General features: G+C 40.9%; 1 long non-coding RNA gene across 1 annotated transcript; it reads right to left on the minus strand.

Moving 5' to 3' along the window:
* Positions 1 to 91810: 91810 nt before the first annotated feature.
* LOC138737623 (uncharacterized) lies at positions 91811 to 218764 on the minus strand. The gene is made up of 4 exons (XR_011341076.1): positions 218450 to 218764; positions 118716 to 118807; positions 95775 to 95843; positions 91811 to 93937 (listed from the first exon to the last, which is right to left on the minus strand). It is a non-coding gene; the product is annotated as an uncharacterized lncRNA (long non-coding RNA).
* Positions 218765 to 288358: the final 69594 nt, after the last annotated feature.

Raw genomic sequence — 288358 nt, forward strand, 5'->3', positions numbered from 1 at the left:
TGAAACCTTCCTTGTTGATATGCAGAACATCTTTGAGGAGATCAAGAAGCCCCTACCTACATGTGAGTGTATATTTAAATTGCATTGAATTTATATTTAATTGCATTAAAATAAATACATGCAAAAATATGTAAAAAAGGTAGCTAAAGTAGTAGTGATGAATATGTCTAATATAATTGTTGTAATACTGTTATTTTTTCAGATGCACAGTTCCTAGCACATCTGCGGAATATAAGGACAAGATTCAACCAATACACCTGCACATACCATTTCTGCCATGGAAGCCTTCATCATAGAGAGGTACAAATTTCTGCAGAAGCAGATTGAGGGGTATAGGCATCTCGCGCATGAGACTCATTCAGTAAGTATAGACATGAATTGTACTTTTTTCTTATACCACATACAGTCCTGTGTCATGTGATCCAGTAGATCATTATTCATAATTATATTTTCATATTTTCTTCTACAGTTTTGCAGAGGCCACCACTCCAGAGAAGAGGATGATGACGCCATCAGCGTTGGGTCAAGTGTGGAATCTTCTTCGTGACCTGGACCAAGCACAAGCACCAGTTCCACTACTACCACTTGCACCAAAGGAAGGAGGCAGAAGAAGGTGCGGAAGGAAAGCGCTGGTGTCTCCGAGGCAGAGGTAAAATCCATGCTAAGTGTATTATCATCTTGTGTGAATTGAAGTTCAGATTGCTCTTTTGGAAGTGCCATGTTTATATATGATTTGCATTGTCATCTTGTTGCGATCTGATGCATTCCCCCCTCCTCCCCAACCTTTTTTTTTGTACTCTGTTCCACCAGTTTAATCTAGCATGTTGAACTGTACTGATGTCTTTGTCCACCTTTTTAAAATCTTCTTTCTCCATTTCCTTACACTTGGCCTGTGTGTTGCAGCTTTTGGACTGGGTACAGAATCTTCTGGGGAACATCCACCAGCCTCTGTCAAACCACCAGAAGCATGTCAAGGAATTTGTGAGAGTCCTTGAAACAGAAATTCTCCAGGTCCCAGAGCATCAATTTAACAACTGTAGTATGAGGTCATGTTCCTGGTCAGGAATGATCAGATATGTAAAAAAAAAAGAACTTTGAAATTTGTGACTTTTGTTGAAATAGTTCACGTTCACATCGCTTTTTTGAAAATGTCATATTTCTATATGATGTGTATTTCTTTTGCAGGCCCATGGTTATGTTTAAGGGAACCAGATCATCCAGAGCAGGATGAACCAGTCCATGGGAATGTCCAATCAAGTGCAGTCTGGGAGAATGTCCAACCAAGTGCAGTCTGGGAGAATGTCCAACCAAGTGCAGTCTGGGAGAATGTCCAACCAAATACAGTCTGGGAGAATGTCCAACCAAATGCAGCCAGTGGGAATGTCCAACCAAATGCAGGCAACAAGCCAGGGGATGCATCAGATGCAGTATGGGACACAAGTAAACCAACATGTAGGAAGGGGAGCATATCTTTTTAAGTGATCCTAAAGTCACTACCTTACATGTGAGTGGATATTTAAACTGCATTGAATGATAATAATGAATATGTTTGACATTCTTCTTGTAATACTGTTATTTTTTTAGATCCACAATTTTCTTTTTTTTTCTTCCTCCTGCCATCCTCTTTACCTTCTATAATTATGTTCCTTTTCCTATAGCCCATGTTCCACCAGTCCTGGAGGAATGGACAGAACATTGCATCATCTGGTGGCAGCACTGACACCACTGCAGGGACAGGCTCGGGGACGGTGATGTCCCCGCCCCATATGTGGGACAAGCAACCTGAGTGCACTGTTGAGTGGGGCTTTAAACACCAGCATTGACTGTGAGGGTTCATTCCAAGTTTCTGACACCACCACCAGGTCCACCCTCACCACAACCTCCCCCCCCCCCACCCCCCCTTACTTCATCTCCAGCGTTGTTCCCACAAATAAGACATTTCAGTGACACAGCGGCTGAATAAATCATTGTGTGTGTAGTACTACGTAGAGAGAAGTCTGTATTTCCTTGCATGGAAGTTTGCACCATGTTCAATGCATTAGAGAGAGTATCACTACCATTTTGCACTTGTGTACTGATGTACCAAGTTTCCTGTGCCTTTATTGTCACATGAAAAATGTATTTGATATTTGCTGTACAAAGTTGTGTAGTTTTTATTATTTTTAACAATAATAAAAATACAAAGTTTGACTTTGAAATATGTTGTTTCATGCTACTTTTAATTTAACATCTCTGGATCCACCCTCAGGAAATTCTTGAAGGACCTCACATCCCCCTCTTCCAGGTGTTTCATCAGCTTCTTGTACCAGCCATGGTGTTGCAGTTGTAGGATCCACTCACGTACCCAAACTGTCTTTGCCTTCCTGACACCCTTTCTGGCCCTATCCCTAGCCCTGGCCTTTGCCTTGTTCATGGCCAGAGCTATCAGCACAAGGGCCAAGGCCTCCTTCTGCTCATCCTCCACGTAAGGATCCTGCTCCAACAGCATAACAGCCTCATTGCAGATGTCCTTGGTGAGAGTTCTTGACTGTCTGACGTCTGAAAAGCGAATGATAGATCTAGTTGTAGATCTAGGTATATATAGACATGGAGAAGTCACAGCGAAGCTTCGGCGACTGCCGACTGCCCAGTGACATCCATCCTTTAGCCACAACTCAGTAATGGCCACATCGCACCCTCCAATCTGTAGTTGTATTGCAAGATCATCTACCTTGTTTCTAAGTATAATTTAAGTATAATTCCTTCAGACCAGTTATTGAATGTGCTGTGTCTCTGTCATCCCTCCGACTATTGTTTTCTCTCGTGGCCTGCCTGTCACCCTTGTTGCACACTATCTTTGCTTTACTGCTGTTTTTTTTCCCCTTTCTTCAGCTATAGCATTCTGCTTCCCACCCCTCTGCCAAATTAGTTTAAACCACTCTTACGGCTATATTAAACGTCCCTGCCAGGATATTGGCCCCTATTAAGTTCAGGTTTAACCATTCTTTTTTTCCCCAAAAGAGATCCCAATGATTCAAGAATCTGAAGCCCTGCCCCCCTGCATCAATTTCTCACCCTGATCTTTCTATATTTGCTCTCACTTGCATGTTAAAATCGACTCGCGAAAGGACATTTCTCTCTACACCAGGTATCATATAACAATAAATACGAGTTTATAATAAGGTAAAACTTGAATACAGGATTGTTAACTGTGTGGAAGAACAGAGGAACCTTGGGTTCCATGTTCATAGCTCGCTCGAGGTTGCCGCGCAGGTTGATAGGGTAATTAAGAAGGCTTATAGGATGTTGACCTCCATTATTTGCGTAATTGAATTCAAGGGTTGTTAGGATGCGGAAGCTCTGGATAGGGTGCAAAGGTGATTTACTAGGATGTTGCCTGAATTAGAGAATGTGTCTTATGAGGCAAGGTTAACAGAATTAGGGCTTTTTTTCTTTGGAGCAAAGAAGAATGAATAGTAACTTAATAGAGGTTTACAAGATTATGACGGGCATAGATAAGGCAGCCAATACATTTTTCCTGTACAGGGTGAGGGGAGGAAAGTTTAGGGGAGACATCAGGGTTGTTTTACACTGAGAGTAGTGGGTGGCTGGAATACATTGCCAGGGTGTAGTGAAGGCTGGTACAATAAGGACATGTAAAAGACTCTTTGACTGCCACATGGATGCAAGAAAAATAGAGTGTTAAGGATGTGAGGTAGGGATGGTTTAATTTGTTGAGTAGGTTTATATAGGTCGGCACAACATTGTGGGCTGAAAGGCCTGTACTGTGCTGTAATGTTTTATGTCCTGTGTAAGTGAAAATATTGAAATTAAATGAAAAAATTAAATTCCTCCCTGTTCTCATTCACTGCATGAGTGATAGAGGAATTGCTGCCTGGTGTATTTCAGAAATTTAATTCCTTTGATATCAATGCTCTGAATGTGGGAAGAATTGTGATTTAAATGAAAGAAGATAATTATTTGGCATGTGTCCTGTCACTTAGGCTCCAGGAAAGTTTGCATAAGACAAACAAAATTGGTAAGGATGTAATGCTTAAAATGCCATCTCAACATAAAGCTGTCTAAATGCATTGCTAAGAAATCTAAGCTGAGATCATAGTGATGTTCTGATAAGAGTATTGCACTTTTTTCTTTAATTGAAAAGTATCCTGACCTTATGTTTTATTTAAGTTGTGTTCTAACTCTACTCCAAACACAATGGCTGAACATCAGATCTGAAATCAGTGGACCATCTGCAGGAAGAGTACTCCAGGCTCCGACCTACAATTTAAGTAGGCAGCTGGAGTGGTTATTCATTAGATGGGCAAGTAGTTACTTGATGATCACACTGCAAAAAACCCTCCTTCATAATGTCTGGACAGTTATTTGTAAATCCAGATTAAATAAGAGAAATCCAGATTAAATAAGAGTTACCATTTTACCTCTTTTTAACCACACTCGCCGGGAGGACTTGTTTCTCTCTTGCTTTCAAGATGGAAGATTACTTTATTGTCATGCATATAGAATACACAAAATTTATTTTCCTTTGTGTGTCCTGTGAAGGCACTAATCCAGCATAGCTATCAACACAAGAAACATAATAGAGTCCCCTCAGAGACAGTGAGAGTCTGTGCATCAATTGCTTTCTCAGTGAAGTTAAGGATGTGAGGTAGGGAAGGTTTAATTTGTTGAGTAGGTCGGCACAACATCGTGGGCTGAAGGGCCTGTACTGTGCTGTAATGTTTTATGTCCTGTGTAAGTGAAAATATTCAAATTAAATGAGGAAATGAAAAAATAATAAATCTTCAAAGAACATTCAGTATACTGTTGATGAACTGCTAAAAAGCAACATATTGAGCATAAATCTACAAATGATTTTGCTTTAATTCCTTATTTTCATACCTATCAGCAGCCATTTATGTACAGTCCACGACTGTTCCATGTCCATTCAGAGAGGGCTGAAACAAGTCAACCACACTGATGCGTTTGTGGACATTTATAATCCTGATTGAAAGAGGATGATAAATTTCCTTCCATGAGGAACAAGGAAACTATTTAACTTTTACAACAAAATGGGGGAATTCATGACCACCATTCTGAATTCTAGCTTCTCTTTTAATTCTAAATTGGTTTAATTGAATTTAAATTAGCTACCTTCCATGATAGGATTTGAACTCATATCTAGGTCTTTGTTTGAAATGGGTCAGTGATGCTTGCTCCCATCATGCATTTTACTTTGATTTTCTTCAGTGAAGTGCAGTTCAAAAACTTTTCAGTAACCCTTATTATAAACCCTTCTCTTTATATTTAAAATATTGTAGCCTGTGGTAAAATAACAGAGGCTCCCCACAAACCAGAAACACAGAACTCTTTAAAAAGAAACATTTCCATTCCTGACCAATATGCTATTTTCCCTTTATACATTATTGGAGCAGCTAGTTTATGAACTGAAACTATCAAAGATGCCAAAACTGAAGAAATAATTTTGAGCTAGTGGCTGCTAGACAATTGCAAGTTTTCAGAAAGTTGGAGAGTACGTAAGATGTCACAGATGTTGGTGGAAAGGGATTGGATCTTTATCTTTGAATTGGAAGTTTTCAAACTTTTATTTGAAGGCGATGGGGATTTTTTGAGTCGAAGATTTCTCAATTGATCATTAAATTTACAAATGGAGTAGTGCATCCAGAAAAGAACCTCTGCATGATTCAAATAGACTCCTGACTATGTTGGAGTTTTCTTTATTGGGACACCTGAAAATAAAACCAGGTGGATATGAATGTAGTGAAACAGGCTGTGATTGTAGTAAAAACTTCTTCAAGGTAGGGCTCAGGCCTGAAACATTGGTTAATATATCTTTATCTCTTATGGATGCTTTGAGAGCTGCTGAGCTCCTCTAGCATTTGTGTGTTTGGACAAGCATGGAGCTAACTAAGCAGGACCAGTAGATTTTCACGTTTTAAATAGTGAGAATAGTCAGCAGGTGGTCAGGAAAATCCCTCCTCCAGCTCCTCACACATACGAAGCATCAAATTTATTTGTTTAATTTTGGATAGCTGGGTTTTGTAGTCATGGAGTTTTGTTCAGCGAATGCACTGGCAAAACAACACGAAACAACCAATTATTAACAGTTTATCAGCAGCAAAATCTGCAACTTAACAGTCGCTGAACATTGTTTTCTGCTTTTAAAATTTGACTCCATTGACATTACGACCATGCAGAGATTACAATGCCCTACTGCTAGGGTACTGCCGCATCAAGGCCAGGAGTAGGAGGGGATAAACGACTGGAATGTTGTCACTATCCTTCAAGCTTTTCCAAAGGCATAATAGCACTAGTTTGAGTTTTCACAACACCTGCTATTATGTGGCTTTTATGTGCTTAAGCTAATGTTAAGATGTGACATTTTAAATTGTATTCATTGGCCTTGACCAGATCTGAGAACATTATCATCATCTTATTTTACTTTCCCTGTAAAAGGTATTTGCTGTCTATAAATCATGTGATTAGCGTGAATTGGTGCATGAAATCAAGCATTTTCGCATGGCAAAAAGCCAACGAACAGTGTAGTGAACACATTAGAAATCTCTATGGTGAAGAGCACCAAATTTGTCAGCTTTTGAGGCATGGGTTTCAAGTTTTAAACAACTAGTTCCTCATGGCACTCACAAAGAGCTAATCAGCCTGCTACACTCAAATAAATCTCCTTTGCAGCTGGGATTTCCATGCAATATTACCAGCATGTTCATGATTTCCACAAACTCACAATTACAACTGGCTTGAGAGTGTTTCACTGATCATGCTCTGGACTCCTCAGGGAACCTGTTGCGGATATTTAAAGTTGCTGCGGTAGCCCAGCAGTTCCCTTGGGAGTTGCACGTAAGCACGTGCGGATGGTTAGAGATGGCGGAAGGAGTTCTCCTCCATCCATGTGTTTTATTTATGAAAGGATCTGCTGCTATAGCCTGGCCAACATTTTCCAACAAGTTCTCCTGTGGAAATAGGATTGGAATAGAATAATTTAGAACCAGGTAGAATGACAAAATCCAGGCCAGTCTCTTTCAACCTAAGTTGGAGATCCAGTGAAACTAAAATCACTCAAAATCTAGATGATAGTATTAGAACATGAAATAGAGTTAAGGCAGTCACTGAATATGAAGGAGCTACCAAGAAATAGGCTGTCAGTATCTGAATACAGGGAAACACATTAGGGCAGTAAGAGTTAGAGAAGTTGAATTGGTTTGGGTAAATGCTAAGTGATAATAATTAGGATCACCACTTTTTTTCTAGTCTCTAAACAATTACTTGAAGACAAATTTAAAGCAAAGTTAAATAATCAGAAGGTGGCAAACCCAATAGCAGGTATGGGGTGAGCATTTGGCATGTGAGAAGACAGTATGGAAATAACAAAAGGAGGCAGGCAAAATATGAGGTGAGCAGAACCGTAGCCAATGAAAGCTAACAGAGGAAATTGGAAAGGGAAAGTTTTTTCTCTATGAAGGGTGTAGACAATAATGTTAATGAGGTCAAAAAGTTGTCAGCAGGCTTAGTACGCACGTGTTAAACCAACACACTAAATTGTCAAAATAGTCAAGGGAAAGTCAGACAACAAAAACAACTGAAGCATGTGATGAGTTAATATTTTTTTAAAAGCAACATGCAGGGTAGTAATTAGGAAGAGAAGCTAAAAACTTTTGGGAGCAATGTTCTGTGATATTTAAGTATTGACATTCCACTTTACCTTCTAGACACAGTTCGAAATAAATGAAAGCAATCAAAACGTCATCCTCTTGTGGCATTTGTAGTTAGTCCCAGGTTGACTGAAATCTGTAATCTTCAGCAGTGAACAAGAATTAACCAGATATCTGCAACTACCGGGACCAATGCCTGAAGAGGGCGCACAAAATCAGTGAACCGGTGCGGACTCGAGCGGTGTTTCCGCTCCGTAAATGGTTATAAGGTTATATGGTTAAAGCTTGAGTTAAACTGTGCAGAGGTCTGGTCTGACCACACCAAGGTATGTGCAGTTTTGGTCACTGAGAATTTAAGTGCTGGAGGAGGTGTAAATACGAGTCATGTCGCAGATTGCAACCTGCTTTAGAGGTTCTGGCTACTAGGAGAGACTAAAAGAAGGAGCTCTTAAGCTTTTTAAGACAGTGACTGAGAAGTGATCTTACAAGGGTGGCAATAACGAAAAGGTCAGCTGAGAAAATCACTGAATTGTATGAGGAAGGCAAGAAGGTCCAACTCATAACAATAAGCCAAAGGACAATCAGGAAAGTTTCCATTAAGAGGGAGTTTAACAAATGGAGTTGATTCCCAAATGTTAAATGAATATATTTTAAAAACCTAAATATGAGGAACCATATGAAAAAAACATATTGAGCTAAAGTGAACTGGAAAATTAGACGAAGGAATTAGTCTGTTGAGATATTGTGGAAGATACTGAAGGGAGCTTTCAGAATACACGGAATAGCTACATTCCAATGAGAAAGAAAAATTACAAGAGGAGGTCCCACTATCTGTGGCTATCAAAAAATAAACAAAAAAGAAAAGCATGTGTTGACAGTAATGAACGGCAGGCCAGAAAATTAGATAGATTTTTTTTTTAAAAGCATCAAATTACTTAAAAATTAAGGAAGATAAAAAATAATGTGCATGTTAAAGTTAGAATTATAAACACAGAATGAATTATGTCCACTTCTGGGATGTTACTTATAGTTCCTGTAAATATTTTTTTTAAAAAGGAGAGAATTGACAAAGAGAACATTGTTCCTATAGAAAGTGAGTTGGGGAATTACTAATGGGAAACAGAGATGACAGATGAATTATGCAGGCACTTTGCATGAGTCTTCCCCATAGAGGATATAAGTGACATCACAGAAGTAGCTGTAAATCTGGGATTGGAAAGGAAGGAGGAACTGAGCAAATACTTGGTGCTTCGAGTTGAGAACTCGCCAGACCCTGGTCAGCTTTAAATTAGTGTCTAAAAAATATGGGTACTGAGATGATAGATAAGTTGATTTTAAATTTTTGAAATTCCTTAGGATCAGGGAATATTCCATTAGTTTGGAAAACAAAATAATTTCAGTCAAAAAAGTTATTTTTCTAGTGTTATGTAATTGCGTGGATATAAATGACATTAATACAAATAGAATTCTGTTCAAATGTATATTACACGCCGTGAAACACAAAACTCTGCAGATTACATGTAGTAATCAGGTTTTAAATGAAAAGGACAACTTTGTAACAAACAGTGCTGTCCATAGAGTACAGGTACTAGCCCACAACAGAGCATCTCTCCTCATAGGTCAACCCCCTCTTCTCCAGGATCAGCCTGGTGAACCTCCTCTGGACTGCCTCCAAGGCTCACCTTCTGTCCTATCACCTCTGGGCCTCTCCTCAGCATCTTTTTCTCTTTATATTCATAATACTACCCCCTTCCCTGTGGTCTTGATAAAGGGTCAAAACCTGTAACATTGCTTGACCATGGATGCTGTCTGACCTGCTGAGTTGCAAGATTCCAGCTTCTGCAGCTTTTATTTCTCTGTTAGCTATCTTCAGCAGTTATTTTGAATCATTGTGTTCAAAATTAAGAAGCTTTGAGATCAGATTTATTTTTATCACATACCTCATCAAGCATGTTCGTTGGCATATTTGCTGTCCATCAATAATTGGAATATTTGTGTAAGCAGAGAGCCAGCCCTCACAATATTTTTGGGTATCTGCCTTCTCTGAACTCAAAAGCTTTCAGATCATCCATGTGATTTATTTTGTCCTTGCAAAAGTGTTAAACATTAACATTCTAGGTGTCTTGTCAGTTACAAAGTGCTTCCATTATAAATATGCAATTCAAATAAACTATCTATCACACTTAATATTATTTGGAATGAGCAGGTTATATTATGAAGAAAAGTTGGACAGGCAGGTCTTGTATTTGTTGGACTTTGGAAGAATGAAGAAGACTTAATTGAAGCATAAGATCCAGGAAGGTCTTGTCAGTGTGGAATTGAGAGAGTATTTTCTCTTGTAGAAAATCATGAACTAGAAGCCATTGTTTTACATAAGTGGTTGCCTATTTAAGACAGAAGGTTGTATGTCTTTGAATTTCATTTCCACAGAGTCGTAGAAGCAGTGTCTTTGAATAACTGAAGGCAGAGGTAGAGAAAAACTTAATAAGCAATGAGGAAAGAAAGACACCTTTGGGTAAATACAATTGCAGAATTGAGGTTATAATCACATCAACCATAAATTTATTAAGCCTTGAGGGGTTCCTAAATCATATGTTCATATATACATGTTTCTGTGGAAGATTGGAAGAATATTAGCTAGAAGTTTCAGTATAAAGGTTTCAGAATGTTTCTAGATATATGAGTGGCAAATCACATGATTGTGGGGTGATATTAATCCACTTACCAAGGGAAACTTTACAGATGGTCTATTAATTTAGTTAAAATAGAACTGCAAAGATAATTTTCATGTTGGATCCAGGCTTAGAAAGCGTACTCTGTGAGATTCTGTGAGAAGAGCAATCTCCAGCAATCCCAGGTTCTTACAAAACTCAAGGCCTTTCAGGCAGATTATGTGCGTTTCACTAACCTAGAGATAAACAAGTCTTGGAAATTAAAATCTACTGATTTCTAAGGCAAATTTTCTAATTTACACCTCTGTTCCCCAGCCAAAAGGTGACCCAGGGTTCACGCTAAGGCCTCTGTAATCTTGCGAAAACCACAGTCTAGCCATGAAGACAAATATAGACACCAGGAAGAATCCAAAGCTGTAACACACATGTTCTCAGCATCCATATGGAATGTTTGAACCATATGGAGCACTTCCCCTCCAGAACAGGCTGTGTTTTCTGTAGTGTCTGTGCTGGGTCAATACATCTCTGTCATTTCCCGTTCTCTGATGCATGTTGGTTTATGGCTCTTTCAGGCCATCTTAAGTGCTCTTGTGATCTGTCTGTTTTATTCTAGTCGGATCTTCATTCACATGTCAATAAGCTGCAAAAATCCAAGTATTACAAATGAAGCACAAACTGTTTCACTCATCCCTTAAGTAGCCAGAAACGACCTCATTACAGTAGATTGATAAATGGCATTACACGCGTTTGTTGACAGCAATTATACAAGTGGAGCCACAAAATTGATGCCACATGAGGAGACATTGCAGTTCATGAGCAAAATAGGCCAAAAGAAAATCTAGTCTCACTTTAAGAAGAGCTTCAGATGAGATGTGAATTTACAAGAGAACTGATACTGTATTGTTTCCCTCATTAATCAGAGACCACTGGATTCTCTTCCCAACATGATAGATCGATGTACTGTTTGTTGATTCATCTAAAACAGAAAGACCTAAGAGACTCTTTTGATGTTGTTAGCAAGTGTGTTGACCATTGACCATACCCAGGAAGAAGACGTAGATGACTCATCCCATTTGATTTAATCTTGCAAAACATCTAAGTGGCTGCAAAGTGCACTTAAACGCAGACAGCGGCACAGTCTGGGGTAGATGTTTATGGCCTTGCTATATAATCAACCTTCATCAGCTTTCTTCCTCTTATTTTGCAATTGTATAATGTATCCTTGTATAAATGTCTGTTATTCATTAACCCCATGTTCACATTAAGAACACCCAGTCAGAATATAAAAGCAGAGATAGTGATGGTAAAAACTGGAAGAGATGGCAGATGAATGTGTGGCTGAGGAGTTGGTTCAGGAGTCAGGGTTACAGATTTTTGGATCACTGGGATCTTTTCTGGGGAAGGTGGGATCTGTACAGATTGGATGGCCTCCACTTGAACTCAAGGTAGAGCAATGTCCTTGTGGGCAGATTTGTTGGTGTGGATCGGGAGGGTTTAAATTAGTTTGCAAGGGGACGGAACCGGGAGCGATAGGTCAGTGGAAGAAGTGCATGGAGAAAAGCCAGATCCATCATTTAGAGAGGCTTTTAGGAAGGTGAAACAGAATATAGGGTATAAAACTAGTAAGGTAGAAGGGCTAAAGTGCATGTACTTGAATGTAAGAAGCATCAGGAATAAGGATGAACTGAGAGCTTGGATACATACATGGAACTATGATATTACAGAGACCTGGCTGACACAAGGGGAGGAATGGATTCAGAATATTCCTAGATTTCCATGTTTTAAAGGGGAAAGAGAGGAAGTAGGGGAGGGGGGAGGGTGAAAAAGGGAGGAGGGGTTCCATTACTGATTTTGCAGAAAGGGTGGGTAATGTAACAGGCTGCTCTTTTGAGTCTGTATGGATGAAAGCTAGGTACAGGAAAGGAGCAGTTTCTCTATTGGAAGTATTCTTTTAGGCCCCTGGTAGCAGCAAGGATACTGAGGAGCAGGTGGGGAAGCATATTTTTGGAAAGGTGCAAAAATAACAGGGTTGTTATCATGAGTGACTTCAATCTCCCTAATATTGACTGGCACCTGCTTAGTACCAAAGTTTTAGACGAGGCAGAGTTTGTTAAGTGTGTCCAGGATGGATTCCTGTCACAGTATGTTGACAGCCCGACTAGGAGGAATGCCATATTAGATTTAGTATTAGGTAATGAACTGGGTCAGGTCACAGATCTCTCAGTGGGTAAATATTTGGGGGACAGTAACCACCACTCCATGACCTTAAGCATTGTTATGGACAAAGACAGAGTTAGAGAGGACAATAAAATATTTAACTGGGCAAGGGAGAACTATGAGGTTCTAAGGCCTGAACTTGTGGGTATAAATTGGGATTATATTTTTGGAGGGAGATGTACTATGGAGACGTGGTTGATGTTTATGGATCTCTTGAAGAATGTTAGGGATAAATTTGTCCTAGAGAGGCAGAGAAAGAATGGTACGGTGAAGGAATCATGGTTGACAAGAGAGGTGGGAAATCAAGTCAGGTGGAAGAAGGCTGCATACACGAGGTTTAGGCAGCAAGGATCAGATAGGTATCTTGAGGAATATTGGGTAGCAAGAAAGGAGCTTAAGAGGGGGCTGAGAAGAGCAGGAGGAAAACATGAGAAGGTCTTAATGAGTAGGACCAAGGAAATCCCCAAGGCATTCTTCAATTATGTGAAGAACAGAAGGATGACGAGAGTGAAGATAGGACTAATTAGAGATGAAGGTGGGAAGATAAGCTTGGAGGCTGTGGAAGCAGGTGAGGTCCTCAATGAATACTTCTCTTCAGTATTCATTGAGAGCAGCCTTGATGATGGTGAGGATGATATAGGTGGGGGTAAGTATTCTGGACCATGTTGATATTAAGAGAGAGAATGTGTTGGAGCTGTTAAAATCCATTAGGATCGGTAAGTACCCGGGGCCTGATGGAAATTCCCCAGGCTGCTCCATGAGGCAAGGGAGGAGATTTTTGGGCCTCCTTCTAGGATCTTTGTGACCTCGTTATTCATGGGAATGGTACTGAAGGATTGAAGGGTGGCAATTGTTGTCCCTAGTTCAAAAAAAAATTAGGGAAAGTCCTGGTAATTATACTAGTGAGCCTTAACATCTGTGGTGGACCAGCTGTCGGAAAGGATTCTTAGGGATAGGCTCTATGGGCATTTAGAGAATCATAGTACGATCAGGCGCAGTCAGTGTGGCTTTGTGATGGGCAGATAATGTCCCACAAGCCTGATAGAGTTGTTTGAGGAGGTAACCAGACATAATGATGAGGGTAGTGTGGTGGATGTGGTCTACATGGAATTTAGTAAGGCATTTGACAAGGTTCCAAATCGAGGTTTATTCAGAAAGACAGAAGGCATGGGATCCAAGGATGCCTGGCCATGTGGATTCAGAATTGGCTTATCTGTAGAAAGCAGAATGTTGTGGTGGAGGAGTACATTTGGATGGGAGGGTTGTCTCAAGTGGATTCCCTCGAGGATCGGTTCTTGGAGCTCTGCTTTTTGTGATTTTTATTAACGATTTGGAAAAGGAGATAGAAGGGTGGGTTGCCAAGTTTGCAGACAATGCAAAGGTTGGTGGATAGTGTGGAGGATTGTAGAAGATTGCAGAGGGATATTGATAGGATGCAGAGATGGGCTGAGAAGTGGCAGATGGAGTTCAATCTGGAGAAGCGTGAGGTGGTTCACTTTGGAAAGACAAACTCCAAGTCAGAATACAAAATTAATAGCAGGATTATTGGTACTGTGGAAGAGCAGAGAGATCTGGGAGTTCATGTCTACGGATTCCTAAAAGTTGCCTCATGGATAGAGGAGCAGTTAAGAAAGCTTATGGGCTGTTATCTTTCATAAGTCAAGGGATTGAGTTTAAGAGTCACGAGGTAATCATACAGCTCTACAAAACTCTGGTTAGACCATACTTGGACAACTGTGTCCAGTTCTGGTTGCTTCATTCTAGGAAAGACGTGGAAGTGTTGGAAAGGGTGCAGAGGAGAGTTACCAGGATGATACCTGGTTAGAGAGTATACATTATGACCAGAGATTAAGGGAGCTGGGGCTTTACTCTTTGGAGAGGAGGGTGAGAGGAGACATGATAGAGGTATAAAAGGTATTAAGAGAAATAGATAAAGTGGACAGCCAGTGCCTCCTTCCCAGGGCACCACTGCTCAATACAAGAGGGCATGGCTTTAAGGTAATGGGTGCGAAGTTCAAGGGAGATTTAGAGAAAGTTTTTTTTTACCCAGAGAGTGGTTAGTGCGTGGAATGCACTACCTGGGTCAATGGTGGAGGCAGGGACATTGGTGAAATTCATGAGACCACTGGACAAGCATATGGTGGAATTTAAAGTGGAGAATTATGTGGGAGACAGGGTCTAAAGGTCAGCACAACATTGTGGGCCAAAGGGCCTGTACTGTGCTGTACTATTCTATGTTCTATATTCTAAAATAATTCACATTGGGTTTAAGGCAGTTGGCTCAGTGATTCATCTATGAATGTTCACACTAAAATTCAAAATCATTATAATTTCAGTATCTTAAATCATTCACAGATTTCTGGTTATCTCTCTATATATATTAAAAAAAATTGCTGCCTTCTTTTCTGAGATTCTTTTTCCATTATACTTCTTTAAAAAAAATCTGCCAAAGTGTATTAATTTAATTTATAGAATTATTTTCTTGGGAACTTTATGGAAGCAATGTATGCTGATGGGATTTTTAAAATTACTGACTTGGGAATAGCAGGGAGCTATCTAAATAAATAACTGAGGTTGATCTAAGATAGGGGTTAACTGCCATATACATACAGTTTAAATCATCTGCTGAGGATGGACAGCATGAGTCATTAGTCCAAGCTGTAAGGCTATTGGTGTCACAGTTGAACCCTGACCATCTACAATTATCACAGATTTCATTAAACTCTTAAATCTCAGTTACTGACAACTTGTTTCTGATCCTGGTGGCTAAAGCGTATGTCAATATTTCACCAAGTTTTTATAGTACAATCAGATTAAATAATCTTTTATCCTTGCTGTATCATAAGAAGAACAATTTAGAAAATTCTGCTTTCTCAGACTCAAGAGAAGAATGACAATTTCAGACAGGAAAAATATTATTAGAACATATGGAGTGAGAGGACCATTGATGGAGATAAGTCATCAGCTTACTTTGTAAAAAATAACACTGATGGCAAGCAAAGGTGAGGGTTGAGTTCTTCAGGATCTATGTGTTAAATTTAAATGTTCTTTTTGTATCTGTGATATGGCATTGGGAAATCTTTGGAGATGGGTCCCAAAATGTGCCTAATATTGGCAATACACAATAGTGAAGGCATGAACCACTTACAAATTTGGCCTGCATTTAAATTTGAATAATGAAGCATGCATGCAATTGTTGGCTACACCTGTTCAAACACAAAATAGGTACCCAGGTGCATTTAGTGGCTTAAAGCATGCTGAGAATTGATCACCTAATGCAAATAAGTGACTGCTGGAAGGATTCTGCTTACTCTTCAAGTCAAGCTATAGAATCATTGTGTAATACACAAAAGCATTGGAGAAACTCAGTAGGTCACCGTATCCACCAACAGCAAAAGGCAGTCAACTGAAGAATGGCTCAGGCCAGAAACATTGATTGCCTTTTGCTTTCTATGAATGCAGTGTGACTTGATGAGTTTTTCCAGCAATATTTGTACTGCTCTAACCACAGCATCTGCAGACTTCTTATTTACCTACTGAATCAAGGAACTGATACAGTCCCCAAAGAGACAACCATCCAACTATCTGCACAGATGCTACTTGACTCATTGAGGGCATTTGTTTATTTATTGGTTTGTGTCTTTTTTTCTTTATTGTAATGTGTAATGAGAATCAATGAAGAAGTTTGTTTTGTGTGCTGTTTAAGTTAATCAACCCACACTTAAGTACAATATATATTGCAAAAATACAACATAAAATACATATATTCCAAAAGTACAATGTTACAGAGAAAAAAGTTCAGTCAGATTAAAGCAAGGGCCACAATGAGGTCAGGTAAGATCAAGACATAATCTTTTACTGATGAAAATTCTATTCGCAAGTTTGATAATAGTGGGAAAAAAATAAGGAAGTTGTCCTTGACTCTACTGGTTCATGTTTTCTAAATCATGCACCTTCTGGCCAATGAGAGGGGGTGAAGAGAGTGTGACTGGAATGGGATGGATTCTTTAATATGTTGGCTGCTTTCTCGAAGCAGTGGGAAATGTAGAGAGAGTTGATTGGCTTGCATGATGGCAAGAATTGAACTTTCCACCTACAATTATGATATCTTGAACCAGTCCGGGAAACTCAATGAATCTCCAGATGTCCTTTCTGATGGAACCAGTGCCAGCAAACAAGCAGACCAATTAAAAGCCCTCCACAGTGACCTTTTCTACCCAGGGGTCACCAGGTTCTTCCACTATATCAAAGCCCACAACCTATCTTACTCCATCGAGGAGATCAGGACCGTGAGCAGAAACTGCCAGGTCTGTGCAGAGTGCAAACCGTACTTTTATCGACCTGACAGAACACATCTGATAAAGGCTCTTGGAGCATGTTAACTATCCATTTTCTATCTTCATTGCATTGTGCATCCAACCCCAGAATCCTCCAAAATTATTCATGCAAAGCGCCTCTAACAATTGAATTGGAGACCTTCTCATTTTGCCTGCTCCACCTAAACTTAATCCTCTCCCACGCTTTTTTCTCTTCCACTTTCCAATATGTATCCACCTAAGACAGTGGTGTCACTAGGGTTGGTGTCACCCAGTGCAATAACTCATGGTGTCACCCCCCCCTTCCTCCCCCCCCCCCATGGACCTCCTCCCGTACCAGACCACATAGAATCCTTAGAAATGTTATTTGTACCAATGTTATTCGTAAATCGTAATTCCTGTATATCACTGAATGTAATGGTGATGGTAGTGAGATAAGCAACTAGCAAAATTAAAATTACACCTCTAAGTTACAATATCATGTGCACAGCCCAAATGTATTTGCATAGTTTCATGTGGTTAAAGAGAAAATTCAGTAAGAAAACATTATTAGTTATATTATTAGTAAATGAGCAAAAGCCTTTTTTTATTTTTCTCCTTCTTTTCCTTAATTACTACATCATTCTCAAAATTTTATATAGGTGCACAAATACTAATTACCACAAAATTGTAGCTAAAATATCAGAAAATTTAACGAAAGCAGTAACTATAAAAACACAAGCAGCAACGAAAAAAAACAGCACGTTTGCAGACGAAGCCACGAGCTTTGAAGTGTCATTGTAATTGGGTAATAATGACGGCTTTGACTGGAGCGCACTAGAAGTTTTAGCCTTGTGGGTATATTGATACATGTAAGCTGGGAATGTGAAAAATGTTTTTGTTGTTATAACTAACTACATGGATATTTTTATTTTAAAAAATACATTTCTGCTGAAACACTGCACAAACATTTTATAGAGTAGACAGTCATTTTGGTGCCACCCCCTCTGATGGTGACACCTGGTATGGCTGCGACCCCCCACCCCCGCCGCATCCCTCTAGTGATGCCAGCAACCTAAGACCCAAGACCTCTTACTGTTAGCCTGTGGTCCTCCTCTTGCCCTTCTCCCTCCTTTCCTCTCCTCCTCCCCCCCCACAATATTTTTATTCAGGCGCCTGTCTGTTTTTGTTTATACAGTAAAGACCCTGTTATCTGGAATTCAAGTAACCGGCAGCTTCAAGCAAATGGAAAATAATAGAGGAAAATAAATGGGTAAAAAATACGGGTTTAAAATTGGTATTCCTCGCCGTTAGTTCACCGATCTACACAAAACACAATCAAAGCATCTGGAAAATTTACTTATACGGCACCTACCAATTCATATAGGTGCTGAATTAGAAGGATTTTACTGTACTTGACAAAAGGCCCAGGCATGAAATGCATGTCAATCTTTACTTCCTATAGATGCTGTATGATCTGCTGAGTTTTTCCAGCACATCTGTGAATTACAATAAAATCGTACTGCAACACTGAGAAGATCTTCAAGCCCAAATTACATTTCATTCCATATCTTTCCCTCATTTAGTCCCTTCGGTTGTAGTCTAAGCAAACTGGAAATTTGCTGAATGAACAGATGGGGACAAATTGACTTAGTTTAACTTCCCTAGTTTTAATAACTCTCAGCAACTTGGTTTTATTTTAATGGCTAAATTGAGGGATAATGGTCAATGTTGCCTACCTAACATGCAACACATCACAGGACAGTGTTAACATTGCATTACCAATCTTGCTATGGTGCATAAGAAGATTAACCAGGGAGTTTGCAAATAGGTAATTTTATCTTTTGATTGAAATTCAACTCCATCATTTTGTTTTAGGTCAACTTTGTTGAAGAACTAATTTGCATGTGTCTGTCTGTATTGAAATTTCATGCATATATGCATCTACATGAGGATAAAAAGCAGGGCCTGCTTTTGGCAGCTTGCAGATGTATGTTTCATGGCACACTGTTGGTGTTTTGTATTGCACAAGAAATTTTTTCCTTCCTTCCAAGCTAGTATTTAGCATCTCCTTGTGTCTAAACAGAATTAAATCATTGAATCTTTCATTTACAATGTATCCAACCCAAGATTTCTGGTTCAAAGCCACTTCTTGAAAGGCTTGTTTGAGGTATATGTTTACCACCCTCCCCTAAAATGCTGCAGGACAGCCAAATCAATGCTTGTTTAATTTAAAATTCATGAATTTAAAAGTCTGTGCCAAAAATGGCACGAAGCACAGAAAAGGAACAGTCAGTGATCCCTTCCTTTGTGAGCTAGGGCTGCAAACACATACAATTTCCTCCTTTGTGAAAAAATAGGAGAAAGTCTGTTTTTCTCCAGTAATGAATGATTCAAATATAAAAGGCCCTCTTAAATATCTCGAGTGGTTTTGCTGAGGCTCAGTGCCAGCATGGCTTTGAGTGCACTGAGTGACTTATTGGAACATCATGGGGGCTCTGCTCAAGATTCCACTGACGGATGGAAAACCTTGGACGGAAAACCAATGAGCTCGCTATTGCCTTTCCATGGCTTCCCACTGTTAAAGAGAATTTATTCTCAGGGAGTCTTTTGGTGGGAATTCCCCAAAAGGCTGAGGGATGACCAAAGTTACAGAGGAACATTAAACGTGAGACATAGCTGACCTAAACCTGGGCTACATTAATCCACCATTACAGAGTAAAGTTGCCAATCATCCCAGGTTGTCCACGAATCACATGGTATTAATTCAAATTTCGCAATGATGACAGAACATAAGAAATAGAAGTTGATATGCTGTGCTGAAGCTTGCATTGGGCCTTGTTGTAGGAGGTCACTGAGAGAAACATCAAAGTGGGCAAGGTCAGAATCACTCCTGTGGACTGAAAGCAGGCACTGAGCAGAGATCATCTAATCCGTGTTTGGTTTCTCCAGCGTAAGGAAGGCCACATTGTGAACCCCAAATCAATTGCATTTGTGATTGCACTTCTTCTAATCATGTGCCCTGCATTTTATGTTCTTAGGGATCTGTTCATGTTAAATGAAACCAAGTAAGATGAAAGGGGAAGAGAGAAGCAAGTTGCATAGAATTAATTAAAATTTTCTGCTCATAAGAATATACAAAATAGAAGCAGGAGTACAGGAGTCGAGCATCTGGCCCATGGTGCCTGCTCCCCCATTCAATAAGATCATGACTGATCTGGGTGTTTCCCCATAACCCTTGAATCTGCTGCTGTGCAAAAATCTATCAATCTCTGTCTTAAATACAGTTATTGAAGCTTTCTAGGGGAGAGAATTATATAGATGGTCTACTCTCTGGGGAAAGCAACTCCTCCTTACTTCCATCCTAAGTCCAACTCATAAAGAACTTCCACCACCCTGGTCATAATCTCGCTCACTCCTACCTTTGGGCATGCGAACCAGCCATGAGAGTCTTCAACCTCCCCATGGTTCACTAATTATAGACTGCTCAAACATCACAAAAAGACTGTTAGCACTATTGCAAGTTGGTTTCTTTTGGTGATTTTATGGGACAAACTATAATTCATCAGGACAAGGGAGGTGGGTGCATTATTTTTACTTGTTTTGTTTTTTGAGCATCTGGGCATTACTGGCAAAATCAACATTTATTGTCCATCCTTCAATTCCCTGTTTGTGCAACTGTTTCCAAGTCTTGCTACTGAAGTCCTTCAGGAGATGAAATCTGCCATCCACATCTCAGCTGGTGTAGCAGACTTCAACAGGGATTTTATCTGAAAGCTGCCCCTGGCAATTGGAACCAGGTGACTCAAGCATTTGGATTTGAAAAGCTCAGATCAGCAGGAATCTGATTGGCCAATAGAGATCAAGTGATCCAGGGAACTTGTGACACAGGATGGTATTAATTCACTTCAACTCAGCAGACTTGAAAGATAGTACTTTTTATTTTTGACTGGAGTTCCACATAGTACATGCAGCAGTGAGTAGGAAGTTAACAAACTATCTAATTTTTTTTTCTACACTTGTGTATATGTGACTCAAAAATTAGTAAAATGCAACTGCACGAGATACGTATGGAGCACATTGTAGGCAATAAATTGGCATGAATAGGAAAGTAGCTAATAAATAGAAAGGTCAGATAAGCTAGACAGTTCTGGATAAATAATCAATAACTAGTTGGCTGCCAAACAGACTAAGAATGGAGTCCTCCTAACTGTTTACAATATTTTAATAACGGACGAAAAGACCAAATATATTTTAGTCAAATTTGCTAATGAAGCAAAGATTGAAAAATTAGTAAGACACGAGGATGATACACAAAGCATGTGTACAGAGAGAAATAGGTGTGGAGGCAAGAAAGTGTCAGATGAAGTATAATGTGACAATATGTGAAGTTATTAACTTTTTATGGAGAGTAAATCAGCAAATTGTGATTTAAAAAGTATGAAATTGCAAAATGTTGATAGACAAAGGGATTAACGGTTCCTTGTGCATGAACCACAAAATGGTAGTGAGTATGGCAAATAATTGAGAAGACTTTGGATCTTGGCCTTTATTTCAAAGTATATGGTTTATAAAAGAAGGTAGCTTTGAAGCAACTTTAAAACATATTGACATGATTATAGCTGGAGTGCTACATACAGTTTGTATCTCCATATTTAAATAAAGACAAACTTGCATGCAAATAATGAGGAGAATATTCACAAAGTTGTTTCCTGGAAAGAAGGGATTGATTTTTGAAGAAAGGTTGCACAGATTGGGAGTACACTTATGAAGGACAGAAGAATGAGTGATGATCTCATTGAAACTTAAGGTTTTAAGGTCAATTCATAGGGTAGGTGGGCCTCTGAGAGGAATCTTCCTTTTGTGAAGGCACTTAGAACCCAGGGTATTGTCAGGGATGAGAGGAATTTCTTCTCCCATAAAGTCATGCAGCTTTGGAATTCCTTGTCTCAGATATGTGGAGGTGGAGTCATTGAATGCACTTCAGTCATAGATTGGCAAACATTTGAATTGCAAAGAGAGACATGGGCAGAGAATAAAAATGTGGTGCTGAGGTGATAATTGAATCAAGCTGATTTTATCAAATGGCAGAGCAGGCTTGAGCAGCTGATAGACCTACTCCTGCCTTATTTTATCTTCTAAAGTTCCTTGACACACATACACACACACCAGGTTGCATTTGCTTTAGTCATATTGGAATGACCCTGCCCGTTTGAAATTCCTTATAGAGGTTATTGGTAAAGCAGAGACAAAGGCCAAAAAAAGGCCCATAATAAAGCATGTAAAAACAGGGGGATCCCTGCCTGTTTCACAGGGTCCAGAGGAGGTAAAGATATATTACTGATATTCCAGGCCTGAGCTCTTCCTCATACTTTAAAAAATGGCTCAGGCCTGAAACGTCAGTAACATATCTTCATCTCCTATGGACACTGAGACCAGTTCAGTATTTTTAATACGATAACAGCATCTGCAGACTTTCATGTTTCACTTGATAAAATATGTGTCTATTGATAAGAGATGGGAAATGTTGCCATTTAGAACCACTTAGTCAACCTATTGTCCCTGGAAAATAAAGCAGATACTGAAACAAGTGTTCTGTAGTGGGCATCTGAAGAGGTCTTGCCATCTATCTTTTTAAAAAAAATTGGATAGGGCTTAGGTTTTAAAAGTATGTCTAAATATATTTTATAATATATTTAGTCATTGATTTGTGGGCATTACCTGCAGAAAGAATTGGAGAGAGAGGGCAGATAGATAATTTAGAGCTTTTCAAAGTGGATCCCAAATGAGCTGTGTGGCTTAACATTTTGATCAGCAACAGGAAGAAGACATCCAGTGCAAGCTGCAAGTTAAGATTCCTACTTCAGTTCAGGATTGTAATTTTTTTAATGCAGTTGTCTACTAACATTTTCTGTAACTGTCACCTCCCTGTTCTGAGAGTCTTCACTGAAATTAGCTATGGAATATTATTTATGCCACAGAAACCTTAGTTCCAGTCTCAAATGGTCAAATCATGTGCACATTTAGAACTCTTTATTGCCAGATTCTTAAGACCTTTTCTCCTTGTTACTTTCCCATTATGAGATTGTTATTCCCATGTAACACCAGGCAAAGGCGGTCAAAATCTATTCCTTTACCGACATCTTTAAGCACTCCAGTATACAGTCAGGTCAAGAATACTGCAATCAGATGCAGAGTACATCCTGTGGCATTGTACATCTCTAAAACCACAGCTGGTGCTCCACAGGAGAATATCTCATTACTTACACAATAAATGACAGTGAACAACAGTAAATCCATGCATGCATTGTCAAATGTAGATGTACTGTGCTTAACTGATAGATTTAGGATCCCATCTATATTTGTTAGTTCATCCCACTTTTGTACTCCACCAGCAGTAGAGCTCAGTCTTCCTAAGATTTCTCACTTTGTCACCTCTTAGATCTGACAGGACAATAATTTCAATGGCAATTATGAGGCAAAGAATATACTGTAAGTTAACTGAAAACAGTAAATGTTGAAAATGCTCATTGAATCAGACAACATCTATGGAGAGAGAAGTTGAGTTAACATTTGATATTGATGACTTTTCATCAGAGCTAGAAAATGTGAGATGTGAAACATGTTATGTTCCAGAGAAGGGAGAAATTGATCTCCTGTGGTTGTGCGGGAAGTTGCCATTGAAGGGGAATGGGAGTAGATGAAAGAGTGAACCAAGATGTATTGGAGGGGGCAATCCATTTGGAAAGCTAAATGGAACTTATTTCTTTTGAAGGTGGCAGAAATCATAGGGAATATAGAGGGCTAGAAGATGAGGTAGAGGAACCTTAAATTACCTGGATAGGAGGAATTGGGTTGAGAGCAAAAATGCACGGTGGAACAGATTCAGATGAGAGTTCTGTTAACTGCAGTAACCAGCATGTAAACAAAAATTGAAGCCATCTAGAAAGCTCTGGTATGAAAGGTATCAGAATAGATTGCATCTGAATCGATAGAGCCTGAGAAACTAGAAGAATGTAATGGAGACTTAATTTGTTTTGAGAGGAGAAGGGGACTGCGCCCCAGAAATATTTGAGAGTTTCCGGACTTCAATGGATATTGATCAACTTATACTTGTTGGTCAATATAGAGAAATCAAGAAAGGGAAGGGAAGAGTCAGAGGTGGCACACTAGCACATTGGTTTAATTAGCTCACTTTAATGTACATAATTATGTTTTGCAGCGTATTTTTAGAACGTTCTTAAATGACTCTGATTGTCAAAGATTTCAGTGAGATTTTAAGGAGAGAGGAAGCTTCAGGCGACACTAAAAGTGCAAAAGATGCTTTGGGCCTCTCAGGATTGGCCTCTACATACTGTATCAAAACTTGGTACATTGGTTAATATGTATTGTAAGCTATTACTCTATTCTGATTTTGATAGGGATTTCTTTGATATAGTATTTAATGCTGAGCTTTCTCTAATGATTCTAGAAAAATGAGGTTTGAATGAAAAAACAATTCCTATTTTAATCTTAATTTTGAAATATTTTTCACCAGTTCTGGCCAGTGGTAAAAAAGGGCTTTTAATTCTCTGAGAACGATGAGTTGACCAAAAAGCTGCAACTGAAATGGAAATTAATCTGAAAGCCAGGGAGATGAGACAAATTGTGTGCTCTCTTAACTGTCAGCGATATTTGTGAGCCATTATATGTGCTTTCTCAAGTCTCCAACAAAATTTACAAGGCACCTGGAGGTCTGTGGTGAGAGAAACCAGATATCAGTTGAGCTTTCAGTACTGCAGTGCACCCAAGTTCTGAACAGCATCAATGCCATATTTTATAAATCTTGCAGTGCATTTAATACAGCAGACTCTGAACTGATGGCATCGGGCAAGACAGCATGCCAGACTTGTTTGATTTCAAGGCAGCAAGGTCAGGCTGGAAATAATGAATCATCTATTCCATCATTTGTAGCAGAGTCAATATAAAACTGAATTAATTTTGCTGTGACTCACAGAGTTACTTCCTGCCCAAACACTTCGGCAGAGAGGAAATCCTCTTTCAAGGCATACCTTTAAATGAGATTAACTAAGTAAGATTTCCTGTGGCACATGTGACAAATGCAATTGCTTTTTTTTTTGTAGTCTGAAAGCTATTTGTAGAATGGAGTGGGAGGATTCTAAATGTGTGTCAAACATGCTTTAGCAGTTGATAGAAGTTAGCCATTGCTGAAGATCATTGCTGTCAATTAGAATTTAACTGGAGGCAAATGAACAGGAGTCGCGGGACATCCTGAGAAAATGTGGAGGGTTGTACTGTACAACTCAAGTGCAAACATGGTGTACATTCATATCTCAGAATTCATAACTATCTATCAGTAACCCATGCTTTGTCAATTCCTGATTACAAGAACATTCAGTGATTATTGAAATGAATCTTTTCTGATTTTTTTTAGCGGATTATGACCACAATCAAAGGGAAATTTAATAAATATCTTGTCGACTTGCGTCTTCCAATGAGCAACAATAAGTGGCTACTGAAAAGTTTTGCAAAATTGTACAGTCACAGATAATCTACTAACGTAAACTAATCAAAAGATACGATGAGACATGAAAAAAAAGCCTGGAAATATTCAGCAGGTGAGGAAACATCTGCAGAGAGAAATACCTCAAACTTTGCATCTCCTTCCACAGATGCTGCCTGACCCACTGAGTATTTCTAGCATTTCCTGTTTTATATCAGATTCCCAGCATCTGCATAGCTTTATTTTTTTTCAATTGCTGAAGGAAATTAAGAATATGTTTCCTTCTAAAACAATAGTGAATCCTAACCCTTTTGAAGTTGTTGGAATTGGAACCATGAACAATTGAATTTGGTGTAAGTATGGAATGAAAAAAACTTATTTTCTGTGTTGTTTTATTAAACCTGAAGCTGTCCCCGACTTGTTCAGCTTTCTTTCATGAAGTTGTTGAAAGCAATAAAATGGTGGTAAATAGCAGTAGTGTTACAATTTCAAAAAATGTTTAATGTATAAACAGAATACCTGGCTGGGATGAAGTAGAAAATAATTCGTAATAATTTAATTGTGATTGAGCTTATGTGAAAAAATAAAGGCATGTTACCGATTTTGTTTATAATTATTTTGACAGGACATGGGCATCACTGGCTAGACCAGTATTTCCCCTTTACTGGGTGGTTTGCTGGACCATTTCAGTGGGTGGTTAAGTTTCAACTATAACTGTGGATCTGAAGTCATATCTAGGCTCCACAAGTGATAATGTATTTCCTCCCTGAAGGGCATTAATCGAACATTTGTTCATTCTGAATTAATGTATAATTAAGAATGCAGAATCTGAGGATTAGGGAATGGACAGTGTGTTTTGAATCTCCAAACTCACTGGCCAATGACCTACTATTTGCTTTCATGAAAATGCACTTAACTACATGCCTCCCTGTATTTTTAACTTGTTGGCTTTCATATTAATTGCCAATGCGCTTACTAGAAAAGTTACATCTGGCTATTATGAGCATAAGAAAACTTCCTAAGGATTTGCTGATCCTGATTGATTACTCAGAACTTGTATAATGTAACTGTTTCAAATGTTCAATTTGTTTGGAAACAAAAGGCTATAGTATTCATCAACGCTGTTTTAACATTCAACTACACCATGGCTACACTTTGACATTGACTCTACACTTCCAACTTGAAAGGCCTGAGGGAGGTGATGTGGGCATGCGTGGAACCTCCTGCAGCCACGGGGGAAGGTGCCGGGGGGTGGGGGTGGGGCACAATTAGTGGGACAGTATGAGGGGAAGGCTGAGAGGTGAAGATATGTCTGGGTCTTGGGATTCTGTTGTAAGTGCTGGAAATTTCGGAAGATAATGTGTTGGATGCGGAGGCTGATAGAGTGTAGATGAGGACGATTCTATGTTTGTTGCAACTGGGGGCAGAGGGGACCAGGGAAGATGAGCAGGAAATGAAGGAGATGGTGGGAGTTTAGGGGTGAGTTAATGGTGATGGTGGGGAAGTCACATTTGTGGAATAAGGCTGACATTTTGGAAGATCTGGACTGGAAGACCTCATCTTGGGAACAGATACAGCAGAGACAGAAACATTGAGGAAACTGGATAGAATCCTTGCAGGAGACAGGGTATGAGGAAGTGTGGTCAAGATAGATGTTGGGAGTTAGTGGATTTGTAGTGTATGGCAGTGGAAAGCTTGTCTCCCGAGATGGAGATAAAGAGATCCAAGAACATAGACCAATGAACATAGAACAGTACAGAAAAGTACAGGCCCTTTGGCCCACAATATTGTGCCAACATTTAGACCTTGCCTCTCACATAATCCTCCCTTTCAAATTCCACCATATACTTGTCTAGTGGACTCTTGAAATCCACCACTGACCCAGGTAGTGTATTCCATGTACCAACCACTCTCTGGGTTTAAAAAAAACCTTCTTCTAAATCTCCCTTGAATTTCCCACCCATTACCTTAAAGCCATGCCCACTTGTATTGAGCAGTGGTGCGCTGGGAAGGAGGGACCGGCTGTCCACTTTATCCATTCCTCTCAATACTTTGTATACTTCCATCCTTCTCTCCCAAGAGTAAAGCCCTAGCTCCCATAATCTCTGTTCATAATGCATACTCTCAAAACCAGGTAGCATCCTAGTAAATCTCCTCTGTGCCCTTTCCGATGCTTCCACATCTTTCCTATAATGAGGTGACCAGAACTGGACATAGTACTTAAAATGTGGACTAATCAGAGTTTTGTAGAGTGGCATGATTACCTTGCGGCTCTTATACTCAATCCCTTGACTTATGGAAGCAAACACCAATTAAGATTTATTAATTACCCTGTCTTATGTGTGACAACTTTCAGCGATCTGTGGACATGGACCTAAAGATCCCTCTGTTCTTCCACACTACCAATAATGCTGCCGTTAACTTTGTTCTCTGCCTTGGAGTTTGTCCTTCCAAAGTGCACCATCTCACATTTCTCTTGATTGAACTCCATCTGCCACTTTTCAGCCCAGTACTGCATCCCATCAACGTCTGTCTGCAATCCTCTACACTATTTACGACACCACCAACCTTTCCGTTATCTGCAAACTTGCCAACCCACCCTTCTACCCCCTCATCCAAGTTGATAATAAAAATCACTAGACATAATCCTCCCATCTGAATGTACTCCCTCCACCACAACCCTCTGCTTTTTACAGACAAGCCAATTCTGAATCCACATGGCCAAGCGTCCCTGGATCCCATGCCTTCTGTCTTTCTGAATAAACTTCCATTTGGAACCTTTTCAAATGCCTTACTAAATTCCATGTCGATCACATCTACCAAACTACCCTCATCAATATGTCTGGTTACCTCCTCAAAGAACTCTATCAGGCTTGTGGGACATGATCTGCCCTTCACTGGCCCTAATCAGAATATGATTCTCTAAATGCCCATAGAGCCTATCTCTAAGAATCCTTTCCAACAGCTGGCCCACCACAAATGTTAAAGCTCACTAGTCTATAATTACCTGGACGTTCCCTACCTTTTTTGAACAAGGGACAACATTTGTCACCCTTCAATCCTTCAGTACCATTCCCATGAATAACGAGGACACAAAGATCCTAGCAGGAGGCCCAAAACTCTCCTCCCTTGCCTCATGGAGCAGCCTGGGGAATTTCCATCAGGCCCCGGGTACTTACCGATTCTAATGGATTTTAACACCTCCAATACATTCTAACTCTTAATATCAACAAGGTCCAGAACATTTACCCCCACCTATATCATCCTCACCATCATCAAGGGTGCTCTCCTTGGTGAATACTGAAGAGAAGTATTCATTGAGGACATCACCCGCTTCCACAGCCTCCAAGCATATCTTCCCACCTTTATCTCTAATTAGTCCTATCTTCACTCCCGTCATCCTTCTGTTCTTCACATAATTGAAGAATGCCTTGGGGATTTCTTTGACCCTACTCACTAAGACCTTCTCATGTTTCCCTCCTGCTCTTCTCAGCCCCCTCTTAAGCTCCTTTCTTGCTACCCAATATTCCTCAAGATACCTATCTGATCCTTGCTGCCTAAACCTCGTGTATGCAGCCTTCTTCCACCTGACTAGATTTCCCACCTCTCTTGTCAACCATGATTCCTTCACCGTACCACTCTTTCTCTGCCTCTCTAGGACAAATTTATCCCTAACATTCTGCAAGAGATCCATAAACATCAGCCACATCTCCATACTACATCTCCCTGCAAAAATATTATCCCAATTTATACCCACAAGTTCAGGCCTTAGAACCTCATAGTTCTCCCTTTCCCAGTTAAATATTTTATTGTCCTCTCTAACTCTGTCTTTGTCCATGACAATACTTAAGGCCATGGAGTGGTGGTTACTGTCCCCCAAATGTTTACCCACTGAGAGATCTGTGACCTGACCCAGTTCATTACCTAATACTATATCTAATATGGCATTCCTCCTAGTCGGCCTGTCAACATACTATGACAGGAATCCATCCTGGTCACACTTAACAAACTCTGCTCCATCTAAACCATTGGTACTAAGCAGGTGCTAGTCAATATTAGGGAGGTTGAAGTAACCCATGACAACATCCCTGTTAATTTTGCACCTTTCCAAAAATATACCTCTTCACCTGCTCATCGGTATCTCTATTGCTACCAGGGGGCCTATAGAATACTCCCAATAGAGTGACTGCTCCCTTCCTGTATCTACCTTTTGCCCATACAGACTCAAAAGAGCATCCTGATACTTTACCCACACTTTCTGCAGCTGTAATAATTTCAGCTGATCAGTAATGCTACCCCTATTCCCCTTCTATCCCCCACCCCCTCTCTATCCCTTTTAAAATACTGAAATACGGGAATGTCCAGAATCCATTCCTGCCATGGAGCCAGCCAGGTTGCTGTAATGGCCACTATATCATAGCTCCATGTATGTATCTATGCTCTCAGTTCATCACCATTATTCCTGATGCTTCCTCCATTCAAGTACATGCACTTTAGCCCTTCTACCTTACTAGTTTTATACCCTATATTCTGCTTCTCCTTCCTCAAAGCCTCTCTAAATAATAGATCTGGCTTTACTCCATACAATTCTTCCACTGACCTATCGCTCTTGGTCCCACCCCCCTTACAAACTAGTTTATTCCCTCCTGAACCATACCAGAAAATCTGCCTTCAAGGAAACCCTGACTCCTGCACCAACTCCTCAGCTACACATTCATCTGCCACCTCTTCCAATTTTTAACGTCTCTCTCACATATCACTGCAGCAATCCTGAGAGAGCTACTCTTGAGGTCCTGTTCTTCAGCCTTCTGCCTAACTCCCTAAACTCACTCTTCAGGACCTCATCCCTCTTCCTACCTGTGTCATTGGTACCAACCTGTACCACGAGGCCTGGCTGCTTTCTTCTCGCAGCAGAATGCCTTAGTCCAAATCAGAGACATCCCTGACCATGGCACCTGGAAGCCAACAAACCATGTGGGTGTCTTTCTCATGCCCACAAAATCTCTTGTCTCCCAGTTCCCCCTAACTATATGACTATAGCTCTCGGTCCCACCCTTGTGCACCACAGGGCCAGGCTCAGTGGCAGGAGTCATCCCCCACAGTATCAAGGATGATAATCTTATTATTCAGGGGAATGACCTTGGGGGTGCTCTGCATTACCTCCTGCTCACCTTTGCATTCCTTTCTATAACTGTCACTCAACTAACTAATTCTGGCAGCCTAAGTGTGACTACCTTCCTGTAGTTCTCATCTGTGACTGTTTCATTCTCCCTTATGAGCCAAAGGTCTTCCATCTCCTGATTCCTAACAGGGTCTTCCAGTTTGCCTATCTGCATGCATTTCTGGCAGATGTGGCTCTCCAGGAGAAGGGTGTTCCCCCAGGACTGCCACATCTCACATATTACAGGCACATCACTGTGTCAGGAATCATTTTAAATGCTTTAACTATGTTCTCACTTAGGAAAGAAAGAACATACCAGATACCCCCCGCACCACTGACCTGGGCAGGGGGAGAGTGTTGTCAGAGATGGACCAGGTGAGTTTGAGATCGGGGTGGAAGTTTGCCGTAATTGAATGAAGTCGACAAGCTCATAGTGTGGTTCTTGAGGAAGCCCTGATGTAGTCCTCGATGTACTGGAGGAAGAGTTGAAGGGTCTTGCCTGTGTAGTCTTGTAGCATGGATTGCTCCACAAAGCCCACAATCAGGCAGGTGTAGCTGGGACACTTGCGGATACTCCTTTGATTTGGAGGAATTGAGATGAATTAAAGGAGAAGTTGTTTAGAGTGAGAAGGTTGCTGTCTTGGCAGCAGTTGGGAAATAAAAAGATCCGGAGTGGGCAGCTGGCCAGGATGAGATGTCCAGGAGGAGTAAAATGGCTTAAAGCGGGAGAAGTGTCTTGGGGGAGGGGGGTGGTGGTAGAGAGCAACGTTCCCTCCAATTTTTAGTAGTCATTGTGCGCAAAATTTTGATGCTGTGCAATATTTTTTCCTGTGACAAAAGTATTTGTGTACAGAACGCTTGTGCAAATGTAAACTTGAAATTGTTTCAAGGTGATTTTGTCACAGCCTCTCTCTCATGGCTAATAAAACTGGATTGGCATGTTTTAATATAATACAAGTAAGTTAGCTAAGAGATTATTTTCCATAAGTATAATTATTAATTACTACATGATTTTAGGTAGCTAACCTTTTCTATGCACGTCAATTCCCTTTGTGCACTGGTGTGTGGGTGGGTGGGTGTGTGTGTGTGTGTGTGTGTGTGTGTGTGTGTGTGTGTGTGTGTATACACGTACATACACACAACATAGAGGGAACAGAGGTGGACAGTCATGGTCATGTAAGTAGGCCCAGAGGTGACGGAAGAAGAGTTCCTCATCGTGGTGTGCACAGACTCACAAAGATGTGGGTGGATGGGGATAAAGGTAAGACCTCTGCTGAGGACTGAGCATTCTGTCTCAAAGTATGTTGGATCCAGCAGTAAGATCAGGACAACAGTAGGAGTCTATGTTGGGAGCCAACCCTCCAAATGTCCCCAACACCCTCGAAAACACCGATTCCCACTCTGACCCTTGGTCTTTGCTATCCCCTCTGAATTTCCTCTCTCTGAGACAAAGTGCTTGATCCTCCACCTCTGGGCTTACTTCCATGACTGACTCTCCACCTCCCACCCCTTCCTCTCACTTTACACCTTATTGCTCCTCCTGGACCCCTTGTCCTGGCCGGCTGCTCACTCTGGATCTTCTTATTTCCATCTGTGGCTGAGACATCAACCATCTCAACTTCACCACTCCCCTCTTACTTCCTCTGAACACTCTGCCCTTCACCCTCTCCACAACAATCCCTACCTCACTATCAAACATGCAGACAATGGTGGTTCTGTTGTGGTAAAGTGTGTCAAGGAATGGTGCCTTGCTGAGGCCAGACAACAACTCTCAGACACCTCATCCTACCTGCCCCTCCCACATGTCCCCACCATGGCATATCAAGCCACTGTCTCCAGCACCATCTCCATCTTCATCACCTCTGCTCATCTCTGTCCCACGGCTGCCAACCTCATTGTCTCCAAACCTGCACTGCTCGTTTCTACCTTTTATCCAAGATACATAAACCCAACCATCTGGGAAGACCCATTGTTATGCTTGCTCTTACCCCACTGAACTAGTTTCATCTTACGTTGACTCTAACTTTTCTCTCCTGGTCCAACTCCTCCCCACCTACATTGCGATATCTCACATGCCCTCCATCTCTTCAATGTCTTTAGATTCCCTGAACTGGACCAACTCATCTTCACGATGGATGTCCAATCCTTTTATACCTCCATTCCCCATACACAAGATCTTAAAGCACTTCACTTCTCTCTGGACCGGAGACCAAATCAGTCACCTTCTACCACCAGTCTACTCAACCTGCAGAACGTGTCCTCACTCCAAACAACTTCTCCTTTAACTCATCTCACTTCCTCCAAATTGACAGCATGGGTCCCAACTATCCCTGCCTGTTTGTGGGATTTGTGGTGCAATCCATGCTCCAAGCCTACACAGGCAAGACCCTTCAACTCTTCTTCCAGTATATTGATGACATTAGGTATTCCTCGACTTCTGACCTATGTGACCAATGCTTCAGTCCCAATTACAGTTAAAAGTCAGGGATTCCCTGTAAATTGGAGCTGCTTCATACATCCGTGAGGAACTTATCAACTTCATTCACTTCGCAGCCAACTTCCACCCTGATCTCAAATTCACCTGGTCCATCTCTGACAACATTCTCCCACTTCTGGATCTCTCTGTCATCTTCTCGGGAGACAAGCTTTCCACCGACATATATTTCAAACCCACTAAATCCCACAACTACACTTCCTCACACCCTGTCCCCTGGAAAGATTGTATCCCTTTTTCTCAATTTCTCAGTCTCTGCCCTGTCTGTTCTCAAGATGAGATCTTCCAGCCCAGATCATCCAAAACATCTGCTTTCTTCCACAAACGTCATCAACTCAGCCCTCATCTGCTTCTCCTCCATTTTCTGCTCATCTGCTCTGGCCTCCTCTGCCCCCAGATGCAACAAGCATGGACCCCCCACTTGACCTCACCTAGCACCCCACCAGCCTCTGCATCCAACACATTTCCAGCAATTACAACAGGATCCCACTACCAAACACATCTTCCCCCTCTGCCTTCCATAGGGACCACTCTGTCTGTGACTCCCTTGTGCACTCATCAATTGCCCCCCCTACCAAAAACCTTCCCCTGTGGCTACAGGAAGTGCTACGCTTGCACCCACACCTCCTCCCTCACCACAATCTGGGGATCCAAGCAGTCCTTTCAAGTGAAGCAACACTTTACTTGTGTATCTGGAGGATTGATTTACTGTATATGGTGTTCCTTTTGTGGCTTTTTCTACATCGTAGAGACTGGGTGAAGGCTGGGGGATTGCTTCATTAAGCACCTTCGCTCAGTTTGCACCACCGACAGAGACCTCTCAGTAGCCAATCATTTCATTTCAGTTCTGTGTCACACTCCTATTTTCACGTCTGTCCATGGCCTTGTGTACTATCCCACCAAGACCACCAGCAGATTGGAGGAATAAGACCTGCTTTTTCATCTAGGCACTCTCCAGTCAGATGGCATTAACATCGACTTTTCTGGTTTCTGCTAATCATTTCTCCTCTTCCCCTTCTCCTTTCTAACTGTCCTTCTCCCTCTCTATTCACCCAGCTATCCCTCCTCCCCTTGATCTCTGCTGCTCCCCTCCCTTCTTCACCTATCACCTCCTGCCTTTGCAACCATGCCTCCCCCTTAGTCTTTTGTTCAGATGCCTGCTGACATTTTTCCAAACTTTAATAAAGGGCTCAAGCCTGAAACATCAGTATTTGAACCTTTGCGATATAAGGGACACTGTTTGACCTGCTGAGTTTCTCCAGCTTTGTGTTTTTATTTCTAAGATTTGTTTGATTCCCAATTCCTTGGAGTATCACCTTTAATGTTTCATGGATCAAAAATGCTTTAAATTAAATTTACCAAAATACATAATGTTACACTTCCTGCTGCCATGAACTTGCATCTTGCCCAATTACCTAACCAATCTTGGCAGCCTCTTTATGTTCCCTCATCTAAATCAATGTATAAAGATTTCAAACAGTAGAAGTCCAAACATTAATCCTTATGGCATTCAAGCATTTATCACCTGCCAACTTAAAGCTGAGGGTGAGCATGTTTATCGTTTTGGGAGTCATTATTTCAGAGGATCTTTCCTGGATCCAACATACCAATAGCATCAAGAAGAAAGCATGTCAGTGACTCTACTTCCTCAGGAGTTTGAAGAGGTTTGGTATGACATCAGAAACCCTGGAAAATTTCTACAGAGATGTGGTGGAAAATGTGTTGCCTGGCTGCATCATGGACTGGTATGGGAACACCAATATCCCTGAGCATAAAGCCCTCCAATAGATAGTGGACACAGCCCAGGACATCACAGGCAAAATCCTCCCCGCTATTAAGTACATCTACAGGAAACACAGCTATTGGGGGGCAGTCGGAATCATCAAAGACCCACACCACCCAGCACACACTCTGTTCTCACTGCTGCCATCAGGAAAGAGATATAGGTGCCACCAGACTCACACCACCAGGTTCAGGACAAACTCAATCAGAGACTCATTTCAGGACTTACTTGTGCACTTTATGGGTTTTCTTTCATTCTCCCTGTATTGCACAGATGGTTTGTTTACATTCATTATCTGTTTACATTTTTTTGTATACTTTGTGTTCGGTTAATTTTTGTACCACCAATTAGTGGAAATTCTACTGTGCCTGCAGGGAAAAGGAATCTCAGGGTTGTATGTGATGTATGTGCCCTGACAATACATCAGAATCTGACTTCAGACTGGTTTTTCTTCAAACTCCTTGGAAAATAGAAGCACTGGTTTAAAGTTGCCTTGTTGTACTGGCTCTAGGAGAGGTCTTCTGAAATTTGAAGCCCCGAATGAGACGAGGCAGCAGCCTAATTTGGTGCCCTGCTGCTTGGAAGTAATATGATGGAATAGATTTTCATCTTATTACTTCTGGTGTCCTGTATGATGTACCATCAATTACCACAGAAGAAAGGGACCGTGAAACTGATAGGCTTTTAGTGACGATAGACTGGAGCAACAACCAACCTCATTGACTGATCATGGCAGGAAGACTGGGGAGCAGGCAATGGGGTAATAGGTAGGATCAGTCTTGGGAGGTGTATCCAGCGGGCAGTAGCCAATCACAGTACAACAGGGCTTTACCATGCTCTAACGGGCATGTTTCAAGTCCAAAGCATTGGTTATGTATCTTTATCTTTACTATATAAAGTATACTGTTTGACCTGTTAGGTTTCTCCAGCATTGTGTTTTTACTTTACTAAAATTACACTTACTTTCTCATCCAAGTTCAAATGGTGTTTTTGTTGATGTCAGTGTAAATGCACCTCCAAAATTGCACCGATTCTTTGTGAATCAGTTCATGGCCAACAAAGACTAACTTCCAGCATTCATTAGATTTGTAATCTGCATCTGTGCAAGGATACTTTGTAAAGTTGTTTATTATGTTTTTAAATTAAATTTTGACATATTGCATGGTAACAAGTCCTTCTAGCTACCTAAATACCCCAATTAACCTACAATCCTCATACATTTTGAAGGGTGGGAGAAAACCAGATAACCCAGAAGAGGAAGTCCATGTGGATATGGGGAGAAGGTAAAAACACGTCACACCACCAGGGTCGAACCCAGGTCGCTGGCACTGTAATAGCATTGTGCTAACTGCTACACTAACAGAACCATTTGAATGTTTAACATCTGGGTACAGACACATGTAATTGCCCATTGGTTTCCACTAAACAGGCTCAGCTCATCCATTCTCAACCTCTGCCTGCTGCTGCCTGTTGCTCCAGATCTTCTTTGGGTCGTGTAGAATTTCATTTGGTTATTTTATGAGCTTTTTGTGATCTGCAGTACATGTCTCTTCCAGAGAAGATTGTGGAAGTTTCAGCAGTGGAATCTTCTCGGAATAGCAACATTGAACACCAAGCTTTAAGCAGAAACACGTCAAAACAAAAAGGACTTTTTGAATGATTTACTCAATAGCTACAAAAGGGAGGTGAAACTGGGAGGGAAGTATCATATTTCTTTCAGTTTGTTCATTTTTTCAACACTTGTTTGAATTAGCAAGGCCAGCATTTATTGCTCATCCTTAAATGTCCTGGAATTGAGTAGGTTACTCCCAGGGGCATAGTTGAGGGGAGCTAGGTGGGAGCCTTTTCAGTTCTCCAACGCCCACGGCCCTACCACACTGCATATTCGCTCCTTCCAATCTATGCCCAGCTCCTTCGCTCCCCCTCCCTCCCTCATGAACAGACGAGATAATGACTTTAAATTTCATAATGCTGAAAGCAAATGCACTCACTATTCAGTGTTATATTCCAGTTGTATTGTGACTTTATCGTTCCATTTTCAAAGTGGTGTTGAAAACATAGTGAGGCATTGTAAATGTTCTTTAGTCTAGTACTGGATCTACTATTTTAAAAAAGGCATTGCAATTATTGCAATTTATGGAAGCTTTGTTTTTAGAAAAAAATCAAATCACAAATATAAAACATTTGATCTTTCCCTTTTTTTTAAAACATCCTGGTGGAGATGATCTGTCTGCTGTTGCATGTCTCCTTCAGAAGATGAGTGCAGCTCCAACCAGAATAAAATAATCAAACTTTGCACCCTTTGGATCCCACCAATGGAAACAAGTAACATCCCATCACATTCCTGGTACACAACTCAATCCCTGTCTGTTAAAGCGGGACTTGAAAATAACCACACAAAGCTCTATGAATTCCTTTGAATTTGTGGATGAAACAAGGTTGTCAGTTTCAAAGCCTACCCTGACATTTCTGTAAGAGAGGAGAAAGGGAGGAGTGATAGGCGAATAAAAGAATGAGTAGAAGTCACCATCAAGTGGCACTGTCTCGACCAAACTTAAAGCTTTACAAAGTAGGTATTTTTTCAAATAATCATTGTGCTAAATTTACACAAGATTTCAATCTAGCTTTGTTTGATAAATGGCCACAACTATGCTCGTTTATTGCAAAAAAAAAAGCTGATGTACTATACTCTCATGGAAGTTTAACCAGTAATATTAGTAGTACCAACTCCAGCTGCAGGCAAACCCGACCTCAAGACACTTTGAAGCAGCTTCAGCAATGCCTGATCACTAAACATAAAGAAAGATAAAAAATGAAATATGGGAAAAGCTATGCTCCGGAACTATGAGAAACACAATAAACACGAGGTTACGCATGATATAATATATTGGTTACAGAGGCTAACTATCACACCCCAAAAATTAAATAAATGGGACCCAACAGTATCAGATAGATGTTTTTGCTGTAAGAAGGAAACAGGAACAACAGTACATGCAATTTGGGCATGTGAGAAAGTGGAAAAGTTTTGGCATACCAAAAAATCCAGAGATCTTTCTTCTAAGTAATATAAGAAGTAAAGAACTAGGCCTCAATTGGATGAGGCACAAAAAAGATTTATTATGATAGCCTTAGCTGTAGCAAAAAATGTATAATGTCAACCTGGAAATCAGAAGAGAGACAGAGAGTACAGCAATGGTACATAGAAATTAATAAATGCATTCCATTGGAAAAAACAACATATAATTAAAAAATAAAGTCACAGTATTTGAAGAAATTTGGGAACCGTTCATGGAACACAACAGAGAGGGCCTACGTGGACCTCCACCCCCTAAAATGACAGAATGAGAGGAGGGCGAAGTGAACCGACCCAGTGTGTGAGAGTAGATGACACAATTTTCTTGTTTATTTTCATTGTGTGATGACATTGTTTAATGGGTTTAATGTATTGTATATGTTGAACGTTTAATGGGTTTGGAGGGGGGTGGGAAGGAGGGAGGGAAAGGAGGGAAAAAAAGGGGAGAAAATGACACCGTGTATATTCAAGAGGGAAATGTTTGTATGTATTTTGGTTAATATGGTTCATAGTGTGAAAAATAAAAAAAATTTTAAAAAACCAATGCCTGATCACACTTCTCAAAAGCACGGAACTAACAACAAATGAAATCAAAGTATTAAAGTGCACTCCATTATTAACATTTGGTACCAATTCCAGCCCAACATCTTATTGAAGTGCAAAGTCAACTATAAGTGAGCCGTTTGATGAAGGACCCCAGCGGAACCTTTGAAGAGCAGCCGTGTGGCGCCAGTGTTCAATCGGAGGGCGCCCCGTGTTTCATCGGAACAGCGGAGAATAGTCTGTGGGATCTGATTAGGACTTTGAAGTTCCCAGTGTCGATGATGCTAGTCCTACCGTCCTGTACAGGAATGTGAAGGCAGTCAAGGTGCCAGCAGCCCCCAGCATCGAGGTCTTCGTTATTATCAAACCCATCGCCGTGGGGTGTTCGGTAAAGTGTACCTGGCTCAGAAAAAACACCCTGAGAATAAGGTTTATGCAGTCAAGGCAAGTACTGGATTCTGTGGTCAGCTGAAGATTTACTGTAATCAAAACTAAATGTGCCACGTTATATATGTTTTTCGGTATTCCAGGGCAGAGAGAAAGATTGTAATTTTCTCGTGACTTTTGGGCATGTGTAGGTGTGCTTGATGGGAGAGAAGGAAGGGATGGAGGATGGAGTGGGTGGGTTGGGGAGGGAGGAGAGTGGGACTTTAGGTGGGAGAGAGTGGGGAGGGGGTGAGCTTAGAGCGGAGGGGGGAAAGATTCCCAACGGAACCCTGAGCTTTGCTAGAATGAAACCTAGATGAAAGAAGCTGTTGTAGTTGCTTTGTAAAATACAAAATAAATAATGTCTAATGAATTTAACTTGAATGCATCGTGGATGTGCCCGCATTAATTTTCTTTATGTGCTGGTTGCAAAACAAGTGTGTGCACAGCTGTGACCGTGACACCTTTTTTTATGTGCTCTCACTTCCCTCTAATGTCAAAACCTGGCTACACCACTGATCACTCCACCATTTTAGAGGTCATTTGAGAGTGTGACAAAACTATGGGTAAGGAGTCACACAGACCAGATGTGGTAACGGCAGAAGACTTCCTCTCTTGAAGAATTTTGGAGAGCAAGGTAGTTTTTTTACAAAATTTTTGTGGCCCGCATTGCTTGGACTAGCTGTTTTGTTATTTTCCTTTTTCAGTTCTAGATCATGAATGAACTTTAAACTTTGCAGCTCCCACTGTGCATTTGAACTCGTGGCTCATGCGATTCGTCCTGGCCCCTGTGTATTACTTGTTTAAATTATTTTTTACTCATTTATTATATTAAAGAAGGAGCTCATTTAGCCCATCAGATCCATGTTAGTTCCCAGAATGCCAGTCCCAAAATCCTATTCCCCTCTTATTTTCCTATTGCATCTCCCATGTGCTCATCAGATGACCTTTCATTTGTTTCCCACTTACCTACACTAATGGGTATACAGTTAAATTACCTGCACATCATTGAGATGTAGGAGGAAAGAGCAACTGATGAGAACACACACAGTCACAAAGAGAACATGAAAAATCCACAGACGGGATCTTTGGGTCTCTGGAAGTGGGAGACAGTCCCACTGACATTGCACCACCATGACTACATGTTTCTGTATTCCACAGCATCTGTACTGAGTTATGCCAGATATTCCAGAAAACATATCCTCCCGCCACCCCACCCCCCCCAGAAATTCACAGCCTGAGACCCCAATCCCTAGAGGACAGAAAACCATTCAAACCACGGTTTCCTCTGAGTTCCTTCATGCACGACTCTACACTGCTTCCCTGAGCACCCAGTGCACATTTTAAATAGTAACTAGGAATATGGAAATGGGTGAAATCACAGGATTGTTATCTCTAAACCGGGATTGAAACAACACCAGAAACCATAGGAAATCAAATGAATCTCACTTTTCTTGAGAAAATAATCAGTCAAAATGAGATAAGGCAAGAGGACTCTTTGTATAGGTGCAGACTACAATTCTAATGAATGTTAATGCAGTTAAGCCTTAAATTGGCAATGAAAACTGCTTTCCTAACAGATTTGTACAGAATAGAATAGAGGAACTTGGAGCTGAATTCACATTCCTCTCATTAACATCAACAAAAAGACCATTTGCACTTTTATGAAGCAGTAGATCTAATTTTTCAATCTCCCTGTTATTGGATGCCAAAATCAATAGAATGAAAATTTGTTCCTTCACATTACTGCCCAAACAGCAAAGTTGAAACTACTCTGCAACAAACACTATACTCTTCAGGCTACTTAACAGTGATTGTTGGCCTAGTTTCACCTGGCAATAGTTTATCTAAGACTTTATGAATTTATATGATGTACTAGTTTATGTATTTTCAAAATAACTTACCACAATATTGTATAATTATTGAAAATGGGAAATTCTAATGATGAATGTCAAACAATTTATATATCTCTTCAGGCAACAGAATCTACATAGTACATAATGGAAATTCTTGGTAATATGGAATCTGATGAAGATGATAACAGCCATTTTTCTTTTCCATTACACACATTATCCACAGATCTGTGTATTCACAAGGTCATTTGGGAACATCAAAGATAAGGAATGTGTAGGTTTATAGCTGGAAGCAGGTATGAAGTATGGATTGGTGAGATGGTGGAAGGATCAGTATAACTGGGGGTCAGGGATGTGGCCAAGTTTGACTAAATAAAACTGAAACATCTTAAAGCTGAAAAGTATGTGTTTGCTTTTATATTCACGGTGAAATTAGTGTAATTGCCTGTAACCATCATAATAAGTGTGTTTCTTTTGTCACTCATGGGATGTCCGTGTCTTTATCCCTCATGAATAACCAGGATTTAGTATATTAATTAATTTATAGTGCTGTAACCTAAACAATTTCCCAGACTTACTGGTCTGAATCCTGAAATTCATGTAATGAATTGGTTTTGATCTTCCAGAATTCTTTAGATTCTAGAATGGTCCCCATGGATTGGGAAGTAGGAAATGTAAACCAAGTGCCAGAAATGTTGGAGAGAAAATAAAGAAAACTGTGGACCTGTTATCCTGACCCTAAAGAGTAGTAGTACCTGTCATTATAGTTAATTGCAAATTCACAAAGAAATGTAGAGTCAAGGTAGTTTAATGAAAAGGAAAATGATCAAATATACCGTACCGATGATGGTTTTTGAGGATTTATCTTGAGTATGTTGTATTTGGGATTTTTGGATATTCAGGAGGCATTTTGTGCACTTGAGATTGTTAAAATGGAGGCATGAATAAAAGAAATACAGGGAAGAAGTTGTATACTCTCGTAGTCCTCCTAGGTTATTAGCCCAACCTCTCACTCCAAATCTAAGATAACAACGATTTCCCTCAGGCATAATCAGCAATAAACATGCTCCATACAGTTATTTTAAAAAATCTGAAGATGCTAGAAAACAGAAATAAAAATATAAAATGCTGGTAAAACTCAGTAGGCTGAGGAAGATTAATATAATGGATGTTTCAGATTGAATGGCCTTCATAAGCTCTGATGGATTCTTGACCTGAAATATAACTCATTCTACACATCCTGCCTGACTTCCGGAGTGTCTCCAACACTTCCTATTTTCAATCCTAATGCAGGTATATTGGTTCAGGATATTTTATTGAAGTATTTGCAATGGGAGATGGAACTTCTTCAAGTATTCCACTTTGTAATCGGCCCTCATTATCCAGGTTGCCACTAGAAGAGACAACAGTTTTTTTTCCCACTGGGCCAACTACATCTGCCCTGTCATTTTAATTATTTTCTTTTTAAAATATTTTTATTGAGTTTTACTTGGGTACAAGATTTTAAGAAAAACACATAACAGGTACACACACAAAAAAGGATGGAACTACATTAAACAGTTTGTTAATCCACATGTGAAACAAATTGTGTATTAATCTACAATAACCATGTTAAACCCATATTTACCAAATTAATCCAAATAAAAAATTGATGAAAAGAAAAACAATCAAAAAAAACCTAAAACCTAAATCTAGTCTACCTCTTCCCTCTAATCAAGGTAACCTTGTAAAAGAAAAGGGAATTTATGGTTCAGATAGTGACCTCCAGACGACAGATAGAGAATCTTCAAAACATTCAAATTTCTTAATTCTTCCAATCATGATAGCATTTTATAATGGTCCCACATCTATACAAATTGAAACTTTCTATCTTTAATGTTGTATCTAATTTTCTCCATGCTTGTATAGGATATTACATCATGTAACCACTAAATTTGGGTAGGTGAAGAATCATCTTTCCATTTCAATAAAATTGCTCATTGTGGTAGGCACTTTGATCTCTCCCTGATGGAGCAGGTTCATGGGCAAGCAAGCAACTGAACTTTCACCTAAATCCAGAACATCACTAGAAGTAACAGTAGAGATCATGTTCGATTTGGTACAGATACTAGAAGGCAATAAATTTTAGCAAATTGTACAGTTATCTCTGTTGGATCCAATGAGTCCTTTTCATTCTCTTTGAGTGCAGAGAAGAGGGCAGTAAGTCAAAAGCATGATGCTACAAAACATTAAAGTAGCCAGTTAGAGGGTTTGAAATTTTTCAGTGCAGGGAGTATTAGGAATTAAGGGGATGGATCAGTACATGGAACTATGGTATCGTGGCCATTTCAGAGACTTGGCTGGAGGAAGGATAGGATTGACTGATGCAGGTACCAGGGTTTAGGTTTTTTTAATGTAATAGATTGGGAGGTAAGTGGTGGAGGGGGGGGGCAAGTAGCATTACTGTTCAGGGATATAATTATGGCTATAGAAAGGGAGGATGCTGTAGAGGGACTGTCTACTGAGACAGTGTGGGTGGAAGTCAGAAATAGAAAGGGAGCAATCACTGTACTAGGAATAGTCTATTGGCCTCCAAATAGCCCTCGGGACACTGAGAAACAGATAAGCAGACAGATTTTGTAATGGTGTGGGAAATATTGGGTTGCAATTGTGGGTGATTCCACTTCCCTCATATTGACTGGCACCTACTGACTACAAGAGGGATAGATGGTGCTGAATTTGTCAATTGTGTTCAGGAAGGATTCCTGACACAGTATGTGGACCAGCCGACAAGAGGAGAAGCCATGCTGGATCTAATTCTGGATAATGAACCTGGTCAGGTGGCAGACCTCTTGGTGTAGGGGCATTTTGGTGAAAGTGACCAAAATTCCCTTAGTTCAGTATATTTATGGATAAGGATAAAAGTAGACAAAATGGGAAAGTGCTTAATTAGGAAAGGGATAATTATGATGAAATGTGGCAGGAACTAGCAAGAATAAATTGGAAACAAATGTTTAGGGGTGAAAGCACAGAAGTTTAGGGTCTACGTGCTGGGTTCAGGATAGGTTTGTCTCACTGGGATAGGGAAAAGTTGGTAGGAAAAGGGAACCGAGGTTGACGAAGCAGGTGAGGCAGCTGGTCAAAAAGAAGAAGGATGCATATATTAGATATGGGAAGCAGGAAATAGGAAGGTCTTTTATGAGAAGTATATGGTAGCCAGTAAAGTGCTTAAGAAAGGACTTGGGAGATCTTAAGGGGGCATGAAAAGGCCTTTGCATGTCTGATTAAAGAGAATCCCAAGGAGGGAACATGTGCCTGGAGGTGGGGGAGGTTCAAGATGAATACTTTGTGTCAGTATTCACCAGAGAATAGGAGCTTCATCGGATTGAGGTCGGAATAGAACAGGTTTGTGCGCTGGACAATGTAGAGTTTAAGGAAGAGGAAGTGTTGGATCTTCTTAAAAACATCAAGATTGGTAAGTTTCTGGGGCTGCTATGCAATATACCCCAGGTTGATTTGGGAAGTGAGGGATGAGATAGCTGGTCAGCAGCTATGATCTTTGAGTCTTTTTTGCCCACAGGTGAGGTGCCGCAGGATTGGAAAATGGCAAATGGAGTCCCCTTGTTTAAAATGTAATAGGAAGAATTCTGGGAATTATAGACCAGTGAGACTTACGTCAGTGGTGTGCAAATTATTGGAGAAATTAAAGATAGGATCTATGAGGATTTGGAGAAGTATAGTCTACTCAAGGATAGTCACCATGACTTTGTGAAAGGAAGGTCGTGCCTCACAAGCCTAACTGAGTTTTTTGAGGAGGAAAGAAAAGAAATTGATGGCCGATGTGATCTATATGGATTTTAGTAAGGCATTTCACAAGGTCCTCCATGAGAGACTTGTTCAGAAAGTCATGAGCCATAGGATCCATGGAACCTTGGGTGCATGGATAAAAAATTGGCTTGCAGGTAGAAAACAGAGAGTAGTAGTGGAAGGAAAGTATTCTGCCTGGAGGTCAATGACTAGTGGAGTACCACAACGATTTGTTCTAGGAGTCCTGCTCTTTGTGATTTTTATAAATGACCTGGATGAAGAGGCAGAAGGATGGGCCAGTAAGTTTGAGAATGATGCAATAGTTGTAAGAGTTGTGGATGGAGCTGAAGGTTGTCGAAGATTACAAGAATATATAGACAGGATGCAGAGTTGGGTGGAAAAGTGGCAGATGAAATTAAATCCTGACAAGGGTAGGTGATATATTTTGGAAGGACAAACCAGAAGGCTGAGTATAGGGTTAATGGTCAGTTACTTAAGAGTGTTGATGAACAAAGGGACTTTAGGATCCAAATCGGTGCACCCCTCAAAGTTGCCGCACAGGTTGATATGATAATTAAGAAGGCCTATGGAATGCAGGGCTTCATTAATAGGGGGAATGAGTGGAGAGGTCACATTGCAATTCTACAAATCTCTGGTGAGACCACACTTGGAGTACTGTTTTCAGTTCTGGTCACCTCATTATAGGAAGGATTAAATCTTCCTGAAGACAATAAATGCTATTGTTGGGTACACTCATGCTGCTACTGTCTGAAAAACATGTACATCAACAAAAATTCAATCTATAGCAATGTATCTACAGAGAGGGTGCAGAGGAGATTTACCAGGAAGTTACCTGGATTGGAAAACAAGCCTTATAAGGCAAGGTGAGCAGAGCTATGACTTTTCTCTTTGGACCGTAGAAGGATGTGAGGAGATTTAATAGAGGTCTACAAGATTATGAGAGGCATAGATAGGGTGGACAGCCATTGGCTATTTCCCAGGTAACGAATAGCAGATAACAGAGGAAATGTGTACAAAGTTAAGGGAGGGAACTTTAGGGGAGACATCAGGGGTAAGTTTTTTTACCCAGAGAGTTGTGGGTACCTGGAATACCTTGCCAGGGATGGTGGTGGAGGCTGAAATATTAGGGGCATTTAAGAGACACTTAAAGGCAGGCACATGGATGGAAGAATAATAGAGGGTTACAAGGTAGGGAGAGTTTCATACTGTTTTTCAGGAATATATGGTTTGGCAAAACATTCATGGCCGAAGGGCCTCTATTGTGCTGTAGTGTTCTATAACATATACTAACTTATAATCTCTGCAACAAAACAAAGTTGCAGATAGGAGAGCAATGTTTCAGTATAGCTTCTTTAGAAAACCAAAGTATTTTCAGCCAAGAAGTCTTTCCAAGCCAAAAGGGATAATAATTCTGACAGCTGCATTTAAAGGTGACGTCTATGCTGAAGAATATGTTGGTATAAAACTTGGGAAGTTGTTTCTATCTTACTTCATCCACATTATTCCCAACTTTATGGTTTTCTATTGACATCACTGTATGGGGTTATTAATATCTCATGTGAGCAGGAAATTCATGTTGAAGTTCATAGTGTACATACTGTAGACAACTGTCTAGCCTCAATCATCTGAAAATCAAACACAGCAAACACTGAAGCAAATTCTTTATCAGATTAAGCTTTCTCTGAGGAATGCAACATCAGCAAATGCTCTCAGACCCCACACAGATCTATGGCAACACAATGATTATTTTAGAAAACAAAGATTCTTAGGAAATATTGATGGCTATCCGCAGAGGACAATGAGAACCCACAAGACACATTTATAGAGTGACAAGACATCCTCTGTATTTTCCTCAAATGCATAGATTTACCAGGGCTTTACAAATTTAAATGATAATACTTTTAATTTTTAAATTTAGATATACGGCACAATAACAGCCCCTTCCAGCCCACAAGCCCATGCTGCCCAATACACTAATTAATCTACAATCCAAGTTCTTTTTTGAAGAGCAATAAGAAACCAGAGCACCCAGAAGAAACCCGTGCAGACATGGGGAGAACATACAAACTCCTTACAGACAGTGCTGGATTCAAACCTGGGTCCTTGCCGCGGTAATAGCATTTCGCTAACTGCTGCGCTAACCATTTGCCATAGACTAATTGCTTTATATAAGGTCCTTCTTTCATTTCACTTCTGCTTATAATTTATAGCTCTCTTTGTTTTGACATTCTCTTTACTTAGAGCAACTTTCTTAATCTTTTTTTTATTGGCTAAAAATCTATTTTAATTTTATTGCTTGTTTCCTTCCAATCTCAATCTTCTTCTCCCTTATATTTGCTGTCATTTTCCGTGGAATTATACCAACAAACAAGTCTTTTCTTCCCATCTCAGTCACAGTACCTCTGATCCACTTCTTAACTGTCGCACTCTGTTTTCCTGTTCCAATCTTTTTCATTGGATGCAACTCTTGATATGTGAGGTGAGAGCAATAACCATTCTTATTACTTCTAGTATGATTTGGCTAGCATGACCCTTCTCTTTTACTGGGATGACTCTCATCTCCCTGTCTTTATTTTGCCAAATCAACTCCTTTTTCTGTCTCAACATTGGGCCATTACCTTGCTACCGTCTGTCATTGTATCGTCCCCTCTCTCTCCATATCTCCTATGATTGTTGGTGGTCTTTCTCCATGTTTGGCTACATTCATTTCCCACTCCTGATGCTTAAGAGTTACTTGATGTGGTTTCAATGGAATCCTTGGGGACCAGCAAGAGCGCTCAGTTAATTTTCTCAGTAAGGACGAAAAGAGCATTGCTGAGAAATGCAGCCAAGAATGGGATGAGGTGAAGGGAAATGGCAGTCATTCGCCATCCCTGGATATAAACAATGACTTGTTTCCACTCAACGTTTGCAGGTTTTGACAGGGCTAATAAGGCTATTTGGGAACCGAAGACTCTTCCATTGATGCAGCAGGATGGGGCAGGCAAATAGTTAGGTAGTGAGGTGGTGCACTTCTGTGGCTCCTAATTCATGAACTCAAATTTCAAGATGGTCCTTCTTCACTTTGAATGGTCCTGGGCAAGAGATTTCCAGGAGCCAAAAGCACATAATTAAATCTCTTCTTTGTTTGATTGGCAATTTGTTCCCAAGACAGAGCTTGGACAAGTGTGTCTGTTTGGAATTTAAGGATCTATAACTCATTGAGTACTGAATCAGTTCACTGTTTTCCTTTTATTTCTATTCTGTTTGACAATTTTATTAATTTAGGGTACCATTTTGAATCACAATTACATGTTTGGAAGGATGGCCAAGCATCCTGTCCTAACACTGGACATCAAAGAATTTGCTTCCTGAATACTTTTGGGTGTATTTTATGGATTTTGGGCATCTGATCATGAAAATCACATTAAAATTTTCCTATCATGTACTTTTTTTTAGAGATAACTTAGTTTTGTCATTTCCTGTCATGTATTAAGTCTATCATATTGCCTCCAATCTGTTTTGGTCAGTTCAAGCATGCCTGGGCATGCACTCAGAGCAGGTGCTGCGCAGATGTTGCTTTAGGCCTGGGCATGCTTAGTCAGGATAGATGCAGACAGGTATAAAATCAGCTCACATATACAGATGCTGTGCAATACATTGCTATATATTGAACTCATGTTGATGTACATGTTTTTCAGACAATAGCAGCGTGAGTGTACTCAATAATAGCATTTATTGTCTTCAGGAAGATTTAATACAACATCAATGTCGCAACAGCTGAGATTCATTCTGTTTCATTTGTGGTATTTGCTTAATGCTAAATTCAGTAAAAGTTAATTCAATGTTTCTCAAATTTCCTATGTGATACAGCAAATCTGAAATTATCTTTGTGTTCAGCTTGAACTTGTCTGTCATAATCCCCATGGAGCATACCTTTTGAAAAAGATTTTTGTCCAGTGTTATCTGCTAAATCTTTCCTCTTTCCCACAGGCCAACCAATAATTTGTACTAGGAGTCAGAGACCTACAGAAATGAGACAGGGTAGTCTGCTTCTCACTCAGAGCCAGAACTCCATTAATTCCCCCACCTCCTCCCATATCTAACACCCCCCTCCACCCACCCATCTCAGCCCCAGCCTTTCCTCCCCAGCCCCACTGCCTCTCCCCACTGCAGACAAAACATTCCTTCCCCCTAATAATATCAGAGCTCAAAATGAATAGTAAATTGATGACTTTTAAATGCCAAATTAACTCATATTTAAAGAAGGAAAAAAAAATAACACCTCCACACTTGTGGGTTTGCTGATACTGAAGGACATTTGAACATTTTTTAACAACTGTTGCCATATGCTAAATTACATGAGCCACAGAAATAAAACAATTGAACATGTGAAGCAAAAACAGAAAATTGCTGGAAAATCTCAGCAAGTCAGGCAACATCTATGGAAAGAGAAACACTTCATGTTTCAGGTCTGAAACCTTTCATCATAACTTGTAAATAAACCCCTAATCTTTTAAATTCTGGCACGTGTTGTGGACCTAACTACAAAATCAAATTGCTGGAGGAACTCAATGGGTCAGACAGCATCTGTGGAGGTAAAGGGATATTTTGCATTTCAGGTTAAGGCCTTTCATCATGACAGAGAGTGTAGTGGGGAGATAGCAAAAGATATGAGAAGGAAGGGTGGGCTGGATCAGTGGAATCAGGTGAGGTGGGGGATGATGGGCAGCTGGGGAGAGGATGGTTTAAAGACAAAGACCAGTGAGTGAGAGGTAGAAATAGACATGGGTGGCAAAAAAGTTTTTTTTTAAATATTTAATTTTTTGTTTTTCATCAATAAATATCACAGACTGCTACAAAATACACAGATATCCTCCAACAATCTGCATACATGTGGTGTTTCTCCCTTCCATCTGCTGCCCCCTTAAAAAAAGGGAAAGAAAAGAAAGAAAGAGGCTGGGTGTGGCATCAGCATTTCTGATGAGTGTCCATGGAGCCACCCATGTTAATCCATCTATTGGTAGTTGTTGTCAGGATGTGACTACAGTTGTGCTCCCATGTACGTCAGATACGGTTGCCATATGTTGCAACAAAGGTGCTGTGTTGGTTTCTAAGATTGTACATAATTTTTTTTTCCATGGGAATACAGCTGTGCATCTCAGTAGTCCACCTACTGATAAGATTTCCCGGTCATCGCTATAAATTTTTTTTGCTACAGACAAAACAATAAATACAAATTGAATTTGGAATTTGGTTCATTTGTAGATTATGTCCATAAGGTTCCCCAGCAGATACAATTTTGGACCAGGCGGAAAGGTTACTTTTGTGACCTTGGTTAGTATATCAGCCAAATCTCACCAAAATGGGGCTACCTTTGAATGAATGTTCCTGGCTCCATTCCACACCTGAACTACTTCTCCGGCACCTCCGATTTTGCCTTGTGAATCTTTCATGGTGTGAGGTACAGCCGGTGCAGAAAGTTGTATTGAACCAGTCTGTATCTAGAATTGATCACTGTTGTCACACTGTCTCTACATCTGTCCGACCAGCATCTCTGATCAATTGTGATGCCTTGGTCTGACTTCCAGTGTGACCAAATATGTAGTCTTTTAAAAATATATGCAACTTTAGTTACTTCCCACATTCTTGTATGAAGAGAAGGATAATTTTGTATCAATTGTTTATTGTACTAAGTAGAAAACTTTCAATAAATTGTCTGGGTGTGATGCATGTCCCAAGGTCAAATATTCTATGAGTCAGCAGTAAAAGCAAAGCCATCTTTACCAGATCTCTGTGATGCTGTGTAAGTTCTTGTTGCATTTTGGCAAGCTTAGAACACTTTAGTAATGTTAGCTTGTCCTATTTATACCAAGATTGCTAAATTCACTTCTCTTGCAACCTTTTGCAGGCATCTGACATAATTTATCACTATTTGATTCACTGCTACTGAATGTGAACTTGGCTTCTGAGAGGTTAAAACAGTGAATTCTTTATTAACATAGATTGCAAATTCCCTCAATGTGCTTTGTTAATTTGCAGAGCGGAAGCAAATTAATAGCAGCTCTCACAGAAAATACCATTAAACAAACTAGGTTAAAGGCCATTTTGTTGATGTCATATTTTATATACATCATTTGATTCTAGAACTAATCAGTGATCTTAAGCACAGGACTGATCCAAACAATCAGCTCTCAGGAATTTGAACTACTTCAAATTCAGCCTGCAGCTGACGTGGACTTTTACCCCCTCCATAAATCTTCGTCCGCGAAGCCAAGCCAAAGAATATTTACCGGCTCTTTGAAAATAGCAAAATATAGTTGAAAGACCATGCCCGATACATTTCTGGAAAATTATACTTAATGGAAGAGTTCAGGTTCAGCAGGTTCATGAGAGTATTGACCCTGGAATGAGCATTTACACAGAACTTTGTGGCGGATGGGCTGTTTCATATGAAACAGTATACCTCTTGCATTGTTCTGAGGAGGACAGAAACCTGTCGTGGACAACTATAGAATGCCGTTAGGAGCACCACAAGAGGTTTAGGTGAAAGGTTGGCCTTGGTATTTCTGTAGATGATGTGTTAGTTTTATATTTTTACAACTATATCTTGACAAAGAGGCAGCTGAAATGACCACCACTCTACATCCTACTTGACTAGCAGACACTATAGGTCTCTATGCCATTCATTTTCAGATTGGAAAACCCCTGCTTCTCAGTTGTGGACAAGCTGCAATTGTCATCAAGTTAAAAAAAAAGGTCTGGAGCATACACTTATATAATCATGGGGAGAATAACTCAGCAACAGGCCTTGCTTAGTTGCCAGAGTCTTCTTGAACTAAATGATGTAAAAGCTCCATTCAGGAGACTACCATACCCAGGCACAGTAAATTGCTCTCCTATGGTTCAATATGAACCTATTGCTTCTGTATTGGATTTCAATGGAAGTTTATAAACTTGGGACTAATGCTGTGAAATGCTCCCATATCCATTTACATACTGTTGAACAATCATAAGGAAATGCACCTAATGCAACACCTTTTATGTAATCTTCAAGTATTTTACAGCCGACTAAATAATTTGGAAGTCCTGTCAATGTTAGGAAATGTGGCTGCTAATTCGCCTGTAGAAAATTCACCCAGACAGCAATGTGATAAAGACTAAATGATCTACATTAGTAATGCTCTGTAAGAATAAAAATTAGGCAGGATATCAGCATTAACTTTCCTCCTTCCAAATAGCATCTGCTTTTTTTTTGCCTGAGGGAGCTGTTGGGGCCAACCTTCTGCGGCTGATTTGAAAGGACCACTTCCTCAGTCAATGCTTTTCTCGGCTCATTAGTCCAATCTATTGATCAGGTTAATAGTGAAGGACGTAAGTCTTATAAACCCATTTCTGACCACAATTTCAGATTAATGGATAACAATGCTTTTGCTGAAGTATTGCATTGTCTCCACTTTAGATGGTTATGAAGCCAGTGGCGTGGGTCCAGTCTCCATGGCAGTGATGTATTATATTTCAATTACGCTTCAGCGCTTGTGGAGATTTCCACGAAAGGATCAATAGTATTCTGGCGAGGGGGTCTTAATTGTGACTCACATGTGCAGCCTTTGGCAGGATGGGCAATGTTCAAAATGAAAATTAGAACCATTGTGAAGGGAATTATTTTAGCCTTACAGGATAAACTGGAAAGAACAATAACATCTTGCATAAGATAAATGAATAGTTAGAAATATTTTTGCAGCAGAATTTCATCAGTTTTCCTTTCCCATAAAGGAGAAAATAATTCCTTTAAACAAACAATGGCAATGCACTGATTTGACATCTGTAATTTCAAATGACCCAACAAGTCTTATTAATTTGGATGCATCATCAACCTATGTGGTCAATATACACAAAGACCAAGCTGCAGCTGTGTAACTGGGAATTCCTGGAGAAAGAAAATGGTGAAAAAACTGGTAAGAATGGCTTTTCTCATAGTTAGCCATGCTATTTTCTATATAGGAAATTATTCTTTGCAATCATAATTTTGCACCTTTCTTTAAGTGAATAATCCTCATTGAGCAAATATACAAAAATTTGCAGCACGAGCTTCAGTTTTCTGCTTTGATTAAACTGCAGAAATGAACGGCAACTATTTCTTGTATTAATACCCCCATTAAGAATGAGGTAAATCACTGCTCAAATGCATTGAAAACAAGATTAATGATGTGTCATGTTCCCATATCCTTTCAGAAGCTTTGGTATTTCCAATGACAGCTTGAACCGTGGGCAACTAATCTCATGGTGCTGCACTGTCCGTTTCTGCTTTTTTTTTCCTGTTTAAAAGGCTTTCAGTTGTTATCAGCCTGAAGCAAAATATCACTGTATGTGGCCTGAGTCCTAAATCCCTAACTGGACTAAAATTACTATGTTGTTCAACATATTTGCATTAAGTTTACTTGCCCATCATTTTGGTGGGGCTATTAACTTATTTTACAACACCCTGAGAAAATTAAAATCCCTCAGGATTACATTCCATGCTTTTCCAGTTGTTGAACTATCAAAGACCTCCAAGTTATTTGGGCAAATCCCAAATCCTGGCTGTTGAAAGTCTAACCATGCAGATATTGAACTAAGCCATTGACATATGGATCTTTTTTCAATTATGAATACCTTTATGGGATGTGGACCCTGTCACAATATGCAAAGACAACTGACAAAACCTACCAGTGGCAAATACACAAAATTGCAAAAGAAATTCAGCAGGTCCCACAGTGTCAATAGGAGGCAAAGATATATGAATAATGTTTCAGGCCTGAGCCCTTTGTCAAGCTATGAGCTAAAAGCAGAAGGGCTCAGGCCTGTAATAGCAGGGATATTCCAGTGGAAACCCATTTCAATTCCCCACCCCATTCCCATGCCAACATACCATGGTCTTATGCACTGCCAAACTCAAACCACTTGCAAATTGGAGGAACAATGCTGCATATTCTGTGTGGGCACCCTCCAATCAGAAGACATTAACACTGATTTCTACAGGTTCCCTTAGAACACCCCCTCCCTTCTCTCTCGTTCCCTATCCATCTGTCTCCTTTCCTCCTGCTCTGCATTCAGAGAGCTAACCCCCCCCTAATCAATTTTCAGCTTTTATCTCCTGCCCTCCCATCCTTGTGCTCCGATGGCCTCTTGGCTGTGGACCTGTAATCCTCCCCCTGTCCTACTCCCCACCGTTGAAACCCTACTTTCCCCTACAATCAAAATGTACTGGGGGCATAGGTCAATTGGGTGTAATTGGGCGGCAGGGACTCATTGGCTGTTACCGTCCTGTTACCGTGCTAAATTGAAATCTACAAAATCTTTTTATTCAGGCACCTGTCTGCTTTTTTGTCATACCATGATGAAGGGCTCAGGTATGAAAGATTGGTTTATATACCTTGGCTTCCTGTGGATGCTGCAAAACCTGCTAAGTTTCTCTCGCATTTTTGTGTATTAACAGGCTTCAGGCTGACTCTTTGCAGATACTCAAATAAATTACTTCACTTTTGCATCTTGGGCACCATAGAAGTTTGACTTTTGTGCCAACTCATCTTGTCTTATTGTCAGTGCTGCAATGGTTCAGATTTGTTCTAAGGATGTAACCATGACACGTCTTTTAAAACTTAATTTGGAAAGCAGCTCTTGCTGAGGTTGAAATGCATTCCTACTTTATATCATCAATGTGGCCAGTCCATTGTGACGGCACTGAAATAAGCATCACTTTGACACCCATAACACTGCACATCTCAAGAGCAACACCACAAGGTCAAGCTCTGGAAGCTATTAAACTATAACTGTGCATCTGAACTGACCATCAGTTTAATTTCCATGAATCATGATACCGGAGCAGGAGCAACACTGCACCTAAAAGAGCACACACAACCAGACGGGTTGAGCTCAGTGAGCAGACTAGTTTATTGCAGGCTGCTGGGCTCCCAGCATGGACATGGCTGAGAACCATGTTGGAGGGCGCTGACGTTACCTGGGCATCACATGATCCCCCAGCATGGGCTTCTGAGCCCCGTGTTGGGAGGAAGGGAAAACCCCCAACGGCACCATTTTGGCTGGCTGCCCCACCGTGTGGCTTACAAGCGGGGCCGGTTCACCTGCCTAGTGGTGAGCTGCCACACAGGCCCCCCCCAGAACTGGTGCCAATGTCCTTTTTTGCCGGGTGGCCTCACTTCTTGGGCTGGGCTACGACCATGGGCTCAGTGGGATCAAGGTGCACTGGCTTCAGCCTGTCCACAGTAAACAGCTCCCGCCTGCCGCCAATGTCCAATGTGAACGTAGAGCCGGAACGCTGTACAACATTGTACGGCCCCTCGTACAGTCACTGCAGAGGTGCCACGGTCGGGTCCCGCTGATCGAAAATGTACTCCACGGAAAGCAGTGCGCCAGGAATGTGAGATGGGTGGGTGCCATGCCTGGGCGGCGGTGGGGGTTCGAACGAGTCCAAGTGTGCCCTGAGGTGAGGAAGTAGTTCATGCAGTGACTGCTGGGGATTGTGAGGTGCGTTGACGAACTCACCAGGTAGTGCCAGCGGCGCATCATAGACCATCTCAGCTAATGACACTTGCAGATCTTCCTTGGGAGTGGAGCGGATGCCCAGGAGCACCCAAGGCAGTTCGTCCACCCAGTCGGGACCGGTGAGGCGGGCCATGAGTGCCGACTTAAGGTAGGGGTGCAGACGTTCGACCAGTCCATTGGCCTGCGGGTGGTAGGCCGTGGTGCGGTGTAGCTGGATCCCCAACCTGTTGGCGATCTGCGCCCAGAGCACAGATGTGAACTGGGCACCCCGACCACTGGTGAGGTGACCCGAGACGCCGAACCTGGTGACCCAACCGTGCAACAGTGCTCGGGAGCAGGAGTCGGTAGAGACGTCTTGCATCGGGATCGCATCGGGCCAGCGAGTGGTGCAATCCACCACCATAAACAGGTAACGGTTGCCCCGGGAAATGGGTAAGGGCACGACGATGTCCTCGTGAATGTGGCTGAACCTTTCTTGGTCGTGCTTGAACTCCTGTATGGGCGCCCTGGTGTGCCTGTGCACCTTGGACGACTGGCAATGGGTGCATTTTCTGGCCCAGTACGCGATCTGCTTCCACAGCCCATGTCATACGAACCATTCTGCCACCATCTGGACCGTGGACCTGATGGATGGAAGTGAAAGGTCGTGGATGTGATGGACGACCTGCCTGCACCACTGCTGGGTCACCAGTGGTCACGGGGTGCTCATGGTGATATTGCACAGGATGGTGCCTTCGCCGCTTAGAGTCAGGAGGTCTTGGAACCGCAGGCCTGTGATGGTGGTCTTGAAGGCCCTCATCTCCTCATCAGACTTCTGGTCCCGGGTGAGCTGGTTAAAGTCAAGGCCGGGCGTCAGCGCGCAGATGGCCGGTCGCGAGAGTGCATCAGCAATCACATTGTCCTTCCCCACCTTGTGCCGAATGTCAGTGGTAAATTCCGACACGAAGGAGAGGTGACGCTGCTGGCGTGCCGACCAGGGATCCTTTGCCATCGCGAGCGTCTGGGTGAGGGATTTGTGGTCGGTGAAGATGGTATAAATCCTCCCCTCCTAAAAATAGCAGAAATGCCGCACCGTAAGGTACATGCCCAGTAACTTGTGGTCGAAGGCACTATACTTGTATTCCGGTGGGCAGAGCAGGCGGCTGAAGAATGCCAGCGGCTTCCAATGTCCATTCACCTGCTGTTCCAGGATGGCACCGATGGCTGTGGCAGAGGCATCAACAGAGAGTGCCATATGCAGGTTGGAGTGCGGGTGGGCGAGCATGGTGGCCTTCGTGAGGGTATCCTTGGTGGCCTCGAATGCGGTGCAGGCTTCTGGGTTCCAAGCGAACATTTTGTGCTTGGCTGTGATGAGGGTGAATAGTGGCTGCATGATGCGTGCAGCTCCCGGGATGAAGTGGTTGTAAAAGTTGACCATACCCGCAAACTCCTGCAGCCCCTTGAGGCTGTCCGGGCGTGGTAACTCCCTGATAGCGGCGACCTTTCCAGCGACAGGCATGGCTCCTTCAGCTGTGATGGTATGGCCGAGGAACTGCATGGACTCTTTCCCGAACTGGCACTTGGCCGGGTTGATGGTAAGGCTGAAGTCAGCCAGCCGGGCAAAAAGGTTGCGCAGGTGGGCCTTGTATTGCACCCAGTCCTTGCTGGCGACGAGGATGTCGTCCAAATAAATAAAGACGAAATCCAACTCCCTGCCCACAGAGTCCATGAGGCGCTGCAAGGTCTGAGTGGCATTCTTGAGCCCGAACGGCATGCACAGGAATTCGAACAAGCCAAAGGGAGTGATGATGGCCGTCTTGGGTATGTCCTCAGGATGCACTGGGATCTGGTGTGATATCTGCGCACCAGGTCAACCTTGGAGAAAACCCTCACACTGTGCAGGTTGGCCGTAAAGTCTTGGATGTGAGGGATGGAGTAATGGTCAGGAACTGTTACCTCATTGAGCCGTCGATAGTTTCTGCAGGGACGCCCGCCACCAGAGGCTTTAGGGACCAGGTGGAGCGGTGAGGCCCACAGGCTGTCGGACCACTGAATGATCCCCAGTTCCAACAGATGTGAAAACTCCTCCTTTGCTACCTGGAGCTTGTCAGGTGGGAGCCGGCGTGCCTTAGCGTGAACCGATGGGCCCTGGGTGGAGATGTGGTGGAACACCCTTTGGTTCGGCGAGGCAGCAGAGAAATGTGGCTTGAGGAGTGTTGGGAACTCATCCAGGATTCGCTGGAACTCGTCTCTGGGCATGCTGATCATGGCCATCTGTGGTTGCTCCGAGCAGGAGGCGTCGAGGCGAATGGCCTGGAAGGTATGGGCGTCTACCAGGTGCCTACCTTGAATGTCCACCAGAAGCCTGTGTGCGAGGAGGAAGTCTGCACCCAGGATGGTGGTTGACTGGGACGAGACGGTGAACCTCCATGTGAAATTTTGTTAGCCATTCTGGAAATGGACTGTCTCGTCTCCATCCATCCGGAAATCTATTGCATTGGCCGCACGGAGGGGAGGTCCACGATGTCGGTTCCTGGACTTGACAGCCGTGGCCGGAATGACACTGATCTGTGCTCCGTGTCAATGAGGAACTGCCGGCTGCTGACTGAGTCCCGCGGGTAGAGGTGGCTGTGTTCTTGGCCAGCCACCGCAGCAATTAACAGCGGCCGGCCTGGTCGTTTGCCTGGAACGAGCAGGCCTGACGACACTTCCGAGCCTTGGCTCCCAAGTGCTGGTGGTAGAAGCAGAGGCCTGAAGTGGATGCTGTGGCCTTGGTTATGCTCTTGGGGGCCCCTGCAGGGGCTGGATGCTCTACTACAGCACTAAGGGCAGGCTTGGCGTGGTTGTGCCCGTGCCTCGTGACCTGCTGGAATTGTGCGAGCCATAGCTTTTGGGCTTTCTGGGCAACCTTCCTCAGGTTGGTGAAGCTCTCTTAGACCAGCAGTGGCCGGATGTTCCTGGGCATATGGTCGAGGAAAATGCGCTCAAAGAGTGGGCAATTGGTGTGATCACCCATGAGCGTGAGCATCTCATCCATCACCTCCATCGGGGACCTGTCTCCCAGGGAGTTGAGGTGCAGTATCCGAATGGCACTCTGGTGCCTGGATAGTACGAAGGATCTGGTAAGCACTCGCTTGATGGTCTCCTATTTGTCTTCAGCGGGTGGGTGCTGAACGAGGTGCAGCACACGTCTGATGGTGGCCTGGTCCAGGGCAGCAACCACATGGTAGAATTTTGTCGTGTTGGATGAAATCTGGCGGAGGTGAAACTGATCCTCTACGTGGCCGAACCACGTCTCCGGCTCCTGAACCCAAAATTTAGGCAGTTTCACAGCTATAGCTCTAATCCCAGGCTCAGTCATGATGGGTTCAAAGAATTTTGAACCAGTCAGGGTCACCAATTGTAGCGGCAGTGACACTGCTCCTGAAGGAACACACACAACCAGACGGGTTGAGCTCAGTGAGCAGACTAGTTTATTGCAGGCTGCTGGGCTGCACTTATACTCCCAGCCCAGACCTGGCTGAGAACCACACTGAAGGGCACTGACATCACCCGGGCGTCACGTGGTCTTCCAGCGTGGGCTTCTGAGCCCTGTGCTGGGAGGAAGGGAAACCCTCGATGGCGCCATTTTGGCCGGCTGGCCTGCCACGTGGCTTAAAAGCAGGGCTGGTTCACCTGTCTAGTGGTGAGCCACCACAACACTTTTTATTTGATCTTGCTCAGTAGTAACCCAATTTGGTATCATTATTGTTGCAGTCTGTACAACAATAAACCTGAACCAGGATATGCCATATGTAAAATATAAACTCTTCATCAATGGATTAATATGGAGCAGCTCTGCTTCAGTGTCTGGACCAGCCCAGGTTTTTGTGGTTAAACCTCTGGAGTGGGATTGGAACTAAGAATCTTCAGAAGATAGGATGCTTGAAAAGAAGGCACTTCATGGCAGGAAAAGAACACCCCTCACAATGAAGAATGTGAAGAGGAACTGTTAGTAAATGTCACCATTCAGCTCAATCAATAGGCCATTTTATAGAGAAAAAATGCTACCACAAAGGCAAAATTCTCTGCCCTCACGTTGCTGAGCCTACCTCCATAAATCCTCCACGCATGGCTCCAGGACGTCGAATCCGGTCCTTCCTCAGGCTGGTCGCACAGGTGGAGGGGAGTGCTCTGCCTCACTCCATAGATGTACTGCCATTGCAAATGGCTGACTAGGGGCAGGCTGATTGAGTCACAATGACGCTGTCACCCCACGACCCAGGACCCAGTCATTGTAGCGGTTATACTGCATAAGTGCTGGAGGTTGGAGTCCCTCAGCGTGCCAGAGAGACAGCACTAGGCAGATGAAGAATTAATGGCCGTCTTCATACCCATAACTCCCTTTGCAGCTGGAACTGCTCTGTGCTTCCCAGAATGGTTCCAGCTGCGTGGGGGATTGTGGGTAAGGAAGATGGCCACTGCTCGCTGTGTATGTATGCCGTCATGTTGACGGATAGGGCTAGAGCACCTGTCACCCCGCCTCCATCGGCTCTGGAGGACCGAACGAGGCACCACTCTTCATAAAAGCAAAACTGCAGCAGCCTTTCAGGCCTCCTCTGTAAAAAGGTAAGCACACATTTTTCTCCACTGATGGAGCCGGCCTCAAAGTGGGACCTGTCCATAAAACCACCCAATACTGCATGTGTGTTGAACGGTGGCGAAGTGGGATAGGAGGTAAGTATCTTCAAAATCAGCACAAAATGAAAGGGACAGCTTTTAAAAAATATTGGGTGAGATAATGTTGGAGTTAGCTACTGACTCAGATGGTGTCCATTATAATGGATGTAGGTCACAAGTGCTGTAAAAGTGGACTTAAACTTTGGCACTTTGCTGCACCACTGTACATCACATGGACTCCAACAGTGGAACTCAGTCTAATTGGGATTCCCCAGCCTTTCGCAGGGAAATCAACACTCAGATCCTGCACTGGGTTTGTCCTGTTTAGGCTTCTGCCCTTTCACCTCTTTCAGTTGCTGAATTGGTGATAACAGTTTCAGAAGCTACAGTGTTTTTTAAAAGTGCTGTTACAACATTCTGCTTTCTTTGTAAAACTTTCCACACAGCCCACTTCCCCCACATGTGCAGAACCAATCCAGCTGAATGTCTGCAGTCTGCTGTGCATTTCTTGTTGATCAACTGAGATGAGCCTAGCAAGAGTCATCTATTATTACTTCAGTACAACAGGCCATTTGGCCCATCAGGGCCATTTGAAACTAAAGAGTAACAGCTGCCAATAAATCTTATCAGTTCATCTGTGGGATGTTAAAGGAAATTGGAGCACCCAAAGAAATCCACACAGTGAGAACATGTAAACTCCATCGATAGAGTTGGAGATCAGGATCAAATCCCGGTCCTTGAATTGTTAGCAGCACTAACTGCCGTGTCATTGAGCCACTGTTTGCATTCCGGACACTGAAGGTTTCAAGGTCCAGCATCATCCCAGAGATTTGGCTATGAAACGTTATGCTTCTACTCCAGTGTGGTGAGGAAGAAGTGCTGGTTGTCAGAGGTTGCGGCTTCCAGTTAACCAGGCTCATCTATTCCAAAAAACAATCTGCTGGAGGATACAAGGAGTTTTCATGTTCTAGGCACCATATCATTGAGATGGAAAGAGGGGAGAGAGAGAGAGAGAACAGTTGATATTTCACGTCAGAGTTCTTCATCAAGGGTTCTTACACAAAATGTTGACCATTTTTTTCTCCCACTGCCTCTGCTTGACCCAGTGAGTGTCTCCAGTTTGTTCACCCAGATTCCAATATCTGCATTCTCTCGTGTATCTCTCGAGGACCCCATCTATTCCCTTAGGTGGACATAACATTTCTTCTGGCCCGACACAGTTAGTATAACAGTTATCACAATGCAATTACAATGCCAGCAATCCGGTTTCGAATTTGGTGCTATCTGCAAGGAGTTCATATGTTCTTCTCCTGTTTGCATGGGTTTCCTCTGGGTGCTCTGGTTTCCTCCCAAAATCATACAAGGTTAATTGATGTATATGGTGTATTTGGGCAGTATGGGCTCATGGACCGGAAGGGCCTGTTATTGTGCTGTATGTCTAAATTTAAATTTTAAACTATTTGGAAGGGTGATGGCTGGAGATACTGTCAAGACACTGGCCAATACTGATAATTTCATAAACATTTCTAAAATAAAGTAATATTCATTAATATCTACATTAAATTCATGATTATGTTTCAGAAGTATTTACTTCACTGGCTATAAAGGTTGATCCGAAAAACTGTGAAAGGTGCTATGTAAATGCAAGTCTTCTCTTTCCTTCTCTAAATTATGTGGTGCCTGGAACACGAGAACTCCTTGTATTTCTTTAACTGCCCTTGACTTTATTGGCTTTTTAAAAAGTAAACATACAACATAATTATTTACGATAACTGTCCAACTCCAATTCGCCCCTTCCAGCCCCTTGCCAAAGCCCAAGGGAAACCTTTTAGTAAATCCAGGACTGGTGCTTCTTATAGAATAAGGTGATAAAGCCATGCCACTGGAACACTAACTGCGTCTGCGAAATGTCACATGAATACATCAGTAACCTGAAGCGAACATGCATGGAATTCTCTCCAGTTAGCAAATGAAGATTCACAATTGACAAATCAAAAGCTGAATTTCAGCCGCTGAGGTAATCAGAATTCCTGCAGCCAGGTACGTCAGTCTTTTTAAGATATGAGTCTTTCATGCGTACGTGTATTAGTTGGCTGATGGGATCAGTTGTTTGGTGAGCACAAAAGCAGTCTCCTTTGCTCATCCATCAACATGAAGATGAATACAACCACAGTTCGGAGTCACAGTTCACTGCTGCTTGATGGTGCTAATAGGAATTCACAAATCATGCGACCTGCATGAGGGCATCTTATGACACAGATGAAAGCTATCTGAGTGAGCAGAGCAAGATTGTATCATGTGAGTTAGAAAGCAAAATATGCAGCCTACACATGTGGTGCAGTGGCATGAGATACCATCAACTTCTCCGAGAAATCTGGGCCAAGACTTTAGCAAAGGATTACTCAACTAACTCAGAACAGGTCAAGTCAGCCCTGTAAGGAGAGGGCCTTTCACCTGCACCTTGAAGGCCAATAATGGCAAGAGACAGAACCAACAGTGGGTCTAGGTACAAAGCTTCCCCATTTGACCAAAAGGCTGCAGTGGTGTATTTGCAGAATGTTGTACAGAGATGCTAATAATAATAATAATCCAGATCAGTAGTTCTCAAACCCTTGTATACACCACAGACTGGCCATGTTGTTTTCCGTTACTGATCATTGAACACCTGCAACAAATCAACAGACCACAGTGGGTGGATTGGTGGTGGTGGGGGGAAGGGGAGGTGGGGTGGCTGGTAAGCTCAAGCCCTGTCCAAGGCCATCAATGGGATTTTCATTTTGCCCTGGTGGGAAATTCTTTTGAGAGTTATCAATTTTTTTGGTCAAATTTACTGTCTTGTTTTACTTGATTATCATATCAGTAATATTGTCCCTCACCGGGCCATCATGGACCACCCTATAACCAACCACAGGGGATTTCAGGAGCTTATATTTGTGTTCAAGTTCATTAATTCCAAGTTTGTTATCATCTGATTCTACACATACTATCTGAGAAAACAGCTCTCTCGGGACCATGATGCACACGTAAAAAAGCATGATCACATAAATAATCAAAATAAATATATATAAATAAATATTTGGCATGGTTTCCACATATATATAATCAATCTCACAGCCTGCGAGAAGAAGTTATACCCAGCCTGATTTTGATGGTCCTGTACCTCCTCCTTGGTGCTAGTGGGTTAAAGATACAGTGCGGTGGATGGTACAGGTCTTCTATAAAAATCCCTCGAGCCCTATGAGGCAATATTCCCAGTAATTGTTGTCAATAGACAAAAGGGAAACCACAGAGGTCCTCTCAGCTCTCTTAATAATCCTTGGAATAGACTTCCAGTCTGATGCTTTACAGCTATGCACCACATTGTGACGTAGCCAGAAAGGACAATCTCAATCGTGCTCCTGTTAAAGGACGTGATTGTGGGGGATGGAAGCCTTGCCTTCGTCAGCCTGATTAAGAAATGTAGGTGCTGCTGCACCTTCCTAGTGAGAAGGGGTCATGAGTTCAGGATAGGTTGTCCCTAATATGCATGCCACAGAAATTGGTGCTCTCCACTCTCCAGGATGACCTTGGTCCTCCTGAAGTCCACAATCATCTACTTTGATGTCCACGTTGACACTCAGGTTGTTGTTCTCCCACCATTTTATGAGCCTTCCAACCTTCTCTCTGTATGTCGACTCATTGCTGTTGCCAATGAGGCCATCAACGGTGGCATTCGATGAGTCTGTTAGAACTGAATCTGACAGTGCAGTTGTGAGTCAGCAGCGTGAACAGTCCTGGGCTGAGCCCACAGCCCTGAGCATAATGGGGCTTAAGGTTCTGCTGCCAACCCAGTCATACTGTGGTCTTTCTGTCAAGATTCCATTGCAGAGAGTGGTATTGATTGCCAGCGAGGACAGTTTATCTGCCAGCCACTGAGATATGATAATGTTGAACGGCAAGCTAAAGTCAATTAACGACAGCCTAACAGCGCTTGACGTCCTGCTTTGCGGAAACTGCCAAAATGTTTGGCCTGGAAGTCAGCCTGAAGAAAACTGAGGTCCTCCATCAGCCAGCTCCCCACCATGACTACACATCTCCATCGGGCACACAAAACTCAAAACGGTCAACCAGTTTACCTATCTCGGCTGCACCATTTCATCGGATGCAAGGATCGACAACGAGATAGATAACAGACTCGCTAAGGCAAATAGCGCCTTTGGAAGACTACACAAAAGAGTCTGGAAAAACAACCAACTGAAAAACCTCACAAAGATAAGCGTATACAGAGCCGTTGTCATACCCACACTCCTGTTCGGCTCCGAATCATGGGTCCTCTACCGGCATCACCTACGGCTCCTAGAACGCTTCCACCAGCGTTGTCTCTGCTCCATCCTCAACATCCATTGGAGCGCTTTCATCCCTAACGTCGAAGTACTCGAGATGGCAGAGGTCGACAGCATCGAGTCCACGCTGCTGAAGATCCAGCTGCGCTGGATGGGTCACGTCTCCAGAATGGAGGACCATCGCCTTCCCAAGATCGTGTTATATGGCGAGCTCTCCACTGGCCACCGTGACAGAGGTGCACCAAAGAAAAGGTACAAGGACTGCCTAAAGAAATCTCTTGGTGCCTGCCACATTGACCACCGCCAGTGGGCTGATATCGCCTCAAACCGTGCATCTTGGCGCCTCACAGTTTGGCGGGCAGCAACCTCCTTTGAAGAAGACCGCAGAGCCCACCTCACTGACAAAAGGCAAAGGAGGAAAAACCCAACACCCAACCCCAACCAACCAATTTTCCCCTGCAGCCGCTGCAACCGTGTCCGCCTGTCCCGCATCAGACTTGTCAGCCACAAACGAGCCTGCAGCTGACGTGGACTTTTACCCCCTCCTTAAATCTTCGTCCGCGAAGCCAAGCCAAAGAAGAAGAAGAAACCTACAATGCATCATTCTCTAGGTGGATCAGAATGGAGTGGACGGTCGAGACTATGCAGGGGTTTGAAGGGTAGGCAAACTGGAATAGGTCCAAAGTCGCTGGAAGGTGTGCTTTGATGTGTTCCATCACCAGCTGCTCAAAGCACTTCATGATCGTAGATGTCAGTGCCACTGGTGATAGTCATTTAGTCAGGTTATTGTCACTCTCTTAGGTACTGGGATAATGATAGCTTCCTTGAATTCTGCAGGGACAGAGAACTGCTGTAGTGAGACACTGAAGATATCTGTTAGGACCTCCATCAGCTGGGCCACACGTATCTTCAGCACCTGACAAGGTATGCTATCTGGATCTACTGCTTTGTGTGAGTTCATTCTGGATAGAATCTCTCACACCTCAGCTATAGCTATGCAGGGCACCAGTTGTTCAAAGGGAGACAAGATCATGAAGTGCTTTGATGTCACCTTGTTTTGCTCATCAAACCGCACATAGAAGGTATTGAACCTGCCAGGAAGGGAGACATCGTTGTTGCTGACCCTCAAGGTCACAGGCATATTGGTTTGAATACCCTGCCACATTTGGCTCATATTGCTGGTGTCTCACAGATGACTGTAGATTCTCCCATGCTTTGCCTTCTTGATTGCATGAAATAGTGCAGCCCTTGCTGAGCTTAGTGCCGACCTGAAAGCAGTATCACGAGTTCTGAGTCATTCACAAAACCTTCACGTCGAGCTATGGTTTGAGAGTTATCCTGGCAGTGTAGCTTTTGATCATTGTGACATCCTCAATATGTTTGCTTATGTAGCTAAACACTATGCTCGTATATACATCAATGTCCCTAAACCACCAGACCATAGTTTCTTTTTTAAAATTTTTTCACACTATGAACCATATTGACTAAAATACACATAAACATTTCCCTCTTGAATATAGAGTCATTTTCTCCCCTTTCCCCCCAACCTTCCCTCCCTCCTTCACCCCCCTCCCCACCCACTCAATGTTCAACATATATGATACATTAAACCCATTAAACAGTGTCATCACACAATGAAAACAGACCATAGTTTCCAAGCAGTCCTGCAGCACATCCTCTCACTAGGTCCCGAGCTTCTTGTGAACTGGTGTAACTCATTTTACTAGTGGTCTGTAAGCAGGAATAAACAGAATGGATATGTGGCCTGAGTATCTAAGGTAGGGTCAGGGGACAGTTTGGTATTCTCCGGAGACATTTGCGTTGACAAGGTCTATGGTATTTTCTCCTCTGGTTTGCAAAGTTGACATTCTATTGGAATTTCAGCAGGGACTCTTTTGAAGTTGACATGATTGAAATCATACAACTATCAGGGTGAGTTGCCTAAGATTCACAGATAGCCTTATGAAGCTCTTGCAATGCTTCCCCATCATTTGCAGAAGGCGGAACATAAACCTTGTGTGCATGTAGTGCAACTACCCTATTGAAGACTAACAACTGTAATATGTGCGAATATTGTGAGCACGATGACAACACAGGCAAGCCTGAACACACGCACAGCTCATTTATATATTTATATAGCATGCAGCTTTTTCTCTTTGAAAGAATGTTTCACATATACACAGCAATAATAGGTGCAGTTTGGCTCTCTCAGACCCTTACACTTGTTATAACTGTGTTCTGATGCTGCAGTGATTTTTTAAATCTGAATAATGTTTGAAATCCTGACTCAACTCACTGAAGACTTGTAACTCCACATAGTAGTGAGATTTATTATATCTTCCAGAATAAATTCGTCTTTATCATGACACTGCAACATCTTCCCACCAAGGGATCTCCTTGCCATCAGTTGTGATTCTCCAAAATATTTTGCTGCATTTCTATATGGAATAATTATTCAAAACAAAGACTTCTGACTTTTCTTGCAATTTGAACAAGACATGCACTGAAAGAAGTGTTTCAACATCCCACACCTGTGGTTCGTACCTGTCTTAGAACTCTAATTTTCTCCTGTTGTTTAAACTGCTTCTCTTTGTCTTTTTCCAATGTTGGGATGTTATAATGTGGAGAGTCATGTGACTGCTTGGTGAGAGCCTGGCCAGAAGTTCACCTCACCTGCTAATCAAAGTCATGTCCACCCATAGGTGAGGCTACCTTACCATGGCTCATTTGAATACATTACTGTAGAGCGCGTCGAAAGAACCAAAGACTTATTGATCCAAACCAAAGCTCTTATTAACTAAAAGACTGGAGCATATCACAAGTAGGTTGACCAGTCCATAATGACTTGGTCTGGCTAGGAGCAATCCTTTAAGACCTGCCAGTAGGTGTGGCTACACTCTCAGCCAATCACAGTCATCCTACGCTACAATCTATACATATACACATTGGTGATAGAATCTGTACTATCACAATTACTTCACCTGAGCTGCCCCAGCAGCTGCACCCCCCCCCCCACCTGCCTAAAGCCGGCTGCAGTATAAAGCTCACCACGTCAAGCAGCGTTTTCTCTTTTTCTCCTGAGAAAATCTTTAGCTCCACCCCAGATTGCAAGCCATGGGTGATGCTGGAGATTCAGTTGTAAGGTGCGTGTCAGTACAGGGAGAGGGGCTATTATGGTGCATACCTGAGTAGGACTGTTATGCCTTACTCATTATTATCAGTGTAATTACACTTGGTGGTTAATTGGGGTGCAGTTACTGCCGGTGAGTGAGGGGTGGCAGGAAATGTTTGTTTTGTCCTCACGCTTATCTGTGAGAACTACGATTAGTAGCAATCAATCAGGAGTTGCGAGTATCAGCCGTTTAGCTGCAAATGATGCACATGGAGAATCTCACTTGGTCCCTTAACATCAGCTCCACAGCCAAGAAAGCCCAGCAGTGCCTCTACCTCCTGGAAAAGCTGAGGAAAGTTCATCTCCTACCCTCCATCCTCACTATATTCTACAGAGGATGCATCAAGAGCATCCTATGCAACTGCACCACTGCCTGGTTTGGAAGCTGTACCTCCTCAGACCGCAAGATCCTGCAGAGGATAGTGAATTCAGTGGAAAAATCTCTGGGGGCTCTCTTCCTACCAGGAGGACATCTACAATACTCGATGCAGGTGAAAGGCAATAAACATTGCGAATGAGTCCACACACCCCTCACATAAACTGTTCTCCCTTCTGCCATCTGATAGGAGATACCGTAGCTCTTGGGTCCTTGTGTCCCCCCAAGTCATCAGACTCCTGAATTCCCAGAACATATGTGGATAGTGTATCATGGACATTTACTGTATACGTCTTAATATTTTGATGTACTTAACTTCTATTTATGTAAATATGCTCCATGGGCCTGGAGAAATGCTATCTCATTTTTACCGTGTGAGCATGGTATGAACGATAAGTAAAGGTGACTTGACATGTATTATAAATAAAGATCCTTCTTTGTGATTAACCCATGTTCAGACTCGTCACCACTTCTTGTTCTCCACATCACAGATGTAAATCATATTTTTTCCTTTTCTTTAACTGCTCGCCCTCCAGTCTCTCCTTTAAATTGCCCTGCAGTAAACTTGAGGAATTCAGTCATTGATAGAGAGTGAAGATGTATGATGCTTGATTAGGAAGTTAGCTGTGCAATGATTCATAATTCAGATTGGATTCCTGGACATCTGTCTGTTGTGTGGGAAGGGAAAGATTTGGAGGGTTCAAAGAATAGTGGGTCTGGACACAGGATAAATACAGAAATAATCTTTATTGAAGCACACATAAGGGGATCGCAACATGGATAACAAACTGTTATGAGCCCAAAGGACCCCAAAACCCAGCAGCAATAGACATTCACCAAGACAAGTGATTTTTAAAACAAAAATTATTTTTAATCAGCTTTAAACATGAAAATAGAATCAAACTTAATCTTATCTCTATACTTAACTAACCCAAATTAACCTCCTTCTAATTCTAAGCGCACATGTATGTAATGTGTGTGTAAATTTAAGAAAAGTTCTTTGGTTCACAGTTCAATCTCACTTCTCCTTCTTCCAAGCTCTCTGGTTGCAGGCAATTCTTATACTGTGCACAGAATTTAACATGTATAAAGTTCACAAGACTTTGGTGCTCGAAAGGTAAATGTTTACCGCTCAGGAAGGTTCTTGTAGGGTTTGCAGAGAGAGATTTGTTGTTCCAGGATTTCCACAACTGAGGTTCCCCCTCAAGGTCTCACTGATGAAACTTGCCCCATCAGGGTTTTCCAGATGGTAACCTCTTTCTTCAGGCTACCACCATAGAGTTCTGTTCTATTCCTCTTATTCAAAGAGAAACATCAGACAGATAGCATTTCCAGCCATTCGCTCTGGAACTTTCTGTTTCCAACCAGCTCTTCCTGGCTTGTTTCAGCCGTGACTGTTCAGTCTCTTTTCAGTGTCACACACACTAGCTGAGAGAGCTTCTCTTCTCTCCCTCTCTCTCTCTCTCTCTCTCTCTCTCTCTCTCTCTCTCTCTCCAACTGAGACGGCCAGAAAGCCCGTGTGACTCTCTCACTTGCAAAACCTCCTTCCTTCTTCAGCAAACAATAGGAGTTCTTCTCCTTGGTCAAGATGTTGTCTTAGATAAACAAAACCCAGGAGTAACCTATCTGTGAGCACTTTGCAGAAAGGTACTGTAGCCAGTTTGTCTCCTCCAAAACAATGGTCTTTCATTTCATGATGTCAGTTCAATTAACACCTACTTGTGAAATGTGCATCACATTCTCCAGAGATCCTGCAAAGTTACTAAATATGAATTCTTCAGTCTTTCAAATAAGATCTGTTTTAAAAGGTGTGTATGTATGTAACCCACTAATCTTATCAAAATCCCAAATATTTATAATCCATTGCAACACGCAAGTATTCTCAATCACACAACGCAGAGCTACCAGTCACATTGGACTTAACACCAACAATACCATAACTGTTTACCCTCTCACAAGCACAGTGAGAGGGTTGAACCTCTATTATCTGGTACTCTGTGGTCCAGAAACTCCTGTGGTCTGGTACGTTTTTAATCTGCCGCTGTTAGCACAAACTCCTTACAGATAGCAAGGGAATCGAACCCCGGTCCCAATCGTTGGCACTGTAAAGGTTGAATCTGCAGTGATCATAACAGGGTTTGTGTGATGCATTATCTGTAAGGAGTTTGTACTAACAGCGGCAGAGGCAACCTTTACAACACCAGTGATTGGGACTGGGGTTCGAGTCCCACGCTGTCTGTAAGGAGTTTGTCCAACTTTGCGATCACTGCCACTGTAAAGGCATTGCGCTAACTGCTATACTAACCATGCCGCCCCCACAGTATTACTTCCTGTTTTAAGCTTTGTTCTGCCTTTGATATGTTCACATAGGGGGTTCCCTTAGGGGTTCATTTCTGTTTCTGGCATTTTCTGTGGTCCAGCAATAGCCAGGTCCCTACATCACCAGATTAAAGAGGTTCAACCTGTACTATCCAGTCACATTGGACTTAATCCTATCGATACTAGCAACAGTTTATACAGACTTATCACAACCTAGGACTACCATATGCTACCTCCTGTTCCTTGCCTAATGTGGGCATGGATCAGATACCATCTAGACGTAAAACAGCCCTATGTAGTACACACCTCACCAGTGACTCCTACAGCAGGGTTCAAGTCAGGGCTGCAGAGTAAAAGAGGCAGCTACAACACATGGTGAACTTTATGGTGCAGCAAGCTGGTAATCACTCGGTAATTAAAGGGGCAAGTGGTCAAGTTTGCACCAATTGGTGGGCAGAGTCCAACCTTGATTGGTAGATGAAGCGATCTCTGTCTAGGTTCACCGAAAACAGCACCAGTACCACCCTCACCTGTGAGCACGTAGTGCAAGGTCATCTGACTTTCCTTCAATCTGATGTACCACAGCACTTCCTTTGGCCAGCATCACGGTGGCCATCCTACCAGGTGTTTCCCCTTCGTTTGGAGGCACGTATCCCCGATGACCACTTCTGTGCCTTCCCATTGGAAGCAAGGAGTCTGCCCTGCGGACGGGCATCGAGGTATTCTCAAAGGAGCACACCCCATTAGCTGGGCTGTGGACTATCAGCCGTCTCGTGCCAGGATACCCAGGGGAAGACTGATGATTTTTAAATCTGGGCAATTAGACCGTAGCCCTATGTGGGGCTGTGGAAATGGCTCTGGGCCAGGCAACAGAAAGTACATTGTCTGCCCTACCAAGAAAATGCAAATTGGTCCTTGGACTCCGAACTGAGGGGAATTGAAATGAAAACATTAGTGAGGTGGATTATGGCCACTCAATTACTTCAACCAAGGTGACCACAATGAGGACAATGCCAGTGAAGGGGTGGGGGAACAACTTTATTTAACTTTCTGTAATCAATGGTCATCAGCCACATGCCGTTTTTATTGCCCATGGGCCAGACCAGACTATTAAAGGGGAAATCGGCAGGTTGGATGACTTTCTCTTGTAGCAGGGTGTCAATTACCTCACCGAGCTCTTTATTGCCCGGTATACTGATCTCCCGTGTTTCCTCAGTAAAATCACTAACCTACTAAATCCTGCACTATCTTCAGACCACCAGAGAATTTCACTCGTCCACTGAAGCTCCCTTACCAGCTGTGGGGTCCTTCCTGCCAGTCCTATTCACGAGAAGGTATGCCACAACACACACTCACGCACGCACACAAACACACACACACACACACACACACACACACACACACACACTCAACAGGAGACCCATACACATGCTGGTTCGTATCACTTCAAATTCCATGACCAAGCATCTGTCCAGCCGAGACTCCTGTTTTCAGTGCCAATTGCTGTGTCAGAAGGGAAAAGTTTCGTGGATTCAAAGAATAGCAGGTCTAGACAAAGGCTGAATGTAGAAATAATCTTTATTGAAATACATGCAAGGGATCGCAACAGGGATAACAGAATCAGAATCAGGATTTATTGTCATGAACAAGTCATGAAATTTGGTGTTTTGCGGCAGCGTCACAGTTCAGACATTCATATTATAACCATGTTACAACATGACTATAAATAAAAAAATAATAATAATAGTTGCCAAAAAGTAAGGTTCATTGATTATTCAGGAATCTGATGGCAGTGGGGAAGAAGCTGTCCTTGTGTCACTGAATACTCATCTTTAGGCTCCTGTATATTTTCCCCATGATAGTAGAGTGAAGGGGACATGGCCTGGGTAGTGGGGTTCTTTGAGAATAAAGGCTGCTTTTTTAAGACACCTCCTCATGTAGATATCCTCAATGGAGTGAAGTCTGGTGTATGTGGTGTCACAGGCTGAATTAACAACCCTCTAGAGTTTATTCTTGTCCTGAGAGTTGGTGCCTCCATACCAGGCAGTGATGCGACCAGCCAGAATGCTCTCCATGGTACACCTAGAGAAGTTAACGAGAGTCTTCAGTGACATACCAAATCTCCAAAGTAGAGCCATTGGCGAGCCTTCTTTGTGATTGCCTCAACATGGAGGCTCCAGGACAGATCCTCAGAGATGTTGATACCCAGGAATGTGAAGTTCTTGACCCTCTCCACTACTGAGCCCTCGATGAGGACTGAGTCAAGTTCCCCTGATTTCCTTCTGAAGTCCATAATCACCTCCTTGGTTTTGCTGACATTGAGCACAAGTTTGTTGTCATTACACCATTCAACGATCTGATCTCTCTCCCTCCTGTATGCTTCCTCATAGCATTTTGTGATTCTGTCAACAACTACGGTGTCATTGGCAAACATTAGATGGCATTGAAATTGTGCCTGGCCACACAGTCATGGGTGCATAATGAGTAGAGCAGTGGGCTAAGCACACATCCTTGGGTGTGCCTGTGTTGATAATCATTGAGGAGGAGATGTTGCTTCCAATTCATACTGACTGGTATTCCAATGAGAAAGTCAAGGATCCAGTTGCAGAGAGTGGTGTACAAAGATCAAGAGTATTCACATACAAGTATTCTCAATCACAAAACACAGTACAACCAGTCACATCGGAGTTAACATTACCAATACCAGTTATTGCTTACACTCTCACAAACACAGTACATCCCAGTCAAATCAACTTAATACTAATGATACTAGCAACTGTTTATACAGACTTATCACAACCAAGGATTAGCATACACTACCTGCCATTCCTTATCTAACATTGGCACAGCTTGGATACTATCTACAACAGTATACAACAGCCACGATCCCTATGTAGTGCAGGTAAATGTTGGCACTTTCAGAACATGAATTTCTAAATGGGCTGAGTGACAAAATTATTTTCAATGTATTTTGAGCTAGAATGTGATGACCTCTTTATGCTTTAAAAATATTCTAGATCTCAAATGTATGTTTGTCACTTCTCAGTTTTGAAGTTATCTTATAAAAATGTCATGTTATAAAACTGTATCATATTATAGGTAAATAATACACGAGGAGAATAGGAGTGCATAATCAAGAAGGGAAAAGCTATCACTATATGACATCATATGATGTAACATATTGTATTACACCACAATTAACGAATATGTCCTCAAACTAAAATCTTCAAAAAATAAACTTTTTTTTATTGCAGGTAGATAAAACCCTACTTAAACTAAGAAAAACAAACAAGCAAACAAAAAAAATAAAGACTGGGCAGCTTATCCAGGGAATTTATTAATTAAAAAAAATCATCTGGTCTTCACCAACAAAGAGAAAATAAATAAAATTAAATATCCTCTGGAAGGAAAAATAATTAGACTGAGATAATTTATAAAAGGTCACCAACTCTCTTCAAATTTAACAGAAGTATCAAATGCACTTTCTCTAAACTTAAACATGACATAATCTGAGAGAACCACTGAATCAAAGTAGGCGGATTAGAATCTTTCCCTTTAAATAAGACAGCTCTTCTAGCCAGCAATGATGAGAAGGCTACAACCCGATGTGCGGAAGCGGGAACTCGTCCCACTTCTGGAACTATAATTCCAAAAATAGCAGTTGATGGGGTAAAGTTATTTTAAATGTAAAAGTGCAATTTAAATACTTTTATAGTATATGAGTACTAATTTTAACAGTGCATATTCCGTCAGCAATGGACAGAATTATGATGCCGCAATAAGCTTTCTGCTAATATAATTACAAAATGCCAGATGCAAGGATAACTTGACAGCAACTGAGAAAGAAAAAGGAACTCCAGTACGTTGAGTGCAGGCTCCAGGCAGATTCTAAAATATATTTCTTTATCATTTTTTTCTATTATAATTATCTTGTATTTGGGAGTTTCTTCTTTAATAGCAGTAGAGATTTGAAAACCAGTGTTATAGAAGACCATGAAGATTTGAGAGTGCCCTTATTTCCTGTTATTTTCTGAAGGGATTTTCTTCTCTTTTCTGAGTATTTTGTTACCTGCCATAATCTTGGTTTTAATCTTGGTAAGTTGATGATACAAATGTAGGTGGAGGGGCAGGTAGTGAGGAGGAAATGGAGAGGGTGCAAAGAGACTTACTGTAGATCGATTAAGAGGAGGGTAAAGAATTAGCCAATGAAAACATTGTTGGTAAGTGTACAGTCATGCACTTTGGTAGAAGGAATAAAAGGGCAGATTATTATTTGGATGGGGAGAAAATTCAAAGTTCAGAGGTGCAAAGGGACTTGGAAGTCCTTGTGCAGGATATCTTAAAGATTAACCTCCAGGTTAAGTAATTGGCGAAGTAGGTATATCCAATGTTGGCACTTATATCCAGAAGAATTGGATAGAAGAGCAGGGATGTGATCTTGAAACTTTATAAGCCACTGGAAGGCCTCACTTGGAGTACAAGGTAAGGTTCTGTGCTCTTTATTTAAGAAAGGATGTGCTGACATTGGATAAGGTTCAGAGAACATTCATAAGAATGATTCCTGGAATGATTGGATTACAAATGAGGAAAGTCTGGTGGCTCTAGGACGGTACGCCTTGCAGTTCAGAAGAAAGCAGGGGGATCTCAAGAAAGCATTTTGAATGTTCAAAGGTTTGGACAGAGTAGATGTGAAAAGTTGCTTCCATGGTAGGGGAGTTTGGGACAAGAGGGCACGACTTCAGGATCGAAAAGAGTCCATTTAAAACAGTGATGCGGAGGAATTTCTTTAGACAAAGAGTGATGAATTTCTGGGATTCGCTTCCCCAGGCAGTTGTGGATGTTAAGTTGTTGAATGTATTTATGGCAGAGATAGATAGGTATCTAAATATTCAGGGTAACAAAGGTTACAGGGAGAAGGCAGAGAAGTGGGTGGTTTCGTTGGGCTGAATAGCATACTTCTGCTCCTGTATCTTGTGTTTACGGTCTTTTTTTAAAAAAAGAGGCTTGCACAGGTAACATTTAATGAGGTATGCCCTTTATAATTATTATATTGCTGCTCTCAATCAGTCAGTGTGCTTCTGAATCACAATGTAGAAAAACAGGGTAATCCCTATGGCCTGTATATTTGTTTCCTCTGCAGCTCAAACATTAATAATATTTTATTCTGCTTCAGAAAACTCATGAGTCATTTTTTTCCTAATTAAAATTTCAATTTCTTGTGGCTATCTTCCAAGGAGATGACTTACAGATAGATTTTCCAAATAATTACATCCTTGTGACTAACAAGAATATTTGTTGTCTGATGCAGTATTGTCAACGTTGGAGGCAGCAGGGCAAAGGATTACAGCAAGCTGTCGTTCGATAGCAAGCAAAGTCAACTTATTCAGAAAACAGAATCTAATTTAAGAGCAAAGAAATCCGATATTCTACCAACTTCGAATAAAAGTAGGGCAATTTCTCTGAAAGAATGCTGTTAATGGAGCATTGTTACATGCCAACTTTGTTCATAAGATCATTTTCAGTCATTTATAGATATGCAGTCACCAAGCCTGATGGACTCAATCAGTTAGCTGCACATGGGTTGGCTGAAGCATTGTCACTAGATGCAGCCTATTAATAACATACTTGACTTTTGGCACAAATAGAGAAATATAACTTCTAAATTAGCCCTGAATTTCTGTGGACGTTATGCAGCTGTCCGTGAAGTGTGGCAGCGCAATATATTACATGTATTAATAGGATTGTCACAGATTAACTCCACCCTATTGGGACCATACGGGCTGAAGAATGCCTCAGTCTTTAGACATCCACTTTAGTACAACTGCAGAAATATTCAAGTGTACTGCCATTAAGATCACTGTCAGATTGTCAGTTCCACCATCTTTGATTTTTCAAACCTGCAACTGATTTGACCAAGCATCAAACTCAGCATCAAAGATGGCATCCACAATGCAGCTCAGTCAGCCCAACAAAATCCCACTCAACAATCAAAGGGGTTTGGGAGAGACATGCCATGCTCTGCAACTGAAATTTCAGAACTAAGCATGTCACGTTGAAGTTACTAAATGAAGAATTAATGCAACTGGCCAAGGACAAATTGCTAACTTTATACAGAAACCTTTCAAACTGTTGAATAACAAAGAAGTGGCAAAATATGAACAAAGTTGCATAATTCACTTGGACCTGCAATTAATTTAGTAATGCAGCTTGCATGGTTCAAATGGTTTAAGCTCGCTATTCCTATGTTTGTTGCATATCCCTTTAGAATTGGATAGAAGGATGGAATTATATCTGTTTATGTCTAACAATGATCCTTGACATTTTAAGAAAACAATTGGTAATCCAAGGGACTGTGGGGAAGTCATATTCATATTTATTTTTTTATAGATGGGAGTTCCCTTGCAGCGCGTTGTCCATACTGCCTTTTGGGCCTGAGTTTTGTGCAGTTGTGCACAAAGTGCTAGTGAATCAGCAACTCCCTCTTAATTCTCTGGCTGATGTGTGCCTTCACTGAATCAGTCAGAGTACAACTCTGGAGCATTCCACCACGGTCTGCCCACCATCCATTATTTCTGTCCCTGCTGAGCATTTGGTAAAACAATCCCTTTTCCCTGCATCATCCATCTTCACGCAGCAATTATGGCAGGATGGATGTAGGTCTCTTGGTGAGGCCCCACATTTTAAAAGCTAATGAAGAACGAAGAAAATAAATAGTTGAAAAACAGCAAAGAGATAAGTCTATGTCATTCCCTTCTATTTAAATTTGGTGCAAACTAGTCCCCAGGCCAATGCATTTGTCGTTTCTGCTGAGTACACAAGTATATTAATGATATTCCTCTCAAGATCCTATGTGAACAATTGTTAGCAGAGTTGCCTTGGACTTTATATTCAGGGTAAAGCAAGGAGAATGCGCAAATGTGGTCCAGCAGGTACAACCTAACAGGGTAACGGATGGGCTGATTGGTTCTATTTCTTGCCAACTGGGTAGTAACCTGGTTGAAGTACTTAGTAGCAGCAACCAATTGTCAGAGTCCTCGTCAAAGGCAGGCACCGCTGATTCAGGGTGAGAGGGGAGGGGGAGACCTTCATCAACAGAGAGGAAATACCCCAGGGTGCATTCCTGCTCTCACTATTCCCAGGGAGTGCTTCAAAAAAGGTGGTCACACTCCTGTGCCAGTAAATCAGCCTTCCTTTCACTGTCAGGTTTTGCTGAACCCTATGGGAAATCCAGTAAATTGCTGTAAAATATATATCCAGTTCCCAATGACACCCTGGAAACCTGATTTAAAAATGTTAATGAAATTCATTTCCACTTGAGTGTGTAAAATTCACACAGCAAGCTCACCATCATGCCAAAAAAAAAACATGGTAAAACCTTCCTGAACTTTAAAGCTCTTAACCCAGATACTTCTCAATCTGATAAGAGAGCAGTCCATTTTGCAGTTTATTTCAGCACGTCGATAGATGAGGCAGCAGATATGGAGAGACAATTAAGATTTTGTATCAGTGGCCTTTCACCTGAAATGTTCTCATTCAAACTACTTTTCTATTAACACTATCTTCCTGGATGAACAATGAAATCCGGAAGATGCTCAGAGCCAGATCACAGCCATTTAAGTCAGGAGATCTAGAACACTACACATGGAGCAGGCACGACCAATGAAAAACTATCTACCAGGCAAAGTGGAGATTCCAGGTGAAAATGGAAAGAAGGATTGATACCTGGCTGCCGTGGCAGGGTTTTAATGACATAACCTGCTACAAAACCAAATCTGGAGCCATAGGAGACAGCAAAACTACACTCCCAGATGAACTCAATGCCTTCTGTGCCCAATTTGACCACCAGAACAAGGCAGAGCCACTGCACACCCCCATGTCCCCTGATGATCCTCTACTGTCAGTATCCGAGGATGAAGTGCATGAGGAGAGTGAATCCAAAGAAAGCATTTGGTCCAGATGAGTACTGAAAGCCGAGGCTCTTAACATTGAAAATGTATTCATGGCTGGGATTATGAATGATTGGAAATGAGATTTAAATATGACCTTTTCAGACAAGGACTGGTACTCTTACCTTGATTTTTCATTTTGTGCAAGGCATTGCCTTTTGCAATTTAAGGCAGTACATAGAATACATGTTTAAACTTAAACTATCTCGTTTTTATGCTGATAATGATCCACTATATGTGAAATGCAAAATTTTTGAACCTTCACTCATCCACATGTTTTTGGGGGGCAGGGGGGTGCTCATTTTAGAGATTTTTTGGAAACACGTTTTTCAAACTTTGTCCATGATTTTTAAAATCAAAATAGAGCCTTGTCCTTTAATTGCTCTATTCAGTTTTTCGTGTGAGCCAGATATAGCTCTGTCTGCAACTTATGGAAAAGTCTTAGCTTTGACTACACTGATGGCCAGATGAGCAATCTTACTGAAAAGGAAGGATGATTCTTCACCTACCCATGCACAGTGGCTACATGATGTAATGTCTTACGTAAGCTTGGAGAAAATTAGATGCAACATTAAAGACAGAAAATTTCAATTTGTAAAGATGTGGAGCCCATTCTTGGAATATTATTATGCCTGGAAGAATTAAGAACTCTGAAGAGTCCAACAGTTCACTGTCTGATTCCTGGAGGTCACTATCTGATCCCAAACTTCCTTTTGTATAACTAATAGTAACCTTGATTGAGGGTAGATTAGTTTTAGTTTTATAAGATTTCTTTTCTTTTTGCTTTTTTTTTAACCCAAATAATTGTGGTACATAGGTTTAATTATGTACATTAAGAATATGTTAATTGCTCTCTTTTTCATATGAATCAGTACTGCTTATATATCTCATTGAATTTGTATGCATTTATATATTAAATTCAATAAAAATATTTGAAAAAGAAAATATATTCATGGATATCTTAAACACCTTACTCTGGCAGGTCGTGGTACCCTTGTGTTTCAAACAGGCTTCAATCATACCTGTGCCCAAGAAGAGTGTGGTAACATGCCTAAATGACTAATGACCAGTGGCATCCTCAATGATGAAGTGTTTTGAAAGGCTAGTGTTGAAGCATATCAGCTCCTGTTTCAGCAATAACATGCATCTCTTCCAATTAGCCTACCACAGCAACAGATGGCACTTCACTGGGTCTACACAATGCCCTGGAATACTGGGATTGCAAAGACACATACATCAGGATGCTCTTTATCGACTACAGTTTGACATTCAACACCATCATACCCACAAAATTGATCAACAAACTCCAAGTCCTTGGACTCAAAGTCCTACTGTGCTATGGGTCCTGGATTTCCTCACCTCAAGACCACAATTACTGAGGATTGGTAAGTAGATCTCCTCCACAGTCTCCAGAGCACCACAGAGCTGAACCCTTAGCCCCCTATCCTATTCACTTTATACCTATCACTGTGTGGCTCAGTACGACAGTAACACCATCTACAAATATGCTGGTTGTATAAAAAGGGGTGATGAGTCAGCATTTAAGAGATGGATAGAAAACTTGGCTGAATGAAACAACCTTGCACTCAATGTCATCGAAACCAGTCAGCTGATTGTAGGGGTCAGGAGGGGAATGTTATAAATATATAAAAAAAGGAGCAAAATGCATTAAAAAAAAACAATACCAATCAATCAGATCAATATATACTCTTACATGCACATTTTGCTACTGATATTTTATGTATTAAGAAATAATGTATGTAATAATATTTATACATGTATGCAGTTTTTAAACTGCTAATCTGTATTAGTTTCTATAATCAAAAAAATACACACATCTACATACCAAAAATTTTCAAAATCCTGACTGATTATTTTGAGTCTCCAATTTGGCTGTGAGCTGCTGAACATCTGGCTGAAATGTTGTCAAGGCTGCACGAATTAGCTCGGTCAGGTGTTGAATGGTAAGGATTGCACAATGATTCGACGTCACAAACTTCACGACAGAGTACAGTGATTTATAGGAGTATGTTGCGCTGAAAATTGAGATGAGTCGCACACTGGTTTTCTTCAGTTCAGGCGAGTTTATTTCTGGAAACTGCTTCCAGAACTCATTTGTAGATTGGGATTTATGGATCATCTTTAGACCCAGGTTCTCATGTAATTCCATTCTTTCCATTTCCATAGCAGATGAATCTGTAATTAGAGCATCGAGAAATGGACAATCATCATGGATCACATTAACCATGAATAGATGTACAAGAACGGTGTAGCAGCACTTCAGCTTCTATAAGTCCTCAAACCTGGCTAGGAAATTATCAAGCAGTCAGAAGGGCGGGCAGCCAGGTTGTCAAAACCTCAGATGGGCGGGTAGCCGGGGCATTGGGAACTTAGATGGACGCGAGTCCTGGATCAGACTTGCATTTGGCTAAATTTCACTGCCTGCTCCATGGTGCCACAATCACGCATTTGGAAGTCACGCCCACTAATACTACACAGCCAACAACCTTCCGCAATCCTCACATTCATGTCAAAGAGCCAGATGTGACTCACGATCCACGGTATTCCCTCCCCTGATTTATTCAATGGTGTTTTGCGTGCATGCTCCTAGATAAAAGGTCTGCCAAATCTTGCAATAATAATGCATCTTTTATGCTGCCAGCTGCTCCCTTTCACAGAGCAAGAAGATGTCAAATCTCACTAAACATCAACAATCTCACTTAGGTCATTCACTCTCACAGTGAAACAATCCTGCAGGAAAACCAGTATCGGCTTGGATTTTGCAGTTGCATTGACGACTGCAATGTTAGTGTTTAGAGCCATTAAATCTATTTAACATCACTGGCATCTTGTTTTTCCCTGTTCAAGGTGAAGGGCCCAGGCCCGAAATGATGGTTACTTTTTACTTATTGTCGAAGCTGCATGATCTGCTGAGTCTGCACATTTGTGTATATTCACTTTAGATCTGCTTCTCCCCATCCTCTAACATTACACAACACCTGTCCTGTCAGCAAGCTTCCACCCACTAACCAGCAATGCAGTCAAGAATGATCACCAGGAAGCTGGTGAATTTTATATGACTGTAGTAGAGGATAGAAGATTAATGGGATACATTGCCATGCTCATGTGCAGCTATGGAGCTTTACGCCTTTTCCCCTGACAGCTGCAATGTGATACACCCCCTGTCGTTTCAGCAAAATGAAAGCCTCCTTGGTGTCTGACCAGCTCTTAGTTAACCTCCTCTGACTTTTGGAACCCGCCTGCACTCACCTCCTTATCTAGCCCCTCCAGTCTGAGGACTGCAGACCTGAGGGATTTGAAGTGATGGAACAGTCCTTTGAAAGATTTGCTAACTCTCCCACATACGGACAAGCAGTGTTTGGTTGGACAGGAGGGTAGTTTTCAACCCGTGTTGGGACAACCCTCGAGATCAGAACATGGGCAGATGAGGTTATCGGTGAACAATCAAGTGCAGTCTTTGAGTGGAGTCTTCACTTAGATGTACCTTCTCCTAATTATCTTTCTCATGAGCCAGTCACTCTTCACTGCAGCCAGTCTGCTGGAGAATAATTTGCTGTCAATCAGCAATGAGTGGCTGTCTACCATTTATGTTTCAGTTTTATTGGTGTTTAGTGTTCCTGCAGTTACTCCAAGGCCTGCATGGCCAACAATCAATGTTCCACAGAGACGGTTAGTCCAACCAGGGGAATGAATCCTTCCAAGTTCCAGTAGTATCATCCTTCCTTCTCATTGATGGTTTCAGTTATGCATCAGAACAGTTACTGAAAGGGGCCATGCCTTCTGATGCAAACCCTCTCCTGTGACCTCCGCCACTGCAGCTGGCATATACTTACGAATCATTAGCCAGCAGGTGAAATGCCAAATTATCTGGGTTATTGGATCCAATGATGTGTGACCAGCTGAGTCTGTCTGCCTCAAAAATGGCCATCAACTTTGAGGGTGCATCAAGCAAGGCAGGAGGGGAAATATATAATTAGGGCTCGTAGGGTAATAATATCATTTTGAAGGCAATTATATTATACTTGGCTATATTCACATCAATGTCAGTGAGCATTGCATGCTACATGGATTGATGATAATGGACTGGATCATACTGGATTTAGGCCACCTTCTGAATCTGCTCCCTTTGGTCCTGGCCCACCTCTCTTGCCTTGCCCACGTGCGGATGGCTGTATGAGCTGACTCACTGCACTTAGGAGGTCTCCAGCAAGGCATAATGAGGTCTCGGTTGTGACTAGGTTTGAGGTGCAGTAGTCTAGAGTCTGTACTGGGAGCCTTCTGTCAGTGTGAGGAAGCATTTTTTTTGTTTAATTATCTGATATGCAGAGAGCTTAAAATGTATTAAATAACTTTTCAATAAAAAATATAAAAAGAATAAAATTGATCAAAAGTACAGTACATTAAAAACCCAGAAATAATTTACAGTGTTAAAATATATTCTCTCCTCTGATCCCAGTTTGGCATCATCCATCAATTTAGAGTCTCCATTCCTAGACTAGTTCTATTCTAATAAAAGATTGGTAAAGCAGATTTGTAGTATAACACTGAAGATTGCAGAACAATCAAGCTCTTTTATTGTACTCCAGCTGAAATCCAGTGACATAGTGCAGAAAATAATGATTCAGTAATTGTCAGACAGTTTTCTTTAGAAGTGCCAACCATAACTGGCACAATTTGGTCCATTTATTTCTGTCATAAGGTAACTGGGAAGCTCTAGTCTCTTCTTCTCTCATATAGTCGAGGACAACGAAAAGCCATTGGTCTCAACACTACCTCTGGATTTGCCGAATGTGAGAAATGTGAGGGACTCCCTCCAATCTCCTCTCTGACGTGAAGTGAATGTATGACATAAGAGAGTGTATGATAAGGTGAGTTGATCTGTTGGATGTAACCATCAGGGGGCAACATAAAGTCATATTAGGATGATGCTGACTGGCAGTAGTGAATGGATAGAAAGAATGTGAGAAAGTGCACAACCCAAGAGGGAGGATGCACTTGCAAATAGTAATGAAAAATGATGTAATGAAACACTGAGGTGATCCACATAGCTAAACGCAGAATCCTCCTAAGCTTCCCGTACCTACTTTGTTCTTTGTATTTCTTCCCATGCTGCTGACCTTCCTGCCTACCTCCAGTGGCGTCTTTTCTGCAGCAGCGGTAAGGTTGTTCCCATCGAGGTTGTGGAGCTGCATCCTGCCTCAAAGCCTTATCAAATCTCCCGAGTTCTCAAAAATCAAGTTTTGAATTGACTTTCAGATATGGAGTTAAGATTGTTTTACTCGGTACTTATCTCACACGCTTTAGTCAACTAATCAGCGTGTACTTTTGGAATTCAAACGATGGTGACTTAGTTTTGATAAAGTGCATTAGAAAGACAGTGAATTTACTTTAGCTTTTCTAAATGAGATCATAAACCACCCCCAATCCCCCCCCCCCCCCCCCCGCCACCCAAGCATTTGTCACTTGATCTTACACATGCTTTCATCCCCACTCATGTGTCCAACAGGTCGCACAGTTAATATGGAGCCCTGTACTTATGATTCTTCCACTGCATTGGAAAGTGTGTGTTGTCAATGAGCAAATGGATAGAAAATCAAGTTGTCCATTCATAATAATGAATGCAAATCAATGATGGTAAATGTATCCATTAAAAAGTAATAGTGAGGGTGTTTTTGGAGTGAGAGGCATCCCTTCAGAAAAAGAATCATAAAACCAAGATGCACAAAGACTGAAAGTTGCCGAAACTGAAGACTTTTATTTGCACGAGATGGACAGCATCCCTAAGTTGGTCACTCACAGTGACCCAGACTCGAACTGGGGGGCAGGCTTGTGGCATGACAGCCTTTATGGGGAAGAAAGGGGAAGAGTCACGAGCTCCCCAGTGAGAGCAGGGTCAATCAGGAAAGGTCATGTTATTTACATACGACAAATATGTATAATAGTGGTTTCACCACAAACCATTATCATAAGATGCAAATAAAGTTGAACAAATTTCTAACTGGCTCATTATACAACATAATTTAGTAACATGATGCACCTGACAGGAAACTTCATCTACCCAATGTTTTATGCATGAAGGCATTCAAGTGTACCTCCAGTCTTCACAATCTCCATCATCTGTTCTTAGAATTATCTGCACCAATTCTGATTTGTATCTGGGCTAGCTAAAGCTGTGCTTCATGATCACATAGTTTATATTTACCTTTTCCATGTTATATTGGGATTTATAATCCCTTCCTCTTTCTCTAGATGCGTGTGTTATGCCTCACCTCTATCCAACAGAATGGATCTGGGAACAACATCTTGGTCTCTACCAATGATAGTCTTGATGTATTGAGTTCCCTCGTGCATTAAACTGACCTTCACTGAGTTTAATCTCCAATGAAATGCACGCTATCAATTTGCTTGCACACTTTTTAACAACCTGAATTGTGTTGGTCGAGAGATGACAGTTTTAAAATGGACCACCAGCTATCAGCCATTTATGCCTTCGCATGGCCCCTGCCTAACCTTTCCTACCCCTGCCATCATTTTATTGTTTATCACTCCTCTACGCTCTCAGTCTTGCTGAAGGGCTCTGCCCTGAAACCTCATCCATTCTTATGGTGCTCGATCTGCTGAGCTCCTCCCGCATATTGTGCTTTGTTTCTGTGCCTGAGCACAAATTAGATTTCCAAATGAACAAGTGATAGGTAGAAGTCAGTAACATGTTGAAGATCAGACACTAGATTGTTTTGTCACTGGAGACCTGAATGAGCAAAACAATGAATGAACAGGCCAGAAGTAAGGATACACTCCTTATCTGGGCCTCAGATTCACACCAGGGAGGACTGACACATGAAGGGCAATCCCATTTATTTGAAGGGATTACTGTCAACATGAGAAATGCATGGGAGTGTTTTAAATAAATTACCAATTTTAATTACTTGCTAGTATTTCAATTATTTATGAATTAAAGACAGAAAAAATGAAAAAAAAAGTAACTAATGCTATTTTTTACATTTAGCTCATCTTAAAACTATTTACTATGTACAGAATTGAGATTCCATGGTTAAATTGTTTATCTTCTCCATTCTAGTGAATGATTGACAGCTAGTAGGAATTATTGTTTTGCAGAGATATTTATGCAATCAAACACTGGACCTAACTTTCTTGACACATTCAGTGAAATTAACACGCGAATGTAGTAAGTTCTCAAAAGCAACAGGTAGGCAGTGAGGGGGATGCATTTGTGACTCTAATTCAACAAGCAAGTCATGGTGGTTCTAGGTTCTTGGTTTATATTTTAACCCTCGGCTGATTTAAACCTAAATTATAATTATCCAACAAATTTCAATTTATGAATTCAATATGAGGCTGAATATTGTGTTCTTTCTGTTTCCACGAATATCCTAACATGGAAGGTTTGTTTAATCATGATTATAAGGAAATGCTGGTGGGCATTTTGATAATGTCTATTGCGCACAGTCCGACTGTGAAATGTTACCATGGAAAAGGCAACAAAAGACAAACATATTTCACCATCCGTGTGGAAGTCATGCTTGAACTGGGCAGATGCAATGGCAGTTAAACATCAGACCATATTAGGCAGTCCAAGGAGGCAAACATACATGAGTCATTATCTGACGCTTCACATGAACGCACTACTGTCTTTCAGGCGATATAAATTTGCTAAAACTGGAAATGTTGAACTAAACCCCTCATTCTACATTGTCCTGTTAGGGAAGTAGAATATTTGTACACAACATGTTCAGCTTTGTTATTGACAGATTCACAAGCAGAACTACAAATGATTCAAGAAATCTCCCCTTCCCTCACCTCCCCTACATTGTTTACTGCATGTAAATTGTTTTTAAGTTATGATGCCTGGGAAGTTATTCCTCCCTATTTCCATGACCCAGACTGTGACGATGAAGTTAGAATTCAGAAAGCAATGATCTAAAGGAGAACAAGAGCCTTGTGCTATCTTCATGCTTCTTCATTCACCTCTGGTACATTTCCTGCCCTTTATGTGGTCCTTTTATTTTTATTTTCCCCCTAAATCATTATTTCTGTGGGACTCTACTTTCAAGACCAATTGTGAGCACTAAGTTAGAGGCCTAACATACATTTGAAGTGACCCTTGATGCAAGGGATCAGGTTGAAATTGCGAAGGCTTCAGAACAGTAGGCAGAGCTCCACTCCAGAGAGAAGAAAAGATTTGTTAAATCCAATTACACTGAAAGCATTTATTTATTTCCAGCGTTTGCTTCAGATTCAGCAGCCACTAATGTAAGAAATTATCCCCCAAAATCCATGTGAATTTGGGAGCTGGTCCTGGGGAGCTGGGGTTCCAGCCGAAACAACTAAGGTTGGAGGGCAAAATTGAATTGGTGAGGGAGAGGGTGAATATCACCAAACTGTGTGGGAAAGATGAGTGAGCAACCTTCTTTTCATAAAGCATTAATTGAATCTTTCTAAACTTTCTGGAAGAAGCAAAGTATGTTTGTACTTTAAATGGTGAAAGTCTGAAGAAGTGTTCATAATGGTCAAAATGATCACAATTGCCTTAGTGCTCTTCTCCCACTTATCCATGCCTTTGTTATCTCTAGATTTGATTCTGGCCAGTCTCACTTATCCTTCACCCCATAAAATCTGCTGCTGGGTTCTAATGTACGTCAGTTGCCGTACCCAACCGTGTGCTCACTGATTCCCATTGGTTCCTGGTCAATCAATGCTACATCTTGAACATTGTATTCATATTTTCAAGATATTCATTCGTCCCATCTCCCCCACCACCACCCCCTCACCCATGCCACCACTCTAGCCTTTTAGTCCTTTGACGAAATTCCTATTCATATTTGATTTCAATCCCTTGACCTTTCAGGGAGCTCTCAATTCCCTGAACTGATGAATCCCCTCCATCTCTGCCTGCTTACTTTTAAACTGACCTCTTTGATCAACCAAATAGTTCTTGTCATTTTTTTTTTCTTTGATAACATTCTGTGAGAGACCTTGGTTGTTTTGACATGGCAGTGTAAATGGAAGTTGTATTTATTGTTATTTTGTTTCTAGCATAATTTATTCATATACTTAAGGAACTATCAGTATTATTTATAATGTATATAAATTTACTAATCATAATTGTTTAAATTATTATTTGATTACAAGTTATGGTTTTTTAAAAGGTAAATTGGAAAACATAAAAAAAGATTAATTAGCTCTGCTCTGCTGCTCATTTTTTAACAGCAGAGCTTCCACATTGAGTCCACTTACCCACCCTTGCCCATAAATATGGATCAAATCCCCAGAATTTCATTATTTCCTGTCATTAATTTATTCATTGACAAAAACGCATCCATTTCGCAATGGGTAGAAATTTTAACAACTGTTAACCATCTGTGTGAAGTTGCTTCTCCTGAGCTCAGTGCTTAATGCTTGCCTCTTATGTGGAGACCCCTAGTGCAGACTGAAGCCATGGGAATTGACCTCTCAGCATAATCCCATCAAAGAAAACCACATATAACTTGCAAAGAAGGGGGAGCCATTCTATTCAATCTTTCCTCGAAGGACAACCCTTTCACTCTAGGTTTAAATCTTGATAAAATTCTTGCAGTACAAGTATATCTTTCCTTTGTTAAGGAAACCAAAACTGCATGGAGTACTCGGTGCCTTGTTCATAAAGGTCCTACATTCTCCAGCATGTGCAGTAAAGGCTGATGTATCATTTGACATTCTAGTTGTATATTAATCTTCTTAAATATCCAAAACTCTCTGAATCCCAGCATTTAAACATCTCTCAATTCTAAAGGAAAACATTCTGCTTTTCCATTCTTCCCATCAAATTGCATGACCTCATACATTAAACTCCATCTGCCATCTTCTTTGCTAATCACTTAACAGGTTTACACATAACTAGTATAGTAAATCCCAGTTTACATTCACATCTAGCTTGTCAAGAAAACAAGTTGGTGGATATATGACACTTGGTCTCCCAAATTTTACATGTTCACTGGGTATCTCCTGTGTAATTTCCCTTCTCTAATGTAATGTCCAAGGCCTTTTTAACAGCATCTGCCAAAACCATGATTTCTCACACAGAGATGGAGAACCAAGGATACACTGAAGCATGAAAGCTCCTTTGCCAATCCTTCATTATTACTGGGTCAAAACCTTGCAACTCCCTCCCTCAACAACTGTTACCAAAGGAAGCAAAGTGGCAATAGAAGTCGTCAGCATCTATGTTAGAATAATTATTGATGCACAATAAAAGCTAGCCTTGCCAGCAATTCTTGCAATCCACAAAATAATTTCTAAAGGCCAGGAATCAAGAGAATCACATAAAAAGATTTTCCATTAAATATTCAATATCTATTGAATTTTTTTGAATTCATCGCACACATCAAAAAAGCATCAAAATAACCAAATTGTAAACTACATTATCCATAGAGCTAAATCATGCACAAATCATTTTCTGTTCCAAAGCATTCAAAATTTGGACATCACTGTTTTATACTTTGTTTCTCCATAATATAATGGAATAATGACTGCTTTCATAACTTACTTATATCTGGTGCACATTTGTTCATTCCCATGTAAACTTTTACGATTGACTAAATCGCACTTCCGGGTTTCACGTTTCAAAGAGAAATGAACTGAATTATGGAATGTATGTAGTTGCAAAGCACCAACTAAAATTGAATTCCACTAAATCTAATGTTTCCTCAGGCAGGAGAGCATGGAATTAAAAGGTATGGTCCCAGGTTAAAAACATTTAGTACTCAGATGAGGTGAAATTTGGATTTGGGTGGTGGATTTTCAGTTGTTAAATACATTCAAAGCAGTGACTGGTGGATTTTTGGGCACAAAGGATTCAAGGACAATGTGGATCAAGCAGGAAAGTACGTGAGATGTGGAACTTGAATGGCAGAATATACTCGGGGGCTATATTACTGCTTCAATTTCTTGTATTCCTACCTTCCTATAACAACACAAATTTTAATTTATTCAGCCATCTTTTATTGGGGACTAGCTTTCCACTGTCCATTGTTTTGGTTTGTTAGCATTTTTTTCTGGAGATTGCTTCAAACCTTTTAAAGCTGAACATCAGAATTCTGCTGGCTTGCTGGTAGAATATTGAAGAGGGATGAGCAAAAATGGTGATGTAGCTAATTAAATGATTGTAAAATAGGGCAAAAGTTTTTAAAGTTGCTGAAAGGAGAACATGACAAGACAATCCCACTGTTCAATTTACAGGGGAAAAGATTAAAAGTGGGATCAAATCCTAACTCTAGGCTTCTCTGAGAATTAAATGAAGCAGAAAAATCACATTGTAGACAGAAAGATCTGGGATCACTGGTAAGGTGTTTGCACATCCCCGAGTAGCAATAGCAGAAGAGATAACTGATTTATAAAAATTTAAATGACTCTCAAAATGACCACACACATTGTGTTAGATATACATACAGAACAGATCACCTTACTGTGAAAACCATAGAAGGTAGACTAGAGATTTTAATATTTCACCTTTGAAATCTGTTCATCCCTAAGAACATGGGAGTTGTTTTATTGGACACATGAGGGCATAGAAATGAGGAAGTATAGCATGAGCACAGTTTATCTATTCTGTCAGATATTAGTATCTAACAATCAGCACAAATAATTGGAATCCATGTATTGCAGTGCAACTGATTAATATTATTTATTAACTATTAGGTTATACCTTTCTCCTCCTGCAAATACTATATAACCATATAATACTAATGCCATAAATCAGTGTTGTGTTTCATAATGAAGTTTAGGAGATAATAAAGCTGCTGGTGAAGTGTTACCTCTTACCATTCCACATTTAAAATTGTGACTGTTATAAAACTATCACAACAAGACTTGTGGTAACTTGTAAAGATTTTGCCTCAAAACTGTAGATTTCACATTTGCATTTCTTAGACCAATTTGGGACTCATTTCTGACAACTATTTTGGAAAAATGAAACCTTCCTTCAAATTTAGCACCAACGTTTTTACAGTCAACCATTAAATTGCTCGGAGAATTGTAAAGATTGTTGAACTCTTCTGCTAATCACATTGATGCATGTAAGGTAAGAAGAGATTGTCCTGCATTATGGAATCCAATGGGTGTACATGATGCTAGGGGCACATTCTGTCTATCCACGCACTTGTCTGCATTGATAGGAAAATGGTGGAGATGGTTCGTACCTTCAATTTCCTGAGAGATGACATATTGGAGAACCTCTCCCAGAGCTTGCACATTGTAGCAAAAATGAAGAAGGCACACCAATGCCTCAACTCCCTAAGAAGTCTAATACGATTTGGCATGTTGTCAGACATCATCAAATTTCTGCATCGTGCACAGTGGAAAGTAAACTGAATGGTTACACCACAGCCTGGTTTGATCATTTGAGTGCCCAGGAGCAGTGAAAGCTGCAGAAAGCAGCAAACAGAGCCAGATCTATCACAGACTCTAACTTCACTACCTCCAGATGGAAGCCACCATCATAAAATACTCTTATCACTCTGGTTACAACCTCTTCTCCCTGCTACTTTTGGGCAGAAAGTACAGAAGACTAAAATCCAGCACGATGAGGTTTAAGAACATTTTTTTTCAACACTTACAGGCTCTAGAGCCTCCCTATAGCTGCTTTCAGGTGCAATCACTCCAAGAATGTGTCTGCAGAAGTGGCTATGGGTGTGTTCGAATGGACATTCAGGTGGCAGCGCTGAAGGCGCTGTTCTGGCACTTGAAAAGGCTGGCTGCAGGAGAGGCACCTTGGAGTGACCACCGGCTCCTGTCGACTGTGGCTGTAGTCTCGCCCGCAGCCAGGGTTGGGGCGGCCAGTGCAGGACTTTGGGGCAGGGGCGTCTGGCGTGGGATGTCGGGACAGGGGCTTCTGGCGTGGGACATCAGGGCAGGGGTGGCTGGCATGGGCCACCCCTGCCCCGAAGTCCTGCGCTGGCTGCCCCAGCCCCGTAGTCCTGCACCGGTTGTCACTGCCCCTAAGTCCCGCACTGGGGAGGGGGGGAAGGGAGGGGGGCTGTCAGGCACGGGGAGTTGGGTCACCGGCTGATTGACATCAGCCCGCCCCTTAGCAGCTGCTTTTAGGCTGCTGCTTTCAGGTGCTTCAGGGGACTGCTCGAATGCGGGGATTATACCTCCCTGAGGAGGGTTGGGTGAGTACTCCTCGGGGCCAGGTTTTGCGCTTTCAGGTGGCCTCCCAACAGCTGCATTCAGGTAGAATATGTGGCTTTACATTGGGGTATTCTGGCCACCTGAAAGCGGATTATATTACCCTGACCATAAACTACTCCAGCATCACACAAAGACCTGTCTGCCCTATTGAAATGTAAATATGCACTATTTATCCATCTCCTTCCGTATTAGGGTAATTAATACTATTTTCATTATGTTTCTTCAAAAGTACATGCTTGGCTTGGCGATAGCATGTGAGAATTCTGGGGATAAACACATTGTAAATCGGTGAGCTTTGCGTTTCTGAATAAGTGAGGGATCTTGGATATGTAAACAGTGTTTCTGTCATTGTGCTAATGAGTTAACAGTTTTTTTAAACCAATTATTGATTCAGATTTAGCAACAACAAGTAACCACTTTAATGGTTACAACAATAGATTGGCAATATTTCAGCAAGAAATTATGGAAAATCTTTGGACTTTTATCTCAACCCTTTCACTGATAAAGCATTGATTATGTCCGTAAATTAAGTTATAAGAACCTTTTGTTTCACAGAATTGTTTCCAGATGAGTAAACACGACCCAGGTTTGCTGCTGTAGTTGCAGCTTTGTTGAACAGCTGTCTTTCTACCACCTCTTTCAATGTGTACCATGCCTTGGTTGCTCATAAGTGTTTTCAGAAGGAAGTCATTGCCAGTTTTTGACATCCCCAAATGCAATGACCCAAGTATATTATCTAATTGAACACTGGTATCCAGGACCATCTCAGCCTGCAATGTTTCAACAAGATCAGAATCAGGATTTATTGTCATGAACAAGTCATAAAATTCAGTGTTTTGTGGCAGTATCATAGAACAAACATTCATATTATAACTATCTTACAACATTACTATAAATAAAAAAAAAATTAAAATAGTAGTGGGCGAAAAGTAAGTCAGTATCTCAGGAAACTGATGGCAGGGGAAGAAGCTGCCCTTGTGCCATTGAGTGCTCATCTTTAGGTTCCTGTACATTTTTTTTTGATGGTAGCAGAGTGAAGAGGGCATGGCCTGGGTGGTGGGGGGGGGGGGGTCTTTGAGGATAGAGGCTGTTTTTTTAAGACACCACCTCATGTAGATGTCCTCGATGGATGTGATGTTGCAGGCTGAATTAACAACCCTCTGGAATTTATTCCTGTCCTGAGAGTTGGCACCTCCATACAAGGCAGAATGCTCTCCACAATACACCTGAGGAAATTTAAAAGAGTTTTTGGTGACATATCAAATTTCCTCAGACAACTCACAAAGTGAGCATGGTGAGCATGCTTTGTGATTGCGCCAAAATGGAGGCTCAAGGACGCCCTCAAGGATACCCTCTCCACTACTGAGTCTTTGTGGGGGTGCCAGTTTTCTTTTTAAACTAAGTTCAATTGACAGTTTTCACCATGGGTCTGGAACACCTCTGTAGTTATCAGAATAACTAAAGCAATTAGTTATTTTCAGCAGAATGCTGCTGGGAATGAAGGCCTGAGGTATAGGGAGGAGGTTAGATAGGTTTAGTTTTTATCCTCTACACTGAAGAAGGCTGACGATGACGTGTTAGAGGTTTATAAAATCATGAGGGTCATGGGTAAAACAAATGCTCAGGGGAGATAATTCTAGAACTAAAGGACATTGATTTAAGATGAGAGGGTAGAGATTTAAGAGGGACCTGTGAGACGACTTTTTTACTGAGACAGTAGTCCTTATCTGGAACAAGCTACTGAAGCAGGTACAATTACAATGTTCAAAGGACTTTTGGACAGATGTACAGATAAGTAAGGCTCAGAACGATATGGACCAAATGAAGGTGAATGAGACTAACCCAGAATGCCAGTTTGGTCAGCATGGATGAGTTGGGCCAAAGGGCATGTTCTATGCTGTATGACTCGATAACTTTGTGGTGCTTGTTGAAATTTGGTGTTCTTCCAAAAACAGGTCATTTTGAATTTACATCAGCAGGCATTGGCTAAAAAAGAGGAAGGAAATCTTTAATCCTTTTTTGAGAAAAAGCTCCCAAGGCTGGTGGGGAGATTTAAAGGTATATTTTACAGAGTCTGGTGCTATTAGTGTGATTGTAATTAGTCACAGCTCAGAATCAGTTGTTGCCAGCAAAGTCCATTCCCTTGCTTTAGATTCTATCACTGTAAATCATGCAGGTTAAAATGAATAGGTGATATTTTAAAGGCAAAAAAACTATGAAGGATGTTTCTTTCATTAGGTTAATTATAAAATTAAGGGTTATGGGGGAAAATAAAGTGGATAACTGGAGCTGAGTGCACAGCCAGATCAACCATGATCTTGTACAACAGAGGAGCAGACTCAAAGGGCCAAATGCCCTTCTCCTGCTCCTAGTTCTTGGGTGATGCTGTTATTACAAAAGACAGCATTTATTTCCCATACCCCAAACTGAGGAGGCAGTTAAGAGTCAAGTGCATTGATGGATTTAAAGTCACAGAAACCCCAAACAAGAAGTGTATTTTCTTCCCTGAAGGGCAATGTTCAATATTTTAAAATCAATAATCTCATGATTTCATTGTCACCATCAATGAGACTAGTCCTTTTTTGAACTCCAGATTAATATAATTACTTGAATTTTTTATTTTTATTCATTCCAGGTATGTGGGCTTTACAGGCTGCGCCAGCATTTAATTGCATGACCTTAATTGCCCTTCATTTGGTGGAGGCAAGCTGCCTTCTTGACTTGCTGCAGACCTTGATTTGTGGGTGTGCCCACAAAGTTGTTAGGGAGGGAGTTCCAGGATTTTTACACAGCGATGATGCGTTTCCATTTCAGGATGACCTGGAGGGCAACTTCCATAGGGTGGCGTTCCCATGCTTTCACCCCTCTTGTCCTTGTAGTTGGTAGAGGTTGAGGGTTTGGAAGATGCTTTGTTTCACCACTGAAAACTGAAATGGAAACCTTGAGAGAAGTAGTAAAGACATAGTGAGCAGAAGTAACAAAGAACCTTTTTTTTGAAAAAAAGGGCTAAGTTTCAATAATTTTAATTGCATATTGGAATATAAGAATCCTATCTTGGCCAATGTAAGTTCTTCATGCAGCAATGTATTAAGGCTGTATTAAGATAAAGTTTAAGATAGTGAATCATCAATGAGGTCTGCAATCCCCTGAGTTCCCAACAGTTTAAGAGCAGGTCACTTAGCTGCCCAGCTCAATCATCAAGCAGCTACAGGAAGGAGTAAAGACCTGTACCACAAAAAGGCCACAAATATAATCCTTGGAGTGTGTTAAATTAGCAAATCCAACCAGGTCAACATGTATTGTGATATAATTAGCTTGGTAAATTCTCTGATTTCAAATGTTCCAATTTCTCCTCAATATTCAGAGATTCTTGATGACGTTGCATGACAATTTGATTAGATTGATTTAGTTTAAGTTAAAAAGTTAAGATTATTTGTCAGAAGATAGCAAGTGCAGTGAGAAGGGTTGTTCTGCAAACGGACTAACAGGTTATCTCCAATATTCCTACAGCCATGTAAATAGCACACTTTACTGAGTATAGGATTCCAGTGAAAGGAAGATCAATGAGCATCAAGCAAGGGCTGCATAATATCACTGTTGTGGGGTTCATTCGGAAACCTGGTTGCTGTGGGATGGAAACTGTCTTTCTTACGACGTGCTTTCACATTCTTAAGCCTTCTCCTCGATGGGAGGAGGGAGAAGTGAATGTGTTTCGTGTGCAATGGGCGTTTTACATGTAGATGAAGTCCACAGAGAGGAGGAAAGTTTGCATGATACTCTGAGCTGCATTCACTACCATATAGCACAGAAAACAGGCCATTCTGAACCATCATTCTGCTAGTTCCACTGACCTGCACCCATTCCATGACCCTCCAGACTTCTCACATCCATGTATCTATCTAATTTATTCTTAAAATTTAAGAGTGAGCCCACATTTAGCACATTAGATGGCAGCTCATTCCACACTCCCACCACTCTCAGAGTGAAGTTCCCTCTAATATTTCCCCTAAACCTTCCCCTTTTCATCCTAAAGCCATGTCCTCTTGTATTTATCTCTCCCAATCTCAGTGGAAAGAGCCTACTCGCATTTACTCTATCTATTCCCCTCATAATTTTGTAAACCTCTAGCAAATCTCCCCCTATTCTTCTACGCTCTAAGGAATAAAGTCCTAACCTGTTTAACCTTTCCCTGTAACTCAACTCCCGAAGACCCGGCAAAATCCTAGTAAATCTTCTCTGCACACTTTTGATCTTACTGATATCTTTGCTGTAGTTTGGGGACCAGAACTGCACACAACACTCCAACTTTGACCTCACCAATGTCTTATACAACCTCACCATAACATCCCAACTCCTGTACTCAATACTTTGATTTATGAAGGTCAAGATGCCAAAAGCTTTATTTACAACCCTGCCTACATGTGATGCAATTTCAGGGAATTATGTAACTGTATTCCTAGATCCCTTTGTTCCTCCGCAATCCTCAGTGTCCTACCATTTGCTATGTATGTCCCACCTTGGTTTGTCCTTCCAAAATGCAACACCTCACACTTGCCTGCATTAAATTCCATCTGCCATTTTCAGCCCATTTTTTCAGCTGGTCCAGATCCCTCTGCAAGCTTTGAAACCCTTCCTCACTGTTCACAACACCTCCAATCTTAGTGTCATCAGCAAACTTGCTGATCCAGTTTCCCACATTATCATCCAGATCATTGATATAGTCAACAAACAACAATGGGCCCAGCACCAATCCACTAATTATAGGCTTCCAGTCTACCTTCTGCAGCTTCTTCAGATCTTCAGCAGGACAGCTTCCATATCACACTGTATATTTTTGATTCTGCACCTACAGAAGAGGATAGGAGACTCATTACAAACTTTTATAGTCTTATTAGAAGATAGAGGCATGGATTTATTATACTTGCATAAGCAATGGCTATTACACATGAAGAACTATCATGTAGACAAACCATTGGTGATGATTGGCTTCCACATAACTGAACCATATTGTGCATTTCCTTAGCTAATAATCCAAATGTCAGCCACGATGTGCACTGATCTTCACATTGAGGATTCCGATTGAAAAAACAAAGTTAGAAAGTTATTGCATTGACTTCAAAGAAAAGGAGGAAGCAGGTGAGAAATCATTTAAGTTCCCAGAGGGTGATTAAGGACAAAAGAGAGAATTTCATCATTTCAAATAATCACAAAAGCAGAAGCTGATTTGTCGAAATAACATTAAATGTGAACATTTCCTTTTCCTATGTAAAGCATTTATACAGAGGTTGATACAGGTAATGGTGGATTCCGCAGAAATGGAGGATTATGGGCATAATCCAAAAAAGAAATTTACCACATAATGTTTGGGCATGTAACACTTTGCATTTCAGATCCTCACTGAGTAATCATACTTAAAACTCAGTGCAGGCAAAGCAATCGCTTATGGATGTCATCAATGTAGATGTTAATAAATAGAGTATGTCATTTAAAAGCTTCTTCAGCTGATGTATTATCCTTCTCTGTAAATGCTTTTGATTAAAAGTTTGCTGATGTAATGGAGAACTTTACTGGTTTCCCAGTGTGGCCTGAACTGGGAGTTTCCCAATGTTTATAACTCACATACTCAAGCCGTTTGAATAGACTGCACTGTGACCAGAACGAACTAGAGGCAGCATTAAAAATGGAGTTCCTAACAACAATTAAATGATGAGCTAGTGCAATATCTAAAGTTGTTGGGTTTAATTATAACCTCTTCTGAATTCTCTTGGGAAACCATCCCATTAATGTTTTTATGAAATAATTTCTGAAATTTACAGCATGAGCTATATATTTTGATATGTTACTTAAATTTCCTTGAGTTTGGAAGTGATGTATCATTGTGTTCCAAAGTTATTGTGCCAAAAAAAATAACAAAATGCCACAGTCATAACAATGTGAATGGTGGGAAAGAGCAGGTGGAGGCAGCATGCTCACTTCTCTAATGTCTAATATTTGATGTGTGGCATCACTTCCACCCTGTACCACCATTGTGTTCAACAACCTTCTACCCCCAGCTTATTCCAGTTCAGAGCATCAAAATGTTCCACTCTTTGCACATCATGTATTTCTCAAAATGATCCAATGTGAATGTTTCAAAACACAAGCTTCATATTGTGTTTCTATGTCATCTTCTTGTCCGATAGCATCCTGCATCAAAAGCTCCCCTTTGTACTATCAGATGTATTTATATGAAAGCTCAATTGCATAATGCTGTACTTTTGTAGTGTTACACAACTGAGGACTGAAATATGATAGCAACCACTCCATGTCATTTTACATTCCACTGGAAACTTGGCCAGGTCTCTCCCAGGCATCAGTTAGTTTGCACCCTGATGCACATCAGGGAGCGTGGAATGAACATTATTCCCCCTGCATTCCTCCATTTGGAATTGTGTATTGGACTGTGGACCAATCTGCACTTAGAAATATCCTCCACGCCCCCCCCCCCCCCCCCACCATTATCTCCACCCTAATGTGTGTTGTGGTCTCTGAATGAGGATTCAATTTCATTGCCACCCACTCCCATGTAACCTTCTGAGTTCAGAAGGTGACTCCACCCCCATTACTCCACTCCCTTCCATCCACCCCCAGCCTTTCAATTCTAACACCTCAGTCACAGCACAAGCCCAATTAGATGAGTAACCTCCCAAGCCCAGTTAATATACAAAGCTAGTAGAGGGAAGGCAAAATGGGCAGCAGCCTCCCCAACACCCCCCCCCCCCCATGGTGCAGCTTTTTCTGATTCGATCAAGCAACCGCACACAATGAATTTTGTTTTGAAGATAAAATGCAAATAAAATGCCGCCATCTTACTATTTTTTTGTGGCAATTATGCTGGAAGGAATTTATTCAGGTGACTAGAAAACCTCCTGTTCTTGTTTATTGGCACCTTAGAATTATTAGCATGGACCTCGATCAACTGGGACATGAGCTTGATTTAAAGGTTGAGAGTCTAATGAGTTTCTGGAATGCTAATCAGTATATAGGCCTCTAGCCATGTTGTAATTTAAAAATAACAACTTAAGACCCATGACTATATCAACTCCAACTTGGTTTGTCGATGTACAATGGTGGGTGGCACAGTTAGTGTAGTGGTTAGCACGACGCTGTTACAGTGACAGTGACCGGGTTTTGAATCTGGCGCTGTCTGAGGAGTTTGCACATTCTCCCCATATATGCCTGCCTCACTTTCCTTTTCTGGCTGTTTTCAACCCGTGTTGCTGTATTTTGCTGCAAACAAAGCTCTCCTTTGTGAAACCTACATTGATCTTCTCAGCCTTTTATTAGTGTCTTCAGGGTAACACATTCTGTTCCAAGATTTATTGATTCTTAATTGGCCAAAATTGTCCGATGGCTATCAAATAGGATAGGAGGCCTTACATTCACATTAAGAAATTAATTTTAATAAAGTCAAAAAGTTTTAATTTAAAAAGAAGTATATTCAATACTCTCTTCTGTAGAATGGATCTCCTACTCCAACCCTACCTGAGTAAGTGTGACAGTCTCACAAACTCATGGAAAAGATTTCAGAGACAGAATGTTGGATTCAAACATGCTGTCATTCCTTTCTCTCTCACTATTTGCTAATAGCAAGGGATGAGTTTCAAGGAATACTTGTTTATTGCTTCGAAGGCTCGAAAGATAAATAAATACGACTTTGCCAGTCTGCCTGTTTTTCATGAACTAAGAAGGAAATAGTCTCATTTAATATAGCAAACCAAAACATAAAATGCTGAAAATACTCAGCAGGTCAGTCAGCGTCCCATGGATAGAGGAATGGTGCTAATGTTGCAGACTTGATAAAACAAGTTTTAAACTTGAAATAAAGATTTAAACTCTGCTCAGAACTTTGTGGTTTAAAATGGGTGTTAGCTCAAAGTGAGATCTTTAGTTCTGATGAAGAATCTTTAGCCTGACACATTAATTTTGTTCTCCCCTTCACTGACCAGCTGGTTGCTTCCATATTTTCTGTTTATGTTTCAGAATTCCAGCATTTGTAATTTATTTTTTGAGTCTTGTTTGCTGTCAGCTGATGTTGTAGAGGCCTGGATAGGATTTGTACATATTTAGGACCAACACCTTTGCATCAAGCATGACAAGGTAGCTCTGCTCAAGATGTGAATAATAATCCAACCATGTTGGTATATTTCCAAGTTATAATATGAAGTTCCATTTCCTAGAATGATGAAGAAATGTTTTGTATTCCACATCTAAAGCCCCAGGTATCGAAATACACTCACTCTTTTACAAATGAAATAACTCCCATGTTTTTATAAGGCAGGTGTAGGTCTGCCATTTATTTGCCAAATATTCTCCTTCCACTGTGTGTGTGTGTGTGTGTGTGTGTGTGTGTGTGTGTGTGTGTGTGTGTGTGTGTGTGTGTGTGTGTGTGTGTGTGTGTGTGTGTGTGTGTGTGTGTGTGTGTGTGTGTGTACATTTCATATAACTTCTACTCACAAGGTAAGAGTATCGAATTAAAATAGCAGTAGCAAAAGAAGGGAATGCAAAACCTTTCTGCAGACTTGTAAATGATAGACAGATAGAGAGGGAACAGGGGTGATCAGAGACCAACATAGTTGTCAAAGAGGCAGATGGCAAAGCTGAAATACTTTATAATGTCTTTACAAAGGATGAGGTACTGTCATTATCTCTCCACCACATCTGGTATCACCATTCACCAACCATCACCAACCCCTGTCCTCCACATACAATGATATATGGGCAATCTTTCTTCTTCCTTTTCAGTGCTAATGCAGGGTTCGATCTGAAAGATCGACTTTTACCTTTTGCCTCCACAGATGCCGATTGATCCATTGAGCTGTTCCAGCTTTCTGGTTTAGCTCTAGATCTCAGCATCTGTGTTCCCGCTTGTTTTCATCGTCCTGTTAGTATCTTACCATTGGGGAGCACAGTTAGTGTAGCGGTTACCGCAATGTTGTTACAGCGCCAGCAACTGAAGTTTGAATCTGGCCCGGTGTCTGTAACGTTTGTACATTCTCCCCATGTAAATTGTTAATGAGGAAGTACTAGAAAAGTTAAATTATATAGTGCATAGAGATTTATTTACTGCAGATAAACCTTACTTACAATGTTTTCAGGACTTGAAACTGAGAGAGCAATTCTACACTTAGAGGACCTGGAGTAGTTGACAGGGTGTACTATTGAAAATTTGCTTGAAAACTCCCTCAAAGGCATTAATTAAATATATTTTTTTCATTTGTATTTCATGTGAACCATCTATTCAGCCTAGTAATTCTTGCTTCTCTTATTCTTATGTACACTAAGTTGACATTATGTTCTTTCTGATCAACTTGATCAGAGGCAGAGTTAAGAATAAGTTTATCACTGAGCGGTTTTTGTGGAACCTCTATGGTTATTGCAGATGTAAGTATAAGTTTGCATTTGAGAACTGTGTGCGCATTTTGGCATTTTAATCATAATCATAATCATAACAATTACAGCACGGAAACAGGCCATTAGGCCCTTCTAGTCCGCACCGAACCAAACACCCCTTTCTAATCCCACCTCCCTGCACAATGCCCATAACCCTCCATCTTCCTCTCATCCATATACCTGTCCAACCTTTTCTTAAATAATACAATTGACTCCGCCGCCACTATTTCTCCCGGAAGATCATTCCACACAGCTACCACTCTCTGAGTAAAGAAGTTCCCCCTCATGTTACCTCTAAACCTCTGCCCCTTAATTCTTAACTCATGTCCTCTTGTTTTAATCTTTCCTCCTCTTAACGGAAATAGTCTATCCACATCCACTCTGTCTATCCCTTTCATAATCTTAAATACTTCTATCAAATCCCCTCTCAACCTTCTACGCTCCAAAGAATAAAGACCCAATCTGTCCAATCTCTCCCCATACTCCAGATGCTTAAACCCAGGCAACATTCTGGTAAACCTTCTCTGCACTCTCTCCACTCTGTTTATATCCTTCCTATAATTAGGCGACCAGAACTGCACACAGAACTCCAAATTAGGCCGCACCAACGTCTTATACAATCTCAACATCACCTCCCAACTCCTATATTCCATGCAATGATTGATAAAGGCCAGCATACTAAAAGCCTTCTTCACCACCCTATTCACGTGAGTTTCTACCTTCAGGGAACGATGCACCGTCACTCCTAAATCTTTCTGCTCTTCTGTATTCCTCAATGCTCTCCCATTTACCACATATGTCCTATTCTGATTCTTCTTACCAAAATGAAGCACCTCACACTTATCAGCATTAAATTCCATCTGCCATTTTTCAGCCCACTTTTCTAAGCAGCCCAAATCCCTCTGCAATCCTAGAAAACCTTCTTCATTATCCACTATTCCACCTATCTTAGTATCGTCTGCATATTTACTAATCCAATTCACCACCCCATCATCTAGATCATTAATGTATATAACGAACAACAATGGGCCCAATACAGATCCTTGAGGCACACCACTGGTCACCGGCCTCCAACCTGACAGACAATTATCCACTACCACTCTCTGGCCTCTCCCTTTCAGCCAATGTTCAATCCATTTGACTATCTCAAAATTTATACCTAAAGACTGCACCTTCCTAACTAACCTTCCATGTGGTACCTTATCGAAGGCCTTACTGAAATCCATATAGACAACATCCACTGCGTTACCCTCATCCACATTCCTAGTCACCTCTTCAAAAAATTCAATCAGATTGGTCAAACATGACCTTCCTCCCACAAATCCATGTTGAGTGCTCCTGATCAGACCCTGTCTATCCAGATGTTTATAAGTACTATCTCTAAGAATTTTCTCCATTAATTTACCTACCACAGACGTCAAACTTACAGGCCGATAGTTGCCAGGCTTCCTCCTTGAACCCTTTTTAAATAACGGAACCACATGCGCAATGCGCCAATCCTCCGGCACTATCCCCATATCTAATGACATTCGAAAAATTACCGCCAGAGCCTCTGCTATTTCCTCCTTCACTTCTCTCAATGTCCTGGGGAAGATCCCGTCTGGTCCCGGAGACTTATCCACCTTTATATTTTTCAAAAGCCTTAAAACTACACCTTTTGTAATCTCTATATTCCCCATATTTACCCAATTTGCTTTTTTTATCCCACATCTCCCAATATCCTTCTCCTTAGTGAATACCGAAGAAAAGAAACTGTTCAATATCTCCCCCATTTCTCTAGGTTCCACACACAGTTTTCCACTCTGATTTTCTAAGGGACCAATTTTGTCTCTAGCTTTCCTCTTACCATTAACATATTTGTAGAACTCTTTTGGATTAGTTTTCACCCTGCTTGCCATAGTTTTCTCGTACCTTCTTTTAGCTTTCCTAATTCCTCTCTTAAGATTCCTCTTACATTCAATGTATCTTTCAACCATCTCCTTAACTCCATGCTTCTTATATCTAATGTACGCCTCCCTTTTTCTTCGAACCAAGTTTCCAATATTCCTTGAAAACCACGGCTCTCTCAAACCTTTTGCCCCTCCTTTTAACCTAACAGGAACATAAAGCTTTTGCACTCTCAAAATCTGATCTTTAAAAGACTTCCATCTCTCTACTACATCCTGCCCATAAAACAAATTGTCCCAATGCACACCCTGCAAGTCCTTTCGCATCTCCTCAAATCTAGCTTTTCCCCAATCAAAAACCTCAATCCTTGGCCCTGATTTCTCTCTTTCCATAATGACATTGAAGCTGATGGCATTATGATCACTGGACCCGAAGTGCTCGCCAACACTAACCTCCGTCACTTGACCCATCCCATTTGCCAACAGTAGATCTAACACTGCTCCTTCTCTGGTCGGCACCTCTACATATTGTTGTAAAAAACTATCTTGCACACATTTCACAAACTCTAACCCATCCATTCCTTTCACAGAATGTGTTTCCCAATCTATATGTGGAAAATTAAAATCTCCCATAATTACAACCCTGTGCTTATCACAAATATCTACTATCTCCCTACAGATTTGCTCCTCTAGGCCTCGGTCCCCTCCGGGTGGTCTATAATACACCCCTACAAGTGTAACCTCTCCTTTCCTACTCCTCAGTTCCACCCAAATAGCCTCCGTGGATGTGCCCTCTAATCTATCCTTCCTAGGCACCGCTGTAATATTTTCCCTGACAAGCAATGCAACCATGCATTTTGTTGTACCAGATTGTTGAGCCATTAGTTATTGGTTTCAATAAAGAATATTCTGTTGCCAGCTTTGTCTCTGCTTATTTGCTTATAGAAATAACACAGAGAAGAGTCTACAAGCATTGCCAAGGGGTGGAGTTTGTGATGTTGTTGGCGGAGGCTTGAAAGGAGAGTAAATCATCGCAAAGGATAGAACATAATTCTCTAAGGAGAGCTTTGATAATGGTGGGCATATAGGTGATGGTGGAGAACTGTGCTCACATAAGCATTTGGCCATTTATTACATTAATTCATCTACAAGGGATCTACTTCAGGGATTTTCAGACATTACAAAAAGGAAAGATAAATGATTGTGGCAAGTTAAAACAAAAAAGCCTGTACCTTTTCTAATGCAATTCCCATCTTTGCATTTTGAGCAAAAACAGTTGCAAACTGGAGAGGTAATGAGCAGACCTCAACCATTCAATATGGTCCTGGTTGATCTAAGTAAAACACGAAAGTCTACAGATGCTGTGATTATCGTAAAAACACAGAAATGCTAGAAGAACTCAGCAGCTCTCACAACGTCCATAGCGATAAAGATATATTACTGGCATTTCGGGCCTTGAATATATCTTTACTTCCTATGGACAGTGCAAAACCTGCTGAGTTTTTCCAGCATTTTTGTGTTTTTGCAATAGCTCCACATTGCTAACTGTTCCCTCAATCTCTTTACTCCCCTATGCAATTTTTAATGTATCCAATATCTCACCATCTACAACTCTCTAGGGTAGAGCATTTCAAACATTCACAAGCATCTGAGAGAAGAAATTCCCCCTTATTTCCATCTTAAATTGGGGAACTCTATTTTACAACTGTGTCCTGATTTTTTATATATATAGGGAGAGCGCAAATGCAGTCCCCCACTACCACAAATGTTGCAGTAGAGTATCCTTCATTTGGGGATATCAGAAGCATTAGCACACCCATTGTGCAATGGGATAGCCTCTTCCTGGGAGATCAGCCATCCATATGGCCTAGTTTTAAGTTTCCCCATCAGAGGTTCTCTCCTGTCAAGCCACCTCAACATCTTATATATTTCAATAATACCATCTTCCATTCTTCTAAAGTCCAATGATTATATAGGTTCAAGATGCTCAATCATTCCCTTTCAGCTAACCCTTCCATTCCAGAACATTGGTTAGACCACAGTTGCCACAAAGTACAAACTACAATAAGGACCCGAGAAAATGATCGGGCTAAAGAAATTGCCAGGAAGATGAAATTTCAGATTTTCCAAGATCAGGCATTGTGGGATTGCTTTGCCTTTGGTTTAGCCCTTGATGAAATTTTGGCAAGATATTTACACTAAAAAAATATTTAAGAGGATAGGTCGAAGTGACATGTAATAGAGATGCTGCGTTAAAATTTGAGCCATTTTTGGTCAGGCTTCAATTCAAGGTGCACGTAAAGGACAAGCTCACAGGAGTGGTATTAGTCATGTGGTCTTCTTTGCGGCCACTTATTCAAAAACTTTAAATTGGTTTGACAGAAAGCCAGTAGATCACCTGGTGGCAAAAAGGCAGGATTATTTGCATGAGATGTTATGAAAGCACCCAGTTTCAAATATCTGTTCAAGATGGGCTGATGTCACAAGGTAAGGCATATTGTACATGAGAACAATCCCTAAAGTGAAGAAGGCCATCCTGTGTTGCTCAGAACCAAGAGGCAAGAATATAGAATACCCGTACACACAATAGAATGAGATCATGAGGATCTAGAACAGGATTGCAGAATAGCATATTTTACCCACCCAAAAAAAGTGATATGGACAGTACATTTTAGACCATCTTGTGGATTGAGAAACCAACTAAAATATTCACATTGTTCATGCTACGCATACGTCTGTCAGCAAGGATGTATCTGAAATGTACCAGCTATCTTTTGTTGAGACAGAGCAAAATCATGTTGTTCCAATGAATTGGCTGGATCAACTCTTTTTTCAAAAGCCACTCACACTGGTCCCATTCAGACAGAATCCACCAGGAAATCTTCAGTCAGCAGGCACTGACAATCAAGGGTGAATGACTACAGTTCACATGCGAGAACTAGAAAAAAAATACCACTTCTGAATTTGGGACATATGATGCCATTTAAAGTTTAGAAAGATGAGGCAGTGCGGATTCTGAGGAAGAATTCAGGGTTCACAAGATCCTTGTTTAAATAATTACTGAGTTATCTGAAGCAATTTGTAAAACATTAACCCATTGCATAGTTTTGAACGTTAAATAAAAATGGTTTTTATGTTTTTTTTATTTTTAAAAGGAAGCACAATTATGTACAGGTACTCCCCGACTTGCAACCTATATGACTTACGTCCATCCGTACATATGACCGAAAATATTTTAAAAAATAAAGGAAAAATATAAAATTACACAGATTACATTGTATTTGGCAAACTATAGCAGCTATACAGGGCATGTAAGAGCCAAAATATGCGTACTTACGTTGTTAGTCGGCATCCCGGGGTCTGTAGGCTGGGCATGACCATTTTGATTCCTGTGCACTTGCAGAATCAAGATGACCGCACCAGTCTATGGACCTGGGATGCCAACTAACAAGGTAAACATGGACCAGAATGTGGAAAGATTCGCCAAAGTTAATCGACAAATTCAGGAAGTTTTAATTTGTTATCGTTAAATCTACTATGAAATAATGATTTGATTAAAAAGTTTGCTTTAAGACTTCAGTACTCCACATGTGGGTAAAATTCTGACTTATGTCCATTTCAAGATATGACTGATCCTTTGGTCCCAATTATGGTCGTAAGTTGGGGAGTACCTGTATATTGGTGTCAACTGCCTTAACAACTGGGAGTGCAACATAGTAGAACTTTAATACATTGTTATACAAGACACTGCTGTTAAAATTCTGAGTTATTATACAGAATAAAAGATCTTCTGCTGATAGCTCCATGGAATCACAAAACAATTAAAGCACTGGATGAGGCCATTCAACCAATAGTGTCCATACTAGCTTTTTGTAAGAGCAGTCCAGTTGTTTCTACCCACTGTCCTCTCCCAATTCCCCTACAAATCCTTTCCTTCCATAAACAGGTACTTATCCTGTATAAACATGACAAATACTATTTCTGCACAGCTTACTCCGGCAGTGAGTTCCAGACCATAATTAATTTGTGTGTTTAAAAAAAAAATCCTCATATCAATTTTTGTTCTTTTGCCATTAACCTCCATTATAGGTCCCTTATTTCTAGGCCCTGCTATCAATGGGAATAGTTTTTCTTCATCTATGTTGGTAATAGCCTTTGCATTGAATAGCCCAGTTGAATCTACTTTAATTTTTAGTTTCAGATCAGCACTCACATCAGTTGGCTATTTTTAGGGATCAAGCGTTGGTCCATAGGATAACCATAGATTTATCCACTGGTTACAGAATCAACACAGCAAGAGCTTTGTACATTTTATCATTGGTTAATATAGACTAAACTCATATTATTTAGTTCTTTGTTTATTTTATTTAAAAAAATTTAACTCAGTGGATTTCATCCTTTTTTTTCCACTCACATACCACTATGCCATAGGGATTGCTTCAGGCGGTATGTGGGTGGAAAGAAGAAGTTTGAAAACCACTGTTTTAATCGTACCTAATTGACTCGTTATGTGCATGGTTTCATAACTCCAAAGGAAATGGGCCAATGACAATTTTTCTCAAGCAAAATATTTCAGTAACAATTGGGTCTAGAGCAGTGATTCTCGACCTTCCCTTCCCGCTCACATACCATCTTAAGCAGTCCCTTACTAATCACAGAACACCGATGGCATAGAGATTACTTAAAGTGGTATGTGAGAGGAAAGGAAAAAGAGAACCACTGATTTAACTCAATGACTTATATTTGTACTGTACAAACCATTTATCCTCCATATAATGTACCTTTTTCATGGCAATTCATTTTAAAGATTTTTAAATTAATATTTTATTTAAATTTTTAATCATACATGCATTCAAATATATTTTAAAATACAGATTTAATTATGTACTTAGTATCAAATACATGATGTTAATACCCCAACACCCCCCACCCCCCACCCCATACAGTTGCAAAAAAAGATAAAAGAAAGAAAAGAAAGTATAGAATTAAGATTAAAAAAAGAGGGAAAGAAGGAGAATGAGAATGAGAATGCTGAAAGTGTTAAGTCCCATCTGGTCTAAAATTCATATGTATTTCATCGTTAATGTGGTTCCAAGCAGGTTTTAAAGGATAAAAATAACTTTTTCAAATCTAAAAAATTAAAAGTTTAATCCTATTTTTTGTAAATAGGGGCACCAAAATTTTAATAATATATCATATTTTTTACTTAAATTACATATAATTTTCTCAAGGGGAACACAACTGTGCATTTCTGCATTCCATTGTTCCAAACTCAGGTGTGAATCAGATTTCCAAGCAACAGGAATACATTTTATGACTATTGCTAATACAATTTTAACAAATTCTATCTGGTATTTAGTTAATTTCAATTTAGGTCTTATCCCTACAATATTACTAATAAAAATAATTTTGGATTTTGTGGAAATTGGACTCCTGTAATTTGTTCTAAAAATGTCCTAATTCCAACCTAAAAGGTCTTACTTTATCATAAGATCATGTTGAATGTAAAAAAAGTTCCCACCTCTTCGCCACATCTAAAATACTGATCTGATAAATCCAATTTCAATGTATTTAATTTTTGTGGCGTGAGGTATAACTGATGTAAAAAATATATTGGACCAGTCTATAATCTTACTTATTGTATTAGTCAGACAATCTCGATATAAATCAGCCTAATTCTTTTCATCTATTATCGCATTTAAGTCTGACTTCCATCCTTGTCTAGATTTATGAATCCCCAGTTTAGGGTAAAGTAAATGATAGATTTCTGAAAATAGATTTCTTTGTATTTCCCTTTCTTATTAAAATCTCTATATTACTACACGTATTATTTCACTTTAATATGCTCTGATTTCAAATAGCAAAATATTGTATTATTAAGAATACCATATTTATTCATAAGTTCTTCAAATGACATCAATTGCCCTTGTTCATAAGTCTTCAATATATCTGCTCCCTTTATGAGACCAAATTTCATAAATTTGATTATCTAATATACAAGGTATATGTCTGTTATGAATCAAAGGAGTGTTAAGAGATAAAGTTACTCTTTATTCCAATTTATATTATGCCAAATTTTAATCAAATGTTTCAATAGAGGAGTTTCTCTTTCAGCAGCATTAATTTCTCATCCCATTATGTTTAAAGGCTTCTGATATTCTCCTTTCTATTTATCTCATTTTATTTTTACCCAAGCAGATTTTCCCCCCTCTTTCAGAGGTAAGAAACTTCATTTAGGCTGCTCTATAGTAATTTTTGAAGTTAGAGAGCTGTAAACCTTCTATTTCATATTTCCACAGTAACTTTTCTATAGAGACTCTGGACATTTTACCATTCCATTAAAAAAAATTCTAATAGATTTATTTAATACTTGAAAAATCTTTTGAGGTATTAATGTAAGTAATGATTGAACAAAGATTCTGTATTAATTTTTAAACAATTAATTCTTCCTACTAATGTTATAGGCAATATTGTCCACCTATTTAAACCCTCTTCAACTTTTTAAAATAATGGCAAATAATTCCAATTTATATTTTAAAGAACTTTGAGGGGGAGACAACTCACTTCTGTTTTTTGAAAGCTGGTATACTTATCTTTCATGCCCCAGATTGCCTCCAGGCTCTCATTGAACATCCCACCTTGAAATGTTTTACCTTTGAGTTGTCACTGGAACTACATTATGAGCAACTGTGGCAGTGAACAAACCCACGATGCCCTCAACTTAATGTCTGGTGGTCAGTCAGCCTGTCTGATTTGCCTTGACGTTCGTCCATGCTTTGATTATATGACTCACTCAAGCATCCTGTTTGTTTATCAGGTTGAACTGGATAGTGATGTGAAAATATGTTATCCATGTTGTTAAACTAATCTGTATCAGTTTCCATGTCCATTTTTTTAAGTGAATTTGATCTTCATAAATAGGAAATATTTTTACAAGTAGAGGTCATAAAATTAGTTTTCAGAATTATTTTTAAGAAGCAGTGTTTGACTCGTACTTTTTTTATTCTCATCAGTTTACTCCTGCTTCTATCTAATTTTGATCATCTAGAAATAGAATTGAGTAAAATCTGATTTTTAGAGTGCAATGGAGATAATTTCTGGATGAAAGCAATTGAAGAAGTGAACTGAGACATTGGAGAATCATTCCCCTTTACACATTTAATCTTTCCCCTGGTCTTATCAGCAGTTGTGCAAAGTCCATTTCAATCTTTACCAACATAAAATTGAGCAAAAAAAATCTCCACACTACCACCATGATTAAAGAATTTCTTTTGAACTAGGAGCTCATCTTGCCGATTTGTTTTCTTGGTATTTAAAGGAGTACTTAAATCATGAGACAACCTGGCTGTGGGCCTTCAGAATTGACTTGGACTGCGCAGACACCTACTTAAGTCTACAGACTGTACTACACTTTCTTCAGAGTTACATGCCTCAGTTGTGTCACCACTTGGAACTCTTGTGATCGGTTATTCATTATCTGGATCTTTTATGCATCATCTCATCTCCTATTGCTCATTATAAATGAATTGTGCTGGTATTAACGATTGTTGTATGGGGAAGGTTGATTTGAATGGAGTTTTCTACTTTACTGCCTCTTTAAGGAAGGCCCTTAGATCTTATGTGGCCAATCCTTGCTTCTTCTGCTGGGCTGGAGAATGATACTATGAATGCCAAACAAGAATATGTCTCTTGTCCCTGTTGTCCTTTAGACTCTACCTTTTGGTTCTCGGCTATCTTCCTTATACAGTTGACTGGAAAATGCAACATGAAGCACAAGGCAATGAGGTGGCTTGAGAGGGATGTTCCTGTATAATGCAGACAGCACCTCCAGTAATGAACTACAGCCAGCACCATCACTACTGATGCATGATGGTTGACGTTCTATGCATACACTACCCAGTACATGATTCTCTCAGAATTAAACACTGGAATAATCATACTTTGCAGCCTGTATACATAGTTTTATTAATGCTTTCATTAACTATGGACATCATTGACAAAGCCAACATTTTTGTCCATCTGTAATTGCCACACACTGAAGTGGCAATTGGTAGAGAATTACATAGTGGGTGTACAGTATGTCAGGCAGTTAGTGAAATAGATATTTTTTAGAATTCAGGGGTTTAATGGCTATCAATACCCAGTTGCTTTGTTTTTTTTAAATTTAATTACACAAATTCAAATTCTCCAGCTCCACGGTGGAGTTGGAACTTGTGTAATTGCAACAGAGGTCCAGAACCCTAGTGCTCATCCAACAACTTAACGACTGCACTACTGCAATGTTTGCTTCATATATAGTCAGTTCTGATCTATCTGGTCAGGTCCCCTGATGTCAGAAGAGTTCCTTTAAATTGCAAACAAAATATCCACAAGCTAGCGCAATGTGCCTCAAGTTCTTCAAGTTCTGCTGACAGTATTCCTCATTAATGAGACACATGGGAGATTGCAGATGTTGGAATCTGGAGCAAAAAACAATCGGCTGGAGGAACTCCAGGTCAAACAGCATCAGTGGAGAAAAAATAATGGTTTTAGTCAAAACCCTTCATGCAGACTCAAGTCTCAAGTCTTGATGAAGAGTTCTGGCCTGTAATGTTAACCATTCTTTTTCTCCCACTGATACTGCTCAAACCTCTGAGTTCCTCCAGCAGATGTATTTAGTTATTGATGATCGCATTCCACTTTATGTTCATATGCACAAAATTGGTCTTACATGAATAATAATGTCATCTGGCATCAATGTTAGGAAATCAGAAGTGTTTGTGTGACATAAACGTTTAGAGTACTGGAACTAATCAGCTTGTCAGGGAGCAGCTATGGAGAGAGAATGCATATTTATATTTCAGTTCTCTTTCATCTGTGACAGCTCATGGACCTGAAACATTAAATCTGTTTCTGTCTCTCCAGATGCAGCTAGGCTTGCTGGTCATATCCAGTATTTCATACTTTTATTTTAAGTTTCTAATGTCCACAGATGTTTTTACAACAATCTGGCAAAGTCATGGCCACTGAGAAGAGATTACATTTTCTTTTAAATCCAGATTTGTTTAATTCCTTAAATTTAGATTCCCGGCTACCAACATGAGATTGTTGTACAAACCTGAATAATTAAGGGAAATGTCCAATTTAATTTAGAGTCAGGGTGCTATTTCATTTCCAGTAAAATCTCCTCTGGGCAAAGTCGAAGCTAGAGCAACCCTCTCCAAAATAAATGGATGCGATACAATCCAGCTTCTAGGCTTTTATAATTTCAGAGTCCAACATTATTTAATGGAACAAACAATAGATTTGACAGCATTTGCTGATTGGCTGATGGACAATATTGTGCCAACTCCCAAATGAAATGGTGACTGTTTGTGGAGAGTTAAATGGAAGGAGAAGATGCTAAATTAAAAGTCAGTAGGCCAATCAAGAATGATCCCAACTTATATTAATAACACCAAAAATCTCCCATCCTTCTACTTTCCTCCCCCTTCTCCCTACACTCCCTCCCATTTCGCAAGATATAATACTCACTGATGCTGGCTACCCTTCACATAAATGGACTGATGATTTAGGTTAGATTTCAGATTTCAGTTTCTATTTTGGGAGCAAAACTTCAGCTCTTATTCTTGGACACTACATGGGATGGTATTTTAAAATTGATAAATTTCTCTTCTTTGTGTGCCTGTCATTCACTTTTACAATTTAAGATAGTAAATCAAGCTTATTTTTCTAAATTGGCTAATGTTATCCTATTATTTCTTCGAATTGTGACAGATGTAGGACTGTGGAAGGTACTTTGTTACCTATTTTTTGGTCTTGTTCCTTCCTTTCCAAATTTTGGGAAGATATCTTTCGCACCGTATCTTTAGTTCTTAATGTAAAGTTTATACCTAATCCTTTAATGCTTTTTTTTTTGAGTAATTAAGGTAACTGATTTGAAATTAACTATGTCTCAATCCCATGTTTCTTTTGCTTCCCTTATTGCTAGATGGTCAATGTTGATGAGATGGAAAGATGCTGTCCCTCCTACTCACACTCAATGGTTATCTGACATGATTGCATGCTTAACTTTAGAAAGAATCAGATGCTCTTCAAATGTAATGGATTTGAAATTTTTAAGTTTGTGGGGTCTTTTTATCAATTTTTTTTCATAATTTATAAGATCAGTTAGATCCTGCTTTATGAATTTATGTTTTATTATGGTAGTGGATTTGAATGTATCGAACCAATAACTTCAGAAGGGAAGGGGATAGAATTTGTAGTGTAGTATAGTACTAACTTTAAAAAAAATCTTTTTCAATTAGCCATATATTATTACTGTTTAAAGGATTACTTGATTATTTTTTCCTCTTTTTTCTGTTTGACTGCTGTGATATCTAGGTCATATGTAATAGTTTTCCTATATTAGACTTTCCTTGTATTTTTCCTATTTCATATTACTTTTGATTTATGGCTTCTACTTATGTATTATTGAAAGATTCAATAAAAATATTGAAAAGGATTTCAGATTATAGATGTATTGTCAGAGTACACACATCACATACAACCCTGAGATTCTTTTTCCTGCGGGTGAGACTGCATTACCACTTATGGGTAGTGCAAAGAAAAAACGTACACAATGTACTTATGTAAACAAATAAAAAATTGCAAAAAGAAAACAAATGTAAACAAGCTGACTGTGCAATAAAGAGAGAATTTTTAAAAAAATCAATGAAGTGTGCAAATAAGAGTCCTTGAACGAGTCTCATTGAGGAGTCTGATGGTGGAGGGGTACCAGCTGTTCTTGAACCTGGTGGTGTGAGCCTTGTGGCACCTACACCTCTACCTGATGGCAGCAGCAAGAACAGAGCATGTGCTGGATGGTCTGTATCATCGATGATTGCTGCTGCCCTCCGACAGCAGCAGTTCCTGTAGATGTTGTTGATATTGAGGAGGGTTTTGCCTGTGATGTCCTGGGCTGTGTCCACTATTTCTGTAGGGTTTATGTTCAGGTGTATTGGTGTCCACATACCAGACCATAATGCAGCCGGTCAGCACATTTTCCACCAAATGTCTGTAGAAATTTACCAGGGTTTCTGGTGTCATACAAAATCTCTGCAAACTCCTGAGATAGTGACTCTGAGATAGTGACTTCCAAGAACTTATTTGCTTACCCTCTCCACCTCAGATCCCCCAATGATCCCTTCCTGAAGTCAACAATCAGCTCTTTAGTTTTGGTGACATTGAGTGCCATGTTGTTGTTAGTCACCATTCAGCCAAATTTTAAATTTCCCTCATGTACGCTGACTCATCCCCATCCTTTATACAACCCACTACTGTGGTATTTGTACATGGTGTTATTGTCATACTAAGCCACACAGTCGTAGATGTAAAGTGAGTAGACCAGGGGGCTAAGAACATAGTCCAATGGTGCTCCGGTACTGATGGAGATTGTGGAGGAGATTTTCTTACCAATCCTCACTGATTATGGTCTGGAGGTGAGGAAATCCATGATCAAATTACACAGTTGGGTGTTGAGTCCCAGGTCTTGGAGTTTGCTGATCAGTTTTGAGGGGATTCTGGTGTTAAATGCCAACCTATAGTCAATAAAGAGTATCCTGATGAATACATGTTTGCTTTTCAGGTGTTCCAGGGCTTTGTATAGATCCAATGAGGTGACATCCGCTGTAGACCTGTTACTACAAAAGGCGAATTGGAATGTACCCATATCAGACAGGAGCTGACATGCTTCAACACCAGCCATTCTAGACGCTTCATTACTGTTGAGGTAAGTACTTCTGGTCAATAGTCATTTAGGCAGTTTACTACTTTCTTCTTGGGCACCAGTACGATTAATGCCTGTTTGAAACAAGAAGGTACCATGACCTGCATGAATGAGATATTGAAGATATCCATGAATATATTGGTAGGTTGTGTCACATTTGTGGCCCGAAATGTGAAGTTAATAAAACATCAAACACAAGTTTTATCAGGTAAACTTCTCAGAGTCTTTATTTTCCAGTTTCCTTTGTTCTCCTGCTTGTGCTCTTATCTCTCTCTCTCATACCACGTGACTTCCGGTACATCTCATACATATTCATTATCATGACATCCCTCCTTTAATCAGAAATAAACTTTACCTTCACTTACCAATATCCCTCGGAAACCTACAAACATCGTAACTAATGGTAATACTATAACTCAACTACATAAAATTTACTTCCTACAGCACTCATACATGCACTTTATGATATAAGATTAAATACCGTCCCAAAGTTCTTATTAAAACTATGGCACAAAGTCTTCGTATCGTTTGGGTGCTTTCCGGTTTCGTTTCGGCCTGCCTGCAATATTGTCGTCGCTTCTCGGTTGTTCACTCTCGGTGTCGGAAATACTGCTTGCCACGGCTTCGGGTGTTTCTGGCGCTCTAGTCACTTCATCAGGAGTGCTGGTAACTGCCTCTGGAACATCATCAGGTCTCTCAGTTTCAGCATCTCGTATTGGCCTTTCAACCTCTTCGCTCGATGTATCTCTGGACTGGTACCTTTTTACACCTGATACATTTCTCTTATACAGGACTCCAGTCGGAGACTTGACTGTCACCATACTGCCACTTCTGGATACGACAGTATAGGGTTGATGGTAATAAGGTGTGTCTAGCTTACCACCAGTTTCATGCCTCACTAGAACATTATCTCCTGGCATGATGTCTGAGTACTTGGCTCCATGTTTCGAATCTGTGTACAGCTTTGCTGCACCTTTCTTTTCAGCATCGTGGTCCCTCATTTCCTGGTCGTCTCGGATTTCCTTTATTTCTGGCATTTTTGTGCGGATTTTTCTCCCAAAAAATGCTTCTGCAGGACTTTTTCGAGTGGTTGCATGAGGCGTTGCTCGATAGACAGCCACATAAGATAGCAATGCTTCTCGCCAATTTTGTCCTTCTGCGTGTGCAATCCTCATTCGTTTTTCAATGGATTGATTTTGTCCCTCTACTTCTCCATTGGCTTGTGGCCATTTCGGAGTTACTTTATGATGGTGGATACCTGTGGTCCTCATGTATTCCGCAAATGTCTCTGAAATGAATTGTGGACCATTGTCAGAGTATAATGTAACAGGTAATCCATATCTTGCGAATATCTCTGCTAACGCTTGTATTGTTTTTTCAGTGGTTGTGGACTTCAACACCACGTACTCATAATATCTGCTGTAGTAATCTATCACTACCATAATTGATTCACCCGTCGGTAAAGGTCCAAGAAAATCAACAGCTACGTCGATCCATGGTCCTGTCGGGAGTTGCGTACTCCGGATCGGTAATGGCGGATTACTCCTACTTGTGATTTGACATCCGTGACAAGTTTTAACAAATTTCTCTGTGTCCTTATCACAACCTGGCCACCATACCTTGGTCGTGAGGTTTTGCTTGGTACCAACAATACCTAGGTGTCCTTCATGCGCTAAGGATACAATCTTCGGTCTCAATCTTTGCGGTATCATCAATCTGCAACCTCTTAATACACACTGTCCGATGCAACAAAGTTCGTCTCTAATGGGAATGTAAGCCTTGTGAGTACACTTGTCCCATTGTCCACACTGTATGCATTCTCTTACTTCCATGAGTTCTGGATCACGTTCGGATTCTCTCTCGACTTCCTTCGTAGTCACAGCTTTCGGTGTCGACTGAATAGCTACGAAGCATACAAAGCTCTCTGTTTCTGTTCCCAATTCTGACTTGGATTGTGGACCACCATCCTTCACCAATCTGGACAGCGGATCTGCAATGTTTGTTTTCCCTGCAATGTGGATTACTTTATATTTGTAGGGTTGTAGTCTGAGTACCCATCTCTCTATTCTGGCACATGGTTTGGATCTAGGTGCATAGATCACCTCTAATGGCTTATGATCTGTGATGAGTTTAAATTCAATGCCGTATAAATATGCATGGAACCTCTCACAGGCCCATACATGTCCGAGTGCTTCTTTCTCTGTCTGAGAGTATCTTTTTTCCACATCTGATAACGATCTGCTGGCATAGGCAATGATTCTTGGTCCTCCAACATGCATCTGGACCAACACGGCTCCTAAACCAACCGGGCTGGCATCCGCTATGACTTTGGTTGATGCCGCCGGATCGTAATATCCAAGAGTTTTTGCATCTGTCAGGCTTTGCTTCAGTGCTGTGAACGCTTTCTTCTGCTCAGATCCAAAATGAAATGGTACACCTTTCCTGGTTAGTTTCCTTAGTGGTTCTGCCACTGTAGCGAAATTAGGAATGAACTTTGCACAAAAATTGACCAATCCCAGGAAACTCCTCACCTCTGTTGCGTTCTGAGGTGCACGTGCCTCTGCAATAGCTTTCACCTTGGCCTCTGCAGGATTTAGTCCTTCCCGTGTAAGTCTGTGTCCCATGAAGTCCATTTCTGACACACCGAACTGGCACTTGTTTCCATTCACGGTAAGGCCTGCCTCCTGTAGTCTAGATAGTACACGCCTCAACTGTTTGTCATGCTCTTCCTTCGTTGGTGCATGAACTATGATGTCGTCATAAATGTTGGCAACTCCAGGAATGCCTTGAATCACTCGATGGATTTCATACTGGTAGATCTCCAGAGCTGCATTAATTCCAAATGATAGTCTCTTGTAACGATACAATCCACAGTGAGTCACAAATGTTGTCACATCTCGGGAACCTAGATCCAGCTCTTATTGATGATAGCCCCATTTCAGATCAATGTTTGAGAATACCTTGCTGGTAGTTAGTTCTTGAAGTATTTCCTCCACTGTTGGTATAGGGTGTCGTTCTCTAATTATAGCTTCATTGGCCATTCTCATGTCAACACATAGTCTTATGTCACCCTTTGGTTTGGGCACAATCACTACGGGACTGACCCATTGTGTCGAATGTTCCACCGGTTCAATAATGTCTTGTTCCATCAATTCTTTAATTTTGGCTTCGACTTTCCCACGAAGTCCAAACGGAGTTCGGCGCATTGGTTGTGCCTTGGGTTTGACCGTTTCATCTACCGCTAGCTTCAATTGTCGACCTTTCAGCTTTCCTACTCCTTGGAAGACTGCGGGGAATTCTTGCTTCATATCCTCGTATGACTGAATTGAATTGACACAAGCTCCAATATGAAGTATTGCCAGGTCTTGCGCTGTGCTTCTACTCAACAATGGTTCTCCCCTCTCTTCTATGACCATAAACTCTGCTTCGATGTACTTATCTCCAGCTTCAACAGTTGCAGTAAAACATCCAATGGTCTGCAATGGCTTGGTTGCTGTGTATGGATATAGTTTCTTGGAACACTTCTTTGAGGTACAGATGATCATTTTCCTTTTCAACTTCTCCCATAAATGTCGATCAATCACATTACTGTCACTGCCTAAGTCTACAATGGCCTGCACTGTCGCTCCACCAATGATCACTGGGACCTTCTCATGATGTACTTCATTCAACGTAAGTTGGTAACAACTCTGTTCCTCCTGGGTATCATCACCGTCACCATCTATCTGGCGAATGGTATCTTTCTTTCCAGGATACTTTCCTTTCCCCCAGGCTTTGCCTTTGGAAGTTGTACTCTTCCTCTTCTGGTCTGCATTGGACTTGCTTTTGCACTTCTTTGCAAAGTGGTCCTTAACTCCACACTTTCTGCAAACTTTGCCTTTGGCCGGGCAATATGGGTCTTTTCCAAAGTGACCTCGGTTTCCACATCGATAACACTCCACGTCCTGTGTCGACGTATATCTTGGCTGGTTATGGCGATGTGAGAGCCTCTTAATTTGCTGGCTTGAGTTGTCTTTCAGGGTCATGGTATGAAATTGCCCTTCAAAAGCCTCTAATGCAGCAGCAATGGTTAAAGCATCGGTGAGTTCCAACTCACTCCCTCTTTCCAGTAGACGTCTTCTGAGTTTATCTGATCTACAGTGCTGTACGACTTGATCCAATAATTGGTTGTCCAAATCAGCTGCTATATAATTGCATCCAACAGCTAGCTGGCGTAGTCTCGTCACGTACTGAGCAATTGTCTGGCCATCTTCTTGTCTCGTTCTCCAAAACAAATGGCATTGAAATGTAGCATTCGGTGTCACTACATAGTGTGCATTTAATGCATCTACCGCTATCCGGTACTCATCCTTTCTTCCAGTATTTAAAAGTGTCTTAAATGTTTCCTGAACTGCGGGACCGGCAGTGAAAAGAAGTAACGCCCTTCTCTGCGCTTTTTGTTCAACTGTACCGGTATCTAGAAATAGGCCACGACTGTCGGCGTAGGATTCAAATTCTTCCAGCCATGCCTTCCACTTCACACTTACAGTGCTTGCATCACCCGTTGGGTCAAAATGAGCAATTCCACTATGCGTTAGAAAGTCACCATCTGCCCCAGCCATGAGGAAATATTCCAGCCCCAAAAGTACTAAGACAAAGAGAAAATTCTTATCACCTTGAAGTTCTCTGTAATCTTCTCTAATCTTGTTTAGTCTTTAATTTTCTTCAAGCTTCTTTCATCCTCGTCGCCAATGTCACATTTGTGGCCTGAAATGTGAAGTTAATAAAACATCAAACACAAGTTTTATCAGGTAAACTTCTCAGAGTCTTTATTTTCCAGTTTCCTTTGTTCTCCTGCTTGTGCTCTTATCTCTCTCTCATACCACGTGACTTCCAGTACATCTCATACATATTCATTATCATGACAGGTTGGTCAGCACAGATTTAATACCAGGACTTCTTCCGGAACGGGTGTGTTCCTCGGATTCACTCTCCTGAAGGCAGCTCGGAAATGTAGCATTCGGTGTCACTACATAGTGTGCATTTAATGCATCTACCGCTATCCGGACGGAATTAACGGGGGTCATGGGGTTGTGAAAGGGTGGTTCTTTGCTGTTACTGTGGTCAAATCAGGTGTAGATGGCATTGCGTTTATCTGGGAGTGAACTTTGCCATCTGCTACAGCACTGAATTTGGTTTTGTAGCATGTTATATTATTTAGGCCCTGCCACAGCAACCGGGTAGCCATTGTTGTTTACATTTTCATCCAGAATCTCCACTTCGCCTGGGATATAGCTTTTCACAGGTTATATCTGCTTCTTTTATTTTGATCTGGTTCTCTAGACTTAAATGTCTGTGGTCTAGCTCTCAGCAGGTTCTGGATTTCATTGTTCATCCAGGGGAAAAGCCCAAATGGTTTGGTGTTAAATTTGGTGAAGATTAGAAATTTCTACCTGTATTTTTCAATTGACTTAGAAATTCTTTGGTCGTCTTTTATGAAAGTGATTTGAAAGCCAGTAATGCCTATTGCTAACAGATAAATCTTCAGTTAACACTGTAATGTAATATTTTTGGCCTTAGCCTAATTATTGTGCTATATTACCTGACTTTTATTTCAAAAATATGGATCTTATCCCCCACCATTATTAACTGGTCATTTCAGCAATTAGCTGAATTTGTCTCTTACCCTTTCCTCTACCTAAATCATTTAAATTCATCTCTTTCACAATTTACACTTCCTAAGAAGGCTTTTTGTCTAAGACTGTACATTTTATCCATTTTTATGGCTGGCCCTGAGCAGTTTTGCTTCCTGTCATAAAATATACTAAATTTTTTCACTTAATATGGATTCTATGTGTAGAGGTGGTGAAAGTCAACTTACAATCAATAAGTGAGTAATCAGTCATGATTTTCCCCAGAGCAAGTGGAGTGGACTTTACCTCAGGGGTAATGACAAAAAAATCTACTGTTACACAAATTTAAATGTTCCCCTTGGAGACATAATTGTCAACTTTAAATTGAATATTCCTGTTGATTATTAATTATGATAAATACATTTACACTGATTAAGATAGGCTGATCATAATATCAAGGTTGGTTTCATGGTGTTTGATGTGCAGGATTTCACCACAATCCTGGTTCAGAAGAATGAAATCCCCACCTCATGGTTTTAGTCTTAAAGAATGAAGTAGCCACACCTAAATTAAATCATCCATTGGTGTTTTGATTTACTGGAATCACTAAAGAAGGAATATATAACACAGGAAGCAAGCATCAATGAGTCATAAAATTATACAGCAGGCAAAAAGGTCCTTTGGCCCAACTCCTCTCTGCCAACTAAGGTGTTTTCCTATACTGTTCCAATTTTCCTGCAATTGGCCCATTTCTCTCTAAAGCTTTCCTCTCCATGTATCTGTCCAAATTTCTTTTAAACATTATTATTGTCTCCTTTCTCTGGAAGTTCATTTCATACAGCCACCTCTGTGTGAAAAACTTGCTTCATTGGTTCCCTGTAAATCTTTTCCTACTCACTTTAAATCTATGCTCTCTAGCTTTAGATTCCCCTACCGAGGGAAAAAGACCAGGAAAATGTGTCTTATTTATGTCCCTTGTGATTTTATAAACCTCTAGAACAGCCATTCTCAAAGGGGGCCATTAGACATACATCCCCCCCTCCGCAGCCCGATGGGGCACAACATCTTTAAGGGGGGAAACAGACTGAAATCCTTAATTGGGGGGGGGTCAAAATTGTAAAAGGGGTCATGAAAACTGAATGGATTAAACAGTTCCTTGCTTCGACATAAGAGGCTGTAAGACCAAAAGACATAAGAGCAGAAATAGGTTATTCAGTCCATCCGGTCTGCTTTGCCATTTAATCATACCTCATCCATTTTCCCACTCAGCCCCACTGCTTGGCCTTCTCTGCATAACCTTTGATGACCTGGATAATCAAGAACCTATCAATCTCTGCCTTAAATACAACCAATGACTTGCCTCCACAACCACCTGTGGCAACAAATTCCACAGATTTGCCAGCCTCTGGCCAAAGAAATTCCTCCGCATCTCTGTTCTGTGGAAGTCCTTCAATCCTGAAGTTGTGCCCTCTTCTCCCAGACATTCCCACAATGGGAAACAACCTTTCTACATCTACTCTGTCCATGCCTTTCAACATTCAAAATGTTTAAAAGGAACTCCCCCACATTCTCCTAAATTCAAACGAGTACAGGCAATGATTGTGTATGACTGACACAGCTTTGGCTCTGAATTGCCTTCCATGTAGTTTTCCTCTTTTGTTCTATTGCCTTCAATTCCAGGAAATAAGTATGTAGGCCGTCAAGCTTTGCTCCATATTTCTGATGTCAACAAGCGTCCTCATTTTGCTTCAAATTTTCGTGACAGGTAGTAATTGTATGTCTCCTTCTGCTAGCTTTTATTGAAGAAGGTATGTATTGTTCATTATTTTCCATAACATTTAAGCTGACATTTGAGCTAACCCTTGAAAGAAGTGCTTTCATTTTGTAATAATTCATTTTTGTTACATTTAGAAATAACTTTACCCATGAGTTCCTCGACATAAAAAAAGTGTCGGCCCTACACTGTGGAATACTTATTGTGTGGTTTAATTACTGTTTATACTTGTGTAATCATTGATACTATGTACTAGTTGGTCCCCATTTTTTGGCTCACAAAATTGGGTGTTTTTATGACCTGTATAAAAGTTGATCCCCCATTTTTGGCCCTGGATGTGCGCCCCCTCCCCCAGAGCTCCTGATGCCTCATCTGAGGATCCTCGCCCTGGGTGCCCGCCCACTGGAACTCCTGATGCCCAAACAGTGGACCCTTGACTCGACCACCTGTCCACCAGAGATCCCGATGCCATGGTTGCCTGCCTATCTGAGTTCATGACGCTCTGGTTCCCTATCCATCTGTGGAGCCTCACCTCAGCTGCCCACCCATCCGAACTCTTGACTCCTGGTCCGCCTGCCCATCCAGGCTCCTGATGCACTGGCCGCCTGCTCATTCAAACTCACAAACACTGATCGTCAACCCTGTCACATGCTCATCCGAGCTCTCGACATCGGATTCTCGCCCTGACTACCCACCCATCCAAGCTCCTGATGCCCTGATGATGGACCTACCACCTGGTCCCAGCCATCTGACCTCCTGATGCCTTGAACAGTTCAGGTACTTACCGAGGTCCAAAAGTTTAACCCAACATTTTGGCACAAAAAACTGGTCCTAAAAATTTGACAATTACATGTACAAATACAGTACATCTCCGCAAAAACCCTTCCCTGCCCATGTGTTTGATTTGTTTTAATATATTTTCAAGTGAAAGCATGAAGCCAAGCAAGCTGAAACAACATTTAGAGACTATACAAAAAGAGAAGAAAGATAAATCATTGGATTACTTTAAAACCCCTGAAGATAATTTTGAGAGATGGTGAATGCTCAAACAGATGACTGCTGAAACATCATAGAAATTAGAAAATGTTCTTCTTACATCATACAAAATAATTGAATTAATGTTAAACTATGTACTCCTGTGCCAATTCCAGCATTAGGGACACATAGAGTGACGATCTCCCCTGTGCAGTGGAAATGCATCATGAGGTCCTGGTGCTCCCCACTAATGGACACTTCTCGATTTTACTTGTGCTATGCCAACATGGGATGTCAGCTAGGTGGGTAAAGTATCTACATCTATGGCCCCTGATCCCCTCCGCAATGCAGATTTCAAACTACACCTGCTAATCATCCACTGATTACTAAATGCTTCCCCTCACCTGGAACCCGTAACTGCTGCCCTCCTCCCCTCATTTCTACCCCCCATTGGCTGACATTCCCATCCTCACTCCACATCATCTGTCTGGTCCTGCTCCTAAGGCAGAATTTTAGTTATTTTTTGTTACATTAATTTCTGGCATGGTGGGGTGGGGCAAGGTGCTGTGAGGTCTTCTGGGTATCTGATTTAAGTTTACCAAATCCATGGAAACTTGGCAAACTGGAGGAAATTGCCATTTATGCCAGTATGTCACTTGTGACAGTGAGTGGAAGGTGGTGGGAAGGTACAGAAGAAACGAGTGGAAGTACTAATTACGGCCTGTATTTCAAAACTCAGTATGATCAACCAGTATGTTAGTTGGAGTTGCTGTTCAGAACCCCATTAAAGCTTTTACCAACTCATGAGTTCCTGTTTCTGTGTTCGCTGCAGACACACTTGGCGATTAAACATTTGCTGTGAGAACTTATTCCGGAGAATTGCACAAAAACTTCTTGCTTCAACACAGTAATTCAGGAATGAGTAAGGTGGAATGGGGAAGCAAAATTAAGTGGTAACTTATGCTTTACTCTAGACAAGGTGAATCATTGATCAATAATGGCCAATTTGATTATCTAGTGGCTGAAAACCTTTCTTCAAACACAAGTCTCAAATCAGGTCATTACAACATGGGCAGTGTAATGTTTTCTTAGAATATAGAAGGAAGCCACATTGAATCAGATTTCAGATTTTTCAGATTTATTGTCAGAGTACATACATTATATTACATACAACCCAGAGATTGTTTTTCCTATGGGCAAGGCAGAATCTCCACTTGTTGCTACCACCAGGAGGAGTTAGGGATGGAGTGTGTAGCATCTGGGGAATGTTGCATCTTGTAAATGTTGTTGCATCTTTGGTAGATTCAAGATGGATGCCTTCCCATGCAGTCTGCATATGTGTGTTCTCCTTTTAGAGCTGGCTGTTTAGTTAATAAATCTAGTTGTTCTAAAAATAACCTAAGTTTCTTTATTGTAATAGAAGAAACATTGCATGGTACCAGGAGTGGAAGAAATGGCCAGAAGTTGAAGAAACAGCCAAGAGTGAAGAAACAGCCAAGTTTGTTTGTGCACCGGAGTGGAAGAGAAAAAAAAAACCCATAATGTGCATAGTAACAGTCGATATCAACAGAGTAAATATGGAGGGTTTAAAAGCTCCTAACGCAGTAAATTGGACTGGAAATATTGGCCACGAGTGGAGGCTATTTATGCAAAGATTTATGCTTTACCTGCAAGTGATTGGAATCGATAGCCAACCAGAAACATGGAAGATTGCAATGATACTTATTGCAGCAGGACTTCAAGAGGTTTTCAATACATTTGGTTTTGCCAAGCAGAAGACCTGAGCAAATTTGACAAGGTTATTGAGATGTTTGATGAACACTGTTTGCCAAAGAAAAATGAAACATTCGAGAGATACGTGTTGAACTCGCGCACGCATTTGCAGGGAGAGAGATTTGATACATTTTTTAATGAACTTGAAATTAAAAGCAAGATTGGATAACTGCAAGATTCAATTATCTGTGATCAAATTTTGTTCAGGATTATTGATAAAAAAAGTGAGAGAGGTTGCTGCGAGAGATAGACATTACCTTGGCAGGAACTGTGAAGATAATGCCACACCAGTGAACTAGCTCTGCAGGATGCAAAAAAGTTTGATGATAGTGTAAAAGCCAGTAGAAATGAAGGTATAGTTATGGCCACAGTGTCTGGACACACAAACAAACAAAATATGAAATACAGGAAACAACAAAAAAATGGAGAGACATTCAATTGTAAACCACGTGTAAACCATGTGGCACTAAACATGCGGCAAAGCAATGTCCATCTTATGGAAAAGTCTGTAACAAGTGCAAAGGACAGAATCACTATGCAAATTAATGTTTTTCCAAAGGGAAACTAATCAGAAGTAAAAGTGTACACACTATAGAAGAAATTGGTCTCAGTGAAAGACTTCTCGTGGGCATGGTGGTGCAGGAAGTGAAGAGTGTTGAGCAGGATAAATGGACTGTGTCATTTAATACAAATGTAACAAATATTCATTTCAATTTAGATACAGGGGCAAAGGTCAATTTGATCTGTGAGCACGACATCAGGGCAATAAATATAAAGCCATACATCCATGCAAATCCTGTACAGCTCATAGCAGAGCATCGACATGAAAGATACATGTAAACTCAAGGTGAAAGTTAAAGATAAAGAGCACCACGTCAGGTCACAGTTGTCCCAGATGGATATTGTTCACTGTTTGGTAACAAAGCATATGAAAACTTAACAGGGTATTTCTCATTAACACCATGCACTTAACAGTGTAGAGAAAAAACTGGATCAATTTCCCAATATCTTCAAGGGGTTTGGAGTTCTACCACTGCCCTATAAGATACAGTTAAAAGAGGACCCACAGCCAGTAGTGCATGTCCTGAGGCAGGTTCCAGCACCACTAAAAAAAAAGCTCAAGCAGGAACTTGACCGAATGATGGCAGTAGGGGTCATAAAGTGGAGGAACTCACAGAATGGGTGAATTCAATGGTGTGTGTCAAAAGAAGAATGGTGACCTACGCATGTGCATGGACCCAAAAGACTTGAATGCCAATATAAAGACGGGACCTTATCAGATTCTCCTAATGTCCCAAAGCAGGTTGGATCCATTGTTTTCAGCACTTTGTACAGACTGATGTAGGGACGCTGCAGCTGCGTTCCCTGTGTCGGGCGGCGGACAAACATAAAGACCGCTGATTCGAGGTCCACCGGTACATGTGTGGGTCCTGAGCCGTGTCTTGTGGCTGGAATTGGGGCAAACGCCCCTAGTCGCTGGTGCAAGAGCTGAAGCTTGTCCGATGCTGTGGAGTTGGTACTGGTGGGTGGGCTGTATACCAGCTCAGCTAACGAAGCTTGCAAGTCCACTTTTGAAGTGCTCCATATCCCCAGTATCAACTAGGGTGGTGTGTCAAGCCACTCCAATCCTGTGTTTCAGGTGTCTGTGAAACTGCTCCACTAGTCCGTTGGATAGCTGTGGTGAAATGGAGTCAGGTGCCACAGAGGTGTGACAAGGCGGCCCACAATGCCGAAGGAAAATGTGCATCTCTATCTAAGTTAATATGCACTGTTACTCCAAAATATGTGACCCAGGTAGATAGGAAAGTCCTGGTGCAAGTTTTGGTTGTTATATCAATAATGGGTATGGCTTCTGGCCAGCGGGTGAATCGATCGACCATGGCGAGGATGCATCTGTGGCTGTGTGATAAGGGCAGAGGTCCAATGATATCAATGTATATGTGTTAGAACCTCTGGGTGGTTGGGGGAAAGTCCTGAACCAGGCTCTTAGTGTGTTTGTGGACCTTGGACATTTGACAAGACAGTCAGTTCTTTGCCCACAGGGAGACTTGTTTTTTAATCCATGCCAGAAAAATTTGCGTTCAATAACTTTGATTGTCATCTGTATTGACGGGTGTGATAGCCTGTGTACCTGGTCATCTCAGCACAGACTCTTGGTTGGCTGGAAACATGGGGGCGATTCGAGCAAAAAGTTCCTGCCCTCATCTGCTGCTACACCAATGCCTTTTGGAATTTTCCCCACCTGCGGAAGTGTCCTACACAGGAATGGAGGGCATAAATGGGGTACGTGTGGACATAGATGACATAATCCTATGGGGATCCTCACAAGAACAACACAACGAGAGTCTCATCAAAGTGCTACAACGTATCCAGAAAAATGGATTAAAGTTAGACAGAGAAAAATGTCAGTTTGGTGTGAAGGAAACCACTTTTTTGGGAGATAAACTGTCAGAGGCAGGTGCGGAGCCAGATAAGAGCAAGGTGAAAGCAATTTTAGAGATGCCCAGACCCACTGACAAAAAAGGTGTATTGAAAGTGCTGGGAATGATCAATTTCATTGGTAAATTCATACCAAACCCGTTTTTCAAAACAATGTACCTAATGAAGTTGTTTCAGGACAAATGTGAATTCAAGTGGACAGATAACCATCAAGAAAAATGGGGACGATTGAAGACCATTCTAACTTCAGAACTAGTTTTGACATTCTTTGACACATCCAGAAAGACAAAAATATTCACGGCTACTTCAAAAGATGAAGTACTTTAAGCTGTGGGAGAAGATTGGAGACCAGATGTATACGCATCAAGGACGATGACAACATCTGAATATTGATATGTACAGATCAAGAAAGGGTGTCTAGATCTGGTCTATGGACTCAAGAAACTCCACAGTTATGTGTATGGTCTACCAACATTTGTGGCAGAGACAGACCACAAGCCATTAATCAAAATAAATCTCAGTGAAATGTCACCAAGAATCCAAAGACTAATGATGAAGCTACAATGTTATGACTTTGAATTGGTGTACACACCAGGGAAACTTACTGAGTTAGCTGATGTATTAACCAGGGCAACATCGCAGAGTGAAGCACATAATGAGAGTTCCACAGAGACAAATATGAATCTCCACATGAAACTGATCGCTGAATCTCTTCCCGTATCTGACATGAAATCCAAGCAGATTAGTGATGAAGATAGGTGATCCAACTTGCCAAAATGTGGTTCGGGAAAGAATGGTAGGCCTTCTGTATCTTAGTGTAGCAGTGATCGTACAATTAGCACTTGGAACAATCTCATGTACATTTCCCCATTTATTTCCCATTAACCGATTCTCTCTCACATTTGTAAGTAGCAACAAAAATGCATAACCTTGGAAGTCTTAGAAATTGCCTGTGATCGCAGGAGGTGCTCTACTTGTGCCCACACCTCCTCCCTCACCACCATTTGGGGCCCCAAACAGTCCTTCCAAGTGAAGCAACACTTCACTTGTGAATCTGCAGGGATCACCTGCTACATCTGGTGCTCTCATTATGGACTCCTCTATATCAAAGAGACTGGACACAGACTGGGAGATTGCTTCATTGAGCACCTTGGCTCTCTCCGCTGCAATAGTGCGGTTCTCCCAGTGGCCATACATTTCCATTCCCTAACCCAAAACCTTGTCGACATGTCTGACCATGGACTTAAACACTGCCACACCGAAATCACCCACAATATTCCATCTGGGCAATCTCCAACCAGGTGGCATTATCTGGTTTCCATTAGCCTATCACCACTCCCAACCATCCCATCCTTTATCTCTGTCTCTCTTTTTCTCTGTATCCTTTCCCCAGCTCTGCTTTCACAGATCCAAAAACCCACCCCTTCCCTTATCAATTCTCATGTTTCCTCTCTTCTGTCCTCTTATCATATCCAATTAATGTCTTCTGTCCGTTGGTTTGTTCTCCTCCCTCCGCCCATTCTTCTCTTCCCATCTACCTTTTAACTCTGACACCTGCCTGCATTTTACACAAACCTTGAAGAAGGGCTCAGGCCCTAACCGTCGGTTATATACTTTTATCTCCTAAGGATGATGCAAGACGTGCTGAGTTCCTCCAGCATTTCTGTGTTTTTGCTACAATCACAGTGTCTGCAGGCTTTCTATTAATAAGAACACTGACATTTTGCATTCACCTGAGCAGACAACAAGAACACAAAAATATTAGCATCTCCAGTTTCTTTTCAAGCAACTGCTATTTATCAGGGAAAAAAACAATTTCAAAGAATCAATGAGTTATGGCATGGATCACACTTCATCTCAGCTAATGACCTAAACAACAACAAAAAATCTCTCCCTAATTAGGATGTGACTGATATGCATGTAAACGAGGTTATAGGCAAATGAGGGAAAGGAATCTGTCATGTTACAGTAAAACGAAACAGAAATAAGCCACATGCCATAACCTCAAAAACATTATCGCTAACTATGCATATTTGGATTCTGCATTTGCTCTATATGGTATTTCTACACAGATGAACACTGCGCTCACCGAATGCTTTCAGCAACAATAGTTCTGAGAGATTATTTATCGAACCAGCATAGGCCTTTGTCTTTGATAATCTACAAATGGATTATTTTGTAAATTTTGTGGCGGAATGGTTCTTCTGTTCTGCTCTAATGATAAAAGGATATATATTTTTCTACTTGGGCTGCCTCATAGCTTCACAGCCAATCTGTCATTTTGGAATGTAGTCTCACTTGTTCCATGGATAATTAAGGCAGCCAAGATGCACACAGATAAGCCCTCCAGACAGGTTGTTGCTTTAGTTTGCCAGTGTTGGCTGAGAGATGAATGTTGATTGAGACCTCAAGCAGTTTCCCTGCACTTCTCTGAGTGGTGGTCATGAAATCTTTCACATAAGGCTCTTTAAAATCATATTGATTCTCTCCTCACAAGAAGGGCAGTACCTAACCATCCACTTGGATGGTTATGGATGGACTCTAAATGATAAGCAACATATCCCACTATAAAGTGTCCCATTGCAGTGTCTCCAATCTCTTCACCACAACAGGAAATGCATCCGATCTATCATGCACCCTCCAACAGTCACAGTGGTAGAGCAGCAGCTGTTTACTTAGCTGGTTGCAATATGAGATCATGTTCTTTGACAGAGGACTCTAGCTGATGTCATCTGTCCCTACCAGCTGTTTCCTCATCGCCTGCTTCTAATGGAGTGGCAGGGCCATCAGAGACGAGCTGGTGTGGCACAAACCACCTTAATAATCTGAGGACCATGTTGATTGTCACATACCGTGTTTGCTCAGTTCGAATGCCGAATCATAGGCCTTGTGCAGAACCTAAGCTAATAGGTGTTCTCAGTGAATACCACTGAAGGGCTGGAATTTTCCTTCATGCATCCAAGACTCAAGATTCTAGATTCCTTTATTGTCATGTAATAGAACAGGTGTAATATTACACAAATTTGACTTTAGTCTGCTGTAGCAGTAGCACTGCCACTTTTTTATCCTTCTTTGCAATTGGTCTATTCTCTTCACATATTGTAGCCAGAGAGTTGTTGACAATGAAGAGAAAGGAAAATTATTTGCCTGAAACCAATCCAATTGAGACTGAATGGTCCTAAAGCTGGCTGTTTAAAATTCACTTTCAGGGATGCTTCAAGAATAGGAAATCTGGGAGACTTGCTGACAAAAGTGTCATTTAAATTGTTGTTGATATTGAAGTCAGTTTAACTGGCAGGAACCTGGAGCTGTGTTGGCAGGTATAGGAAACAAACTATTGATAGATGTCATGCCAGAGGAGGTGAGGGATCAATTGTAAGGCTGCTAGTCACAGAAAAACGTGTTTTGAAACAAGTCGCTTAGACAATATCTGCTGTGTATAGTCAGGCTGAAATATACAGACTCCACTGATGCCATCTCGCCATGACCCAGCCAGAGGTCTTTGCCTTTGCAACCTGGCAGCAGCTTGATGTCTTTATTTGAGGAGAGCAATGCCATTCATGAGCTGATTGCACTTCTCAATGAACTATATGGAAGGGGGTGTGTCAAGATGGCGTAGAGTCTAGACGTGTAATCTCGACCTCTCTGGCCAGACTTTTAAGTACCCGTTTTTTAACTCTTTGTTTTCAAGTTTAAACTTTTAACATTTTAGTTTAAAGTACCAAGGAATTATTATGGCCACTAATGGTAAAATGATTAAACCTCAAGTGCAGAAAAAGTTAAATTTTCGAAGTGCTGAAGATTTGGGGCCTAGACGACTTGATGTAGCCCCAGGCTTAATCTCTTCAGTGTCTAAACCTCAAGGACTGCCTGTGGGAGCTGGAAAAAAATTGTCTATTACTCACCAAGTGAAGGATGGCGCTGGAATTACCTGTTCTCTGAAAGAAGGTGGGTGTTCCCAAGAAGTGGATCCCGATCTGGAAAGCCTTTCGATTTCAACGGAGGGAACATGCAGGAAAACAACTCCATTGTTGGAAATACATCAGGAAGCACTTCAATCTGAAGAAATTGCTTATCTTCGTGATTTCATGAAAAAACAACGAGATGCAGGGGGCGACCAGCAGCGACCCCCTGAGGAAGTCAGGGTGCCGTCGCTGGGAGTCCAGACCCGCAGTAAAACTTTTAAAATGCCTTCTGTTGAGTTGCAGCAGGAGCTGCAGTTACCTTGTTCTGACACTATGTCAAAGAGAGCAGGGCTTAGCTTTTCTGACCTACAGTGGATACAATTAAATGCAGTTATTCAACCTCTAATGAATGAGATGGTTCAAATGAATGCTGGTATATGTTCAGAATTAAATACAGTTAAAGTACGTGCGGATGCATCTTATGAAGAATTTTAAAAATTTCAATTGTTGGTTTGCCAGAAGGTATTGAAGGACAAGATCCTCTTTGTTTCTTTAAAGACTGGATCCCGCAAGTATTAGGGCAAGAATTTTTTTCTGGGGGATTGGTACTGGAAAGAGCCCATAGAGCTTTAAGAAGAACACCCTCAGCTGGTCAACCACCGAGACCGGTAATAATTTGGTGTTTGTGTTATTTGGACAGAGAAGCAATACTTCAACTAGCAGTGCAAAATGAGAGACAATGACAAACTCCATTATTGATTTAGAATTGTAGAGTGCTTTTTTTCCTGATTTGAGTCAAAAGGTCATTCAACGTCGACGTTGATTTAATCCAGTTAAAGAAGTTTTGTGGCGTAAAGGTTATAAGACTACTTTTCGCTACCCTGCAGTGTTGAAGGTGTTTTATGGAGACTATCAATTTCGTTTTTTTGAAAATGATCATGAAGCAATGATTTTTGCTGATTCATTACCAGATATAAGAGGACAAAGATGTAGTCCACCATTATCTCCTAAAGAAAAATCTAGTTGTTCTGGAAACGGAAGAAATGCCAGAAATGGGAAAAATGGGAATGGAAAGACTCCAACTCCTTCTGAAATAGGATCTTCGAGATTGGAGTCTTTTGGATGAAAAGAAGAATTTTCTTTTTCTTACTCTTTTTTTTGTTATTATGATATTTTGATGTTATTGATTGTTTGGCTGGGGAGGGAGAGATTTGCTCTAAATTCTTTACTAGTCATCAGCCACTGGTGGGTGACCCACACCCAATTTTTGCTTAGGGTATTACTTCCTTTTGGTAGTTTTTTGTTGGGGGCGGGATTTTCTTTTTTTGTCTTTATTTTTTTTAATTTTCATTTTAGTTAATTTTTAATTTGTGATTTTTTCTATTGGTGGCCCTATATACGTTGATTTGAGTTTTTATATAAAGATATTATTGGTATTTAGTAATAATAGTAGGTATGTCAAATTTGTGGTTTGCTACTTTTAATGTTCGAGGATTAAACAGTCCAATTAAGCGTAAGCGAGTCTTTGCGTATATTAAGAAAATGAAAATTGATATTGCATTTTTACAAGAAACACATTTAAATGTGAAGGAAAGCATGAAATTAAAGAGGGACTGGGTTGGGCATGTATATTCTTCCTCATTTAATTCTAGAGCTAAAGGCGTAGCAATTTTGAATCATAAAAATGTATCTTTTGAATTACAATCAATGGAGGAAAAGGCAGGATGTATTCTTAAATTGAATTGTAAGAATTTTAGTGAATTTTGGACTTTACTTAATATTTATGCCCCAAATGCAGATGATGAAATATTTATTTCAGATGCATTTTTATGTTTGGGTCAGGCTAATGATAATATTTTAGTTGGTGGTGATTTTAATTTTGTTTTGGAGCCTTTATTAGATAAATCTCTGAAGAAAGTTAAGAAATCCAAGATGGCAATTCAGGTTCAAGCATTGATGAAAGATCTTAATTTAGTAGATATTTGGAGATGTCTTAATCTGACAGAGAAAGATTTCTCCTTTTATTCATCTACACATGAATCGTTTTCAAGGATTGACTTCTTTTTAGTATCAGCACACTTACAAGGGAAAATGCAACAAGTGGAATATAAAAGTAGGGTGATTTCAGATCACTCTTTGTTATATTTTACATATGCAACTTCTGAGAAAATTCAAATACATTTTGCACGTGATTAGTTTGATTAATAGATTTCGACAATCTTCAGATCACCCGATGGTGATATCCCTAGATGCAGAAAAAGCATTTGATAGAGTTGAATGGAATTTTTTGTTTAAAGTTTTGGAGAAATTTAAGTTTGGTCCTTTTTTTATTGGTTGGATTAGGGCTCTATATAGTAAACCGGTAGCTAGAGTATTGACGAATGGTTTGATTTTGGAATTCTTTAAGTTAACTCGATCAACTCGTCAAGGTTGACCTTTATCACCAGCTTTGTTTGCGTTAGTGATTGAACCTTTAGCACAGCTGATAAGACAAAATACACAGATACAAGGTATGAAAGTTTTAGATGAGGAATATAAAATTAATTTATTTGCTGATGATGTATTGGTGTATTTAACAAACCCAGCTCAGTCACTTTTGCACTTGAAGGAGTGTTTAATACAATATGGATGACTTTCTGGATATAAAGTTAATTGGAAAAATAGTGAAATTTTACCGGTAAGTGAAGGAGATTATTCAGTTTATGAGAATAATATTAATTTGAAATGGACTGATCGAATTAAATATCTGGGTATAATTTTGAATGTTAATTATCAATCTTTATATAAATTAAATTATGTTCCGTTAATGAAAAAAATTAAAACTGATTTGATTAAATGGAAAAATTTACCTATTAATTTAATGGGTAGGATAAATACAATTAAGATGAATATCTTTCCGCGTATACAATATTTGTTTCAATCTATTCCGTATTTACTTGATAATATTTTTTTTTCAAAATTTGAATAAAATGGTTAGGGAGTTTTTATGGAGGGGTGAATTTTCGAGAATAGCTTTGAATAAATTAACTTGGAAATATGAGTTAGGGGGATTATGTTTACCACATTTTCAAAATTATTATGAAGCAGCCCAACTTAAATTTATTAGTTCATTGATGGATTTGATACGGCCTCCTAGTTGGGCTAAAATTGAGATGGCAAGTATTTCTGAATTTTAAATACATCAATTTTTGTTTAGATAGAATATAAATTTGTTACAACAATATAATGTGCCTATACTAAAACATTTAATGAAGTTATGGATAAATAAAAATAAAATGACAGGCTCTAGGGGTAAATTATCATCTTTGAATCCGTTGTATAATAATCAACTTATTTCTTTTTCAATACATAATCGAAGTTTATTGCATTGGAGATTTAAAGGTGTGAAAAATTTGGGAGATTGTTTTAAAGAGGGTAAATTTTTATCTTTTAATTCTCTGTTTCTTTATTATCAAATTCGATCTTTGGTAAAATGTATGTTTGGTAGAGATATGATTTTACCTGAAATGACTAAATTTGAGACTTTTCTTATGAAGGTACCAGAGAAGGGTTATATTTCATCTATGTATCAAATATGGTATTTATGGATGGTATGGATAAAACGGGTTGGGATTGATCTAAAAGTAAATGGGAAATGGATACTGGTTTTATTTTTTCCAAAGATGATTGGTTAGATATCTGTTATGATAGTGTAACAAGATTGATAAATGCACGTTATGCAATGATTAATTATAATTTTTTTACATCAATTATATTTAACACCTGAAAAATTAAAAAAAGTATGCTTTTCATGAATCAGATTTGTGTTTTAGATGTGATACAGTTGGAACTTTTTTTCATGCTATTTGGTTATGTGTATATATATGTCCCGCATCGGACTGGTCAGCCACAAACGAGCCTGCAGCTGACGTGGACTTTTTACCCCCTCCATAAATCTTCGTCCGCGAAGCCAAGCCAAAGAAAGAAAGATATATATATATATATATATATATATATATATATATATATACACAATCTTTTTGGAAGAAAATTCAATCTTTTTTAAAATACCTGTATAAGATTAAAATAGCTTTAGATCCAACAGTATTTTTATTGGGTAGTTTGCAACCTCTGAAAGGTTTGGGATTAGATAAGTTTCAGCTTGCTTTTGTATATTTAGCTTTATCTGTAGTGAAAAAATGTATTGCTAGTACATGGAAATATACAAATATGATTGATATTAATAGATGGCATAATGAGTTGAAATATTGTTTAATAATGGAAAAAATTAATGCATGTTTTGCATGATAATTATAATTTTTTAATTAATAAGTGGTTGTTATATTCAGAATATTTACATTTCAATATATATTGATTAGATCTTAACATGTATATTTAATTTTTCTTTAATATTCTTTCTTTTTTCTTTCTTTATGGCTCTCCTTAGGAGAGTTGGCTGAAGGGGGTGGGGTTCTTTTCTTTTCATTTTTTTTCTATATATATAGAAAAAAAAGTTCATGTTTATGGTTAATTGTTGCATATGTCATATATTATTTGTTTTTTGAATGAATAAATAAAGTTTTTTTAAAAATAACTATATGGAGCATATATGGAGTATGAGCAGCTCCATGTTTGGCAGTCACGGTGTTGCCTAATCCCCATGATGGGTATCCACCAGGGCAAGTAGCTGCCACATCATTGTGGCTCCTCTCTGCACATGGCCACATATTAAATGTTTTTGAACAATGTGAATAATTTGAGAACCATTTATGGCAAAGCAATATTAATTCATACATAAATGGAAATTTAAAGTTAAAGCCACAAAGCTTTCCCTGTCTGACAAATTTGCAGGTGGATTTTGATGTCTTAGTAGTGATTGCTGTATAGCTACAATCTGGGTGCTGGAAAGTTACACCCTTTTATGTTGGGCTCATGCAAATGTCCTTGGGAATTGAGAAAGATTCTTGGCCAGGGCCAAATGAACCAGCAGCCTGAAATGACTGGGTGCGAGCTCTGGTCCATGTGCCCAACCAGGTCATTATTGGAAAATGAATGGTGCCTGTGTGAAGGGGGAGCATCGCCTATGAGGTAGGCATCCTCTCAAGGGACGTGGAAACAATGGTCCCAGGATCTGTGGGTACCTGGCCAGTGAATATTATTTCATGGAGCTGGCCCAGCTTAAAGAGCCAGAGGGAGCTGCTAATAGGTTGTGTTCCAGTGTCGACTGAGAGCTTCAGTCCTCTTTCAAGTTAAATCACTCTGCACAATTAGGGCATCAACTGCTCCCTGATAGCAAATTCCAGACCAATAATTCAAATCCAAGCTTGCTTCTTGTCACATGTACCAAGATGGAGTGACAGAGGTTGTTTAGTGAGTAAACTAGTAGACATTGCAAACTTGATCCAACAAGTAAGACAGAACAAAGTACAAACTTGCAGAGTTATTGAGAATTATAGAGAGAGATCCATTGGGACAATGCAAAATACACAGAATGTTATGATTTTCTAGTTCATTCAGGTGTCAGATAATGACAGGAAATAAACTGTCCTTGATTGATTTTTTTTCAGTTGCATAACATTATACAATTGAATGTTGAGATATTGGAACATAATATGACATTGGCAATCCAACACCCCACCCCTCCCAAAGGCCAATACCTGATAGACCTCACACATATTTAACCCACTGAACCTTTTCAATCAAGGCTCAAAGTTGAAGGTTCATTTCATTGTCATGTATTAAGAGAAAAATATATAATACACACAATATACTTTAACTTTTGCTTGCCACAGAGGCAACCAAAAAATTGCCATTAGCAACTGCCTGGCACCTCCATTAATAGAAAGAGAAGCAAAAGAGTGTCCCTTCAGAGACACTGAATGTCCATGGATTTGCCTCCAGCACTCCCACAGTCTCTACAGCCTCATGGACTCCTGTTCACCCGAGCTCCAGATTCAAATCTCTGAATCAATCAGGAAGCCTTCAGTGCCCAAGGTCCTTCAGGAGCCCTTCTTCCCCTCAAATCCTGGTTCTGATCCCTGGTTCCCATGAGCCAATCTCCAGCAGCCCTTTGACCACAGGTCACCAGCAGCCTGCAGCCTGAGTGAGTCTTCCATCTGCAAGTCACCAACAGCCCTCCTCCTGTGTGGGTCCTTCAGCTGCTGAGCCCCTCATTGGACTGCTGTCATAGTCATGTTCCCTGTTGGGACTCGCAGGCTTCTCCTTCTTTAGGGTGGGGTGGGGTGGGGGTGTCTGCAAACCCTTGTGGAATGCTGCCCATTACAGGCATCACCATCTGGGCCTCTGTGTTTGTTAAATGATCATTCCTTGGATACATAATTCAGCAAAGACTTCATTTATTTTGCTCTACTGAAGTTGAAGCTTCACACAATAAAATTGTAGCTACGTGTCAGTGAACAAATTAGGAATTCATTTGAAATAGGAGAGGTCTGGTATATTTATGCAATGGTACAGGTAATTAATTAGTTTGAATAGGAATCAATCTACTGAAACTGAACAAAATGTTGTTGAGCTTTGTCAAAAATAAGTAAGTAATCAATACAGAATGATTTACCTTGTTGTTGAAGCGTTTTTTTAAACTTAATGAAGGTTCCTATTGACTTCGTCTTCTCTCTATACTCAACTAACATCATCATACAGCTCACATCTTGTACAACATTCTTTTCACCATTCCTTTCAAAAGTGGCTTCAGAAGGCAGCACACTTCATACACCAGTACACCTCAAACTTCAGGAAATCTCAATCTATTAGGCAAAAAGTATGTGAGCCGTGAGTTGTAATGAGAATAATTTTTACCAAATATCCAATTGACCAAACTGAAAAGCATCCGTGTGTTTTTTTTTCACTTAACCACGGTGTTTGACCAAGTAGAAAAAAGGAATGTGTGCAATGAGAACTGATATGTTATGTACTGCGGTGTACCTTGAAATGGCAACATCCTGTTCTCTGTGTCTCTTTGAGCATGTTTATGCAGTGACCCTTTTGGAAAGCCAAATCAAGTAGTGTGCATACTTTGTAGGATTGTTACATTGTTGCAGACAGTCAATCTGCACCAACATCTTAAAGACTCCACAGACAAATTGTTCGAGGAAGCTAACTAGTAGGTATAGAATTACCTCCTTGAATGGATATTACATTTATGGTTGTTAAGTACATTGCAAAAAAAATAGTAACTCTAAGTATTTACTTCAAACATTTTTTTTTCAAATATTCTTTTTCTTTTATTGCTGGAAACTATTATCTCCAATTGGAAGGATAAAACCACTAGACTGGCATCAACAGTATGAATTCTGAGTACAGTACTGTACTGATGCTCTGTGTTCTGGCATGTTGGTACAGTCAACTAAACAATTCTGCATTTCCACATTTCACTAACAACTCAGAAAAGTAAGATAAGTAAGTTCATCGCTGGCCTGCTGTGGCACCCACCTTTATCAGTTCTGCCTATTATATTGTTACTGCGATAAATCACGAACTCAGTCAGTTTGGTTCAAACACTTTCATCACGTGCTGCATTCACATTGTTTCATTGTGATGACGTTTGTTGTCTATAGATTTTATCCAAAATAATTATCTAGAAATTAGATTGCATAATGCTGTTTTAGTCAGGATCTCTCAGGATAAAATGTAATAACCATCATTTCACAACAAGCAGAAAATGCAACCAGTCCATGTCACCTTATTGAATTGGACCTTTTTTGTTTGTACAAGTTCCTTATTAAAATCAATAAAAATATTTTAAAAGGAAAAAGAAAATGCAACCAGGCACTTCCTACTGAGAAATATGCTCGCAAGCTGACCATGAGTTTTGCATCAAAGTCACAAGTTATGACTTATTTCCAGTGCAATGTTCCTCCCTACATTTAGACAAACCAACTGACCATCCCTGCCAGATCAGAATCATAATCAGAATTTATTGTCATGAACAAGTCATGAAACTCGTTGTTTTGCGGCTGCATCATAGAGCAAATATTCATATTATAACCATCTTATGACTTCCCTATATAAAAAAATAAAAGTTAGGCCACTGCACTAACAGCCCCTGCTGGTCGCCCTTGCCCTGACGGTCCCTGCCTTGATGGCTCCTGCCTTGACGGCCCCCGCCGGCTGCCCCTGACCAGACAGCTCCTGCCGACCATCCTTGACCTGACGGCTCTCACTGGCTGCCCTTGCCCTGACGGCCCCTGCCTTGATGGCCCCCACTGGCCGCTCCTGCCCTGAGGGAGAGGGGTGAGTGGGTGGGAGAGAGAGGGGAGATGGGTCACTGGCTGATGGTGTCATTGCGATGTCATCAGCCCGCCTCTAGCCAGCCGCTTGCAGTGGCATTACATTCATGTGAGGCAGTGGAGAACACCTGGAATTTTTAAATATGGTTGCCAAGTTTGTAAAAATATGTCATACTTATTTCTTAAGTTGTAGGTAATCTTCTCGAGAGGAATACAGCTATGTATTTCTGCATTCCAATGTGCCATATCTAGATGTGAATCTATAATTGATGGAAAAAAATTATATTGTACTAATCAATATCTTACATTGATTGTATTAGTCATGCTATCCCGACATAGTTCAGACTAGGTTTCTTCATCTATTCTTACATTTATGTCTGATTCCCATCTCTGCTTAGATGTGTGAGCCCCCTGTATGGAGGATCCCATTTGAAGTAAGAGATACAGTACATTGGTGAAGTAAATTTCTTTGTATTTCCCTTTCAAATCAGTGTCTCTAAATTATTGCAATTTGGTAAAAGCATTGCTGTGCCAAATTAGTTCCTTAGATATGCTCTTATTTGAAAATAGCAGAAAATTTATTATTAGGAATTCCATACTCATTTTTTAATTGTTCACATGACATCAATTGTCCCTGCTTATAACAATCTTCAATATACCTGATCCCTTTACAGGTCCAGATTTCAAATATGTGATTACCCATTGTACCCATTATAAGCCTGTTACAAGTCAGATAAACTTTTGGGAGGAAAGCCCCCTATCGCTTGTTCTAAAATCTCTATGTATTTTATACCAAATATTTATTAAATGTTTTAGCAAAGGGGTTCATCTCTCACCAGTTATTAATTTTGTATTCCATTTATATATAAAATCCTCTGCTATTCAGTCCCCATTTTATCTGATTCTATTTTCACCATGCAATTTTATCTCCTTCAAAAAAGAAAGTAAGAGATTTCATCTGTGCCTGTCGATGTAATTTTTAAAATTAGAGTGTAGTAAGCCTCCCAATTTATATTTCCAGGTTAATTTTTCTATAGACACTCTTAACATCTTAACTTCCCAAAGAAATTTTCTGACATATTTATTTAATTCTTGAATGAACCCTGAGGTACTGGGATGGGTAGTGATTGAAAGAGGTATTGTACTCTTGGAAATATACAGTTGACTCTTCCCACTAATGTTATAAGTAAGACTGTCCATCTATTTAAATCTTCTTCATTCTTTTTAAGTAAAGGTAAATAATTCAGTTTGTACAGATTTTTAAAATTATCATCTGTATATATCCCTAATTAATTTATCCCATTTGCCAGCAATTTAAATAGAATGCTTCTTTGACACTGAGGGTGATCTCTTCTTGTAAGAGACATAATTTCATTCTTATCCCAATTTATTTTATAATCAGAAACTTTCCCATTATCTTCCAATCTTAAGTACAATTTCTGTAATGAAGTTACTGGCTCTGTCAAACATATCAATATATTATCAGCAAAAATGGTGCGGGTCTTTGAAGATAGAGGTTACTTTTTTAAGATGCCGCCTCATATAGATGTCCTCGATGGAGTGAAGTCTGCTACCTGTGATGTCGCGGGCCAAGTTAACAACCCTCTGGAGTTTTATCTTGTCCTGAACGTTGGCGCCTCCATACCAGGCAGTGATGCAACCAGCCAGAATGCTCTCCACAGTATACCTGTAAAAGTTTCTGAGAGTTTTTGGTGACATACTGAATCTCCTCAGACACCTCACAAAGTACAGCTGCTGGCAAGCCTTCTTTGTGTTTGCATCAACGTGAAGGCTCCAGGACAGATCCTCAGAGATAGTGACAACCAGGAATTTGAAGTTCTTGACCCAATCCACTACTGAGTCCTTGATGAGGACTGGGTCGTGTTCCACTGACTTCCTCCTGAAGTCCACAATCATCTTCTTGGTTATATTTACATTGAGCGCAAGGTTGTTGTTGTTACACCATTCAATGAGCTGATCTTTCTCTCTCCTGTTGCCTCTTCATTGCTGTTTGTGATTCTGCCGACAACTGTGGTGTCACTGGCAAACCTGTAGATGGCATAAGCATGGTGCCTGGCCACACAGTCGAGGGTGTATACTGAATACAGCAGTGGGGAAGCAAGCATCCTTGGGGTGCGCCTGTGTTGATAATCAGTGAGATAATCAGAGATCTTCACGTTGACCACAGAATCCTGATCAACAGCGCACTGACTCCTGATTCCAATGCCCATCGATGCCCATCCAACATACCAACCAGAAGCCTTGGATGAATCAGAGAATTCACAACCTGATGAGGGCGAGATCAAGGGTGTTTAAGGGTGGGGATCTAGATCTCAAAAAGTCCAGGTACGACCTGCGGAAGGCCATCTCTGAAGCAAAGTGGCAATTCCAGAGGAAGGTAGAGACAGAGATAGATACATGCCAGCTATGGCAGGGAGTACAGGTGACTGCAACCTACAAAGCACACTAAGTGGCTGTGAAGCTTCATTACCCAATGAGCTGAAAACTATACCCACTTTGAGAAGGAGAACCAAACAGTGTCTACTAGAATCCCTGCAAAGGCTGAGGACCCTGTGATATCTGTCTCTGAGGGTGACATCAGAACATCATTCAAGAGGGTGAACCCTCACAAGGCATCAGGCCCTGATAGCATACCTGGCGGTGTACTGAGAATCTGCACCAACCAACTAGCTGGAGTGTTCAAAGACATTTTTAACCTCTCATTGCTGCAGTCAGAAGTTCTCACCAGTTTCAAAAGGGCATCAATCATCCTGGTGCATAAGAGGAGTAGTGTGAGCTGCCTCAATGACTATCCCCCAGTACCACTAACTTCTACTGTGATGAAATGCTTTGAGAGGCTGGTCATGGCCAGAATTAACACATATCTAAGCAAAGGTCCACAGCAGATGCAATATCGCTGGCTTTCCACTTAGCTCTGGATCACCTCGAAAACAGTAACTCATATGTGTGGTTGCTCTTCATCAACTACAGCTCAGCCTTCAATATCATTATTCCCTCAGTGCTGGTCAAGAAGCCACAAATTTTAGGCCTCTGTACCCCCCTCTGCAACTGGATCCTCATTGGAAGATTGCAGTCAGTATGAATTGGAAACAACGTCTCCTCCTCACTGATCAACACAAATACACCTCAAGGATGATCTACTCAATATACACCCATAACTGTGTAGCCAAGCACAATTCCAATGCCATCTACAAGTTTGCTGATGACACCACAGTTGTCAGCAGAATCACAAATGGCAATGAGGAAGCGAACAGGAGGGAGATACATCAGCTCGTTTTATATTGTCAAGCCAACAATCTTGAGCTCAATGTTAGAAAAACCAAGGAGATGATTGTGGGCTTCAGGAGGAAGTCAGGGGAACACGACCCAGTCCTCATCGAGGGCTCAGTAGTGGAGAGGGTCAAGAACTTCAAATTCCTGGTTGTCACTATCTCTGAGGATCTGTCCTGGAGCCTTCACGTTGATCCAATCATGAAGAAGGCTTGCCAGTGGCTATACTTTGTGAAGTCTCTGAGAAGGTTCGGTATGTCACTGAAGACTCTAGTAAACATCTACAGGTATACCATGGAAAACATTCTGGCTGGTTGCATCACTGTCTGAAATGGAGGCGCCAACTCTCAGGTCAAGATAAAACTCCAGAGGGTTGTTAACTCAGCCTACATCACAGGCACCAGAATTCACTCCATTGAGGACATCTATACCAGGCAGTGCCTTAACAAAGCAGCCTCTATCCTCAAAGACCCCCACCACCCAGGACATGCCCTCTTCACTTTGCTACCATTGGGAAAAAAGTACAGGAGCCTAAAATCAAGCACTGAGCAGCACAAGGTCAGCTTCTTCCCCACTGCCATCAGATTCCTGAATAATCAATGAACCAAAGACACTGCCTTACTTTGACTTTTCGTGCAATTTTGTTTTTTTTTTAAATTTATTGTTATAAAAGTGGTTTATACAAATGTTTTCTCTGTGATGTGCTGGAAAACATCGAATCCTGTGACTTGTTCATGACAATAAATTCTGATTCTGATCATCATACCCTGCAACCTATGTTGCTCCACAGTACGCTGACTTCCCGGATCCCAATATCTCATTGCTCCACCTTACTACAAATGCTGGGCTCAAAATCTCTCAATGCCAAGCTGAAGCTTTTCCTCTGCCACTCCATCCACCAACCACTAACAAAATGGTACCACTCCCGGGTAATGAGGGGACAGAGACACAGTGCTGCTCTGCAGGATTCTACTGCCTAGCTCTGACGCTGATGGTTCTATACAGGTTTTAAATGGTCTGCTTGAGGAGTTGACAGATCTTTTTTAAAAAACCTTCATCCACAGAGGTCTGTGCTCAAGATGGTGGCACCTGTGCTGCTCAGGGTACCATGAGAGGTTGCAGACTTCAGCGGAGCAGAGGACTGTCACAGGGCACCATAAATGGGGAAAACACCCCCTGTCGAGAAAGAGAAGCATGAAAGATAACCCTACAGAATGGTGTCTACAGCAATGGGGGGGGGGGGGGGGGGGGATTAGCAGCTGAAAGACTCACACAGGGTGCGGCTGTTGGCGACTTGTGGTCGAATGACTCACACCAGTCTGCAGACTGCTGGAGACTGGCTTATAGGAACCAGGTATCAGAAATGGGATTCGCGAGGGTGCTGAGGACAAGAAGGAGGACCCGAATGACTGATGGGTTCCTGATCATATCAGAGGTTTGTATCAGGAGATCAGGTGTTGGTGGTTTGAACAGGAGCCTGTGCGGCTGCAGAGGCTGCAGGAGCAATGGAGGCGAATCCATGAGCACTCATTGTCTCTGAATGGACTCGCTTTTGCTTCTCTTTCTATTATTGTTAGGGCCGCTGGGCAATGCTCCTGGTGACTCTTTCTTTGCCTTACGGCAGACAAAAGTATATATACATATAAATGTATATTACATTTGTAATGTATTATTATGTGACAATTAAAGGATCCTTTGAATCTTTAACCTCCAGAATTCCACCAATGCCAGACTTGCAGCCACACTTGTTAAATGGTTGTGGCTGCTGTTGTGCCAATTAATGGCACCCATTATTTAATGTGTACAAGAAGTTCTTGGCAAAAACATAGAATCTCTTCAGGTTTGTACAATTGTTGCACAACAATATTTTGGTGAAATGAGATGACTAATTTCCTGATTACAGATCAAAAATCAATAATATGGTCCATATTATTAGTGTAGAAATGCATGTGTTTGATTATGCATTTAAAAAAAGATAAAAATAAATATGAAATATAGCTATTTAATTTCTTATGTAGTTTCTGAGGATATGTGATGTCACGTTAAGACTGTATTTTATCCAGAGTCCTACTCTCCCAGACTTCAAATCCTTCCTGAATGACACTCTCCCATACCCCTTTCAGAGTGCTTTCCTCTTCGTGATGTGATTGGTACTGTAGAAATCCAAGTCATTGTGATTTATGAATGAATTTACAGTGTAAGAGCTTAACCGTTGACAGAAGAGTGCATTATGTCTGTATCCGCAGACATGGTAATAGCCAAGAAGTACATTATTTCTTCAATACAAGTGCTGAGAAATATCAGCTCTTTTATTGAATAATAGCTTCCTCTTGCATTTGGATGAATGTCTTTAGTCAGAGCATTACATGACATAATATGGAAGTACATGCAGTCAATGTTGTTGTTACTGAAAGCAGCAATGTATGAAGATTTTTGGGAATCTTTCAAGGTTTAAAAGCTCCTCTGTAAATGCTTAAACTTGCTTTCTGCCACTTTTTAACCAAGTTCATTGTGGCCTGTAATATATAATCACACTGATGAAGGGCCATTTGCATTACATAAAGAGGAAGTTACACATCAGGGGTTGTATAGGTTGTAATGACATTAAGCTATTTAGTTTCGTAGTCATCGAGGGATGATGTGGATTCAGCTGAACTTCACAATGGCCAATGAACCTATCAATCCACAGGTCTTTGAGATGTGGTAGGAACTCCATGCATTCATAGGGAGGGTGTGCAAACTCCACACAGATAGCATCAGGGATCAAAATTCAATTCAGCACTGGAACAACCTGGCAGCAACTCTAATAGCTGCACTACTGTGCCAGTCTGATTTTCCATCTGACCTGATGCAGAGACCGAATAGAGGGGTTATCTCACATTAAATCAAAAATGAAATTTAAAAGGGGGAAGCGTCTGAGAGATACAGCTGCTCCAAATCATCAGTTGCCTACAAGTAGTTTAAAAAAACATAACAGTTGGTCTGAGCAGCAAGCCTGGGTTCACTGTAGCATCTGAGCACACAACCTCACCAGGATCTATTTTCTTCTTCATCCACATGGGAAGAAAGAATGCACCAATGTCATCTGCAGTATCATCAGTTCAAAAAGCCTGTGATGTGATTCATAAAAAATTCAAGCTAACCAAAATATTGCCTCCATTCATCGCTGACATAACAGCTAAGTGTCCGGCAGTCAACGAGACCTTAGTCTCACGCTCGCCTTGGTAGCCCTCATCTTTCTACCAACAATTCAACTGATCAGCTTTTGTCTTTAATTATTGTTGGGTGAAATATCAGCTAGAATAAGTTCAATAACATCAGTGGTATTGATTGCTGTCACAGGAGAAGTTATAGAATTAATGGAAAATTCACCCTTGGGCAAGTGCAATTTAAAATAAAAATTAGAGTTTTGACAGATGTAATTTGACCACATTGCCAACAACATAGATGCCCTGCTATACTGCGGAAATAATTAAATTTTAATTATTATCCACATCATGTAATTTCACATTGCTTGAAATGGTAATATGGTGGAATTGATATATTGTCCTATCATTTGCCATTGCCATTCACAAGACTGCAATAGAGGATTTTTTTTTACATCATCCAATTTTAATTTTTGTCACTGCATATTCTTCCCAGATTTTCATGCTTAAGATGTTATGCTGCAATTTCAGCCTTTTCCTCAGATTTGTTACAAGCCTTATTTTTGCTTGTCATCTATGTTTCTTGCGTGGATGCTATTCAAGCAATGCGATTGCATAATCTCCATTCCCTTTCCTACCATCCTCATACCACTCTCTGAATAAAGGCTAAGTATCACTTTGAATGTTACTTACATAATCTACCTTGAAACATTATAACCCCTGCCCACTGCACATCTCCTCCAATCAGTCCATTTTCTGGGATTAATTTTTCTCATTGTGAGTCTGAATCCATCTGTTGGGTTGAAACTCCAGTAATTTTGCGAGGTGCAATATTTTGACACATTCTCCTGCCTTTTTCCTGTTTACCTGTATTGTATTGCCTTTCCCAAGTATACAAGAACCCTAGTTGAATTCCTTCTGTCCATTTTTTCTTTATTTAATCAATGAGGGTGTTCCTACTTGAACCTCGACGAATCAAAGTTTTTCTCCATTGTCATGTTGATTAACTATAGAATGATCACCATATATTTCATATTCAAACTTTCTCCTCTTCATCACCCCCCACCCCACCCCCCACCCACCACATTCTCCTTGGCACTAGCACTCCCTCCACATAAGAATTGTTCTGACTGCATCAAAGGAAGTTTCCATTTAGTAATTCAACAGTTGGTTTATTGAACTAGGAAACATAATCAACTATGATAGTCTACCTGTGATAAGTGTCCAGAGAGCTGCTGTTAGATTTTTTTTTCTGTTTTAGGTTTTGTAGATATCTCCCATTCTCCATTTTGCTATTTAGTTCTTTCAGTTGGGCTGGGTTCCAGAGAGAACATCCTGCCTTGATTCCCTTTCTGATAAGGAATACTCTTAGTGGATGATGAGATGACATTGATATATGAATAGATGAAATGTGTACACAGCTTGTAACACTTACAATATGTCACATTGAACAAGAATGCAAAACACTCCCACCAAATAGTTCTGAAAAGAAAAATAACAACTGCAGAAATTGTTCTGGAAATCTGAAATGTAAGCAGGAAATGCTGGAAAATCTCAGCAGGCCCGCTTCTCCTAATGGGACTTGGACCTGAAATTTTAATAGTTTATTTTTCCCACAAATGCTGCTTGCCCTGCCGAGTTTTTCCCAATAACAATATTTGCTTGAATGCCACACACAAGCAACATTTCACAGAATTTTACTTTTTAAATTGTCTTTGGTCAGTGAGCGATGGTTTATCAATAATAAACGCCAAGAAATCTCAGATACAGCACATTAAAAGATAATTATTAGCCTCAGTTGGATCAGAACTGTTTTATCTCTAATTGCTCCAAGAAAGGTGAGAATTTCCACAAGCTATCTAACACTGCTGACCCCACCCCCCAACATCACCTCACCACTATAAGTCATTTGATATGTATATATTAGAAGAGTCATATTAGATAATTTTGGTACTGCGTATCAAGAAGATTCTGAGCCTGCTCACAATCTCTATATGGACTCATTGAAATATCTATTTTCAGTTGTGGTGTTCATGTAGACCCTCAGCACCAGAGGGATTTGAAACTAGAACCAATTGAAGTTGCTTCTAAAATTCCTTGGGGTTGACATTTATCCTAGGCCTCCTGTGCTAATGATATAATGTTGTTGCTGCAATGTATTTAGGCCTAAGGTGTGCATGCAGCTCCCTTTGTGCGTGTTCCCACAAGGTAGTTCCCCATTGATTCCATCTTGCATTATGGAGGTATTCCATAAAGATCCTTCAATGGCTCTGGTGGGAAGCTGTCCTTTTAATAAATGTTTTAAGAGATTCTGAGATTGATAATAATTACAGGGATATTCTAAAACAACAGTTTTCAGGTCTGTCACAACTAGGCGAATAGATCTCTGTTGAAATGTTGTACTTGAGATTTCTGAGAGATTACTTTTGGTAAATCATCAATTACTGACCTATGATATTTGTGTGCCTCTAAATTTTTTTTTTAGATCTGCATTTGAAAAGCAAAATTCTATGACATTTTGCTTTGCGTGGTATTCAAGCACAACCCAAGGGATACATTGTCATGGCTGTTTCACAGATGAGTCATGCACGCTATAATTTATTTTTTTGCCATTCTGTTTTGTGGAGAGAGCACAGCTTAAATGACAGCTTCTTCACAGGAGAGAGGGATTCTGCCAGTAACTGTATTGATTTGTGGTACTTGATACAGGATTTGCGGAGAATTAAAAATATAACAGAAGCAGCTAAAAGCTGAATGTATTTTTAGCCCATAGAGAAAACTCTTTGCAGGCTGAATGAATGAAAGGATTGACTGACTTTGCAGACTATTCGCTGTCAGCAAGAAAATGAATGCATTAGGTAACTGAACTAAAATCATTAAGGACTGATGCAGTACAGTTCTTTGGGGACTTCTTCAGAATGTATTTTCTTATAATAGTCTTTGCCAGGCTATGATGATAACAATAAATGCGGGTGACTGGCATTTGAATGGATGGCCAACATTGATGAAAGCTTGGAAGCCAAACCTTCATATATGCAAATTTTGCCCTTTTTCTGAGGGACTGTTAGAATTACAGAAGTGTGATCGGACCATTATGTAAAAGTATACTTCAAAAGAACTGCAAATTAATAAAAGAACATCTTGGAATTCTAAATAAGATTTTCTTTTTGCACGAGAATGTGGATAAATAACTGTATAAATCATTATGTCAAGGGAGTCAACCTTGAACAATATTTGTTGTGTTGAGGTATTTAAAAAAAAATAATGTTAATGAAAATAGCAGGTGATTGCACTGTGCAGTGCTAATAATTCATTTAAGGAACAGTTATTCACCAGATGATTAGTACACTAAAGGAGTATTTCTTTTATATTAAAAAAAATACATTTAAATTTGGGAAGAAAGTGTCATCAAGGATACTTTATCCTCAAAAATAACCACCAAGGGAGCACACCCAGCATTGAAAGCAATATATCATGAGGTTGATCAGTAATGATGGAAATATGGGTTATGGGAAGGGAGTCAGACAATATAACCAAGAGTGAGAATGGTGATTTCCAAAACCCAGGCTAACAGCTATAAGTCTGTAAGCGGGACTGCAGCACCACTTCAGCTTTGGCACCAATCTTCAGTAAGGAGGACTTTGCAAGATCAGCCTCATCGGATGCATATTTTTCATTTCCTGTTTTAATACCAATATTAGGAAGCATTGAAAATAATGACAGTCAGAAGAGGGAAAGGGAACAGGCAGGCAGTGCAGGGTCACCCTGTGGCCATTCTCCTCAGCAACAAGTATACCCCTTTGGATTCTGCTGAGGGGGTTGATGACTCTGGTGAAGATAGAAGCCAGACCAATAGCACTGTGGTTAGCACTGAGCCTCAGAAGAAAAGGGTGAAGTCAGAGGGTACTTGATAGTCAGAGAAACAGATAGGAAAACCTGCAGCTGCAAAGGAGACTCCAGAATAGTGCATTGCCTCCCAGGTTCTTGGTTCCAGGATATCTCTGAGAGGGTGCAGAATATTCTTCAGAGGAAGGGTGAGCAGCCAGAGGTTGTGGTCCATATTGGCACCAATGACATTAGCAGAAGTTGGGTAGAGGTCCTGCAAAGTAAGTTTAGGGAGTTAGGAAAGAGGCTGAAGAGCAGGAGCTCCAAGGTGGTCATCTCTGAATTAATCCCAGTGCCACAAGCTAGGGAATGTCAGAACAGAAAGATAACACAGACTAATGTGTGGCTGAAGAGATGGTGCAAGGGGCAGGCTTTCAAGTCCTTAAATCATTGGGACCTTTTCTGGAGAAGGGATGACCTGTACAAGTGGGACAGGTTGCACCTGAACTAGAGGAGAACCAATACCCTAGCAGGGAGGTTTGCTAATGCTGTTGGGGGATAGAGGTGGGGTTTAAACTAGATTTGCAGGAGGGTGGCAATCAAAATGACGAGGCGGAGGAAGAGGCAATTGGTGTGCATGTAGAGACAGCTGGTAGGGAGTTTGTGTGGAAAGACAGGCAGATAGCACAAAATTGCAGCCAGTGGGATGAGCTGCAATGCCACAGGGACACAGTATCAAAAGAAATTTAATAAAAGCTTTTGCATTTAAATGCATGCAGCATAAGAAATAAAGTGGTTGAAATTGCAGTACAGCTGCACATTGGCAGGTATAATGTTGTGGCCATTACTGAGTCATGGCTAAAGGATGGATGTTATTGGGAGCTGTATGTCCAAGGATACACAGATAGACAGGTAAGCAGAGGGGTTAGCGTCACGCTGATGGCCAAGCACAACATTAAATCATTACAAAGAGGTGACATTGGATCAGAAGGTATAGAATCATTGTGGATTAATTTAAGGAATGGTTATATACAAACCTCCAAACTGTGCCTGAGATGTGGACAACAAATTACCTCAGCAAATAGAAAAGGCGTGTCAGAAGATCAATGTTATGGAGGATTTTAACATGCAAAAAGAATGTGAAAATCACATTGGCAATGGATCTCAAGAGAGAGAATTTGTAGAAAGCCTATGAGATGGCTTTTTAGAGCAGCTCGTTGATGAGCCCACTGTGGGATCGGCTGTACCGGAATGGATTTTGTGTCATGCACCAGAGGTGATTAAAGGAACAAATAGGGGCAGTGATCACAATATGATTGAGCTCAATTTAAGATTTAACAAGGGAAACTAAAGTCAGATGTGTTGATATATCAGTGGAGTAAAAGATATTACAGTGGCATGGGAGACGAACTGGCCAAAGTGGATTGAAGGGTGAACTAGTAGGGAAGTCAGCAGAGCAGCAATGAATGGAGTCTCTGCAAGAAATGAGGAAGGTGCATAGTAAAAAAGATGAAATATTAACATGGAAAAATGTCACAACTGTGGCTGACAAGGGAAGTCAAAACCAATGTAAAAGCATACCAGGAAACAACAATTAGTGCAAAATTAGAGGACTGTGGTTTTTAAAAACTTGCAGAAGATAACAAAAAAAACTCACAAGGAGGGAAAAGGTGAAGGATGAAAGTGGGCTAGCAAATAATATCAAAAAGGATACAAAATGCTTCCTCGAGTATATAAAGGTCTAAAGATGGATGTCTCCTGGACCAGATGGATTGCACCCTTAAGTTCTCAAAGAAGTAGTGGTAGAGATTGTAGAGGCACTGGTAATGATCTTTCAGGAATCAATAGATACCGGTATGGTCGCAGAGGACTGGAAAATCACAAATGTCAAGAAGGGAGAGAGGGAGCAGGGAGAAAATTATGGAGTGAAATGCATGCACTGTGACAGTAGTAAAAGTACAGAGATGCTGGAGGAACTCAGCTGATCTCATAGCGTCCATGGAGGTGAAGATATATTATCGAAGTTTTTGGCCTGAGTCCTTCATCGCTATGAATAAAAAAAGAGACAGACGTCTGTATAGAAGGCTGACAAAAAAGGGAAGAATGGGAGGGGGAGAAGTACAAACAAACAAACAAAAGGTGTTAATTGGATAAGAGGACAGGAGAGACCAATGGTGGGAATTGATTTTCACTCTGTGAAAGGAGACAGAAGAAAAATGGAAGAGAGAGACAGCAACAAACAGAGTTAGAAGAAAGGAGTCTGAGGGGAAGATGGTGGTGGGGTTCTAATGGAAACCAGTCACTGTTAATGCCACCTGATTGGAGGGTGCCCAGATGGAAGAGGAGGTGTTATTCCTCCAATATGCAGGTGGTCTCAGTCTGGAAGTACATGAGAGTATTGTCAGACATGTCAGCAGGGGAATGGGGCAGGCAATTGAAATGGGTGGCCACTGGGAAGTCCTCAATGTTGAGAAGATGTGGGAATTGATTGTCAAGGATGAGGTTACTTGGAGGCACATGACAAGAAAGGCAAAGCCAGTATGGTTTCCTTAAGGGAAATTCTTGCTTGACAAACCTAGAGGAATTCTTTGAAGAAATGACAAGCAGGCTAGATAAAGGAGGTGCAGTGGATGTGGTGTTTTTGGATTTTCAGAATGCCTTTGGCAAGGTGGTGCACAAGAGGTTACTTAACAACAAAAAAGCCCATGGTATAACAGGAAGCATACTAGCGTATGGCTGATTGGCAGGAAGTAGAGAGTTGGAATAGAGGGATCATATTCTGGTTGGTTAGCAATTGCTAGTAGTGTTCCACAGGGGCTGGTGTGGGAGCTGTTTTTTTAATGTTGTATATTAATGATTTGGATTATGGAATGAATAGTTTTGTGGTCATGTTTGCAGATGATATGAAGGTAGGTAGAGGAGTAGATAGTGTTGAGGAAGCAGGGGCAGACAGATTAGGAGAACAGGCAAAGAAGTGACAAATGATAATCAATGTTAAAAAGTGTACGGTCATGCACTTTGGTTGAAAAAATTAATGGGCAGGATATTCTTTAAGTGGGGAGAAAAGTGAAACCAGACAGATGCAAAAAGACCTAGGAATCCGTGCAGGATAACGTGAATGTAAGCTTGCATGTGGAGTGGGTGATGACAAAGGCAAATGCCATGCAATGCAATTTCAAGAGGAATAGAATATAAAAACAGGGTGTGGTGAATGTCTGCCAAACTGCCTGTCTCCTCTCGGGCGAGCCTTGCTGTGCATTATCTCTACTGTTAAGGACACTCAGTTAAGTATAACTATGTATGCACCTCTTGTACATTATTGTACCATGAGTTTCTGCTAATAAAAGCCATGATTATTGTTTGACCACATCGTCTTTGTCGACTTCATCAGCTGGCACTTCAATTTTATTAGCAGAAATGGATGCAGCCCTCAAGCCAGAGTGGCTGATAATCGACCAGTCTGCCCCGAGGGCCAGAGAAATTTTCAACCACTGGACTTCTTGTTTCAATTACTACATGGCTCGAAACAAAGTGGTTGATGAGGCGATACAGTGGGGCCACCTGAACTCTCTGCTGGGTGAGGTCCCTTTCACCGTAATGCAAGGTGCTACCACTCTGGCTATAGCTCGGGAACGTCTGACTGCTTATTATGCAGCGCCACGGAATGTGGTGCTTGCTTGACACTAGTTGCTGACTAGATGATAGAAACCCGGGGAAAGAGATGTTGCCTATGCACTAGCCCTCGACTCGCTGGCAAACGAATGTGATGTCAGGGCAGTCAATGTGCAACAACACCGCAATGCCTTGAGACTGGATGCTTTTGTCAACGGGATTGACTTCAGTTACATCCGACAGAGGCTGCTGGAGACGGAGCCCTTAACCTACGACCAGGCAGTCACTCTAGCCAAAACATTGAAAAGTGCCATGCGGTCCAGTGAAATGCTAGAAACCGAAAAGGAAACATCCAGGAGTGCTGGAACCCCAAAGCAAAGAAAAGGGCGTACTCCTGAAAAATGCTACTTCTGTGATAAGAGTTGGCACCCCAGAAAGAAGTGCCTGGCTTGATTTGCTACCTGCAGCTATTGTGGGAAATTCATCTACTTCGCTAAAGCGTGTAAGGCGAAAAGTACTCCCGTCTGGATCCCAAAAGTTACAGGGTACGTTTCCCTATCTGGATAATGTCACTATTTGTGGGAAAACACAGGCTGAGCATGACAACAACTTAAAGAAATTTTTAGCAACAGCTAAAGAACTCAACCTTACATTTAACAAGGGAAAATGTGTGTTCAACGCGACAGAGCTACCCATTCTGGGCTACATTGTCCTCTAGGGCGAAATCTGCACCGACCTGGAAAGAATGGACCCAAGACTCAGCAAAAGCCCTTAAAAGGTGTATGGGATTCTTTTCCTACTATTGCAAATGGGTTCGGGACTACGCAACGAAGGCACACCCTCTATTTGACACTAAATCTTTTCCTCTCTCTCCAATGGCCTTGAAGGCTTTCGAGAGAATCAAAGCTGATATTGCCAAAGCTGCACTCTCGTCCATTGACGAGGATGTCCCATTCCAAGTGGAAACTGATTCCTCAGATTGTCCCTTGGCAGGAACCCTTAGTCAAAAGGGCAGACCTGTGGCATTCTTCTCCCGCACGTTACGCAGACCTGAACGTAAACATCTTGCCATTGAAAAAGGAAGCCCATGCTATTATTGAAGCTGTTCGCTACTGGAGACCTTTTCTAGCCAGCAGAAAATTTACTCTTGTCACTGATCAGAAATCTGTAGCCTACATGTTCAGTACTAAACACAAAAGTAAAATCAAGAACGATACGCTGGCTGTAGTGTGTGTCAAAAGAACCAAAGACTTGATCCCAACCAAGGCTTTTATTAACTAAAAGACTGGAGCATATCACATATAGGTTGACCAGTCCAGAATTACCAGGTCTGGCTAGGAGCAATCCTTTAAGACCTCCCAGTAGGTGTGGCTACACACTCAGCCAATCACAGTCATCCTACACTACCATCTGCACATATGCACATATACACATTGGTGATAGAATCTGTACTCTCACACTTACAAATAGAACTCTCAACTTATAATTATGAGATCCAGTACAGACCTGGCAGGTTAAATGATCCCTCTGACGTATTGTCAAGATCTGCTGCTGGTCCTCAGCTGGAGAGGCTAAAAGAGATCCATAGCAGACTGTGCCACCCAGGAGTCATGAGATTCTTCCACTACATAAGGGCTAACAACCTTCCTTACTCTCTGGAAGAAGTCAGGAAACAGACTAAAAGCTGTCCTGTTTGTGCAGAATGCAAACCGCAATACTTCAAAGCTCGGAGGCCACTCTCATCAAGGCAACCCGACCTTTTGAGAGGATTAGCTTAGCTTTTAAAGGACCATAACCTTCCAACAACAAAAATGTATATTTCCTTACTGTAATTGATGAATATTCCAGGTTTCCCTTTGCGATACCCTGCCCTGACATTTCGTCAGCGTCTGTCATTAAGTCACTTGACAGAATTTTCAGCATTTTTGGTTTTCCCAATTACATTCATACCGGTATGGGGCTCAGCATTCATGAGCACTGAACTGCGGCGAGCCCTGCTACGGAAGGGGATTGCTACCAGCTGTACCATGAGCTATAACCCGCAAGGCAATGGACAGGTCGTAAGGCTAATGCTACAATCTGGAAGACTGTTAATCTTACTTTAAAAACACTGGGTTACCCTGTTACCCGGTGGCAGGAGGTGCTGCCTGAGGCGCTACATTCTATTCAGTTATTATTGTGTACTGCAACAAATCAAACACCTCATTAACATATGTTTGCCTTTCCTAGGAAATCAGGAACTGTGATGGACTGGCCAGCCTGTTTATCTGAGCCTGGAACCGTGCTGCTGAAGAGCCATGCTCGGGCGCGCAAAACAGAACCCCTAGTCCAACCAGTTCAGCTACTGCATACCAACCCCAACTATGCTCATGTTAAATTCTCAGACGGGAGTACTGACACTGCACCCCTATGAGATCTGGCCTTACCTGGTTCGCCCCTCCCTCGCACCCCTACTCAGAGTGAGCCTGAGAGATTGGGCTCACCCCCCCAGCCTGTGACCCTTAGTAAGCTTTCAGATGGCCTTGCTGAGGCTCCACTGCCTCACACTGGGGATTCTGGAGTGGGTTCAGAAGTCATTCCTTCCCACACTACAGACCCAGGAACTGTACCAGTTGCAAAAGAGCCACCTGTTTTGAGAAGAAGCACCAGAATTCGTAAACAACCTGATAGGCTGACATATTCATAAAACATCTCATTATATTTCGATTGCTTGCTAGATACTGGCGTATTTTGGCTGTTAGAGTATTCTCAATGCCAAACATGGTATCCATGTATCGCTTGCTTCAGTCTTTCCTAGCAGCTGTCCTTTTGACTTTAACCCTTCTTCTGCCGGGAGGAGACTGTGATGAATGTCTGCCAAGCTCTCCCCTCTGGCAAGCCTTGCTGTACTAACATTGGCTGTGCATTATCTCTACTGTTAAGGACACTCCCCTTGGGTATAACTGTGTATGCACCTATTGTCTTTCATTAATTTACCATGAGTTTCTGCTAATAAAAGCCATGATTATTGTTTGACCATTTCATCTTTGTCTACTTCATCAACTGGCACTTCACAGGGATGTGATATTGAGGGTTTATAAGACACCGGTGAGACCTCACTTTGAGCATTGTGAGCAGTTTTAGGCCCCTCATTTAAGAAAGGATATGCTGACATTGGAGAGGGTACAGAGGAGATTCACAAGGATGATTCCAGGAATGAAAGGGTTATCATACATAAAACATTTGACATCTCTTTTCCTGTACTTATTGGAATTTAGGAGAAGGAACGGGGATCTCATTGAAACATTTTGAATGTTGAAAGGCATGGACAGAGTAGATATAGAAAGGCTGTTTCCCATGATGGGAGAGTTTAGGACAAGAGGGAACAACTTCAGGATTGAAGGGCATCCACAAAAAAACAGAGATGTGAAGGAATTTCTTCAGCCAGAGGGAGGTAAATCTTTGAAATTTGTTGCCACAGTTGTGGAGGTCAGGTAAATGGGTGTATTTAAGACAGAGATTGATAGTTTCTTGATTAGCCAGGGCATCCAAGGTTATGGGGAGAAGGCCAGACAGTGGAGCTGAGTGGAAAAATGGATCAGTTCATGATCAGCAGGGCAGACTCGATGGGTTGAATAGCCTATTTCTGCTTTTACATCTTATGGTCATAGATGAATGTTTATGAAACCAAATCTAAAACAACAACTGACAGTAAAATACCTTTCAAAACCTTTGCATCATAACAAATTTTTCAGTTTATGATGAAGAAGTGTCCATAGTTCTGTTTTATCATTATACACACGTCTTGCTACTCCCCCACTCTGGCTTCAACCAGCCATGAGATTGGAATTCATTAAAAATAATTAGAAGATCTACTCAAAATATTTATGTTTCTTGCCCAGTAAAACTGAAGTATAATAGAGACGAAAATATGCGTCAGATCAACGTTCAACAATGGGCTGTGGATCACCAACTTACATCATAAGTCACATGAGTTGAATTTTATCCCTGTTTGGCAGAGCTAAGTTCGCAATATAGCTACATCAGTGGAATAAATTTTGGAGGCAGAGAATAACTGATTACCATTACTATACAAAACACTTAGCACAAAAAACTCGGGATGAATTTCTGGGCACCTATTTCTATGATATCAGAAACAGACACCTCCCACCCCTTAGCAGATAAAAACCAAGGATCAATTAAGTGGTTAATGACAAGCAAATTCCTTTTAAAATGATTTAGTTGACTAAAATCAACCCAGAAAATGATACTAGTATTTCACCTGCCTTTGTGAGACAAGATTCTGCAGGAGCCAACAACTGACACATATCTGAGATCCTAATCCCAGAGGTAGGATGAATATCTTATATTCTAACATACCATCCGCTGATGTTATTTATGTGCATAAGCCCCTCACATTCTGATTAACAAATCTATCTGTTGTAATATACTTCTGATGAAAGACCTTTGTCCTGAAACAGTAACTCAGTTGTCCTCTCCACCAAAAATGCCAGACCTGTTAAGTGCTTTCAATATTTTATATTTTAATTTCAGAATACCTGTTCTATCTTCCACAACATTTTAATTTGACCTATCGAGAAAATGATTTTAAAAATGGATATTTTAACTTGCTCTTAAAGGGGATGCCATCAAAACCAATTCACCCAAGCTTCACAAGGAATCACCCATTGATTTGAACAATGTGGTGGAACACGGTAGTGCAGGAGGTGACCTCGATACAGTGTAACAGTGTAAAGGCTGGCCCGCCTTCGGCCCTGTAAGTGCTCCCGGTAAGATTTCCAAAAAACCAGATAGCCCTTGTCTCCTCCCTCAGCATTGGATCTGGGCCAGAAGCATGTAGAAACGTGTCTGATGTTTCAGGTTATTAAAGCCTTTAATCACTTGCTTCGAATCTGCTTGTGGTTATTGATCACAGTACAAACTTCAAATCTTATTTTTTATTTCCACATGGTTGTGGTTTCAGATGAATCATACCATGTATGTAAGTTATAAAAATTGTAGAGATCCCAAGATAGCTGGAGTGCTTCATGCAGACAAGGCAGACTTATTAACTTGTTTTCTTCTTGTCAATGATGTTGTCAATGCATTTGATACATATGTTATTCAAAAGGTGATAGTGAGATGCCTTCTTATTTCAGAATTTTTTTTGCTGTAAGCTTGGCTTCTTCAGAGACAACTGTGTAAACTGCAGGCTCATTAGGTCATATGAGAAGGAAGTGGTGAGTGGCTTCCTTCTACCCTGAGTCAACAATTAGGGTGAGGGTGATGATAATCCAGAATGAAAGTTTGAATGGACTTGCAGCCAAAAGCTTTTTTTGTTATCGGTTTGGGATGTGCTGCAGTGCCATTTTTGGGGTGGGTTCCAGGAAACCACTGGATCACTGGGTGAGATCATCAGGCAAGTGGATAGAGTGTAAATAAAGTGTGAATTATTCATTGGTGTGTGAAAACTGCAAATGGAGCACAGAACCTGGACTTTTTGAGCAATTCAGTCTAATTTTACTAAAGAATTGTTAGTTTATCAAAATATACTGACCTAGAATTTCTCAACACGATTTTTAGCATTAAAACTTTATTAGCAATCACCATAAAATGCATAATTCATTAATGTCAGTTCCAAAAGTGTACTTGTGAACAACTTTGCATCTTTCCACACTGGTTCAGAAGTGGCAGGCATAAGGGAGCTGAGTTTCCCATATTAGTACGCCGTCCTTCACAGCTCTGACCAGTGAGATTTAAAGTGTCATAAGTCAACACTCTTTCAGTTACTGGGGAATGTTATCAAGGGCTGAGCGAATGATGGCAGGAAGTAACAGGCTCCTTCTATTGGGGTTGGGGAATGCACACTAGCTTTGAAGAACAGTGTGGATAGGAGTTTGGCTCCTTGTTCAGAGACCATACTTGGTCGGGAATTGCCAAGGATAAGTCCATAAGGAATTTTGTAAGTCTGCAATTTTGGGGACCCCACACTGCAGTCAGAAGCCCTTCCTGTTTTTTTTCTCAGTATTTCAAAATAGACTTTATCATAACATAAGTAGGAATTACAATCATTTCCTCAAGCCCCTCTTGGTTTGAATGAGAAAGTCTAATTGACCAGAAATCAAAGGTTCCCTCTTTGGTAATTGGGCTTTTAGTGACTCCTGCAGTCTACCACTAAGGTGTTGCTTGTGGCTTTGCATCTGGCTGTTTTCAATTTTCTCCCCATTTAAAATAGTCTGCCCATTTTTTTTCAACCAAAGTGCATAACCGTACACTTTCTTATTCTTTCTCGTTTAAGTAAGTATAGCTCAGCTTTTATCACTGTGTATGGAAATAATTAGTGCTGTACAATCTCTTTGATACTGAAAAACTGTGTCCAGGCAGAGATTCCCTCAGGATCATATTTTAAATGTATATGTTTTAACATTTTTGATGGTTCAATTTCTTTCTTAATATCATGATTATGTTAAACCTTTCTTTCACTTCACAAAAATATTACAAAGATTGAAACCAAATGAGTGCTCTTTACTTCCTGGTTTGCCACCCATGAGAATTCTTTAAATCACAAGCCCATTAAAGATTGAGAAGGATCTTTTTTAATGATCTTGTTATTTCCAGACAGAGAATTTCTTCTGAAAGTGTGCTATTTTAAGTGATTCCACAAGAAGAAAATTCAAGTTGCAATCTATTTAATTCATGTGGGCTTGTTTCCTTACGCTCAGCAGTGAGCACAATCTTTTCATTGTAGAAGGACCAATGTAGAACTATGATACCTTTGCAAAGTAAGGAGAGACAGGCCAAGGAATTTTACATCAAGCTCCGAGATGGATAGCAACCAGCACTTCTCAGATCCAAAGATGAAACAGGTATTGGGTTGAACAGGAGATGAATATTAAAGGCAAAGTTCCACGTGAGAAAGATGAGGCCGAATAATGAGGAAGGCAAAGGCAGGACAAACAGGAAAAGAATTAATGGGAATAACATTTATTTTTAAAAAAGGTATTTAAGGTGAGGGTGGCAGGAGAACAAAGGACTGAAGAAAAGAGATAGAAGGAGGAGTAAAATTACCAGCAATCATTCGGACTGTCAAACAGAGCTGTGGACAGCTAAAGCGATTCAAAGTGCACTGACATGGTGGTTGAACTCCAGAGAAAAGAGGAAATCAGCACACAGCGGTATGTGGTGGACAAGAGATGAAAAGATCGGCAAAACACATGAGAAAGGATTGTGCAGTCATTTCTTGAACCTCCAGATATGGAAAATAACTAAGAATCTGTGACTAAAGATAGAAATTATTTTAATAGTACTAATTCATTTCTGATTGATGTAATGGCTGCTGAGTAACAATTAGAGCTTGAGGCCTTAGAGGAGCAAACTTATTGCACATGGCCTCTCTGCACTAGTTAAATAAAGATTGGCTTGATCTGAAGCGTGCATATTTAGAAAATACCGAAGAATAAGGAGTGTAAAAGGCAGCCTGCTAATAAGGTGATGTGACCTTGTCTGCACACAAATGATTGGCGTATAGTGTCTTGCCAATAACTAATAGTTGACTTGAGGTTAGAAAGTAAATTTAGACATATGTGGAGCTCTCTCATCAGAATCTATTAAAAATTAGATTGTTCATTGCACCTCGGGATAGGACAATTAGCATGATATGAATTTGAACTTAATTTCTGTATTTTAAAATGATGGACACAGAATCAGTGGCCGCAGTGATAAATAAATACAGGGAAACCCCACTTTATGCGATTAATTCATCCCAATGTTTACACACGTAAGACAAATTTGAATCAATGGGAATAATTACAATGAAAACAGTCCTTTCAGATCATCCAACAAGACATAAAAATGTTTTAAAAAACAACTTTTAGCTGCATATAATGCTGAAACTGTTAAAGTTAATCAAAATAATTATGATATTTTTCATTTATTTTATAATTATGTCATATATTTCTTAGAAAAATATTTGTCCAAAATTGACTGCACATATTTTGATTTTGTTTTTATCATTAAACAATTTACTAGAGCTAGCGATCGCTTTTTCTAAATTGCTGTGGACTTTCATGCTTCTTTCAATGTTTGGATCGACATTTAGATAAAAATCCTTGGCGCCTTCAACAAGTTCAAATCCTTTTTGAAAAATTTCAGTCATTAATGGACTTCTGTTTCGAGTAATTTGCATGCTTAGAGAAACTGATCCAACTTTTCCTTGTTCTTTATATTCGTGCTTCTTAATTAAAATTGTTTGTACCATTGACTCGCTGTAGCCCAGATCATGTCCAATTTTCATTTCGCTGGCACCATCTTCACGTCGTTTTTCTTCTAAAGCAATTGGTTTTCTTTTCCTTTTAATATGACTGTCAGATTTTTTCCATATTTTCTGTTTTCCATACTTAATAACACTGAGTTTGACTGATAATTGCGCATATTTTATTGAGGGTTGTTCACACAATCTACTTGTAGCTCGAGTTTCCCAGAAATTTGCAGAGAAACTTTGTGGTAATTGAATAATTACACTTATGAAACAGGAAGTGGTAGCAGTTTTCCAAATCGCGGTAGCTGAATTTTGTGTTGATTGAAGTAGTGTACAACAGGTTTCCCTGTATAACATCAGCAATAACATCAGCATCATGAAGTCAGTTATAACTTGAAACTCAACTGGATTGACCAGAAAAGCAAGGCGGAGTCTAGGTATCTTGCAATTTTGAAAAGTGACCACTGTGGCCACTTGCTATTTGCATCCAAATGGGTAAAATTTTCTGCCACAATTTTATTTCACTTGCCATTTGTGGTACCGTAGGTCAAAGTTTTCCTGTATTTCAGTGCAGAAGCAGTTTAAAGTTTCACAGCTTTTAATGATTCTTTCTTTCATCCAAGTTATGTTTTACACAACTTTTAAAGTAAAGTGATGAAATTTGGTTGCAATGATCTGCTTACTTATTCATTTTTGTGATTTAGCAACTTTTTTGAAATTTTAAAGATTTACTTGAATCAAACTTATTTTACTTTAACGGAACGTTTATAAATTTGCAGGCTGGAGTAATATTCTTCCTGGGCTAAATCTAAAATGAAGTGTACGTATTTCCAGAAGCACTTAGAACCCGACTTTTTAGAGCAGCTTGCGATTGAGCCCACTTGGGAAAAGGCAATTCTGGAGTTGGTGTTGTGCAATCAACCAGATTTGATTTAGAAATTTAATTTAGAAGATTTGATTTAGAAGTTGATTTAGAAGATTGGGAGATAGGAATCAGAAAATAATAAAATTCACTGGGCAGTTTGAGAGGGAGAAGCTAACATCAGGCATGTCAGTGTTACAGTCGATTAAGATAACTACAGAGGCAGGAGAAGCTGGCTAAAATTGAACCCTTGCTGGGACGCAGGAGTTTCTGGAAATAATTTGAAAAACGTAGGATCATTTCATCTCAAAGAAGGAGCAGTATTCTAAAGAGAGGCAAGCATGGTTGACAAAGGAAATCAAAGACAGCATAAAAGCAAAAGAGAGGGCATAAAGTATTGCAAAAATGAACAGGAAGCTTTTAAAAAATATCAGAAGGCAACTGAAGAAACAAAGAGGGGATAAAAGATGAAATATGAAGGTATGCTAGTCAATAATATTAAAAAGGAATCCAAAAGTTTTTTCAGATATATAAAGATTAACAGAGAGGCACGAGTGGACATCCGACCACTGTAAACTGATGCTGAAGAAGTGGTTATAAAGGAACAAGAAATGGTGAATGACCTGAATAAGTATTTTGGATCAATCATCACTGTGGAAGACACCAGCAACATGTAGAAATTCAGAAGAGTAAGGGAAAAGTGAGTGCTATTACTGAGGTGAAGATGCTTGGGAAGCTGAAGGTGAAGAAGTCAATTGGGCATGATGGATGAAGAAAAAGGTTTAAGAAAGGATGTCTGATGTTGGATAGGGTTCAAAAGAGGTTCACTAGGATGATCCCAGGAATGAAAAGGTTATCATACGACAGCTCTTGGCCTGTGTTTATTGGAAAATGAGGGAGGATGTAATTGAAACATTTTGAAAGGGGCAGATAATGTAGATGTATAAAAGTTGTTTCCCATGGTGGGAGAGTCTGGGACAAGAGGGTACAATTTCATGATTAAAGGGTGCCAGCTTAGAACAGAGATGCATAGGAATTTCTTTAGCCATAGGGTGGTAAATCTGTGGGATTCTTTGCCAAAGGTGTTTGTGGATGCTAGGTTATTGGGTGTATTTGAGGCAAAGATTGATAAGTTCTTGTTTAGCCAGAGCATCAAAGTTACGAGCAGAACACAGGGCAATGGAGCTGAATGGCAAAATGTATCAGCTCATGATTGAATAGTGGGGCAGATTTGATGGGCTGTATAGCCTATCTCTGGTCCAATGTCTTACAGTCTAATAGTCTTATGGACTACACCTAAGGGTTCTGAAGGAGGTAGCTAAAGAGATTGAAGAGGTATTAGTAGTGTGATCTTACAAGAATCACTGCAGTTAGGAATTGTTCCAAAGGTCTGCAAATGTCACTCTACTCTTTAAGCAGGAAGAGAGGCAAAAGAGAGGAAATTATACACCAGTTAGCCTGACACAATAAGCACATTATAAAATAAGCCAAAGTCACCATGGTTTCCTGATATATCTGATGAAGTTCTTTGATAAAGTAAAAGGCAGCATTGACAAAAAATTGTTACTGAAGGTTGTTTACTTGGATTTTTGGAAGGCACTTCTCAATGTTATCTTGAAACAATTTTAATTTTAGCTATAGTAATCTCTTCCGATATTTATTATCATGTAACAAATATATTATTTCAATGCCTGAAAGTGGAGCTTTGTGCAGATATACTTGCCTTGCTGCATGGAATTTAAATTTACCACAGAATCATAGAACACTACATCACAGAAACAGCCCATCTAATCTGAGCCAAGTATCTTGGCTACCTGGTACTAACATGGTATCAGGTGCATTGAAGATTGTTATGATCAACACAGGCAATTTATGTCTTTTGAGGGACTTTTAAAAAATCAAAATAATTTACCTAACAACACATTCTTCTGCTATCTCCAATTGTGATCGCTTTTGAGGGAAAAGTGGAGACCATTAATGGCCCTACCAATGTGCTCAGACATGGAAATTCTAATTTGAAAGGGAAATTTATCTCCAATATATATGCTCTGATCCAAGATCAAAGCCCAAAATCTGGACTACATAGATCAAAGGAGAGATGGGAATCAGATTTGGGCATTGTAATCGATCCACAATTCTGGCCAGATCTATGTGTAGATAGTATGACTACCTTAATTAATTCTAGATATAGACTGATTCATTATAATTTTCTGCACCAATTATATCTCACACCTTAAAAAATACATTAAAAAATAAACCAGAATTTCCTGATAGGTGTTTTAGTTGTGGTATAGATGTTGGTACCTTTTTACATTCCACCTGGCTATGCCCGAAATTAAGGCCCTTTTGGACAGAATTGGGGAAGTGTTCACAAAAATTGTGGAGGCGTACTACCCTCCAGATCCAGAATTATATTTTTTCTGAGGAACATGGGAGTTATAAAAGTTAACTTCTCCAGAAGTAAATCTAAATTTATTGAAATGGTGTTGTCAATAGCCAGGAAATGTACAGCGGTAACATGGAAATCTGATTTCCTACTTCACATTGATTGTTGGAACATGGAAGTGCAAAGTTGTATTATCCCCAAGGAGATTACTTGCAGTCTTAGGAATGGATATAGTATGTTCTTTGAAATTTGGCAATTTTATTTAGATTACTTAAATGCCCATATTTTATAATTTATTTTGATATTTGTCAATTAGTATACTCCTTATTAGAAATGTAATACTTTAAAATGGCATGACTCTGAGATATTGTGTTGAGAAAGCTTGCGGCTGTCATGTGAGAGCACTTCCCCTCCCTAGTCAGAGGACGCAACAGCTGCTAATCAAGGTTTTGTTGTACCCCACCCATAAGTTCACACCTTGCCATTGGCTCCATGCAAATTACTTGGACTGGACTCTCCAGCCTGCCTGTACTTGGCCTTGGGCCATTGGCTGTTGCAATTGGTTTAACTCTCCTAGCACTGAGCCATAGGACTCTGCTAATGACCTAGGCTATAAAGGTGCTATGTGTTCTTTGCTCTCCCTCTTTATCAGCTTGGGACTACCCTGGTTCACTTTAGGCCTAGAAATGTGGAAGAGTACTAGATAAACTGTTGGTAAGATGTGCACTGTTAAAAGGATTGAGTGAGTTCAATTAGTGTCCCTTGTAGTGTAGACCCAAGGGGTGGTGGGGCATCGTAGTGAATTTTCCTTGATCATTGTAAGGACCAGTTAAGTGCGTGCGTGCGTGCGTGCGTGCGTGCGAGCGTGCGTGCGTGCGTGCGTGCGTGCGTGCGTGCGTGCGTGCGTGCGTGCGTGCATGCGTGCAGCATCTGTTACCATTGCTCACACTTGCCTTCTGTAAATAAAATCCTTCCTGACCAAAACTGTGTCCAGAGTCCTTGCCTTTGAGGCCTACCAAACCTGTTTCTTCACCTACCACAGATGTTGAACCATGCACCTGCTGCTTTTTCTATTCTATTTTCTTTCTTTTTATCTCCCTCTTTTCCCTGCTGTCTGTCTCCTTTTCTTTCCAATCTGGGGAGTGGATGCTGGAATAAGAAGGACTCTCTTTATTTTTTTGGACCTTATTAATGTTTTTCTATGATTTTATATTCAATGAACTATTGTTATTATATTAATTGAGTCCTATATTCTGTATTTTCCTACAACTTAAATAAAAGTCTGTGCCAAACTATTATTCTGCTTTACTCATATTGGCCTGCACTCAACCATAGCCCATAATAATCCTCACATCCATGTACCTTCCCAATTTTTTAAAAAATATTTTATTTTGACTTTTTACAGACTAAAACTAATTTGAACAATCCATACAATCTTTTTCAACATTCAGAGAACGTACAGAATCTGTGTTTTGTCCATTGCCTCCAAACACATACATTATACAAATACAAGTGGGGTTCAGAGGCCCCACTGAAAACCTAAAAAAAATGAACAGCCTAATTAACTAAATAACCCAAGTAAGAAATAAAAGAATAAAATGAAAAAAATAAACCAAACTAAAATAAAACAAACTAAAAAGGGTGCCAAAAAGGAAAGCACGCACATCACCCGTGCCATGTTCCATTTCCTTAACTCCAATCCTTTCCCTACTAAAACAGGCTTTATATCTATATTTTATGGGGAGGGGTTGCTGGTCAATCTACAAGCCCATGTATTTCGGATACGGCTGCCACACTTCAACGAATGTCAGGTTTCTCCCTTAGATTGTAAGTGATTTTCTCCAAGGGAATTATCTATCCAATCTTCTCTTCAATGATGAAATTGAACTTGCATCCACCACTTATGCTGGCAACTCGTTCCGCACTCTCACCACCCTATGAGTGATAATGTTCCTCTTAAATATTTCAGCTTTCACCCTTAACCCATGTACTTTCATTCTTGTCTCACCCAAGCTCAATGAAAAAAGCTTTCTTCCATTTTCCCTATCTATATCTTTCTTAATTTTATATATCTCTGTCAAATCTCCCCACATTCTCCAATGCTCCAGGAAATAATGTCCTAACCTATTCAACCTTTGGTTATAACTCAACTCTTAAAGCACTGGCAACATCCTTGCATTTTATTTTCCTCTGTACTCTTTCAATCTTATTGATATCTTTCCTGCAGGTCGATGGGCAAAATTGCACATAATACTCCAAATTTGTCCTTGCCAGTTTCTGAGGCAACTTCAACATAACGTTGCAACTCGTATTCAATATTTTGGTTTATGATCCCAATGTGCTAAAAGCTCCCTAGTTAATGAGTGGCGTAACTCAGATGTGGTATCTCGACAGTGCTCTAATCAGCTTCTGAACTCAAACTCAATGAATCAGTACCACAAGGGCAATAGTGAGCTTAGAAATGTATCTTCCTGCATTTGATATTTGGGCTGACAATGTTATTTTTCATAAACTATAAACAATTATTTTCCCCTCAGGTGTTTTCATGTTTGCATTTTAGTACATGACATTTCTTCTGAAATTTTATGTTATGTTATTTTCATGAACTAACAGTAAATTACTTCCACAAGCAAGATTGTAGAGGAACTGCATGTATGTAAAATGTGGGCAAATATTATAATTAAAGATTCTGCTGGCTCAGCTGTTTCAGCTCGTATAATAAAGATTGGTGACTGAATTTATTCAGTCTGTCATGCCCAAGGAATTGTAACAAGGAAGAGAGAAACCTCTATTGAAGAGAAAACATGCAAAATGATTGCGAATTAACCATCCAGTCAGGGTTCTGGTACTGGTAATAATAATAATAATAAACCAGAGGTGCTGAGATGTTTTTATTGCTCTATAGATGTCAATCTTTTATTGTGTAAAGTATTTTATCATTAAACACTATAGATTTGTATTAAAAATGCAGGGAATAAATTGGAAAAATTCAACCAGGGACATTGAGTCATGCAGTTCTAATATAGTCCCATTTTCCTGCATTTGGTTCATATCTTTCCAACCTTTCTTTACCACATATCTGTCTAAATGTCTTGGATGTTGTACTGCCTCTATAGCTTCCTCTGGCAGCTTATTCAGATACATACTACCCACTTGCTGAAAAAGTTGCTCTTCAGGTCCTGCTTAAATCTTTCCCCTCTCAACTTAATCTTTGCCCTGTAATTCTCGAATTATTTACTATGAGGGAGAGACTGTGAGCATTCATTTTATCCATGTCCCATATGATTTTATGTATCTTTGTAAGGTCACTGCTCAGCCTCCTATGCTACAGGGAATAATGACCCAGCCTCTCCCTGTAACTCAAGCCCTCCTGCCTCGGCACCCCTTCCAATTTGCTGACATCCTTCTGATGGCCAGGGGTCCAGAAATGCACAGATTAACCATCAGTATAAAGAAGAAAAGCAAAAAAAAGTTTAGTTTGATGGTGTTATAACATTTATTGGGATTCAAAGATTCCTAAAATGTATTTATAAAATATGAAATGTTCTATATTTGTGATGGTTATGTAAATGTAATATATATTAAAAACATCCTTGAGTGGTTATTGTAAAATTATACTGAATCAACTCTGTTGGGCACTTAAAACAGAAGAAGAGCGAGTGTGTTTAAAAAACTAATATCATAACTATAATTCTCTCTTTTTTTAATCATTGTAAATGTCAAGCAGGGGTTATTTACAAATCTGAATAGTTTCTCTTGTTCTTCTCTTCACCTGCTGCGCATGATGTGATTAGAAAAGAATTGATGAAATTCAGTGCCTCAGTCTGAATTTCCTCAGGTAATTTTCTGTACAGAAACAACTGGAGGAGCTGGAAAGGTGAACTTTCGTGCCAAGAAGAAGCCAGAAAGACAGAAGCAAAGTGATGGCTGTTTGAGGAATGTTTAGGAGCCAGAGATATCATTAAACAGGGCAGAAAAACAAAGTAAAAAAATAAAAACAGCTTAGAGTATAGGATATCGCTCCTTTTCACTGAACACTGAACAATCCATTTCAACTCAGCCACAGGTGCATTCCCCACAGAAAGAGAAGAAGGAAATGAATCTGGTGGAGTACCATCACAACTGTTCCAGTTCCCCAAACTCAGCTTTACAGCTGCAATAACGTAATCCCAGGAGTTGGTTGAACTCCTGTTAACTTGGAAGCTTGGATTTTTTTCATCATGTGCTCTGTTGCTTTGGTGAAGTGGAATTTACATTTACCATACTCAAATGTTCCTGACTCAGAAACATTTCCTAGGAATGGCCTAGCACAATTTTTGTTTGTTATCTGGGATGTCCATTCACAGGAGAGAATCTTCCCCAAGAATGTGCTGGGTGTGTGGAGACTTTAATATAGTGCATTAAATGTTAGCCACCAACTCTAAATCTAATTGGGTTCCATTTGAAATACCATAACATTTTTAAATGGCCCCTCTGCTATGCCCAGAAGTATTAGTGCCCATGTCTCCAAGCATTACTGAATTCATTTTTGCTTGGGTAATGGCAATGGAAAATTTAACATGATCATTATGGTTCTCTTTGTATCTGCATAGCCATTGATGCTTCCAGAGACTGGTGTCATTTCTTGTAGAATACTCTACCTGCAGAAAGTTAGAAATTCAAGATTGATATTTCTTCCCCATCTGCCACATTAGTGTCACCAGTTGGGATATGAATAAAGAGTAAAAGGCAAAAGAGTTAAGTGATTCATAACTTTCGTCAAAATAAACAAAGCAAGTAACTCTAGAAACCTTTCAGTCTCCATGTCGGAAATTATTGAGTTTAGTTGAGCAAGGTTGCTCATTTTCCAGACTCTAACCACCTTATTATTTGTAATAATTTTGAATCCCAACATTCTGGGTCTCCCAATTCTGGTAAGGTGTAGTGAGGCCTTAGTAGCAAATAGGCACCAGCCAGCATGCCAATGAAATACCATGATGTCCTTTGATAGGCTTATGCTGGGAAATCTCATAATCCTTGGGTTCCATTATTGGACCAGGGTATAAGAAAATTACATTGACCCAACGGTACGGAAGGTCCATGCAAGTCTGCCACATACTTACCAGCAACCTGCTGATAGCTAACAGTTCCTATTGGCACTGTGGCCATAACCAGGATTCAAAGGGTCCTTATCCAAATTGTCACAGAAAAGATGCTCTTTTGAGTGATAAAATACATGGAGTAAGTTGGAATTAAAAAAAACAAAGGAAATGAATTGAAAGAATCAAAAAATACTACCTTGGTTCATTTGTTGTTGTAACTACCATAACTCAAAGGAGTTTTAATGTGTGTAGATATTCCTGATGATCTCTTAAGATCCAGGAATATATGCTTTGCTGAGAAGATTTGGAAAGGCATGCAGTGGTCTTCATTGTCTCATCCCAAGCAACTTTGTAACTTGGGACTCTAAGCTCTAAAGCTTGTCCAGGTGTCACTGAGGCAAGCATTAGATGCTGTTGAAGGATCATCAACAGTTAAAGATGCCCTCTGGTCATCACAAAGCTTGTATTCAAAAAGGGCCACAATTATCCTCTGCATATTCTCCATTCCAGAAATACATGAGAGACAACACATTGAAGTTTGGTGCAGTTGCCACAATTGTAAAATTGTGTCCTCTCACCAAGAGAGGCAAGGCACTGCAATCAAAACCCCTTGGACTTTTTGTACTAAAAATGGCAATGTGAATGTTCTGCATTTTATGCTTTTGTAAATGTTCTGAATAAAGTAATATATTTGAAAAAAAGATCAAGGTCTATGCTGAGGGATGCAATGAAGCTTGATGTAGCCACCCAAAGGCTCCCTGGAAGAAAGGCTGGGATCGCAGCTGCACATTAAGGGAATGAAACCTGTACATAAAGCTTTTGGTCATTACTGATGGAATACATATGAAAAAAAAATGATATCATGGTAAATCTAGTAACCAAATGGATTGACATGTCTATCCCGCAAATGGGGACATATGAATGTACTATATTACATGCGAGTAAATTCTCTGAATATTTTTAGGGAAAATGGACATCACGATTGACAGAGTGAAACTTGTCAACAGCACTCTCGATTCCCGTGATTGTGATATGCTAAACAAATGGTTCCAACCAGCTGCCACCAACTGAATCAATAAAAGTTCCGCTCATTGAATTGGTCCAGAGGAAATTCCCATATATAGGAATGTGCTGTTGCTTCTGAGTGGGGGCTGCTTTCACAGACATTCTTCTCACAAGACATCACCATGGTCTGAGTACTAAACAAGTATCTCAGGCCATTGTTACGTATATATTTGTCTATTTTAAGCACACATTTATTTTCTTACAGGGAACATCAATTTTATAAGTATTTACTATGAAATATTTGGAAATGGAAATCTCTTTGTAAGAACCAAAGAATTCAACATATAATTATGCTGGTATTGATGTCTGAATACATGCCCTTTAGGCTATGCTGACATAACATCATATCAACTCATACAAGCTAATGTTACTGAGATTTCAGGAGTAACTGACAAACAGCAAAAAGTTGATTGATATTGCCTCATTAAAATCTTCAGCACATAGATCACAAAGAAATAATGAAACGGTAAAATAATCTGCTCAGATAAAGTGTACAATTAACTTTCTGTTGATGTGTAGGGTTTAAAAATAAAATATTGCAGTCTTTAAAGTTCTACAGATGCTAGCTCTTTGTCCACAAAGGCCAGCAGAGGGAACAGATGGTTTATGTATGTTCACTGCCACTAGCTACAGAGCTTCTGGCCATCATGTCATCAGGTCTTAAAGGTGAAGCAGAAAGGCCACATCATCCTCATTTTTTGATTATACAGCATGCCGTTCAGAAAAATCAAGCTTAGAGCTTTATATCAACTGCTAAGTTGATCTAAGTTTACATCAACCAATACTTACTACTAAAAAATCACTTTACAGCTTAAAATATTGCCTTTATAAATAATTCTTCCTTACATGTTTGGTCACCTTAGAAAGAATGAAGCTCCTGCAGACTTTCGCAAAGGATGCTCTGCTGTACCTCCTTTTTATTAAAGAAATTTACATGAGAAAATAAGAGCAGGGTTAGGCTATTCAGCACTTTAAACCTGTCTTGTCACTCAATGGCTAATCTGCTAATGGTCTCATCTCCTTTTCTGGACCAGTTCCCCACTGGGTTCAATTTCCTAATCATTCAAAATGTTACCTCTGCCCTTTTTCTATACCATCCCCCCCCCCACCATAATCTCTTGTTTACAACCCCCTGTGTCAGAGAACTCCAGAGATTCACCACTCTCTGCAAGAAGTTTGATGCTTCTCAGTTTTAAATGATCACTCCAAATTGGTTAATTATGTCCCCTTTTTTCCATGAATGGAAACACCTCAACTTCTGTCCCATCATGTCTCCCTCAGGATTTTACACATTTTCATAAAATTATGCATTATTCTTCTAAATTCCATAGAATATAGATCTAATTTCCTCAGCCATGGCATAGGACACCCCTCTCATACCAGGAATTAGACTACTTAATCTCTTTTGGACTCACTCCAATGCCAATTTATCTTTTGGACTGTCTCCATTGCAAGTTGAAAAAAAACCTTTCAGAATTATGACTACGGCAGGGACATCTAGGCAGTTTAGCCGAGATGGAAGATTAGCAATATGCATCAAAGCTCAAATGATATATGACATGGAGGTGATTTATCATTTTGTTAAGTTAATAAATTCCAAAAATTTTGTTACATTTAACCATTTTTGAGGGCGATGTCCAGGTCCAGGAGATGCTTTCTAAATAAGCCTGGCATGTTGCTGCTTTGAATGTTGTGTCTACTGCAGCTGTAACAAGAGACAATGATTCGAACAGAGTGCTTTGTCTAGAAAGGTGTTGATCTCCTTGAAATTTGTTTAAAACTGTTTTAAGCCAGGACTTGAAACTACTCTTGAACCTCCTCAAACAGTAGGTACTCCATGACCTCCAAGATATCTGTGAAACACGAAAGTCTGCAGGCACTGCAATTGTAGTAAACGCTCAACCTCCAAAATATCTTTTTGCACAATTGAAACATCACTTCTTTGGCACTAACCACAACTGTGAATATTTATCTATACTTTTTTATTTACTATCTCTTTTTCGGTCTTGTGGTACATTTTGGTAATTGAATTTATAACTATTGGTGTATCTTGCACAACTGTGTGGTTGTAGTAAGAAAGAATTTCAAGGCAACTGCATTGTACTTATGCACATGATTTTAAACTCTTATACCATATCGTTGACTACATCATCTTCTGATTGTAGGTGGTCAAATGCATCTGAAATTTGATGGCAATTTGTTATTCCTGTGTATGCCATACCTGATCAGTGGTGTCTTAACTTGAGATTAAAATTAATCTAATTTAGTTTTATTTTTCATTATGATTCTTTCTTTGGCTTGGCTTCGCGGACGAAGATTTATGGAGGGGGTAAAAAGTCCACGTCAGCTGCAGGCTCGTTTGTGGCTGACCAGTCCGATGCGGGACAGGCAGACACGATTGCAGCGGTTGCAAGGGAAAATTGGTTGGTTGGGGTTGGGTGTTGGGTTTTTCCTCCTTTGCCTTTTGTCAGTGAGGTGGGCTCTGCGGTCTTCTTCAAAGGAGGCTGCTGCCCGCCAAACTGTGAGGCGCCAAGATGCACGGTTTGAGGCGTTATCAGCCCACTGGCGGTGGTCAATGTGGCAGGCACCAAGAGATTTCTTTAGGCAGTCCTTGTACCTTTTCTTTGGTGCACCTCTGTCACGGTGGCCAGTGGAGAGCTCGCCATATAATACGATCTTGGGAAGGCGATGGTCCTCCATTCTGGAGACGTGACCCATCCAGCGCAGCTGGATCTTCAGCAGCGTGGACTCGATGCTGTCGACCTCTGCCATCTCGAGTACCTCGACGTTAGGGGTGTGAGCGCTCCAATGGATGTTGAGGATGGAGCGGAGACAACGCTGGTGGAAGCGTTCTAGGAGCCATAGGTGGTGCCGGTAGAGGACCCATGATTCGGAGCCGAACAGGAGTGTGGGTATGACAACGGCTCTGTATACGCTTATCTTATGATTAACCAAGACCTAACAGATGTTGTTAATTATGTACATCTTTCCAATTTAACCATTCATTCTCCACATAATTTCTGAAATAAACACTTTTCACTCTCAAGTCAGTTTGAACATGGACTCTTGTTCTGCTGCTATCAGTATCCCAGTTCTCTGAATGAGACACTAATAATTGAGGACAGCATTATAAAATAGCCCAATTGTACTGGAGATTAAATCCAGTTCAGATCATACTGTTCCAGCATAGAAAAAGAAAGCTCTTGCTAAACTAAAGTTGTAACTTTACAAACTATGGTTTACTCTTTAATTTAACAAAAAAAAATGCGACTCAAGCTATGTGTTCTTGAGAAGTTAAACAACAAAACTATAGAATTAAAAGCTGTACTTACTGAAAATCTATAGTTGCTCCACCAAAGTGCTGAAAAATTCATGTATGGATTCTAAGCATATTTATATCATATTTGGTTCTTATTTTTAGTTTGGATTTGAATTTTACTTAGCTGCCAGTTAAAATAAAAAGCAGGAAGAGGAAATCTTTAATATTAAAGTATGAGAGATAAATGCTTAATGCTCCATGAAGTGTTCCATTTGAAGCAGCCAACCTGAGACCTGAGAAAGACTAGGACTGCTACTGTTTTCAAACTTGATAATTGAGGGAAATTATGCATATAGATTGAAATGTTGAAATAGTGTAAATGCAAAGTTTCCTGCTAAATTTAATGCCAGTAAAGAACTGACATTTTTTGTCCCCATTTGTCTCCAGCAGCCAAATAAATTGAAAGCATGATTGACAGAAAAGTTGACGGCAGAAGGCCATAGCAGGAACCTGACCATTGAGGGGGGTGGGGGTGGGGTGGGGGAAGAGTAGGACTGGGAATGTGTCAAGGGCAGAGGGTTTAAGATTGTGAACTTTGAAGGAAGTGGTCTCCCCTTAAGGAACGGAGAATAGGTTAAGATTAGCTGAATGACCCAATGAATGGAGGTGGGTTATGAGGTAAAGAGCTGTGGATGGGCCTAGTGGTGGGTTTGATGGATAGGCGGGTGTTGAAGATGAAGGAAAAATGGGAAGGCAAACATTAATGGTTTTTACACTGCCCTTTCGTACTGGGACATTTCCTCCTTTTTCCCAGAGCACCTGCTGTGTAAAAAGCACAGAGACAGAATTGGTTTGGGGAGGGGAGGGGGGGGGGGTCATTCCAGTCCCGTCCTTTTCCTAATCAAAGCTAGCATTTTGGCAGGTCTTCATTCTGGAAATATCGCAGGATTTCTGTGTGTAAATAAATAAATAAATAGTCAATAGCCTTGTTAGCTCACAATCAGTCTGAAAAAAAGGACAGGTCTTTTTTCTTCTTTGGCTTGGCTTCGCGGACAAAGATTTATGGAGGGGGTAAAAAGTCCACGTCAGCTGCAGGCTCGTTTGTGGCTGGCAAGTCCGATGCGGGTCTTAACCAGTTAAGAAATACCACAACACACAAAAGTGCTGTAGAAACTCAGCAAGTCATGCAGCGTTCCTTACTTAGCAATTATATGTAACCAACATTTGGGGGAGGGAATAGTTCTGTGACTGGCGAGGGAAGGTTATGGGAAGGTGGAAGAAAGGAGACAGAGAGACAGGGAAAGAGAGAGATGGGAAGGCACCTACTGGAAACTGGAGAAGTCAATGTTAATCCCATCTGGTTGGAGAATATTAGGTGTTCTTCCTCCAATTTGCAGGAAGCCTCAGCTTGGCAATGCATGAGGCCATGAACAGATATGTCGGGGTGGAGTGGGGTGAGGAACTGAAATGATATTCCCTCCCCCATCACCTCCCAGCTGTTTCTGCTTCAGCCCTCCCAACCATATCCACCTATGACCTTTTGCTTGTGTGCCTGTGCTCCTCTTCCTGTCATCCCCTCACCATTTTATTCAGACTCCTGCTTGCTTCATGCTCATATCTCGACAAAGGGCTCAGGCTGGAAATGTTGGTTACATATTTTTGCTACATAAGGAACATTCTGTGACCTGCTGATTTTCTGAATTAAGTATTGTAATGAATCATTGCAAGATGTGGAAACAATCAAGTGACTCAACTCAAGTCAAGAGAATGCGGCAGGCTGTCCATGGACTGTGCTTTAGGATTTTAAATATTTAGCCCCTCTGACTTAATTTCTCCTGGCTGCCAGAGAAGAGCTAATATTGATTCCTTTATTTCTGGAAAACATTAATGCACCTTTATATTAATTCTTAATCCTCTCACTCTTATTATTATCAAGGATTAACATATTGGGGTAGATCGTCACATTATTACTGTTTTTAAATTGGAAATCTGCATTCTTTACAAATTTACATTAAATAGCCTTTATATTGTACTCAAAATGTTTCCTAAATTGAAACCAGATTCTCAATGTATGTCTAACAACAAAAGTATCAGTTATTTTGGATGCCAAAAAAGTGTTCCAAGTATCGAAAGAAGAGAATATATTTTAGTAGATTTAATTTCTAAATTAATCCAATTTAATTCACCTATTTTTTCCTTATTATGAATCCAAAATGTAATGTATCTATTATTAGCTACCCAATAATAAAATCTGAAGTTAAGTAAGGCCAAGTCCCCATTTTTAAAAATTCTTGGAAGTAAGATTTTCCTACGATGGGGGCATTTATTTTTCCATATAAAAAGAAGATATAGAATCCAATGAAGCAAAAATAGGATTTGTGAACAAAAACTGGTACAGCATGAAAAATAGTTGTCATGTCTGACTTTGGAAAAAAATTAGATGTTCCATTACTGAAATTAATTTTAACTTTGTTTCTTTTCTTTTCAAAATTTGTAAGATTAACTAGTTTTTGGTTTTGAACCTAATCTTGACCTTCCTTTTTTGAATTAATAGTGGACTGTTTATGTTAGCCAGTAGCCTCCAAAAGGAGGGGATCGAAGGAGATAATTAGTATAGTGTTTTCTTTTTAATGTAACATAGGTCTCAGTACTATTACTATTGGTTTACAAGATTTGATCATACTTTATTTTATGGTTATGTACAATAAATGAACATTTATTTAATAAAACCATTAAGAATATTGAAAAAGAAATTGAACTGCTCCATTCAGAGAATGAATTTTATTTCATCATTGTGTGCACAACAGGATAGAACTCTTTTCTGCCTGCAGCACTTTTATTTTAATTTGACAGTGGTTCAGTGCATTTACTGAAAAGATTCCAAAAAAATTGTATTAAAACATTTTATTAAAAATATGAGGACAGGAAGTAATTGCTGCTAGGCCATGGTTAAGTAGTGACGAGAGGTAAATAGTTTAGTTTTATCAGCAATATTCACAACACAAAGCAGTTCCATGTGGCACATATAAACATTTATTTGGTAGAATAGTCCCACTATTAATATTAATAGCTTAATTTACATTGTTCCAGCAAGGTTAGTGTAGCACAATGCTGTTACAGTGCCAGCGATTGGGACTGGAGTTCAATCCTGCACTCTATGTTCCCCTTTTATCTGCATGGGTTTCCCCGGGGTCTCTGTTTTATTCCACCATTCAAAACAGTCCTGAGGTTGTAGGTCAATTGGGTTTGAGTGGGTGCCATGGACTCATGGGCCGAAAGGGCTTTTACCATGCTGTTTGTCTACATTTAAGTTTTAAAAAATGTGCGAAATGATGCCAGAAATATAATTGAATGGGAGAGATATATATAACCTAACAAGAGGTTAAAGGGACTTATCCTGTCCAGATACAGAGAATGTTCAAAAAAAGTTTTTTTAAAATGTTGCGGCTGCTATGAACTCCAGGACAAGCCCCTTTCTCCATTTGGATTTTTAAAATTATAACACCTCCCCATTTCTTGTAATTATAAAAATATATAATTTATTATCGATTAGTTAAGTGCTTTGTCAACAATAGTTTCACATTAAATACCATTCACTGCTATGCCTGTGTGGATGATAAGCCACTTTGTCTCCCTGTCTTCTCTTTAGATGCTTTCACAAATTTTCACCTGGCAGACTCTTTAACATGGAGTACCAAAGCTCCCTACCTAATACTCAAATCAAACTTTTGTTCTTTCTCTTTAGCAATTGCCTGAAATAAAACCAGAGCTCCTGCAGCCTTGGATGTATTTGATGTTTGGACCTCACAACCTATCAATCTCATTGATACTGCATATTTTCATGGCTGCAAGGTTGCCTCTGACCCTGCTAAATCCCTCATCCATGACTTTAGCACACCAGGTCTGATTATTCCAATGCATTTCTGACTGACCACCACACCCTCTGCATGCTTGAGGTTATCCATCACTCCATGCACATGTCCAAATTTTAACTTCTTTTCGACCACCAGCTCTGCTTGCTGGCCTAAACCCGCTCCTAAATTTCTCATGCTTGTTTTCAAATTTCTTCCATCTTCCCACCAAGTCTTTGCAATCTTTTCCTTTTGTATAAATGGATTTCTTCCTTTATTCATTGATCCATTTATTTATTTTTTCTGACTCATGGCCTATTGTGGTTATTTTAATTTATTCCATTGTTGTGGGTGACTTGTATCCAATGGAGTTTAGAAGGATGAGGGGGGGACATGATTGAGGAATACAAAATCATCAGGGGGATAGACAGGGTGAAGTCGGATTACTTGTTCCCAATGATGGGGGAGACGAGGACTAGAGGGCATAGTTTAAGAATACAGGGTAGGCCCTTTAGGATGGAGATGAGAAAACATTTTTTTACCCAGAGAAATGTGAATCTGTGGAATGCTCTGCCACAGAGGGTGGTAGAGGCAGATTCGCTGATTATGTTCAAAAGAGAGTTAGATAAGACTCTAGTGGGCAAAGGAGTTAAGGGGATAAGGCTGGAAAGGGGTACTGATGGTAGTGATCAGCCATGATCTGTAAAATGGCAGTGCTGGCTTGACGGGCCGAAGGGCCTACTCCAGCTCCTATTGTCTATTGTCTATTATGGACCTGAGTGGTTGTAGCAAGTAAGAATTTTAGTCCATCTGCTTATGCACTTAGGTCCATAACTCAAACTTCTGAAATACCTGTACTCCTCTTGCTCTAACCTTATAGTTTATCACTTAATTTATTTATTACATCATTGGCAAAGTGCCTTGAGCTCCCAAGGACAAAAGTCCAGAATTCCATCCCTAAATGTTTCTCTCCATTTATTTTCCTTCCTTCAAGATGCTTTCCTTTTGATATTCTGGAGCCAAATAGAGAGTAGGCAGCACTAGACCTCATATTGTGTAGTAGAAAATAGATAAAACAAGCCAGAAATTAAAAAAGTTAGTGTGAGCTTCTATAGAAATAACGAGAGATAGAAAGGCGAACACTGGTTCCAATGCAAAGTGCGTCTGGGGAATTAGTAACGGAAATCAAGGAAAAGGCAAATGAGTCACTCAAAGTTTGCATCAGTCTTCACTACAGAGAATACAAGTAACATCCCAGAGAAAAAAAAAATTAAATCAGGAATTGGAAAAGAAGTAAAACTTGGAAACATTGCAATCGCCAGATCAGTGGTACTGAGCAATCTGCTAGAACCAGGTCTGTCAGATTCTAAGGTCTTAAAAGATGTAGCTGGTGATATGGTGGTTTTCATTTTCCAAAGTTTCCGGAAATATTTTATTATGTTCAAAAATATAACAAATACAACTGGAAAAGTGGAAGTCAGACAGCAGGAAACTGCACGTCAATCAGATTAACATTGATCATTAAAAATGTTATAATTGGTCAAGCATTCAACATTGCATTATGAAATAAAAATCATGTTCGACCAATTTAATAGAGCACATGGAGTAACATGCTGTGGATTAAGGATACCAATGGATGTTGTAAGGTAAAACATCATGAGATGGGAATGTGTAAGGAGTTACCCTGTGCAGGGCTGTAACAAGAAGGGGAGGTGTCCTTGTACTCCTGTTAGGTAAAACATCATGAGATGGGAATGTGCAGGGCTGTAACAAGATGTGAATGCATCCTTGTACTTACAAGATAAGAGAGACATTGATGGATTGAGAGGCAGGAAGCTAGCAGGGAAAGGATAGCAACAGTTTTAGTCATTGGACAAGTAATGATATGATGATGTTCTAAGCACATATCCAAGGGTATAAAAAATCACCATTTTGCTGATAACGGCAGAATGCATTCTCCGACTAACATGGTTAGTCGCAAGTGTTACAATCCGGTAATAAAGAACAAAGAACCCTGATTTCGACTCAGTCTGGTGTTTGTCTCACTCATTCATGAACAAAGCAGACCTAACAATGTACAATACTGAGGTTTTCTAGCTTCAATCGAGAAGTTGCCATATCAAAGGTTACTGCAGGAAACAAAAGCTCATGGTGTAGGATGTAACGTGTTGGCATGAATAAAAGATTGGCTGGCAAACAGGAAGCAGAGAACAGGCAGAAATAAATCTTTTCCCAGTTGCTGAGATGTTACAAGTATGCCATAGTGAACAGTGCTGGGCCCTTGGCTTCTTTACAATTGCTGTTATTGACTGAGATGAAGCATGGTTGCTAAATTTGCTGATGACACAGGCATGTTCAGGAAAGTAGTGATAAGGACATACAAAGGAATACAGATAAAGCAAGTAAGTGCCATTGTTTATTGCGAATGGAAGTAAAAACCAAACAGGAAGTTTATGCTTCAGTTCTGCAGGCTGTTGGAGGGACCACATCAGAAGTATTATCTACAGTATTGGTCTCCTTATTGAAGGAAGGTTTGAAGCAGTTGGGAGAAGCTTCACTAGACTTGTACCTGGAATGGTGGCTTGTCCTAAGAAGTAAGGTTGGATAAGATATATCTGCTGGACCTTAGATTAGTTATTGAGTGCTTTTTTGAAACATATTGGATGCTGAGAGGTTTTAACAAGGTAATTTTTAAACCAGGGTCAGCCATTTAAGTCAGATAAGATGAATTTTATTTCTTTTTAAAATATTTCTATTGAGTTTAACATATAAACTTACCTACAATATTTTTGGGGAAAACATATAACCAGTTATCTCTCATATATACAAGAATATATAAAAAAAAAACCATATTGATGGAACTACATTAGGGACTTCCTTGATTCACATAAGAAACAAGTAATTAAATTAATCTTTCATAACCATGTTAAACAAATATTTGTCAAGCCAAAAATTAATAAAAGAAAAAACAAATTAAAAAAAAAACCTAAAAACTCAGTCTAATCTTCTGCCTCCCTCTAATCAAGGTTACCTTGTCTAAAAAAATGGGAAATTATGGATCTGATAGTGACCTCCAGACATTGACAGAGAATCTCCGGAAGATTCAAAGTTCTTAATTCTTCCAATCTTGGCAGTATTCTATGAATATACCCCTCATCTTTACCAATTCAAACTTTCTATCTTTCTATCTTTAATGTTGTCTCTCATTTTCTCCAAACTTAAATAGGACATTACATCATATAACCACCAAGTTTGGAGAGGTAAAGAGTCATCTTTCCATTTCAATAAAATTGCTCGTCTAGCAATCAGCGTGATAAAAGCCAAAACTTTCTCCTGAACTGCAGATCTGGCTCTCGTGAAATTAATGGACAAGGTTCCATATTAATCTTAAAAATCATTTGGAAAATGATTTTTGGAAAATGTCTTTCCAAAATCTCTCTAAATTTGGGCACTCCCAAAATATATGGATCAGTGAAGCTTCAAAAATTTTACATTTCTCACATAGTGGATCAATATCTGCATAAAAACAAGATAATTCAAGTTTGTACGTATCTGTTCTATGTACCTTCTTATATTGTAATAATAATAACCTTGCACAAAATGAAAAATCATTAATCAAACTGAGAGTAAAGAACCAATATTTAGTTAAAAAAAATGTTATGTACAAATCTCGTTCCCAATCATTTTTAATCCCAGTCATTGAGCCTGATCTTAATTCCAATAAATCATTAAAACCGTGGAAAAAAACTGTAAGTTTAAAAAAAAACAAGAGTATTAGTATTTGAGATTCGAGTAAATCAGAGTTTGGACTGAACAAAATGTCTAATTTGCAAAGATCTAAAAAAATGTCTGTTATAAAGATTAAATTTAGGTGATAATTATTGAAAAGAGGTAAAATTATCTCGAATAAAAAGATCGTTATAACTTTGGATACCTAATCTATCTTCTTCTTTGGCTTGGCTTGGCTTCGCGGATGATGATTTATGGCGGGGTAATGTCCACGTCTGCTGCAGGCTCGTTGGTGACTGACAAGTCCGATGCGGGACAGGAAGGCACGGTTGCAGGTGCTGCAAAGGAAAATTGGTTGGTTGGGGTTGGGTGTTGGGTTTTTCCTCCTTTGTCTTTTGTCAGTGAGGTCTTCTTCAAAGGAGGTTGCTGCCCACCGAACTTTGAGGCGCCAAGATGCATGGTTGGATCACTGGCGGTGATCAATGTGGCAGGCACCAAGAGATTTCTTTAAGCAGTCCTTGTACCTCTTCTTTGGTGCACCTCTGTCTCGGTGGCCAGTGGAGAGCTCGCCATAGAATACGATCTTGGGAAGTCAATGGTCCTCCATTCTGGAGACGTGACCCACCCATTCCTTGAAACCTATGTCCAGCAGAGATGGCTGAAAAAGATAATTATCTATAATGGGACAAGCCAGAAAAAAACTATTAAGCCCAAAGAATTTTCTAAACAGAGCTCATATTCTCAACCTATTTTTCATGAATGGATTATGTGTCAATTTAGAAAAGGAAACGGCTCTGTATACGCTTATACAGCGTATACACTTATAAGCGTATACGCTTATAAGCGTATACAGAGCCGTTGTCATACCCACACTCCTGTTCGGCTCCGAATCATGGGTCCTCTACCGGCACCACCTACGGCTCCTAGAACGCTTCCACCAGCGTTGTCTCCGCTCCATCCTCAACATCCATTGGAGCGCTTACATCGAAGTACTCGAGATGGCAGAGGTCGACAGCATCGAGTCCACGCTGCTGAAGATCCAGCTGCGCTGGATGGTTCACGTCTCCAGAATGGAGGACCATCGCCTTCCCAAGATTGTGTTATATGGCGAGCTCTCCACTGGCCACCGTGACAGAGGTGCACCAAAGAAAAGGTACAAGGACTGCCTAAAGAAATCTCTTGGTGCCTGCCACATTGACCACCGCCAGTGGGCTGATATCGCCTCAAACCGTGCATCTTGGCGCCTCACAGTTTGGCGGGCAGCAACCTCCTTTGAAGAAGACCGCAGAGTCTACCTCACTGACAAAAGGCAGAGGAGGAAAAACCCAACACCCAACCCCAACCCACCAATTTTCCCCTGCAACCGCTGCAACCGTGTCTGCCTGTCCCGCATCGGACTTGTCAGCCACAAACGAGCCTGCAGCTGACGTGGACTTTTACCCCCTCCATAAATCTTCGTCCGCGAAGCCAAGCCAAAGAAAGAGAAAAGGAAAATTGTTAAAAAATCCTAAAATTGTCAACATAGTTTTATTCTGAGAACTGCAATTCCATTTCTAGCCAAGAGAGGTGATTCACTGACTTATCCAATCGTAATAATAAAAGTAAATTACAAATATTAATCATCCAATAGCAGAATCTAAAATCTGAAAGTGATAATCCTCCATTCCTTTTAGACTTTTGAAAATGGGCTTTATTTATATGCGATTTTCCCCCCTGCCATGTGTCAGTAGAAATAACTGAATCTAATGAGCGAAAAAAGATTGAGGAATAAAAATTGATAAAGGTTGAAAAAGAGTCAGAAAATTCATTAAAATGTTTATTTTAATTGAATTAATACAACCCATCATTGTAATAGAGGAAGGTGACCATCCCGATAATAGTTTAATCTTAAGGAGTAATACCACAAAATTCTCTTTCACTGTATTTTTGTAACTTTTCATAATTGTAATTCCTAAATATTGGAATTGATCTTCAACTATTTTAAATGGAAAATTAGAATAGCTTGCAAAATAATTTTTTTAAAGGTAAAAATTCACTCAGGTAAATTTAATTTATAATATGAAAACTGGCTAAATTGGTCAAATAAAATTAATATGTTGGTATTGAAAACTCAGGATTTGAAATAAAAAGCAATAAATGATCAGCATAAAGAGATACTTTACATTCAATTCCACATCTAGTTCTACCTTTAAATTCCCTACACTGTCGGAGATCAACAACTAAAGTTTCCTGTACTATATTGCGTCCCCCTATTAAGCCTAAATATCTTTGATTGTTGAAAATTAGAGCAAATTGAAGCCGTAAAGCATGAATAAAATAATTTCATCTATTTAATAAAATCTGGACCGAAATTAACTTTTCCTAAGATAGCAAATAGATACTCCCATTCCACCCAATCAAATGTTTACTCAGCCTGGGGTGGAGGGTAAATATAGAATACTTAACAGTCAATGTATGCTATAATAAGAATAGCGATTTTTAATAAAACCAGTTTGGTCAGTCTATAATTGGCTGCAATTAGTGAACTTGGAGGAATGAGAAGTGAGATTGGACTGTGAATCAAAGAACTTTTCTGAAATTACACACATATTACATACACTTAGAATTAGAAGGGGGTTAAGTAAGTTAATACTGTTAAGTTTTGCAAGGTGAGCCTGGTGGGCAGCTCGCTTCTTTGCCAGCAGCTCCTGGATTTCCTGGTTGTTTTTGTCGAACCAGTCCTTGTTTTTCCTGGGGGAGAAGCCCAGTACCTCTTCAGTGGATTGCAGTATGGCAATCTTCAGCTGATCCCAGAGGGTTTCAGGGGACGAGTCCGTGAGGCGGATTGCATCCTCAAGCTTTGCTTTGAGGTTTGCCTGGAAGTTTCCTCTCACTTCGTCTGACTGCAAGTTTCCAACATTGAACCTCTTTCTGCGGGCTTTACTGTTCCTGGACTTTGGCTTGAAGTGAAGGATGAGCTTGCAGCGAACAAGCTGTTGGTCAGTGTGGCATTCCGTGCTGGGCATGACCCTGGTGTGGAGCACATCTCGTTAGTCTCTTTCTCGCACCAGGACGTAGTCCAGGAGGTGCTAATGTTTGGATCGGGGATGCATCCAGGTAGTCTTCAGGCTGTCCCTCTACTGAAAACGGGTGTTTGTAATGACAAGCCGCTGTTCTGCGCAGAGCTCCAACAGGAGGCGCCCGTTGTCGGCCAGAAAAGAAACGAGCCTTCCATCGCACATGCAGCCATCTTCAGCGCAAACTCCGGGAGATCCAAAATGAGTGGTGGACTAGCCTCGCCAAATGAACCCAGCTCAGCGCGGACATTGGCGACTTCAGGGGTTTTTACGAGGCTCTAAGGGCTGCCCCTCACCCCAAGTCCAAAGCCCGCTGCGTAGCTCAGACGACAAAGTCCTCCTCAGCGACAAGATCTCCATCCTCAACCGATGGTCAGAACATTTCCAATCTCTTTTCAGTGCCAACCGCTCAGTCCAAGAATCCGCCCTTCTCCAGCTCCCTCAACAGCCCTTAAGGCTAGAGCTGGATGAGGTCCTCACCCGGGAAGAGACATATAAGGCAATTGAACAACTGAAAAGTGGCAAAGCAGCAGGTATGGATGGAATCCCCCCAGAGGTCTGGAAGGCTGGTGGAAAAACTCTGCATGCCAAACTGCATGAGTTTTTCAAGCTCTGCTGGGACCAAGGAAAGCTGCCTCAGGACCTTTGTGATGCCATCATCATCACCCTGTACAAAAACAAAGGCAAGAAATCAGACTGCTCAAACTACAGGGGAATCACGCTGCTCTCCATTGCAGGCAAAATCTTCGCTAGGATTCTCCTAAATAGAATAATATCTAGTGTCACCGAAAATGTTCTCCCAGAATCACAGTGCGGCTTTCGCGCAAACAGAGGAACTACTGACATGGTCTTTGCCCTCAGACAGCTTCAAGAAAAGTGCAGAGAACAAAACAAAGCACTCTACATCACCTTTGTTGACTTCACCAAAGCCTTCAACACTGTGAGTAGGAAAGGGCTTTGGCAAATACTAGAGCGCCTCGGATGCCCCCCAAAGTTCCTCAACATGGTGATCCAACTGCACGAAAGCCAACAAGGTTGGGTCAGATACAGCAATGAGCTCTCTGAACCCTTCTCCATTAACAATGGCGTGAAGCAAGGCTGCGTTCTCGCACCAACCAACCCTCTTTTCAATCTTCTTTAGCATGATGCTGAAACAAGCCATGAAAGACCTCAACAATGAAGATGCTGTTTACATCCGGTACTGCACGGATGGCAGTCTCTTCAATCTGAGGCGCCTGCAAGCTCACACCAAGACACAAGAGCAACTTGTTCGTGAACTACTCTTTGCAGACGATGCCGCTTTAGTTGCCCATTCAGAGCCAGCTCTTCAGCGCTTTACGTCCTGTTTTGCGGAAACTGCCAAAATGTTTGGCCTGGAAGTCAGCCTGAAGAAAACTGAGGTTCTCCATCAGCCAGCTCCCCACCATGACTACCAGCCCCCCCACATCTCCATCGGGCACACAAAACTCAAAACGGTCAACCAGTTTACCTATCTCAGCTGCACCATTTCATCAGATGCAAGGATCGACAACGAGATAGACAACAGACTCGCCAAGGCAAATAGCGCCTTTGGAAGACTACACAAAAGAGTCTGGAAAAACAACCAACTGAAAAACCTCACAAAGATTAGCGTATACAGAGCCATTGTCATACCCACACTCCTGTTCAGCTCCGAATCATGGGTCCTCTACCGGCATAACCTACGGCTCCTAGAACGCTTCCACCAGCGTTGTCTCCGCTCCATCCTCAACATTCATTGGAGCGACTTTATCACCATCATCGAAGTACTCGAGATGGCAGAGGCCGACAGCATTGAATCCTCGCTGCTGAAGATCCAACTGCGCTGAGTAGGTCACGTCTCCAGAATGGAGGACCATCGCCTTCCCAAGATCGTGTTATATGGCGAGCTCTCCACTGGCCACCGTGACAGAGGTGCACCAAAGAAAAGGTACAAGGACTGCCTAAAGAAATCTCTTGGTGCCTGCCACATTGACCACCGCCAGTGGGCTGATATCGCCTCAAACCGTGCATCTTGACACCTCACAGTTCGGCGGGCAGCAACCTCCTTTGAAGAAGACCGCAGAGCCCACCTCACTGACAAAAGACAAAGGAGGAAAAAACCCAACACCCAACCCCAACCAACCAATTTTCCCCTGCAGCCGCTGCAACCGTGTCTGCCTGTCCCGCATCAGACTTGTCAGCCACAAACGAGCCTGCAGCTGACGTGGACATACTCCTCCATAAATCTTCGTCCGCGAAGCCAAGCCAAAGAAAAAAAGAACTGTTAAGTTAAAGTTTGATCTTGTTTTCATGTTTAAAGACAATTACAAACAACTTTTGTTTACGTAACCATTTGTCTTGGTGAATATCTATTGCTACTGGGTTTTGGTGTCCTCTGGGCTCATAACTCATCAGTCACATCAGACTTAACACTACCAATACAAGTAACTGCTTATATCAGTACCACTCAGCCACATCAGACTTAATAGTGCTGATACTATAAACTGTGTACAGACTTACAAGCACAATACAACCCAGTCACACTGGGCTTACTACTGATACCAGCAACGGCGTACAGACTGATAACAATGGATGCTCCCTGGTGTTCCTTGTCTAACATGGGCACAACTCCATTGCTATCTATAACACTAATGCACAACAGGCCCAAACCCTGTGAGGTCCACACCTTATCAGTGGCTCCTCCAGCATTGTCCTCAGTTTGCAACCTGGAGTGGAGCAGGGTTCATCTCAAAAGAGAAAAAGCTACTGCACGTGATGGACTTTATAGTCCAGTAAGCTGGAGGGTCTAGCCTAGGTAATCACGAGGTGATTAAAGGGGCCAATGGTCAGTTTTGCACCTTGTGGAGTCCAACCTTGATTGGCATGTGATGTGACTTCTGACTAGGTTCCAGACGGAGAGGTCTCTCAATCCTCCACTATCCACATGCCCACCAGGTTCCAGACAGAGGTCACATGACCCTCCACTATCCACACTACAGTTGCCCAGCTTTTATAACATTCCTGAGAGATACTTTAAGAAGAAGAAGAATAAATGCAAGTTGTTTTTGTTGCCAAATTTGCATTGACTATCTTTAGGATCCTTGGTAAGAGGAGAATGTTTCAATGTTTTTGAAGTGATGCCTGAATCCTGCTTCAGAACTCTGCAATTATTTTGAAGCAAAACGCTGGTATACTGCTGATTTCCTGTGCAAAAGAGACTTGAGTTCATTTCTGTACTGCACCTGAATTTGCAGTTGACCCTGTAAAACCTTTGGTAATATGGGACCTGTATCTGAGTTCCTTTGATTTGCATTGCTTGAAGCTTCATTCTTCATTCACCAAGTTTTGCATTCAAATGAAAGGTGAGAGGTTCTAGGTTTCTTGCTGCTCCTTAGAGATACAGATGCATACGAAACAAGAGGCACAGCAGATTGATGCTCCACATGAATTTCTTCCCATTTTACTTCATCTTATTTCTCTCAATATAGTTATTTATTCTGTTGTCCCTTATGCATTGTAATATTCCATGTAACTTACCCAATCCATGGTCAATATGCTTGACCTGATGCAGGAACTAAATAAAAATTGTTTAGACAAACCCTGAGGTATTTCCTAAATGCATTATGAATGGGATTTAAGTTCTCTCAATTGGTCTTGGGTTATCTTATTTAGATGTACAGGTATTTAAATATAACATTATTTTACACACACACACACACACACACACACACACACACACACACACACACACACACACACACACACACACACACACACACACACACACACACACACACACACACACATTTCTCAGCTGAAAACTTCTTAATTTTCCTTTTTCTCAAAGTGGGACAATGCTGCTTTATCACCCATTTTTGACTGAAAACAGAGTATTTGCCTGAATCTTTATCTCTCACTGTTGAATCCATCATTTAGCTTTTATCTAATCCATTGGTTCTCAATCTTTTTCTTTCCACTCACATACCACTTTAAGTGTTCCCTATGCCTTAAGTGCTGTGATTAGTAAGGGATTGCTTAAGGTGGTAGTGGGTGGAAAGAAAAAGGTTGAAAATCACTGTTTTAATCCTATCTAATTGACTCATTATGTGCACGGTTTCATAACTCCAAAGGAAATGGGAAAATGACAATTTTTGTCAAGCAAAATAATGTTATATTTAAATACCTGTACATCTAAATAAGATAACCCAAGATCAATTGAGAGAACTTAAATTCCATTCATAATGCATTTAGGAAAGACCTCAGGGTTTGTCTAAACAATTTTTATTTAGTTGCTGCAGCTGACCATGGATTGGGTAAGTTACATGGAATATTTCAGTAACAATTGTGTCTAGATCAGTGATTCTCAACCTTCCCTTCCCACTCACATACCATGTAGTGCACTGTTAGCCAGAATCAGACACACACAAGGTAAAGACAGTACAACAGGCTTTAATCCACAAAGAGTTCCACAGAGCCAGGCTGGCTGTAGCTGCAGTAACTCTGAGTGAGCTTCGGGAGGCCGGTGCAGGCTTATATCCCGGAGAGTGGTTGACACCCGACCGGGTGGGGCTTGATCCCTTCAGGCAGACTGACTGAGAGCTGGCCAGGTGTTGTCCTGTCCCCTTACACTCCTGCAGGTACAGGTGTTGCCCCCTGCAGTAGGCAGGTGGTGTACCACCACATTTACCCACTTCTTTAAAATTGTTCCGGGGGGGGGGGGGGCGCAGTAACAAGGAATCATACCCCCTATACACACACAATATTTACAGGTTGAGATGGTCCGGTGGCCGCCGGAGTCTCTGTGACCATCGTAAGACTGGCTCCTGGTCACTGGTCAGAGAGGAAGTGGGGGCTGGCGCCAGGGGTCTGTGTGACTGGTGTGGTGCTGCGTGGAGGGGTGGCCGTGGGGGCTGGGGTTGATGTATGAGGGTCATATTGGATGGGTGGGGAGGCAGGTTCGTTTCCCAGGGTTGAAGCGGGCCCCTGGTTGTCAAGAAGGTCCTGTGTGCCCCATAGCTGCCTGGGGACGGGGATGTATGCCCAGTCAGCGTCGTCCTGGGCTGGAGGATGGCGTGGTGTGGTGAGTGCTCCTGCTAGTGCTAGGTCACTGGTTGAGACAGTGTCCTCCCTGCAACTGCCGAACCTAACGTAGGCGTAGTTGTGGTTTGCATGTAGGAGGAAGACCTGCTCGACCAGTGCTTCAGCCTTGTGTGTCCGTACGTGCTTACGCAGGAGCACCGGTCCTGGGGATGTGAGCCATGCTGGGAGGGACATTCCAGTCGCCGACTTCCTGGGAAATGAGAACAGACCATCATGAGGGGTCTTGTTGGTAGCCATGCACAGGAGCGACCAAATGGCATGGTGCGCCTCGGGCAGGGTGTCCTGCCAGTACTCCACGGCCCACCCTTTTGACCTGAAAGCCAGGAGGACTACCTTCCAGACCACCCTGTTTTCGCATTCCACTTGCCCATTGCCTCTCAAGTTATAGCTCATCGTGCGACTGATCACAATTCCCCTCGCCATTAGGTACTGGCGCAACTCGTCACTCATGAAACTAGACCCCCGGTCGCTGAGGATAAAGGCGGTGTAGCCAAACATGGTGAAGATCTGCCCCAGGTCCCTGATGACGGTGGCAGTGGAGGTGTCTAGGCAAGAGATAGCAAAAAGGAAGCATGAGTACTCATCCACTACCGTGAGGATGTAGACCTTTCGGTTCGTGGAAGGCAGGGGCCCTTTGAAATCCATGCTGAGATGCTCAGAAGGCCGAGTAGCCTTTACAACATGGGCCTGGGACGGGCAGAAGAAGCGGGGTTTACACTCCACGCAGACCTGACAGACCTTGGTCATGTCCCTGATGTCCCTGATGGTGTATGACAAGTTCCGGGACTTAATGAAGTGGTACAACCTGGTGACTCCTGGATGGCAGAGGGACTCGTGCAATGCCTGTAGCCTGTCATCATGCATAGACGCACAGGTGTGAGAGAGGGCATCGGGGGAGTCATTAAACTTCCCGGGGCGGTACTGGATGTCGTAGCTGTATCAGCTCAACTCTCCAGCGCAGGATCTTGTCGTTCTTGATCTTGATCTTGTGGGTAGAGTTAAACATGAACGCCACAGCCCACTGGTCCGTGAGGAGGATGAATCTCCTGCTGGCCAGGTAGTGGCGCCAGTAGCAGACCGCTTTCACAATCGCCTGGGCCTCCTTTCCAATGGTGGAATGCCCTAGCTCAGAGCAGTGGAGGGTCCTGGAGAAGAAAGCGACAGGGCGCCCCTCTTGGTTGAGGATAGTGGTGAGGGCTACTTCGGAGGCATCGCTCTCCACCTGGAAGGGGGAGTCCTCATTCACAGCCTGCATCGTGGCACCCGCGATGTCTTGCCTGATGCGGATGAAGGCTGACTGCGCCTTGGGTGGGAGGGGAAAAGTTGTAGCTTGGGCCAGTGGGTGGACCTTTTCCGAGAAGCGAGGGACCCAGTGTGAGTAATAAGAGAAAAGGGCAAGGCACCTGCAGAGGGCCTTTAGCGTTGGGGGGAGAGGTAACTCCATTAATGGATGCATCCTTTTTGGATCTGGGCCTATGACCCCCATGATGTACCCCAGGATGGCGAGGCGGGTGGTGCTAAACACACACTTCTCCTTGTTGTAAGTGAGGTTCAGCTCCCCAGCCGCCTGGAGGAATTTCTCCAGGTTGGCATCGTGGTCCTGCTGGTCATGGCTACAGATAGTGATGTTATCCAGATACGGGAACGTCGCCTTCAGCTTGTGCCGGTCTACCATGCGATCCATCTCCCACTGGAAAACGGAGACCCCGTTTGTGACCCCAAAGGGAACTCGGCAGAATGGATACAGGTGCCCGTCCACCTCAATAGCAGTGTAGGGCTTGTCTTTTGGGTGGATGGGGATTTGGTGATACGCTGACTTCAGATCAATTGTGGAGAAAACCTGGTAGAGGGCTATCTCGTTGACCATCTCGGCGATCCTCAGCAGGGGGTAGGTGTCCAGCTGGGTGTAACGGTTAATGGTCTGGCTGTAATCCACAACCATCCTCGGCTTACTTCCCCCTTTGTCCACCAGGACATGGGCTCTCCAAGGGCTGTTACTGGGATCTATGACACCTTTCGCCAGGAGTCGCAGCACCTCCGCCTTGATTAAGTCTGTCTGCAGCGCAATAGCGTCTACTTCTGGTGGCCAGCGACTTGCAGCCTAGCGCAAGATGTGGGAACAGCGCTGCTGGGGTGATGCGCAGTGTGGAGAGGCCGCAGGTTGGCTGGGTTGGTAGGTTGGCATGCTGTGTAACGTGAGTGGAGGTTGGGGCCCGCCGAAGGCAAGGGTGAAACTCTGCATGTGGCACTGGAAATCTAGGCCCAGAAGGACTGGGGCGCAGTGTTTGGGCATGACCAGGAGCCTGAACCCTGTGTAAGTCTCCCCTCCCATAGTTATATCAGTCGAGCATCGCCTGAGGTATCTACAGTCCTATCCTTGGCGGCGAGGGCAATCGAGCAGGTGGTGGGGTGGACTTTTAATCTCAGGGAGTGGGCCACGCTCAGGTGAATGAAGCTCTCTGTGCTGCCACTGTCGAACAGGCACTTCGTTACCTGCCCATTGTCTTGCACGTACATCATAGAGCGCCCGAGGTTGTTATGGATATCCCTGGTCAGCGTGGTGGCAGCCAGGACCATCTTGGAGTTGGAGTCATCGCTCTCCATTTGTGCGCAGTGATTTATGGCATCTGGAAGCGTGGGGAGCGTCGGTAGGGCACCCTGGTCATTACCTGTGTTGACCACGTCAACGTCGGTCATGGTGTATGGCGTGTGGCAGCTGTTGGCACCTGGAGGTATGGAGAGCGTTGGTAGGGCGGCCTGGTTACCGCCCGTGTTGACCACGTCATTCTCAACATCGTTGGGGGCCCTCTGTGTCGGCCGCTGCCTGGCCCAAGATGGCGGCGGCACGTGGGGCCCGCTGCGTGGCTAGCTTCTTTTCCCAGCCATGTTTGTTACACCAGGGAAGAGATGTCATCGCGGCTGGCAGTAGTGACATCATTATGTCAGCCATAGGTGACGTCACACTGTGAGCCGGAAGTGATGTCGCTGTAGTTCTTGGCGAGTGGCGCTGGTGAGGGCGGGGGCTGGTCCAGATGCTCGGGGCACACACTGCGACAGTTGCTGGCGGGGTTGGATGTTGCACCGTTGAGGTCGGGGAAGGCGGAAGTCGTAGCGGGGACAATGGCGCCACCTGGCACGCGCACGTGGAGGGGTCCGTGGGGGAGGTGGGGAGGTCATAGAGGGCCGCTGAGCTGCCGGCTGATTTTGAGAGGCACACTTTAGCGAAGTGGCCTTTCTTGCCACATCGGGAACAATACTGGTTCCTAGCCGGGCAGTTTTGACGTGATCGTCGGTATGACCCACACCAGGACCCACAGTACTTACATGGGCGCCTGCTGCAGCGACGTTTTCCTCCCCAGCTCGGTCTGGGGCTGCAACTGCAGTGTGAGAGGGCCATGAGGGAGCCTGTAGAAACCTGGAATTGAAGGCTTCGATGTGCAGGGCTGCCACTTCCAGGGTTTGGACCATTTCCACTGTCTTGGTTAGGGTGTAGATATTGTCTTCCAGCAGCTTCTGCTGGATGGCCCTCGAGCGTAGCCCTCGGATGAAGGCGTCCTGGATCAGCCTCTCGACCTCCTCTGCACCTACCCCGGGTTCAGCCAAACACAGTTGGGCCAACTCTCGCAGGTGTCCTAGGTAAGACTCAGCCATCTCCCTGAGTTGCTGGGCTCGGGTGTTGAGGAGGTACCTTGCACAGACCGCATTCATGGGGGGCTTGTACAAGTTCTCGAGAGTGTCCATTGCACTCTTGTACGTGGAGCTGCCTTTGGTTGACTGGAAGGCGTGGGGATTCAGCTTTGACCAGAATAGGACCAACCTCTTCCGATATGAATCCAGGATGCCGCCTTCGTGTGCCTCAATTATTGCCTTCACCGCATGCTGCCAGATCTTGAAGCATGTCTGGGCTTCCGGGTGGCATGGGTTGACTTCGAGGCTCCCTGCGCTCAAGAGTTTTTCCATGGCAGCTGTGGGAACATTTTGTGGATTAAATTGTGGTGTGCTGTTAGCCAGAATCAGACACACACAAGGTAAAGACTGTACAATAGGCTTTAATCCACAAAGACTTCCACAGAGCCAGGCTGGCTGTAGCTGCAGTAACTCTGAGTGAGCTTCGGGAGGCCAGTGCAGGCTTATATCCCAGAGGGTGATTGACACCAGACCGGGTGGGACTTGATACTTTCAGGCAGACTGATTGACAGCCGGACAGGTGTTGTCCTGTCCCTTTACACAGCCGCAGGTACAGAGGTTGCCCCCTGCAGTAGGCTGGCGGTACACTCCTGCAGGTACAGGTGTTGGCCCATGCAGTAGGCCGGTGGTGTACCACCACATACCACCTTAAGCAATCCCTTACTAATCAAAGAGCACTAATGGCATAGGGATTACTAAAGTGGTATGTGAGTGGAAAGAAAAAGGTTGAGATTTAATGCAAGTAAACTCACATTTAAAAGTGACTTTCTGTCTTCAGGATATCCAAATATTTCATGCTAGTTATGGACTTTGGAGATTAAGACATTGCTGGAAGGTGGTAAAAGGCTCTTAATGGTCTTTAGGTCAAGTGGTTAGAGATAAACCCCCTTCCCCCCTAAAAAGCAGCATTTCACTTCACACTTCATTACATTCTCTGCAAAACTATATTGCATTACTCCTGAATCAAGACATTACACCTATTTTACTTTCAGTTAAATCTACAGCATTAATGTTAAGTAAGAAGCAGCAAAACATTAATGACATTTTGCATCTGACCATTGAGTGTTTCCCAACTAAACACTACTCTAATTTTACTCTTCTGATGCTACCTCCCGTCACAGATCTCATGCAGAAGATGGCCAGATAAAAAAGACAAGTTTGTCAGTTATCTTTGAGGTTGGCTGCCAGAAGGTATTAACAATAACCAGGTCTTGCTAAACACTGGCAGTCTATTTAAAACTAGTAAATGCAACAGGGCAGGAAACCCATGTTTGAGTACAAATTTGATTTTGCAGTCACCACTGTTTAGAATGGAAAATAAGGCTGGCTGGGGCATAATATAGAACAGGTTAAAATTGATGCCAGTTTTATGATGACCTCATCTGTTTGGAGGACACATTTTTTTGCTCACCACACTGCAGCCCATCCACACAGAGGGTAACAAAGGTTGCAATCAGTGGACTCACAAATAGCCAGGCAGTGTCTTCCAGACAGTCAGGTACATGGAGAAAATCACATTGATATTCAACTGGTAACACCAAGTAAATCCTAAACAGCAATAAAAGTGGATTTATTGGAAATTCAGCAGATGGCTGTCTAAAGATTGACATTATTTTGAAAATTTCATTCTGCAGAAAACCATGAAGTGGAGAATGCTGTTCGAGTAGATGCTGAACATCTTTATCTTTATCTTTTTTGCCACTGAAAGTTAAATTAAAACAAGCTATTAGCAGATGCAGGAGTGATTGAGTAATAGTCAAATAAGTAGAACAATCTCCACAATACTGCAGATTATTTTGCACTGACTTAAGTGGAATCACCATCATTAACTTTTTCCAGGTGCAGGAGTTTCTTCCACTCTCACTCAAATGGCTGCATCTCGACGGGGGAGCTGAAACCTGAACGATTTTAGTGAGCTGGCCAAATCCTCATGTGTGCGCCTGGGCAGCCAGAGCTGACAAGCTATTCTACATGGGAGATATTGTAACGGTGACTGATAATATCCCCATTGATTCCCCATGTGCAGTTTCCAGGCTAACTCAACACTTCACAGACAGGAAGCTGGAAGCAGATTGCTTTTCTCATTTAACATTATTCTTGTGTTTCCCATGGAATGAAAGAATGAAATAACTGGAAATTCTGCTGTTTAAATCAAAAGTTAACCAGTAATTCAATTTATCTTGCATTAATTACAACCATATTTTATCTGATGAAATTTGATTTGCGTCATCTCTGTTGGTACTTCATTTACTTAGTGGCCTCAGTTATTTAGTATGGAACACTCTGTTATGTTTCACCTTAATGTGGTAATTCCAGCTGGGCGACCTATTGGAGCGCAGTTGGCAATTTTACAAAATTGGGCAATAAAGGACGAACAGAAATTCCCAATCTCCAGTTCATACAATGGTTTTTTGAACCAACACTGCACAATTTGTTTCATCTCATTGCTTCCACTGAGAATCCAAGAATGTGGTAAACCACTGTTATTCTATGATTGGTTGCTGCCAGCTGGCCACACCTCCTGAAACTGATCCTACCCATAACCACTTGCATGCTCTCCATTCATCCTGCCATGATCAGTCGATAACAATGTTTTGGCCCTGGCGATGGATAGTGAGTGATAAAAGTCAATAATATGATTGCATCTAGAAAGCATAATATTAAATAAATTAAATAAGTGAAACTCCTTGTCACAAAGATTCACTTTCCATTAATTGCTTTCTGAAATGCAGTATTAGGTAGACAAAAGGAGTAGCTTCCTCATGGCAAAGGTCCCACAAAATAAATTGAGATTATCTTTAATCTATTACCCAGGGAGCTGATGGTTTTCTTTTATTTATTCATTCATGGAATATTGATATCACGAACATTTAATGTTCTATCCCGAGTTGCTCCCGGAACTGAGGCAGATGTATTGGTGGGTCTTGTTGCAAAATAATGCTATGGCTCTGCTCCAATCAACATATTCAAGAAAATCAGCATTTACATTCTTTCTGTTAGCGAAGAACCCAGGGCACTGGAAATGTAAGTCTTTATAGCCCTTTGAAACCACTCTTGACCGTAGTTCAGAAGGGAATTCAACCCAATTAATTCAAGAAGTAAACAGTTCTCAAACAAAAAAATGTTCTCACATTCCTTCTCCTGTCAGGAACTTCTGGCACCCATGACTCGGTGCTCGGTACAACATCTACAAATTTGCTGACGATACCGTGGTAGTGGGTGGTATAAAAAGAAGCAATGAGTCAGCATGCAGGAGGGAGATCGAAAACTTGGTTGAATGGTGCATCAACAATAACCTCTCACTCAACATTACCAAGACCAAGGAGCTGACTATGGACTTTAGAGGTGTACGATCCAGTGACCATTGGGCTCCAGAATTGGTGAGGGTGAGCAAATTTAAATTCTTTAGAGTCACTATTTCAGAGGACCTTTCCTGAACCCACTGGACAAATATAATTGTGAAGAAAGTACGTCAGCACCTCTACATGCTCAGGAATTTGCAGAGGTTTGGTATGAAATCGAAAACCTTGGCGAACTTCTACAGACATGCAATGGAAAGTGTGGTAACCAGCTGCATCACAGTCTGGTATGGGGACACCAATACCCCTGAGTAGAAAGGCCTCCAAAGGGTAGTTGGCCCAATGCATCACATGCAAAACCCCACGACTGAGAAAATCTACCATCAGAATGAAGCAAAAATCATCAAGGTCCAGGACCTGCTCTATTCTCACTGCTGCCATCAGGAAAGAGGTAGAGGTGCCACAAGACTCACACCACCAGGTTCAGGAACAGCTGCTATTTCTCTGCCATTGGACTCAATCAGAGACTCATTTAAGAACTCTTACTTTCACATTATTTGTTATAGAATACTTATATTTAGACATAGAGCATGGTAACAGGCCATTTCAGCCCACAAGCCAACTTACACCCAATTAATCTACAACCCCGGTACATTTTCAATGGTGGGAGGAAATTGGAACCCCTGGAGGAAAACCACGCAGACAAGGGGAGAATGTACAAACTCCTTACAGACAACGTGGGATTCAAGCCCCGGCCCCGATCGCCAGTGTTGTAAAGCATTACGCTAATTGCTACGCCAATCATGCTGCCCCGCAGTTTGTTTACATTTCTCTCTTTTATATATGTATCTTTCCTTCAGTATAGTTTTTGACACTACCAAAAAGTAGAAATTCTGACTGGCCCACAGGAAAAAAAATCTGTATGTGATGTCATACATGTACTCTGACAATAAATCTGAACTTCGCAACACAAAATATAAGACTGTCTTCTCAGTTTACAACCCTTTATTGCTCACCATCACAATTTAAAGTCCCTTCCATCACCTTAAAATATCCTTTGAAACACATGATCAATTTCCTGTCAAATGACAAGAAATATTAATCTTTACCACATCATTGTTTTTTAATAAACCTTAGTTGGGCATATCACAAAATATTAACACACTATATCCTATAAATTATTTCTGCTCTACCCTACGGATCCAGTGTCACATATGGGACAGATAGGAGGGCAGATTTCATCTCCCAAAGAAAATTTTAAAAATATTTTTACGATTCTGGATTCACACTAGGATATGCTGTTCCTTTTGATTAATTATTTAAATTAAAATTTCCCAGTTTGTATGATGTGACTCATACTCATGCCTCTATAACAATAGCTCAAAAAATCTGGCTGTGGAAACAATGATTAGCCATTAAGCCCTCATTAACCATTGGCCAAGCTAATTAGATAACCTTGCTTTACTTCAATGAGTGCTTAAACATCTTTTAACAAAAACCAGGACTGTCAGCTGGGCTCTTAATCTAGTTCAGCCATCCTTTTTTTAGTACTTTATTTAAAATTTAAAAACCATGATACATAAAGTTTATAAACACTTAATACAAAATATATATTATTAATAAATATACATGGCATATAACTGAAAAACCCCTCTATCTCCCCTTACTCAATAAACCCTCCCGCTTTATGTCTTCTTTGGCTTGGCTTCGCGGGCGAAGATTTATGGAGGGGTAAATGTCCACGTCAGCTGCAGGCTCATTTGTGGCTGACAAGTCCGATGCGGGATAGGCAGACACGGTTGCAGCGGGTGCAGGGGAAAATTGGTTGGTTGGGGTTGGGTGTTGGGTTTTTCCTCCTTTGTACCCCTTTCTTAAAACCACCCCTAAATTCCTCCTTCTAAAAAAAAGAGAAAAAGAAAGGAAGAGAAGAAAAGAGATGAAAACTATAATGACATGGATAAATATAGTAGATTGAGGCATTCCACCACACCAAGGCAGAAGTATTCAAAATTTTAAATCCATATAATCCAAATAAGGGTTCCAAACTTTCTGATTAAAAAAAAATGATCTCGTAAATTATATGTTATTTTTTCCAGTGGTATACAAGATCTCAATTCTGTGTGCCATCAAAGTAAATTCAACTCTATATTGTTTTTCCAAGTAATTGCCATACATTTTCTTGCTACTGCTAATGCTAGTCTCAAAAATGTTATTTGAAATTATTTAATCTTAATTCCAAACAAATCTTTTTAATATTACTTAACAAAAATATTGATGGATCCATTGGGAATTTAACTTTAAAAATGTTTTGTAAAAGTTCCCTAAACCGCATCCAAAAAAATTTCACCTTTACACAGAGCCATGTTGAATGCAAGTTCAGCCATTCTCAATGGGGGCCACAGGACATTGAAGCAAAAATAGTGAAAGACAAACATCTACAGATACTGTGATTGTTGTAAAAACACAGAAATTCTGGAAGACCTCAGCAGGTCTCGCAGCGTCCATAGGAGGATGGACTCGGGCCCAAAATGTCAGAATTATATCTTTACCTCCTATGGAAGCCATCAGAGTTGCTGAGGTCCTCCAGCATTTCTATGCTTTTACATTTAAGTAAAAACCTTGTTTTCTTTTCACCTCACATACCTTTTTTTGTGTAGTCAATAGGAAAGCAGTGCAGAAGAAACTAACCTGACTGCTTCACAGGGAAGCGGGCTCATAAACTTTCAGCAGTATCCTGGGGGTGGGGGGCATAGCTGAAAGAAAGTTTGATCTAGCGTGTCCTCAATCAGATAGTAGCAACACAATAAATTGTGTGATATTTGAGAGGTCAATTTAGGTTTTTCAGAAGGGCTAAAAGTCATAACCACAGAAATCTTGGTGCAAGCAACTGGACTAAGCTTCTGAAGCTATTTCCTTGCATGCATGGGGCTTGCTTACTAAAATATGAGAGATTTTCGTGCAGGAAAATAAAGGTGGTTGAAGAGATGTGCCTTGGAGGTCAATTAACATGATCCTGTCCTTTGAAACACATGATAAATTTGCTGTCATATGACAAGAAATATTAATCTTTACCACATCATTATTTTTAACAACCTTAGTTGGTCAAATCACAAAATATTAACACACTAAGTAGAATGCATAATATCAATATTCTACAATGATTATAAAATATTTCTGCTCTCCACTGCAATAATGCCTCCAACTTCATTCGCAAGTTATGGCAACTTTATAAGATCTGCAAGAGTTGCTGTTGACTTTCTATTTGTTTTTAATTTGCTCCATGAAATGCCAATGTCAATTAAAATCAATATCACCTCTTTCACCAACATTATGGCTCTAAAATCTTCCAAGTTAATACTGAGATCACCTAGTATACTGAAGTAAATCTCTAGACACCGTGGTTGAAGTGAAAACACAAAATGGTGGAGAAGCTCAGTAGGTCAAACAGTGTCCTTTAAAGGACCTGCTGAGGTTCTCCAGCATTTTGTGTTTTTACTGTACTGAAGTATTCAGACCATTGAAAAATCAAGCACGAGAGTGATCATGTTTCACGTCAAAGAGAAAAAAGTAGGTTCAAGTCACAACAGCAATTAGAAATGAAAAGGTTAAGGGTTGCACAAGTGGTGCAGCACTTATTACAATGTTATTACAGCCTAGCAAGCTGAGTTCGAATCCAGGACTGTCTGTAAGGAGTTTGTACATTTCCCCTGTTTCTGCACGGGATTCCTCTGGGTGCTCCGGTTTCTTCCAACATTCCAGAGATATACGGGGTTAGTTGGTTAATTGGGTCACATGGGTATATTTGGGGAGCACAGCTCAAGGGTTGGGAGGGCCTTTTACTGTGCTGTATCTTGGTTTAAAAAAAAAAGAGGTTATAAGGCCTGGAAGGTGTTTCCAAGATGAAGGGGACCATTGTCAATGGAGTATGGGGTGAAGAAATATGCCTTGGATGCTGAAACATTGAAGAATAGCTTGATTTCTTGACAGGCCCAGAGCCTGTTGAGATACGGGTGCAAGGATATTCAGGAAGGACCTCTGCTGAGGATTGAGCACTCCGTATCAGGGACAGGAAGGTCAGGAGGGATATTGACAAACTGCCAGGGATGTGAGCTGGGACAAAGTGTGGGGTGAGAAGAGGAATAGTGGGAGAGGGGATTCAGGTAGGGGGTGATGAAAGTAGTGGGGAAAGGGGGAGATCAAGAAGAAGAGGGAAAGAGGAACATGTTAGTGTGGTATTGGGGCAGGGGGTGGGATACTAGATTCGAGGAAGGTGGGGGATCATGATGAGAATGGTAAAGGGGAAGAAGGAGAAAGACCCAATTGAGCTTTGGCACCCTGTGGTGATACAGGAGAGCGAGGTATTAATGGTGAGGCCTTGAAAGCTTGCCTAATTGGATGTTGATCCTTCATGGTGGTCAGGAACAAAAAGAACCTCTGATTGCAAGTGTGAATCAAGCAGAGGACACAGAAGTATTGCAGTCCCTGACACATTTTGGAAACTGAGAGAGAAAGAGACAACATCAAAAGGTAATGATGAATGGTGGAAACAGAAGAGCACAGGGCAAAAGGGAAAACCAGACAGAGAAATGGTGAATGAAATGTAGCCATTTTTCAACCACATCTCACCTTTTTCTAAATCTTTCTGTTCCCACCTCAGGAAACAACTATCCAATGATTTGTATTATAAACCCACCAATTCCCACAGTTACCAAGACTACACCTATTTCCATGCTATCTCCTGCAAGGATGTCATCCTTTCCTCTCAGTTTCTCCATCTCCGCTTTATCTACAACAGGACATCTGAAATATATTCCTTTTTCAGGAAAACTAGTTTCCCTTTTTATTGTAGTTAATGGAGTCCTCCTCTCTTGTATTTCCTCCATTTCCTGGACTTCCGCTCTCACCCTACCTCCCTCCAAACAGAGAGAAGATAGAGTTTCCCTTGTCCTCATTTTCACTCTTGCTATCCTCTGCACCTAGTGCATCATCCTTTGCTATATCCACAAACTAGTCATGTCCTCCTCCCTCCAACCCTCTCCACCTTCTGCAGGGCCCACTCTTTCTGCAACATCCTGGTCCACACATTTCCAATCTCTCCCACCCCCATCCATCCCTCACTGACTCCTCACACTTTCCCCAACAACCACAGGAGGTACACCTCCTCCATCACCATCACCCATGGATCGAAAGAGCCGTTCCAGCTGAGGCAGAGAGTCACATGCACCTCCTTCAACCTTGCCTACTGTATTTGGTGCTCATAATGTGGCCTCCCCTTTATTGGGAAGAACAAGGGCAGACTAGGCAATAGCTTTACAGAATACCTGCACTCTGTCTGCAATGGGCTTCCTGAACCCCAAGTTGCAAGCTATTATAGATTTCTTCCCATTCCCACACCGACCTATCTGTTCTCGGCCTTCTTCATTGTCTGAGTAATATAGAAACCAATGGTACAAACATTTTCCATTTTCAGGTAAGCTGACACACCGCCCCTCCCCCATGCTCTCCCTTTCTGTCTCCTTCCGATCAGCCTACGGTCCTCCCATTTTTGCTCACATTCCTTCTAACCCCTTTTTCTAAATTTGTCAACCTCTCTTTGATTCCATTCACCTACTACCCACACATTTCACCCACCAGATTTCCATATCACCTTCTTTACTTCCTAGATTCCAGCAGTGGTAGCATTTGTGTCACCTCTTATCACCCTTCCGCAGCTTTCTCCTCCTTCACCCTTTTGCGCCACCTGGGTTTTTGCCCCTTATCTGCTTCCATCTATCACCCATCCTCCCTCTGTCTCTCAACTCTAACTCTCCCCTTACTGGCTTCATATTCCTATCATCCTTCCCTGGACTACCAATCACCTAATGGTCCTTGTCTCAAATCTCCCCCTCTCTTTTATATAAAGGCTACCTACCCTCTCCACTCTCAGTCCTGATGCCGGATCTTGACCTGAAGCATCAACAATTTGTTCTTCTCCCACACATGTTGCTCAACCCACTGAATTCCTTCAGCAGTTTGTTTTAGCATCACAAAGAAGTGTCTCATATTGATTTTACACATTTATTACACATGGATGATAACCATTTGAGGCCATCTTGCATATCAATAATTGAGCCAAGTTATTTTGACAAGATTTGCGATGTGAGAGCCTATTTAAATGGCAACATTGCAGCCATGCCAGAAACATGATGATGTTTGTATCTATGCCCTTCTAGAGTATGGCCAAACATGCCAAGCAATTTTTGAAAAGTTGCACCACAGCTTTGTGGAGTAACAGGTTCTGAAGATACATTTGTGACATATTTACTTGGAAGTAAATCTTGCCATTGGATGCTGCTGTATCCTGATCTTGCTATTTTTCCTGGAGTTTTCTGGCTTCTTCCTTATGGTGGACAATGTGTACTCTGTCTGCTAACTCCTGGAAGACAATTAGAATTTTTTTTCTCTAGCCAATAAAGCTTTTCTACAAATCATGAATCTGTTTTGCCCCACTATGTATATTTTCACCACAAGAGAACCATTCATAAGTTTGGCCACCTACTTTTATGGCACCACACTCTTGACGCATAACTCAGCCAAATTGGAAACTGGATCAACAATGACTACAGCCAATGTATCTGGAGTGTGTCCCACTGTGCATCGCTCCAGCTCTAGTGTAGATTGCTAAGTACAGACTGGGTATCAAATCTGCGATCTTCATGGTTGTACGACAAATCACGAGAGGAAATGACACACTGATTGCTTTGGAGGTTTGCAGTTCCTCTGAGTGAATGTCTCTAGTGATTTACTTGAGAGGGATGAGTGTGGGTGGCAATCCAATTAGGTTGCTAAAGATTTTTTTCAACTGCTGTAAGATATCTCTTGAAGATTTAGATGTTGCAAGTTAGAACTATTTTTCAAATTGTAGAAAATCTGAGAGAAAATTTGGGATCCTTCCAGTTACAAGAGATATAGATTTCTGACAAAATCTACTCTACTGATTTATGCTAAGCATATTTCTTCCAGGTGCTTAAACACAGAATTAATGTTTCCTTCCAAAATATTTAAGGAACACTGATGTACTGTATGCAATAGTGTTATAATTCTTTAAGAGGTTGGTGTAAAACTGGAATTTAGCTCATTTCTTCCATAACACATGCATCAGAATAGGAAAGTTAAGAATAAAAAAAGAGAAGCTCACGTTTTGGTCAAGGTTTGAACAAGTCAACCAGAAACTTTAGGAAAATCTGTAACTTGTAAATTTAAGGCTTTACTTTCAGCTTTATTTTCTCTGCGGGGCACCTTCTTGTTGAGGGTAGATGTCCACACATAGATATAACTCGCAGGAACATTGCTCTGATGTTGCATTCAGCACATGTTCAAATTTCTAACAATCACATAACTTCCAGTTATGTATCACCCAACCCCTTCCAGAAGCCATACTAACAAAATCTCATTTACAACTTCAATTCTCCTTGTTATTGGGTGGATTTAAACAAAAAACATTCACTGTAAATGAAAAAAAAATGTAGTATGGGTTGTCGCAGTTTTATGAAAGCTCACCAAGATCTTGGGCATTTATGATTCAAAGCTGCAGAATACATTGATTTGACAGAAAGGAGAACAAAGGACAAATAATTGTGTTTTTCAACAACTTTTAAAATAATTCTAACTTGGAACAAATTCATTAGGTTTGGAACTATTATATTTATAACATACATAAGAAAGTAGATTCTTAATTACTTTTGATGCTATGGTTATTTTATGGCTATTTTTCAGTCAGCTCTGATTTCTTTCAGAATTTGGTAATAAAAACAATTATTTCAATATACTAAGTTTTCAATTGTAGAGAACTTTAATGGCAACTAACACTAATTTTCCAGTTCTTAGCTGCTTTTTTAAGCTAACTTGAAAACATTGCATTTATTCCTAAGTCAATATGTATGAATATGACCTTTGTAATTACTTCTCCGCATGCTGTTGTGTAAAATTTATTTAGTGCATTGCAAAATCCAATGGAAACATTATTAATTAACCTATACTAAGAATTTGAAAGCAGCTTAAGTGTAGAAAATTAACTCTCACTCCATGCAGAAATCAAAATCTGTGCAAGGACAGATCTTGACAGGTCTTGACAGGGTGTTTTTTTTTAATTTAAATTTAGACATACAGCATGGTATAGGCCATTTCAGCCAACGAGACTGTGCCACACAATTACACCCTATTGACCTACATCCCAGTACGTTTTTGGACGGTGGGAGGAAACCAGAGCCCCAGGGGAAAACCCACGCAGACTTGGGGAGAATGTACAAACTCCTTACAGACAGCGTGGGATTTGAACCCCAGTCCCAATCGCTGGTGCTGTAAAAGTGTTGCGCTTACCGCTGCACCAACCATGCCACCCCTGCTAACCGCTATGTACATGCACACATATGCATACACCTACATATATCTATATACACACACACATACATACATATTAGGACAGGGTATATATGTATTAATAATGCATCTTAAATATAAGTGAATATACATATGCATCTAAATTCTGATTTAAGAAACTATGGCAAATGTTTGTCAATACAGAAACATTATATGGTTTAAGACAGTCCACTTTGCAGATCAGCATAAAAAGCTTTTTTCACTTATTACCTCAAGGTGAGAATATGTGATTTGGCTGCTGATAACAGTATTGGAAAACAACTTAGATCTTAAATTTCATCAAACCATGTCACCTGTTATTCCTGTACAGCAACGCCATGATGATAAACCTCATATCCTTTCATGGACATAGATATCCTGCAACCAGACAACATGTTGTAATTGCTGTTCTCCTGCAATTATGAACTCAATTGAGGACATCGACAAGAGGCAGTGTCTCATAAAAGCAGCCTTTATCCTCAAGGACCCTCACCAACCCGGCCTCTTCACACTGCTACCATCAGGAAGGAGATATAGGAGCCTGAAGACGAACACCTATTAGTACAAAAATAGCTTCTTCCACTCGGATTTCTGAATGGACAATGAACCACAGACACTAACTCGCTTTCTCTTCTTTTTGCCCTAATTTTTTTAAAAAGTAACCTATAGCAGTATCTGCACCTGTAATGCAGCCGCAAAGCAACAAATCTCACTCTACGTTCATGACAATAGATTTTGATTCTGATTCTTATGCAACTCTGAGCCTTCCTGCTCCACCTTGAGCTCATGTTTCCCTGGCTCTAAAAATGCCTCTTATGCTTTGGCTCTTCTTTAATGCTCTCTCTTTGTTTAAAGCCCTCCTTAAAACCCAGCTGTTTAATGAAATTTCACTGCTTAATATTTCTTTATGTGGCTTGATGGAAAATGACTGCATTCCTCTGAAATGCATTAAGAAATTGTAGAAAATGTAGTTCTATGTAAATATGTGCCATTATTGATATCTCATCAAGATCCCCATTGACTGGCAAAACTTTCCAAATATCACAGATTTTATGGCACTGCCAAAGGTTATTTCTTTCAAAGAAAGCTTCAGAGACTCAAGTTTTTGGTCTTTTACCCCTATTTCTCAACTGTGCTAATCTCAAACAGATTGCACCAAAGAAGAGACCCGTTGCAGCAAGATCCTTCTCGTCAATGAGAACAGGAAAGCACAAATCATGGTTACAATTCTTGAGAAGGTTTTAATGAAAATGTGCTGGGAGTGATCTCAACAATCAAGAAGGGAGTGTAGAAACAAAAAGTAAAAGGGCTGGAGAGATGATTACAACTAATAATGAATTGGCTAAAATGCAATGGAGCAATGATTATTATAGAAGGATCTTCAGCTCTATAATCTATTTGTTCATTGCTTTTTGTCACATCTATTCTGCTGGTTGAATGAACAATTGTAGTATTCTCTGCTGCAGTGTTCTGGTGAAAATTTGAACTATTCAGTGGCAACCATCTCACTGCAGAAATTATTCAATTGTACAAAACATGTTCACATACATCAGCCTTGCACTTCACAGGCACTTCCTGTAAGATTACAATTTTTAGGTACCATTGGGGCACGGGTTAGCGCAGAAGTTAGTGCAATGCTTTACATCACCAGCAACCCAGGTTTGAATATGGCTTTGTTTGTGCATGCATGGCTTTGCCCCAGTGCTCTGGTTTCCTCCAAAATGTACGGGAGTTGTTTGTTTCTTGGGGTATTTGGCCAGCTTGGGCTTGTCGACCAGAAGGGCCTGTAACTGTGCTGTATGCCTAAATTTAAATAAACCTCAGTGGCATAAACTATGATTTCCCAGCAGTGGCTGCAAATCTTTGTGTAGGTGTGTCATCTGATGCATCTCTATAATCATATCCAAGATGCACATCAGTGCTTTTTCTGAAGATCCAGCTGCGCTGGATGGGTCACGTCTCCAGAATGGAGGACCATCGCCTTCCCAAGATCGTGTTATATGGCGAGCTCTCCACTGGCCACCGTGACAGAGGTGCACCAAAGAAAAGGTACAAGGACTGCCTAAAGAAATCTCTTGGTGCCTGCCACATTGACCACCGCCAGTGGGCTGATATCGCCTCAAACCGTGCATCTTGGCGCCTCACAGTTTGGCGGGCAGCAACTTCCTTTGAAGAAGACCGCAGAGCCCACCTCACTGACAAAAGGCAAAGGAGGAAAAACCCAACACCCAACCCCAACCAACCAATTTTCCCCTGCAACCGCTGCAACCGTGTCTGCCTGTCCCGCATCGGACTTGTCAGCTATTGTTATTCATATGGATGACTCAGTCAATCAGCAAAAAAAAAACGGCAAGAACTTAAATAGTATAAAAGCAGTCTTTCCAGCCCTAATAAAAAATAAGCTTAACCTGCCACACTGTGTGTGTGTGTGTGTGTGTGTGTGTGTGTGTGTGTGTGTGTGTGTGTGTGTGTGTGTGTGTGTGTGTGTGCGCGCGCGTGTGTGCGCGTGTGTGTGTGTGTGTGTGTGCGCGCGCGTGTGTGCGCGTGTGTGCGCGTGTGTGCGTGTGTGTGAAGCTTCCGACCTTCCGGACAGTTCGACCCGGTATGTGGTTCGACCAGGCAGAGGGTCATTTCCAGATTCGGAGCATCACAGCAGAGACCACCTGGTACTACCATGTGGTCAGCACCATGGATCCGCAGACTGCAAGTTCATCCACAGGCCACCATCGGAAGGCATTTACACTGCCTTCAAAGAGCTATTAACCGAGACGTTCAGACTCTAACGGCAAGAGCAAAGAGCACGTTTGCTCCACCTGGATACGCTTGGAGAAAGATCCCCATTGACACTCATCAACGAGATGCTGGCCCTCCTGGGAGATGAGCAGCCCGGCATCATATTCGATCGAGCAGGCATTCCTGGAACAGATTCCTGAAAACATCCAACTGCTTCTGGCGGATGTGGATTTCACCGATCCCTGGAAAGTCTCAGCACAGGCAGACATTCTGTGGAAACAGAAACAGAAGTGTTCGGCTACCGTGGGGCTTGTAAAGAAGTCCCGCAATCAGACCAGAGCAGTCCCGAGCAAGGAACAGCAGACGAGAGGCAGGTGCTTCTACCACCGGTGGTGGGGCACCGGGGTCTACTGATGTCAGTCCCACTGCAAGTTCCAGGGGAACAACAAGGCCAGCCGTCACTGATGGCCATGATGACTGGCCACCAAGAGAGCCTCCTGTACGTCTGGGACTGCCTGTCTGGCAGATGCTTCCTGGTGGATAGAGGAGCAGAGGTCAGTGTGATACCCCTGACAGGGTTGGACGCTAGGCTCAGGCAGGTAGGACCCATGTTGAGGGCTGCCAACAACAGCAGTATATGGACCTATGGCACTCGTAGGGCCAAGCTGCAGTTCGGGGGCAGTCACTTCTCGTGGGAGTTCATGCTGGCTGCAGTGGAACAACCATTCCTCGGAGCAGATTTCCTGTGAGCCCACAGCCTCCTAGTGGACCTTAAGGGTAAGCGACTCGTCCACACCGAGACCTACTAGACCATCGCAGCAAGGGTTGCTAGGTTTCCGGCAATGCACCTGGACTTCATCCACAGCTCGGAGGATGAGTTCTCCAAGGTGCTAGTGGGATTCCTCGCAACCCTTTCCCCTCAGTTCACAGTAGAGATGCCTCGACATGGCGTCAGACATCACATCCTGACCAAGGGCCCACCTCTCCATGCAAAGGCGAGATGACTTCCCCCAGAGAAGCACCGACTGGCCAAGGATGAGTTCCGCAAGCTTGAGGAGTTGGGTGTTGTTCGACAGTCAGACAGCCCATGGGCCTCGCCCCTGCACATGGTGCCTAAAGCAACTGGGGGCTGGAGACCATGTGGCGACTATCGCCGGCTCAATGAGGCCACCACCCCGGACTGTTACCCCATGCCACACATCCAGGATTTTGAGGCAAACCTGCACAGGGCAACAATATTCTCAAAAATGGACCTCGTGCGAGGATATCATCAGATCGCGGGGCATTCTGATGACATCCCTAAGACGGCCATCATCACTCCATTTGGGCTGTTCAAGTTCCTGAGGATGCCATTTGGGCTCAAAAATACAGCACAGACATTCCAGCACTGATGGACGAAGTGTGCCGAGACCTGGACGGCACTTTCGTCTACATCGACGATAACCTCGTGGCAAGTAGAACCCGAGACAGGAACACCTTCAGCACCTCTTAAATCTCTGTAGTCATCTGCAGGAGTTTGGCCTCACCATCAACCTGGCCAAATGCCAGTTTGGCCTGACACCATCGACTTCTGGGCCACAGGATTACAAAGTATGGGGCCACACCACTGTCCAACAAGGTAGAGGCCATCTGCAGCTTCCTGAAGCCCAGTACAACCAAAGGTCTGCAGGAGTTCGAGGGGATGATAAACTTTTATCTCAGATTTATCCCAGCAGCTGCCTGAGTGATGTGCCCTCTGTTCATCCTGCTCTCCGGCAAGGAGTAGGACCTGGCCTGGGACGACAAATCTGCATGTGTGTTTGTGGAAACCAAAGAAGCCCTGGCCAAAGCTGCACTCCTGACCCACCCCAGACCAGACGCACCCACGGCCCTCATAGTCAATGCCTCAGGAACAGCGATTGGTGGAGTCCTGGAGCAGAAAATAGAAGGAATTTGGTACCTACTAGCTTTCTTCAGCAAACATCTGCGACCCCCTAAACTAAAGTACAGTGCTTTCGATCGGGAGCTGCTGGCGCTGTACTTAGCCATCCGCCACTTCCGGTACTTTCTTGAGGGAAAGGTTTTCACGGACCACAAACCACTGGCTTTCGCCCTGGCTAAAATCTCCGATCTCTGGTCAGCCCACCAACAGAGACACTTGTCTTACATCTCGGAGTACACACCGACGTCCAGCACTTCTCGGGCAAAGGCAATGTGGTCGCGGACACCTTGTCAAGACACAGCATCCACTCCCTGGTCAAAGGTCTGGACTTCACAGCACTGGCAGAGGCATAGAGCAGGACGACGAGATCCCGCAGTACAGGACCGCTGTCACAGGCCTTCGGCTTCAGGACGTTCCAGTCGGCACAGGTACTACCACCCTCCTGTGCGACATGGCCACCGGGCAGGTTTGACCTATTGTCCCAACGGCATGGAGGCGACGAGTTTTTGACTCCATCCACGGGCTGGCACACCTATCCATCAGGAACACAGTCCAGCTGGTGGCCAGCAAGTACGTGTGGCATAGATTGCAGAAACAAGTCCGGGGGTGGGCCAAGGTGTGTGCACAGTGCCAAACAGCCAAAGTGCAGTGACACACCAAGGTCCCCCCACAGCCTTTTGAGCCAATGGAACGCAGGTCTGACCACATTCACGTGGATATAGTGGGATCCACGCCAGCCTCTCAGGGTTTCCACTACCTGTTCACAGAGATCAACCACTTCACCCGATGGCCAGAAGCAATCCCCCTGACCGACACATCCACCAGGCCCTGTGTCAAAGTACTCCTCTCGTCCTGGATTGCAAGATTCAGACTGCCACAGCAACATCACTTCTGACCAAGGTGCACCGTTCATCTCCAGTTTGTGTGCCGACATTGCCAACCTGTGGGGCGCTCAGCTACCCAATACGACGGCATACTACCCGCAAGCTAACAGCATGGTGGAGCGTTTCCACAGGCACCTCAAGACCGCCCTCATGACCAGACTCAAGGGTCCCATCTGGGTGGACGAGCTTCCATGGGCACTACTGGGCATCCGAACAGCACCAATAGAAGACCTCCACGCATCCTCAGCTGAACTCATCTGTTCCTGGGGATTTCGTTCCACAGGCCAAAGGACAGCAGGAGAAGAAAACCACCTTCCTGGACAGGCTGCGAGAAAAGGTCGGTAACCTGGCTCCGATCCCACCCTCCAGACACGGACAAGCCAAGTCTAACATCCCCAAAGAACTTAAGGACTGTGAGTACGTGTTTTTACGCAGAGGACCCCACCGTTCAACACTGAAGAAGCCATACGAAGGTCCTTTTCAAGTAATCCGAAACAACGGACATCGGTGGAAAACCAAAGGTCTTCACTGCAGATAGACTCAAGCCTGACCACAGATACCCAGCAGAACTTGTGGAGACACCAACACCTCAACGCAGAGGCAGACCACAAAAGACTTTGGGGACTGTAATGCTGGTTCTGGAGGGGGGTCATGTGGCAGCCCGCAATTGTTGGAGATCGGGCCGGCACATCGCGCGGCAACAGACGTGGACAGAGATCACCAAAGCAACTCCCAAGACAATGAACCGGGGGGTAGAAGCTGTGGCAGCATCAGACCAATAGCCCTAAAATGGCATTGGTCAAGCTGCCCAGCTAACTCAGCAGAAACAGGCTGGGGGAGAAGGGCCTTCATATGCATGGATATTCCTGTCCGCTATTGTTATTCATATGGCTGACTCAGTCAATCAGCAAAAACGGTAGGAACTTGAACAGTATAAAAGCAGCCTTTCCAGCCCTAATAAAAGAGTGAGCTTAACCTGCCACACTGTTTCTTTGTAGCAGTCGGCTACATGTGCATCTGAAACCTTAACAAATAACAAGACCTACAATCTACAGCCAAAGTGATTTGAGTGCAGAAAGGGAATACACAGAAATGCATGAACATATGAACAAAAGAAATAGTAGCAGGAGTAGGCCATTTGGCCCATCAAGCTGATCTACCATTCAATGAGATCGTGGCTGATCTGATAATATGCTCATCTTAACCTACCTGCCTTTTCCCCATATCTCTTAATTCCCCTACAATGTAAAAATCTATCCAATCTTGTCTTAATATATTTACTGATGTCTCTTCCATTGCTTCATTGGGCAGCAAATTCTACAGATTCAGCATCCTTTGGGAAAAGCAGTACCACCTCATCTCTATCCAAAATCTACTATACTGAATCTTGAGGTTAGGTCCTTGCTGGGTTTGGGAAAGTATCAGGTTCGGTGGGTTCACAGAGAAACAAGTCTGGACACAGGTGTTACAATCAAAGGTAACATTACTGAACACACAGGAGGCAAACAGAGGAAGATATCAAATAATACTTAATTACTCTATTACTAAATAACTATATAGACCAGTGGTTCTCAACCTTTTTCTTTCCACTCACATACCACTTTAAGTATTCCCTATGCCATAGGTGCTCTGTGATTAGTAAGGAATTGCTTAAGGTGGTATGTGGGTGGAAAGGAGAAGTTTGAAAACTACTGTTTTAATCATACCTCTTAGACTCATTATGTGCACAGTTTCATAACTCCAAAGGAAATGGGCCAATGACAATTTTTCTCAAGCAAAATATTTCAGTAATAATTGGGTTCAGAGCAGTGATTCTCAACCTCCCCTTCTCACTCACATACCACCTTAAGCAATCCCTTACTAATCACAGAGCACCAATGGCATAGGGATTGCTTAAAGTGGTATGTGAGAGGAAAGAAAAAGGTTGAGAACCACTGATTTAACCAATGGAAACAACTTACCTCCCGCCATCTTATCTATGACGTTCATAATTTTAGATGTTTCTACAATATCTCCTCTTTCTTCTAAATTCCAGCCAGTACAGTCCCAGATGACTCATAGGCTAACCCCCTCATCTCTTAAATCGACTTGGTGAACCTTCTCTGTACTGCCTCTAAAGCCAGTCCATCTTTCCTCAGTACAGTCCCAGATGACTCATAGGCTAACCCCCTCATCTCTTAAATCGACTTGGTGAACCTTCTCTGTACTGCCTCTAAAGCCAGTCCATCTTTCCTCAGTACAGTCCCAGATGACTCATAGGCTAACCCCCTCATCTCTTAAATCGACTTGGTGAACCTTCTCTGTACTGCCTCTAAAGCCAGTCCATCTTTCCTCAGTACAGTCCCAGATGACTCATAGGCTAACCCCCTCATCTCTTAAATCGACTTGGTGAACCTTCTCTGTACTGCCTCTAAAGCCAGTCCATCTTTCCTCAAGTAAGGAGATCAGAATTTTACGCAGTACTTCAGATACAGCCTCACAAGTACCTTGTACAAGTGCAGCACAATATCCCTGCTACTAAATACAATTAGAGTTGAATCAAGTACTGAATTAAAAATAAAGGGAGGAAAATAGGTTGAGAGAGAGAAAAGACAGAGAAAGAAAGAAAAAAAATAGTAAAATAAAATATTTTGAAAATGTTAAAGTTCTCAGAATAATTTCTTATCTGAAAGACCACTATTTCAGTTCTCTCTCTGGATGGCAGACATTAAATAATTATGTAGGATCCTAAGTTTCATCATTAAAAGGATATTTATTCTGGTTAGCATCAACCCAACATTCTATTGTGAAGTTAACTCATAATTTAGAGTTAAATGTGGAAGCTTATATTCAATTTGAGGTCCCATATGCACAAGACTTTACAGTGGAGTGGAATAAATTTTGCAACAGTGAATAGCAACTAATAACTCATCAGTTATATCTGCTTTGTAACAAAATACAGAACAATTTACTCATTAATAAATGAGCATATTGAAATCAATGTTATTTTAAGGGCCTAAAGTGTCGGAGCAGAATTAGGCTATTTTATCCATCGAGTCTGCTCCGCCATTCAAATCATAGCTTATGTATTTTTCCATTCTCCTGCCCTCTCCTCATAACCTTTGAGACCTTTAGTAATCAAGAACCTAGCAACCTTCACTTTAAATATACCCAATGACTTGGCCTCCACAACCATCTGTGGCAACAAATTCCACAGATTCACTACCCTCTGTTGTAAAGGGATGCTCTTTTATTCTGAATCTGTGCCTTCTGTTCCCATACTCTCCCACTACTAGATACAACTTTCCATGTCTATTCTACACAGCTCTTTCAATATTCGAAAATGTTGCCGTCAATTCTTGTGCTTTACACATGAGATTCAATGTTCTTCTTCAATGCAACTTTCCATGACCTTCAATGTTAAGCATATTCACTTTCAATTATCCTCTCTGCTGTCAGGTCGGCGTCAAAATAAGTCTAAACGCGGGCCGTTAGGTTAACCGCGGGTGGGGGGGGCACAATCTGACGTTCTAAAACTCGCTCAGCAAGGGGGGAGGTGGTGCCTACTTGCCATGAACCTCCTCTAGGCACCACCATCACACTTCCTCTTCCCTCAGACGTTACAGACAAACACACTGCTCATATCGCGTGGAGACTAGCGACGCTAATGCTGTGGGTCGGGGGAGGCACAATAACATTGGGAGGATCAATGCCCATGAATGCCCCGTCCCCCTTGGTATGGTGATGTTTTAATTCCCCTCTTTGTCACTGAAGTCTGAGTGCTCCAGGTTGGGGTATGTTTTGATATGAACTCACATGTAATTCCACCTCAAAAAGCATCAATTCAAAACACTTTGATTCGTGGGTGAAGTCTCATAGTAGTGGCATTGATAAGAGAGCAACTGAATGATGGTGGTGCTTACAGAAAATGCTAATAAACAGAATGGATGCTAAGAGCACTGACAGTCAGTTTGGCACATGTTGGTAAGTGTTCTGCAGTCATGTAATGGTTAATTGTTCTCCAATCTTTACTTATTCCAGAAAGTGAAGCCAGAATTCCATAAAATAAATTCAAAATTTGCCAGATTATAAGTAAAATAGGGCATAAGGATCCCTTGCAAACTGAAGCTAACAAATTAGTCACATGTTTTCTGGTTTGGGTATTTAATGCGTTGAGAACCAAGGTGAGGTAATTCCAATCCAAATTCCTAAGAAATTCACAAAGGTAAGGGGTTTTTTTATTAATTATCTGATGTGGAGTTAATACTCTCTCCCACTGTATATACACAATCTAGTCAACTAATATCCAAGAATTTAGGCATGGCTGCCAAGAACATACAAAGTAACAGCTGGAGTCGGGCATACAGACACTGTTATGCAATTTGATATAATGGCTGTTATGACCTAAACATTTGCTCCATTTTCCTTCCTGTGCCCAATAATGCTCGATTCCCTAATCTGTGGTGCAAAAAGTTAGAGATCACAGAATACTGATGGAATTCAATCAACTAAAATTGCACAAATTTCCAACACACACCATATTCAAGCTTTTCCACTGCTTTTCCAGGAAGGACCACCCTGTATGTAGAGCATTGACTTGCAGAGTTGCTGGAGCCAAAGTAGAGAGAGTCCTATGCACCAGTGGCATGTTTACCCCTCTGGGTCCTATTTCTGAGCCAGGAAGGCTGATTAATCATCACGTTTGCCAAGTGCTACTACCGGCCATGGGTTGCTTGCCAACAGCTGATTAATCTACACCCTTGTGTTAAGGGATTTAGCTTTGAAATGTGCCCACCGTGAAGCTGACTCATTTCTAAAACAACATTGATGGGGCACTTTTCCAGAAACACTGACTAAAAATTCTACAAAACACTGCTGACAATTTTTATACCATTTGAATGAATGGTCAGAAAATGTGCAATACATGATGCTCGGAGGCAAGTCTCCCCAACTGCAAGAGTAAACTGTGAAAAATTGTCCTTCATTGACAAGAAGTAGCAAATTACTTAAATCTCCTCTAGCAAGTTTGTATGAAAAACAAACCCCGAGTCACATCTTAGCTTCAACTACAACTCCTTTCTAATGGTAAAATGTCTGCGAACATTCTAAGTTTGTATTCTGGGCTCAGGTCTCCTGTTGCTAGAGAGACATATCAGAGGCTTTGGGGCACAAAGAATGCTTAAAAAAAAGTCATGGGGAACATAGCGCTGAAATTCAAATTTTTCTCCAAGGCCAAAACTTCTCAACAGCTGTGTAGACTCATAAAAATTAGTTTTAAATGTGCAATTAGTTTGCTGTCACATTAATGATAGAATTTTCAATTACTTTAGGGATTAAAAATGTTTTCCACTGTTTGTCCAATTTCAAGGTTTTTTTTTCAAATGGGCCATTCAAAATATTTATATTTTATTATGTTTATCTATGTAATTATAATTGTAATTAAGCATGGTTGTTTTAATCATATGATTTACCCAATTACAGTGATTGCTTTATGTCTTGGTAGCTATAGTTTAAACTGTCATGTAATTAATTTAAACAATTAGTTATGCAAACTTGTCATTTCAATTTCATATTGTATATTTTGTTAATCTTTAAATATTTGAAATAAAACTTTAACAATTTAGCTGTGAGAATTTCAGGTAAATATGGAACATTTGGTATCCTGCTATTTATACAATACTTCTTTATGCCTCATACTTGAGGAAATAATCAAAAATGAAAAGACATTTTTTTTATTAATCTGCTTCAGTCCAATCGACAGGATTGACAGTTATCTGAATTTCTAGCATCAACTTCTTGCTTATCCATGAGAATGTTTGTGGAATTCAAGTAGAAATGAATATTTCTGTCGATTATTCCTCTGCTCTCTGATTTTGGCACTGAGTTGAATGATACCTATCCTAGCTACATGATTCATTTTATTCAATGAATTAATTGCTCATGACGTAGGCAGTATCTGGATGCAGAGACCATTACCGCAGAACAGTACTGGCCAAGATTTGGAAAGTAAGAGCTGTTTGTTTTCTTGCAATTGGCAGATGCAAAGTGCTTCCCCTACATTTCCTGTGTAAATTTGATGTTGGGCCATTCATACCTTAAAAATTAATTTCTCAATATTTTCTATATATGCAGCTCCCTTCAAGTTTTCACTGTCTTCTTGCTGACACTTTCCTTTATCCTCTTTACATACTTTATTATATCTGAACTGCGGCTGCCTGAGGTGTACTTGAGGTGGGAGGCTGCCTGGGGATGGGATCTCCTCAGGCAGGAAATCAAGAACTAATATTTTCTTGAATGTCTTGCAACATTAATTATTAGAAGCATCTAAATGCACAATTTGCAATCTGAGTATCTATTAGCATGCAGGAGAATTGAAGATATTTATCAGATATTCAAAGCTCTTGCTCAAAATAAGGAATATTTATTTTCATTCTGATAAGGAGAGGAAAGCTCACTTTCAAAACAAAAATAGTGAGGCTAATTGATGGTCAGATCCATAACTTTCAATGTGTGTAAAAATCTATTTGGATACTCAGTTCTCCATGTTATGTTTATTGTCCTTCTAAGATCTAATGTGACTAAATTGGCTGGAAGCAGATTTAGGCAAGTTATTGGGCAAAACTGCTTTATGCAAACAAAAAAATGCTGAATTGCTGGAAAATACCAATCAAGATAACAAGAGGCAAAAATACTGGGGCTGTTTGAAATTCAACCAATGCCATTTTTGCAGAATTAATGTATGAAACTGATGAGTTTGATCAGGTGAAATGGTCTATTCATATTTTTTTTACACTGTTGTGACAAAAAAATATATTACCTCTGTAATTAACAGTACAAATCTGTTTTATAGATACCTATGACTTGTGCAATAACACTGACTTCAACAAAAACAGCCTGTTTAGAGTGTCTCTTTGGATCTGCAGTTATGTTTGAAACCCATCAGTATCCCTCCATATAATCCACATCCCTCCATTCCTTGCCTATACACATGCCTCTTAATCACTGCCATTGTATCACTTTTACCACTACTCCCGGCTGCTGTTCCAGGAGTCTCTGTTTAAAAAAAGACTTGATCCATACATCTCCTTTAACCATTCCAACACTCCCCCCTTCCCTCACCACCTCCCCCTCTCCAAATATCTGATTTTTATAATACATAAAATTTCAGAATGGGGACATCACATTTAAATGAAAGAATAATTAAAAAAGACCTGAAAAGCTTTCAAAACCAAAATATCTTCTGTTAAAGTTAGTGAGTTTAAAACAGTTGCAACAATTTTTACCCAGATGTTTTCTGAACTATGCCCAAGTCAGATGAAGGTGCCATGAGAGGAAATAACATAAATTGTACCCAATAACTGTAAACACAAATTTTTTGTACAAGTATGCATTAGAGAACATATCACTGGGTCTGGTGTGCAACAAGAAAACAAATGAATGATAAAAGGAGGAAATCATGTTCCTTATCATAGTATTTAGAAATTATAATAGGACTCATCAGTGAAAACTCCCAACAAACTTTTAATCTTTAGCAAACAAAGAAAAGCTAGAAAGGTTCAGAAGGTCAAATGGCATCCATGGAGAGAACTGGACATCTCTTCAGGTGGGGCCTTCAATCAAGACTTGATAAAGTCTCAATAAAGTGGGACCTTCAATCAAGACTTGATAAAGTCTCAATAAAGGGTCCCAACCTAAAATGTTGATTGTTCATTTCTCTCCATGGATGCTGCCTGACTGCTGAGTCCCTCTGCTTTGCATTTGCTTGTATATTTTTAATTTTTGGCAGCTCCACTGATTGATATTAAAAACATTTAGAGACTTATAGCAGGGACCAGATGACTAAAATAAATTGCCCGAGACAAAATCTCATAAATTTTTTTGAGTTTTCTTTTGAAGCATTTACTAAGGGAATTGACAAGGGTAGACATGGTCAACATGGTCTTTCGAAAGGCTTTTGATAATGTCCTGCATGCTAGTGCTGTGTTTGTAAGAGTATCTGGTTTAGTAGGTTCACAGAGAGACAAGTCTGGTCACACGTATTACAATCACAGAAAACTTCACAGGAGACAAACAGGGGAGAATGTAAAACAATACTCATTTACTCTACTACTAAACAACTATATAGATATTCACAGATTGTACTCCGATACCAGTGGCCGCCTACACTCTACACGCTCACGCACATGTATACACTCCCAGATCCCTGCACCAACAGAGTTGCGGCTCTCTGCAAACACTGATCTATCACAGTACTAAGGCTCAGATTAAATGTAGTGCACACCTTACCTGCATCACTTTTAGTGATATCCACAGTAGCAACCCGGCGTGGAGCAATGTCCGGGGCTTGGACCATTAGACAGAGAGAAAGAATGTGCTATGTGTTGATATTATACACAGTTCTGATCTGTGCACATTGCCAATAATGACACAAGATCATTTAGCTGAGCCAATGGCAAGGTGTCCACTAATGGGTGGCCGGAGTCCAACCTTGATTGACAGGTGATGTGACTTCAAAATAAGTTTCAGATAGGGAGGAGACCTGCAATCCACAATATTCCAAACAGGCAAGAAGGCCACAGGTTTCTCCAAAATCCACATACAACATCCTACCTCTCGGAAGTCACATCCCTCTGCAATCACATCAATGACAATCAATAATTGGTTCCTATACATGTTATCACTATATATATATAAAACAAAACAAAAGAGAGAGAAAAATGTACTTAAAAATGATGCAAACCAAGTGGATCAATATATAAACAAGGGCTTTGCTTATGCTGGACAAATTGACATTCAAACTGAATGTCAACACCTCACCACCTCCCCCCACCCCCAACCAAAGAGGGACATTGTGTTCCCGATGGAGCCTTTAGACAAACACTAACCAAGCAATTTAATAAAACAATGTGAAAGAGGCCAGAATTAAAAGGCTGTATTTATATCATTGGGTCATGGAGTTGGATATTTTTACTGAGATAATGAGAGTCAAGGCCATGGTGGGGATATTAAACATAAGAATAATATTTTAAATTGAAGCATTGCTCAGACAAGTCAAGTCAACTTTTTTTGTCATTCATACTATGAATTGCATGGTAAAGATTAAATAGCGTTTCTCCAGGACCACAGACCAGATTTACATAAATAGAAGTTAAATTAGAAGTTAAAATATTAAGACATATACAATAAAAGTCCATGGTACACTATCCATGTATGTTCTGGAAATTCAGGAGCCTTAAGGTTTGGGGGGAAAAAAACTGTTGCCCACTCTGGACATAAGTGCCCAAGTGCTACGGTACCTCCTACCAGATGGCAGCAGGGAGAACAGTTAACATGAGGAATGTGTGGAGTCGTTCATAATGTTTATTGCTTTCCACATGCATCGTGTGTTGTAGATGTTCATCATGGTAGGAATAGAGACCCCATGATCTTTTCTGCTGACTTCACTATAATCTGCAGGATCTTATGGTCTGAGGTGGTACAACTTGCAAACCAGGCAGTGATGCAATTGCCCAAGATGCTCTTACTATATCTTCTGTGTTATGTAGTGAGGATGGAGGGTGGGAGATGAATGTTCCTCAGCCTTCATGGTAAGTAGAGGCGCTGCTGGACTTTTTTTGGCAATTGAGCTGTGTTAAGGGGCCAGGTGAGATTCTCCGCCAAGTGCACACTAAGGAACTCGATACTCTTGACGACCTCAATGGTAGAGCCATCAATGGTCAACAGAGAGTGTTAGAGTGATCCCCCGGGCCCTCCTGAAGTTGAAAACATCTCTTTTGTTTTATTAACATTCAGGTACAGGTTGTTGGCTGTGCACCAATCTGTTAGAGACTGCACCTCATCTCTGTAGGCTGACTCCTCATTCTTATTAATAAGGGCCACCACGGTCGTGTGGTCAGCAAACTTGATGATGTGGTTGGAGCTGTGTTTTGCTTCATGAGTCAGCAGAGGGAAAGCAGTGGACTAAGCATATGCAGCCCTGGGGTGGTGGGGGGGGGCCCATGCTCAGTATGATGGTCTGAGAAGTGCTGTTGCCGACCTGGACTGCCCGAGGTCTCCCCGACAGGAAGTCAAGAATCCATATTAGGCAGTAGAGTTTTGATTGTGTTAAGTTTATGAAGCAAGTCTTTGGAAAACCAAGGAAAGTTAAGTTTATTTAAGGAATCATTCTCTAGAAATTTTCTCCTCTTCTTCTTTTCTTTCTTTGGCTTGGCTTCGCGGACGAAGATTTATGGAGGGGGTAAAAGTCCACGTCGGCTGCAGGCTCGTTTGTGGCTGACAAGTCCGATGCGGGACAGGCAGACACGGTTGCAGCGGCTGCAGGGGAAAATTGGTTGGTTGGGGTTGGGTGTTGGGTTTTTCCTCCTTTGCCTTTTGTCAGTGAGGTGGGCTCTGCGGTCTTCTTCAAAAAAGATATTTATATGAATTTTAAGTGAAATATGCAAAGTTTTTTTTAACATTTTTGGAAATATTAACTAAATCAGAAAAAAAGTTTGATATAAACTTTTCAATCCTGTGAGGCGCCAAGATGCACGGTTTGAGGCGATATCAGCCCACTGGCGGTGGTCAATGTGGCAGGCACCAAGAGATTAAAGTAAACATATGTGCATGAACCTTTATTAACATTATTGCTTTTAAGCATTATGCTGATGCTTAGATCTATCATTTAATGCTCCACAGGATATAGCCAATTTCAGTCTGTAGATTCATTATAATACTTTGGTCACAAAAATTCATGATGTCAACTCTTATATCTTGTGCTGATTGGGAACTCCTTTTTATTGATGCACGCAATTGCTGAATCTTACTGTGATGAATGCGCAAGAAGAGTAACCTTCAACAGATGGTAGTTGATAATGATAATGAGTTTTTGTCATGTACATTGTACTAAAATTCTTACTTGCTACAGCCAAACAGTACTTCATAAATAAAACTACAATAGAATAATTAAGGGATAATAAATACAAAAGATAGATAATAAGTATTCACAGTTACTATGGTGTAAGAGAAAAAATAATGTTCCAATAGAGCAGATAGGCATTTTTATGGCGTCGGTGTAATTGTCACATAAATACAGATGTAAGAATTTTATAGAACTACTTGCTGTCTTACTGAATGCTCTCTAGAAATCATTGTTCTATATTATAGGGAAACAACACAAGATGTATGCTCTGAATATATTAAGAGTCTATTTAAAAGTTATTTTTTTAAAAAGTCATGTTTGAAACCCCCTGTAACAAGGTCCCTAAGTATAATTCCTTTCCCTTACTCTGCTATTCTGCTAAATATAATGTATTTTAGGAACAAATTTTGTGTTCTACAGGAATTATTCTGCATTGAGAATAATAACGTGAACAACTTGAGAATAAGTCAGGAGACAGCCTGGGACGCAGATGGTAGCGCTCCCTCCTCTGGTCGAGACTTCAATTCCCACTCCAAAGAATGGAGCAAGATTCAGACTTGCATTCCAGTGCTGTACCTAGGAAGCATTGTACTTCCAGTGGAGACAGCTTCTTGGACGAGATGTTAAATTGAGGTTGCTATTGTGAACAAAGATTTCATTGTACCCTTCTGAAGAAGGCTAAGGTCATTACTCAAAATCCTGTCAATATTTACACTTCAACAAAAAAATCAAACCATCTGGTCATGAATAAATTGAAGCTTTGGGTATCTTTCTGTGTATCAATTTGCCGTCAGGTCCACATTAGAATGGTTATCACACTTCAGAAGTAATGCAGTGACTGTAAAGCCCACTTGGGAGTCCTGAATTGATCAATAAAAAAAGATATTTATATGAATTTTAAGTGAAATATGCAAAGTTTTTTTTAACATTTTTGGAAATATTAACTAAATCAGAAAAAAAGTTTGATATAAACTTTTCAATCCTGACAAACTCGGAGGGGCATGGTTGGGAACTTGTAAGCTCAGCAAATTCAGAGCATGAAATATCTGCAGAACGAATACAGCAATAAACAATCAAATCATGAGAATAAGATCAGTGACCACATAATGCAGCACTTGGTGTCCAAATTGTTGACACTGTGGAATATACCTTGGAAGATAGGACAGGAAATTGAGAGTGTACTGATGTTGTGTGAGAAGGTGGCTTCACTAAATCACTTCCACATTTAAGCTTTAAGTTTACACTGTAATCAGAAGAGTCCATATGTTCAGCCAATTAAGCAAATAGAAGTTTAAAACTAGAACATATGCTTTCTGTCGAATCAGCAACGGAACCTTGACTACTCTTTTTGACCATTTTATCTTGCTTGGACGCAGGACTTAGGTTAACCATATAACCATAACCATATAACCATTTACGGAGCGGAAACAGGCCATGTCGGCCTTTCAAGTCCACACCGGTTCACTAGAACAACTCCACTAGCTCAAACCTCCCGCTCACCGCCAATAAACCTCCAACCCCCTCACCTCCATGTACACATCCAACCTTCTCTTAAATGACAGAAGGGACCCTGACGCAACTATCTCATTCGGAAGTTCATTCTATTCTGCCACCACTCGCTGAGTGAAAAAGCCACCTCTAATATTTCTCCTAAAGTGTTGCCCCCTTACCTTTAACTCATGGCCTCTTGTTCCAACCTCCCCTGCCCTCAGGGAAAAGAGTCTGTTTATGTCTAGTCTATCTATTCCTTTCATAATTTTAAATACCTCTATCAAGTCCCCTCTCAGTCGTCTACGTTCCAATGAATAAAGACCTAGTCTCCTTAATCTCCACATTATCTACATCCTTTCTATAATTTGGAGACCAGAACTGAGCACAGTACTCCAAACTTGGCCTCACCAATGCAGCTTGTTTATAATTTAAACTCAGAAACTTCAAATCCAGAGATTGCATGTGATATATGGAATAAACACAAAAGTAAAACTTTTATTTCATGCTCTGTGTTGGAATGAACTTGAAAAGCCAAAAATTAGTCATATATAAAAATTATTTACATTGGAAATTTATCTTTGCTGTTCTCCTGTTATTATATGGCTTTTACTTAGCAAAGGGCATTTTTTGTCTGTTTAGATGCTCTGTGGTGCTCAGAACATAGCTTTATTTGCATAAACCAGGGGTCACACAAATAGCAATGATGTAAATCAAAAGTTCATCTGCTTTTGGTGGTCATGCTTGAAAGGTCATTTCCTTCAGAGCAAATGGGAACATTCATACAGTATTTGTCTGACAGAGATCTACCTTCAGTGACCATGATAATGAGTTTATTGTCATATTCATTGTACAATGTACATATGCACTGAACATCTTACTTGTTGCAGCCACACAAGTACTTTGTAAAAGAAAAACTACAATAGCCTATGTAATTTAATTAAAAAGAGACAATAAATGCAAAAGATAGGTAGATAATAAATATCCACAATTATCCTAGTGCGAAAAAAAATGTGACTGCAATAGTGCAGTCTTTTGTGGTGTCAAAGTAGTTTATGATCAGTGTACCAAGAACATTATAGATGCTGGAAAGAAACTGTTCTTGACCTTAGTGTTAGTCTTCAGGCTTCTGTATCTTCTGTCCAAAGGTAGCATTGAGAAGAGGTTGTGACCAGGGTGATGGGGTCCTTTATAATGTTGGATGCCTTCTGGAGGCAGTGTCTTACAGAGATGTCATCAATCGAAAATGGAATGTATCTGGCTGTGTTTGTGCCTTCTGCATCCTGGCCTTTTGAATCACTGTGGTTCAACCAGTCTATACTCTTTCCATAGAAACGTGAGGTACATTTGAAGGCATGTCAAATCTGCAGACTCTTTAGAATATAAAGGCATTGGTATGCCTTCTTCATGCTTGCTTTTTTGTGCTGGCTCCAGGAGAGTTCTTCTGAAATATGGACTCCCAGAAACTTGACGCTTTTAACCCTCTCCACATCCATCCCATTAATTTGGACAGGTATGTCGTCCCTTGGCTTCCCATTCCTAAAATCAATAATAGCATCCTTAGTCTTGATGACACCGAGAGCAAGATTGTTGATCTGGCATCACCCATCCAGATTCTTGATCGCTCTCCTATATTATTTTTTTCAGACTTTAGCTGAACCTGGGTGGAAGGATATCTCATGGTTTCTGCCATCTTTCTGCCAGGGTCAGATCATAATGATAATTATTTATTGGTTAGCCAAAATCTATCCTATATTCTAACTCATCATTTCTAGTTATTCTGCCAGCAGCGGTGGTGACGTCAGCATATTTGTGGATAGAGCTGTGGAACTTGGCTATGCAGTCATCAGTATATTAGATCTACAGCAGGGCACTAAGAATACAGCCTTAGGGTGCTCCTATGTTGGGGATCAGCATCGAGCAGGTAATGATGCTAACTTGCACTAATTGAGGTCTGCCAATGAAGAGATTAGTGATCCAGTCGCAGAATCACAAATCCTTTAGTTTGGTTATGTTTTACTGGCATGATGGTGCTGAACACTGAGCTGTAGTCAATGAGAAAAGAACAGCCTGGCATTGGTGTCTCTGTGATCTAGGTGATCTAAAACAAAGTGGAGGGCCAATGAGATGGCATCTGCTGTTGACCAGTTGTGACAATAGGTGAATTGAAGTGGATCCAGCTCCATCCTGAGACAGGAGTTAATCTGCTACATAAACAACCTCGCCAAGTACATCATTACAGTCATCATCTGTACCTCCGGCCAATAGTCATTTAGGGACATCACCTTGAGAAGAGCAAGCACCAGAATAATAGATGACCCTTTTAAGCAGGTGGGGAACCTGACCATTGTAGCAAGAGGTTAAAAATGTGCAAGCCAATACATCAAATAAAGAGAGGTTTTCAGGTGCACTTTTGTGGAATACCGATTATATATGTAATCAAAACTTTTCTACATCCTGCAAGAAGATTTCAGGAATTGTCTCTTGCTCAGAGCTGACTGGATGTGAGCCATGCCTTGAAATTGATAGTGAAAGCCAGGTTGAAGTTTCCATTTGGAAGTTGAGGCTTGAGGAGTTTTCAAAATTATGTTTATAGTAACAAAATGGAAGCTCCAAGAGGATCAGTGAGATATGTCCAGACACGATCCCTGCACCACTGGGCATTCTTCAAGTCCTGTTGTGGTTTCATCTGATGTATGAGGTAATTACAATTTCAACATTTGAAAAAATTCCATTATTTAAAATGTAGCTTAGACACCAAGATTGGGCTTGATTGTCCAGAGATAGTATTGTATGCAAGTCCTTTGAAAGTTAAAATTTGGCAAATTGCAGATTGAACAGTTCAAATTGAACTCATTTAAAATCATGGCATCAGCCAACAACCAATGATCTAATAAGCTCATTCAAATTCATTTCACATGTAGTGGAAGGGCCTTGTGTGTGGCCAGAATTATTAAATAAACTAAGCGCGGCATGGGTTTGCAGGACAAATGCAGATATCAACTTTAAGTGTCTGGATTAAAATATTATGTTCATTTATTATGAGAAGGAGGCAAGGAAAACTGTGGAATCCCTGTATGATTTGGAAACACAGAAAAAATGAATCAAATTTCTCAAATCAACAAAATTTGACTGGGACCTAACTAAAGTTTATTTGATCATGGAAAAAAATTTAAGAGTTCATCCAGCAAAACTGCCTGTGATTTAAAACTACATGGATTGAATGTTATAAGACAAAAATTAATGAATAAAGACTCAGAAGTTTGCAGATAAGTCAGTAAAATGTTTTCACTGTGCTCAGTAACTTACTATATAATTGTTCCTCAAGCATGTATATTGGGACTTGAGCCTGAGCCAAATAAAGCGAGCAATGCAAGTTAAGGAATACATGCAAATTAACACTATATTTGCATGAAACTCTTCAATTTGTTTGCTAGCTGTATCAACAAGGTGAATTTTCTCTCCTCCAGACCACACTCAGTAAGAACATCTCCTCCACGATCTCCGTCAGTACCGGAGCACCACAGGCCTGCATTCTTAGCCCCCTGCTCTACTTGCTTTCTACCTATGACCATGTGACTTTGTACGACAACAACACCATCTACAAATATGCAGAGGATACCATGGCAGTGGGATGTATACAAAGGGGTGATGAGTCAGCATACAGGAGGGAGATTGAAAACTTGGCTGAATGGTGCACCAACAACAACCTCACACTCAATCACACTCAATGTAACCAAAACTAAGGAGTTGATTGTGGACTTTAGCAAGGGAAAACCAGAGGGGTATGATCCAATGAGCATTTGGGGATCAAAGGTGAAGAGGGTGACCAAATTTAAATTCCTGGGAGTCACAATCTCAGAACACCTTTCCTGGACCCAACTCATGAATGTAATTGTGAAGAAATCATGTCAGCACCTCTACATTCACAGGAGTGTGCAGAGTTTTGGAATGACATTAAAAGCCTTGGCAAATTTCTACAGATATTGTGCCGACCTATGTATTCCTTACCAAAAAAAAACTAAACCTTTCCTACCTCATAACCTTCTATTTTCCTTTCATCCCTGTGCCTATTCAAGAGTCTCTGAAATGTCCCTAATGTTTCTGGCTCCACTATCACCCCTGGCAAGTATATCTTTCATTCAATTTAATTACTACAATCTTGAACCACAGAGAAGCTCAAATCCATTTGATTTATAACTAAAAACAAGTTAGAGCTGCCTAACACATGAATGTTTGTCTATATCAGTTTCCCAAACTGGGTTCCGCGGAAAGGCGCAGGGGTTCTGCGGAAGAAATGAGTAGTAATAACTAAAACTTGAAATAACTGATTTTATTTAATTTAAATGTAAATTTTATTTTTTTTTACCTGTGTTTCCAAACAGTTGCCTCAATGCCAACAAAACAAAATGGCGTCTTAAGGTTTGACATCAGCAGTGCAGACATCAGGCCTCAACCAATGAGACTCGGGTTTCTTTGGGTGCAAGGCTGGCCACATTTTTAAATTTTAAACTGCCTCCCCCCACCTCACCCACTCATTCCTTCCCACCCCCCTCGCTCATTCCCTCCCTCCCTCTCTTGTTCACTCGCTCTCTTCCTCCCTCACTCCTCTTGCACACTCACTCACTCATTCCCTTCCCCTCCTTGCTCACTCAGTCCCTCCCTCCCCCTCTCACTCAGTTGCTCCTTCCCTCCCCCCTCCCTCTTGCTGAGGTTGCTATTGAAACTGGTGATGGAGACAGCATGGGTACCAGAATGGTATTGGTCAGGACCTGCATTGATAGAGGCATCGGGGGCTATGGTATGTTTGCATTCGGGGTCATCGGCAGATGCAACAGAGGCTCCAGTACCTGATTGACTTGGACAGGGTTAGCAATGGAGGTGTTGGAAGCTTGGGCCTGTGGGCAGCTGGGCCGAGGTGGATAACTGCATCAGAGGCATTGGGAGATCTTGCCTGTGGGGAGCTTGGGACGGATTGGAAAACTGCTTCTGGACGGTCAGCGATGGTGAGCATTTGGGGTCTGGGAGGTCAAGTGATATTTGTATTTGCAAATTAGTTAATATTCAGTTGAAGCAAAATAATCAAATTCTGAAGAAATAGGATTTTGCAAGCACTGCCTCAGATTACTCAATGTTTAAGAAAAATAATTTAATTTAAATTAGACTCAACCACGCTTGAACCAGAAGTTCAATCCATTCTATTTCCAGTACACAACTATGGGGTTCTGCAATTTCCAAGTGCTCCCCAAAAGGGTTCCACAAGCAAAATATTTGGGAAGCTCTGGTGTATTTTAAAGCCAAGACAATATCTATAATTTTTGCAAATTCTGGTGTCATTATTATTTATATGTGTGCATGATTTAATTATCTTAGGGATTTAATCTAGTTGAAAGATTCATTCTCATCTCTTGCAGAAATTAATTCAAATTATTCCAAAATTTGTGTCTAAGTTGTTTAATAAGGTAAGTTTACAGGAGGAAAAACTAGAGGGGGTGCATGGAGAGGGGTATGACAGAGATGTATCTCACATTTCCAAAATCTGGAGTTTTCTCCTGCTTGTTAGGCAATTATTTGTATGTGGTGAAGGAGCGTAAAGCATTTAAAATTTAATGCCTCATTTTGGAGAATGATTTCATTGATTCAGTTGTGTTTTGTTCATCCAGTATGCAGCGTTAAAAAAGCCCATCTCATTTTCTTCAGTGAAGCAAAAACCTATTAAAGTTTAGATTGCACAATATTTGTAAATTAGATACAGTAGTTGCAATAAATCCTCAAAAGATTGTCCAATCTTAATACAGTAGATACTTTCCACTTGCTCACCATACTAAAATCTATAAAAGAAGATAAATTCTTCACTGTTATATAAAAAGTTCTTGCATGTTTTGACAGGATAAATGCGTGGATGATGTTTCTCCTGGCTGGGGTGTCCAATGACAGTCTCGCCGTCTTAAAATACAGAGGTCAGCCATTCAGGACTGAGATAAGAAGGCATTTCTTTATTTAATAGGTCTGTGAATCTTAAAAATTGTTCATCCATTTGGGCTGTGGAGACTCAGCCATCAAGTATATTGACAGATTTTCGGGAATGAAGGGACATGTGATTAGTGCAAATATGGTGAAGAAGACATAAGGGTCAAAACAGCTTCTAGTTCCTTCCACTTCTTGTATTCCTACATTCTAGGTGGTGTGTGAACTTCAGTTGATTTATAGCAAATCTCTACACCTGGGACACCCTTATATTATGTTTATGTATCAAAGTAATTATTTTTGTGAATACACCTTACTATTTTTGTACCACAGCTAAAAGATACTAATAGTTTATTTCCAAAACTTAGAGGAGAAAATTGTATCATGTATCTGAATAGAAGTAAAATGATGCAAATAAAAAATGCTAATCCATTTTGTGTAAATCATACCATTAAAAAGGTTTGTGTTTGTGTGTGTGTGTGTGTGTGTGTGTGTGTGTGTGTGTGTGTGTGTGTGTGTGTGTGTGTGTGTGTGTGTGTGTGTGTGTGTGTGAGAGAGAGAGAGAGAGGGAGAGACAGACAGAGAGAGAGAGAAAGAAAGAGAGAGAGATATGGGAACAGCAAATAAAGGAAATCTGAATAAAGGCATAATATGCAAGAGATTTGTATCGAACTACCAACACCCAAAAGTAGAATTTTCAGTTAAAGATTTTATTAATTTTATTAATTATTCTGTGATCAAAGCATTTTCAGAAGTGGTATTGCCTGTCAAATCACTCAAGGGCTCCTTCATGATATTTATAAATTATAATTTTATAACTATATAAATAAAACAGCAAAATGTAATTATTTCAGGACTTAAACTTGCAGCAAACAACTTCTAGCTCAAGGCAGAGTGTGTCTGCTTTGAATATCATAACCTTTAGTTGCATATACTGCGAAGGAATACTATTTCAGTTTTCAAAGAAGATGCCTTTATTTGGTGGAAGTGTAAAATTTGATTATTTCAATGCTAATAGCATAATAATTGTTGTCACACAATTCTCTACTTTGCAGCATTCGACCTACTGCTATGTCATTTGACAGATTTTGAACTATCCTCTGAAGTGTAGATAAGACACAAGAAACAGAATTGGCACTTTGCTATCTAAATGTGTATTTATCATCTACTTAAAGATAGACATAACATGTGCAAGACCTTCCCAACAGGATGTCTGGAATTTTTTCACTATCTCTTTGATGCTCAGTGGAATTGTCAAAGTGCAAGATTTGCTTCTATCTTTATACCTCCACTTTCATGTGATTGCAACAAAAAAAAACACCTTTTGCGTTAAAAGTTGAACTGTTGGAATTTAGAAAAAATGTTTCTTTAAGCACATTCAACATTAGTCCATTGAAGTACACTCCAACTTAAAGTCCACGTGGCTCTATTATAATCTAGTTTGCAATTCCTTAATGTTTGTCCACAAAGTTATAGCAACTCAAAGCAAAATTACTACAGGCGCTTTCTGGAACCTGCAAAGCAAATGGAAATTTCTAGAGTCCCCACCACTTATGGGAGGTTTAATCATGTGCATGGGATTTTCCCACATTAGTAAGCATAATGTGGCAGTAATAAGCTTTTATTTTATATAGGTGATCCTTACGTACAATGCTCTTTGGTTCAACTATTTACAGCTTTGTTCTCACCTATAGAATGAATGAAATTGTAGCCAGTATTCAGTACACAGCCCCTTTTCCACTGGCACCCTGTCCCACGAATTAACTGGGAATTTACCAGGACAGGGTCCAGTAGAAAAGGAACACTGTCCGAATGCCAGCGTCAAATCCCCGGCGTTTGGTGACACCAGCGTGCTGATAAAACCAGTGGAAAAGGGACAGCAGAAGGTCACCTGTTTCCAGTTGAAGGTAGAACACTCCGATCCCCGGGGATGAGTTGTGTTCAGTGAAAAAGCAATTAGTGTCCCAGTTAAGGGTGGCCCAGTGGAAATGGCACAAAGGGCTTCCTATCCCGGGACACTGCACGGCCAATTAACTGTGATGCCAGTGGAAAAAGGGCTATTGTAAATTTATTCCCCAGTATTGTTATTTCCTCTTAATGGGAATTAATTGATTTGAAATCCATCCCCAAATAATCAATGTAAAAGCTTCCCTTACACTTAGAGGATGGAACATTGTAGCATTTGTCATGAGATCTATTAATGTACTGTTAAAGCCCATGTCTCCTGAGTAAGGCGTCTTTATGCTCCTATATGACACCACTTCCGATCTACTGTAATATCAAAAACACATCATTATTTTCGCTTCTGTTCATAGGCAGATTGCTTGTGAAATGCTCCCTAACTACTGAAGACACTTAGAAATTGTAAAAGATTCCTGGCGGCGAAGGGGGGAAATTCTTAGCATTGAGCCATTGGCAAATTTATTCGTAACATGGTATCTTGTGCTAATCTAATTTAGTAGCAGCCAGACCATGCACCAGACTCAGCTGTGACTCAGAATTTTAATAGTCTGTTACTGCAGAGACAGAAGAAAGAACACTTAAGCAACACTTCAGGAAGAAAATTTCACATGATTTCTGGTCACATTAATTTAAAAAATATAAAGTTTAAAATATTGACTTGTGCATGATTCAAACATACATGGTAAAGATATGTCCAAGATGATGGCCACAGCCATAATTGATAGATCTCTGGTTTTAGAGTGATGGAGTTAATGACATAGAGCAGTAGAGAAACAGACAGTTCAGGCCCAGGCTACACACCAAGACATGACAATACTGGGGCCTTTGTTTGTGCAATATTACAAGTGGACTCGAGTCCACGCTCCTGAAGATCCAGCTGCGCTGGATGGGTCACGTCTCCAGAATGGAGGACCATCGCCTTCCCAAGATCGTGTTATATGGCGAGCTCTCCACTGGCCACCGTGACAGAGGTGCACCAAAGAAAAGGTACAAGGACTGCCTAAAGAAATCTCTTGGTGCCTGCCACATTGACCACCGCCAGTGGGCTGATCTCGCCTCAAACCGTGCATCTTGGCGCCTCACAGTTTGGCGGGCAGCAACCTCCTTTGAAGAAGACCGCAGAGTCCACCTCACTGACAAAAGGCAAAGGAGGAAAAACCCAACACCCAACCCCAACCCACCAATTTTCCCCCGCAACCGCTGCAACCGTGTCTGCCTGTCCCGCATCGGACTTGTCAGCCACAAACGAGCCTGCAGCTGACGTGGACATTTACCCCCTCCATAAATCTTCGTCCGCGAAGCCAAGCCAAAGAAAGAAAGAAGAATTACAAGTACAGGCAAGGGCTGGGGCCAGAGGGTCAGGAAGGAATACTGTCGAGGGGAGCCTGGGAATTAGGGTGCCTAAGGGAGTGCCTTTACATATGCAACTTAAATAGGGACCAGCAGTGATTCCATTGCCTGGAGACTGTACAAGATGCACAAATGTGGTTCCCAGGCCTGTGTTTACTTTGATCAAGAATTATAACAATGAAGAATTAGGTTTCCATATTTTTCAATCCTTTTAGTTGTTGTTCACAAATCCAGGTACAATTAGGTGGTAGTGCCACAGATGCAGGGTGAAGCCAGCTGGAAAATCGTGGAGTTTGCATCTAGGGATCTTCTGATCTTCTTTAGCAAGCTTTTTTTAATATTTAAAATCATGATGTAGTTAAAAACTGTGCCTCACATTGGGATTCTTAGGTCATTTTTTCAATTCTATTCATTTTAAAGTTATGAAGCCCATTGCTGTCATGTGTCTCAGCCATAGAGACATATGATTATACAACAGAATTATAGGCCCTTCTTCTAAAAATAATCCATGCTGACCTGTTCCATTTGTCTTCATTTGGCCATATCACTTTAAACCTTTCCTATCCATGGACCTGCCCAAAATTTTTAAAAATGCTGTAATTGCATCTGCATCTAGCACTTCCTCTGGCAGCTTGTTCCATTTAGGCATTATGTCAAAAAGTTGTCATCCAGGTCCTTGTTGAACCTTTCCCCTCTCAACAAATCTATGCTCTCTAATTTTAGATGCCCCTATCTTGGGAAAAATAAAGATTGCGACTATTTACCTTATCTACAGTATTTTACAAAACCTCTCTGAAGTGACCACTCAGTCTTCTTTGCTCCAGGGAAAACAATCCAACCCTATCCACAGTCTCTCCGTATAACTCAAGGCCTCCAGTTCCAGCAATTTCCTCATGAATCTTTTCTGTATCATCTCTTATTTAATTACACCTTTCCTATAGTGACCAGAACGGCACCCAATACTCCAAATACTGTCTCACCAATGTCCTGTAAAGTGACACCCCAACACTTGCACTCAGTGCCCTGTGTGATGAAGACAACTGTGCCAAATCCTTTCTTCACCATCTTTCTGTGTGGCCATTTTCAATGAACAATGCACTTGTATCCCAGGACTCTGTCCTACAAGGGACCCACAAAGCCCTGTCATTCATGTATATGTACTGCCCTGGTTAAACTTCCATAATTCATCACCTAGCACTTCTATGGGTTAAATTCCATTACTATCATTCCTTTGTTAAATTTCCCATTTGATCTAGTCTGTTGTAACCTTAGACAACTTACTTCAAGATCTAATGAATCACCAATTATGGTGTATTTTGCAAAGTTACTATATGTGCCACCTACAATCTCATTCAAATTATTAATAGATGTAACAAACAACAGGGTCCCACAACCTATCCCTATCTATACCATTGGTTGCAGGTCACCAATCTGATAAACAACTCTCCATCACCATCCTATGACCTCTTTCACTAAGTTAACTTTGGCTAGCTCCTCCTGGATCCTGTGTGATCTGATCTCATTGTTTGAAGAAGGGACACAAAACCCCTTCCACCCTGCACACAGCATCTTTCCACTGCTCCCATCAGGAAAGAGATACAGGAGGATCAGAGCCAGCACCACCAGGCTGAGGAACAGCTTCTTCCCATGGGCAGCGAGAATGCTGAACGACCAAAGGAACCGCTCACACTAATCACCCGAAAGTCTCTTATTCATGAAACAATATTTATTTGTATTTCTGAATACTTGTCCTGCATACATGTTGTTTGTCTGTATGCAAGTTATGTCTTGCTGTGTGTCTGTGTGTTTTGCACCGAGGACCATCGGGTTATACTTGTGCAATCAGATGACAATTCAGACTAGTTTATCATGCAGGAGCTTGTCAAAAGTCTTACTGAAGTCCATGTTGACGTCTACCACCCTACCCTCATCAATCTTCTTAGTCATCTCTTCGAAAAAAAACTCAGAATCATTAATTATAACTTTTGCTGCACAAAGCCATGCTGATTATTCCCCATCAGCCTTTGCCTTTCTAATTGCACCATATATTCTCTCTTTCATTGGTTGGCCATAGTTGTAGCAGCTTATAATCTGAATCATAAATTGCTATGACCTCCTGCTAATCAATTTGAGTAATAAACAGAGGTGCTGAAAACTGAATCATAATACAGCCAGTTTGCTCTCCATGAAAAAAATAAGAAAAGGTATTTTTCAAATCAAAGTGTGCTTCGTTACTTCTTAAATAAAATGTGCTTATGGGTAACATCAGTTCAAAATGAAGGAATACAAACCTGAAACTTTGGACCAGAATTTTGATCAAGGCACACTGTCCTGCAAGAGGGATCACACTTACCTTCTATCAATTGCTGGAGATTAACTTGCCAAGAAGCACCAACTCCAGTCACGCCAAATAAACGTGTTTTGTTGTAAACACCTGAAAGTATCTCATTCGCCCAATGTTTTCCTCTGAAGTTAAGGGGAGAGAATTTCTCTGCGCCAGGTTCCTCCCCCAACTTCCTCAATGTCACTTCGAAGGTTCGGTCACAATTTGAGATCTTCACCTCTGGATTCTACGACGATCCACAGTGGAGCATGGTCAAGAGCTCCCATTCAGTTCAGACTTCTGCTTTCTTGTACACAGGTGAAGAAAATACCAAATTTTCTGGACCTTATGCACAGTAATGCCATCATTTCACGATAAATCTAGCCCATTAAAATCTCTCCACAGATGCTGCTAAGCCTGCTGGATAATTTCAATATTTTCTTGAATATTTTGTCACCTCAGGAATTTTCTTGCTATTGCAAGCTTTAATTGTCTTGGTTAGGAGAATTACAATTTTTTTAACAGCTAATCAAAGTGGTCAATCATCAGCAGGCACAATCTTCCCTCGTGGTGCAGTAATAAAAATAAGCATTTGTTTGAAAGACTACTCAAGAATGGGCCATTGTTTGTTAGAACTCTTTTTTCATTCACTACTGGAATCAAGGGCACTCTTTATAATTCAAATTGCAGTAGTATTGGTTAACAGCTGCCAATACTGCAATTAGACTGTGTGTAAGTGAGACCATGCTTCTACTTTCAATAAAGATATGAAACAAAAGAAAAAATTTGATTTGGAAAACAACTCCAATCAGTTGTTCGCATTGTTCTGTCAGTTTCTGATGTTCTAACCCAGGATTTAGGAGGATTAGGGGCTATTTAAGTTTATGTTCCAATGTGAGATCATTAAATTGGCACACACACCATTAAAGTTATTGCCAATTCATCTGTGTTAGTCTGTGCATTGCATCAGTTATTTATGCACAGAGCCCACAGCAAAACAAATGTTACTTTTTATGTTTTCACACAAGATTCAAGGAATAATGTGCTATATTGAAATATAATAGATAAATTATGAAGTTTCTTTCCTGAAATGCAGTTGCCTTTCACGATTCCACTGCCAATAATATACAATATCTATTCATTTATCAAAGACATCAATTCTGTCTATTGAAGTTAAACACTCAAGGTGACAAAATGTCACAAATGAAGTGCCGTTGAGTTCTGCTTTGAAGGATGTCAGCATTTCCAAACAATAATCAGGTAACCTAAGTCTGCCCACCTCCACTCAAAGTCACCAAGCCACATTCCACACCAAGATCATGAGCACTGTTCTACTTGATCAGCAGTGATGGTTATTCTTTTTCACTTTTGAATGGTTCTGAGGCTCTGCACTAGGCCCATTGAAAGGCATACAGTGTCCTTGATTTATGCTGAGATGTGTACTTGAGCTAAGTATTTAAACCACAGACTAAACATAGTGGTGCCAAGGAAATCAGATGTACAATGTAAATCAATATGAATATAGCTGATTAAGTTATACCTACCATGTCATTTTAACAAGTTTTGCCCCTGTTTATGATGTTGAAATTAATAACTAGCAAAGCTCATTTTGTCTTGAGAAGATTACTGCTTGCAATAAATGAAGTGTTTGTGAATTCGTAAAATTGTTTCATTATGTACAAAGCCAACTTCTTGGGTTCTTTTGTGTAACAGATCCATTTTAATCTCACCTTATCTCTCATAATTTGAAATAAAAGTTTCAAACTATAGAAAATATATACTTAAAATGTTGGTAAATTTTACCATTTTGCAATTAACACGTTTAACATTACAACTGAATAGAAAGCCAACTTTACAACAGAGCCATCCTGAGAGTCAGAATTGAAAGTTAGATAAATGGTATAGAAACAAAATCAAATAGTTGGGAAGGAGATCTCTGTGCCTGAAGGTTAAACAAAATGCTCCAAAAGAGTGTGGCGGCTCACCACAAGGCAGGCGAACCGGCCCCGCTTATAAGCCATGCGGCGGGGCAGCCAGCCAAAATGGCGCCGTCGGGGGTTTCCCTTCCTTCCAGCACGGGGCTCAGAAACCCACCCTGGGGAACCACGTGACACCCGGGTGATGTCATCCCCCTCCAGCGCGGTTCCCAGCCAGGTCCGGGCTGGGAGTATAAGTGCAGCCCAGCAGCCTGCAATAAACTAGTCTGCTCACGGAGCTCAAACCGTCTGGTTGTGTGTGTGTTATTGCAGGAGCAGTGTAGGTGCTGCTATAAGAGCATGAAATAGAAAAGACTGCATGAGAAATTGAGTCAGCCATGCAAGAGTGAATGTCAAATAGATACACATTGTTTGCATTTCCAGAGTAACCCTAACTCAACCCAGAATTTATTGCAATTGCATCAAATTGGGGGAAAACATCAGAAAATTAGAACCAAGATAGACTTAAACTGTAGAATTTGAGAGATCTTATCAGAATCAGTTAAGCATAGATGTTAAAAAGGGTTCTAGAGGCCATGGGAAATCCCAGGCTTGCTTCATGAAACCCATCACCAACCTGAAGGCAAGCAGAAGTTGTTGCTGGGAGATGGTGGATTAAGGAACATAGGCTACAACTCCCCTACTTCTATTGACCACTACTCCACTTGACCAGTTTCTGGCAAGCCCCATCTTTCCAGTCCTTGCTTGACCATCTCATGACTCCAAGCTTCTGATTTTGAACCCTTCTTCCAACTTTTCACACTGCCCAATACAACCTCCAATCTCCTGACATACCTTTCGAGCTGAAATACTATTTTGTTTTCTCTCAGGGCTGAATATGCTGCTAAATGTTCCTATCATTTAGTGCAGTGGTTCTCAACCTTTTTCTTTCCACTCACATACCACTTTAAGCAATCCCTATGCCATCTATGCTCTGTGATTAGTAAGGGATTGCTTAAGGTGCTATGTGAGTGGGAAAGGAAGGTTGAGAACCACTGCTAGAGTCTAGAACCAATTGTTACTGAAATATTTTGCTTGAGAAAAATTGTCATTGGCCCATTTCCTTTGGAGTAATGAAACCGTGCACATAACGAGTCAATTGGGTATGATTATAACAGTGGTTTTCAAATTTTTTCTTTGCACTTATATACCACCTTAAGCAATCTGTTACTAATCACAGAGCACCTATGGCTTAGGGAATACTTTGTGGTGTGTGAGTGGAAAGAGAAAGGTTGAGAACCACTGATTTAGTGTTTTTGTTCTTCATTTTTCTGGTCCTCTAACTGCCAATCAGTTGAGCCTCTAGTTGTGGATACTTCTTACCCCCTAGCCTTTTATCTCCAGGGTAGCAGGGTCTGTAAGTAGAGGGCACAGTTTTAAGTGAAAAAGGAATAATTTAAAAGGGCACAAGGGACAACCTTTTCACAGAGAGGCTGGTGGATATACAGAACAACCTGCCAGAGGAAGTGGTAAAGGCATTTAATAAATATTTGGATAGAAAATGGACAAAGGAACTTGGGCCAAATTCATTCAAATGGGACTAACTCAAGTGGGAAACTTGGTGGCATGGATGAGTTGGGCTGAAGTGCCTATTTCCATGCTATATGACTTGGTCTTTTGCATCCTGGACTCAGTATTCTTTCACCTGACCTGTGACCACCCACTGTAAGTTGTCAAAGCAAGCAGTGACTCCAACATCAATTTTCTCTTTGCCAGCTGACATTTCTGGCTCTGTTATAAGCCTTGGTTTTCCTTATTTTGCCGCAAAGAATCTACCTTACCCAAACCTTATTACTCAGACGTAATTCTTCTGACATTCTACTTAATAATTTAAAACAATTGTTTTAATGAAATATATTTTAAGAGAACGAAGACAAATAGGTAGAGAATAGCCATTTTGGGGAAATAATGAGTATACAGTACATGGCATATTGGAACTATAAAGAATTCCGAAGCTTAAAAACAATTCAGCTGCAAGTTCCTTTCCGTAGGAAAGAGAAAAAAATGAAAATTGGATTTGAACGGAGACTAACTCAAGCTGTGGCACTTCATCATCAGCTTTTGTGGTTATTCTGTCAAAATGTGTGCCACGTGTGTTCTCTTGTTGCTGTAGCAGACGTAACTAAGATATATAATAGCAGTCAGAACTCACAGATAAATAAATGGGCCAACAACTAAAGTTTTACTTCTTATGTAGTTTCCAGCCCGAGGGAACATTCTTGCATAAAAATACTGTGATCAGCACTATTCAGGAATGCAGGATGTTAAACTTCTTGAAGGATCTACAAAAAAATGTTTACAGCTCTTGAAAAAATATTGTTAAGAGATAGATTAAAATAAATGCCTTTAAGAAAAATAAATGGAGCATTTTTTAAAATAATTTACTAAATTGCCTTCACTTGCTTCAATTCTAAGTATGCTTACTGAATATAAGGCAGCAGAAACAGTCTCTAGATGGTCGTGATTGTATCAGTATTTGTTGGGGGAGATAACCAAGTGGCAGGTTTCAAACATTTAAGCTGTTGGTCATTCATCAAGTTCAGCTGTTGTATCCTCTTGCACCCTCTGTTCCCCTGGTTATAGTTAACAGTAAGTGGAAGGCTTACTTGTCTTCTCTTATCCATGAGTAAAAGCTTGTTATGCTAGCAAAAGCATACACCTGCACCTCCACACCATCCCTTGCAAAATAATGGATCTTTAATGAATGATATAAAGCATCAACATCAGAAGAAATTAATCTGCTGGTAAGCAATTTTTGATCCCTTGAAAGTAATGTTGGTAGCAGATTCCTCCTCCTCTTGTATATTCAGTTGTTTCAATGTGGTACAAGCATTCACTGAAGTCTGGGACAGTAAAATGGCAACACCAAACCCATATTCTATGCAGTTTCTTTTGTTGGTATGTAGCAGCAGAAAATAAGATTGTGTGCAAACACTTTTCTGGAAATTGTATCCAATTCATTTCCTATTAGATATGCATGGCATGCATTTGTTGGAAATACCATTTTCAATGCTTTAAAGAAGGTTATTGAAACTATCAGTGCAAAAAAAAAAGCCAAATACTATAATTGTCTTTACAAATATCAATATATTTTCTCCCTAATTAACACTAATTTAACTGCTTTCCTGATCTCCAATAGGTCAATAACAAATTATCTTTTTTTAAAAAAATACATCAAGTTTAAATACTTTGTTCTCTCTTAACCTTTACTGTGAAATAGTCTGCAGGGGTGTGATCAGGATTGTGTTCCCTTGGACAGTCGGCTTTGATTTCAAACTTCAGTAACTTCTGCTTGAGAAAAAAATACTGAATGAGCTGAGATCCAAGCAGTCCAATGATTTGGAAATTAGTAAAAATAATAACAGAGCTATTCTTTTCCAACCACTAAGAAATATTCATGGAAGCTCAAAGCATATTCCTCATATGGAATGGAGATGTAGCAATTCCCACATCTGCAGCTGAATATTGGTAAACAATGAGAGAGGTCAGTTGTTGCAGGCCCTAGGAGATTATAGATTGATTTTAGCCTTCTGTATATAGCTAGCTTTTAATCCCTCATGTATGAGACAACAAGAAAATCTAGAGGAAAATATTTCTATTTGCTCATGGTATATTTTTTTTGGCATGATTCATGCAAAATTACCATTGAACCAGGCAAAATACAACACCATTTTAAGAGCAAATGGTATTCAGTGCAAATTGACAGTGTGATCTTAAAGATGTCAGGATTTCAGAATCTCCTCTGGCTTTATTGGTCCTGGGGACCTATAAGTTAATGGCCTGTCTTTGCCATTTTGCTCAGACATTAAGGACTTTGCAAGTTAGTCGTCTGTATTACATGTTCTCTTTGACTTTTATTTCCACTGAGATCAACTGAAATAAGATGTGGATGAAATATGTAAAGCAGACTGTTCATATATTACTTTGTTTTAAATGCCATGTAGAGAATGTGAACTCTGCTGGTTTAGGTCACCATTTATTCCCCTTGAATATGTGCCGGTAAAGCACGATTAAGAACCCTACAGCTATTCTGGTGAAGGCACTCTCGTCGTCCTATTGCGTAGGAATCTCCAGAATTTAAGACCAGAGTTGATGAGGACATGGTAATATACTTCCAAGTGAGGATGCTGAAAGGGAATATTTAAAAAGTGGCGACCCTTTACAATCCATGTTCTCACAGGAGATGCAATCAGATTTATCATTTGGGAAGTAAATATTAGATATGAAAAATATGTTTTGTACTAATTGCAATATGTTTTAAGTTCTTTTCTGTGACCTTCATGTGATAGGAAAACATCTAATTCACTCCTGATTCTACTAAACCATGAAATAAACATTGGTGAGCTATACCGCAAAAGATCAAAATAGAGGCTCAACTGATTTTGCATGAAATGCATGCATTTGGCAATTATACAGTCATTTGGTTTTTCCCCTATCTTTACTGTTTGCAATTACTATTATTTCTACAAGAGTAAATGTCATTGTATCAGATATTTTTGTGTATCATAGACTCGATCAGCTTTTTTCCATAATTTGTGACTTGCATATTGCTTAATTTTTCTTCAAACCCTTTGGATAATTTTATTGCAATTTGTTCTCTTGGATCAAAGCAGTGATTCTTAAAGTAAGTGGCCAAGCTTGGAAAATGATAATTAAAGATAAATTAAATATTTCTCCTCCTTCCAGATGTTTTTTGCAATGTATGCTTTATAATCTAACCTTGGTAATAGGAAAAAAAAGGTGAAAAGCCACTGGAGCAGTAAGGAGCTCAAGTTTATAATGCTTACAAATATCTGCAGAGGAAATGTGGTGTTTGTGTGATAGGTACATGTAATTTGTGGAAGTTAATACAATAAAGTAATTCATGTATTTGCAGCTGATTCCTTTCATTTACAATGCTCAAATGTTGAAATTAAGAAGAGCTAAATGTTCTGAAACTTATAGATGTAGAAACATTAAAGTACCTAATGCATGTTTAATTTTTCTATGTTACCCAAATTTGTGTATATCCAGCACAGCAAGTCAGTTTTCTGGAGCAATAGTTAGAGCAAGTTTTAATGGTGATTTTCAGATTATTTTTAACCTTTCTAGATACCATCCCAACTACAGTACAGCCTGCATTAATCAAATGAAAGCCAAACTGCTACTAGAAGAAAGAAACACCAATGGTTAATGCCAATAAGCTTAAAATACAATGCATGACAGTTGCCATAACAACAGGCCACCCTCGGCTTAGTTGTACATGCTCTGGACATATTTTAGTTGTTCAGAAAGCATTATTTGAGATTGGCAATTAGTTTTGATTGATTATGAGCACCATGGCAATTTATAAATGATTTAAAAAGGCAATACTGTTGTGTTCTGTTGCTAGTGAATATACTTTAATTTTCCGGTCCCTTTATAAATTGTATCCCTTGTTCTTGAAAAATAAGCTCACTATTCTTTCATCACTGATGTATTTAATTGATCCGAACTAAAAACAAAGAAATGGGATAAACAACTGTAAGAAGAAATCCTTTGGTATTTAATGAGTTCCTCACAGTTTGGCGGGCAGCAACCTCCTTTGAAGAAGACCGCAGAGCCCACCTCACTGACAAAAGGCAAAGGAGGAAAAACCCAACACCCAACCCCAACCAACCAATTTTCCCTTGCAACCGCTGCAATCGTGTCTGCCTGTCCCGCATCGGACTTGTCAGCCACAAACGAGCCTGCAGCTGACGTGGACTTTTTACCCCCTCCATAAATCTTCGTCCGCGAAGCCAAGCCAAAGAAAGAAGATCATTCATATTCTGTTTGTCTCTTTATCATTAATGTAGATCCTTACGTCCTGCTTTGCGGAAACTGCCAAAATGTTTGGCCTGGAAGTCAGCCTGAAGAAAACTGAGGTCCTCCATCAGCCAGCTCCCCACCATGACTACCAGCCCCCCCACATCTCCATCGGGCACACAAAACTCAAAACGGTCAACCAGTTTACCTATCTCGGCTGCACCATTTCATCAGATGCAAGGATCGACAATGAGATAGACAACAGACTCGCCAAGGCAAATAGCGCCTTTGGAAGACTACACAAAAGAGTCTGGAAAAACAACCAACTGAAAAACCTCACAAAGATAAGCGTATACAGAGCCGTTGTCATACCCACACTCCTGTTCGGCTCCGAATCATGGGTCCTCTACCGGCACCACCTACGGCTCCTAGAACGCTTCCACCAGCGTTGTCTCCGCTCCATCCTCAACATCCATTGGAGTGCTCACACCCCTAACGTCGAGGTACTCGAGATGGCAGAGGTCGACAGCATCGAGTCCACGCTGCTGAAGATCCAGCTGCGCTGGATGGGTCACGTCTCCAGAATGGAGGACCATCGCCTTCCCAAGATCGTATTATATGGCGAGCTCTCCACTGGCCACCGTGACAGAGGTGCACCAAAGAAAAGGTACAAGGACTGCCTAAAGAAATCTCTTGGTGCCTGCCACATTGACCACCGCCAGTGGGCTGATAACGCCTCAAACCGTGCATCTTGGCGCCTCAGAGTTTGGCGGGCAGCAGCCTCCTTTGAAGAAGACCGCAGAGCCCACCTCACTGACAAAAGGCAAAGGAGGAAAAACCCAACACCCAACCCCAACCAACCAATTTTCCCTTGCAACCGCTGCAATCGTGTCTGCCTGTCCCGCATCGGACTGGTCAGCCACAAACGAGCCTGCAGCTGACGTGGACTTTTTACCCCCTCCATAAATCTTCGTCCGCGAAGCCAAGCCAAAGAAATAAAAAAAAAAAAAAAAAGTTAACAACCTATATTTTGCCCATCTGTTAAGGAGTATGATTTCAGATTGTGAAGCAATTCATGAAAAAAATATCTCCCATGCTGGGGATCACTGAGACTGATTGAGTGGACAGTCACATAATTAGGGTCATGTAGCATCAAAACACCTGAACCACTTTCATGGTCAAATTTTATTTGGAAGTGTAAGTGAGCAAGTCTACCTTGGGATGGCATTGCAGAAAGAAAGTAGATGAAGCATAAACAAATTTTAAAAATTTGGAAAGTAGGTAAATAAAACAGATAGGAAATTTGTTATTTTCTCCTTAATTTTATTGCTTAAGTGTCAGATGGATCAAGTATTAAATGAATGTTCATGGATAGGTTGCCTAATTGGTATTGAAGGAGGTTGGAGAAGGTGATGGGAATGTGGAATATCCAATGGCTTTGGATATTGTAAGCCAGTCATGGGATGAGGTGGGAAAATGATTATACACCAGCAGAGGAGGAAAATGTACTTTAACTGATGATGAAAGATTCATTCATCCTCTCCTTGGAATGATTAACCTGATTTAGGGGCAAGTTACAGCGATCCTTACAAGCCCAATGGAGAGGTCTCTTGGTTCTAACATCAATCAATAATGAAGTGTCCATGATACACCGTTTGCCCACTGAAACCTGAGAATGACCTTAAAGTCAGAAAAGTTTTATAAGGAATCATAAGTGGATAATTAAACAGGGTCTTGTCTGTTCTGGATGAGATTGATCCTCATCTTCTTTATGACCTACATCAGAACTGCTGTGACACAACCACAAGTGGAAACAATATGCTCACCACTGTTATTTGTAGCCCTCCAAGAATCTTCATTATTTTACAATGTACTTTTTCACTTGAGATCTGAGTAACTGGTTAGAATCTAAACTTGTATGTACAACAATCATGATTATACAAACTACACCTTTGGTGAAGTCAATTTTATCCTTTCCATTACTGATCTGCTAAGATGTGTGCAGTCCTCCCAATGAGCTGTTGAATCTGTATGGCCATGATCTGTCATTTTATATGTCCCATTTATACCAGCTTTTATATTTTTCCAATTATAGCAAAGTCAATTCTCCTTTCTCTACCTCCTGGCTTTGATATTTTTCCAACTATAATAACTCCTGGACATTGGAGAGTCAACATTTTGCCTGAGATCGCTTGGTCCTTTATTAATACTTCATGAAGCTCAGACAATGTTGACACAGTGGGTTGGCTCATGAGATATCTTAGTTTTCCTTGCTACCATGAATTGAGATACTGAGACCAAGTGGAAAAACTTTGCTTAGGATACTTTCCAGGCAAGTGAAATTCTACATAGTACAGCAGAGTGTGCAAGAATCAAGAGACATAATGTCACAAAAAGTCTAAAGTTCAGGATCTAATGTAGTGTATCGTTTGAGATATCGGAAAGTGGAATGATTATAATGAATGTAAGGAGAGAATCGACTGGGAGCAGCTTACAAAAAATCAGTAACTCCACTGCCGTTTTTTTTTAAATTCATTTAACTTTGGTTACTCTCCTCTCATTAGAATTTCTTCAATGAATTTTTCCACATTTCTACTTTTGCTTTTTTCTCTTAAAATTCAGCATAAATGTATCACTTTGAATATGTTTCAAATCTTCAGCTATAAGATTTTTACATTTGCTTAGTATCTAATTTTGTTTGATAATGCTCCCAGGAGCCACGTTTTACTATGTTGAAGGTGCTATATATCTCAAGTTGTTGTTCTTTAATTTCATTACCATTCCATCTGCGCTGAACAGACGAATTCCAGATAAATAATTTCTTTTCAGAAATTAACAACAAAAGGAATTTTCTCCTGCCAATTAATTAGTCAGTGACTTACTCCCATAGGAACTAATTCATTGCGATCAACTGAATAAAACAGACAAATGGTTCTGTCAATAATATTTATAAATTTACTCAATTTCTTATTTAAGTCTTTAGAGTTTTCTCATTTTTAATAGCTCTGATTTAAAATTTCTGCATCAGATGCATTCTTTTCAGGCCACAGTATCAATAAATCACTCAATTTATTTATTAAAATAATTTGCCACATCAAAATCTTCCATTATTTACGTGTCACACAATAACCTCCTTAGATGCACATTGAAAAAGTTAAATTTTAAGTTAATTACTTCCTTTCAATCATGCTCTTCATTTGAATATACATTTAGATTCCATTTTGAATAAATTATCTTGATATTAACTTAAAATAATGAACTGTTCCTGTCAAATATAAGCATGTATACAGATCCAAAAAAAAAAATCATTATCTGTCCTGGATAATTGCAAAGTATTAGCAGAATGTTACTAAATGTTTGTTAAATGATTTGCCTGTCACTTAGCTTTCTTTGCGCTCTCCAAAGTCTCAACCCAGGAATAGTTTCTTTTCCATTGTGGCTACGAACTGTGGTTCTACCTATCCCGCATATTGCAAATGATGGGCCTGGCCCCAATGGCGCACATTGTCCCAGACAGCTGGACATTGTTGCACTAACTGTCCTTGTTGGAAAGTTTTTCATGACAAATGCCTTTGACCTCATCAGGACAGTGAAGGACAAGGACTTGATAGTTGCTCCCTGAGCTGACTGTCCAGGTCATCTTGTGGAATGCCTCATCGCTAGCGCTCAGGACCAAGTACCAGGAGCTCACCTAGCTGGCAGTGAGAGGAACCCACCCAGTACCAGGAGCTCGCCTAGCTGGCAGTGAGAGGAACCCACCCAGTACCAGGAGCTCGCCTAGCTGGCAATGAGAGGAACCCACCCAGTACCAGGAGCTCGCCTAGCTGGCAGTGAGAGGAACCCACCCAGTACCAGGAGCTCACCTAGCTGGCAGTGAGAGGAACCCACCCAGTACCAGGAGCTCGCCTAGCTGGCAGTGAGAGGAACCCACCTCGTCAGATCCTTCTATGACAGAAATATCACTCACAATGCAAGTTGTTCACAGGATAAATGCAGGAGAGTGGAAACGGTCGCCCACCTCTTTCCTGAATGCAGATCCGCCAAGAGCGTGTGGAGAAAGATGCAAGGGTTCTTGTCATAGTTCATTCCCACCAGCTGTGTGACAGAGGAGTCTCTAATTTACAATCTGTTCCCAGGGACATGTGCAGAGACAGATATCCAGAACTTCTGGAAGATCATCAACTTGGTGAAAGACTCCCTTTGGTTTGCCAAAACTTGTTGGTCTTTCAGCATGCCAAAATGTCGCTGAGGGAGGGCTGCCAAATGGCAAACATTTGGCTGCAGGAGTATGTGCTGAGGGATGCACTGAGGCATGGTGCAACAAATGCGAGGGTGTTGTGGGAAAGCACCACAGTCTAGAGTCTTTCTGATACCAGGCGTTAAGGAGCTGAGACTGAGGGGAACTCCTTCAAACAACAGAGGGGTGAGTAATTACCACGTGCCACAGTGGTGGTCATGGTACTAAATAAAGAATGAATGTAACAATGTACATTGTTGGAAATTTATGGATATGACACTGAGGATGTGCAAAGACTTTAAACTGTTTTCTTCTTTGTAAATAATTTATTGTGAATAAAGTTTATTTTTGGAAAAGAAAAGTGCAGTGGTTGTTATCTCTATCCATAAGTTCTGTATCTCTGCCAACGTATAAATTGGCTTTCGATACGTTGCCCAGTTTCTTGCTAACCTTTATTAATGACTGACTGGAAACTCTCCACTTGAGTTTCAACAGTCATGGGTTCAGAATCAAAATTTATTGCCATGAACATGTCACAAAATTTGTTGTTTTGTGGCAGCATCACAGGGCAGGCATTTGTATAAACCACCTTACAAAATCAATAAAAATAGTACAAGAGAAAGAAAAGGTCAATGTAAAGCAGTGTCTGAGGTTCATTATTCATTCCTGAATCTGACGACAGAGGGGAAGAAACTCTCCTTGTGCCACTGCTCATCTTCAGGCTCCTGCACCTTTTTCCCGATGGAAGCAGAGTGAAGAGGGCCTGGCCTGGGTGGTGGGGGTCTTTGAGGATGGAGGCCGCTTTCTTAAGACACTGCCTCTTGTAGATGCCCTTAATGGAGTGAAGACTAGTGCCCATGATGTCACAGACCGAGTTAACAACCCACTAGAGTCCTTTCTTGTCCTGAGCCTTAGCACCTACGTACCAGACAGTGATACAGCTCGCCAGAATGTTCTCCACGATACACTTGTAGAAGTTTTTGACAGTCTTGGGTGACAATACCGAGCCTGCTTAACCTCCTCGCAAAGTATATCACTGGCGGAGTCTTTGTGATTGCATTGACATGGAGGCTTCAGGACAGATCCTCAGAGATGTTGATACCCAGGAATTTGAAGTTATTGACCCTCTCCACTGCTGACATCTCAATGAGGACTGGTTCCATGTTCTTTGATTTCCTCCTGAGGTCGACAATCATCTCCATGGTTTTGCTAATGTTGAGTGCTGACCTATCTCCCTCTTCTAGGTTTCCTAATTGCCACCTATGCTTCTGCTGACAACTGCTGTTATTGGCAAATTTGTAGATAGCATTAGAATTGCACCTTGCCGCACGGTCCTAGAAAGGCACAGATAAGGGAAGGTGAGAAGCCTGATCTCATGGCCAATGTAAGGACCAATGATGTAGGGCCGAAGAGTGACGAGGTTAATCAAGAAGAATTCAGGAGGTTAGGAACCTTCAGGGCTATGAACTCAGGATTGCTACCTATGCCACATGCATGTGAGATTAGAAATCGGAGGATAATGCAGCTCAACACATGGATAAAGACATGGTGCAAGAAGGAGGGCTTCAGGTTTCTGGATCATTGGGCTCCCTTCCAGGGAAGGTGGGACCTGTTCTGATGGGACATTTTCCCTCAAAACTGGAGGGGTCTAATATCCTTGTGGGAAGGTTTGCTAGTGCTGCTCTGCTGGGTTTAAACTAGATTTGCAAGGGGGATGGGAACCAGCGTGCCAGAACAGAGAGAGGGGTAGAGGAGGGAAAGATGATGTTAAAATTGCAGTCAATGTAGTGGAAATGTTCTCAGGTGCATCTATTTCAATGCAAGGAATATTGTAGGAAATGGAGATGGGCTTAGACCACAAATTGTGACATTGTGGCCATTAGTGAAACTTGGTTGCAGGAGGGACTGAACAGGCAGCTAAATGTTCTGCGCTTCTGTTGCTTTAGACGCGACAGAATGGGATTGGCAGAGTGGGATGAAAGGGGGAGAAATGGCATTGCTCATCAGGGAAAATATCACAGTGATGCAGACCAGAAGGCTTGTCTACTGAGGCTAAATGGGTGAAGCTAAGGAATGGGAAAGGAATGACAACACTCACGAGGTTGTTGTATAGATTGCCCAATAGTCAATGAAAATTGGAGGAGCAAATCTGTAGAGGAATAGCAGATAGCTACAGGAAACACAAGGATGTGATAGTAGGAGATTTTAATTTTCCCCATATTGACTGGGACTTCCATACTGTAAAAGGACTGGATGGCTTGGAGTTTGTTATATGTGTTCAGGAAAGTTTTCTAAATCAATAAAAAAAGGTGCTAACTAGAGAGAATGCAATACTAGATCTCCTTTTAGGGTACGAGACAGGACAGGTGACAGAAGTATGTGTAGGGGAACATTTTGGGTCCAGTGATCATAACGCGATTAGTTTCAAGTTAATTATGAATAAGGAGAGGCCTGGTCCTCGAGTTGAGATTCCAAATTGGAGAAAGGCCAATTTTGAGGAAATGAGAAAGGATCTAGAATGTGTGGATTGGGATAACTTGTTTTTGGGCAAGGGTATGTTTGGTAAGTGGAGGACCTTAAAAGGTGAAATTTTGAGAGTACAGAGTTTGTATGTTCCCGTCAGGATTAAAGGCAAGGTGGTTCGCAGGCATAGGGAACCTTAGATTTCAAGGGATATTCGGGATCTGGTTCACAATAAGAGAGGTGTATAGCAGGTTATGAAACATGGAGCAAATGTGGTTGAGTAGAAAAAATGCAAGAAAAGCCAAGAAAGAATCAGGAAGGCTAAAAGACACGAGGTTGCTTTAGTAGACAATGTGAAGGAACATCCTAAGAGATCTACTGGTATAGTAAGAGGAAAAGGTTAGTAAGGGACAAAATTAGTCCTCTAAAAGATCAGTGTGTTTGGCTTTATATGGAGCCAAAAGAGATGGGGGAGATCTTAAATGTTTGTTTCATCAGTATTCGCTCTAGAAACGTGCACAGATTTGTGGGATGTAATGAGGTCATTGAACCTATGCAGATTAAAGAGGAGGTAGTGTTTGCTGTCTTAAAGAAAATAAGAATGGATTAATCCCCAGGGCCTGATGAGTTATTCCTCAGAACATGAAGGAGGCTAGTATAGAAATTGAAGGGGCTCTGGCAGAAATATTTAAAATGTCCTTAGCCATGGGTGTGGTGCCAGAGGATTGGAGGGTAGCTCATGTTTTTCCATTGTTTAAAAATGGCTCCATAAATAACCCTGGATATTGTGGGCCAATCAGCCTGACATCAGGAGCAGGTAAATTATTGGAGGTGATGTAAGAGATCAGATATATTGTTACAGAATATAGATTTGTTTTTGGGAAATTAATTGGGGCAGGGTTTGTTAGTGTAGGTCACATACAAACACTTTAAAACAGATCTTATTTAAAATACTGGAGCTCTGCTGATGCTAGACAATGTTGGAACCTCAGAGCCTTTGTAAAAGCTTTGGAGAGTGTCCAAAAGACTTCACTAATTAATTGTTTTTTTACAAAAAGGCAGCAGATGAAAGAGCTGGTCGGAGCTGCAGATTGTCTGCAGTGAAACTTGCTGTTCTAAGAGTGTCATGTGGTTTTGCAAGCAGAGAGAGTCAAGGAGGCTTTCTCTCTCTCTCTCTCTGTGTGTGTGTGTGTGTGTGTGTGTGTGTGTGTGTGTGTGTGTGTGTGTGTGTGTGTGTGTGTGTGTGTGTGTGTGTGTGAGAGACATACACACATGATCAGTTCTACAGTGTTACAGAGAGCAGCTGAAACTGGAACAGGACAAGCTGGCAAGCTTGGAGAAAATCCCACTTTGGAAAACTGGTTGTGCATGCTTAGTTCAGCCTGGTCAAAGCCCTTGTGGTTCATGCAAGAGGAGAGGACTGGCTGTCTAATGTTTCACTTGGAATAAAAGAAAAAAAAAGGCACTCTGTGGTGACCTGAAAGAAAGAGGTTATCTTCTGGAGAACCCTGAGAGGGGCAAGACACTGAAGTGGCTGATGTAAGTAAATTAGTTGTGGGTGTCCTGGAACAACAAATCTCTCTCTCTAAAAACTGACCAGAACCTTCCTGAGTGGTAACCATTTACCTTTCAAGCACCAAAGCCTGGTGAACTTTATAAATATTAAATTCTGTGCACAGTATGAGAATTTCCTGTAACCAGTGAACTTGGAGGAATGAGATGTGAGATTGACTGTGAACCAAATAACTTTTCTGAACATATAAACGTGCACTTAGAATTAGAAGGAGTTAAGTTAGGTTAGTTAAGTCAATAGTGATAAATTAAAGTGTGATTCTGTTTTCATGTTTAAAGATCATTAAAAACAACTTTTGCTTAAGAACCATTTGTCTTGGTCAATATTACTGCAGGGTTTTGGGGTCCTCTGGGCTCGTAACAAGAAAAGGTTAGACTATTTGGATAGGTAGAAACTGATTAAGGATAGTTAACATGGCTTTGTGAATGGTAGGTTGTTTTTAACCAATCTTGTTTTTTTTTAAGAGATTACCAGGAAACCTGTTGAAGGAAAGGCTGAATGTTGAGTACATGGACTTTAATAAGGCCTTTGACAATGTCCCACAAGGGAGGTTAGTCAGGAAGGTTCAGACGCTAAGTCTTCATTGTGAGGTAGTGAGCTGGATTCGATGATGGCTGGGCAAGGGAAGCCAGAGACTAGTGATGGATGATTGCTTCTCAGATTGGAGAGCTGTGACTAGTAGTGTGCCTTGGGGATCGGTGCTGGAACCATTGTTGTTAGCCATCTATATCAATGATCTGAATATAATGTGGTAAATTGCATCAGCAAGTTTGTAGATGACACTAAGTTTGGAGATGTTGTGGACAGCAAAGAAGGATTTCAAAGCTTGCAGAGAGATCAGGACCAGTTGGAAAAATGAGCTGAAAAATGGCAGATGGAATTTAATGCAGGCAAGTATGAGGTGTTGTATTTTGGAAGGACAAAACAAGAAAGGATGTACATATTGAATGGTAGGGCACTAAGGACTAGAACAAAGGGACCTGGGAATAAAGATATATAATTTCCTGAAAGTGGTGTCACAGGTGGATAGGGTTGTAAAGAGAGCTTTTGGCACATTGACCTTCATAAGTCAAAGTATTGAGTATGGGAGTTGGGATTTTATGGTAAATTTGTACAAGACTTTGGTGAGGCCAAGTTTGGATTATTGTGTGCAGATTTGGTCACCTAACTTCAGGAAAGATATCAATAAGATAGAATGAATGGAGAGAAGATTTACTCGGATGTTGCCTGGACTTCAGGAACTGGGTTATAGGGAAAGGTTAAACAGGTTAGGACTTTATTCCCTAGTGGGTAGAAGAATGAGGGAAGATTTAATAGAGGTATTTAAAATTATGAGGAGTTAGACAGAGTAAATGTAGATAAGCTTTTTCCACTGAGGGTAGATGAGATACAAACCAGCGGAGATGGGTTAAGAGTGAAATAGGAAATGTTTAGCGGGGAACATGAGAGGAAATTTCTTCACACAGAGTGGCTTGAGGGTAGAATGAGCTGCCAACTGAAGTGATGAATGCAGGCTCAATTTTTAACATTTAACAGGAATTTGGACAGGTGCATGAATGGGATAGAAATGGTGGGCTATGGACTGGGTGCAGGTCAGTGGGACTAGGCAAGGAAAATGGATCAGCACAGACTAGAAAGGCTGAAGGAGCCTTTTTCTGTGCGGTAATGTTCTATGGTTTAATCCTGAAGTTGTGCCCTGAACACGTGGAAAAAATACAGGAAAAATAAGATATTTAAGGACCATTCTCTGACTTCCTTTACATGATCAGAACTAATCCAGGGGTCACTTTAACACAAAGCTATATTCAGAGCAGCTATTCTTGGTTGAGATAATTTCTGCTCTGGCTGAAAATGAGTCCAATGAAGAAACACAGCAGTTTGCTGCTCTCCAAGTACGCTAGCATCCTATTTCATAGGCCCAATATTCTTTGAGAAGAGTCATTATTGACAGAAGAAATCCAGTTTCCTTCTGCCTTGGAGAAATTGGATTTATCATCAAACAATATGGGCAAAATACTCCTTGGGTCTCTTATTTTCACCATTGGTCTGAATTTTCCCATGTATATATTTAAATTAATATAGTTAACAGTACTACAAAGAATTCACACAGAAACAGGCCATCAAACATAGGCCTGTTTCCTCCGATTATCTGGCGTAGCTGAATATATGGTGCATCCTTCACTGTTAAGTATATAAAATTATTAGTTCCATGATCATATTCAGCTGTTAACCTTACACCACACCCCACCACTTCACAATGCCTCAGACGAAAAGCATTTGTTTAAAAGGATCAGGTGAGAATAACTGCTGCAATAAAATCACTATTTCTTCACAAGCCAGACACACAACTTTGCCTTCACATTAAGAAAAGCTGTTGAACCATAAAATAATTACATTTCAGGCCACGCACTCAATTTATTCCCACATTAATGAAACATAAGCGTTGCAGAGTTTTGTGCTTATTACAGTGACACTATTAACTGAAAAAGGAAGCATTTGTATAGAATGAATAAATGTTATACTCAGAGTGTAAGCTCTGCATCACTGCTCAGTAGTTGCATTACAATCTTCTATAGTCAATGACCAAGTGTGCTTGATTCCCAGTTAGAGAAAAGGGTGCTGATTAAATTATTTAGCTATGCTTTAATCAGAAATCTCTTCCTTATCATAGTATAAGCCACAAATAAGAATGTTCATTGAAACAATATCATACGATTTGATTAAAGTTCCTGTAGTGGTTTATAGCCAGCATGTGCTGGAACTGTTATATGCGCAAAAGGATTGCAAAAAGCACTCACTCATATTGCCAAACTTCACTCATAAACCATGCATGATATGTTAGAATGCTCTCCTTAATATAAAGTGTAGGATTCAGGTAGGCAATGGTAAAGTATCTGAAATGCAGGAACAAACAAAAACTGAAACATACAGACATACTTACTGTAAAAGTTATAGGTTCATGTAAAAGGAATAAAGTTGCAGGTTATAGAATACCTTTCAGTTAAATGCCACTGTCGTTTCATAGAAATATTCTTTCCCATTACTTTTGATTTTTTTAGACATACAGCAGTGTAACAGGTATTTTTGGCGCACGAGCCCCTGCCGCCCTGTTGCATCCAATTGTCCTACACCCCCAGTATGTTTTGAAGGGTGGGAGGAAACCGGAGCTCCCAGAGGAAACCTACATTTACTGAACAATTTATTGACATTTGAAGGATAAAGACAAAGTCCATGTCTTTTCTTTTACAATATTTTTTTATTAACATTGACATTTTACATCTAAAAATAGAGTACATATGAATATATGTTAAAATTCAAAAGGATATGTTGCACTTAATGTTAACTTATGTTATCATTATCCAAGGTACTCCACATTTTAATCACATTGATATGATATGTTTTTGTATAAAAAAAAGGAAAATCTAACCTCTCTACCAAGGAAGAAGCTGGTTGGCCAAAAAAAAGACAAGTATTCTTATCAGGGTGATAAATTACCTCATTAGTCAACATTTCTACCTTCATATCAAATCAAAGATGATAAAAGTAATTCAAAAAGGATCCCCACCGTGTTTGAAAATTTACATTCAAATCGGAAACTGAGCATCTAATCTTCTCTAAATTTAAACATGACATGACACCACATAGCCATTGAGCATAATCAGGCGGGGTAATGTCCCTCCATCTGAGTAACACCGCCCACCTAGCCATAATAAAAATAAAAGCTAAATGCATGCAGCTCAGATGTCGTTAAAGTTATGTTACTCTCTGCAACAATACCAAATAAAGCAGTTAAGGGATTTAGTTTAAAATTAACTTTAAAAAGTGCAGAGAAAGTTTGAAATACTTTGATCCATGTCAAAGGCCCACACATTGCGGACTAGAAGGGCCTAATGGCCTGTTTCCGTGCTGTAATTGTTATGTTATGTTACATTAGTAGAGGCAGCACAGGTTTCATGGAGTCAAGGAATTGTTACACCTCTGAAGAAGACTGTTCAGCCTGGCAACTCCATGCTTATTTATGGAAAAGTAATTTCATCAGACTCCTTTTACAGCTCTTCCTGCAAAGCCCAATATTTTTTTCCCCTCTCAAGTGACTATCCAGTTCCTTTTTGAAAGCCCTCTTTGATTATTTATCCACAATCTCTGCAGGCAATAAATTCACATTATTATAAATTATACTCTGCCCCTAGCCTTTAAACCATCAGCTATTCTACTGAAGCTGGTTTATCAAACACCTTCCAACCAATCCCAGCTTTTCTTAACTAACCAAACGGCTGAAATCTTTCATTCTTTGCATCACTTCAGTGAATCTTTCCTTTGTATTTTGAAACACGACATGCTGCCTGCAGCACAACCAGCATAAAATTTCCTTGCTTTTGAAAATCTTGTACGCACACTTACTCCAACAACCTTCTTGGTATCTCAGAGGGCAACACTGTTGGCGTAGTGGTCAGTGCAATGACTTTTCAGCGCCAGAGATCGGGTTCAGGATTAGAATCCTACATTGTCTGTCGGGAGTTTGTATGTTTTCCCCGGGTCTGCGTGGATTTTCCCTGGGGGCTCCCGTTTCCTCCTACCATTCGAAACATATCGATGGTGTAGGTTAAGTGGGTGTAAATTGGGCGGCACGGACTCGTGGACGGAAATAGCCTGTTACCATGCTGTAAGTCTAAATTTTTAAAATTTAAAAAAAAATCAACGTGTGGGAACTTGGCATATCAACTTTATTGGTTCGCAATGGTTTTTAAAAAAAACTGAAATCAAGATTTTGTTGATAAGTCACTGAGCAACATTTTAAAACAAGCCAAAATTAAAAAAAGGTTCACTGACTTTGTTCTATAGAGTTTTTTTTTAAAAACTGCTGCTAAAAATAGTCACAGATAAGACAAGCTCCACACAAATAAAGGCCGTGTAAGCAGTCCTTTACCAGGAAAGTAAAAACAGTATGAGTAGATCCCTGCCCTACAAGGCAGTGTAAGTGGGCCCTAACATACCAACAAAGTAATATGAATAACCTTTACTATGCAAGTAAAGGCAATGTGAGTATGCGCTGGCCTTACAAGGCAATGAGAATGGACCTTACTATATAATCAAAAGCAATGTGAGTTTATTTCTCACAGATGTACAAAAAGAAGGCAATTAAATAATTACTTCAAACAACAGGCTATGGAAAGTTTGCAGAAATATGATGAAAAATCTCTCAATGGATAGTTAATGAAGGCATGAATCTGTCACTCCAGATTGGACTTGCCAGGATCTAAACTGGGAAGTTCCCAAGAGACATGTTGCGCAATTTTGTCATGGTAAACTGTGACCCATTACCCCCACTACGAATGTTTGTTTGAATAAAATAAATACGTGAATTAGAGTTTGTGGGGAAAAAATATATATAAAGGTATCACATTTTTCAACATGCACGTACTGCTTCTCTTACTTATCATTAACATGGAATTCAATTAATGGAATTCAGTTGACTGAGTGCCAATGTCTATTGTGGACGAGCAAATTGGTGGGGGGGGGGGGGGTAGGATAATTCAAACTTCATCCAACCTTGGTGGAAAAATCAGTTTTTTTTAAATAAAAAAACTGTGCAGTAAAACACCATCAGTCCTTAATGCTTTGGAATTAGGAGGTGCCAGAAGGGTAGATTTCTGAACAATAAAAGGCTCTTCCTTTGAATAACTCAATACACTTTTAGCTCACTTTTTGTTTAAGAAGTTACAGAGTATTCCAATAAATATTCCAAAGAACTTAATGGGTTTAAAGGGAGAACAGGAAGTGGGACCCTAGTGGGAAACATCACCTGGTGAGCCAGATAGTGAAACATCAGGATTTCTAAATAGGATTCTCAGAGTTTTACTATACTCAAATGTTATAAAGCTGGAAATGATTTCCTCAGGAACTTGTGGCTTGTCCACACCACAGTAGACCTTAACCTCATTTAGAGGGAGGGGTGGGGGGGGCTTAGATAATTTTTTAAAAACTTTTTTAGATTAATTAACTAGTGTTAAAATATGGTTGTCATAGATCATAACATTAATTAAGATAGAATGCACCCATTGTCTATATAAAGGGATTATTTAGTTTCATCTATTTTTATCCAAAACTATATTGGAATATGTTACGAGAAAGGGATAAACTATTAATTGCAATATTGATAGAATTTGATGTCTTAAAGAAATAAGATAAATAAACAAATATGAATAGGTTCTTGATTTACATTTTGTTTGATTTGTGATGTGTATATGCTCCGAATCATGGGTCCTCTACCGGCATCACCTACGGCTCCTAGAACGCTTCCACCAGCGTTGTCTCCGCTCCATCCTCAACATTCATTGGAGCGACTTCATCCCTAACATCGAAGTACTCGAGATGGCAGAGGCCGACAGCATCGAATTCACGCTGCTGAAGATCCAACTGCGCTGGGTAGGTCACATCTCCAGAATGGAGGACCGTCGCCTTCCCAAGATCGTGTTATATGGTGAGCTCTCCACTGGCCACCGTGACAGAGGTGCACCAAAGAAGAGGTACAAGGACTGCCTAAAGAAATCTCTTGGTGCCTGCCACATTGACCACCGCCAGTGAGCTGATATCGCCTCAAACCGTGCATCTTGGCGCCTCACAGTTCGGCGGGCAGCAACCTCCTTTGAAGAAGACCGCAGAGCCCACCTCACTGACAAAAGACAAAGGAGGAAAAACCCAACACCCAACCCCAACCAACCAATTTTCCCCTGCAACCGCTGCAACCGTGTCTGCCTGTCCCGCATCGGACTTGTCAGCCACAAACGAGCCTGCAGCTGGCGTGGACATTTACCCCTCCATAAATATTCATCCGCGAAGCCAAGCCAAAGAAAGAGATATGATATAACCTGCTGTAAGTTATATTAGATGAGTCTGTATGTAGGATTTAGATGTTAAACAATAAAAAAATTTTAAAAAGAAAAAACTTTAACTTTGGAGTAGAGAAATAATAATGATTAACTTTGGCACATCAACTATAAAGTTTTCAATCAGAAAATGTGCAAATGTTGCCCCAGAGTCTGAAAAAGACCTACTTATTGTTTTGTCAAACTTTGCACTTAACTATGCAATGAATGAATTCATGGCACATTTGGGGCTTATTTTCTCCTCAACTGTGAACTTCTGCAGACCAGTTGGCCCCATTCAGTTTTGGTCCAGTTAACACTGGAATATTGCCATCACTGTGTTTGCAAAAAGATAAACAAGCTTCCAAAAATTAAGATTGAAAATTATAATATTTTAAACAAGTGGAGTTGTTTCATAATAAATTTGAAGATTAAGGTTGTGAAAAGTAAATAAGTATTTCTGCTGCACTATAACACAAATTAAAATAAACTACCTGTACAAAATAAAATATATTTGACAATACACTGAGCACTTTCAACACTAGTTCAGAAACAGCCTTTCAATGCCAGTGTCTCAAACTATTTTCAGGGAAGCTCTATTTAGTGATCGCAGCTTTGACTCAGTTGTATATTCCTAAATTTTGGCCAGGCCTCTTGACAGACCACTTTGAACTGAACTTGAGCTACTTTTGAAGGAAAAAATGAAAAACAAAAACCTCAAAATGCCACGTCTGTGGCTCTACCACTCAAGCCTGCAAGCCAAAGGGCAAGCTAGTGAATAGAAATAGAAATTAAAACATTTAACTGAATGGAAAAAAAACAATGAATTGTGTACACCATAAACTCCTGATCTGATTGAAGTCTCAGGAGCAGGATTCGTTGCAGCATCTTAGCCAATATCACAGAAACAGTCTATTAATAAGAGTATCTAAAAGGTTAAATGGAAATTTTTAATGAAATTTAAGAATAAAGAAGAGGGCTTTAAATTCCACTCCCATTGTATTGCCAAACCCCCAACAAAAGAAGGGATTGGCTGCAAAGCATTGTAGCCTCATTTATGACCCACATCTTCTTCTTCCTGTTTAGCTCTCCAATGGGGAGATTGGACAATCATTTTCCTGTTTAGAATACTAATGTACAGTTCATCCTATATTCTGGAATTTTTGCTTTGGCTCATTGGAGATTAGTGTGAAAAGGATTCCATGCTATGAGTTTTTTTTAGTGATTTGGACAGACAATGCCACATTTTCTTGGTTGCTGGGTACACTGACTGGGTCAGTTGAGAGCATTGATCAATTTAGTTTTTCACATGTGTTTGTTTTAACTCTGTGTCCAAAGGAAATAAATTTACTGTAAGTGAATGTCATAACAAATAGAGGATTGCAGCTGTATAAACTACTCTTTGTTATTTTAATCCTCAATACTTGATTCTGAGTGATCTATGATGGGTGTTTGTGAGTGTATGTGTATATATATATATATATATATATATATATATATATACAGTACACCAAAATTCTTACTTCAGCCACATAGGTGTATAAGGTACACCACAAATAATAATTTTAAATATAGCAATATAATAATACTGTAAATAGTGGTGACTTAAAAACCATTTGGCCAAATTAAAATCTTTGTCTGAAACAGACATCCACTTGATTAATTCAAAGGAAGTCACTGGCAGCAGGCTGCAAGCATATTTGTACTTCAAAAGCATTGATATAAAGAGGTTTGGCTTTCTACTAATGCTGAATGTACAGTGTAAACGTAGTCTACATCTGAGCCTGCCTTGACACGTGAAGGAAGTAGGCTGAGATTCCCTGGAGAACGTAGTCTTGTTCTGCTTTCTTTCAAACTCAGCTCACAGTTTGGCAACAAATTTAAGGTCCAAGTTTAGCATTGTTGGAAAGCATTCTTGGCTTTGCACCAAAACTTTTAGCTTTTGGAGATTGAATGCACTCAGTTCACTTCCAGGATATCTCAGAAACAGGATTATAACCATTGTTTATTGAAATGTATTCATCGGTTTCTACATTTAAAGATTATACCGTTTATAAAAAAAACATCTCAATTTAATTTTGAAATAAAAGTGAAATTTAGTATACTTCAATTTAACCAGATTCCAAAAATAATTAAAATTCTATTTATTTCTGCAAATTTAATAGGTCCCAATGGGCCTCTTGTTATATTCCTTTCAATGTATTGTTGCTTAAAAGAGCAGTACAAAAAGAGAAAATAGAAACCACCAAAAACCTACTATTACAGAACATAAAAATAAAAGTTACAAGCTTAAACCACAATGCTGGAAGTAAAGACAGAATCCCTACATGAAATCCAGACAACCACAAGAATAGTTATTTAATAGTAGACCTGCTACCATCTGTTCCAAGTGACCATACAAGAAAAATGCAGCCGAGAGTCATTTGTTAAATTGGAAGGAACATTTTTACAAAATCATGGCTTTAAATAAAAGCAAAAGTTTTTGGTAATTCAAGAAAATTATTGTTAGTATTAAAACAAAGAAACAGATGAGGTAATTTAGCCCCTTGATCCTTTGTTATAAGCGAATTGTGGATGAAAACATGACCTCCTTGTCCGAACCCTAGTTGGAGGACACATCACCTGCCAATCAAGGTTGGACTTCAGCCACCCATTAGTGCACACCTTGCCATTGGCTTGTTTAAATGATTCAGTATCATAATTGGCAAGATGCCTAGCTCAGAACAGTATAAACATCGAGAGAAACAAAAAAGTCTGCAGACGCTGTGATCGTAGTAAACACACCAAAATGCTGGAGAAACTCAGCTGGTTTATTCAGCATCTATAGAGACAAATATATATTGCTAACGTTTCGGGCCTGAGCCCTTCAAAGAAAAATCAAGATATATCAGAAAGTCTCAGAACTCAAACAATGGGGGAGGAATCCAGACCAATAAAAAGGTGTAAATTGGATGTGAATTTATTGTGCCTGTACGAAAGGAGACAAGGGGCCTTTGCAGTGGAGAGACAATGAGGGAAGCATGGGAATTGTGTGGATTTAACAAAAGCCAGAGAAGTTGATATGCCATCTGGTTGGAGGGTGCTTAGTCAGAAGATGAGGTGTTGTTCCTCCAATTTATGATGGTTTCAGTCTGGCAGTATATGAGATCATGGATAGACATGTCGGCAAGAGAATGGGATGGAAAATTGAAATGGGTGGCCACTGGGATATACATGCTATTGCGATGGACAGAGCCGAGGTGCTCAACAAATGGATCTCCCAGTCTGCGTTCAATCTCTCCAATGTAGAGGATTCCACGGTGGGAGCACTGGATGCAGTAGATGACCCCTGCAGATTCACAATGTTGCCTGTGAAATGTTGCCTCACCTGGAAGGACTGTTTGGGGCCCCAAATGGAGCTGAGGAAGGAGGTGTAAGTGCAAATGGAGCATCTCCTGCAGTCACAGGGGTAGGTCCCAAGGGAATGATTGGTGGGGAGGGAGGAGTGGACAAGGAGTCATGGAGGGAGTGGTCCCTGCGGAAGACGGAGAGGGGAATATGTGTCTTGTGGTGGAATCACTGGTAGATGGCGATAATGGCAGAGGAGAATGTGTTGGATGCCGATGCTGGTGGGGTGGTAGGTGAGGACAAGAGGAATCCTGTCTTTGTTACGTGTGGGGGCGGAGGGGCCAGGGCAGATATGCGGTTAAAGGAGGATATACAGGTGAGTGCTGAGTTGATATGGTGTTAGAGGGAAGCCCATGTTGTTTGAAGAAGGAGGACATCTCAGATAATCTGGCATAGAAGCTCTCATCCTTGGTGCAGTGGTGACGAAGATGGAGGAATTGAGAGAATAGAATGGAATCCTTATAGGGAACAGGGTGGGAAGAGGTGTAGTCGAGGTAGCTGTGGGAGTTGGTGGGTTTATAGAAGATGTCTGTCGAGAGTTTGAGGAAAGGGAGAGTATTCCTAAAATGGACAAAGTGAATTTGAGGTCGGGGTGGAAGTTGACAGCAAAGTGGATGAAGTCCCCAAACTCATCATGGTTACATGAGGCAGAACCAAAGTAGTCATCAATACAGTGGAGGAAGAGTTGAGGGTATGTAGCATGAATTGCTTCATGTAACCAACAAAAAGGCAGGCATAGCTGGGACCAATGCAGGTACCCAGTGGCTATTCCTTTAACTTGGAGAAAGTGTGATGAGTCAAAGAAGAAAATATTGAGGGTGAGGACAAATTCTGCCAGCTGGAGGAAGGTGGTCTGGTGGAGGAGGACTGATTGGATCTATTGTCCAAAATGAAATGAAGGGCTTTGGGGAATGGAGGTGTATAGGGGTTGAATATCCATGATAAATATGAGGTAGCTGAGTTCAGAGAAGTGGAAGTTTTTGAGGAGATGGAGGGCGTGTGAAGTGTCCTGGAAGTAGGTTGGGAGGGATTGGACCAAAAAGGACAAAACCGAGTTAAGGTAAGTGGAGAGGAATTCGGTGGGGCAGGAGCACGTAGACATAATGGGTCTCCCGGGACAATTGGGTTTGTGGATCTTGGGTAGGAGGTAGAAACTGGTAGTATGAGGCTGGGAAACAATAAGGTTGGAGGCCGTGCCAGGGAGGAAACCAGAAATGATGAGTTCAGAGATTGTGTGTGTGATACAGTGCTTTGATGAGTTTTGGTGGGGTCCTGTAAGTAAGAGGTGTCTGAGAGTTGTTGTCTGGCTTCAGCCAGATAGAGGTCAGTGCACCAGACCACAACAGCACCTCCCTATAAACACTGACATATGCTACATTTCTCTCTCTCTGCTCATTAGTCCTCATTATGAAAACTGCTCTATGGCAGGTTGCTTAACTGTCGACGTTGCTGGAGGACTCATTGGTAAGGTGTGCACTATACCTAGAGCAGGATCTTGGTATTGTTTGGCAGTACTTAGCATTGAGCCTCTCCCATCGGCGGGACAAGGAACTGGGAATGTGCATTTTAAGCCCCTGTCTTGTTAGAATGTGTTAGTAACCATATTATTTAACACTGAGCTGACCCCAACATGCAGTAATTGGGTGCATCTGCTGAAGTTCCTGTCTGTGAATTTGAACACGTGCGGGAGTGTGTGGTAGGGTAAGCAGCCACTGGTATTGAGGACCCTTGCGCCTGATGTGCCTGCTTACACCGTTATAGCTTTTGTCTCTTGTCATGTAGCAGGTAGACGACAGCCAGTATTGAAGTCCATCCAGGGACCAATGTGAATTTTGAAATAGCTACTAAATACTGGGGTAATTAAGTATCGTTTGACGTCTCCTCCTGTTTGTTTCCCGTATGTTAAATAAAGTTACCTTTGATTGTAACACTTGTGTCCAGACTTGTCTCTCAGTCAACCCACGGAACTTAATACTTTCCCAAGCACAACAATTGGGGCTGCAAACACTTCAAGGAGTTTCGGCTGGACACACATAAAACGACTAACAATGTTTGAATTTATATTAACAAGCAGAAGTGTGTGTGTGTGTGCGTGTGTGTGTGCGTGTGTGTGTGCGTGTGTGTGTGCGTGTGCGTGTGTGTGTGCGTGTGTGTGTGCGTGTGTGTGTGCGTGTGTGTGTGCGTGTGTGTGTGTGTGTGTGTGTGTTATGCCATGCTTTCTCATGAACAGGATCAGCAGGTAGGGCCCCCACATCTATTAAGGGTGCCTAGGGGCATGAGAGTAGGATGGAAGGCAGAGAGGCAGCTTACAAGCTGATTAAAATGTAGCAGCTGCAAGCAGCTCACTGGTCTGGCTGGCAGCTCGACCCAGTCAAAGTCCAAACCACTGTGCAGTGGCAGGGAGGGGTCAACATATGGTGGGGAGATGGGTATGTGTGGTCGGACGTTAATGACCATGAGGAAACAGAGTCCTATGGCACACTTCCTCCTCCCTGAGTCATTGAGCCTTTGCAAGCCCGACCAGTGCCACCATGAAGGCACCCTGCCAACCTGTTAAAACAGAGAAGCAGCCAAAAATGGGGAGACATTAGGTGGGCACCTATGTGGTCACTGTGAGATAATAGAGATTTGGGTCTCTTCCACCGTTGATAACTAGGCAAGGGGACTGATACCACTAGCAGACGTGCCAACACCTAGCCATGCCTCTGCCATGACTGTGGGAAAAGTGGGGGGGGGGGGGCCTCCCGATGTCCGCATCTCTTATCAGGAGGTGAGTGCCTTGGGTAATCTGTCTGAACAACAGATGATTGGCAGCACCTTGTGCGTGCTGCAAGAAGGAGTCGATGAGGCACCCCCAATGGGAACGGGTGGTGACTGTCATTCAGGCCAGGTTCCCTACCCTCCTAGAATGGGGCCTGCAAAGTCAGCTGCAGTGGCACACCATTGCCAAGGGGATACAGGTCGTTAGGGAGCGGGCACTGATCATGGGTATCTACAGGGGCACTTGGATGCATCAATTCCTAGGGAGCACAAAAGTGAATGGTGACTTTATGGGCTATTTACTAATCACCGCATGCCCCAACCTTAGAGGGGTGGTCTTGCCCATCATGGGACTGAGGACTGGGAAAACCATCCATGAAGCCATTACTCTCCAGGAGGGATCGGAGTACATGGAGCAGGGAACACCCACTCAAGTTTGCAGGGCTGAGGGTAAGTTCGGCGACGTCACTCTGCCAGTGACTCACAAAGACATGGATGGTTTCAGGAGAGAGCATTGTGGGAAGAAGCCCCATGGGGGTGGAGCTTCACATGGGCCACCCACTCTGACCTGGACCAGCCTCCCCTCTAGTCTTCTCCCACTGGAGGTGGCCCCTTACTAATCTATCTTTTGAGCATTTCCAACTTCACTCACAGGAGAAAACTACTCTTCAAGCTGTTCTCGCTGTGAGAGGACAAATTCCACTTCAACACAACAGACTGCTGCGATTTTCCCCTCACTGATTTTTTTAGTCTTCCAGGCATCAGCACCATCTCATTTAGCAGCAGGAACTGTTGTTATGAAGTGTACAGAAAACTTCCAGTGAGCAGCAGGACCTGTTGGTATGAACATTTTCACAGGAACTTTTTCAGTTGACAGCAAGAACTTTTGCCATGCAGTCTCTCACAGGAAATTCCAGTTTAACAACATTCACACCCTTTGTCCGTCCTGCATCTTTTAATTACAGCGTTTGTTATGGGCCTTTTTAATTGAATCCTGAGCTGTGGTATTCATGCTTCATAAACTCAGTCTTGGGAAGTGTAGTATCAGCTTTTTATTACAATGCTCTAGATCACCCACTAGCAGGAAATGTTTGCATATACTGTATATTGTAAATACTTGAGTGTCCCTTCAGTCCTCCCCATAACAGTTACTAACTCCTCTTGGGCTGGGGATGCAGGAGCCTTTATTTAATACCCACTAATTTGCCTAATTCACAGTCCTGAATCCTCCTGATTTTCATTTTCAGAGAAAAAACAGAGGGACGTGGCACCCATTTAAAGGGAACACAGGCAGGGATGGGATCCTGGTGTTAGATGACAGCCCAGGAAAAAGACACTCCCATGAGAAAACGGGTACACCCTGGATCCATACCTGCCAGCCTGTTCCCTGGCTCACCATGGGATAACATGGCAATCGACATCTGGTCTCTGCCGAGGGAGTTCCCAAATGTGAAGCCAAGAATCCGCTAGCCAAGAAAGGGCAGATGTTGGTAGTAAAGGTGCACACATATGGCAGCTCAGCTGGAGAAACCAGGCATGTGAGTCAGTGAACAGACAATTTTCTCTTTCCTCCCCTCTCACACTGGGCAGAAGTTACCACAGCTCCCTGCTCCAGCGGGATCACAACAACAGTTTGGTTGGTTGGGTGGGGGGGGGGGGGGTGGGAGTGTAGTGGAGCTAGTGTGGCATTGTAATTGGGTTTGATAATGTGCCTTGCCCATCATAGGGAAGGCACTTGTGTATATATCGATCCTCTTGATTTGTGTCATTTTTACAGTTATAATTTTACTTAGATTTTGCAGTTTAGAAACCCTTTAATCATTATGATTAAAGTGATTGGAGAATGATGTGATTTCCAAGGGTGGAATGTTATGTGGATTGCAGAGAATCAGGTGACCTCCTTGTCTGAAACCTAGTCGGAAGTTGCATCTCCTGCCAATCAAGGTTGGACTCCAGCCATCCATTAGTGCACACCTTAACGTGGATTCAGCATCATCACTGGCCAGACGCTCGGTTCGGAAAGGTATAAACATCACCACATGTCTCTATCTCCACTCCTTGGTCCTCACTATGAACACTGCTCTATGCCATGTCGCTTAACTGTGGACATCACTGGAGGATTCGTTGGTAAAGTATGTACTACACTTCGAGCAGGACCACCCTATTGTTTGGCAGTGCTTGGCATTAAGCCGCTCCTATTGGTACAGGGAACTGGGAGTATACAAAGCGATTGCGCTGCCAGGTGTATAATGTTACAGTACATGTATAATCTATAATGTATATGTCTTGATAGTCATAATAAATTCCTTTACTGGCTTAGGTATGTACGTACTGTACTTTCTATTGTTATTTTAATGTGAACCTTCCCTACTTACAAATTAAAAAGTTTACCATCTACTTCCTCAGGAGTTTGCGGAGGAGCTGTGGAGTTGTTCAAGTGAACCGGTACGGACTTGAAGGGCCGACATGGCCTGTTTCCGTGCTGTAAACGGTTATATGGTTATATAATCCCTGTCTTAATGGTATGTGGCACCATTAATGTCGCGGCGGTCAGCATGAAACTATTACAATGCCAGCGACCTGGTTTCGAATCTGATGCTATCAATAAGAGTTTGTACGTTCTCCCCGTGTCTGTTTGGGTATTTTTCCGAGGTGCTCCAGTTTCCACCCACCCTCCAAAACCTATGGGGATGTAGGTTAATTTTGGTGGCACCAGATTAAATGGCCAGAATTAGCTTCTACCATGTTGTAAATAAAATTTAATTTAAAATGTATTCCTTCTCCCAATTGTATAATCATACACTTCCTTACATTGTATTCTATTGCTTTTCTATGCCCATTCTCTCAATGTGTCCATGTCCTTCTGCAGACTTCCTGCTCCTCAACTCAGCCTGCCTCTCTATTTATCTTTGTATTATCTGCAAACATGGCCACAAAGCTATGAAGCTGTTATCCAAATCATTCACATATAATGTGAAAAGTTTCAGCCCTAACACTAATTCTTAAGGAAAACCACTAGTCACTGGCAGCCAACCAGTGGAGGCCCCTTTTGTTGGCAATCTTTGCTTTCTGTCGGTCTGCCAATCTTCCATCTATTTCAGTACCTTTCCTGTAATACCATGGACTCCTATTTTGTTAGCAACCTCTGTGCAGCACTTTATCAAACGCCTTTTGAAAATCCAAGTAAACATCATTCACTGTCCTTTGTCTAGCACAGTGGTTCTCAACTTTTTTCTTTCCACTTACATACCACTTTAAGTTTTCCCTGTGCCATAGGTGATTAGTAAGGGATTGCTAAAGGTGGTATGTGCATAAAAAGAAAATAGTTTGCAAACCACTGTACCTAATTGACTCGTTATGTGCACGGTCTCATAACTCCAAAGGAAATGGGCCAATGACAATTTTTCTCAAACAAAATATTTCAGTATCAAGTGGATCTAGAGCAGTGATTCTCAACCTTCCCTTCCCATTCACACAACACTTTAAGCAATCCCTTACTAATTACAGACACCGATAGCATAGGGATTACTTAAAGTGGTATGTGAGTGGAAAGAAAAAGGTTGAGAACCACTGGTCTAGTCTGCTTGCTACATGAGAACATAGAATACAGAACACAGAGGCACAGTAAAGGCACTTTGGCCCATGATGTTGTGCTGACCTGTCTTAACCTACTCCACTACAATCTAATCTTTCACAATCTCACACCAACAATCCTCTATTTTTCTTACATCCATGTATCTATCTAAGAGTCTTTTAAATGCCCTTACTATACTAACCACCACAACCACTCCCAACAATGCATTCCAGGCAACCACCACTCTGTGTAAAGGTGCCCCTAAATTTTCCTCCACTTAAGTTAAAGAGATGTCCTCTGGCATTTGCTATCGTTGCCCTAGGTAAAAAGGTGCTGGTTGTCCACCCATCAGTGCCACACATAATCTTCTCTACCTCTATTAAGTCACCTCTTATCCTTTTTCATGCCAAAGAAAAAAGTCCTATGTCTGCAAACGTTGCTTCATAAGACATATTCTCCAAAGGCAACAGCGTAGCAAATCTCCTCTGTACCCTCTCTGAAGCATCTATATCCTTCCTTTTATTTTAAATTTAGACATACAGCACGGTAACATGCCATTTTGGCCCATGAGTCTGTGCTGCCCAATTAACCTACTTCCCTGGTATATTCCTGTAATGAGGCAACTAGAACCGAACTAAGTACTCAATGTGTGCTCTAACCAGAGTTTTATAAAACTGCAACATTACCTCAATCCCCCAACTAATGAAAGCTACTACACCATTCACCTTCTTAATCTTACCAATTTGTTTGGCAACTCTGAGGGATCACTCGGCTCTTCCATACTATTAAGAATCCTGCCATTAACCATGTACTCTGCCTTCAAGTTTGACTTTCCCAAGTACATCTGAGTAGATGTTTAAATCTGGAATCTTTTTATGGTCTGATTTGCAAATGCTGAAATGATGTAGGTTATGTTATCTATGTGATTACTCTATACCAAGGGAACAACCTGATTCCCCATTTTTCTCCAAGTGGGATTTTCCAATGAAATGCTTTCATGTTGTGGAATTGATCTATTCCCTCTTTTTCCATGACAATTCAAGAACGAGTTTCCCCCTTCTGTGGGATGGGTGTGAACTGCATCTGTCGCCATAAAATCCACTAGCACACAGCATCCTAACCAATTTCTTGGCAGGAACCAGTAGGCTCACTCGCCACACAGCCAGACTTATGATCCATCAAATGGCATTTCCCAACTACTAAGTACAGCACCTGATATGTCTGGTTCACCGATAACTTCTCTCCTATCATAATATCTATGATTTACCCCTCCTTTGAATTGCTTTCTATTTCCAAAGGACCTGTGCTGGCAAGTGGACATATCCATATGTTGTCTGCTGACATTATTACATGTACAACGGGGAAGTATGTTGGGTGCTTGCCCTCCAAAGAGTTTGGGTGGTATGCTGTTTTCATTATTATTGGGTTCAATCATGGTCAAGGCTATGGTGCAGGCTATATTGATGCATGCTCTGCACTATAATGTATTGCCCTACCCAGGATGTTCTTACATTGTTGAATAGCATTAGCAGCCTGCCGTCAGGGTCAAGGGGTGAAATTTCTGCTTTGAGTTTTGCTGAAGGTATGTAAAGGGCTGATGTAAAAGCTGAACGTAGGCTGCATTCTGGGGGCCTTGGTTTCAATTTAAATTCAGATTTTCACTGTTTTGGATTCTGGTAAATCATAAATGCCACTTTGTTCCCTATGGTTCCCTTTTTTTTTAACTACTCAAGATATCTCCACTAGCTTTTCTCTTCCACTTCCTTTTTAAAATGGAGACTTTGTCTTCAGCATTAAAGCCCCAGGGATATCACGTTGTGCCTATTTTCACTTTTCCTACTGTGGCTCCACAAATCTCTTCTCTACCCAATAGGAACTATAAATATCCATAGAACAAAATACTGAAATTTAAGCTTAGTCTCTCATTTTTGCATCCTCTGCAGTGATGCTGTCCATGCAGTCTCGTCCTTTTTGCTTCTCGGCTGGTAGGACATTTCGGCAGTGATTGAAGTGAATTCATGGTCCTGTCTCTTTAATCTTGACTGCAGTGGGTGTCAACAAAATCTCCTAGAATGGTCTGATCTGCCTGGGTTGTTTCCACTTCCTCTTAAACTTCCTCGTGTATACGCAGTCTCCGGGGTTCATCAGCACCTCAGAATCTTCCCCTGGAGGTCCTTGTGCTTCCTGTACCTGAGAGTAAACCGATCTGACAGCCAAAGTTAGACCCTATTAAGTATTTTCTTAGTTCTTCTTCTAACACTTCTAAACTTGCTTCACTGCAGCTGGGCTTCATCGTTGGCATTGTCATCACCCTTTCAGTAACCTCTCGTGTGGAGTTCCTTGGGTTCATCTATTTCTACTCCTTCTCATGGCTATGAGAGCTAATGGTAACCATTGTAACCAATTTAATTCCGTCTCTGCAGATTTCCCCCAATTTAGTCTTCAAGCTACTATTATATCTTTTACCAACCTGGCTGATTGTGCATGATACACCCAAGAGTATATCTGTCTAACTCCCATCACCTTGGACAATGTGGCTGTTATTTTATTGGCAAAATTGGACTATCACGACTCAAAGACTGACACACTCCAAACCTTGAGAAGATTTCTTTCACAAGCACTTTTGCTACTGTTTTGGTGCCTGCATGTGCAGTGGGAAATGCTTCAAACTACCAGTGGTAATCTGTCAAATACAACTAGTCAGTAGCGTTTTCCTTCTGCATGGTTGAACATGTCTATGCAGTCCATTACTAGGTGAGTAAATGGACCCACCAGTGGTGGCATAGATTGGAACCCCTTTCTTTATATTTGTTTCCTGACAAATTTGGCATCTTGAGATTGTATTGATCACATATTCAGTCAATTTTGGTATAAACCAATGGTTCTGAATTTTTTTTCAACATCTCCCCCCTCGTAGAGTGGTTCACTCCATGAGCTTCTCTGCAAATTTCTTGTATTACTGAGCTCAGTGCCACAATATTCCTGTCATAGATCTACTGATTTGCCCAGAGCACACCCTTTGTTTTCCCAGTCTTGTTTCTCACTAAGTGTCATGGCCTGTTGTGCTTCCATCAAATCCTGTAGAGGTACCTTTTACTTATAATAGCGTCACTTGATATATCAGAGGCCAAATATCCTCCCAGTTATCAAATGTCTTGACTGTGGTTTTCGCAGCTTTGTCAGCGTGGTCACGACAGTGTGTGCTCGTGTGTGCTGCATATTTTATTCCTGCCAATTTAGATGGTAGTTTCATGGTCTCATGCAATCCTTTAATTCCATACACTATTTTAACAGGGTTTCCTCCTGTAGTGAGAAACCCTCCCATAGCCCAAAACTTACCCCAGTTATGAGTTACTTCCCCCCCACCCACCCCAGGCATACGTGAAATGGGTGTAGATATTGGCTGCTTGACCTTCACGCAGACTGCATGCCTCTGCCAATAGTTAGAGCTTTTTTTTTGCCAGAGTTAAATAATGCTACAGTGGTAAATTTGTGTCATGCTGTCAATCTCTCACTATGCTTAGTCTGCACTACTGGTACTGGACCTATATTATCTCTACCACCAAGGGCACACCCCTTGACTATAACTGCATACGGACTCATTATCATTCATTATTGTACTACTGAGTTTCTACTAATAAAAGCCATGATATGTGCTTAACTACACTTTTTGATCTCTTTATTATCTGGCACATCAGTTTCTTCAACAATCCAGTAATCCTAGGTATCCGTTTGTTCAATTTCATCTCTGTCTTTCTCGCCCCTGTTCCGATAAAGTTACCTTGGAGAGGAAGACCACTTGGGCTACTTAAGGTGGAGATTTCAGAACAGGTTGCTCCCAGTTACTGCAAGAGACATCAACTGCAAAGGATGAGAGGGTGGGAGGAGGACACTTATTTCCACACTTCTAATCGACTTTGGCCAATTTTTCTAATGCCTCTGTACTTGACTATAATACCAACACATTTGATCTGAGCTTCTCTCTCTCCAACTGCAGAGAGAATTCTATCATACTTCATATCACAAAATTCTGTAGACACAAGCCATCCCTCCTCCCCCTCATTGCTGCTCTCCCCTCCCTCTTTTCTCCACCTATCATCTCCTGCCTTGCCACCCCCCCCCCCCACCCCCCCACCAACCACTCTCTTGTTTGGATGGTTGCTGATATTTTCTCATGCTTTGATGAAGGGCTCAAGCCCGAAATATTGATTATGTAACTTTGTCTTTGCTACACTGTTTCACCTGCTGAGCCTCTCCAACATTTTGTGTTTTTGCTTGATTATATTGTGACCATTGTCTCCTAATGGTTCCATTACCTTAAACTCCCTGATCAAATCGAGCTCATTGCACAGCACCAAATCCATTTCTGCCTTTTCCCAAGTAAGCTCAACCACAAACTGCTCTAAAAAGTCATCTTGTAGGCATTCTACAAATTCCTTTCCTTGGGATCCGCTGCCAATCTAACTTTCCCAATCTACGTGCATTTTTAAGTCTCCCATAATCATAACATTGCCTTTCTTACATCCTTCTCTTAAATCCTGTGGTAATTTGTACCTCACATTTTAGCTGCTATTTGGAGGTCTGTATTCATCTCCTGTCTGGTTTTCTTTTACCTTTTATGTTTCTCAACTCTACTCACCAGAATTCTACATTTTCTAATCCTGTGCCACATCTTGCTGAGGACTTGATTTCATTTTTTAAAAACCAACAGAGCCACCCACACTCTCTATGCACTTGCCTGGCTTTTCTATGGGCTTTGTATCCTTGTATGTTTAACTCCCAGCTGTGATCTTCCTTCAGTTATAACTCTGATATGTCCACATCATTGTAAATCCCATTTCTAACTGCACTTTAAACTTATCGGCCTTGTGCATTTGATTATAACACCTTCAGTTCTGTCTTCACTACTGTTCTTTTCACATTTGTCTTCATGCTCCCTGAGGTTAAGTTCTTATCCCTTTCATAATGTTCTATCCAATTTTTATTCTGGAGACATCAGTCCATTTTCCATTGGCACCTTGTCTGAGGAATTAACAGGGAATTAACCGGGACTGGGTCCAGTGGAAAAGGAGAACAGTCAGCACTCCAACGTTGAATGACATCAAATCACAGGAGGGATTGACTGTAGACAACACTTTCCAAGTTCTAATATTTCCCAATTTCAAAAAATGTCATCTTCTAGGAAACGTGAATGACATTATTCTGAATTACTATCTTATAATCCAATAAACCAAACTTTGTAGTTGCAGCTTTAATTTGTTGATAAATCAGATAAACATTTTGCATAACTTCACATTGAAATTTTCATAATGAAGAATAAAGCAGATGGTATAACAATATTCAACTTTAAACAGATACAAGAAGAAATAGACAAAATAAGATAAATTAAGATGAAATTAGGATGAATTCAAAGAAAAGTATCTTTCATGGTTCATCAAAGAATGAGATACAAGCTCTCTGTCAGCCCAGATATTATGAGATATGATGTCAGTCACTATGGCAACATGACAAACAATAATTTTTCTTAAAGGGCTGGCACAAATTAACAAAAATCAAAAACACAAGATCTTGACCCCTATTCATATCACTGGCACTGGCTGATACTGGTGTGCCGATTAAACCAGTGGAAAAAGGATAGCTGAAAGTCACCTGTTTCCATTTGAAGGTAGACTTTCCTATTCCCAGGGATGAGTTGTGCTCAGTGGAAAAATAGTCAGTGTCCCAGTTAAAGGTGGCCCAAAGGGCATCCTATCCCAGGACACTGCATGGCCAATTAACGGGATTCCAGCAGAAAAAGGGCTATAAATAACCTTTCCTGGGATCTCCTTCCCTTTAGTTTTGTCCATACTTTTCTCAAACTCTACTATTTAGGTAAAAGCCCTAGCCACAGTTATGTGATTTGCCAGGATCCTTATCAGAGCTCTTCAAGATTATAAAAGTTCAAATCACCTCTGAGTTTGTAAAATTCATGAACTCTATAATTGTTGGTTGTGACAACTCTGAAGGCAAACATGCACTTTTTAATGTTGAGTTCAGTGCTGCTCACAGTCGTCCAGGTGTGACCTATACAGTTTTGTCTAGCTGTGTCAAGCATACCTAACATGGTGACATGCTTACTAATGCTTGCACAATATAATTTTCCTCCATTGACGCCCACAATTTTGTTTTTTTGCTGTTAAAGGCAATATTTTTTGTAAGGGCTTTTAAATAGGAATTTGGCCCTTTCTATAGGGATTTACCTTGGGGTAAGAAGCCTGACTGTCACAGGCAACTTCTATGGAGATTTTAAAATTTGACCAATATCACGGGTTGCAATTATGTCAAATTTCTTCCACGTTTTATGTTGCTATCGGAAATAAACTCCAGTGAAACATTGGCAGAGTAATGATATGCCCTCTGTACATGCCATTACTACAATGCTGAAGAAGCAGGAAATTGTAAAGTGAGTAATTTACAATATTATTTCCATCCAACAATCACCTGCTCAGGCTTTGTGCTGGACAACTACGGACTCTCTCCAAACACCAATAGAAAGTAATTATTAAAGTCCTACCCTAATTATGCCTGCGAATTTGCTGCATTTTAGCCCTTTGGGCTCTGCACTGACACACATGTTGAACAACAATGGTATTGGTACATGACACCGATGCAACTTGATAAGTACTAAGTGAAGTAATATTTCTTAAGCTCTGAACATTTTTAAACAGAAATTTATACAGGACATGTACGATGTCTTGTCTAATTATTAAAATTATAAGTGCAATGAGCTTTATAAACAATCACTGTGAATAGAAGAGATCACTTTGCCCATTCAAACCTGTTTTGGAATTACTCTAATCTGCTGAAGCCAGGACCCAAGTTGAAATTCAGATCACAAAAAAAATTATTTTTATGCTGGTGGTATCTGAAGACTGCCTTAAAATAGAGTGAATATGGCCCAAGGTGTTGCGAATATCTCAAATCTAGTGGGATTGTCGATTGTGGAAGGTCATGTGACCTTCACCTGGAACCTAGTCAGGTCACCTCACCTGAGAATCTAGATCAAGCCCTGCCCATGGGTCAGTGCATACTTAGTCACTGGCCCCTTTAACTGCCTCATTGATACCTGGGCTGGACTCTCCGGCTGATGGTCCACCACATGTGAGCTATCTGCCCCTTTCATTTCTGGGATGAACCCTAGCTCCACCCCAGGCTGTGAACCATGGGTGATGCTGGAGTCGTTGGTCAGGTGTATGCAGACAAAGGGTGGTTGGATGCTGTATATTGTGTGTGGAGCTGTGCCTGCACTACATGAAGGGATGGGGGGGATGAGATGTAGTTATCATATGCTGTAATTTGATTATAAATCTTTCTACCTCTGAGTAGTTGCGAGTATGTCCAGAGAGAGAGTACGTGTGTATGTTTGTGTGTGTGCGTATTATCCCTGTTGCAATTTCCCCTAGGCATGTAAATAAAACCCACTGTCCAGCCAACCGGTCCGTGTTCAGCCTTGTTTCTTTGGGACTTGTCAAACTTGTTTCTTCACACACAACAATGGCAAAGTCGTTTTGTTTTTGTTTCTGTGGGTGATAGTGTGCCTTTTCTCCAATTACTCACATTGCTGTGGCCTTTGCTAATGCTACTTTGCCAAGTGGGAGAGAAGTTGAGGCCAACAAATGGGCCCTTTGGGCTCAGGCCTGCTCAAGGTTGCTTCTCCACTGCCATTTGAATTGCTTTTGATAGAAGCTTGGAAGCTTTTAAACTCTCATGTTGCAAACACTGTGAGAACAATTCACTGGAGTGCAAATACAGAAGACAAAATGAAATAGTTGCTAAGTTATTGAAAACTAAAGACTGAAGTAGAATTGGATTGATGGATAGATTTGTTTCTGCTGTTCATCTTCTTTGGCTTGGCTTCGCGGACGAAGATTTATGGAGGGGGTAAAAAGTCCACGTCAGCTGCAGGCTCGTTTGTGGCTGACAAGTCCGATGCGGGACAGGCAGACACGATTGCAGCGGTTGCAAGGGAAAATTGGTTGGTTGGGGTTGGGTGTTGGGTTTTTCCTCCTTTGACTTCTGTCAGTGACGTGGGCTCTGCGGTCTTCTTCAAAGGAGGTTGCTGCCCGCCAAACTGTGAGGCGCCAAGATGCACGGTTTGAGGCGTTATCAGCCCACTGGCGGTGGTCAATGTGGCAGGCACCAAGAGATTTCTTTAGGCAGTCCTTGTACCTTTTCTTTGGTGCACCTCTGTCACGGTGGCCAGTGGAGAGCTCGCCATATAACACGATCTTGGGAAGGCGATGGTCCTCCATTCTGGAGACGTGACCCATCCAGCGCAGCTGGATCTTCAGCAGCGTGGACTCGATGCTGTCGACCTCTGCCATCTCGAGTACTTCGACGTTAGGGGTGTAAGCGCTCCAATGGATGTTGAGGATGGAGCGGAGACAATGCTGGTGGAAGCGTTCTAGGAGCCGTAGGTGGTGCCGGTAGAGGACCCATGATTCGGAGCCGAACAGGAGTGTGGGTATGACAACGGCTCTGTATACGCTTATCTTTGTGAGGTTTTTCAGTTGGTTGTTTTTCCAGACTCTTTTGTGTAGTCTTTTAACGAATTGACATAGCTGTGCATGTGATGTTTTGAGAATTGTATTGTGACTGCAGGTGCCAGTGCTGTGGACAGACCCCTTTGTGATCCTGAGCTCCTCGAGACATTATTCTTCAGCTACAGGATCAATACAAATAAAAGTGAAGTGATGCCAACGAAAAATGCGGATTACACAGAGTTTAAAAAAGAATCACCATTTAAATGGCAAACATAAGCAATCCGATACCTAGGTATTAGATTAGAAAATAATTTAGCCCACCTATACAAATTAAATTATCAGCTATTAATGAAGAAATTACAGGATGACTTAGAACATTGGAAAGAATTGCCACTAACACTGATAGGGAGGGTAAATTGCATTAAAATGAATGTCTTCCCAAGGATACAATACCTATTTCAATTGTTACCAATTCCCTTAACAGAGAAATTCTTCAATGAACTAAAGAGAATAATAAGAACATTCTTATGGAAAGGGAGGAAACTGAGGATAGCACTAGATAAATTAACAGAATGGTACAAACAAGGTGGTTTGCAGCTACCAAACTTTAAAAATTATTATAGAGCAGCACAATTAAGGTATCTATCAGATTTTTATCAAACAAGGGAAAAACCAGATTGGACCAAGATAGAGCTAGATAAAATAGGGGAGAAGGTACTAGAACATGTACTTTATAAGTGGGATGAAAAACTGGTGCAATATAGTTCACCAGTACTGCACCATTTACTCAACATATGGAAGAAGATTCACGTAGAAAGGAAAAAAACAAATTACCAACTACCAAAATTATTATTGATGCAAAATCAACTAAACCCTTTCACAATAGATAACCTTTCCTTTAGAGAATGGGAGAGAAAAGGAATTAAAAGAATAGAAAATTGTTTTTTGAGAAATAATTTATTATCATTTGAACAAATGAAGTACAAATATGGAATAACTCATGGTACAATGTTTGCATACCATCAACTGAAAACCTACTTAAAGGACAAATTGGGAAGCAGGCTGAGGTTACCAGAAGGAAGCAGCTTTGAATATGCAATTTCAGAAACAATGATAATTAAACAAATGTACATTAAGCTGAAAGAGAAGGAAAATGAAGAAATAAGCTATAAACCCAAAAAAATGTGGGAAAAATATTTAAACATAAAGATAAAAAATGAAATATGGGAAAAGTTATGCTCTGGATCTATGAAAAATATAATAAATACAAGGTTACGCATGATACAATATAATTGGTTACACAGGCTATATATCATGCCCCAAAAGTTAAATAAATGGGATCCAACATTATCAGATAGATGTTTTCGCTGTAAGAAGGAAAGGGGAACAACAGTACATGCAATTTGGGCATGTGAGAAAGTGAAAAAGTTTTGGGAAGATCTAAATCAGGTATTAAATAAAATCACAAAAAGCAACATACCAAAAACTCCAGAAATCTTTCTTCGAAGTAATATAAGAAATAAAGAATTAGGCCTCAAACTGGATGAAGTTCAAAAAAGATTTATTATGATAGCCTTAACTGTAGCAAAAAAATGTATGATGTCAACTTGGAAATCAGAAGAGAGCCTGAGGGTACAGCAATGGTACAGAGAAATGAATAAATGTATTCCATTGGAAAAAAATAACATATAATTTAAAAAATAAAGTTACATTATTTGAACAAATTTTGGAACCGTACATGGAACACAACAGAGAGGGCCTACTGCGGACTCCACCCCGTAAAATTATAAAATGAGAAGAAGACAAAATTACCAGATCCAGTGTGTAAAAGTAGATGATACAATTTTCTTGTTTATTTGTGTGATGACATTGTTTAATGGGTTTATTGTATTGTATATGTTGAAAGTTTAGTGCGTTTGGAGGGGGGTGGGAAGGAGGAAGGGAAGGGAGGGGAAAAAAAGGGGAGAAAATGCCACTGTGTATATTCAAGAGGGAAATGTTTGTGTGTATTTTGGTTGATATGGTTCATAGTGTGAAAAAATTTTAAAAAAATTTAAAAAAGACATTACTCTTCAGCGAAGCGCTGCTTCAAAGCACTGATGCTGCACCAGCATCTCATTCAGCCACTGGCATGGCAAGTCCACAAAGGGTCTTATAAGATTGTTATGAAACATAAAGAAAATGCTGGAAGCACTCAGTGGGACAGGCAGCATCAATGGAGAGAAAAACAGTCAGCTTTTCAAGTCAATGAAGTTTCATCAGAATTAAAATTGTCAGAAGACCAATGTATTTTAAATTGCAGAGATGGAGAGGGTGGAGTGAACAAAGTGAAACGGTGCAAACTAAGCTTGTTAATGTAACTAATACTTTTAATTACTGACAGTAACTGATATGATTGTAATTTGACCTGCTGAGTGTTTAAAGCAAATTTGTCTTTGTTTTGGAATATCCAGCATCTGCAGCTTTTTTTTTTGTTTCAATAGCTGTTGTATGTTTTGTTTTGAATATTAAGCTTGTACATACTAACAAATTACTTGCCCCTTTTTTTTACTCTAGCATTGAAACCTGAACCAAATTTAAAATTCTACCTCCTATCACCAAAATGAGATAACCTACCATTGTCTCCATTCCAAACTCCAATGCTACTGAATCTCCTTAAAACCAGAGCACTTTTTAAAATCAGTCCAATCTCCAAACCTCGGATACAACTTTGGCTACCCTCTCATAATTCCTCTTTTCTTTTCTGATGTTCATCTTTTCTACACCTATTTGTGAAGTACCAACTTTTTTTGTAACTAGTATTTGTGTACTGTATACTTTAGTCAATGTAGTTAAGTGTGGTTGGTGCCTGCTCATTGAATCTCAAGGTTTCTTTACATACTGTTGGTTTAGTGAAATGTGTTGTGTCCTGCAACTTGCAGTTATAATTTGGAAGTGAGGTGTAAACACATAGAGGCTCCTAAACACTAGTGGTCCAAGTGGTTGTCATCTTGAATCCTTATTTTATGGGTGTTTTCTCCTGTTCATTCATTTTGGACACAAATGTAATTTATATTGTAATACATTACCTTCACTAGTACAGTTCCCCATTTATAACATTCTTGTTTACGTAGGTCAAGATTGGAGTTGTTGTGGATAGCATAGAACAGTGGTTCTCAACCTTTTTCTTTCCACTCACGTACCACTTTAATTAATCCCTATGCCATCGGTGGTCTGTGATTATTAAGAGATTGATTAAGGTGGCTTGTGGGTGGGAAGGGAGGATTGAGAATCACTGCTCTAGACCCAATTGTTACTGAAATATTTTGCTTGAGAAAAATTGTCATTGGCCCATTTCCTTTGGAGTTATGAAACCGTGTACATAACGAGTCAATTAGAAACAATTAAAAGAGTTGTTTTCAAACTTTTTCTTTCCACCCACCCACATACCACCTTAAGCAATTTCTTACAGTCACAGAACACCAGTGGCATAGGGAATACTTAAAGTGGTATGTGAGTGGATGAAAATGGTTGAGAACCACTGGCGTAGAAGGTTGTCATAGGTTGCAACATAAGGTAGGTGAAGGGTAAGGCAGAAAAGTGGCAGGTGAAGTTCCATTCGGATAAGTGTGAAGTGATGCATTTCGGAAAGTTGAACATGAAGGAAAACTGCATGATTAATTTCAGGATGCTTGTCAGTGTGGAAGGACAGAGGGACCTTGGGGTCCAAAACAATAGATCTCTCAAGATGGCCATGTAGGTTGATCGGGTAGTTAGGAAAGCTTATGTGATATTGGGCATCATTAGTCAGGGGATTGTGTTCAAGAGTTGTGAGTTAATGTTGTAGTTATATAAAACCCTGGTTTGACCACACTTGGAACATTGTGTTCAGTTCTGGCCACCTCATCACAGAAAGCATGTGGAAGCTATGGAGAGGGTGCAGAGGTGATTTAACCAGGAAGATGGATTGGAGAATGTCTCTTATCAGGATAGGTCAACAGGGTTTTTCTCTTTGGAGCAAAGAAGGATGAGTGATGACTTAATAGAGATATATAAGATTATGAGAGGCATAAATAGGGTAACAGCCAGAACTATTTTCTTCATCAAATAAAAAATTGCAATAGCAGATCTTACAATGCTAAAAACACACTGCTGGAGAAACTCAGCAGGTCAAACAGTATATTTTATAGAGCAAAGATAAAAATACTTAACCAATATTTTCGGCTCAAGTACTTCATCAAGGTATGGAAAATTCTCAGCAGGCATCCAAACAAAAGGGTGAGGAAAAGATGTGGTCGCAAAGGCAGGAGGTAATAGGAGAAGGGAGGGGAACACAGTAGCAAGCAAGGGGAGAGATGGCTAGGTGAATAGAGAAGAAAGGGGCGGGAAAGAGGTAATGGGCAAGGAGGGATGGGGAGAGGGAAGGGCAGGAGAAAGGAGAGCAGGTTAGCAGAAACTGGAAAAGTCTATGTTAATGCCATCCAGCTGGAGATTGCCCAGACGGAAAATCAAGTGTTGTTCCTCCAATTTACAAGTGGTCTGGTGGGATTGTACACGAGGCCATGGACAGACACATGAGTATGGGAGTGTGATGCAGAACTGAAATGGTTGGCCACTGGGAGGTCTCTGACCCTAGTGCAGATGGAGTGAAGCTACTCAGTGAAGTGATCTCCCAGTCTGCACCTAGTCTCTCCGATATGAAGGCGGCCATAAAGGGAGAACTGGATGCATTAAATTAGTCCTGTGGATACACAAGTGAAGTGTTGCTTTGGGTCCCAGACTATGGTGAGGGAGGAGCTGTGGGCGCAAGTGTGGCACCTCCTGCGGCCACAGGGGAAGGTGCCAGGGAAGGCAATTGGTGGGGAGGGATGATTGCATGAAGTGGGAGAGGGAGTGATTCCTACAGAAGGCAGAGAGAGGATGAGAGGGAAAGATGTGTCTGGTAGTGGGATCTTGTAAGTACAGGAAATTCCGGAGAATGTGTGTCAGATGTGGAGGCTAGTGGGTTGATAGGTGATGACAAGGGGAATCCTGTGTTGTTGAATCTGGGGGCAGAGGGGGCAGGGCAGATAAGCAGGAAATGGAGGGGATGAAAGTGAGGGCTGAATTGATGGAGTTGGAGGGGAAAGTATTTTTGGAAGAGAAAGTGTTATTGGAAGAAGGCAGACATTTCAGATGATCTGGACTGAAAGACCTCATTTTGGGAATGGATACGACAGAGACGGAGAAATTGAGAGAAGGGAATAGAATCCTTGTAGGGACAGGGTGTGAGGAAGTGTAGTCGAGGTAGTTGTGGGAGTTGGGTGGGTTTGTAATATATGTTGGTGAAAGCATGTCACCTGAGATTGAGACAGAGAGATCCAGAAAGTGGAGATTGTTGTTGGAAATGGAACAGGTGAGTTTGAGATCGGGGTGGAAGTTGGCCGCAAAGTAAATGAAGTTGACGAGCTCATTGTCAGTACATGAGGCAGCCCGTCATCAATATAATGGAGGGAGAGTTGAGGGGCATTGCCTGTGTAGCATGGATTTACAAATAGCTACTATTTTCAGGAATTCAAAAAGCATTTTAGTATTTCATTAAAGTGTGAAAACCATAATTAATTCATCCTCAAGCTATTTTAAAAACTCAGTTGATGTAAGGTAAATTGTATGGTTTTAAGTTTATACCTGTGTTAGCCATTCATGTGCAGAGCTAAGGGTTTCCGAATCACCATGCTATTGTTCATACCAAGAGGGTGGTGAAAATGACAGGATTATATATTCTAATTGGCCAACAACCAGTTTGCAGGATTTCATATTTTTTTCCATAACTTCCCAAATGCTGTGCCCCTTTCCTGTTTGATGTTGAGGAATCTTCATAAACAAGGGATGGTGGAAATGAAATTGTATACTGACATTATTTGCATTCAACATTTGGAGCCTTTGCAATCCACGACCAGTGTCCAAACTACATTGGCATCAATGCACCCTCCTGAAGTTCAGGAGACTGTATTTTAAGAAGGTGAACATTTCAGGCATACTCTTCCTCATCTCTATGCCTGAAGTGATAATGTATCTGGTCTCTCATCGGATGTTTTCTTGCTTTTTCTGCCATGCTTCTGCTTCCCGTGCTGCAACTCAGCGCGTTTGTCTCTTTCTGTTTCCCTCTTGCTTTCTGATTGCGACTGTTCCTCAACACTATTTTTGTTCCAGACAGTTAACATTCTCTTTGCATTTTGTGTTCACTTCTGTGCCAAGATATGTTAGCTAAGGTTTTCCTGCTGCATTTCATTACTTGAGTTGTTTTATCTACCATTCTATCTGTCATTCTGTTGTTCCTTAATATATATGAGCTATCTTTATTTATAATGCTTTATTCTGGCAGTGTTCTATATTATTTAATGAGAAATATCCATGGATTAAAAGGAAACCTATATAATTTCAGAAAATTAAAACCTTAACATGACAAAAAGGTAAACAAAAAAAGTCTGCAGATGCTAGGGACTAGTTCAATACACAAAAGTGCCAGAGAAACTCAACAGGTCATGCAGCTGAACGTCTGAAATATGAGAAAGAAAAGCCAAGAGCAAGTCCTTTCAGAGTCACTGAATGTTCATGGACTCATCTCCAGTGCAGCCTCCACAGCCACACAGACTCCAATCCAAACCATCAGCAATCCAATCTTCAGATCTGAGTTTTCGACGTGATCTGGAAGCTTTCAGTGCCCTCGGCATTGTCTCACATCCGGGTTCCGAGACCTGGTACCCTTTCAGCCAGTCTCCAGAAGTCCACAGGCTGATGTGTCCTTTGACCATGCAGTCCCTAGCAGCTGCAGCCTGCATGGGTTCGTCTCAAGTCGCCAACATCCCGCTGCCTGTGTGTTCTTTAGCTGCAAAGCCCCTAATTGGTCTGCTGCCACGGTCACCATGCTATGTATCATCTCCTCTGCTTCTGCTTCACAAACATGGGGTGACCCCCATTTTATGCTGTCCTATGTCACTCTTCTGGTTCCCTGCTGCCTGCAACCCCTCGATTTGCAGATAACCTCAACTTGGCAATACAGGAGGGCATATCAGTGTGGCAATGGGGTGTGAGTTTGAGAAGTCCTTGAAGTTGTATCAGACTTAGAGAAGGTCCTCAAGGAAGCATTCTCCTAGTCCACATCCAATCTCCCCAATGTGGAGGAAGCTGCATTGGGGTCACCAGATGCAGCAAATAACACTTAGAGATTCACAAGTGAATTGTTGCTTTACTTGGAGAGACTTTTTGGGTCTGTGAACAGTGGTGAAGGAGAAGGTGTAAGTGCAAGTGTAGCACTTCCTGCAGTCACATGAGTAGGTACCAAGGGCATAATTGGTGGAAAGGTTTGATTTGACAAGGGAGTCACAGAGGGAGCGATCCCTGTGGAAAGCAGAGAGGGGAGGAGAGGGGAAGATGTGTCTCGTGGTGGGATCCTGTTGTAGCTGGAGGAGATTGTGGAGAATTATTTGTTAGATATGGATGCTGGTGGGGTGGTAGGTGAGAACGAGGAGAAATCAGTCCTTGTTGCATCTGGACGGGGAATGGACAGGGGAAGATATACAGGAAATGGAGGAGCTATGAGTGAGGGCTGAGTTAATGGTAGTGGAGAGGAAGACATGCTATCTGAAGAAGATTTGGAAGGAGAGTTTGGGGCTCTGAATAATGGTGAGGGATTGGAAGGAGTTGTTTGGGCCCTAACTTTTCTCAATTGCCAGACTTGATCATGAAATTCCAATCTAAAATTATTGCTGGAACCAGCACCATGAAGTAACAATAACAACTTTGAACTTGCATAGCTTGTTATGGAATCAGATTTTTAAAAAATTGTTACAGTCTATTTAAAATTACAATTTTAGATTTGCAAAAGACAAAACATTGATTGCATCAAAGACGTGAATACTGTTGCAACAGACTGCAGACTACTGGAGTTTGTTTTCATTTTAAATGCTCAGAATTTCCATTGGTATTTTGCATCCACTTCTTTTATTTTAGCATAATTATTAATTTCTTCTGGGTGAAACCTCTTCCAAGATCTAAAGACATTTATTGTTAGTATTTCAGTGAAGCCACTGATATTGAATATGTTTACTAGATGATTCATGCAAAAAGCATAACCTCTTTTTCTAAACTGATTTGTTTTATGTTAACATTGAGAGTATGCTGTGTACTTTTCTTTGGCTTGGCTTCGCGGACGAAGATTTATGGAGGGGGTAAAAAGTCCACGTCAGCTGCAGGCTCGTTTGTGGCTGACCAGTCCGATGCGGGACAGACAGACACGATTGCAGCGGTTGCAAGGGAAAATTGGTTGGTTGGGGTTGGGTGTTGGGTTTTTCCTCCTTTGCCTTTTGTCAGTGAGGTGGGCTCTGCGGTCTTCTTCAAAGGAGGCTGCTGCCCGCCAAACTGTGAGGCGCCAAGATGCACGGTTTGAGGCGTTATCAGCCCACTGGCGGTGGTCAATGTGGCAGGCACCAAGAGATTTCTTTAGGCAGTCCTTGTACCTTTTCTTTGGTGCACCTCTGTCACGGTGGCCAGTGGAGAGCTCGCCATATAATACGATCTTGGGAAGGCGATGGTCCTCCATTCTGGAGACGTGACCCATCCAGCGCAGCTGGATCTTCAGCAGCGTGGACTCGATGCTGTCGACCTCTGCCATCTCGAGTACCTCGACGTTAGGGGTGTGAGCGCTCCAATGGATGTTGAGGATGGAGCGGAGACAACGCTGGTGGAAGCGTTCTAGGAGCCGTAGGTGGTGCCGGTAGAGGACCCATGATTCGGAGCCGAACAGGAGTGTGGGTATGACAACGGCTCTGTATACGCTTATCTTTGTGAGGTTTTTCAGTTGGTTGTTTTTCCAGACTCTTTTGTGTAGTCTTCCAAAGGCGCTATTTGCCTTGGCGAGTCTGTTGTCTATCTCATTGTCGATCCTTGCATCTGATGAAATGGTGCAGCCGAGATAGGTAAACTGGTTGACCTGTGTACTTTTAAAGCACTGTTAAACACCAAGCCAAGGAGGGGTTATTTAATGGCGTAAAACATCATTGAGAGTATTATATTTTTCGGGCCTACCCAGGCCTATTCACCTATAATCCAAGACTGACTGCAGATGCAGTTGACTGATTCATTGCTTTTCCTCCTTTATCCACAACCAAATCTCATTTCTTGAAATCGCATCATTCAATCACTACTAAGAGATATGCCTCAAGATATTACACAAGTTCATTTTTCATTAACCTCCTCCAGTTGTTCCTTGACTGAGCACATTTGTTTGCACAGCACCATTTCAACATTTTGTTCACGCATATCATCTTCCAAAACTGTAAATCTATATATATTTTTAAAAATCTTTTTGACAATCATTTCTACCAATGTACCACAACATGGAGGATTTTACACAAAATAGCTTTGACAGAGCAATAACTTTTTTTTCCTAGCACATAGAACAATATGGCACAGAAACTGCCCCTGTGGGCCACAATGCAATCTTAAACTGCACATTTGCCTGCACTTTATCTATATCCTGTATTAATAAAGTGCTAGTGATCCTCCTGATCACTAGAGGGAGTTGGAGACTAGTGTGTGGAGCTTCAGTTGGACTCAAGATGGATGCCTCCACATGGTCTTGAGTATGTAATTTAGCGAATAAAGTATATTTGTTTTAAAATAACCCAAGTTTCTTTATTATAATAAAAGAAACATCACATGGTACCATGAGTGTGCATGGTCCAAGGAGTGGAAGAAATGCTAGGAGTATGCAGAGTGTGTATCAGTCTTTATCAGCAGAGATATGGAAAGTGTAAAGAATCCCGATGCTGTAAATTGGACTGAAAATATTGACCATGAGTAGAAACTGGTCAAATAAAAATTCATGCTGTACGTGCAAGCCATTGAACTCGATAGCAAACCTGATGCATGGAAGATTGCACTGCTTCTTACCATGGCAGGATCTCAAGCACTAGTTTTCAATACATCTTTTTTTGCCAAGACAGAAGACCAGAGCAAGTTTGACAAGGTTAATGAGATGTTAAACGAACACTGTACACCCATCAAAAAATGTAATGTTCAAGTAGTACTTGTTTTGCATGTGCACGCAGCTTCAAGGAGAGAGCGTTGACGCCTTTTATTTAAAAACTGATTTGAAATTAAAAACAAGAACATGCAATATTGGATTGTTGAAAGATTCAATGATCCATGATCAAATTGTTCAGGATTATTGATAATAAAGTGAGAGAAAGGTTGCTACGAGAGACGATTCTTACATTAGCTGGAACTGAGAGGATATGCCATGACAATGAATTAGCTCTGCAGCTTGTGAAATAGTTTGGTGAGAGAGAAAAAGCCAGTGAAAATGAAGACAGAGCCATAGCCACTGTGTGTGTGTGTCCACACACAAACAAAAAAATAAGATATAGGAAACAACAAAAAGGTGGAGAGACATTCAAGTACAAACTATGTGGCACAGAACATGCACCAAAATAATGCCACACCTATGGAAAAGTTTGTAATAAAGGCAAAGGGTAGAATCACTATGTTAAAGCAATGTTTTTCCAAATGGAAGCAAAACGGAAGTAAAAGTGTGCACACTGTTCTTTGGCTTGGCTTCGTGGACGAAGATTTATGGAGGGGCAATGTCCACGTCAGCTGCAGGCTCGTTTGTGGCTGACAAGTCCGATGCGGAACAGGCAGATACGGTTGCAGCGGTTGCAAGGGAAAATTGGTTGGTTGGGGTTGGGTGTTGGGTTTTTCCTCCTTTGTCTTTTGACAGTGAGGTGGGCTCTGCAGTCTTCTTCAAAGAAGGTTGCTGCCCGCCGAACTGTGAGGCGCCAAGATGCACGGTTTGAGGCGATATCAGCCCACTGGCAGTAGAACAACTGCTCTCAGTGACACATTTTTCATGGGCATGGTAGTGCAGAAATATTCTAAACTAACAGATGTTGAACATCCAAGCATGAGCAGAGTTGAGCAGAATAAGTGGATTGTGTCATTACATACAAATGGAACAAATATTTCAAGCTGGACATGGGCAAAGGTCAATTTGTTCTCCGAGTGCAACATCAGGGCAATGAAGTTAAAGCCATACATCCATGCAAATCCTGTACAGGTCAAGGCCTACAATGGGCAGAGGATCGACACAAAAGGTACATGTAAACTCAAGGTTGAAGTTAAAGATAGAGCACCACCTCAGATTCATAGCAGTCCCAGATGGACATAAATCACTGCTTGGTGACAAAGCATATGAAAACATAGGCTAGTCAAGAGGATGTACACACTAGGGAAACATAGAAACATAGAAGATAGGAGCAGGAGTAGGTCATTCGACCCTTCGAGCCTGCTCCGCCATTCAACGAGATCATGGCTGATCTTAAAGTTCAGTACCCCGTCCCCGCCTTCTCTCCGTAACCTTTAATACCCTTATACTGAAGAAATATATCTAATTCCCTCTTAAATATATTTAATGAACCTGCCTCTACTGCCCTCTGTGGCAATGAATTCCACAGATTCACCACTCTCTGGGTAAAGAAATTCCTCCTCATCTCGGTCCTAAATGGTTTGCCTATTATCCTCAAACCATGGCCCCGGGTTCTGGATTTTCCCATCATTGGAAACATCCCATCTGCATCCATTCTGTCCAGTCCTGCCAGAATTTTATAGGTCTCTATGAGATCCCCTCTCAATCTTCTAAACTCCAGTGAGTACAATCCCAATTTGCGCAATCTTTCCTCATAAATCATTCCTGCCATTCCAGGTATCAGCCTGGTGAATCGCCTCTGCACTCCCTCCATTGCAAGAACATCCTTCCTTAGATAAAGTGAACAAAACTGCACACAATACTCCAGGTGGGATCTCACCAAGGCCCTGTACAGCTGCAGTAAGGTATCCTTGTTCCTATACTCAAACCCTCTTGATATGAAGGCCAACATACCATTTGGCTTTTTAACCGCCTGCTGTACCTGCATGCTCGCCTTCAGAGACTGGTGTACAAGTACCCCTAGGTCTCTCTGCACTTCCCCATCTCTTAATCTATTGCCATTCAAATAGTAATCTGCCCTCCGGTTTGTATTACCAAAGTGGATAACCTCACATTTATCCACATTGTAGTGCATTTGCCATGTATCTGCCCAGTCCCTCAATTTATCCAAATCACACTGGAGCTTCCTGACCCACTCATCCATGCACACAACCCCTCCTAGCTTAGAGTCATCTGCAAATTTGGAGATATTACATCCAATCCCCTCATCCAGATCATTAATGTAAATTGTAAACAGCTGGGGTCCAGCTGGGGTAAACAGCAGATCCCTGTGGCACTCCACTGGTCACCGCCTGCCACTCAGAAAATGAGCTATTTATCCCAACTCTCTGTCTTCCACCTGCCAGCCAGTTCTCAATCCACATCAATACTTTGCCCCCAATCCCATGAGCCTTGATTTTGTAAGCCAGCCGTTTATGCGGGACCTTATCGAAGGCCTTTTGGAAGTCCAGGTACACCACATCCACTGGCTCTCCCCCATCTATTTTACCTGTCACCATCTCAAAGAATTCCAATAGATTTGTCAAGCACGATTTACCTTTTGTAAATCCATGTTGACTCCGTCCGATCCCTTCTCTGCTAGTCATATGCTTCGCGATTAAATCCTTAATAATGGATTCCATCATTTTGCCCACTACTGATGTAAGGCTCACCGGCCTATAATTCCCCACTTTTTCTCTACCCCCCTTTTTAAATAGTGGGGTAACATTAGCTACCCTCCAATCCATGGGTACTGATCCTGAGTCTATCGAGTTCTGGAAAATAATTCTTAAAGCATCTGCTATCTGAATGGCCACTTCCTTAAGTACCCTAGGATGTAGATTATCAGGCCCTTGGGATTTATCTGCCTTCAATCCCATCAATTTCCCCAAGACCATGTCCTTAGAGATACTGATTTCTTTCAGTTCCTCCCTTGCATTAGTCTCTATGTTTCCCAACATCCTTGGGAGGTTATTTGTATCCTCTCTTGTAAAAACAGAACTAAAGTAAGAATTTAATTGGTCTGCCATTTCCTTATTCCCCATTATATATTCCCCTGATTCCGACTACAAAGAACCTACTCTGGATTTCACCAAT

The sequence above is a fragment of the Narcine bancroftii genome, chromosome 6 (assembly GCF_036971445.1).
Source record: "Narcine bancroftii isolate sNarBan1 chromosome 6, sNarBan1.hap1, whole genome shotgun sequence".
In the NCBI taxonomy this organism is placed as follows: domain Eukaryota; kingdom Metazoa; phylum Chordata; class Chondrichthyes; order Torpediniformes; family Narcinidae; genus Narcine; species Narcine bancroftii.